The sequence below is a fragment of the Ornithodoros turicata genome, chromosome 5 (assembly GCF_037126465.1).
Source record: "Ornithodoros turicata isolate Travis chromosome 5, ASM3712646v1, whole genome shotgun sequence".
Classification (NCBI taxonomy): Eukaryota; Metazoa; Arthropoda; class Arachnida; order Ixodida; family Argasidae; genus Ornithodoros; species Ornithodoros turicata.
In genome coordinates this window covers 81,243,206-81,492,305 of record NC_088205.1, presented here as the reverse complement: position 1 = coordinate 81,492,305, position 249,100 = coordinate 81,243,206, and the positions used below count along the sequence as shown (strand labels likewise).

At 46.2% G+C, this 249,100-nt stretch overlaps 2 protein-coding genes and 1 long non-coding RNA gene across 8 annotated transcripts; 1 reads left to right on the top strand and 2 right to left on the bottom strand.

The window, feature by feature from the left end:
- Positions 1-10,211: 10,211 nt before the first annotated feature.
- On the bottom strand, positions 10,212-154,399 carry LOC135394971 (gamma-aminobutyric acid receptor subunit beta-like). 6 transcript variants are annotated; one of them, XM_064626101.1, is made up of 10 exons: positions 153,359-154,399; positions 139,668-139,756; positions 98,379-98,446; positions 82,237-82,463; positions 35,135-35,217; positions 30,121-30,258; positions 29,002-29,456; positions 17,310-17,387; positions 16,323-16,433; positions 10,212-13,564 (listed from the first exon to the last, which is right to left on the bottom strand). In XM_064626101.1, the coding sequence occupies exons 1-10, from the start codon at positions 153,445-153,447 to the stop codon at positions 13,307-13,309; spliced, it is 1,596 nt and encodes a 531-aa protein (XP_064482171.1). In that variant the 5' UTR covers positions 153,448-154,399; the 3' UTR covers positions 10,212-13,306. The 6 variants fall into 6 exon arrangements, with proteins under 6 accessions (XP_064482171.1, XP_064482174.1, XP_064482170.1 ...); XM_064626104.1 differs by having other exon boundaries at positions 10,212-13,561; XM_064626100.1 differs by lacking the exon at positions 29,002-29,456 and adding an exon at positions 27,568-28,025.
- LOC135394972 (uncharacterized) lies at positions 88,056-146,769 on the top strand. Its single transcript, XR_010422984.1, has 2 exons — positions 88,056-88,305; positions 146,386-146,769. It is a non-coding gene; the product is annotated as an uncharacterized LOC135394972 (long non-coding RNA).
- Positions 154,400-173,035: 18,636 nt separating the features above from the next.
- Positions 173,036-182,661, bottom strand: LOC135396251 (uncharacterized). The gene is made up of 8 exons (XM_064627275.1): positions 182,602-182,661; positions 181,741-181,866; positions 180,946-181,067; positions 180,502-180,669; positions 178,646-178,777; positions 178,489-178,579; positions 174,428-177,987; positions 173,036-174,323 (listed from the first exon to the last, which is right to left on the bottom strand). The coding sequence occupies exons 2-8, from the start codon at positions 181,860-181,862 to the stop codon at positions 173,095-173,097; spliced, it is 5,424 nt and encodes a 1,807-aa protein (XP_064483345.1). The 5' UTR covers positions 181,863-181,866; positions 182,602-182,661; the 3' UTR covers positions 173,036-173,094.
- Between the last annotated feature and the right edge of the window lie 66,439 nt (positions 182,662-249,100).

Genomic DNA, 249,100 nt, shown 5'->3' with positions numbered 1-249,100 from the left:
CTGGGAGATATGCGTAGAAAACCTATTTCCACATCTGCCAACGTGACAGAAGGGGAGCTGACACATCTGTCTTTACACGGGGCAATAAGAAGTGCCTCCATTACGTTGGCAGATGTGGAAATAGATTTTCTACGCATGAACAAGGTGTTGAGTGCTATCTCCCAGCCGGCAGCATAAACCTTTGTCCTCTCTGTACATTTTTTGTGATAGTCAGTGACCATGTTAGCGTTTACCATGCTGTGTTCCTTGACTAAACTTCAGTTGAGAGTCTGCAGTTGCAGTCTAGGGTAGGGTACTGCAGGTCTGCAGTACCCTGTCCTTGTCTTCTTGCTGCTATTCGTCATCATGAACCTGTACCAACTACCCCGGATTGTTTTGCGGTATGGAGTGCACCATGGTTTAGCTAAACGACAATTTAATTTAGTTGAACCATCTACCACCGGTCTATATGTTTCGCGACAAAATACCGTTTATTACCGTTTTATTATACCGTACGCTATCGCCGTTGCGTACGTAGGGGATAGCGTTGGTGGTTATGCGCACGCGCAAGGCATAAAGAAGGCTTCGCGCATTGCGCGCATTGCCCAGAACCACCGCGCTATTCTTTACGTACGCAAACGCGATAGCATAAGATGCACCAAAACTATCTAATGTACCCTGCTTCTCGTAGAGCAACTCGATAATCTACATTGGAAACAAAGACAGAGTGAATGAAGAAAACACGCGTGGAGGCAAACTCCCGGGATCAGTAACCACTCTTTATTTTCTTTTTTCTTTTCATCTTTCATCACTCATCACCCGCACACGAAGATAAGAAACATGCGGCCACGTGCTTCGCAGCTTTCCGATATCTTTCGCTGGGAGAGGTCGTCGGCTAGGCTGACATGACGGCAGCAAATGTCACGAGGTCTCGTTACAAAAAAAAATAAAGAAAAGAAGAAAAAAAAAGAAAAGAAAACCCTGCGGATCCTAGTAAACGCAGACCAACGTACTGCTGCTCAAAACATGTTCACTATAAAAATTGTCACGCATACGCACACGGGACATGTTAGACTAGTTCAACGTTGCTGGAGTTGAGGCGCTCTCCATGCACTGAATATGGTGGTAAGCACACCAGTCATTCTAGCCTACCATAGAGGCGGCATCGAGCATGCTATTTTTAGTGATGATGGCGATGCTTATACAGTCGATGAACCTGTAGTTTCAGGGATAAGATCTTTCTCGGGCTCTTTCTGCAAGACTTACGTCGGAGCTGCGAGTGTTCCACAATTGAAAGCGGTAATATAACAAAATTGTAAGCGCTTCACTAGTAGTTCATATGGTACGAAACAGATGGCGCTACGTTACCTCCATAAAACAATTTTGTGCCTTGGATTGCACTGGAAGAGCCGGCGTTATAAGCCACCAGTCTCCCGTTCGAGTCTGCTTAAATTAAATGCGCATAAATTTCCCAGGATATAGTGACGTGGAGGTTCCTTCCTCAGTTGTCTCGCGACGTAAACTCCCAGTTATTATTATAGAGGTTCCTTCTGGTAATAAGTCTCCTAGTCCTAGTTGCAACAACGTTTAGCTGTGTGCGTGAGAAGATAAATTTATCGAACACGAGCTGTGAACTCACAAGGCGGCCTTCATAAAACGGTGCCGCAACAAGGCATCTTGCCTTTCTGGTCAGAGTGGCATGGATCATGATTGAAGGCAATCTTCATGGCCGTCGTTCCCTGTGAAGGAAGCTTCCTGACGAGTACCTAAAAGGACGTGGCCTAACGGGCCATTCAGACCTAAAACAAAAATCCAAAATCATAAAATTCTAAAACAAAGCCTAATACAAAACTAAATGTCTACAGACGCCAATATTAAGCACTGAAGCCTAACGCAAATTATAAATTAGCTGAATGTGCCCAACTTGAAAACAACAAATCCAAAAGTAGAAATTAATCACGTAATGTACGTAGGTTAATCCAGAAAGTGAAGAACGTTTAGCTTTATTTAAAACAAATAATAACGCTTAAGGCGATGGTGATGAAACTTCTTCCCGTAGGCGGCCACGCTCAGGTGGGCAACGTCACGACTATCGCCGAGGGGTCTTGCGTCCTGGGCCGACTTCTCTGCAGGGAAAACAACACCCGGACACGACAGCCGGCCCCCGGATTCGAGCCCCGGTCACGTCACACTCTCGGCGTGGAATGCCATCATCGTAGCCAACAGGCCACGGGAGCTGCTAGTCATAACACTTTATTATCCAATAGACGATTTCAGTTAATCCCAGTGCTCTTTGCGTACGCGTTGCATCCTGGGAGATTACTGTCACGAGGAAGGGTGTGCAGTCCTTGACGTTTCGTTTTCGCTGGCCTTGACAGCTCGTGGACAATGGGCCTAGAGAAAGGAGAAACCGAGACAGTTTGGAGACCTTCTCTTCTTTTTCCGATAAGCAAGTTCCCGTAGATCAAAGCGCAGCTAAGCACTCCGGGATTTTCTCAAGTCGTCTATTGTGAGACACTCAAGAGACTACGGCGAGCCATCCAAAATCGAAGACCTTCTTCTTGACGACAGTGCCCGGCCTGATGCTCCTGCAGCACCCCCAACCTTTGTTGGGCAGTTTTGGGAGGGAGGTTTTTCAATCATCCACCCTATAATCCGGACATAGCAATTTTTACCTTCTTCCTAAGCTTAAAGACTTTTCTGGGCGGGAAAACCTTTCCGAGGTGATGAAGAATTGCAACCCGCTTCAATTCCATCATGGTGCCGAATGACGTCCCATCAATGGGCTGACGCTGACTCCCTGGGCGGGACGGTGAAAAACACTCGCAGAAAGACATTTCCCTTAACACACGATTGATCTGCCTGTTGGAGGATGCCTCCCTTGGCAGTGAAGCCCAGCTCTCAGAGTACATAACGTGGAGAGGTGTATCTCAAGAGATGATGTTTTATTACAAGCGATCAAACGAGCGATGCAAAATACATTTCGTCGAACGACTCCGTTTCATAAATGGGTGTCGCTCCCTACAGCATTCTACCGCGATTCCATAGTAAGTATGTGTATTTATATAAGTATGAGTAATAATGTTCTGCGCCGGGTGCGCCTGACCATCTTGGAATATTGCACGTGTTCTATATACAAGGCTGCCAAAATTCCTAAGTCGACCACAAAGCCACCACAGCACTAAGTGGCAACCTACGGCCCATTAATATACGATTCTAGCAACAAGTATTTGGAACAAAAAAGAAGAAGAAAGAAAAACTCAAGACTGTAATCAAAGGAAATGCATTGGCCAAAGTCATAATACTGGTGCCAAACTCAACTACACACTGTACAGTTAGTTAGTCAATGCTCCAAGTCGGCAAGCAAATGCTTTATTTGCTTTAGTAGTTGTGCCACTTTTGTGGACACCTTTTTTCATATGATTCACTACTCAGGGTTAACTACGTAAGTGAAGGGAGATCTGGCAGGATGCAATGACTAGTCCTTCTATCTTTGGTAGAACGCTATGAGTCGTTAGTTGTCTAGGCGACAAGGTATCACAAAGTAAATGAAGACCTAGCAAACGTTCTAGTATGCCGTGAAAAAAAACTTAAGCAGGAATACCTTGGTAGAAATATTGAGCTCTATGAAGTCTGCGTCCTGGTTCGAACGCGCATCTGACCGGCTTTCCTGAATTTATCATTTCCTACAAATAAATGATTGGGCATTATCGCTGAGAAAGGAAGATGATGCTATGACGTCACCAGGTCGAAGTGGAAATCATTTGTTCGATTGGCAACCTGCGAGTGGGCATGTATTCGACTAGTTCATAAAGCTAACTTTATAAGGCAACCAATAAGTAAAAAAAAACCAATAGATAGATCAAAATCACAAGATCCCATAGATCAAAATACCGTTGGAAGCAAAAGGTTACAATTTAAGACATCTCGCGACTAACTTTCAATAAAGCGCACAATACATAAGGAACTAAAAGAAAGCTAGGATTGAGAGCGAAAAACGAGCCTTTTTGAACTACCTGTTTCTCCTACGTTGCACTACTCTTTGAAAGGGACAAATGTCCAAGCAAGGATGATCCTATATCTCAAGAGTCTAGAAAATCATGAAGCCCGTGCCAGTGTTGCTCGCACTTTAAACGCACATGACTAATTGAGCACCATTGCTTCATGAGAGCGTGTTTTGTGCCGGTGGGTGACCAAGTCCACAAGAAACAAAAAAAAACTCGTGGCACAATACTTGGTGAGACGGTGATTTCTAAGCACCAAGAATATGTCGTGTGTTAATTGCAACGAAGGAAATTAAGCACAGCCCCTCTGCACCTTCGTTGTACATCACTCTCTGAGGCTATGCAAGACCGCAGAATGACCCTGAGGGTTGCGATAACAAAACAGACTCCGCTTTCTCGTGGAAGTACCTTATGCATCCTTATGACTAAATGTGTAAACCAAAAAGGACATATAGAACATCCTCTTCACGAGACTGAAATGGTACAGAACCTAACCTGTCTTCACCATGAAGCGACTTTATAACGGAATAACAGATGCTTAAAAACAAACGCAGCTCAAATCCTCAAGCATGAACCTACCTTGTCAACTCCGGCTCTTCCCTAGCTGGCCACGAAATATTTTGTCCCTTAGTAACACGCGAAGGGCACAGACAATAATAAAGCAAAAGCGAGAACCGTCTGTTGTTATGCAATTTCCTACGGTAAGTACTCTATGGAATAGAAAAAGAATTGGCGATACCTTGCTTTGTACGATACATACTACTAGGGTCATTGTCTTCGAGACGATGACCCCAAAGACACACTTTTGCTGAGCAATTACCTGTGTCGTCCAGGCCTGAGACACAAGTTTCCACAAACACTGTAGGGTGTGCCAGTTATAATACATAAGTGTTCTGTGATAGTCCTAAACTGAATGAGCAACACCCACGGGAACAACACATGGGGACGACACCTAAACAAGCGATGAACACAAAGTGAAACCCATATCTGACACACGTGGGATGGTAACGAACAGCATATGTACACACACTTGTCATTTTGGTTTTCGCTAACCATACATGTATATGCGTGTATGCACCTAACTTAAATGTACATACCTCGGAAACAATGTTTCCAAACCTCTAGGCGTACAGATCAATAAATATATGTATATGTATTTACAAGCATTTATAACAGATACGAGTATCTTCAGTAATGAGTTGTCCACTAAGCCTGGCACCGCAGTTATAATCACTAGTTTGTGTATCGTTTTTTTTTTCTCTCCTTAACTGGTGCGTCTCTCTCTATAGACACGTTATCATCATCATCATCATCATTAACAGTGAAGCAGACATCGCAAACAGGGTACTGAATGTCGTCTGCTACTCGTCGAGAGAAACAGCATCACCGCGAGTTAACATCACGTAAAACCTAAGCCTTACACAACCGGAGGTACATCACATGACACTGTTTTTTTTTGTTTTTTTTTTCTTCTTCTAATATCGTGTATTGTATTGTGTTCACCACTAAAGTACGTAGCATCGTTTTAACAGCAAGATAGTCAGCATGTCATCAGGTGGACAACGGGAAGCTCGTCAACCTTATCACTGATGACTTATACGAGTGGGGGACAAACGAAACTGCGTCGATCGTCGCGTTGTAGTCGGTTAAGAACGACACTAACTATTAGCCAACGTATATAGCGTTTGGTTAGACACAACGTCAGTGGTTGACTTTCATCTGACGAAGGAAAATGCAACATGTTCATCAACCGGGCACAAGCTCAAAAGAAAGTACACACGAAAATGACGGTGAACTAAGGTTTCACAAACCGTTCATAATCGCCATGATATTATAGGGATCTTTTTTTTTTCCGCTTTGCTGGGGTTAAAAAGCCACGCCTGGCGTGCCTGCCTGCCCACTCCAGCTGGATACTACGCTGGACACTCTTTGAGAACAGCGCAAGGATGATTTTTGAAATTGAGAGTGCCTCAAGGATATTTTTTGAAATTGGGAGTGCCTCAAGGATGATCTGACCCTGCTAATGACACTGTTAATGTATCAATGGTGTTTTCAAAGTACTGGCACCTCGAGGGTTCCGTTTTTTAACGCTACAAGTGGTGACTCAAGTGTGATTTGATAGCGTGAATCTGCGGTCTTCCGGCAATAGAATTAAATCGAGGGTGATTTGACCGCAAAAATAATTCAAAGCTTTTTTGACAATACAGATAGATCGAGGCAGATTTGAACACATAAATACCTCGAGGGTTTTTTCTACACAGCAAGCAGCTCGAGTGTGACCTGACTGCTTAAATCTCCCGAGCGACTTTAGACAGTACCTAATGGCTCAAGTGTGACTTGATCGTACAAATCTCGGACGAAAGTTTTATAGCGCAAATGCCTCAAGTGTGCTATGCAGGTACAAACCCTAAATGGTTGCTTCAAGAGCACAAATGCCTCAACGATGCGTTTCTGCTTAGGACAATTTTTCCTGACGGAATTTTTTCCTTACTTAAAAGGACTCGGGGCAAACAGAGTAGTGATGATTGGTCACCCTCTTCGCTGACACCAAATTCGGTAACCTTTTGCGGTCTAGAACGTTCCGACCTGCTTCAAAAGCGTAAGCCATGCGTGTCCTGAGAGAAAACGCGATGACACACTGATATGCTTATCATGGATTAGATAACCATACCGAACTACACTCTTAGAAATGAACTTCACCACATAGCACGCTCCTAGCCAACCATCATCCCGAATGACAACGTTCTCCGCCCCTGATTTGCTGAAAACGGGAGGAGGAGCCTATTTTGTGACCATTATGCACGGCACAAAATAGGCTCCTCCTCCCGTTTTCAACAAATCGGGGGCGAGAACGTTGTCATTCGGGATGATGGTTGGCTGGGAGAGTGCTATGTGGTGAAGTTCATTTTTAAGAGTGTACTGTTCCCAGATCCCACGTAAAACGCGTTTCCAGACCTCACTAGAAACGAACTCAAATGGAAGCTTGTTCACATTTGTTCAAAGAAAGTGTTACGTCGTTTCGGAGGCTATTGTTTCGTAATTTTTAGGAACGTTTACTTACGTGAAGACATTGTTCAACTCTGTTTTTGTGAATCGAAAAGCAGCCAGTATGCCAGCGGGAATGGGCTTAGCGCAGCAGTCGCCTAAATGGACCGGGGGCTTAAGTATACTGACGGGGCTTCGTAGGGGGCGTCTTTTCTCGTTACCTTAAAAAGGGGGCAGCATTGCATGCACACGCGAAACGGATACTCGACTAACATCCGCAGAAAATAATTCAGGTACATTGCGCTGGCATATCAGAGGAAATCTCTACCTATTACATTAGGGTTCATGAAGGGGATCAAAGATCGGCAAAGATAATTCTCTCTGTCTAGATTCTGGTTTATTTCACACACTCTCTCTCTTTTTCTGTTTTTTTTTTCAGTATTATCCTCTCTTTCCGTCTTTCTAGGACTGATTACGAAACTTGGACTTTTTTTTTTTGTCTCAGAACTTACGCGCTGTTTCAGAGGCGAGTTGGAACGCATGCTTTCTGTTACCATCGGTTTTTACGAACGGATATTAATTTTTGTATTTCAATTGAATCATAAAGCGCGTAACCAAACGCAAACATTGACGAAAGTCTCACGCTAGTTTTCAAGTCCAGTCGACGGACAATTAGCGAACTACTTTTCTTGCGTCAGCCTCGACAACTCGTGTACAGCCAGCCACATTATGATACCGTCCCTGTGACGGTATTCTTTCGTAACAGGAATGGCCTTCCATCGGTGTAATGTGGCGCGCAGTCATAAGACTCCGGTACAGATCTTGGGTAAACCCGTTTCCTGCCATCCCGTACGTAACAATAATCTGCAGATCAAATATGATGGCAAAACGATAGTTTAACCAATGGCTGAGCTTTCGTCCGGACGTCTTCGTCACAAATGCATATGTGACCGTCAGTCTTCTTTTTTCCATCATGATCTACATCAACATGACAATCTCGCAGGCTAAATACAAGCCACCTCGCACATCAAAGTGCATGACGCCAATTATAACTTGTCATAGATCGTGTGGCATTCGCATGTACCAAACAGGTATAGAGACAGGTGTAGAGATATACATAGTTCTAGTTGTAGCGTTCGCAAGGAAACATCGTGTTCACACTGCGCACGCGCTACACGCAAAGTCACGTTCGTTGCATACGGAGTGTGCACGCGCTATTTCCTTGCGCGCAAAGCAATGGCGTATGTAATAATGAGATTAGTGAGCGAGTATACCGTACGTTATCGCCTTTGCGTACGCAAAGGCGATAGCATACGCATACGGTGCACTAAAGCTCACTAATAAAACAGTCTTTTCTGAACCCGCAAAGCTAATAGGGCGTTTGATAAACCTTTACATGCGCGTTTACTCGAAGCAAAAGATTGAGGGTAATTACCTTTCCTTGTAAATCTGAAATTATAAATGCTTCTTCGCCAGCAGGTCAGCTACCAAGTTTACCGTGGGCAGCAATTGTCCGTATCACAATGTGACTGACCGTACGTTAGAAATCCATCTAGCCTCAACGATTTCAGGCGGAATTCGATACTTATTGGTGTTTACATACTTTTTTTGCATTGACTTCACGTGTAGTTTGTCGATTAACTCTAACATTCTCGATGAAGATACAACAACTTCGTCTGGAAACGTTAACTGCCTAACAATACTCGAGTAAATAACGCAGATAAAATAACTCTCGGTTCGCAAGTAGTATGCGCAAAACAGTATTAGCATCATTAAAAGGAACAGAGGTAGCCGAAATCTTTCATAACTTGCAATAATTCCAGACTTTAAGGCGAATATTTGGAGCAAGCTGTCTGATTCTTTGTTTTTCTTCAAATGTTTTGACTGGGCAACATTATATTTTTGTATTTTTCTCAAACTAAAATAATTACTCGAAAATGTGGCTGCAATAAATAGTGTTGTTTAATTATTACTAATTCCTGTGACTATCAACGTCTTTTTAATGTGTGTTTGTAGTTCCATTTCGCAACTTTTCGAAGCTTATTCGACACCATCGCAAACTGACTTCTTTTTGTTAATTCGTTATTGTTAATTCGACTTTTCGTTTATTCGACTTTTCGTTTATTCGATTTCTCGCAATGTTCCAATATATCTTTTTGTTCGCGTTAACGGCTATTATTTCGCGTCCGCAAACAAAAACAGTCTAGTTTTTTCAACTAACAATTTACTAAACTCTCGCAACAATTTCTTTAACGTCGTAAAATGGTTTCCCCTCCTGCCATTATTCAATCGACGTATTATCCAATCTCCTTGAGGCCCGATATATCTACGCTTTTGCAGTTTGGTATATCCCGACATACACATGCACGTGTGTGTATATGCGTATATTTTTTACCCTTCAAACTGCGAAGAAAAGCACGAACATTGAAGGAAAAATTGAGGAACGGGGGATCTCCAAATCAGAGAACGAACTGTTTCTTAACATAATTTAGTCTCACACCACTTTTTTTTTCAATACCTCACGGACACACGCTTATATAAGTAGACGCACACTCTCATACACACAGACACGTCGGGGAAGAACGACAAACCGACACACATTATGTTGGTTTGGAGCAGCTGAGCTGGCTAAGCAAGCTAAGTCATCAGTAGCATTCACATGGGGATGTATTGTTAATCTGAACCTGGTCGTCAGCGTGCTACACAAGATTATTATTAGTACTTTTTTTTTGTGACGCTTACCATCACACAGCGGTCAGTGACGCAGCAGTTAGTGAGGGAGACAGGGTATAAATATTTCTGAAGGAAACCTGGCAGACTTCTTGTTTTTTTTGCAGGTTTCTCTCGTCAGTATAAGGTTGATAAGATTGTTCAGGATGAGTTGACTAGAGTCTGTGAGAGCGTTGATGATGTGCAGGCATAATAGAAACACGAAGGACAAATATATTAGGTATGGACAAGGGTAAAGAACAGAAACCAGCCTGCGAAATTAGTCATTTAGTACTGTCTCTCTTTTCGGCCTTAGGGTTTGATTGATGGATCAAAATGTTCCTGAATATGCGGCCATCGCAGCAAGTTAAAACTCTATTCATTTTGAGGGTCAATTTGGACATCGTTAGGTTCGCCTGTCTCTCTACAAGGACCTTCAGAACAGAGTCCACGTACCACTGCTGCGCCACCGCACGCATAATCAACTCAATTGCAACTCGAAATGAAAGAAGGAGGTCTACACGGGAACGCAACTCGGCAGAGAGACCTTCGTCTGAAGACAGACGAAGCGAAAGACTTGTTCTGGCGAAGCAAACGCCGAGGAAGATTGAGCTATAGAGTGTCTTGTGTGCCATAAGGTCAATGTACATGTTAAGAGGCCCAGCACACCGAATGCTCGGGGAGCAGACCCACAAGTGGACGGTGCTATGAGCCGTTGGAAAGACCCACGAGTTGCACAGGCTGCAGTCAATCTTTTAACATGGGTGTCCACGATGACAGGGGTTTCTTGCAGGACAGCGACTACTGCGCAAGACCATCATGCGTCGTCGTTGTCCGGCTGCGACACTGTGAGAGGCCGAAGCGCTGCTGAATCGACACACACTCATCCACACCACGTCTTGTTGGACGCCGAGTCAGGTGTATATATATATATATATATATTTCTATGGCTGTCTGATTCACTCGCAATGGTGGGAGGGATGGCGGTAGAACGGTTGAGGAGGCAGCAGATGACGGATGTTTCGAAGTCGTCTGCGTATAGTATTCGTGCAACATCGAGAAAGTCGCTTGCTGAATACGACTAAGGTACCGCTTATGGCATACCTGTTTGAGATCGACAGCTCGTGTCTATCACATCTGGAATCTTCAGGTGTTGCAAATATGATTTCTCCTGCCTAATAGAATCGTGTGGCATATGTCCCACGTTCAAATGCAGTATTCGTACAGCCCCTTCGAAGGCGGCAAAACCAATACGGGCTGTTGAACCGCTGACTGAAGATTTCAGACAAGTATGTCGCAAGCAGTACATCGGTGTGTGAATTGTCATCAAGTTGCAGTATTATGCCCTACTGTTGCAGGATATGCCTAAGGTACATGGCATTAAGATGTAAAGCCCTTCCTCAGCCTTCAAAGAGTGCGTGGCACACAGGCATGCTACTACTTCAGACGCTTCGCTCAGTTTTATACAAATATATTAATTAAGCAGCGCAAATTATTACTCAACGTTACGCGTAAGTCTACTCCGAATTACGAATGGTATTAACAACATTCACACATTAGGTTTTCACGCAGCCGAATGAATTCAACAGAATCGAACCCAAAGAGGAAGGCAATCGACGCCAATCTACGAAAAGCATTTCATCCTATAACGCACTGCCTCCACAGCTTTTCTACCTCCGTTGAAGAAAGAGGGACATCCGTGCAGGCAGGAGCATGCAACTCAGCAGAGAAACACAGCAAGTCATGCATGCAGCGTGCAGAGAGAGATGTGGCCTTACATGGACACTGTTTCCCGCGTGCCTTCGCGCCACAGTTAACCGAGAACTGGAGTCATGCAATGACTAAAAACATTCCAACCTATATTTCAATCTAGCTCACCCCGGCGCCAGTCGTGTGCTTGCCTTTTTGGGACAACGATATCGCAAGGACCTTTCTCATCGAACTGTGCTTAATTTCTTTCTACAAGGGTTACCGACAGGGAGAGACGCTCCTTTGTTCGTGGTTGGCGTCGCTCTATGAGAGAGAGTACGACCGACCGATGGATTTATAACCGGAGAAAACTTCTTTTCCAGGGAGTAATGGTAACGTATAATGTCTGGAATCAAAACTCATGACAGTATTTTGGGCCAGAGCGGATTTTGTTGGCACTTCACTGGATTTTATCACTTCACAGGATTGTCATCGAGGAAAACAAGCGTGGCAGTTCTGAATCTGTTCCTCTTTTTATCGTTTTACTGGATTGGGCCAGGGTAGCCCCCGTTATCTTCGTTCATCGATACTATGCCTTAGGGACGCTGTCCAAAAAAAACACAAAAAAAAATAAAATCAATATCCTACTCTCTCACACAGAGTGACTCTATTGGTAACCATTGCCATGCATAACTGCTTCCTACTCCGTGGGTCTGGTCCAACGAGATCAGTTTTCCAATAGCCTCGATGCAGTTAGAAAACGAGGTTTCCAGAATGAAAAAAGGGGTTGAAAAGTGCCGCCATCTGAGGGGCGGTGTCTGTAATACCCGTGCAGGGTTCCGAACAATCGCTGTGTTTGTAATCTGGGGCATCAAAGCCTCTCAACATACAAGGACGACAGAAGGAAATCCAAGCACCGTGCGGCGCTTTTTCTTAAAGGGTGTACGACGGGGTCACACACACAACAGCCAGCACGGACGAGCACAATTTCGAGGCTTTGTACAAAAAGTACATGGACACATGGCACGCGTTATGACAACCGTCGGCTATATCGAAAATAATCTCTCGTCTCCCGTTGACGACGTTGTCCAAGTGGCTTAAAAAAAGGGGGGATTCTTCAAACGAGTCAAACTCAAAAAGAAAAAAAAAAAAAAGAAAAGAAATGACTTTGTTCCGTTGGGAACCAAAAAGCGTACCGCGTTCAGTGTACCGCGTGACCGTGATTATAAGAGTCAGTGTTAGCAGACTCGCAAGTGAATTACAAACAAAAAAACGCGTGAGCGTGATAAAGAAGAAGTGGTGCAAGGAAAGATTCGTGTGTCGTTGAAAATTAGAGAGGCTCGTGAGACGATATGGGCTCTTCGCAAAAGGTTCTTTTTTTTTTTTTTACACGTCAGGGACTGCGCTTCTGGCGACATCCAGAAATATTATCTAGGGACATTCAAAAACGTTGGCCAAAGCCAACTTGGAGCCAAAGCCAAAGCATGGAGTACTTTTGGTTTGCTGAGTAGTATCGTATGTGCCTTTGAAGTCCATGTTTAGAGATTTTGATGGTAGATTCGCGTGGGGGCACTCCGGCGGCGTGCCACGTCATTTGGTTCATCACAAGATTTTGTAACAATGGGCTTACAAGATATGAGGGCTCGGAAGAATTTCATCTGTTCAGGGGGCAACTGGGTGCCGTATATGTGTCAGACAAAGGGAAAGGGTCATTAACTGTTGCAGACCTTTGCGAAGAGTCCACTGCTGATACATAGAACGGTGCAAGACACAGGTGTAAGCAGGACACAACAACTGAAAGAAGAGAGATAGATAGACAAAGAAAATAAAAAATAGAGAAGAGGACAAGAAGTCTATAAAATTGAGCGTTTCTCGACTCTGTGGTGGTGTGTGGTGTGTGTGTGTGAATCCCCCCAGTACTGTCTCCCCCCACGAGGTCACTACTCCTCGTTAACATCGTCTGGTAGGACGTCACTGATATGCAAGTAAATGATCCAGTACATGAGGTTGAAGCAGACGAAGCAAACTGGAAACACCACGCGGGAGTACTTGTCGATGTCCGAAGGGCTGACGCCAAAGAGTTTGTTGGGGTTCTTGCAGAAGGCAGCCTCGATATCCGGGGCGCCGTTCACCGTGTTCTCCAGAGTGGAGGATTTGCTGAATCCCTTGGGGTCGACCATTTTTAGGCGAACTTCCTGCTTGCCGGTTTAAGAGGGAAGGGTATCACGGAAGAGGAGAAAAGGAAGAATGTAGGTTAGGTGAAATTTGGCGCAAGCCGCACTTCTTCTGGTGGGTATAGTGAGGACCTGCATCTTCTAGAATACAAGGACTCTCTACCGAAAAAGACATCCAGGTTTTGCTCACGGGCTAAGGAAAGAAAACTTGTCTTGTAGCATCTCTCATCGCGCGGTCTGCCTTCTACTAGGCACATGTACTCTTGAAGATTTAATGGTCAAACGATTCGTGACAGCATGAAACACTGAAGAGACCTTGTATTCTACGATGCATGTTCTGGGAACGCTCAGTGCAGTACGAGTGCCACTTCGTAAGGATGGGTGCAGAGAGTCAATATCCGAGGCACGTACAGACAACAGTGAGAAAACGATATGAGAATTGTTTCCTGCAGAGTTTGCGACTTGCGGGAAGAGCTGTGCAGTATCTAATTACCAGTAAATTAAGTTACTGTAACCCCCTTCTAAAGATATTACTATTACCACGTATAAATACTCTCGGAAACGATTAACTGTTGCAGCAATATTTTGCCGAGGTACAATGCTTTGCCACTGCGTTTCATAGTACCACATTTTCATACGCCCTTAAGCTCTCCGCTACGTTATATTGCGAGCATTCACAACATCAGGACCTCACTGCATAAGAACAAAAGCCTCTGGAGCGAAATAGCACCTTCGCGAATCAAGCACCATACAGAAAAGGATGGTCCAGCCAATACAGTCTCAAAGGCATCTTCACTAGGATCCAGAATGCGATACTTTTCTAGCGTTGCTGCATCAAATATGCACATATTGTGTGCCCTGTTCGGGCGGAACAACAGTCAGATCTTCTTCATGGGCTATTCATGACTCCAGGAGAGCCGGTTCGTTTTGCGAAATTAAATTTCGCCTTTGATTCCCAGGGATCCGAGAAAATATCCTTAGACGAAAGTGGCGCTCAGAAATGCGCATTTCGAATCAGGCTACCGTGCTATACAGAAGGAAAGGCAAACAAGGAGGACGATCTTCTCTTTCGCGTAAAACACTGAACAGCATTGCAGACTACAAGGACAGGGGCATTTTAACGTGAGCGTGGGGTGTTAGGACAAGGGTGGTGGCGACGAGTTCCGTTTATAACGGTATAAAGCATGTGGAATATATGGCGACAAATTCGAAATGTTAACTTAAATGTGATGCCGCGCACCTGGTACATTTTGGGGACTCTATATAAGCCACAGCACACATTTGGGAGGCATCACACTCGAGCAGTGAGAATTTTAAAGGGGAATGCTGCCCTACCAGCGTCATGTAGACTAAACAAGGTCTGCTATGTAGCCCGTATGAGGTACTATTAGAAGTGACCATAAAAACGAGTCGACTGAAGCCACATAGCCAGCCACTCGTAGCCGCAGGCTTTCTTTGTCTCAAGTCACCTGGCCATCGTCTTGATGGCGTCATCATCAGATGCAGCTTCTGGTGCACCTTTTAATTAATGCCGTGTTGCCTTTAAGCGCCAGTTAAAGGTGCTGAACATAAGCTACAAAATGGCCCCTGTCAAGATACATGCCCCAATATTATGACATTCTTCTCAGACTCTTGAGTTTTTACTGTTTTTGCACTGCTGCTTTCTTTCTGTTTCTTGTTTTCTTTCCCTTTCCTTTCTTTTTGTTGCTTTTTGTTTTTCTTTCTTTCCTCTGTTTCGATCCCGCTTTTTTGTTTTTCCTTCCTTGACTTTTTCGTTTGCCCCTTCCCCCTTTTTTTTCTTTTTTTCGGAATAGCAAGCCGGCTCTTTGCCTGGCTAACCTTTCCTTTCTTTTTTTCTTAATAAACATATCCCCCCCCCCCCCCGTGCCATAAAGACAATCGCAAAGTGCGTAGCAGAAGAAGCATAGTGATAGCGCACTGTTACCAGCGGGTGCAGATAGTAAGAAGCGCGTGCATGGTGTCAAATAAAGCGCTCGTCTGCTGAAAATGAAATGGCCACCTTGAGGCTCCTTACGTGACACCCGGATACTGGACAGTTGCGGTTCGGCATAATTACCATTGTACTGTAGGGCTCCCTCGTCTGGTGATTCTAAAGCGGTGAAAGTAACCAGTTAACATTCACTTCCCATTACCTGCCAGCTGTTTAAATGAAAACATCTAGAGTATATGCAATACTGGAGCGCAGTGAGGTTCTTTAGGCATACCCCTTTTTGGTTTCAGGGCGTCAGCTTCGCATCATATCAGGCTCTGGACCATCTGACCGAAGGAGGAGGGTACAGCAGGATTGAGGCACCTACATTACCCGCTATGAAAACGTTGGAACACCTCATATACCCTCGTTATAATTCACGAAAGTATGGTCGTCTCCATGAGAAAGTTTACTGTACCCGGTATTCAACTACCAGCAATCTTTCCTTCTGAGTCACACCCACAACCGCCAGTGAAGTCGGCGGTCAAGCAATTCAAAGCCAATGAAACAGAGAATGAAGATAGTGATGGGTTGGTGCTGGCCTACTATTGATCGCCTACTCTGGATAAGATTTTGCGTCACGTAACAGCAAGAATGAGCTGGTATTGTACCCTGGGTTACATTAGCAGAGCGTCCGCCATTGTAATGGCGCTCCTCATATGCTCAGCTCTGTAAGCAAGTTCTGTACGCGGTATAATATTGCATGGTTGTTGCTGTCCAGAGCCTGTTATGCGGTGAAGCATAGTCTGTAATGTGTGTGTCTCCGTTCTGTACCGGTGGCAGCAGACATACCATTGGTATTCCAGGAGGAGGCGCCTGCTGCTGCGCCTGTGAAGCGACTGCCGCGGGGCACACTTGACACGAGCCCGGCAGTCCAGGGCAGCATTCTCCACCTCGTCGTACCTACAAAGGGTCGTTGTATTTGTACGGACTTTGAATCAACCAATATTGCGAGACAGATGTCACTCTTTATGTATTGCAACTGCTGACAATGTAACGACATCTGCGGTCGCTTAATTCCTTGTGCACGTGATCTGAAGCATGGAGCACTCCAGAAAATCTTGCACTGCGCCATTACCTTGCGCTCTACGATGTTATTAAACGAATATGTCGTAATCATAGCCGCAACAGTAGACATAACCTGTTTTAGCAATAAAGAGAGCAAAACAGTAAGTGTTTCAAATTTTAACGTTTACACGGTCCTGTGTGTGTGAAGTGCTGAAGAATATGACCCAGATTCTGCAAGATGGTAAAGAAGAAAGAGAGAAAAAATCAATGCGTACTCCTCTCCCGTTAAATGATACGTTTGTAAAACAGGGCTAGTTTTGCCGATGTCATTTCATTGTCCTGTTCTTACCCTGTGAGTAAGGTACTACAAGCTGTACAGGCACAAATATTGCATTATGCTAGTACTTAACAGAACCGTACACTAATGCTGCGATAATTTTTTTCATAAAGCACACAACATTTATGACTCTGTATTTACCAACGCTTCCAACAACCTGCAAAAGTTAATATCTCTTCAGTACGTAGTCAAAAGTTGCATTTACTGGAAAAGCATATTCGGATATCTCTAGTCCAAATAAAAAATACCAGTTTATTGGTGGTGAGAGTGCTGAAATGGATTTCATGCTAAGTGCAACACTCGAGGGTAAGCTGTGGAAGCACTATAGAATTCATGCATTTCTCCACTGCCAAAAGCACCAAAGGAAGCTTTGCGTCTCCCCTCTTCTTATGGCTGATTGTGTTTTCTTGCCTCTACCCTTTCCCCCACCTTACCATCGTAAATCCGGGTGGTGGTGCTTCCCTCGGTTGGCCTTGGGATGCCACCGCAGCAGGACAAACTTGACAGGAACCCTGGGAATTATGTGGGCGACCATGGATTTGCAGCGTCTATTACTCTTGGCTGCCCCCAGACGCCTGCTTCCTACACTTGCCTCACCTACGACGCTATCGATAGGAGTGCCCCAAAAAGGGGCGCCCACGCGTGTGTGGCCTCTGCCTTTGACTGACGCCATCACAAAAGGGATGTGAGTGCTCCTGTTATATGTCCTTTCAACGCGCTGTGACACACTGGGGTCTGCGGTGCTGCGTATCTCTCAGCTGTAAGGCACATCTGTTGCGCTAGTGGCGCTTTCTGTGCATACACAGTCACGCGAGCGGCTATCTGCTGCGCACTGGAAAGATTCCACTCTGCTGTTGGCTACACTGGTTGTACACAGCGTGAGAGACACTCCTTACTGCAGGGTCCACAAAGGCCTATTCATGAGCGGTGTTGACTGCCGAGCGATGGCAGTGACGTCTACTTTCCTTCAGAAATCAGAACCATCATGACTAGGGTTTTCTTTTCATTTTCGCCTATTAACTATCATTTTCTTTACTTCACTGGATCTTTAGTCGCACTGGAGTAGCCGGCTCTCTTCATGAGCGCCACATTCTCCACTTTATTTTCATTACACCAAACCAACCAAGGTCTATCGAGCAGAAGGGTATGGAGACTGATGGTGCTGCCCTCCAAAGCGACTTTTTTTCACGAATCTCGATATGGTATGCCACTGGCAAAATGGCGTAGATGCAGACTAGCTGGTGGATGAACTCCGTAATGTAAAAAGTCGTGTGCTGTGTGTTGTCCCTCTGTGTGACCAGACTTTTTATGTATGTATGGTATGTCACGCACGAGAAATAATCACCCTGTGAAAGTTGCTGGTGAGATTAAAGTTGCTTCTGTGCATACTTCCATGGATGGGGATCCCATATTATGAGAAGACATTGTGGTATTTTACTACGTGTCCCACTAGGTTCTGAGCACGACCCACCCATTTGACTCATGATCATTACAGCGAGAGAACAGCAACTTCAGCTTGCCAGGACAAAAGGTTTACTCCAGTAGACTTAGAACTGCCTCGTTACGTGCCTTGATTCCAAAGGTCGGAATGCCTCCTAAGCCGGAAAGAGCTTGAGCGACTATGATCTTCAGAGATCCCTGGACCGTTTTGATAGCCGACCCTTTGACGTCGTGAAAGTGCTGGGCGAATGTCCTGCGATTCATCGTCAGGGCGCACAGCGCTCACTCATCACCTTCGTTAAGAGCATAGCAGAGCTCTCAGAGCTCTCACAGCATCTCAGAGCTCAGAGCTCTCAGAGCATAGCAGAGCAAGTTTTTTTTCTTTTTTCTTTACTAGACCTGGAGTAGCTTGTCCCGCAGTGAGCGGGCTCACATCTCCATTTTTTTTCTCCTATCATCATCATAATCTTGGGGCCGTCCTGTTGCATGATCACGATGGTGGACACCGGCCCGTGGTCTTTGCAAGTTGCAGGGCAACGTCTCCGGAGCGGACTTGTACTGTAAAGGAAAGAGTAGTAGGAGGCCATTCCAGCCTAAGGCGATTCTCGGTCTTGGGTTGTGATCCAAGGTCTTGGGGCTTGGTCTTCCAGCAAGAGTCTGGCCACTAGCAGCAAGTCTCTTGCAAGAATCAGCAAGAATATTGGTCTGTTGCAAAACCACGATGGTGGACACCGGCCCGTGACCTTTACAGGTTGCAGGGTAACGTCTCCAGAGCGGAACCGTTTTGTAAAGGAAGGAGGAGTAGGAGGCCATCCAAGCCTAAGGCGATTCTTTGTCTTGAGTCTTGATCTAAGGCCTGGGGCTTGGGTCTTGATCTAAGGTCTTGGGTCTCGAGGTACGAAGCCAGTCAGTTGCGATGCGGTGCTGGAATAAACCTGCTGTCGTGCCGAACTGCGGTTGCTGCTCTCTCGGACTGGGTGACACGAGCGGGTCGAGCACAGAAACCCAGTGGGACACGGAGGGAGTCGCACAGTGCATTCAGTTCAGTCACTGAGCTCAATTTCGTCTTTTTCAGCTCTAACAGAGGACAAGCTCAAAGATAATCGTACTGGCTTTGCCAATGCTGAAAAGGAATCTAACAAGAAGAGGTCTGTATTTTGGAAAACGAACCTGATAAGTAGGAAGGGAGTTGCCTCAGGACAGAAGCCGCCGATATTTCGAACAGACTGTTCTTCTTCTGAAGAAGAACAGAAGAAGAACAGAAGAAGAAGAACAGAACCCAGAAGAAGAACAGTCTCTGTTCGAAATATCGGCGGCTTCTGTCCTGAGGCAACTCCCTTCCTACATCTCTACCGGTTCGCTGGATTTCTACCCATCTACGAACCTGATAAGTAGTACGGCTAGACAAACAGAGCCCCTGGCCCTTACTGAACTCTATACTGATTTATGACAGGTCCCACAGTCGACTTCTATCCCGTTAGGCACTGCGTGGAAGCATTACCATTCAAAGCGGTGCTGTGAGGTGAACATTTCGCCTGGCTGCGAGCACTTGGCGTGATAAGGTATCGGGTGCAACAGCGGCGGCAGCAGAGCGATACGAGAAGAGATACGGGATTATCCATGCCATATCAGCAAATGTTTAGTGTCGGAAAGGTTGTGCCTGCTGTTTATTCGAACGAGCTATAGGGGGGGGGGGGGATATGAGAGAATAAATAGGTTCGATACCGTTACGTTATCAAATCAGCAGTTCCACCAAGAACAGATGATAATAACAATAGCGGATTGGCCAAACGTGGATATGGGTTTTTATTCTTCGCATTTGATTGATTGATTTGATTTGATAGAAGTACACAAAGTATAGTGGTTATAAAATATCAGTGAATTAAGTATATGTTATTGCGTGTTGCAGTAACTCGTGATAGTGAAAGCAGAGGGTGTGTACTTAACGCATCGGTTAGGCAAATCTGCTCTTGGTGGATCATCGTGTGCAGTGGATGGTATGTTTGAAAGACTGCACATACACTGACTTTCATACTTTAGGCGTGAAAATTAGGCGGAATTGGGAAAAATTAAATTAGGCGTGAAAGGGAAGCGAGGAAAATAGGTTTCGTTCCTGTGAGCAGGAATATAAAGTGCATTTTAGGAACTGCCAAATTCTTTCAATTTGCAATCATACAATTAGGAGAGGCGCTGTTGTGCTTGCTGTAATCATCCTTGATACTGCAAGGCGTAATACTAGATAGAACATGACAGGATTCGCAGTGTTATCCGATTGTTAGACGTTGAGTTCCTGTCTTTCTTAAGAAGAGATCCTAGAACCGCACAGCTGCTGCTATTTACCACTTATGGCCACCAAAAATTGTGTGTATGCGAAACTTTCAGAACCGACACACCGAGCAGCGTCAACGGGAGAAAAGCAAAAAAAAAAAAAAAAAAGGGGGGGGGGAAGGAGATGCGCGAACTAATTGTTTCCGCGAATGCACACCTCATCCTCTCAGCAACGCGGCGTAGTGATATGGCAGTACGTTTATTTAACGCAGACGACACATTTGGTTGTTTGTGGTCGTGCGAAGTGAACGTTTGCTTGTTCGTAATCCTGTGATATCGAACTTTTATCGTTCAGTGAAAACGCAAAACAACGGAGGGACCCCTAAGGAAAAGTCGCAAGGTAACAACATTCCGTACGCAGGAGTCTATCTTGTAAGATAACACTCGGGAATCGGAAATAATTTAAAGTCTGATTACCCTCCAATTCTCGATTGCTGTTGATCGCATATTGTTTCGTTTATCAGAACGCGTGTATCGAGAGCGCACAAAGTACGTGTGTTACGTGAATCGTTACTGTGAGCGCCATTGGTTCTATAGGACGGTCTATAGAGCGCTGGTCATATCCCTTGTTATGCATGAGCAACTCAGTCAGTGTCGCGCAAGGCAGAAGAGGCAGATAAGAAGCAGGCGTGAGGAGAGCATGCGTGGTGTGAAATAAGCGTGAACATTTGCACATCAAAATCGCTAACACAACGTTTGCACAATGTTATAGTCCTATCCCTAATGGCACGCTGAACGCTTAAAGCGGTTGTGACACATTACAGTAGTTCTTAAAAGTCGATTCTTTATGCCGACGTGGTCCTCCGATCCAAATTTAACAGCTTTGTGAGTAATTGTTGCCTAGAAATCAGGACCCGCGAATATACCATGCTGCTGCGGGTTTCCTGGTTGCGAGGTAGATTGCGGTCACGTGACAAACAATAAGAACGATCGTGATTGCCACTCCTCTGACATGATTGCTCGTAACATTATTCTTCACAAATCAAACAGAATTAGCTAATGTTCTTTATTAATCAAACTGCAATCATGATATAATGAAGGTTCAACATCCTAGTGCCACATCCCCTTTAAGGTTCTGATATCACGTTGTACTTAAAAAGAGTCTTACGAAAGTCTGAGCACAACACTCATATCCTAGTTCACATAAATGTGCGCCTTTGAGCAAGTATTCGCCATACTGGTTTCGTTTGATTCGAAGTATGTGCTGACTTTTTAATGGTTTTAGCGACTTTCTTCACAGTCCTTTTTTACAAACCGTATTCCACAACTAAGGTAATTTATTGAGTGCGGCTAGGTGCTTGTTCAACAGCATGTTCTACCCTCATACTCATACGAGTTCCTACATGGAGGAGAAATTTGAATCAATCAATCAATCAATCAATCAATAGTATACTTGCTCAGCAAGGCGGCCAACTTGAGGCCTAAACGCACCAACAACTCGGCGGTCCAAAATGATCGGTTAGGCACGTGCCATCCACGTGTTGTTCCGCCTACGTGTTGTGTGTGACATTTAGGCCTATTTCAAAAACTAGGTGCCACTAGAGCGGTGCAGTGTTTAAATAGTCTGTATAAGAACGAAAAACTGCAAAGACGTCCCGTCTACGTGCAGGAAGCTTCTAAAGAAAAGTCGTGCAATATACATACGGCCACCTTACCATTGGTTGGTGTGCTTGAGCCTAGAGCATGTGCTAAACGCCTCAATGTGTTGCTCCTACGATATATACTTGACAAAAATGCCGTCGCATGCTGTTGTTTTCACGACGAAGTGAGACAGGATAGGAACAGCAGACACCGTGATCTGCAACATTTCCGTGCAATGGACAGATGACTAGTCAATGGTGAATAGCTTGGCCCTAATTCTTCCACGACTTCAATTGATTATTGTTTTGGAGTTTACATTCCTCGAAACTCCTAATTTTGAAGCGCATTTGTTTCTTAGAACAGTTCAAGTTACATGTGATAAGGGCAAAATAGCGAGGACTTGACGCAGTCCACGCTGTGCTGTCCTGGAACTCAGTCGTGAGCTCACATGGACAAGTGCTCTGAAAGACGTTGTAGGAGTTCAAAAAATTTATACGTAACGAGCCCTTATAGCCGAATGCTTGCAGAACATCTCGTAGGTCGGCGCAGGTAATTCTGCTCTCGGCGTTTTGCACCTTTACCACGTGTGTTCCCTCTATTTTACTGGTGCCTCCGCGTCTTTCTTTTCTAACTAATATAATCTGAATACGGTGAGCAGATGTTCTCATTAAATATTCGCGTGCTCTGGAGTAGCCTGACCCGACCTTGTCGGGTCTCACATCTCCGTGGTTCTTATTTTTCAATCAACCAATCAATCATTCAAATTAAATAGCATGTGGTCGACCTATTCCGAAAGGACATTGGCTAAGCAGAAATTGCCCGCAAAAAATAGTTTTGTGGGTACGCCACTGGCGCCAGTGTTGTATCTTCTTTTGGTACACACCAGAAGCGGAGAAAAGTTTCAGTACCAGAATAAGCCTACGTTTAACCTCCTTTATCTTCAAGGCTATCCCCGTTAAAAATATTAAAATCAGAGCCACATACGTTGCACACATGGTTGTCTTCCTCCTGCAGAAGTGACTCTTCGGGGACAGGGAACTCCATTCCTGCTACTATATATGTCCACGTGACTGCGGTCTGTAGTAGGCATCTACACAGGCTATCTTTCGAGTGACGACGAAGGACTACATTTGCTAGGCAGATGAAAGTATATGGCGTGTCTGTCACATTATGCCCTACACACTACTCGCACGGGAGACACTACAAGCTTCAAGTGGATCCATTCACAGACAACTGGTCATCCCGATCACTTTCTGGCCGCTGGAGGACACGTGGTATCACTTGGAAGAAAAAGCGCGGACATAACAAGGGGGAAACTTGTTCAGAAATAGCTGTTCAAGTTGTACAGCGGCTTGAAGACCCGCAGTCTCCTACAGATACCTGAAGCAACGTAGCAACCTAGCTGGTTCTACAGATCACTGCGCAAGAATTGAAGCATGGCTGGAACAGTCATTGATTCCAGCAGCACGGTTGTTGTTGCCCGGCAGTAAAATGAGATATTTTCTTGGTTGCAGTAAAGCAACCTCGAGCGTCTCGACAGCAACAGGGCTGGTATTCGTATACTGGCTCACTTCGTTATAGACACGTGTGCGTGTGTGTGCGTGTGGTGCGTGTACTTACAACCGTCTTGACAATGGGTACTTCAGGACTGGCTAGCAAAGGCTCGGAGCCCTGCTCGTTGGCTGTGCACCTTTGCCTGTGTTGTTCGGCGAGCTTAGCCAGCTGCTGACAGCGGGTTTTCCTCATGGTGATCCTCTTGCCGAGATATCCTACCGTGGCGTACTCCAGGAGCGCGGTGAACACCATAACGAAACAAGTTCCCAAGTAGACGTCGATACTCTTGACATACGAGATTTTTGGCAGGGCTGCGTTGGTACTGGACATGAGTGTGGTCATGGTGAGTACAGTGGTCACACCGAGTGCTACACGGGCTGGACTAGCGTTACGGTGGAGCCAGAAGGAGACCCACGAAATAACCACGATCAAGCCGGCCGGGATGTAGATCTGGATCAGGTAGTAGCCCATGGATCGAGCGAAACGGATTTCGCATACCAAGCGGGAGTAGTTGCCTGGGGGAGCACATACATACATATTTCAGGGGATCTCATCTCCAGAGCCTTTCGGGGTCTCGCTACAGTTGGTGGACGCCGTCGGGCGAGATTTCTGAACTAGGACATCTAACGAAGGCGGGTTCGACCTCCGCATTTCGACGTTTAAGATATGCTTCCTGCGCAGGGTGGCAGGATTTTTTATGAAAAAAATAATATTTTTTTTGGCGCGGTATATATTACTGCCTGACATTTGCTCTACAAAATGATGGCTAGATACTTCCATTACCTTTGCGTTCATCTCGAATTCGTGTAGAAGGAAGCGAAGGAATCGTGGTTAGTATATTCAAAAACAGTAGTTGGGTGCGCTTTGCGTCGAGTTATACCACGCCGAATAGGTATTGCCCGAGGTGCGTATAGGTGAAAAATCAGCCTTGTGCGCTTCGTATATTTTCCTCATTTTCCTCTATTGTACTTCCGTTGTAGTTCCTTGTATCTACACCAGAGGTTCGAGAAGGAATACTCGACGGTCCGAACGCACTTCACCGAAATCCGGTAGTAGGGAAGAGGAAACGAGTTTAGTGAAATATACGGCCAGTGTTACAGTGAGGAGAGAATAGAAAGAGAATTGCTGATGGTAAGAACAGAAAAGAGTGGGACTAGTGAATTGGGTACAAGAGCGTCCTTACTTGAGAAGGCCAATGAAAGGAGTTCGCACACGCTACCTTGGGGACCAATTACAGGCTAGGTGCACATCGAAACAAGAATTTAGAACCTGCGCTTTAAACTGCTATGCAGAGAAGTGCCAGATTTATAACGGGAGGTGACGTCACAAGGCTGATTGTGTGTTTTACTCCGCCAGGTGGTGTACCCTTGGAACACTAGAGTACCGTGACGCGCGTTTCACTCGACGCAACTGTAGGGAAACCCGTTCAAGGCTCCATCTGTCGATTAAACCAGCACACACGGCGAGGGGGGGTGAGGGCTGGCAGACTGTTCTGCTTTCGCCATTTTACGGCTGTGAAGCAACAGGCAGAAAGTTGTGGTCAACAGAGGCACAGTTGTTTGAGACAAACGACAAAGGACGGCTAGAGCAACAACCATAGACGGGACCACATTGAAGGCACAGTTAGGACATGGCCGCACAAGCAAGGTTATTTGCAAGCATAAACAATTTACTTGCACGCACAACAATGCAGCACTTAGACGATAATTATTCCTGCTCATCATCACACTAGACACCTACAACGCTTCGTGTTGAAAATATCGGAAAGTGCTACGTAATAAACACAATGGAGTTTTGACGGTTGGCATACTGCCCATATAAACATTCATCGCCTCCTTCCAAAAACTTTTTTTTTTTTAAATGCTCGCATGTTTCTAGCCAAAGTATCTCACGTGAGTCACGTGTAACGTCAACCTCAAACGTGAGAAGGAAAAAAAAAAGAAAAAAGAAAAACCTCGTTCCCCGCGAAAAAAATGGCGAAAGCAGTTATCAGCCTTTCGTCGGTGCGAGATAAAAGACGAGTGCGAAGACGACGACGTGTGTCAGCGAGCTGGTAGACTGCGGATTGCTATCAAATGACCATCGATGCAACGACGTGTCCCTCGGGTTGATGTTTATTCACCACTGATACGACGGACCCCGAAAAAAAGCTTCTCTTTGGAGTCCTTCGTGACTTGTGCCCATAGCAGGACTCGTATTCTCCTTTTGTGTGTGTGTGACATACTGTACCTTGTTGCCGTAGCATCCCAAGGGAAGCAGAAGACCGTGAAGACAACACCTCATGCGGAGTACATAGGAACAGAGAGTGAGGAACCAACCTCCGTCTTCTTCTTGGAAATGGGACGGAATATCGACGAAAGCGATTCTACTATGACCAGAGTCACGCAATAGTGTAGGAGCAGTGTGTTTCGTCAGTGAGTCACTAGACCGTGTCTCCTGAATTGATAAGACAGACAGATCCTCGTGGTAGTTGGTAACATCTAAACATTAATATTTTGCGATCGCATCTCCATCTGTTTCTTTGCATAGTTCTAGAAACGACATTTTTTTCGCTGCGTTTCTGACGACGAAAGTTTGGATCTTTAAATTCGTCGCCCCGTCGCATTTGAATAAACTTTGAAGCGGTTCGTCGCAGATAATTCTAACTTAGCTACACCCTCGACCTCTCACTACTGCAAGATTGCTTGACCCATAGTCGAAACACCGACGAACCGCCGTAAAAGCACTCCTTGCCTTTCTGGATTTAGGTCCTCTGATGTTGATGTCGATGAAAATAATAGGGAGAGAAATATGTATTAATTGGAAAATAAGAAATAATTTAATAGGGAAATAGGGATAGACCACCGCGTGTCGCGATGGAACATCCCATTGATAGTGCTAAAAAAAGAAAGCGTTGTTGTTGGCACTAGAAACGGGCAGAGAAAACAGTGCTGTTGTGTTGCACGTTTCGAAAGCTAGTTAAACTTCTTGACTTGAGCGAACGAAGTGGATGTTCTACGTGCTTAGAGTTAGAGTTAGTGTTAGAAAAGAAAAATATGGAGATGGTGGCTTCTACAAAACACAGGACCCGGCTACTCCAAAACACTTGAAAATAAAAATGAGGATGTCTAATAAGTTAGACGCGCTGTAATATCCACGAGGAATGTCATCAAAGCAGCTGTCGCACGATGTCTTAAGATCTCTCGGCCATTCTCCGAGAAGGATTTTGCTGGCGCTTCGCCACATTGCTTCTTCTCCAACTGACCTCTCGTGAGTCGGATATTCACTGACTCGCGAGCAAGCTTGCGAGACATTCTCACTACCTTCCTCCCCCGCCGCAGTCTAGCACCTATTGCCCACGACGTCGTATGCGAATATAACGCTGCTGTTTCTACGTGCTTCATTTGTATGATCTCGTTGGATGCTCAGTTATATTTTGGCGAAAGAAAGAAAAGTGGTGCCTTGGTTGTCTCTTGCAAAAGTAACATAATATTGAGCCCCTGCAGCATTCCACACGCGAAATGTGCGTGCACTTTCTAGCGTTAGTGGTCTCGCTGTCTGTTTTAGGGTGACGACAGGAAGGTACCCAAATTAATAGCGGCGTATGCCCCTGTTTCCGAAATAGAATGTCATTTCAGATTTTCACCGAAGATGGCAGAGTCATATCGTTCATCTGAAATGTTCCTGCGCAACCCAAATCTACGCACAATTCTCGATTGCACCTAAAAAAAAAAGTTTTAGTGACTCACTGACGACATCCTGACTCCATCTACTCGTACCAACTACCGAGGGGGGGTTCGCGGTACTTACAACCGGCTTGATAACAGGCACATCGGGACTGGCCATGAGCGTCTCCGAGCTGCTTGGCTCATTGGCTGAAGTGGTAGGCTTCTGCTTGTGCTGCTCGACTAGCTTGACCAGTTGCTGGCACTGCGATTTCTTCATGGTGATTCTCTTGCCAAGATATCCTACCGTGGCGTATTCCAGTAGTGAGGCGAAGACCATTACGAAACATGTCCCCAAGTAGACGTCAATACTCTTGACGTATGAGATTTTGGGCAGCGCAGCATTGGTACTGGACATGAGTGTGGTCATGGTAAGCACGGTGGTGACTCCTAGAGCGACGCGTGCAGGACTAGCATTGCGGTGTATCCAAAAGGACACCCAGGAAGTAACGACGATCAACCCAGCGGGGATGTAGATCTGGATCAGGTAATAGCCCATGGATCGCACGAAGCGTATCTCACATACCAATCGTGAGTAGTTGCCTAGGGAAGAGGGATCATGTTCCACAGGTCATCAACACTGTTGTCCGCATCATCTGCATCATAGCTTTCAATGAGGGGGAAATCATGATGAAGGTGCAGTTCCTCCGGTGGGCTAGCAACACATGTAGAATGCACGTCACTCAAACACAGAAATAGATACCCTCTAGAATGGCATTCTTCCTCTAAGCACCAATCAACATTATGTTGATCTTATTAGGAGTCAAGTATTGCCAAAGGAACACCAATAGCACACCACCGTCTCCTTCAGAGACAGTGACGTCAGAGACATGTCTGTGGTAATGGCAACCACAGTGTGCTTTTGCGATTGCATAGGCCCAATAGTGTTAATGACGTTAAGCTAATCTGCCAGCAGCGCCACCAAACGTCAGCCCTCCTAGTCGTCTGAACGCCGATGTAACAGACGATGCAAGCAGGCTTTTCAAAGCCTGGTGATGTCGCCGACAAATTGAGGATGCCTTACTTCTAGAGGGCGTTACAAATGCACGACAGAGAAGGCAACCACCAACATGCTGTAGGTGTTTTCACATTTTCTAAACAACAAGGACAACAGCAGCATTCCTAACTAAAAGGAACTACAGCCTCTGAACTGGAGACATAACACCATGTTTCCACACATAGGCTGCTGGCCACCTTGAAGACACCGGCAGAACTCTACCTTCATCATTGTGACACTACTAGAATGGATGAAGCGGGTGCCCCTTGGTTACTGTGCGCCGAAAGCCCATGCATATGGGTGGGCAAGCAACAACAACAAGGACATAGCGGCACAAAATTCCTTCGGCTCAATCGTTGAATAGCGGCGACAAATACGGACAAAGCGTTGGACAACCAGTAAAACACGATTGTGTGTGTGTTTCATGAGGCACTTACCTGAGCTCGTTGTCGGGCGAGCCCATAGTGTGACTATAAAGGAAAAGCGAGACGCCTTTGCAGAAACAGACGGTGGGGTACTTACGACCGTCTTGACAACGGGTACATCAGGGCTGGCAAGCAAGGGCTCTGAGCTTGGTTCACTAGCCGCGTTAGCACGCTTCTGTCTGTGCTCTTCGGCCAGCTTAGCCAGCTGCTGACAGCGGGCTTTCCTCATGGCGATTCTCTTGCCGAGATATCCTACCGTGGCGTACTCCAGGAGCGAGGCGAACACCATTAAGAAACATGTTCCCAAGTAGATGTCAATACTCTTGACATATGAGATTTTTGGCAGGGCTGCGTTGGTACTGGACATAAGTGTAGTCATGGTGAGTACAGTGGTGACCCCGAGAGCCACGCGTGCGGGAGTAGCGTTACGGTGGAGCCAAAAGGACACCCAAGAAATAACCACGATCAAACTGGCCGGGATGTAGATCTGGATCAGGTAATAACCCATGGAACGCACGAAGCGTATCTCACAAACCAGCCGGGAGTAGTTTCCTACGCACAAGGGGGAAACCATGTTTTACTGGTCAGAGCATGCAAGTGTCATCACAGGCTTGCGATTGAGCCGAAAGAACTCCTTCGCGGATAATCCAAGCTGCGGGGAAATTGGGGGAAAAAATCTACGTTCCTCTGGAGATTTTACCAGCCCGCCTCACTGTGCAAGCAAGCTCGGACACCTTAAGAAAGAGGCACCTTCATGATATTTGGGGGATGCACGCTTCATCATGCCTTCACGTGCCGACCAGAAAAAGAAGAAACGCGCGCCGCCTAAAACTCAGGAAGCTCTGCTACGGGAGTAATCAGCATGAACAATGCTGCGGCCACAAGTCAACCAGCTCGCTGCAAAAAAGGGGGCGGGATATCCAAATTGGAAGTTGCTGCTTTCGCAAACATTTCAAGGTTCTTCTACGCAAAACGGAGCAGTCAAATCATAAAGAATGAGGGGGATGTCGAGGACAAGCCAGCAAGACATGCACTCCTTCCTGCTCGGAAAGTTTACATTGGCCATGCAGTGTAAAGGTTCTTCTAGCCCATGGGGCGGGCGGAAACGGGAGGGTTTGTCGTCACACTACTGCTACTAATTCTTTCTACAGAGTTCTACCTAATATCTCCTGCGGTATGCTGCAGTGCATGTGCGTGCACGGGAGGAATCACTTACCTGTTGTTAGGGCTACTTCTTTAGCTTTTTGAACGTGTCCAAGCACTTTGAACTGTGGTAGCTCTACTTCCTTTGCTATTCTTACAGAGGTGTCCCCCTCGGACCACCGGTAGCGAATGTCCTTCATTGTGTAGCCGACTGCAAAACAGTGAACAGTGCCAGTGGACGTAACAAGTTTAACGTGTAGACGGCTAACAGCAGATAGAAGATGGAAGGAACAGAGCAAGAAAAACATTGTGCGCCCCAGAACAGGGAGCGTCGTTATGTGCGGCTAAGGAGGCAAAGTCGTAGGACGACGATGTCACTGATAATGAAGGTAGCTGAAGGTAGCTCTCCCTATAGTAAGAGAAACAAAATATGATCTAGGGTAGTGGTTCTCAACTTTCGTTGTTCGAAGAAATCAGTCATCGTGCCAGCAAGACTTAGAGGAACCTTGCGATCTGTGAACCCGTGAAGGTTCGCAACTGTGAAAAAGTGTGTCAGTCAAGCTAGATGTCGTATAATTAGCTACTTATTAATATTGTTTGTTTAATTTTCATGCTATGTGAATATATATATATACGACCACCAGGTGGCGCGAATCCCGACTGTGACGTCATGCTACACATGTACAAAAGATTCAAGACACCCTTCTAACCTCTTAGTCCTGAAGAAGGCGGAGCTTCCGCCGCAACGTTGACCACACCCCTAGATATCTTTCTATTAGTTTAAATTGTAATAAATCGCCCCGTTTTTTACTTCCCCTACCCCCTTCGTTGTTTGCCTTTCATTCCTTCATAACTGTGTATATATATATATATATATATATATATATATATATATTTTGGTTGAATTATCGTTTGAGCCAACTGGTGATGACGACACCTGCTGGCACGACGAGCGTCTGCGGCGACGCCATTACGATCTTTGTGCCAGTCTGACGATTAGATGTCGGATATGGTGTGATACCGAAAGCAAGCAGCTCCTGAGGTATATGCGGAACCCCGGTTGAGAACCACTCATCTAGGGTGACCGGGGTTAGGCAAGTGGTGCTGGCTACTCTAACCGTTCCACTGCATAAGACATTGCCGTCTGACATCCAAAACGATTCACACTATACCAAGGTCAGGAGATACACAATGTTTCCATCTAATATTGTCGCATGAACAACGACGACGAGTAAGATCATCTCTCTCGCGCATCCCCGGAGATGGACGACTACGGTCATTCTCCCTAGTAATACTATTTGCTGCTAGTTGACTCATCATCAAGGTCACCATCTGCTGACGTGGTGATATCAAAGGGGCACTGAGGTGACCCCCCAATATTTATTATTATTATTATTATTATTATTATTATTATTTTTGGGCTGCGGCGTCTTTTGCAACGGATAAGATGATCGTCTGCGAAAGAACGACGGGCACAGGTGACTTGAAGCGCACATCCGGGACATCCCATCGGGACTCATGTAGGGGCGACACCATCTCCTCTACAAGTGTACCGGAGAGTGAGGGAACGTCGCAGCGCGTGAGAACGCGTCGCAGAACGAGCAGCGCGTGAGCTGAGAGGGAGGAAATAAAGAAGAAAGGCACGGGCGGGGACTTTTCGACGTCACGTCACACGAGGATCGTGTCGGACGTCCGCGGCTGGTTTCTCCGACTGTTTTTGTAAATTTGATTGCGCAGTGACAACAGCGAAGATATTTTGCATGTTGACTCCTGATGGACAGCTTGAGAGATAAGACAGGGTATCCAGCCACGATAAATGTCACCTCATTGCTCCTGTAAAGATGCTGCGCTATGTCCGTCAAAATCGACTTGCGTTGCGACACTTCATTGGGCGTACATTTTATGTCATGTAATGCTCACTCGCTTAACATTCTAATGCAGTACATCTGGGACATGCCAGCCCTCTGTCGTGCGCATCGTGCTCCTTGAGCTCTGTCAACTGGTCGTAGCAAGACATTGCTTTAAAGACAAGCCTAGGGGAAGCCACGCATGGCCGATCTCGGTAGTGTGTTGCCGTACGACATCACTGAACTCACTGATTGACAAGTCGGTCCGCAAGGCTAGTCCGCAATGTTGAGTTCCAATGCGTCTGGACGCATGGCAGGGTACAAACTGCTTAGGCACGTCATGCTCCACGAGATATACATTAAAGACGGTGAGCCATCTGTTGCGATTTCGGCACACGTTAGAGACTCCTCAGGTGAGCAAAATTAATTCACAGTCCGACGGCGTCGCTCATAAGCATAGTTGTACCGAATCGTAAGCCGACTAATGGAGTACCCGACTATTCGCACAGTAGACTGCCGTTGTGGAGAAGTGTGTGTACACCTGTGACCGAATTTTGTGGAACGCATGACATGCCCAAGCTGTGAGCAGGGTATGTAACTACTACCAGTGGTTGCACTGCGCAAACTTTTCCACCGGGCTGTTCCTTTCGAAATTGGCAAGTTTTAGCGAACATGCCGAATACAATGAACACTGTCGAACATCTAGTGACTCCGCTGCTTGGTGAACAGATATAATCCGTAAACGCAGTGAAAAAAAAAAAAAGAAGAAAAAAAAGAGAAATCCTCCGAGAAAGAGGACTGCGCAAGTGATGCGGCGCCAGGTCTGAACGGAACAGATCAATAGGCTGGCAACATGCTCACACTCCTCCGCCCTGCAGCCAATGACGTTCTTCAAAACCGACAGCTGGCACCGTACATTTGTTCGTGACTCGCGAGATGGAAGCTATGCGAGCAAAAAAGTTTGCTTGTTTTGTAGCCTGGCTTGGCGACGCAGAAATATTGAAAGTACCTTTTCGTTTGCGTGTTATCGGCTTCTTTGTTCCATTCTTTTTGCTCGGTCGATACGTGCAGTTAGGCGTGATTGTTGCTGTGGGAGTAAATTCCGTTACAATAAATCATTTCAGACGATGTTGTACATGTCGGGAAGAGTGCGGTGTATGTTTTTTTTCTTGCTTTCTTTCTTTCTATCGCACTTTATTTGAGTGTTACCACTCACTCAAAGCTCTCGCTTTTACGGTCTCTAGCACAGCGTAGTTACAAGAGATACTAGCGTAGAACAATTCTGAAAGGGTGTTTCATTTTTGTTACGCCAAGATCCGAATCGGCATTTCGACTAATCCGCTGATTCGGACAAGATTACCAGGACTACAGTTATTGTTACCGATTACCACGATTACAGTTGAGAATTATCGCCCTGTTCTACCGTGAACTCTTCTTTGAGCTACACTCTTAAAAATGAACTTCACCGCATAGCACGCTCCTAGCCAACCATCATCTCGAATGATATCGTTATCTGCCCTGATTTGTTGAAAACGGGAGGCGTACGCCTTTTCTGTGACACTTATGCTGTTCATAATTGTCACAGAAAAAGCGTACGCCTCCCGTTTTCAACAAATCAGGACAGATAACGATATCATTCGAGATAATGGTTGGCTAGGAGCGTGCTATGCGGTGAAGTTCATTTTTAAGAGTGTAGCTTCATCCATCATACGTCATCATGCAAAAGGAACCAGCCAATCACATACGCTACATCCAAACCGAAGCCAACTGCAGCTTTTCACGATTCTCGCTATAACGACAATCAGCACTGTTAGTCCAACTACTGACAACCCAACCTACCATATCGGTGGCTCCATCTACGACAGATTTCCGAGCCGTGATTTAGCGCCAGACTCGGGGGCCGTAAACAGTACACGAGAAAGCCAATTTTCTTGCCGGAAATGCAGCTTTTTATTTCTCCGAACACACGAGCCAGTTGCGCGAAACAGTCTTGGAGAAGGTCCAAATAACGGTGGCTGCAATACCAATCCTTTCACGCTATTCGGCCCGACACCTAATGGCCGTGGGCGATGATGGCTGTTTGGAAACGTATCTACACTGGCGCCTTTTCTCTTTCCTTGACAGCTTTACTGGGTTTATGACGTTCAACACAAACAAGAGCAATATCCCATCTCTTTCAGAGGCACGCCATTACGCTCCTGGCAAAGAGTTTTGTGGACGCTTTTGTTTCACCGTCGGCAGAGGAACAAAGTGCACAAAAGGTCGCGGAACGAGGCTCAAGGCTGTTTGCAATGTGGTCTGTGTGTCAATTTTTGTTCCTTCGCGGAAAGAGCGGAAGTTGCGGCAAGTGATAGGTTGCGAGTAGAGCGCACGATACGAAATCTTCTTCCAGTTCACATTCGGTTCTTTATTTATTAGAATCCCATCTAAAATTATAAGGAATAATCGCAGCCAGGGCTAGCGGGATATATAGGGACGTTCGGCTAGAGTTTGGCACGGCGACACTGGCGCCAGCTTTCTTCCCTGGTGGCGGGAGGAGGAAAAGTTTTCCAGCATATTCTACAAGCGTAGAAGAGGATATTGGTGATTTCACACGTCATCACCTGAATTGTGTGTGTTCGACCTAGCTCAGTGAATGTATACAATGCCTGATGAAATAAGTGCGGCAAATTGTGAAATAACTGAAACTTATCCTTGCCAGCAAAGGTGGCACTGGTGGCCGTGAACGAAGGCGCCCCCTGGGCAGCCGAACGACCCTATAGCCCATCCAAGCGAAGGCTGTATTCGAATATAGTCGATCCAACCCGAGTCTGTAGCCAGAGGAGCAGATTAAACGGTATCTCATTTCTAAAATCAACGTCATTTACTTATTAACAATAGTTCTGTGCTTGTATTGAGACGCAGCCAACATCGTAAAGGACCATAACAAATTTCAGCAAAGATTAGCGGAGTATAGTCAATCGAGGACAAAACTGTAGCCGATTGTAGACGATCACAGCCGTTTATACAGGGTTCGAAGGTCCTCATTGGCTCAGGAACATGAGAAACGTGTTTCTCGTGCGGTCTTCAACGTCCTGTAGATGACGCCACGCGCTTTGCAAGCCGTTCAGTGTACACGATACGCCGTCCACCGATCGTCACCGTATCAGTATATATGTATTTCGAACTTTGAAGCATAAAAAGTGGGAAATGGAAAGGTCACATCCTGTATGCGCAATACTGAGCGGGCGTTTCACTTACAGCTTTCAATCTCAATTGTGCATGCCTGCCTATCCATTGGGAAATATCTTAAGTCCATGGGACAGCTTGCAGTCACCGTTAACCTGTAAAAGGAAAGAGAAAGCACGTGACTAAAACGCACGAACATTGACCACACCTGGAATTGTCGCCATTTCTGTCTATGCAACTCGGTCAGCACTTGTGATAACATTTGCACTTGGCGCTGACAAGTGAGCTTCACTTCATAACACGCTATGGCAACTTGATGGTGGTGCTCCATCATAATGTATCGTAAAGGATACTTTTCACTTTCAGATACATCACCACATGGAACAAGCACTCACATAAGCTGCATCGCCAGTAACCACGTGCTCTGTCATCCTTGCGCCAGTAAAGTCACATCAAATCAAATCAGTAATCATGTGATGCAAGCACAGAGATTGCGGTCATCAGTCACCTCACGAGTCATTAGGAGAAGCAAAAGCGCAGACGGACTCCACCAGGTACCATCATGGAACATCACCAACACTATCATAATGTACCAGACGCAGTTCAACACGAGTGCCGTTCAGCCACACGTTACATTTCGGATATTTATCGTTTTACCTCTACTTCTTTAAGACAAACACATCTTCAAATGGCCATGCCCTTGGCAGCGCGAGTGGATTGTTCTAAATCTTCATTTTTTCCCCCTGAAATTATCGAAAAGTGGGATTCATTACCCCCTCTGTGAATTTGTGAATGCTCTGTCCCAGCGTTATTCACAGTAAGTACTGCACTGTCTGTCTGTTTATTTCCTCTCCTGTTTTGGTCCCTATATGGACTAACAATATGTTAAATAAATAAATTGATGATGATGATGATGATTGAAAGAAAAAAATGGGGATTGTAGCCCTCATCACGAGGGCCGGCTACCCCAGATGGCCTAAGGAAAGGAATGCCAGACACATCCACCCACACCCACTGGAGATGTCGCGAAGCGGCGATGAACGCCACAGACAGGGTCATAGCCCGTCTAACAGCTTGGTGTCCCTTAAAAACAGTGTAACTACTCGCAACGCTTGCAGTTGAGTGCTCGTTGGCCATGGGCCCAGCACCTTCTGCACTCCGAAGGGTCGATTGTCAACCCGGCCTAACGCGGCTACAAGTCTGTCATTTGAACATTTCGTAGGCAAGTGAAATAAATATTCTATTCACAGGTCTGTCACGACACGCAGAGTATCTTGGGCACATAACTGTAATATGTTCGACGTCTTCGATAAATAAATAAATAAATTCCTTCATACATGTTACATATAGTCTTCAGTGAAGACTGTAGAACGTTCATACACGCGCGTCAGTATCAACGTATATAATATTAAAGCCTCATCTTTTACGACAAAAGGAATATGTTTTTGAAGCAAAATGCGCGTAGCCATGACACAGGAATGCGACTCCTCTTAGCCGAATACGCTCTAAGCAAAAGACGAGGCTGTATCCCGCTTTCGTGTTTCTATGTGGGCTTCTTTGCAACCGTTCGCCTCGATGGATCACAAAGAAGAGACGCATTTTTGGAATTGGCTTCGGGCGTCCAACGTGCCGAAGGCTCAGATACGGAAGACGTTTTTTTTTCTTTATCCGCGGGCCCGAAAACCGTGTGCCACACGAAAGGTTAAAGGGCACGCCGTTTGCCCTGCACAAATAAGAATTGCGAAGAGGCTTCGCACGCTACTATTGGCAAGGACTCTTTGCTGATTGCCAACACGTGCTCTAGAGGGAGGATCGAGTGAGACAGCTATAACAGAAAGGACAAAGGAAGAAAGAAGTATTGAGCGAGAGAGAGACAACCATCATCGGCGTCATCATGCGTCTCACTTGTACTTTATAATGTGCTAATTTAACTAATAAACTAATTAACTAATAAATAATTTTTAAATAAATAACTAAATTTAACTAATTAACTAATAACATTTAACTAATATAATGTACTTTAAAAAATATAATAATAATGATGACGATGCTTTTCATAGACGTCACCAGCATTAAGAATTAGGACTGGCACACATTAAAAACGTTCACGTCCCCACCTTAACAGTATGCAGTTTTATTTTTTTATTTTTCATTTTGGAACAGTGATAAAACTGCGAAGAAACTGCGACTATAAAAGGCACACGATGTGGACAGACGAAGCGAGGTGTTTTTGTTCAAACAAAACACTGCTTGCGTCAGGTGCTTCAGCGGTTATCCTAGAATCCACAGTATTTTTGAAATTATTTTCTGGTTTAGCACCGCGGTGCAAGTGGGGGAAAACCTGATGCGATTCGATCCCGTAACCACCCAGTTCCTAGGATGGCATTGGAGTCACCACCTATTTGTTGATACTGTATCTGCTCAGCCACCCCACACACCATATTCGTTTAAATTCCGCGCTGAATGAGCGGCAAACCGACGTGGACTGATGAAGAGAGAGAGAGAGAGAACAGAAAGGAGGAGTGGGGGACGGAGGGAGGGGTTAGTCTGCGTCCTGGGCCGACTTCAAGGGGAACTGTTACGAAACCTCAGACAGCACAGTCGGTGCCAGTATTGGAACCCGCGTCACCTCCCAGTCTCGGCGAGGAAGTGCTCATCACAATGACGTAAAGAAAAAGTTTTGAAGAAGTTGTACCATGGAGCACAAAGATTGCAGTATAAGACGGTGAATAAGTGCAGTTTTTTCGTACAGTTCCAATATCACAGCGACGCATCCAGGCAAGCAGAGCAGAAGGGGTAAAGCCGTACGACAGCCTTTCAGTCTGACCTTTGAATCCCCTGCCATGAATAGTCGCGAGAAAATGGAGGCACAGAGAGTCAAAAAACCTCTCAAGATCACGTGACCTCTCCCCCCCCCCCCCTATATTAAACGGTGCCTTTAAACGGAATTGTGTACCGAGAGCGAGCCGAACGTGCCTGCCCTTCTAAGAACGCCTTCTAAGAGTTCTAGATGGTTGCATTTCGTGGAACTCGCAGTCTGCATGACAAAAGGAGGGATTTGAAAGGGTTCGTGTACTCTACAGCGTTCGACTATACCTCGATAGGATATGGCACTCTAGAATAGTTATTTGAGTTTCTGCCGTCATGCCGTGACGGAAGAAATGGCAGCGTTTTCAGTATATAGTTTCTCGGGCTGCGTCGCTGAGAGATGTGGTTGCTCGGGGGAATATTCTTGCCGAGCAGTCTGCCTGCCTATATGGCAGCAGGGTTGTTAAGTAACTGAGTAAAAGTAACTGAGCACTGGTATTAAGATACTTTTTGTGTATCCGGAGTAAAATATCGGATACATTTTTATGAAGGTGCTTGTAAGTGTAACTGAGTTACTTTTTACAGGAAACTATTACTCTTTTTTTTAGTGCATTTCTGAGTACTTTGGATTCAGGAGATGACCTACAATAGGCATCAACAGCGCAAGTTAAGCGGGGACACGAGTGATGCAGCTCGCAACCCTGTGAAGATCGATAAATTGTATAGATAATCCAGTCCGTCAAACCCACCCAGTCGGCGCGGTCACTGCTTTCTCACTCGCTCCCGGAGCAGTGCGAACTTGTTTACCAAAAAAAGGCAACGGTATACCTTCAAGTGATGTGTGTGCTCTGTGCACTCGATGCCTCGAAGACTCCTCAAGCAGTACCCACACTGAACGATGCAGAAATGAACCAGATTTGTGATAAGTTTAACGTTCTTGGTTTTACAAAGGCAGGCTATGACTTTATTGGGGAGCATATGCATGTCATGACTAGAGCTGGGATTGGCCGAAAAAAAAAAACTAAAATCGGGACAAAACCAGGACAGGAAACGCTGAAAAAAAAATCGGTGCACTTTCCGTGACGACATACCCATCCCGTAATATGTCCAAACTGCTTTTATTATAGCTTGAGCTTATTTTAACCTGTTTTGCATCGCCGAAACCGAGAGTCTATATTCTCGTGCGTTGAAGGATATGGTCGGGAACATTTCAAGCGTCTTTTCGCTCAGGCTGTGCCTTCTCTCCGTTAACACATTCTTGAAGTTTGAGAACGACCGCTCCACTTCTATACAGAGACGACATGCAAAAACCTGAGTGCTCGTTTTGCATCCACATCACAATCGCCATTTAGAGTTCTTGATGAACATACCCGCTCTATGTCGCACAGGCGCAGGTGCGGCACGCGCTTTCAGTACAGCAGTTGCCAGCACATGCGGCCGAAATCCCGACTCCGCATACGAGAAACGGCGAAAAAATGCAAGTCTCGCCCCTTGTCCATGCAATAGCATTATCAACTGGTGAAAACCACGTCGTAAACAGGCGTGTCTGCTACATAGCGGGACATTTAAGAGAAAGTCTGGACAATCGGGACAGTCTGTGATCTTCCGGGACACTCAGCACAAATTCGGGACAACGAAGTTGATGAAAACCACATGCAGACCGCTTGGTATACGTATTCTCGTAGTTGACACTATTATCGGGACATTTTTCAAAATCGGGACATGTCAGGAAAATCCCAGCCCCAGTCATTACATCAGTAGCACGTGCCTTTAATTTGTTGCAAACGGAGTTCCATATGTATAAACGATACTTTCTTCCGAACTTAACCGTGCTTCAAACAAAACTCACAGGATTGTCACGTGAATGCATGAGGATTAGATTAGATTAGAAGTAGAAAGAAAAAAAAAATATTGTGCACCTCAGGTAGAGAACCTTCAATGCAAGCATAAGAGAGCGGTTTCACTCAATCAGGGATGGGCAGTATTTAAATACACAGTAATTAATATAGCATTTAAAATATAAGTACATGAATTTATATTTTGTATTTACATACAGACTCCAAAATGTATTTATAATTGTATTTTAAATACCAATTTTTGTTATTTATTGTTGCAAATACTTTGTAAATACTCCTAAATATGCAAGATACTGACTCATATATTAAATCCTGCATTTGACCTTTCGGTAGGAGGAGGAGGAGGAGGAGTGTCGTTGGGAGGAACCCGAGAGGTCTGCCTGCCTGATTAGGCGGCATGTTTCTCGGGAAGCGAAAGGTGGTGGAGAGGAGGAGAGGAAGGGGTGAAGTGGAAGACCGAGCGGAATCCGCTCGGGGGGAGGATAGCTGCGTCCATGGGCCGACTTCAGGGGAACTGTGCCGGCATACGCCTATTACACATCTGAGGGAAACCCAGGAAAAACCTCAGCCGGCCCGCGGATTCGAACCGCGGACCTCCCAGTCTCCAAGCGCACGCGTTACCGCTGCGCCACCGGAGCTGGTTGGCCTTTCGGTAAGAAGGGCAAAAACGAGTTTTTAGAGAGCCGCGCAGTTATGCCGTGCTTTCGCAAGCACGCACCATGCCATGCCACAAACCGCGAGTTTCTCACGCAAACACATCGGCGAGTTTTTCACGTTGTTGCGGACAACGGTTGGGACTACCTGACTACCTCGTTGTACGAAGTATCTTCGTCAAATTTAATACGAGCCTTTCGGCACCAGTGGAGAGGTGTTCTCCTTTGCGATTCTGATTCTACGGCCGAACAGATGACACCTAGAAGATGCAGTCTTCGAGAAGCTTCTAATATTAAAATCGCCTTGATAATCTAACAAATAAATGGAATCGTTCCTTGCTGATTTGTTGTTACGATCATTATTATTTCTCGAATTCCAGATGACATCTTCCTCACAGTATTTACGGTAGTAATGGTATACATAGTGAGAGGGCTACAGTGCAGCTGACTTAGAGACACTGAAAGTGTTATTCTGAAATGTTGATAGAGCGGGTTGATAGAGTGCAGGTGTTGGTGATGCGGGCTTAGTCAACACCACCTACAGGGTTAGTCTACCAAACGTTACACATTTCGATCGCATCGCAAAAATAGAAGATGGGGTTTAACCAACCCCAAACTTCGCAGACAGGTAGCCATTTGTCTCAAGTTTTGTTGGAATTTTTTGTGAGCGCTATGGTCCTCTAGAAGAAAAATTAAAAATCAAGCAAAATCTCACTCTGTGCATTTTCTATGGCCTATCTCACTCAAAAGCCGCCATTTTCTCCCGTGTGCGCCTCATTTTCATTTCTCCGCACACAGATGGCACCACCGTACAGAACAGGAGGATTAGTACATAACGCCAGAATCGTGGTCAGAATAAGCATGTCACATCGTTGCAGGCAGCGCCGCCTGTGTGAGGTGATATGAATGTGAAGCAGAGACAAGGAAAAATGGCGGTGTTTGCGTGAGATAGGCCATTGAAAATGCATGGGGCGAGTTTTTGCTTGATTTTTAATTTTTTTCCTACATGACTATGGTCCCTACAAAAAATAACGATAAAACTTGAGATAAATGGCTATCAGTCTTCAAAGCTTGGGGCAGGCTAAACCCTGTCTTCTATTTTTACGACGCGATCGAAATGTGTAACGTTTGGTAGACTAACCCTGCCTGCTATCTCGTCGACGTGACGTAACTCCTAAGAATCAGCCAATCAGGATCGTGTCTTCATCAACGGCGGTAGCCAATCACGAACGTGCTTCCAACGGTCGTAGTCATGAAGACGAACCACCGTCGTCCGCGAGTAGTGGTTGAACGTCCTCGCGTACTTAATGGGAAAACTTTTAAATAAATCGCAAACCGGTCCGATATCTTTCTCGAGACTGATTTTCTGGAAAGCGTCTCGCATTTTTTGTCTACGGATTCTGGTCTACAGGCTCCAAGTTAGCTCCAATCATTTGCGAGCCCTTGCCAATGCCAGTTCTATTGAGTACACAATTGAGTACAGGATTCGCCATTGAGTACATCCTCGACAATTCTATGGAGTACAGAAGCATGTCCTTCATTCCGACGCGTGATTACAACGAACGTCTAAAGGCGAATAGAAGAACGCTTTGTACTTCACTGTTAAACGAAGAAGACATATTTCCTACCTAGATTACTCGGGTACTAGAATACAAGGAAGGATGGTTGTTTGGATACATGCATAGTTTGAGACTGATGAGTCGAAGAACGAAGAACACGGACAAGGGAAGTACTACATTGTTACCCTTGGAAACTACAAAAGCGATCCAATCGGAGTACGTTTCCCGTCTTAAAGAACAAAACTTCGTACGAGAATTATTTCGTACCGCACCATCAGGCACACAATAGCTCGCACGAAGGGGAAAAAAAAATATGTATATACATATATAGCGTCAGTCCCCGTTTAATTAGAAGCGCATTGTTATATTCCTTTCCGCCATTCCTAGAGAGCACCAGACATCTAATGGAGACTATACGCGCATAAAGAACACCAGAGAGGAAGATAAAAGAAGAAAGAGGAAACAGACCGTCAAGATCTGTGCTCGCTCATACAGAAAAAGGACTGCGACGAGATAATGGGATATTCCGGGGGCAGGAAAATGGCTCAGTATGTTTGTAACAGGATGAGTCCGAAGGCAGAGAAACGTTAATCCTATCGGAGCACATCTCCAGGGATGTCCGTTTGCACCGAACGCTATACTGCTGCCGTACTTGCTACGCGCCTGGACAGTAAACATGGAGCGAACGGATGAGACCACAATAAGGGGAAAGGAGGAAGCTCGTTAAGACGACCTGTGCATGGGAATTTATCAGCAGGTGGAATTTCCTCCGGCGATGTTGGACATTACGTGGTCCGTGGATTACGTGCTGGTTGTTATGTAAATGAGGCGCGGTTCGGGAATTGCTCTCGTCCGATATCGAAAGGTAGAGGGTGCTGCGGTGGGGAATAATCCATACGCATTATACGCGTATATGTTCCTTCCTATCGGGCTCCATGCGCCTACGCCAGTGAATGAAATGTTTCTTTTACTTGACCTTGTGTTGTGTTTTAAAGTTCCATGGAAGAATCAATTACGTACACCACGAGGCATGTGCTAAGAGCAAAGCAAAACTGATAGCCCGGTTCGAGCAAGTACGGGTTTAGCGCGAGTGATCTCGAAAATGGCAGTATAGAAAGGCACAGCAGTGTGCTTCTGGATTTAGTACAGGTGCCCTGGTTTCTATATTTGACAACATCATTGTTGTAGCAAGAACTGAAACGTAAAACATTCAATGTCCACCCCAAGAGTCGTACTTTTTCATGTTTTCCTTGTTTGTTTGTGTGGACTTCGAGCAGACTTCGAGCCGACTTCGAGCCGACTTCGAGCCGACTTCGAGCCGACTTCGAGCCGACTTCATAGCCGACGTCGTGTCAAAATGGTCGAATGGTGTCAAATGTCGCAACTTAGCATAAACACAAGGAAGACCGTACTCACGCATGGAAAAAGAAAACAACACTTTACTATACAATTAGCGACGCGGTACTAAACAAAGCTATTCCGTACAGATATCTAGGAGTATATATTTTCAGTCAAACCTTTCTTAGAGCGTGCGCACAGATTCGATTGCAAAAATTGACATTACGGAGATTGTTCCACCTCAAACGAATGCTATGGTATTCCACATATGATGTGAGACTATAACCCCATGCAAATCACTGGCTGTGCAAATAATGCGATACGCTTATGTAGTCTGGGATTTGTGTCTCGTAGCTCAGGAGAGGAAATCCGAAAGTGTTCAAAGGAAAGCCGCCCGGTTTAAGGTCTTTCGTACAACTGAGCAGAGTTGACCCAGCGCTCGCTTTCCGCATGCCAGCACATATCTCTCGTCAAGATGCCGCATTACTTCATCGAATGCGCCTCGACGTAGCCTTCACAGGACAGTGGCGCTACCGCTTGAGACAAGTTGCCTCTCCCCACTGCAGCCACTGCGGTGCTGTTGAAGATCTCGAGCACATTCTTCTCCATTGCCCACACTACCAACCTTCCCGCTCCGTACTCTCCGCCTCCCTCAACGAGCTAGACTCCCGCCCCCTCTCTCTCACACAAAATTGCTTGGTCCCTGGCCACATACGACACACCACTGCTCTGCCCTCAAGACTCTCTTCACCTTTCTGGACGCCACAGGACTTCGATCCTCATTGTAACGGGACCCATTACTTCATTCCCCGCTTCACCTCCAGCAATGGGGTAGAGCATCGCCCCTGGCGATGGAACTCCCCACCCATCATCCCGAAATAAAGTTGTTGTTGTTGTTGTTGTTCTTCGCATTATCCCCTACATTTCTTCTCATATATGTACACACACATGCATACAACACAAGTACGAGGCAGCGGCATCTGATGAACATGGTGGAAAACAACGGTTATGAGGCTGAAACGCACAACAGACGAACACAACACAAGACACCTTAATCTTGCGTTGTGTTTGTCTGTTGTGTGTTTCAGCTCCTCAGCGAAGGGCTGCGGAAAAATACAGTCTCGTTAACGTGTGTGTTGTCTTTGTTTCTAATCTCTCTTAGGCAGCCAAAGCCAATTAGCGATTGTTATGAACTTTTTCCTTTTTTTTTTTTTTCGCGAGGCAGAGGATCACCGTTCCTACTCTAGTAATTCAAGCGAAATGAGATGAATCAAAACCAACACCCCTCTGGGAATGAAGAATCTTCTAGCCCCTTTCGGTGTTGACATGTTGCTTCTGATCTATTGTTAGCAATGCGAACATTTCCATGCGCATATTTCATCGTAGCCCTGTCATAGGTAGTCCCAACCAGCGATTTAGCGTAAGATCCCCAGTCCCGGCGTATTCTATTCGAAGTAATTCTTTAAAGGAGGTAAGAACTCCTGTCTGCATGTATTTAGTTACGGGTTTAATAGATGTAATATTGTCCTTCTACGTTTCGTAATTCTGTTTACCAATTTATTGTTCAATTGTTCTCCTTCATAACTTGTGCAGCGTTAGTACAAAAACGCACGCTCTTTCGTATTCGGGCGAGTAGACGCACCGCCGTCCATCTATCCATCGTTACGTTATCTGAAGAATTGTAGCACCCAATCAGGCGCCAACGCGGAGGTACACATAACGTTCTGCTTTACCCTCTTCAAGATGAACTTCACTACATGGCACGCTCCTAGCCAACCATCATCCCGAATGATAACGTTCTCGTCTCTGATTCGTTGAAAACGGGAGGCGTATAATGTAAAGCACAAGAGCTGCAATCTGAGAAAATTTGTCTATCCGATAGCTTGAGCCCTCAGTACTTTTACGTCCCCAAGTTTAGTTCCAATTACGCTAATAGTTTTTAGAAAATTGATATCGAAAATTACGGGCAACACTGTATCGAAGTCGCCACGAACCGCGCATTGCTCGTCGAGTACGGCGGCAAAACTACATTACTACATTACAAAACTACATTACATGCATGCTCATAACACTGTGTCTAAAACAAAAGAAGTCGGCTACGTGTCGGCTACGTAGTCGGCTACGTAGTCGGCTTCTTATGTTACTGCTCATGATGACTACGTAGCCGACTACGTCGGCTTCTTTTGTTACTGCTCATGATGACTACGTAGTCATCATGAGCAGCAAGCCAGCCGGGGAACATAGGTCACTGTTGCTCGACAAATTGGGGATTATTTCCCATCAGATGTCGCCCCGAGCCGTTTTACCGCAATTTTACTAGCAGATTAAAAATATTTAGCGTTTCCTGGCACATGTACAACCTGTTGTGTTGTGTTGTGCTGACAGTGTGTGTGAGTGACTGACTGACTGTCTTTGCTCCTCATTGTTCTAATTGTAGTTAGCCATTTTTGTTTTTCAAAGTGATCTGGAGTAGCCGGCTCTCGTATATAGTGAGTGCCTATTTCTCATTTTTTAATTTTTCTTATCAACTCAACTCAACAACGAACAAGCTGTTCAACTACGACGCCAACATAACCTGTCTGTCTGCTGAATTGCGGCACCTTTAATGGGGGCCCGTTCTTCAACGTCTGCAACGACAGCAGTATACGTAGTATGGAAGTATGTACAGTTCGTGCCGGCTGAAACAAACTTATTCGGTGTCGATGATACTACGTAACGCACGTGTATGATCTCGAAATCCGTTTGCCGTCCTCGCGAAAGCTCTTCATCTATATACAATCAGTGCAAGAGCTACAAAACATTGGCGCTGCAGTAAGGCTATAGACTCCCGTGTTGTGAAATCGCGTTTCACCAATAGTCGCCTGTTGCTCGTAAAAAACGGGCAGCAGAACAGACGACAGGCCGAATTACATAGCAGACACGAGGTTCTCTTTAAGTTTACTCTGACCTGAAATAAATTAGATTACGAGGCGAAAAACAGGCAACGTTCGCGGAGGAATGAAAGAGCACAGAAAAAGCGTTGGCTACTGTTGTAAGCCTAAGCTTGAAGCTAATGCGATTGGGCGCCCTTCCGTGGCCACGGTAAACAGGCTGCCGTTCGATGGGCCAACTTTGCAAGAGTTGCGGCGCCTAAACGTGACGCTGAATTGAAAAGGCCCTTATTCTGCGTTCGCCGATGAGAAGCATGATAAGGTGCGCCGCGGATATAGGAGTTACGAGCACAGTGTATTACGCAGCGACGCCTTTGTGGGAAACGCTTCAGAAGCAAAGGTCTGCGCGGAGGCATTAAATTTGGTGCCAGGAATAATTAATGAAACGGGGGTGGATTAATGACCGCATTGTCAGGTCGGAGCGTATGATTGTAGGCAAGTTGAGATATTTCTTCCTGTTCTGATTCTGTGGTATCGCTCCCGTGTACATGCGCGATTTCTATGTGCAATGCCTCTATCGCACGGGCGTGTCAATGGTCCTTTAAATGAACGATGATCGAACTGAACGGTAACCGGACGTTGCTACAAAGTCAGCTTGCATTACAACTGGTTCGGATGGTCCGCGACTCGATGGAGGTTCGTGAAACGCCACTGATGCTCTCGAGGGTACTCGAATGCTGTCCCCCGCGGCTCCCATGATCAGCGAACAAGCAAGCGCTAAACATGTGCACTCACTAAACCTGCAACAGGTGCTACGAAAAGTCCCGAAACTTTAGTGCTACAGCTATCACGGCTGTTACATGTGGTTGGCATTCGCAAATTTATTTCTACTCTCAACATCACGGAGTCATAGAAAAATGCATATTATATTAGTAGTTACGGCTAATGAACAATTCAAACACTATTTAAGTTCTAAAATCGTTTTTTCTTACATTTTCCATCACTACCATGATTTCCCATCATTTTCTATCCTATAGAGCCAACAACAACTACTACGTGAATGACGACAACATGAGGTGTTTCACCGCAATAGAGCCAGGGTTGTTAAAGGTGGGGGGGGGGGGTCTATTTATTTTCACAGGAAAAGTCATCCAGAAAGGACGGCTTGCTATTCCTTATTAAATAATTCCTCAGTGCGTATTCCTGGGGTAGTTAAGAGTAAGGCGATGTGGGGTCAGAGGTCACGAGGTCTTCCGCCGTCCCACACACGATGTGACAGGCTGCTGAGGAGACCGCTATCACGCAGGTAATAGAGAACCGCCGCGGTTACACCACTGCTCCGTGTGCCAACTTCCAAGTAGTGTTGCGAGAGAGACGGCGTATCCAAGGCTGGTCAGGCGAGACGTGAGCTTGTCGCGGAAGGACTTGGAACGGCGGCAGTCGAGAAAAAGGTGACGAATATCTGCCTCAACGTTGCAGGTAGAACATAAGGGTGTGGCTTGCATAGGTCCATTTTGAACAGCAGTGACGGAGTGCGGGCGACGTTGAGCCGGAGCCGATGTATGGCAGGTTCTTCCCTCCTTGAGACGCGACCGCAGATAGTGTACTCCATCGTTGGGTCAATGGGCCTCAAGGATGGGTTGGTCCTGGCAGCGTGCTTAGCAAACAGCTTTGTGTTGACAGTAAGGAAGCGGCGTCGCTGTAGTCTGGGGCAGGCGGATGTCGAGATGTGTAGTCCACCAACCGGCTCTAACGCATGGGCACGCTTCGCCGCGGTGTCAGCGCGAGTATTGCCGGGGATGCCGACATGGCTCGTAAGCCATTGAAACCACACAGTGTGGCCGGAGGACAGGAGCTCATTGTATATTACGAGGATCAGGGAATGTACGTCGCAGGCTATCTTGACAGAGTAAGATTTCAGGGAGGCACATTTATCTGTAACTCAGTTACATTTCTGAGTAACTTCAGAGTATTTCTTGTCATCATCAACAACAACAACAACAACAACAAAAAAGAAGAACATGAGCGACAGCCGTCATTAACAGGTGGCGCAATTTGGCTAGGCAACCTGACCTGGGTGCTTTGCAACCAGTCCCAGCACTGAAATCTGTATTTCTCAAATATAACACTGCGTTGCCAAGCAGTGCCCCGTGGGGCAGTTGTTTAGCTCGGGGTCTCGTCTCGTCAGCACAAATCTTCGAACCCGCCTGACGGAGAAGAATATTGAAATGACTGCTGCTCCTTCGTGGTGGTATGCAAATGAAGCGAAATGTTAAGAAGGGGAGCAAACAGGTTAGATAAGTTGCCGGCTTGTTAATGTGTACTATCTGGTCAGCGTCCAGTCTCTTTTCTTGAAATAAACATATTTAATGGTCCATATCTGGGTTGTGTGCAGAATCCATCAGAAAGAAAAGAAAGAATGAAAAACATTCTGCATTATCACATCATGTGACCCAAGGTAATCCGCTTTATTAATCATAATGCAACTAATAACAGCTCGCTAAACCGAGCCAATCAATTTAATGAAAAAAGTGACCGTAAAAGTACTGAGTACATTTTTGGAAGTGTATGTATGCATATCAGTATATTTTCTGGCACGGGTTATCCGTAACGGTAACTACTTACTGTACTTTTTAAAAATAACTTTAACAACCCTGCTATAGACGGCCTTTTTCCACTTAAACCACACAAACACTTAGGCAGACGATGCAGATGGTCGCGCGTCTAGCGCCATCCGGCGTACAACGTGCCAACCTCTCAAGGAATGCTGAATCGACCCGTGCGGCAGCGGAACAGCGTCAATGGCACTCTAAATATTCAATGGCCATTGCCTTCAAGTGTCATTCAGTTGTGGTCCAGCAATAGCGTATAGGTAGATAATTCAACAGCGGTATAAATGGTAGACGCTTATGAGCTTAAAAAAAAAAAGAAACACGATTTAGCGGTAAATGCGAGAGGAATGCGTTAGCCATTAAGAGCCTTTTCCGGTCCATACTTGACTTCCGGGTATCCTCTTCCGGTCTAAACCCAATTTCCGGTTGTCCACCCCCGGTCTATACTTGACTTCCGCTGAGACACTTTCAATTACTATATGTAAGTCCATTTAATTAATCTTTAATTGGCCTCAATTACTTTCAATTGCCCTTTAATTATCGAAGGTAACCGCAGGTTATGTGAGGTAGTCTTAAATTTCATTTAATTCCCTTTAATTGCGTTTACTTGGATGTCCCCCGAATATCGGACCATGACGCGTACTAAACCCTCTGTCCCCCCACTCCCCCTCGCTACGCTCCCTACGTCTGTTCACGTCTGCACACTGCTCGTTGATTGATTCATTCACAGTGCTAACACGGAATAATAAAAATAAATAAATAAATCGTCAAACGTTTCACCCGCGTCATCTCATATAAGGTCTTGTGGCGACTTTCTTTCTGATGTCCTGCTACAAAATTAGTTGAAAGCCTTCACACCAGTCTTGGGAAAAGTACCAGTTACTACAGGTACAGAGTAACTAAGTCACAGGTACAGTTTCATTGCACAGTTAATAAGTAGTTGGGTTATAGCTATAAGAAACTTAGTTACTCTACAGTATCTTTCCAAAATGGCAAAAACAAGGACTCAAGTTCAAAACCTTTTATTCTAAATTCTTTACTAGTGCAATGTGAACTACTATTAAGGAGGAAGTACCTTCGGATCTGCTTATTCCACAAATTCTTCTACACTACATCCCTGAGTCAGCTATACATCATTCGGGCCCGGTATATTTCTCATCGCACCGATCACAGTCTGAAAGTATCACGTACAATCTCTCGCACCGAGTCCCTCAGACACTCTTTCATACCGCTCGCCGAAACCGAGTGTAACTCACTCCCACAACACATTGTTGACATCGCACGAGGGCTCAGTAGGCCCTCGTATCTGTCGATTGCTGTAGTAAGAAACCGCGCATGCGCTAAGGCACTGTTAAAGCGTCCACCTTTCATTGGCACTTTCCATGGGGAGTCACAAAAAGGCGAGCATTCCGACTGTAAAATAAAACTATGTATTCTATGCCGAAGAGCTGTTAGGGTACTCATGAAGAAATACTCGTCTGTCTCTTTCCTTTTGAGTGTTCAGACATTCGCAGAAAAGCATGTGACAAAAAATGCGTGAGATCAAGGTTCTAACATTTTTCTCACGCCCTGCCAGCGTCGCATCTTATCAGCCACATAGGATCTGTCTCAAAAAAGGATCCACTCAACAACAACACCAACAATAAATGATGGAAAAGTGACGATGATATGGGATGTTTCCCCGTAGTGGCCACAGGACCCTACCCCACTTCAAAAAGGTTAACATGAAATAATAATAATGGTGCCGTAACCTTACACGTAAGATTAGTCTGCCTATAGTATGGCGACATGGTGCACGTGCAGCAGATTAGGACTGCTGATAATTTCTCTACTATGAATGGTAGGGTTACCGCTTCTGATTCGGTGAGCGAGGGGGGCGTACGCCTGTTTGTAGCAATTTGGATATATGATAATTGCTTTTACCACCGTTTTACTACCCTTTATCAGACGCTATGTTGACTCAGGTGGTAACTGTAGAAGTTACCACCTTTCACACCTTTTTTTTTCTTAGAGTATATAGCTACTTACTTTCAGAATCGTATGTTCTTCCCAGTAATTTGTGAAAGAGTTCGCAATTTCTTTCACTACCCTCTGCCGTATGTTATTCTTGGCCCGTAGCTGTGAAAGAATGCCAATGTGAAAAGGGTGCAGCTATATCACCGCTGCTCCGAAGCAAGCCAATGGTGCGTCCACCACATTCGGAATTTAGCTCTCGACTCGCGTGGTTACCCGTGGTAACACCTTACTACCTCACTGTGCTAAGATATGCTCGCAGTATACCCTCGCACAGCAGTACGAGGGTGGAACTCTAAGCCTCGTAAAGGGCTCAAATTCAAGTTGATTTTTGTATTGCTACAATATAAAACCTTACCATTACTCTCATGACAAGAAAACAGTTCTGTGGTCAGCACACAAAAAAAAAGAAAAAAAAAGAAAAGCGAGGCACCACTCGTCACAAAAAAGACAGCTGCTCCCCATATCACGAAAGACCATTCCCTCTAACAATTTCTTAACGAATCGTGCGTATTCATCGGCATACGCAAAGGAAATATTTATCTTTACGTCCCCAGTCTTTAACTGAAATAGCAAGCATTCCTTTTTCCCGCGTTATCCTCTCTTAGCCCGTTGCGGGGGTAAACGAGCAAGGGGAATCGCCTTGGGCGAATATCGTCTCCGGGATTCATTACGGGCCCTCTAATTAGCCCAGCAATCCGGATCTAGGCCCGTTCCTCCAGCGTCACGTCTGGCTGCCTCAATAAATGCCCTTCCTTCATTCTCATACATGGAAAACTTTCGACCAGCAATAATTGATTGATTGCCTAGCAATACCCGTAGGGTATCAGCTTCGCTAATTCGGAGAACGAAGCCGTCCGAGTATTTGTACGCTGCGCATAGAAGTACGCTTTATGTTCTCCGCGTGTTGATGAGAATCATTCGCGTGCGGTTGATGACCGTGATGCTCATAGCGCAAGTTCGATACAGGAGGGCGCATGGACTGTTTTTATAGTGAACGTGCCCACGCGCGGAGTTGTGCTGGGTTCATGGGTAGTTGCAGTTACTGAAGGAATTGTAATTTTCGTGTGGTCACTACTTGAGGGAAAGTGAAATTTGGATCAAACATGGTTTCTTACAGGAATCATTGTGTTAAGAAAAACCTGTGGGAAGTTCACTTTCGCAGTTTTTACTTTGTAAGTCTCTTCGATTTGACCCTCAGTTGTACGTAGGATCTAAATGTGTAAAGCATCGTGTAAAGCATCGAGTAATGAGTTAATGGTCTTACAACTCATAACGATGATGATGATGATGAAAAATGGGGATGTGAGTAGCGACGAAGTCGAACTGGCTATCCCAGGATACTTACACGCAGACAATACAAACAGATGAACGGGTTCAAGTGATGGAGTTCCATATGTAATTCAAAGCTTTCAACCAAGTGAGTGTAAAATGTTGGAATCGCTGGGGGCGCACACAGCACACACAAACACACACACACACAGAAAGTCGTAAAATGTCCATAAGTCCGGTTGTACGCGGAAAGTCTTCGAGTGCCCTCAGCGCCTTGACGGACGACTGAGGACGTAAGAGTTTCGCGATGTCGAAGACTCATGAGTCAACACGAGACAGGCTCGCCTCTAAAACCCTTCGAGTGTCAACGTATTTCCGACACCTGAGAAGGATGTGTTCTACGTCCACTACAACGCCACACTCACTGCAGTTCTGAGAGTGACGCTTGTCCAGTGTGAAGAGAAGACGTGCTCTGTACGGTACATTGAGTCGTAGCCTATGTAGGACAGTCATATCGTTTGTCCCGTGAAGGAAGGTGGTGATCGAAAGTTAACTCTGGGTCGACCCTGTAAAGAAGCGAATCCCGAGAAGATCCTGCTAGCCAAAAGGTGCTGCACATTTGTTGCTTGAGCAGCATCCACCCTGTATCACCCCTGGTGACATAAATGGGCATCTTGTACTACCGATGGCAGAGATGCCGTAGCGAACTATGAAGACAGAGACTGTGACAGACACTTTGAGTCACTACAGGTGATCCAGCGAGCAGATGGGGAGTGGGTAAGACTTAGTGCCAAGGGGACCCCACAAAGTTCAGCGGCGGAAGCAGAGGCGACGTGAGGCAGCCGCACCACTCTTTCGATATTCGCCTCCGGGATAACAAACGCACACGAGGAGCCGGATGATGTCGTAGATGCATCCGTTAAAATCTGTATTCTGCCTGCGGTGTTGTTTAATAACTCAAGACTGGACTGGCGAAGAACATGCGTTGGCGTAGCCTTCTTTCCCGGAAGTCCAGGCGCATTAATTCTTAAGTCTTGAGTCTGTAGAGCCCACGTTCGGATATCAGGCAATGCATGTGGCTTGTGCTTCGGAATAAGACCACGTTGTGACTGGATAGTTCGGGTGAAGGAAGAGTGGTAACGTCTCGTAATGGCTGGAAGCTGAGCTTGGCGATCGTGGCGCGTTGCCAACCGCACGTAGTGGCGGAACGTTTCTTGCGTCCTTCGAACGGACAGAGGTGGTTTCCCGTGCTTCTGCAATGGCTAACGCGTTTCACGTCGCTGGAGGAAGGCGAAGACAGGGTTTAACGCCCTTTGCAAGGATAGACTCTACGGCTTTCTCTTTGCGGTAAAAGGGAGGTTGTGAGGCGAGGGAATGTGATGAGCTACTATCGGACTTATAAGAGATCGGGGAATTGTGAGCATTGCCTGCGGAAACTTGCCCTACCGGGAACCGCATAAGTAACGGAGAACATTAAGACGACTCTCAGCTCTTGCTTTTAGATAGCAAACTCCCGCAAGACCCACGATCGACCCACGACCCAAAAACCCACGATAAACTCAGATAGGGAGCAATCCCGAGAAAGCGGTGATGTCATACACGACGTACCTGATGTTGACCAATATGTAGTTCAAATCTCTTAAGATGGCGACGCGTAAAAGGCAACATCTCAGACTTTTCAGAAGACAGGAGCATGCCTCTCTCAAGGGGGAGGTATACTACGCGGTGAAGCGTATAGTTTGAAGGCGACGCTGTAAAGTAGGCCACTGCGCTCCCGATGACCTTATGCAGATGTCAGCCGCGTAAAGGCTAATAAATACCCCTCGGGACAAGAGACTAGGCGGTGCAACCATGACGACATTGAATATTAAAGTACTGAGTATACGCTCCCATGGTCGTGTCGTCTTCTGCGGTTCTCATGAAAAGAGACCGACCATTAAGAAAATCAGCGAGGAGCGCGGGCCAGTGATGTTGCAATTCTACAGGTCGTGAAGGACATAGTTGTAGCTCGTCGTATCATATGCAAACTTTATGTTAAAAAAAAAGAAGTAAAAAAGAACAGATGCTGTAAGTTCACCGCGAGCTCTAGCTTCTTCAGTGTGAGTGGCCGAGTTTATGATGCAGTCCATCGAGGTCTGTGCCTCTCTGGAACCTGTTATTTCAGGAGGCAACAGACGCCGGGACTCCAAAAACCACTCCATTCGGTGTAGGATAAGCCTTTCCCTGATCCTTGCAACCGAAGTTCCTGGTAATCCAATTGCACATCCCTCCTGAGCGATTTTTCTGGGTTGTAAATGACTTTCGAGCTGACGACGTGGCCTTTAATCGGAAGTCAAGTCCTCTTAACAGAAGTACCCGGAAGACGGTGCAGTAACTAGCGTGTTAGCTGACTGCTGATAACATGGCTTCCGAAGTACCGTGTCTACCGTATACAATCAACTGATAAGATTCTGTATCATGCACGCTGACATTGGTTCCGTTGTAGGAACGGTAGCTACACGGTGAAGTTATCAACGGTATACTAGCACTCACTACTGTTCAGACTTATCCACGCTTTACCTGGAGCTGTTCATAGAAATTGCGCACGAAAAATCCCATTGTACGCACCGGTCATATACCTCGTGCGTTTCGTTTTGCATCAGGGAAATGCGTGTTTCAATCTCTGTACGACTACGAGCCTTAGGTTCGTCTGAGACACGACCCTATGGCTAATGGGATAGTTGTGGAGAAGTAGCGACCTGACAACGAAGGAAGAAAGTATTTCTGTCTGCTTACACTGCTTTTTGTGGGCTGGTAAAAGTTACAATCGCATACATTCGATGACTAAGTGAGGCTCTTTCTTTCTTTATTTGTACGTTAAAGGCTCCCTACAGAGTTATTACATAGCATCTTTTTTACTAAGCTGTACGGAACGCAATAAAATCATCAAACAGTTGCGAGGAACAAACAGATGAACGGGTTAAAGTGATGGAGTGCAATAGAGTTAAAAGTATAATACGTCAGACAAATAAGGCAACAGCGGCCGCGTAGAGTGTAAAAAAGTCTAAAGAGATATCCTGCTAAATAAATAAGAACACACTACAAGATATATTTGCAGGATAACCGCTTGGTCCTTTCGGCATGATCCCTCAAAACTGGTCGGGCAGGAGCCAATTTTTAAGCTCTCCTCCGTCGAAATGAGCTCGTTATGCGGCGCAGGCGATTGAATGTAACAATGCCATGGAGTTTGAGAGTGTCTTGACACGATGCCATGCGTGTGAAGTGTCTATCTGCTTTTCTGTTTATATCTGTTGTCTTTTCGTGTGTCACTCTCCTGTTTTGGCCTCATTAGGGACTACGTTAAACCAATACTAATAATAATAAAAAAAGAAATGCGGTAGAAAGGTGTGTTACGAAAAGAAGCAGACATTCTTCTCGTGGGCGCTCGCTTGCTCCACCCTCTCGGCATGATGTTCGAAAAAGTACTCCCGGGTTTCGGCACCAAAGTGTTACGAAAAGAAGCAGACTTCAGGGTTGCGACCGTCTTTACTGGCCCGTATCATACATGTAACTCACTCGAGCGTAACCCGTTCTCCCCCGTTCCGTGCACCCATGCTCTCTTCGTCGTCGCTTCCGCTCAATCCCTAACAAGGTGACATAAGTGTTACAGGAAAGCTTTAAGTAAGATACCTAAAAATGATACCTATGATCTACTTAAATGATACCTATGACGGGATTAAATAACGGCTGAAGGATTCCATGACACCTTTTGCCTCGCATACTTGCGCTGGAAATGTCTTATAATAGTGCCAATATTACACTGCTATACCATATTACGTGGTGTATAACATAATTTTGAACTTCAACAAGAGTGGCTGTGCTACGACTGCAAGACCACATACCACTTGGTGGTGGTGGTGGTGGTGGTGGTGGTGGTGGTGGTGGTGGTGAAGGGGCTTGCCGTTGCCGGCCTCACAGAGGCCACGTACCACTTGCCAAGCTTTTCCTACTCCTGACAGCGTGGCATCGAATGACGACCGCCGTGACCAACTCGCGGGAGCGAAGTTTCCCTTATCTGCACTATCACAAGCCAGCCCTCGGGTTATTAGTGAGTTTTAGAGGATTGTACGCTATCGCCTATGCGTACGTAAGGAATAGCGTTGGTGGTTATGCGCACGCGCAAAACAAAAAGAGAGCTTCGCGCATTGCGCAGAACCACTACGCTATTCCCTACGTACGCAAAGGCGATAGCGTACGATACACTAAAACTCTCTATTGACGCATTGCGTCATTTCCTTATCAGTACACCACTTACGGGAAATGCACATCCCTGGGCGCTCTAAATAGATGTATACAAATGCTTCAATCCGTCGCATCGCAGTCACAAGCAAAAACAGAAGAAGAAGAAGAAGAAGAAGAAGAAAGGAAAAAAAAAAAAAGATGTCGTCCATTCTGACGAACATCATCCGACATGAACGTTAACCACACACAGAACATTTCACTGGCTGCAGTGCAGATATTGCAATGTCCATCGAATGAGTGCGGGTTTCCAGTCACCAGATACTGACAAATGGCGTTGGAAGAGGAACTCGGCCATGACACCGGGAAGAGAAGACGAGCTTAATAATAACCTCCTATACCCTGGGCGCGTCTGACACAAATCAAAACGGCGCAGAAAAATCACGGACGCCTTTGTTGTCCTTCTTTATCGTCTAGCTGGACGGGTGGCGAATTTTTCGTCAAGAGATTGTCTTCGGCAAAGGGGGTCTTCGTTTTTCTTCTTCTTCTTCCGCTTCTTCGTGCACCGTCTTTATTATCGTTATTTCTCGGTGAGTGCATCTTTATTCCAGCCTTCATCTCGCTCTGATTAATGGAGCCGTCTTTCGGGTGCATTCGAAGAACGGGTCCGTCTGATTTATCTCTTTGTTATCGAGGCAGAGAGATATGTCTTAACGATGCAACGAGACAGGGGTAGTCGAAGGTGTTCATGGTCACAATTTGGTGCCTCTGAAAAATATCCGTTTCTGCCGTTTTATATGTATCAGATAAAAGGTTTCTTCGGGAACGTGGAAAGATACTTTAACCCACCGACATTGTCAAGTGCACAAAGCACAATACGACTAGGAGATAAAAGATAGGAAGGTAATGGGTTCGAATCCCGCCACCACCTGTGCAGTCTGGAGGGTTTCCTAGACGATGGCCTATAGAGTAGACCTTCCATTTTACAACTTTAAACCCGACGTTTCGATGTCCACTGGTGCCGCGCACTAAATCGTTCTAAAGGAAGCATTTCTCATTAATGCTTTGTGACGATCTGGAGTACTGTGGTGATAAGCTGTGCTTTTTGTTACTGTGCTGTAATCATTTTCATTGCGGTTATGCGTTCTCCATGTAATGCCGTAAGGCCCTTGGAGCATCGCAATAAATAAATAAGAATTTTGTCCTCGCCATTAGGAAAATGTGTCACGAGCAATGTTTAAATACTTAACGCTATAATTACACATATCGAAATCTGATTGACCTTTATGTTTCGATGTTTCCCCCTTTATATTTCGTTCGGCAGAAGCTGTCTTGCCTCGCAAATTTAGCACAGCTCGGGTTTTCTGGCAAGTCATGTATAAGGACCAGATTCATACTGATAAGGAATGCGTTGCTGATGGCGCACTAAGCAGCTTTATAGGGTAGAGGCACTCTTTGGGTTCCAGGCATGCGCAATGATGCCCGTGTATTTCTTTGGGGATGCCCAAAGCCCGTTGGGCACCGTATTTTCAAACTCTAATGAGCCAACCGCAACGGCAATTCGCTGTGACAACTTAGACCCAAACGAAAAGAAAAAAAAAAGAAGACTACAAGGACTCCCACTGCCTTATCATTCGCGACAGGAATAATGGCTAGGCGTCAGGCCGACGCAGGTCTAATCACGTTCACAAGCATTTCCTCTTTTTTTTTTTTTTTTTTTCAATGACGCGGCAGCGGGAAAACGACAAAGCGCCCACGGGAACGAAGTTACCTTAACTGCTCACAAAACAACATCAACAAACTCAAAAAAGTATACAGAGAATAAGAGAGCGAAATCAATTCGGGTGTACATTTTCCAAGCACGTCCGCAATGTATTTTATAGGACTACTTCTTCGCCCCTGAAGCAAGAGATGCGCGCTGTTGTCGGTGTCGATACGTGAACCGCTTGCAAATTCGCTTTTCGCCCGCGAACATGGCACCAAAGGCGATGAAAGTTCGCACGTCCTATACTGGTCCCTGCACGTGCGTCTGCATGGGTCCGTCCATATGGGTCCTGTGTGGGTCCTATTTCATATGCAGGACGTTTTCCTTTTCGTTTTCTTTTGTCCTTTGCAGATTTTTTAAAATAAAATTACGAGAGCGGCATAGACGTCATTGTTGCAGTTGAGTTTCACGGTCAGGCGGACATCCCCTCGAAAAGTGTATATCACTGCACAATGTCTAATTGCACTAAAATTCGTTAGTTAACTCTTTAATTAGCGAATTTTGAAACTGAAACCGCAGCGACCAGGAGCGCAGGGAGCACAGCGCTCAGTCCACGTCATATAGTGTCACGTGCCTTGGAGCGATGGAGACGATTGAGGTAGGTGCCGATCTGCTGGCCGGATCAACCGCCTTACGGCATACGTAAGCCTTCATTGGGGAAGATGATGCGCTTCCGGAGCGGCGTGGGGTTTTGGTTTTGGCCTACTTGTATAGCGGAATTCGGTTATTTGGTTTCGAAAATTCGTTATTTTGGTTATTTCACGGCACGCGCTCGTTTCAGGGCTTTTGAAAGACAGGATGGCTTCCGACGAGGATTGTCACGCATTCTGCTATCGTGCTTTTGCAGGAAATTCCTTAATTAAAGGGTTAGTTAATAAATTTAAGGTGATTAGTCATTCTGTAGTTACGTACTAGTCTATCTGGCCGTACAACTCAACTGCAAAAACGACATTTATGCTGCTCTGATAGCTTTTACGGCGACAGCTGTATATGCGGAGTTGAGCATCTGATAGCGTGCGTGCGCTGTCCGTCGCCAGATATCGCTTTCTCCTTCTCGTTGTTTCTCGCTCGTTGTCCTTTCTGTTCGCTTATTCTGGGATTTTCTTTCTCTTCCCGCTTCGGCATGTCGAGCCTTGCCTTGTACTAGGCTTCTACATTCATTTGTGCTCTTCTACGATGGTCTCCTTGTACTTGTCGTGCCCTCTCCTCTTCGGTCTTCCGGGTTCTCCTTTCTGTTTCGCCGCTGCAAGTAGCCACAGCTGTATTCCAGCTGCGAGTACCAAAGGTTGCACAGCTACTCGAAATTTGTTATGAAAAATCTGTAAATGACAAAAAAAAATAAATAAATAAAGAAAAATAAAGAAAAACAGAAAGGATACTCGTACTGTGCTGGTGGTACAGGAAATAAGTAGTTGATCTTCGTTGTAGGAGTGAACGAGAGCGGGCGTTCTAATCCACCGGTGAGTCGGAGCCCAACCTTGTGATGTCACAGCTTTTTCTTTTTCTTTTTGTGGTTGCGTGTTAGCGCCGCGAAGCAACTGTGGCTATGAGCGGCGTACAGATGTGGACAGATGGAGAGAGGACAGCAGGAAGAAGTGGGGGACAGGAGGAGTGATGTCACAGCTGGTTTTCTGGTTCTTGTTTTACAGTTTTCTGCTTAGGCAATAAGACAACCTAGACAATAAGGGCTGGGGTGCATTGCATAAAAGAAAGTGGAGATGTACGACCTCACCGCAAGTTCGATCTCAAATGGATAATGTTTCTCAGTAATATCCTGAGAGACTGAACTTGAGATCAACAACATAGCAATGGCTAAGCGGATATTACGTCATGGAACATATGGTCCGCCGCAATGGAGGATGGTGGTGCTGCGTACTGTTCGAGAGCCGAAACTGTTCCGAACTGTTCGAAGTTCGAAAGCCGAAAGCCACCAAAGGCTTCTACAATCATCATCGGGTCTTCTTTACATATCATCTAGTCGAATTGCCTTTTGTTAGATAGTGTTAACCGTCGTCGTCTTCTGCCTGTCAGCCCACTCAAACTATAGGAGTTAGGGCCAAGTAGCACTGTATGGCTAGTCTGTACAGCACAATGCCTTGAGTACAATGCGAAACCGTCGTCGAGCTTAATCTCAACTTTACTTTGAAAAATGTTTGATGCAACTGGCTCAGACCTTGAGCTCGAACGGGCGTGTGAGGCCAACCTCAAATGGCTTTATGCAAACGGGCCCTGGTCGGTAATCGACGCGACGCGGTCATTAAGAATCCCACCAATCACAGCCGTGCTTTCAGCTTTAGCCAAGTTCATATGTCCACGTAGAGACGGGGGGGGGGGGGGGGGGGGGGAGGGAGAGAGGGGTATTAACATGCCTCGTTTAGTCTGGGGGCGATGGCATCGCCGTTTGAAAGTCAGTGTCAGAATTGATGGACAGACGTGGCGGAATTGTGCAAAGCTCTCCCATCGGCCTTCTCAGATAACGTGACACACATAAGACTTCAAAGGAGTTAAAACTCATCTGTTGTTCCTCATCTTGCCCACTATAAGCGAACCATCACATCCTCCTTATCATATACGAGGGGGCGCTGAAAATTAAGTTATCGGCGCGACAAGGAAGAACGCGGCCAAGAGTCATGAACCTTTATTACAGTTCGACGTATTCACCTCAAAGTTCAACGCACTTAGCACATTGTTCATGAAGCTTCTTTAACCCTCGTAAAAAAAAATCCGACAACTGCTTCCCGAAATATGCTTCGGTTCCGGGTCCTCCGAGAATCTCTTTCCTTTCAAGCTTTTCTTCAGGTTTGGAAACAAAAAAAAAATAATCCGATGGGGCAAGATGCGGCGAGTACGGCGGATGTTCAATACACTCAAATCGCAGATCCTGCGGAACCTTCATTGTCTTGGCTACGTTTGAGCCGGTGCATTGTCCCGCAGAAGGAGAACGCCTTTCTGTAGCTTCCCGCGCCGTTCTTCTTTCAAAGCCTCCTTTCACCGACAGAGCAAGCTACAGTAATATGCTACTTTCACCCTTCACTTCACGTGCTGCAGCAGCTGCTGCTATTTCACCCTTCTGGAGATAGTCAGTCATGAAAACACCTTCCTTGCCCCAGAAAACCGTAGCCATGCCCTTCGCGCTGATCGTTGAGTCTTGAATTTCTTCGGACGCTGTGCCGATGATCGGCGTTCTAATTATCGCCGTGGAGGGAGACAAAGTGGTGGATGCCTGCTCTTCGTTTTCAGGGCGAGAGCACTACTATTTTTGAGATGTGACGTGAGCAGGCATTGCGCTTGTCCCATCCTACAGTTGGCAATACAAGATCAACTGCAACTGAACAAAAGTGCCGCCATTCCATGGACTGTTGTTTTGTCTCTGGATCATAGTGATGCAACTATGTTTCATCAACTGCAGCAAGTCGCTCGAGAAAGGTGTCACTAGAACGATCAAAATGCCGCAAAATCAACTTGGAGGCATCCATTCGGCGTTGGTTTCTCAACGGCATTCAAACATTTCTGCATCTACACTCTTAAAAATGAACTTCACCACATAGCACGCTCCTAGCCAACCATCATCCCGAATGACAACGTCTCGCCTTAGATTTGTTGAAAACGGGAGGAGGAGCCTATTTTGTGCCGTGCATAATGGGCACAAAATAGGCTCCTCCTCCCGTTTTCAGCAAATCAGGGGCGAGAACGTTGTCATTCGGGATGATGGTTGGCTAGGAGCGTGCTATGTGGTGAAGTTCATTTCTAAGAGTGTACTTGACTGAGCCCACAGCTTCCGCACACCCAACCCTTCATGAATACGCTCTGCAATACGCTCCTAGCGTTCTGCGCATACCTCCTCTCCCGGTTACTCCACTCGGGAAGCCCCATTGGTTACGGCGGCGCCCTCCCTCTTCCCTCTCACTGCCTCCTCTCATGCGCAGAGACGCACTTGCACAGCGTATTACAAACCCAGTGCGTTCTCTGGACATGCGTGAGGCCTCCGCAATCGCAAGCTCCGCAACTGTTTCAGCCGCGATTCGCCGGTCTGATGAAATGAGGTCGTGTCACGTCATAAACACACTGTGCTGTCCGAGGTTTCCCACTGGGTTTTCCGAAGACTTTCCGGACGAATGTCGGCACAGTTCCCCCCTGAAGTCGGCCCAGGAAGCATACTAACTCCCCCTCTGTCACCCACTCCTTCCTACTGTCCTCTCCCCATCTGTCCACATCTGTACGCCGCTCATAGCCAGAGTTGCTTCGCGGCGCTAACACGAAATAAAAAAAAAAGAAAACAAAAAATTGCTATGCTCAACCTTTCGTTATTCAATACAGCGCAATAAATGCGCGGCTTCGTTGCGATATGGGCAGGCATTGCAGTTGTCCCATCCTACAGTTGGTAATAAAAAATAAAAATAAAAGATTCGAGAAAAAATAAAAAATCAAGAAAAATTCAAGAAAATACCGTTTTCCCCTCTGTGCTCCAAGTTTTCCATCTTCCATTCTATTGAAAGAGTACCGTCCGCTACCCGAATTTGTAGCGGAAATGCTTTTCTCCGCTACCAATTTAGAATGCAGCGGAATCGCTACTGAGCCAATGAAGAAAGTAGGGAATGCGGTAGTGACGGTACGACTATAGCATCACTATAGGCACAACACTGTTCTACGGTGATGACACAGTTGTGCCGGTGCGACGCAGCACGTCCTGTCAGAACACATATGAGCGTCCCCTGCGAGCGAAGGACCGGCTGACCAGTATGTGGGAAGTGACATTCGCGCGGACGTAGTGGTCGACATAGCCGATCGAAGAGGCAAGGCCGAATATGACGTCGCCCGGCTTATCTACGGGGCTATATTTTGAACAGGGCTATATTTTGAACTGATGAATGTGTTGACTCCTTACTATACTTATTATTTATTGATGTAGCTCGCGAGAAAGGTTTGCACTATATAGGCTGCGTTGTTGATAAGTTGATAAGTAAAGTTCATGGGATTTATCGAAGGTTGCTCGATTAAAACTTTCAGGGGGGTAAGAGAGGTTGTATCGTTGAGTTGCACGATATCGCAGTTGGCGATCTGATAACATGCCCGAGAGTTATACTTTATCCGTAATTTGGTTACCGCTTTTCGTTCCCCTAGGTTGCTTTTGGGACTTGCACTTGTCGTTCGTTCTTCCCGCCGTATACTACCGGCACGAACAGAACATCTTTCGTTTTATTCGCAAACGTTTATACTTTAACCGACGTTTTATTCTTCGGAAGTAATCTGTACACAGTCGAGCAGTGATAAACACAAATGTTTTCCTCCAGTCCTCTACTCCCAGGGGGGCGCCACTACTGCAGACAACGCGTTTCCTGTGTTTTCGCAGACTTCCAGAGAGTAGAATTAGTTTTTCCCGAACGAACAATAAAAACGAAGAGAAAGTCTTCCGACCATAGCTTGCTTTCCTAAGCGAACAGCAACGGGAACCGGGGGAAAAAAAAAAAGATTCTTTTCAAAGCCTCCTCTCGACGAGTATTTACGGCTTCTGTAGAAAGTGTTCGATATTTTCGCATCTCTCGCTTCCATGCGCAGTCAAATCTCTCTCTGGTCTTTTCTCGAAGCTTGAATTGGGAATTGCATTTGGAAACATTCAAGGCACATTCTCCCATCGAGTGTATTCATCTGTTCCGTTCCACGTTTTATTTTTTTATTTCACATTTCTCTTTCACTTTTCTTTTCCTCCTTTTTTTTTTTTTTTTGAGTTGGCACAACGGACGGCTTTATTTGCGATGAGGTTTCGAATCATTGTTTGTAACGCCCCACGAGATATTTTTGGTGCTCCGCCTTGCCGTCAGGTGTTGATCGTTAAGCAACGAGAACTTGCGAGAATGGCAGATCGTGTGAGTGTTGCTTCATTCTCGTGGCATTGAAGGTCGAAAGAAACATAAAAAGAGAAATATCCTTGCAGTGTTGCCTCTATGTCCTCGCTCCGCGCCCGGGAATCTATAGAGGACGCAGAGGTCACTGGCGTAGACAGGGGGTGGTTCTAGGTGTTCAACTCACCCCCCCCCCATTTGGTAATGCATTTGGGAGAAGGAAACGAGGGGAAAATCCTCCTCTCCCATGTAAAGCCCGCATAAAGCCCGCATAAAACCCCTCCTGAAATATTTTTCTGGCTATACGCCGCTGCTAGAGCGTGGTATCCCGACATCCCGCAGTTAAGCATCCACATGCCCAAAATCCCAGACGTTCAAAATCCCAAATCGGCACAGTTTAATGCATACAGCACGCGTGGGAACTGTAGGCAACAAACTTTACCTAACCTTGGTCTCACAACAGTACTATATAGCTTTCTCGTGACCATAGACGAACTAAATTCGCTTCGTTTTGAGTTGCTCCAGCGCGTACGCCATGCTAAGCCTAACCATCGCTAAAATGTGCATTTCGTTCGCTAAAGCTACTGCGATGAACGTCGAAAACACGCGAAGCTGGCACATTGCTCACTGATATCCTACGCTTTGAAACACGGGTCTTTCTCGCACTTCGCAGATATATAGGCTTTGATTTTGCAATTTGTGATTGTGGTATTGTGCATTTTGAGTCGTTTGATTGTGAACGTTGGGGTATATCTGGCATACCCTAGAGACGTCAGTCACGTTGTGTAACGAATAATTGCGAGGCCGAAGCACTGGGAAGCAAGTTGGCGGATCTGAGACCACTTGGCGAGGGTACTGAAGATAGAATGCGTCGTTGAGGTTTCAGCGCACGTACGACTGGGCACATTTATAAGAACCGTTGGCTGGATAGATTAAAATGCACGCGTCGACCGCTATGGCATCGCTCAGGATCATAGTTTAATCCCCAGTTGTAATTTTATTAAACATTCCACGGTAACTCATTCAAAACGCCCGCCGAATTTTTGCGTCTTTTCTTGCAGTTTCCGTGACCCCAAAAAGAGAAGAAATGCAACGACCATTAGAAAGACAATCATTTGTGCATCGTTTCGTGCGCTATTATCATAAGCGCATAAAATATGAACCCGCACATTTTTCAATGACAGCAGTCACGTCAGACTATATGCTTCGGAAAGGATTTCACGACAACGAGGTAAACAAAACAACCACACCGTTGGGAATCTTGGCATCCTGCGCAGGCTTACGAAACGTCATGAGAGTTTACTTGGATCTTCTTTACTTTTGCTTCGAATAATGGGACGCCCACATTTCTCGGTACACAGAAGGAAACAAAAAAACACGTGTGTGTTTACGTTGAGAATGACGATGTGGTGGAGTGCAAATACAAAAGACGCCTCTCGAACTTTGACTGCTAGATTACCGAGTCGGCCTTGTTTGTTTTCCGACGTCACTCAAAAGGGCGGGTCGCATTCTTTTAAAAATATTTCCAAACTAAAAAAAAAACAGTACGACATCGCGCTGCATTCTGGTACGTGCTGAATCTTAAAGGCGCTCTTCTTTAAGATCCTTTCTACCGAGAAAAGGTTTATTGGCACCAGTTACTCGAGATTTCAAAGGTTGTTGCGGACTTCTTCTGGATTATTCGTTCGAATGGCGGGTAGTTTATGATTTTTCGCTCTAGCTCGTTCGATGCATACTACTGAAAGGAAGCTTGCTTGAGACGAAGACCGTCTCGTTGTGCCGCTGTTCTCGATGTATTAAAAAAAATCATCCGCAAAACATTGAAAGCAGAAAGGTATTTAACGTGCCAGCGCGCGTCTTGAACTGTAACAGTATGAAATAAAACGTTATTGAAAAAAAAAAAAAAACAGCAAAAAAAAACAAATAAAGAAACAGCTCGCGTGGCGGAGTGGTTAGCGTGCTAGCCATGTCACGTCGAGAATGGGAGGTACCCGGATTCGAATCCCGGTGCCGGCTGTGCTGTCTGGGTTTTTTTTCCTGGGCTTTCCACAGACGTTAGCGGACATATACGTCGGCACAGTTCCCGAAGAAGTCGGCCCAGTACGCACATTCCCCCGACGTTGCCCACCTGTGTGAGGCTGATAACGGCGAGCTCTTTCATTAGCACCACCACTACCACGTATTCAGAGATTCGATCAATACCCAATAGTATCCCAAGGTCGAAATTATCCTTAACCTCTGCACGTCTGACATGTGAACGATCATACCAGCACGCTATGTATCCCTATTATCATCACGATGTTTCCACGAACTTTTTTTACATCAGAAGCACTTCTCAATCCGTAAGCAAAATTCTGACGAATACATAATGCAATGTCCGTTTATTCCGGCTTCAAAGCTACATATATACAGCTGTAGGATACACGTGCCCCGTTCACGTGACCTTTTCTTCATCGTTGACGTCACAATGACGCAGTTTCTTTAAACGTTCTTCCTATCCCTTACAAGCTGTACCTTTCTTTCCTTTACGAGCCACAGGCATTGTGCATGATTTAACTGGCGTTACGGACGGGAACACAAGCGGGCGCACTCTTCCCCAAGGAACGGAGTGCGTTAAGCATTTGCTGAGGACCTAATTGAGGACGACAGAAGTATCTTAAAAGTCTGCCGCCAGAGGAGTCTACGAGCAAAGCATGGCCACATAATGCACCAATTATAAACTCCCTGCCAGCCGGCGAAGGATCAATATTTCCAGGGCCGGCAAAGACGGTGCCCACAAGAGACCGCCTTTTGTCTACCCAAGGCGAAACTTTTTCAAGAGATCCTCTCTAGTTGAGGCTCCCTTATTCATAATCTTCGTGCACGCTTAGGATGCCTCGGGAGAAATGAATGTTTGCGTTTCCGATGGAATTGTTGGATAAGATTGGATAAGACCTCTTGGAAGGAAGGAGTTTCGACGACGAAAGCTAATCACTCCTTTATCTAATATGATGGTCGTTGCTTATTAAAGTAAGTGGGAGCGCGTATAGCGTGATAGGTTAGCGAAGCGTGTTATGTAATTCTCTGGCGTTCAAAGCGCATTACAGCTATAGATTAATTGCGCGGTTTACTTATTTTTCTCACTGTACGAAGTCGGCACCTGCACCGTTTAATTGCTCGGGCGTTTGCGAGGCTTAAATTGAGTGTTCGTCCTATTGTCGATCCAGCCCCTGCAATCTACGTTAGTGTGTAAAAATAATTGCGACTCGCCTCGGCTTGTACGTCTTTGTGAATGTGGGAGTGCATGGAAGAAAAATAAGAACTATGGCTAGAGTGAAGGTGTGCCGTCTCTTTCAGAACGAGGCTTCGGTGTGCTGATGTTAACGCGACGTACGGTGTATTGTAATGGTAGCATAGCTGATGGACCGTCAAGATAGTTGTGGGTCCGATGCCTTTCACTTGCCTGCTTTTCGTCAAGTGGCGTCCTTGAATCCTGCATTGCTTCTTTTTTTTGCGATGTCTCGCATATTGTAAGTATGTAAGTCTGATCTACAAGCACCAGAGCACGGTGGACGCACCATCCCCTGGTTGGTTTTGGCTCCAAGGTCACGTTAAGAGGTCACGTTAGAGGTGTCCGGGTCGAATCGCCCATTAGCTGTGCTCTCTGAGGGCTTCCCTGGGTTTTCTAGTAATCCAGAAGATGTGGGTTCGAGTCCTACAGCTGGGTAACATTTTCAGTGACTTTCATCTTTCATCGTTAATTTCTGGTAAGGCTTGCACAGTTATTTAAACGCAGTCCCCGCTGAAGTGGACGCAGGATTCATCGTAAGCCCCCCCCCCCCCCCCTGTCTTTCACTCCTTCTTGCTGTCCTTTCCAGCTGTCCATTCCGGCATGTGACCACAGTTGCTGCGCTGCGCTGACGCGGATTGAAACAACAAACAAACAAAGTCGTGTGGTCAACATATAATATAATGGAGAGTTTTAGTTGTAGCGCACGCAATCGCCGTTGCGTACGCAAGGGCATAGCTTGTTCCCATTGCGCACGCGTTACACGCAAAGCCATTTTCGACGCATACAGAGTGTGCACCTGCTATTTCGTTGCGTACGCAAAGGAATTGCGTGCGCAGTACAAAACTCCATGTTGTGGCCTTCCACGCAACGAACTTCGAAAATGCATCACATAGTGAACTCCTTCTATAGTATAGACCCCCACGCTTTCTCTTCCACCACCTCCACCACATCACCGTGTCTTGTGGGCAGCATCACCAAGAGCGTATTCCTCGTGGAAATTGGCCTGCGACTTATCGAGCAACCGCCTTTCGACCACACCAGGATTTTCGGGCCGTGGTCGAACGCTATACACACCAGATGCAAGGCCTTCCTGTTCTTTCGGAGTTCTGCGGACTTGCCCGAAGAATTCCATGCTTCCTTTCCATCATCATCCCCTCATTCATTCCCCAATAAAGTAATGGGGCAGTATACCGCAACAACGGCGGTGAGTCGCCAACCTCATCGTCATCATGCGACGTATACGGGTGTGTGTGCTCTAGTATATAGAGTTGCCTTTTGACACGCTTTCCATATTCTTTCTACGGCATCCTTCCGCACTACGAGATGCGCTATTTATGAGTGATGAAACTCCCCCGACTCCGCATCCAGACTACCGCGGCGTAAACAGGCAATAATGGCGGAAAGACTGCCTCCATCGATTCTTTATTATCTTAGCGGCTGGCGTGTTCAAAGAAGATACAAAGTCGTTAAGGGCCGCAGGCTCTTCTATACGTCCCGAGAAAGATGTACATTGCCGGCGCGTAATTACGAGCTAGCCGTTTAGGCTCCATGTCGAGTGACATATTGGAAGAGCGCCCGGAAGGACCAAAATAGCTCCCTCTGAGATTACCAGGTGTAAAATGTCAGCGCACGCAGCGAAGGATGCCATGCCAACGGTTGCTAGACACGCTGCTGCCATGGGGGGGCTGCTGCCGGAGAGAGGCAATGGCGATATCTCTCAGGATTGGAGAGACAGGATTCTGGGGGCATCGCTCTTGTAGGTGCAATTTGAGCTATAGCTATCCGCATTATTTTATTTTTTTTTTTTGATTGGGTGTTAGCGCCGCGAAGCAACTGTGGCTATGAGCGACGTACAGATGTGGACAGACGGAGAGAGGATAGCAGGAAGGAGTGGGGGACAGGGGGGTTAGTATGCGTCCTGGGCCGACTTCAGGGGGAACTGTGCCGACATTCGTCTGGAAAGTCTTCGGAAAACCCAGGGAAAACCTCAGACAGCACAGCCGGCGGTAGGATTCGAACCCACCACCTCCCAGTCTTCAGCACGACCTTGGTTACCACCAACGAGCGGACGCCTTAGCCCACTCGGCCATGCCGCTGGTATATCCGCATTATTAAAAGTGTGAATACAATGGTTCTGAATTCCGCTCAAGCCTGTTGGAATCATTTGGATGACATTGAATTTGCTAGCTCTAAAAAAGAGCGTAGATATCCTCCTCCTTCGTTGGTTCTCCTTTTATTAGTCGGTGAGATATCGTGCCTGTAGGATGAACCAATCGGAATTATTATTTTTTTCTATTCAGCATTAACACCGCGAAGAAACTATTGCTATAAACGCTGCACTTCAGGCGTCGATCACGTAAGGAAGGAGTGCGGACAAGAGGGTTAGTATGCGTGCTCAACCGACATTGAGGGTTACTGCGCCGACGTCCGCCTGGAAAGCCTGCCGGAAAACCCAGGAAAAACCTCAGGCAGCGCAACCAGTGCTAGGTTTTGGACCCGCAACTTTCCAGCCTCTATCATGACCAACGAGCGGATGGTAAGGGGGGGAGGGGGGGGGAGGCTGTGCTGTGATCTACGGGAGGCAGTGGATATGCGCGTTTATCAACACAGTCTGTACCTATTTGACGTAACCTTCTAATAATTTAGACTGATCCCGATTGGTTATGTTAAGGAAAAACACATAATGGAGGTTTAATTGTGGTTTAGGTTAGTTGATATTCGTGCTTTCCTTGCGCATGCGCAGTTAAATATCGCCTTTTGTCTAAACGCGCGTTTAGTATAGTCTCTAGTGCGCCTGAAAACCGTGCTCTTGTAACACAATAGTCACAAAGTCTCATGGTGCTAGTGTATACTGCTTTTCACATGATTGTTCTCCAAGTCTACATTGATAATGACTGGCCTCCAACTGCACATAGTTTTCCACATAAGTGTTTTCCACGTGCACATTGTCCCCGACATGATTGTTCTTCAAGTGTATATAGCTGTCACCATGATCGTTCTTCAGAGCGCATGATTCTCCATATTTCAGTAGGGCACATCAGCAGCCCTCGGCATTCCTGGACTTGAGCAGCAGTCTCCAAACTATGTCCTGCCACAAGCTGCTACACTCTTAAAAATGATGGTGGTGGTGGTGGTGGTGGTGGTGGTGATAGGGCTTGCCGTTGTCGGCCTCACGTCGGCCTTGCGCCACGAGTGATGTAGCAATCAATATTCAGGGTCGGTTGTTCTCAAGTAGTCCGGATGATATCATGTCCAGCAACTACACTCTTAAAAATGAACTTCACCACATAGCACGCTCCTAGCCAACCACCGTCCCGAATGACAACGTTCTCGCCCCTGATTTGTTGAAAACGGGAGGAGGAGCCTATTTTGTGCCCATTATGCACGGCACAAAATAGGCTCCTCCTCCCGTTTTCAACAAATCAGGGGCGAGAACGTTGTCATTCGGGGTGATGGTTGGCTGGGAGCGTGCTATGTGGTGAAGTTCATTTTTAAAAGTGTACGCGATGATGAATGGTTCTACACTCTTAAAAATGAACTTCACCGCATAGCACGCTCCTAGCCAACCATCATCTCGAATGATATCGTTATCTTCCCCGATTTGTTGAAAACGGGAGGCGTACGCCTGTGTTGTGACACTTATGCTGTTCATAATTGTCACAAAAAATGCGTACGCCCCCCGTTTTCAACAAATCAGGGAAGATAACGATATCATTCGAGGTAATGGTTGGCTAGGAGCGTGCTATGCGGTGAAGTTCATTTTTAAGGGTGTAGAACCATTCATCATCGCGTAGTTGCTGGACATGATATCATCCGGACTACTTGAGAACAACTGACCCTGAATATTGATTGCTATACATCACTCGTGGCGCAAGTAGACTACATGCGTCTTTAATGTATCGACTCCGCTTGAATGTCTCTCGCACGCCTCACAGGATGTACAGAATCAGGAAATGATGCTCCCCGAATTGTTCCACCTGTTACACACTAGCGGACACTCAGCACATCCTCCTACGCTGTTCTGCTTATGAACGGCTGACGTTGTACTTACAGTTTGCGTCGCGCCAGATGACCAACGATCCATTAAATGTGAAAGATCTTCTAGGGTCCCGTAACAATTCGGCATCCCAATGTTTTGCCAGAGACACCTTAATACGATCCCTGACGGACACGGGCTGGGTTTCTCGTCTTTGCCCGTGACTCTTTGACTGTGACATCTCCAGTGTTCCAGTGATGCATGTGGTTCAGTGGCTACTGCTTGCAGTCACAGCAAATGAATGCGGAGAAGAAGTTCCTCACAACCACCACCAACTTCTCCGCGTATTTTAAAGGCCGTACAGAGGGGCATCCAAAAAATTTTTCAGATTAAGACGTCTGATGTAAGTGCGTGTGTCATTTTACCGAATAGCGCTAAAGGTTTTGATGTGTGCAATTTGTTTATCAGAAAAAAAAAAAAAAAACTCACATAAACATGGTTCCGCGAGTTCACCCTTAACTCTCCACTCCGAGTATAATGAGGAGGAGAAGGTATGATTCACGTCACCGATGAGGTCGGCGCCTTGTCCCTTTGCCGCCGTAAACCAGTGTTGCCAGTTCTCCCGGAGAATGGGGAATAGAAGGAGCGGCAGAATCATGACCGAGCAAGAAGCAACAATGCTTTTTCAGAACCCCGAACAACCGCGTAGCAGACGACAGCGGAGTAGCAGACAACATTTCTCTGGACCAATCAGCGAGCGCGATCCTTGTAGCGTCTGCGCGAGATTCGATGCAGATCACAGGCTGGCACTGCTCTCCACCGCCATTGCGCACGGTCGCTTTCTGCGGCGTACTTTAAATTCAATTTATGCGATAATTATGACTGTAGTGTGAATTACTTCGCATGGTGCATCTTACTGGCCTATACTTAGCAGTTTTATAGGAAGAAAAAAAGGAAGAGTGTTAAAAATGACTTCCGCGGTACTTCAACTTTACATATCACCACTCCTCGGCCTCCGAAGGAAGTAATATAAATAACAACGACTACCATAGCGAGGAAGCTTTTAAACCGAGAAAAAGAGACTTGTAGGTTGAGATGGGCCTCTCTCGTGATATGGGTCCCAACAAGAGAGCCCTCGACTTCCGCATCGATTCCTCCTTTGAGTTCGATTGGCTTTGCTCCGCTATCGTGCTCGACCAGCTCCTTCCTCCCTCCCTCCTGGGACTCCAGTCAATACTCTACTACTACGAAGATATGTCCTTGTTCCCCCGCGGATTCCCGCTTTTAGACGGGATCAGTTAAGAGTGGCAAGTTGGAGATCCCAAACTATCGCCGCTAAGGCCGTAAAAACTTTTTCGGTCTTTACTTTTGTTTCGGCCGGAACATGACTGTTTCCTGCGGTGCCGGTTTCGTTGCTGCGGAAGTCTTCGACTCTCTCTTCCCCTTTCGCGATGTACTTATTCGAGCGAACGCGTATGTGTACTTTAAGCATATACGCCTATACGACATCAGAATAAATAATAAATATTTTTATATTTATATTTAATAAAGATAAACGCATGCCGTGATCAGCTCTCTCGGTTTTGTGTTAGCACCAGGAAGCAGCTCTACTTATGACTGGTGCGCAGCTTAATACGCCTCCTGGGCCGACTTCATGGCCGTAGGGTTCCGCGGTTTCGGTTTTAATCGAAAAACATACGCCGGGTAAATTTTCTCTCATTCGGTTTTAATCGAAAAACGCCGAATACAGAGGTACATTCCAGGAACCATGACAGATAAATTTCTGCACGTGCCCAGCTTAGGATTCCAACATCTCAAGTAGGCTTCCCTTTAATACTCTTCTTCTCATGGTATTTGCTACGGTTGGATGACCTGCGACCACATTCACTCTTAAAAATGAACTTCACCGCATAGCACGCTCCTAGCCAACCATCATCTCGAATGATATCGTTATCTGCCCCGATTTGTTGAAAACAGGAGGCGTACACCTTTTTTGTGACAATTATTAACAGCATAAGTGTCACAAAAAAGGCGTACGCCTCCCGTTTTCAACAAATCGGGGCAGATAACGATATCATTCGAGATGATGGCTGGTTAGGAGCGTGCCATGCGGTGAAGTTCATTTTTAAGAGTGTTGAGTGTTCCAGGGTCAATCCTTTTGTCCCGGATCGGGTGCACTGGTCGGGAATCTCATTCTTCTGCCATTGTAGGTGCTCCACCGCGCTTGTGAACCTTTTAGGGACGTGACGTCAAGTATAATCTCGGTCACCGGCCTCTAGTTGTTTACTGCGGAGGTTACAACAGTACATACACCTCCACTTTCCACGTACGGCGGCCCTGTCTTTCCGAGGCACTCGAGATGGGAAGGAAAAGGAAGAGGACCTCAGACTACGTTATTGCAGCAGTTATAGAACAGGTACTTAAAAAAAACTGGTAATTCGCATCGGTTGTTGTTGTTAAGGCTGCGTTAGACGCGCACAGCACTGAAATTACATTGTAATTGCTATTCGCCGATAACTGTCGGGTAAACCATGTACACGCCAGGAAAAACGTCGAAAAACTCCGATTTCGCGAAAATCAATAAACATCGAAAAACATACGCCGAATCCGCCCAAAAATAAACATCCAAAACGCGGCACTCTATTCATGGGCCACTGCACTCTTAAAAATGAACTTCACCGCATAGCACGCTCGTAGCCAACCATAATCTCGAATGATATCGTTATCTGCCCTGATTTGTTGAAAACGGGAGGCGTACGCCTTTTTTGTGACACTTATGCTGTTCATAATTGTCACAAAAAGGCATACGCCTCCCGTTTTCAACGAACCAGGTTAGCGTGCTATGCGGTGAAGTTCATTTTTAAGAGTGTGTGCTAACATGCGTCTAGAAATCATGCCAGAAAACTGAGGGAAAGCCTCAGGCAGCACAGCACACTCTAAAAACAAAGCTTCACCGCATAGCACGCTGTGCGCCAACCATTGCCACGAATGATTGAGTTATCGCTTTTGATTCGAGGAGAGAGGGAGGCGTACGCCTTTTTGTGGCAATTACCATATATCCAAATTGCCACAAAAAGGCGTACGCCCCTCTCTCTCCTCGAATCAGAAGCGATAACTCTACCATTCGTGGCAATGGTTGGCGCACAGCGTGCTATGCGGTGAAGTTCTGTTTTTAGAGTGCAGGTGCCGGGATTCCCTAAATCCCCTCTCAAGACTGCAGCCCGACCTTAAAGCGAACGAGGAGATAGCGACCGTTGGGCTACTCCATTGATTTTTTTCACCAATTTAGTTTTACTGGGCAGGCCGTCATGATTTTATTGATGTATTTAGATACCATAGAATAACATATGTGACATAATACCATAGAATATGTGAACACACTCTGCGCTGCTTGTTTCCGGCTTCAGAAACCGTGTTTCAGCTTTATTTCATCGCTCAAAGTACCGCGGAGCATACACTAACGCAATATTGTAACACGAGCTAGCAGGCCAAAAACAAATGGTGAGGATTTTTACGTTGAAAGATAAAATTTCCATGAGCTGGTAGTGGGGAGGGGGGAATATGTTTATTATATATAAAAAAATAAGAGGGAAAGGTTAGCCACCGGTATGGCAGCTTGCTATTCCCAGGAAAAAAGGGGAAAAATAAAGGCAAACAAAAGAAAAACAAAGGAAAAGGAAAACAAATAAACAAAAAGAAAAACAAAAGAACAAAGAGAAAAACAAACATGAGACTGGTCACAGTTCACCCAGAAGGCCACAGGACCGCAGAAACTGGGCAAGTGCCTTTGTCACCTGACTGTATTGTGTGGGGCCGAGCAGCGTAGCTAGAGATAAGTCCGAAACCGTCAGGTGAGCGATGCGCGATCGTAGGAGGAGACGATGTTGGTGGTAACGAGTGCAGTAGAGGAGTAAGTGCGGGATGTCTCCTTCAACATGACAGGTGGGGCAGCTGGTAGCGCTTAACTGCACAAGTTACGGCGACATTACAAACCCAAGCGCGCGCTGGAACTCTGCTGTTTCTTGATTCCATGTCATATGTTCTTAAACTCAACATGCAAAATATCTCTATAAGGACCGAGAAGAATTGTTTGTCTTCCATGTTTGTCACCAATATTTAGACAAGTAGCACAACTCTAGCTGTTGACTAAAACTGTTGGGCTGCGTGAAACGTTTGACGTTTCTAACTGAGACGTACAGCGTTCTCGAAATTTGAAACCTCGGGGCAGTAGTGAGAAGACAACGTTCTGCAAGAGCTGATGACGTGTGTATGACGTGTGTATGACGTGTGTATGATGTGTGTATGATGTGTAAGACATCTGTATGATGACGTAAAGGTCGTGTATTTCGTTTGGAGACATTCCGTTTCAGAATGTCTTCAAAATGAAACACACGACCTTCAAATATATGACCTCTTGAAACGTTAAACATCCCTCTAAGAGTGGAAAACCTGTTATAACGCGGGAACTACATTTTGTAACCCGAAAAGAAGCCTCAGACAGTGTAGAAGAAGACGTACAGTTGTTGAAACACGTCTATGTGCGCGGACCAACATTTATTAAACTGCAAGTTATTACGCGGAAAGAGAAACATCTTACAACGAGGAGAAATCCTCTTATAACGTGGGAGAAACCCTCTTATAACGTGGGAGAAAACCTAGCCGGTCTTTAGAGCACGGATGACTGCAAACGAATATTTATATTGCAGTCCTTTTTGCCTTCCTTTTCACGACATTTTGACAGATTAGACAGAACTGGGCGGATGGGGAGCGTAGAAATAATCGTCGAGCGAATTTATGAAAAAAGAAAAAAAAATGAAAAAAGAAATGATACCGCAGGCGTGGTCGTCGTCCTGTGCAGACCCCACGGTGTGGAAGTCCCATTCGTCACAGGAAGGCCCGGGAAACAATTCTTCCGGTCGGCTTCACCAGTAAACTTTCCTGGACGTGAGCCAAGCACGGGTGAAGAGGCGGAGCAGACTCCCAGGCACCCAGCGATCGAATACCGGCCCAAATCTGCGACCCTCTGCGTCAATAACATGGATTTCTATCCTTCCCCCTTTTTTGGGGGAATCAAAAGCAAATCTCCCGCTATACTTAGTGTGTTTGATATCCCTGTTGCTCGGTCTTCGTATAGCTGTTACACGCAATAGATGACGGATGAAGTATAGAGCGATGTGCATTCTAAGCGGAGTAGAAGAGAACGACATAATTTTAAGTCGTGTCGTAGACTTGTTTAGTCGTTATGCGCCCAATGACATGAGTTACCTACTTGGCGTTGCCGATCAAGCCTCGTTTCTTTCTTTCCTCGTTTTTTGTTCTTTTCTTTTTTTTTTTTTGAGATATGTGTGCACACGTGAAATGCGCTTGAAACAGCTACCATTTCCGCTCGTTGTCAATCCAACTGATAGGATCGAACACAGCATGCTGATCGCTTTGAAAAAAAAAAAAAAATAATAAAGAAAAAGCACACACACACACAAAAAAAAAAGAACGGCAGCAACCAACCAAACTTTTCACATAACCTTTTTAACATAAATGCTACCAGATTCGCGGAACAAGAAAATATTCACTTACCTAGAGATAATACTAACTATAGAAAACAAACTACTTACTTTTCAGCCACTAAAATGTGGGATGCGATACCAACTATCAACTAATCATCCCACTGTTCACACACTTTTTATATCTCTTTGGAGAACTATCTGATTTCTAGCTTACATTAATTCCCGGCATAGTATGCTCCGCTTGCCTATATCCTGCTTCCAATTTCCAATGTGTCCTCTGTACGTAATACCCAATACATGTACATTTTCTGTGGCTGTTTTTTTTTTATAGTTTAGATACATTACTTCACCCTCCAAATGCCTATTAATGTACCCTCATGCACACTATAACAAGCGGTCCCCATGGCAGTTTACTTTGGGGCCTCCTCCTGTGAAATTTCAGATAACAAATGTATCAACGATTGATAAACTTGAACTGAACTGGAAAAAAAAATCCAAGCAGTTTTCCCCCCTGAAGCCCTGGACATTTTTGAGACCAGAAAATTCACCCTCACCTTTTTCCTCCTATACCTTCCTGACACCCTCTCTCCACTTGTCCATTTATGTACACCTCTCCTAACCTCTCGTGGTCTTCCGACGGAATAAAGAACATCCGTGAGAACTATCGCGAAAATGCTAATCCGAGATTTCTCATTTCAGAAAACGGTATCGCTTTGCAGGACTGTTGTTCGATATACTCTGCCGTTCAGTGAACTTCGTGTGTAACGAGATAACTAGTCTGCTTCAGTAACACGTATATATATACACACACACACAAAACATTCGCTCGTACACACAAGAGCAACATCTACACTCTTAAAAATGAACTTCACCGCATAGCTCGCTCCTAGGCAACCATAATCTCAAATGATATCGTTATCTGCCCTCATTTGTTGAAAACGGGGGGCGTACGCCTTTTTTGTGACAATTATGAACAGCATAAGTGTCACAGAAAAGGCGTACGCCCCCGTTTTCAACAAATCAGGGCAGATAACGATATCATTTGAGATTATGGTTGGCTAGGAGAGTGCCATGTGGTGAAGTTAATTTTTAAGAGTGTACCCAACACAGACAAAGAACCAACAATTATCATACGCATACTCCGTTTCAAAGAAGAAATATTCGTAAGAAAGCATTCTTCGCGTCCCAGTAGCAATCTCCTCCATTAACTTTCGCTGGAGAAAAAGGAAAAAAAGAAGAAACGGAAATGCGTGATTTCCGTAAACAACGACTCTGTAACGCCTTCACTTAAAAAGCAACAGCTACACAACAATAACGAGAAAGAGCGGCACGATCGTGTATTCTGTTTGCCTACACCGCGAACATCCATAGAGGCCCCGCGCTCGCAACCATCTTTTATCATTCTCCCTAGTATAAGCACGAAACATTAAGGACGAACTGCTCTCTCTCTCTCTCTTTTCTTTCTCCCCCTTTTATTTGCATCTTCATGCTCATCGCTCGTGTATAGTTTAGCACCGTCTGCGTTGCGCCTTCCATAACGAGGCCCGACGCACAAACAGAAAATGAAAATATTTGGCAAAATGCCAAATGTCGGCTCTTTCCTTCTTTCTTGGATCCTTCTTTCCATTTTTTTCTCCCTTCATTCCCAGACCAGGGAGCGAAAATGAAGCGGGACTCGCTTTTCTTTCATTCATTTTGTTTTTGGCATTCTCTACAGACGCAACTCCGGAAGCCAAGGGTGGAACGCGGGAAAGGGTGGCCTTTTGCTGGAACCAAGGACAGTTCGATCCCACTTATTGATCTAAACTCTGAGCTGCATGGAGAGACGAAGGTGAAGACAGATTCGACAGTTCGATTAGTGTCGCCTCAAGCAGAGAATCACAGACAAGGCAACGCCGATTGCCTCGAAGCGCATCCTCCTTCTTTACCCGATCAGTATTCGTGAGCGATAGGTGCCTGATGAGAGAGGACAACGATGTTGACGCTTTGAAGGCAGGACTTATGAAAGTGCTACGTGTTTGATGTGACTTACGACAGCCCGACTTCGTTCGTGATCGGATTTAAAGATCGTATCGGGGCCCTATATTCTCGTCAAAGTAATCGACCTGGATTACTTTGTGTCTCGCCTGTCATTGGTCGTTACGTGAAGAAGGGGGTGAAAAACAACAACAACTAAATCATGACTATGGCCTGGGGTGATTCACCGCTTGAGAGGAGTACCCTACCCCATTACACGAGAAGCATGAGATGTGAAATATGAAAATGAAGTTATGTGCAAGTACAACTCGAACTCCCGTCGTCTGGTTGCGCAACGCTATACGTCGCACAAAAGGAAGAAGCACATGAAAGAAGCCAATGGTGAAGAACAGGTATGAATGTGACGCCCCATCAACCGTCAGTCGCGCTCTTGATCCTGCAGTCTTCGTGATAGAGTACACTCTTAAAAATGAACCTCACCGCATAGCACGCTCCTAGCCAACCATCATCTCGAATGATATCGTTATCTGCCCTGATTTGTTGAAAACGGGAGGCGTACACCTTTTTTGTGACACTTATGCAGTTCATAATTGTCACAAAAAAAGCGTACGCCTCCCGTTTTCAACCAATCAGGGCAGATAACGATATCATTCCGGATCACAGTTGGCTAGGAGCGTGCTATGCGGTGAAGTTCATTTTTAAGAGTGTACACTCTTAAAAATGGACTTCACCGCATAGCACGCTCCTAGCCAACCATCATCTCGAATGATATCGATATCTGCCCTGATTTGTTGAAGACGGGAGGCGTACACCTTTTTGTGACAATTATGAACAGCATAAGTGTCACAAAAAAGGCGTACGCCTCCCGTTTAACATGTGCAGTGTAACATCCCCAGTGTAACATGCACACTCAAGCCAGTGTAAGATTTTCTCCACTACAACGCCCAGTGGAATTTGTCATAATTTAATCCACCGAACCATTTTTGTTCATTAACTGAATTAAATATGAAACTGAATATTAACTGAATTATATGAAAGCTCGTGAAGGATGGCGGTGGTTGTGAAAACAACATTACGTTAAAGTATAGGGCATACCGCAAATACGTAAATGCAGCGCAGTTCTCGAAAGGAAAATCAAACGTAAAGTTAGGAAAATGTTTGCCCAATCCTCGGGAAGCACCTCGCATATTACGGTTGTAAAAAATGTTTATATCGTTCCAAGGCGTCATCCCACGAGTAAAAGCAATTCAAACTTCTGAAGCCGAAAAAGACTAGCGCAGTATATAATTATTTACGAGCATACACAGTACCGCGCCCATATAATTTCAACAAAATTTTCCACTATACGCTGACCAGTCCACGGAAGGCACTCACACCTGTTCGAAATACCGCGTTCCTGTCAGCTTTATAACCCCAACGCCAGGTGGCGATGCTTTCCCACATCCCTCATACAGCGAACATCAGCGCTTCACGCATGCGGCACCGGCAACGCAACTTGAAGGCATTTACGAGCGCAGCCCACGGCAAAGACGGAACAGAAAGCAATTACGGAAGAAGCGCTCCGCCAGCCATAACTGCGCGATAGTGACGTGCTTCCCCAAGACATTAACCATTGATGCGTTCCGACAAATGGCACAGTCGAATCGAATGCAGATCGCTCCCAGGAATAACACATTTATGAAACGGTTCTCTGCACATTGCAATGGATAGAGGGAGCCGAAAATTGCTTTTCGAATGGCTGCCTCTCTTCTTTGACGCTGGAGATAGTTGTTAGTGGGAAGAGACCTTTAATTTTTGAGGAAGTTCCTTTTTCTTTTCTTTTTTTTTTTAATGGAACACGCGTCGAGTAGGGAAAGTGCGGGGAGCAGGAAGGTGATTCGAGGGAAAAGATACATGTTTTTGTTTCATTTTCATTGACACGACTTAATCCACACTGATAGATTTCTACTCAATAATCAAATGTACTTTCACTGCTTTGTAAGTATAATTTGACCTTCTTTCATGATCTGAGGCTAAACTTAGTTGTCATTATCTGTCTTTATTTAGTATCAACTACATATAAGGTGAAATACAGCTGTGGAAGTCTATAAGAGCACATATGCCGCGAAATAAATCGATGAAATCAAGCCAATATATATAAAGCTAGCATCACCGTAAAAGGCTAAAAATTGCGGAAAACGTTCGACGTTCGTCGTCAGTGTACCGCAAACGCCGCCAGTTCGGCACGAACGGTTTCAATATTGCGTTCACTACTTCGGCGCTGCGCAATAATTTCAAATTTCTCATAATTTTTTTCTTATTATACCACGTGCTGCGCTGTCTGAGGTTCTCCCTCGATTTTTTTCCACACGGATGTGGGCACAGTTCCGCACTCTCCACTTGTTCGCGTCCGTACGCCCCTCCATAGCCGCTGTTGCTTCGCGGGTCTAAGGTTGAACGACAAAATCATAAATAAAGAATACCGCAGCGAAAAGAAAGAAGTGAAAAGGGGCATCCCACGGAATGACTTTCAAGCTTGTGAGCCGGAGAGAAGAATTGAGGGGGCGAATCCTTGATCCCATCGGTAGATTCATTAAGTATAGGCGGCCCATGCGGAGCTATAAATAGTCAATCGAAGCCTTAATCATAGAGTATTCGGAAAGGGGTAGACACAATTAGTGCCAGTCGATTGTGTCCACGGGATTGGATTTCCGCCCTTAATCTCCCTCTGAGCGAGGGAAAGATACTCACTGTCTGATTGTCTCTCCCGAGAAGGATCTTTTTCCAGACAGTAAACAACGGTAATTATTTAAAAAAAATACTTTCTCACAAGAGAATATCGTTTGTGTATAGTCTCGTTTTAAACGGAACGAGAGTGTCCTTTTTATAGTTTTCTGTATAGTTTCTGTATAGTATAGTTTCTCATTATTGTTTTGTGTCGCTTCATCATCAGAAGTGCCACTGCTGTTGTTCTATTATATGCTATTCTCAAAGTGTCTTACGTGTTGTGGAGTAGCCTGGAGTAGCATGGAGGTGTGAGACCGGACTTCGTCGGGTCTCACATCTTCATATTTTTATTTTATTTTTCATGAATCAATCAATCATGTCTTCTATTCAATTTCTTACTTTTCCAATTGTAATTTCCTTGGTTGTGCATTATCTTTGTTACACTTTTTGCGACTTTGTTACACTTGGAAATTTTAGATGTTTTTTGAAGTTTAAAAGAATTTTTTTTAAAGTTTCGACTGGTACAAAACAGCGCAAACCCGCATACACGCGTGGCGATATGGATCATTGGAAATGCTAAGACGGTTTCTTTCAAAGTTCACGATTTGTCGACAAACAAGTGAAACAATGAAAGATGAAAGATGAAAATTTCTTGGGCAATTTGAGGCCTTGTGTGTATTTGTCCCTTCTATGTTGTTCCAGCCTCGGAACATCAGTTCTTTCAAGTAAAACAAAGTACAATTTATAGGAGTTTTTTTTTTTTTTCGGATATTGCGTACTCCAACGCGTATAGTGTGGCACCCACAGCTGTTCTTCTTCATTTGTGTTTTATTTCAAGCCTCGTACTTTATCTTGGAAAGCCCCGTATTTGACGCGACTTTTGGCTATAGGTCAACATAAGCGCATGAACGCAATGAATGCATAACAGGAACTCACCGGATGCTGCGAAAAACTTCTCCTCCAGCATTGATACGCAGGAATGTGTTTGGTGTTGTAGCCATGTGAAAGTAGGCGCTTTTCTCGTTGGCGAAGAAAGTGTCTGGAACCCAGATCTTCTCGGCCACCTCAGCGCCTACAGTCATGCTGTCCAGGCCGGTCACCTTCTGGAAGGAGAGGCGTTCGTCCCGCCATGACTGACGAAAGTAGAAGTCTGACGTAAAGTCCTAAAAAAAGAAGGAAAGAATAACATCTTTGAGCAAAATGTTGAGATAACACTTGCAACTTTGGACTATGATTTCCCTTTCGACTATACACTCTAAAAAAACTGAACTTCACCGCATAGCATGCTCTGCGCCAACCGCTGCCATGAATGATAGCATTATCGCTTCTGATTCGAGGAGAGAGGGAGGCGTACGCCTTTTAGTGTCAATTACCATGTATCCAAATTGACACAAAAAGGCGTACGCCCCCCTCTGTCCTAGGCAATCATTCGTGGCAATGGTTAGCGCAGAGGATGCTATGCGGTGAAGTTGCAGTTTTTAGAGTGTACGTGAGAAAGCCACTTTCTATTGACATTTGGCAAAGTGCCGCAAAAGGGCGTACAGTATTAAAAATGAACTTCGTCGCATAGCACGCTCCTAGCCAACCATCATCTCGAATGATATCGTTGTTTGCCCTGATTTGTTGAAAACGGGAAGCGTACGCCCTTTTTTGTGACACCTATGCTGTTCATAATTGTCACACAAAAGGTGTAAGCCCCCCGTTTTCAACAAATCGGGACAGATAACGATGTCATTCGAGATGATGGTTAGCTAAGAGCGTGCTATGTGGTGAAGTTCATTTTTAAGAGTGTACGCAGCACTCGCACTTCTTATCAAAAGCTACAACGGTCACCCCTCTACACACTTTACAGAGCGGCCCCTTCCCGTTTGCGACATCTATAGTGGACTGTTAATCAACTGGGGCAACCGACGAAGGGGCGTACGCCTCACTGTCACTTCGTATAAAAATCTATAGCGCCGCCATAGTGAAAGCGCGGCGCCGTGTAGCCGGAGAGCACGTTGAAAACAGTTTACCGCACAAGTCAGGGAGGAGGAAAGCACACGGGCTGTGTGCTTCCTCCTCTCCTGCTTGTGCTGCCTGCAAAAGTGCAGTGTATGAGGCCGGCTGGAAACCGATGTATACAGCAGTATCTTCCTACACACTAGACGGTGCGGGCTTCCTGTTTAGAACATGTTCTGTCGCGTTATCTTACTAGTGTGTCGACCAACGGAGGGGCGTACGCCCCGTTCTGAGTTCGTATCAAAAGCCGTAGCAGTATCCTTCCACCCATGGTGTGTACCAAGGCTACTTCGTTATGTCATATTTCTGCAGTGCTGCGATTTGCCTGTTTCAGAATAGATCCAAGGTACTAAACTTTCATCTTTATCTTTATTTACGAGAACAAGAACGCTGACAATGATACAATAATGGCGTGTGGGGCTGGGGTCAACTTCTGGCTGGCGTCACTTTGGCAGCGCTACAGTCAGATCCATCGAGAAATTGGGTGAAAACACCTTCGTCGCCTCCAGTTAAACGTATCTACAGTTTGTTGCACGTTAAACACAAATCCCTGTAAAAACAAGAACACGCAGTTATCTTCCCAAAGTTTAGACTGCGCACACGGACGGACGGGGTTGGAAAACAGCGAACTGCAAATTAATTGCCAACATACAGCATCAATGGATTTACGAAGTGCGCAATGTTTTAAATGATTCCCGTCGAAACGACGGCAGCCCATCATCAATTACGACAGGCATCGAATGTTTACAAACTGTTGTTTCTCCACAAATCCATTGTCTGTTTGCCTAAACTGTCAAAAAGTTATCCTGATCCAGTGTGACCTGAGAAACAAAGCGTCTTCTAGCGACATTTTTCAACTTGAGCTTCGTCGTTAATTCAAACACGAGAACAACTTGCGTGAAAAATGACGACGTAGAGACAGAAAATACGGGTAGTTTGAAAGAACGAGAGCTGTATCAGAAACCAAGTTGGTGCTCGTACTTAAGATAATGACATCGTTCCTGCGCACACTAACAAAAATAAAAATTCGATTTTTTTTTTCATTTTGAGCGAGCTGCAGTACATCACGAGGTTGCATCGGAGTTGTAAGGCGTAATTGACTCTCTCTCTAATTGCCTTGACTGTCTTTTGTAGCGACACGAAGGCGTGACATGAATTTTATAAAAAATGCCGTGATCTTATTTTTGGGGCTGTTCGAATGGTAAATTTAAAAGCGAAGCGAATACGAACTCGATTGCAGTTACACAACCGAACGGTATTGATGTTTAACAAAATCGAAAACAGCGCCGCAAAAGATATTGTCCCCAAGCAGCACAACATCTTTGGCCAATATTGGACCAATATTGGCAATGTCGGCCCAACATTTGACCAAGATTTGGCCTGTATTGCCAATATTGGTCCAATATTGGTCCAATATTGGGCCAAGATGTTGTGCTGCTTGGGTCCCGACGACCGTTTCATAGGCCGTGCAATCCAACACGCGGCCCACCCGGGGGCGGACCGCGTTATAAAGAGGCCCTTCTCCAGAATATGAAGGGCCGGCTCCCTTTTGCCTCCCCACCCCGTCCCTACCCCGTCCCTACCCCCCTCGTATTGATACACGGCACATCTGCGTGATACATGCCAGCAGCGTAGCCAGAAAAATATTTCGTGGAGGGGCTCTATGGGGACTTTACATGGAAGAGGAGGATTTCACCTTCGTTTCCCTCTCCCACTACTAAGGGTACGATTTGGGGGGGGGCGTTTGAACCCCCTAACTCCCCCCCCCCCCCCCCACACACACACACACGTCTGGCTACGCAGCTTAAATACATGCATCTCCCACTTTGCTGTCTGCCTTCTCCTGTGGCGCTTCCGTTCTAAACGCGTGCACGTTCGGTAAAGTTCGAATATATAGTGTGTTTGACGCACACTTTGCTTGGGGTGCGAAATTCAAATCGAATACGCAATTATCTAGCCTCGATATTCGAAATTCCCATATACTCGCGCAGCCAAACTTCTTTTGATGACCGTTCAAACCCTATTGCAGTCCTATACATATATGCAGCATCAGCGTTACACGTTCCAATTCCGTAAATTTCATGTCACGTTTGGTCGTCTTTATAGACGTGGCCGCATCGAACGCCGTAAAGCGTGAGGGTCACGAGGCATTCAATAATAGGATTAGTGGACAACACAATTGTTCACGTGGGAGTGCCTTGTCGTGCAAGTAGCGCAAAAATAACGTAAAAAAAAGCACTGCGATTCCGGGCACTTAAGTGTATATATGGGCCCGGATCTTTAGCGTTATATTTACTTTTTACCTCAGCGATCTCAAGACGTCACGCGACGGCACGGGCAAACCATTTGGGTTGACCGGGATTATAAGTAAATAAGAACAAAAAAAAAAAAAGAAGAAAACGGGACCGGTGTTCTCGATGGGGGGAAACGAAGAATGTATGGAAATGTAACAGTTGACGTTACGAGCGAACGCTCTTCGCCAGAAAAAAAAAAAGGAAAAAGAAAAAAGAAGTCAGAATTCTAGTCTGGGAGGATATCGGGATTATAAATGAATGTTGCGATTGGCCCTCGCGTGGGAGTAACTGTCGAATCACGGAGCACAGGATGCATTTATTACTAATGCATTTATGCATTTATTATGGCATTCCATGCAGAGACTGGGAGGTGACCCGGGTTCGAATTGAGGCGCCAGCTCTGCTGTCTGGGTATTTTCGCTGGGTTTTCCTCAGACGCTCGAAGACAAAAAAACCCTGTCAAGTCGGCCCAGGAGGCTCGTCCACAAAAGAGCGAAATATTGGAGACGCTGTAGGCTCGCATTAAGCCGACACAACGCAACCCTAACAATAACTAGGCGACATTCTTTCTATGAAACGATAACGCGCCGGCAGCATTTAACGAAAGCGCAGTTACAAACCCACCCTCTACGATCTCTTATTTAGTAGCGAAGGCGCGCATTAATACCTAAACGCTCACCTGGCAATATTACAAACAGCCACCCACATTGTAATATCGAGATATTAGTCAAAAACTTTCCTAAGGGGGGGATGGATACCGAGAACTCATGTAATATTCAAACTGCTCCTCCGTCAATATACTGTAGTCAAAGCCGGACGAACTTCTTAAAGGGGGGGTGTTCATTACCAAAACCGGTTATTTGGCTTTGTCGTACGTGCACTTGGCCATCCATCGAGTTGGGGAATATACTCCACACCCTAGCCCTTAATGAGAAATCTTGACGGTCTAGATTGGATAATCCAAAAGGGGGAAGACACTTGGCCGGGACTTCCATTAGCATATTCACCTGACTCTTCGGGGAAACGTTGTGCAAGTATTTTTTTTCTTTTTTTTTCTCGCTCTCTCTCTCTCTCTTCCACCCTATCTTCATTCTTTGAACATTTTAGCACTTCTTTTTTAATTTTATTTTTGGTGGGGAGGGAGTTTTAATCTTGTGCCAGGTGAGGGCGCTCCTTTCTTGGTTTCTTACGATGAGTCATAAAAAGGAAGACTGGGGAAGGAAATGAAAAAAAAAAAATTCCAATGTGACGACAGGAAATGACTGGGTATTATAAAATTCGTCAGACGAGGAAAGATAAAAAATGTGACAAAGAAAAAAAATCGCTCTCTCGTTTGGCATTTTGTCTTTGGCGTGTCAGCTACACATGCTTCGTCAGGTCGTCTTCAGAGGAATCAATCTATCATATGAAAGCACCATTGTGTTCACCTTTCTCTCTTAGTATGCAATGACGTCAGGTGCGTGGAGACTGTGCCACATCGTGAGCAAAAAGAAACAAAATTTTGTAAGTAGACTGTAACAGACTCGTAATAAGTGAGACTTCGAGGGTCATGGCGATAAAGTTCACTCTAAAGGTAATTTTGGTCGTGCACCTGTAAGAGACAGTACGGCGTTGATGCAGGCCAGCTGGTGGAGAAATTCCACGGGAAATTCAAAACCCTGAGTCTGTGCACGTAGAGTCTCTGCAGGACGACACCAACTCAAGACTCAAACCAGGAAAAGTTTAATTTATGTCTTTGGAAATTTTAAGTGTGCCTGGTTTGGGTCTTGTGTTTGTGGCGACGACGCGCGATACCTCGAGGACGATGAAGAGGCTGGGGCGTGAGCGGAAAAGGAACAAAAACCAAAAACAGACGGCCATGGCCATTCTCCGTGGGACGAAGAAGAAGACGGCTCGCTAGGCTGAGTGACTTTCGGCACCAGGAAGCCGAGGTATAGGTAGGTCAGGTAGCTCGGAGCAGCAAGCCAGCTTGTCTATAGGCTGACCTCTCCTTAAATTTACCATAATGAAACGAAAAAAAAAAAAAAAGCAGAGGAAGCAGGTCCTGTAACCTGAAGATTCTGTTGGACTACTTGGTGGACTTACTTTACATACTTTTACCTTACTTTGGGCAAGTAAACTTCTACTTCTGGCTATTATGCTTCCCCGGTTCGTGCTTCGCTTCTTTCGGGTCATTGGCAATGACTTGGGAACCCGTAAGTGGGAGGTTTTTCCCATAGGTTCCACCATGGAGTTTGTGTAAGAGTTTATCCGAATCTCTGGCTGCCTTTTTACCACCCTTAGACTTTCGTAAATAGCATCTCAGGCGTTCCACTCCGGTGAATTGATCCCGAGATTCAAACGTACGCATACTCACAGAAAAAATAATAAGAATGTCAACCTGCACTGCATCGCTCTATGTTCCAAATAGCACGAAGTGAACTATAAAGAAAAATAGAGAGGAAAAAGAAGAAAGTCTCTCTCGTGCCGTTTCGTCTGTGTCCTTTTGCTGAACTCTGTTAGGCTTCGTCGCAGTTGACCCAAGTCGTTCCCGTAATGCGGCTTAGAAGGGATCAGTCCCAGTAAACATATACATCGCAGTGAAGAGCTTCACTCAATCTGATATATTTACAGCTCACTGAACCCACTTTACTCGCTGCCGCCTTGGACGTCCACTGCTTGTGTCAGACTTGGCTGATTTCCTTCCTTTCAACGAGCCGACGCAGAACTCGTAAGCTAAACTCAATTTCAACTCGTTTGCTTCACTCAATATCTGTAGCGACTGAGCAACGTAAATATGCAGAACAGATCATGTTATGTGCGTGCAAAAACTAGTACGTTTGGTATTAGAGTAAACACTTGCTCGAGGAGATCGTTCGATCTGCGCAGACTCCCCAGGGAACAGTGGCGAAATTTGCCTTCCAGCTTCCGAGGGAAACCCGGATAAAACACCCTGACAATATAGCTGGTGCCGGGAGTCGAACCAGGGCCATCTCCCATACAGTGAGTTAGTGAGTGAGTGGGTGTAAAAAAATATGGAGAAATTGGCTCCATCTACGTGGGTGCCGGCTATTCCACATGGCTTAGATAGCAAAACTGGGTAACATTTATGAACTGGCTATAACAGAAGAAAGGAAAGAAGGGAAAAATGTAAGGGAGAAGAGAGAATGGTCTGATTTCCGGTCAGATCCCTTCCCTTCTTTCCCTTTCCTTTCTGAATAACACGTCCTGCAGTAGAGAGCTCCGAGTGGCTCGGGACTAACACCTCCATTTTTTTTCTTTTACAAATCAATCAATCAAGAGGGAATGATAAAGGGAAAGTGCAGAGAGGCCACACCCCTGAAAGACAATGTCACTTATTATCACAGCAAGTGTGAAAAGTGAACACAGACATTGACGAAAACAGTCAGAACTTGTCGACCGCCCCGATTGCTTGAAGGAATGCAATCAGTACTTGCAGTGCACGACGACTTCGGAGTATCCAGTACCATCAAAACAGTAAAAGGGCGATAGTCCAGAGATCGCGAGGGCGGACTGGAGGTGACTCCGAGCAACTGAATACCACGCATACGACATAAGAATATACTCCGTGACTTCGACTACCTCACACTCCGAACAATTGGCAGGCACCGCCTTCCGCAGTCATATGGAGCAGAACCCGGTGAAGACTCCTGTTAAGAGACTCCGCAGATCGGGGTAGAGCGAAAGGAGGGCAAAATGATAGATCCTTGCCGATTCGCCGCCGAAAAGAGTGAAGCATGCTCCGTGCATCGGAACGAATAAAGCACGCATTCCTAGTGGGTGCGTGCTGATGCGCCCGAAAGCTGCGGCGTCGGCACACAATTCTTGAACAGTGTCAGCGGAGTTGTCCATGAAGTCCACCCAGGATGTGCGCTAAACTCCCGTGTCTACCATATCTTCATGCTGTCCTTTATCTCCCATGTCAGTACACCGCTCGTAGTTGCAGTTGCTTTACAGTGCTAACAGGAACCCGGGGAAAAAAAAAAAAGCACTTCACTGGCAAAAGTGACTTCTGTCTCTTGATCAAACCGGGGCGCACGCCCTTCTACGCCATCAACAATAAGCGAAAATAGTACCCCCGCAAACACTCCTGGCGTTGCAGCATTTCGTGAATGAAAATGGCCCCGAGACAGGGCCTGCAGTATTCTTAAATAAAAAAAAAAAACTCAAAAAATGTATAAAAATACCCGACTTATTCACGCAATCGAAAGGAATGTGGTATAATATAAAAACACCGCCCGATCGCCAGTCTGACATACCGCAAACTCGCGATTTTACGTCATAGATATTACTGAGCAGCGAACATCAATTTTCATAGTAAGAGTTTGTATTATTATTTTACGAGACTATGCAGCAGGCGCATGACACAATGCGAACAGCGCAATACGCAAACAGCTCTGGCACCTGAAATTAGACACTTTTGGAAGCTGGCGTCTGCAGCAGCCCATGCACTTATGGTCGACCGATGACAAGAGAAAGAGACACAAAGAACAAAAAGAAAAAAATTATTACTCAATAAGGAAACGTCTTCATCCCAAAGTGCCCACAGCAACACGCTGATCGTGTACCTGAGAGAGCGGAAACGCAAGAGCTCAATCTCTTCCTTCGCGTAGAAGCAACCTGTCAAGCAACACCTCTGTCGGCAAGCACGCACATTGAACAGAGCTCGATGCTTCAGCCAAAATGGACGACTTCGCCCATTTACCGTCAGAAGCGGCCATCGATCCATTGTGGAACGTCGGATAGGCGCGTGACGCTGGCTCGGACACACAAGAAAGACCCTCCTTCGTTCCGACTCAAAATACGGCTCCGTGCGTAAAAAGGAAAAAAAAAAAAGGAAGAAAAGAAGGGTGCACAGATTGAAGCCCAGCCATACCGACGAAAAGAAAAAAAACAAAAAACGAAAGAGAGCCTGACGTCAGAAAACGGGGGACAACAGCCGCAGCGGAAAAGGGATGAAAGGAAGCGGCGTGGCGCAGCATCCACTGCGCATGCGCCTTCCTATCGAGCTCTGCCGGTTTTTGTGTCGCTCTACTTGTGGGAAAGATGGAGCCGGAAATGTGGCGGCTGCAGCCACTGTTGCGAAGGGGGCTGGGAAGAACAGGTGGATGGGCGCTCCCGGAAGGAGGCGCTCACAATCCTCCGCAGACGGGGATAAGGCGGACGGATTAGGACGCACTATGACGGCGTATGGGATGAAAGACGGATGGTGCGATTAGCGAACCGTGTTTGTTGCTCGCAGGTATTACCCTGGAACGATAGAGGAAGGAACGGTCAGACGGTATACAGTCAAGCTGGGACCGTGTGGTTCGTATAACTCGCTATAAAGATGAAGGGATAGCAATGTCAACGTATAGCTCCGTGCGGTGTTCGCTCGCGCTTGAGGGTATCGACTACCGATACCACTACACACAGATGACGGGAGTAACTCTACGGGTATGAAGAGGAGTGAGAATTTGGGCTGGTTGGTACACGGTGAGGTTGGTATATGGCACCGAACGTCAACTAAAGTGAAACCATCTCTCTGTATGTAACCATCTCTGCCTGTATTTATACATTAACACACCTATTGTTGACAGATACTTCAGACGTCCAGCCCACCAAAACAAAGACAAGAACAAGTTTTGGTGGGCTGGAGGGGCCGTGACGTCAGAGGCATCTGTCAAATATAGGTGTGTTAATGTGTAAATACGGGCAACTTAAAGAAGATTTCACCTTGGTGGAAGTTCAGTGCCTCTGTTGCGTCTTTCATTCTCGTCTTCTCGACTGCCCTACACAGCACTGTTTTTTAAGCACTTTTAATCTATGGGTATCTGGTGTTAGACGGGGGCTCAGAGACATTGTCGAGTCCTGAAATACTAACGCATACTAACCGTCACCCCCTCCCCCCCTCCTTCTCCCACTCCCTTTCTGCTGTGCATTCCCCCTCGCTGTCTTCGTCTGCACGTCGTTCATGGCCATTGTTTTGTTGGTTCGCGGTAATAAAACGGAATTTTTTTAAAATTAGGACGAAGCTCAACGGTACTTGTTTTCCTCCATTGCTTAGATGGCTCTGTTGATTGTTTCGCCCAAGTGAGCACGTTGTGGCCACCCGAAACGATGATGTGCAACAACTGAGACGCACCATCCTTGAGGTCTCTCCGCAGCGCAGGGGTGCCATCCAGTGTGTTGCTCCATAGACGAAAATGGGCTGGATGAACGCAATGCATTCTGGACAGGTCATGGTCACACGTCACAGCAAACGTCACCGCGCACGTGACCTTAAAGATGGTCGCGCCAGTGATCGGCGCCCAAGCTGTTTGTACACAACGCGTTTGCTGTTCCCGTGCGCCGTTTCGGACGTTTTTCCATCCCGGTAATTTCTTTTATTCGGATAATCTCGAAGTAAAACGCGCAGTTTTGTACATGGGGGCTTTTACTGCTGACCACTTGAAAAGATGTGATGACGAACCCGCGTTAAAACAGACAGAGCCCATGTGATGTACTTAAACTAAGGTGAAAGGGGATAACCATGTAGCGGAAGAAGCACCATGTAGTTTACGTTGGCGAAATACGTTCATCTCTTGACTTTATGCCAACGGGATTATGTCGGCAAGTGCTAAATCGACATGTAAACAAAGTCACATGAGCTCAAAATGATGTTGCCGAGGGCGTGTGACCACGCCAAGATGGCGGTTTTGCGAAAAGCACCCGCTTGAGGGTAGTTACAACAATGGCCGGTTTGTGTCACCCCTGTGCTCCACGGTGCCTTGGGGGAGAAAAAGAAAAAAAGCTATTTTTCTGCGTGTCGTAGATGGCGAGGTAGGAACGCTTAAAAAAACTTGGAGGTAGAGCTCTCAAATCTGAAAGGCACAAGAGCATCGGTGGTTTCGATTGGTCCTCGTATGCACGAGACCACCACCTGACTGGCAGAATTTTTTTTTTGCTTAAATTTCGTGTTAGCGCCTCGAACCAACTGTGGCTATGAACGGCGTACATAGGGCAAGGCCGTATGTAATTCGTGTAGTATAACTACGATGCTGAAGAGAGCGAGATATATTTTTTTTGCTTCTTCTAAAGTTGGCTTTGCCACAAGGAGGGTATGTGTGTGGCAGAGTACGCTTTACAGGCACGAATGCTAGTGAGTAGTAGTGAAGTGTTTTATTTTTATTATTTCCGTGTTAACGCCGCGAAGCAACTGTGGCTATATGAGCGGCGTACAGACGTGGGCAGATGGAGAGAGGACAGCAGAAAGGAGCGAGGGACAGAGGGGTTACTATGCGTCCAGGGCCGACTTCGGGGGAACTGTGCCAACATTCGTCTGGAAAGTCTTCGGAAAACCCAGGGAAAAACCTCAGACAGCACAGCCGGTGACAGGATTCGAACCCGTGTCACCTCCCAGTCTCGGCGTGGTGAAAGGCGATCATCCTAACCACTATGCTACGGGAGCTGGTGACTGGCGAAAATGGCTCCCGTAATGTCAGAGCTGAATGAGTTTCGGTATCCGCGGTCTACTACACCCCTTTACGTAGATGCAAATTTTCTTTTTCATCTATCTAGCATAACTTTGAACGAAGTTTCACCGATATTTATTTATTATTGATGTCGACATCCGCCCAAGGGAGAAGAAGTATTACATTGGGGGAAGGAATGAGTTAAGGTTACACTCTTTAAAAAAAAAAAGGATGTACTTTAACTCCTTTTCTTGCCACATATATAACACCCTTTTGGAGAGTACAATTACGCTCAAAAGGGTGTCTCCTCACTCCCTCAAGGGAGTAGCATAACACCTTCTCCCTGCCGGGGAGTAATATTACTCTCCAGTAGGGAGAAAGGTGTTATGCTACTGCCTTGAGGGAGTGGGGAGACACCCTTTTGAGCGTAATTGTACTCTCCAAAGGGTGTTATATATGTGGCAAAAAAAAAGGAGTTAAAGTACACCCTTTTTTTAAGAGTGTAGCAGCAAAAAGCTCCAAACATATTACACACAATAGTAATAGAAGAAAATATGCAACAACAAAGACCAGCTCCCGTGGTATAGGACGACCGTGAGGCGGGTTCGAACCCCCGCAACCGGGTGTACTGTCTGAGGTTTTCCCTGGGTTTTCCGGGAGACTTTCCAGGCAAATGTCGGCACATAGTTCCCCCTGAAGCCGGCCCAGGGTGCACACTAACCCCATATCCCCCATTCCCTCCTGCTATATTCTGTCTCAATCTGTCCCACGTCTGTACGTGTCGCTCATAGCCACAGTTGCTTCACACAGAACACAGAATTAAAAAAAGAAAGAAAACGTAGTCACAAAGAGATTGCACGTGGATGACGGAGTCCAAAATTGCTATAAAGAAACACACATTGCCCATAAGAGACCATAAAAAACTAATAAACCTTCCTGTCCGACAGGCCTATATCCTCCGAAGCGGTAAAGCATGACACGGAGTACTAAACCATTCAACGCGCGGTTCACGCCCGACAAGTCAATGAAGCGCCACCATTCGCAATCCTTATCACCGCAGACACAACATAACCGAATGCACGTCTTTCTATCCTAACAACCTCCTTTTTATAGCGGACAACACGAAATGCAGCACACAAGGGCGACCACTAAACAACTTCATTATCATCCCCTATTCTGGCAACATTTCCCCCGAACAGGTTCCCTAATGACGAGACATTGCGACATGGAGCAACACTGAAGGCTGATAAAGTAAAATACGCCTCCCTCCATGGCGACGGAAGAGCAACAAAGACACAAGAAGAAAAATCCGCATAAATGCGCGAAAGAATAAAGCACTCGTCAAAAGTATAGATCCTTTTCCCTTTTCGCTCCTCCTCGCCAGGCCGAACCTTCCCGGGCGACGACAGATTGGATGAACGTGTAAAGCTGCCGTAACATTAGGAGCATAAAAAGACACCGGTAAAAGTGACCATCCCTCATTTGTACCGAGCGAATAAACGAACACACGAAAGTAATACAAGTAACACAACGCGAGTGAAAGAAACCCACTTTTCCGGCGACACACGACGACACGTACCGCGAAATGACGCACATATAAAGCAAAAAAAAAAAAAATATATATATATATAAATAACTTCAGTAGACAAAAATGTAAGTAACCCCTCCCAGCGTGCCTCCACAACATGACAACCAGTGATGATGCAAGGCCAATACGTGCTTCGACGGAAACTCTTCTTTTCTCGTTTTTTTATTTTACGTGTCTGTATCGCCAGCGCGCGCAGATTAACGCGAAAGGCCGAAAATGTAGTTCATGGCCAGTTGGTGTGGCGCAGCGCAGGCCGACCAATGTGTTACGTGTCGTGGGGCCTCGTGTGCGTGATAGCGGGTTGCTCGCTTGCGTGGGCTTCGATCGGGAAATCAGACCCGACTGTGGGTTCCTTTAAAAAAAAGGGGGGACCTTGGACTGCGGGGACGTATTTTCATCACGGTCACTGTCGTACATCGATTCGATAATGTCTCTGGGGAATTCTTTGAACCATTCTTCATAGTCCGAGCAGGCTGACGCTTTCTCAGTGTGTGTGTGTGTGTGTGTATGTTTAGATTTGGTGAGTACCGCAACGCTACGGCTATGGTGGGCGTACAGTCGTGAACAGGTGGAGAGAGGATTGCAGGAAGGAGAGGGTAGAACGTGGTGTTAGTATGCGTCCAGGGTCGACTTCAAGGGGAACTGCGCTAATATCCGTCTGACAAGTCTGCCGCAAAACGCAGGGGAGGTCTTAGGCGGCACAGACGGTGGTCGGATTGGAACTCATCACTTCGTAGTGGCCCCTGAGTTACCGAGCGAATATTTTACCAGCTGGGCCATGCCGCTGGTTTTGTCAGCGGCGCGAATAAGTAAGTCGTTTTAACGGAGGAAGCGCGTCGTTTGGCTGGGGTCTTGTCAGCTCCATATAGCGTACCATACCGTACCTTCGTCCAATCACAGTTCTCCTTTCTTTCTCTCCCACCTCCCTTCACACGTGAGCACACACGAGCACACGTGTATGCACACGTGAGCACACTATTACACCGTTGATGCTGACACGAACACACGTGAACCCATTCTACGTATTGTTCAATACGAATTTCAAATGTAATAATAATTTTAATAATTGGGTGTTTACATCGCGAGACAACTGAGATCAAATTTCAAATGTGCCAGAAGTGACACCCCCAGGGGCAAGACTTAAATTGGATATTTGAGTTGGCGAGAACTAAAGCTTATTTTGGAGTGACTCTATAGCCTGTTAACATTTGGGAGCGTTCGTTGCATAAACATGTATAACTTTATTATACTAATATAATTCCCCAATATAATATAGTTCCAATCAAACTGTATACTCTCGATAAAAAAGATAGAAAGCAAGCGAGCTGGTGGCAGGTATCCATAACGAAAACCCGAGACTTATAGGGGAAAATAAATACAAAACGACGCACATTGAGGCAAGTGAGAAAGTTGAGAAAGGACACATTGAGACTTGTGTTGTGTGCGTCCTTTATTACTTATTTTCCAATAGTCTCAGGTTTTCGTTATGTATATACTCTCCTTCGCTATTTAAAGAAGTATCGCACCCCAAGCCACAAATACTGGGACATTACGTTCAGAAACGAGCCTAAGGAATTGATACAGCAATTTCAGCATCACTGAATTTTACGACTCCCAGAGTTGCATGCCCTCTGAAACTATTTATCGTCCGACAGAATATGCCATTATTTCTGTATCACTGCACACACCCCGAGTACTACACTCAGTACTGCACGTGAGTACTGCTCCGAAACCATCACTCAGCCTCATCGTATGAAGAGTAGGCCTAGAATCCACTAAGCCTTCATGCGGCAATTAAAAATAACAATGATGGAATTAGACAAAATAATTTGCATAGCATTATCAATCTAAACTAATGCAATGAGACGCAAGAAGAAAATTCCGGCGCGCTCTCACTCAAGATTAGTACCGCAGTAAAACCATCATGGCGGTTGACCCAGACAGGACGACGCGGTGCAGGTTCTATTTTCTTGGGGTGGGGAATGCACCTCACTTTACAGCACGGTCTAATGACACAGAAACGATCACTCCTCACACTGGTCTCGCAATTCTCACGCCAAAGCGAAGTAGAAATCGAATTTCAAAGCAGCCTCTCTCTACGTGGCCGCAGCACATAGCCTCGCCGCACCGCTATCTCTTCCTGGCTGCCGTGTTTTCGGGTCATTAGCGCTCGTCCTCCATTGCCCTTATTTACGCTCTTTCCCTCGGAATACAAAAGCTACGGGCGTACGTAAATCACTCTCTGTCGTCAGCTAACCCCTCCTCTTCCCCGCTTTCTTCTCCCGGTTTTGAAACGCGGGGACCCTCCGCGCTTACGCCCTAATACCTGATATTTGCCCGAGCGTCTTTTATCTGCGAAGACGAAATCGCTGCACGCCTTTCAACGCAACGCGCACGTCATCCTCGAACGGGTAGAAGAATGGCGGGCGGAGAAAAAAAGGGGGGTTTGATAATGTCCGAGTGTTTTGCCGCGACCAGATTCGGAAACAAGCGACGCGGAGGAAGATTTCGTCGAAAGTTTGGATAAAGGAGGGAGTGAAGGAGAACTCCGTGGGAGGAAGAGGTTTCGGTTGAAGTGGTGATGTCAAAGTGTTCTTTTTCTCTTTTTGGAAGGACGTGTTAAAGGTCGGATGGGTTTCAGACATCACTCTAAGAAAAAAAAAAGGAGTACATTTACTCCTTTTGGGGACTATAAATGCATTGCCACAAAAAAATAGTCCCTTTCAGGAGTAAATGCACGGGAGTAAATGAATGTCACAGAGCGGAGACTGCATTTCACGCGCTGTTATAAGAATCCCAGGTACCTAATTCGTGTGCATGCATGAAAATACTTTGAAGCAAACCGTCAACCGTGTTATATCGAGTTATATAAAATCTTCCGCCGTACATAGGGCACAATTTGCGAAGAAATATGCGCTAACTGTTCCTTACTCTGTGTGGCTGGAAAATTGCTACGTGGGCTGAGTTATACAGCCTTATGCCCTTCAAATTGACCAACGGCACATATATACGTAGACTGTTGCATTCAGGAGACCATTCGCGAAGTTCAGTGATAAGTTGCAGTCCTGGGGAGTAAATGTCGGGACTAAATTGTCGGGTAAGGAGACTAAAATGGGGAGTAATTGCAATCTAGGGGAGTCGAAGCTGGAATAGAGTAGAAGCTAGAAGTAGAACCTCGTCTCTTCAGAGCACGGTTCCAAGGCGCAGACTGGATTATGTCAGATCAGGGTCTCTCTTTCTTTCTTCTAGTTAAAAAGGAACACGCTCTCAAGTTTACAATATTGTTTCTTTGTGATATTTGCATTACAATATCGGGAAAAAAAGAAAAAAGAAAATTCATTTTCAAAAGCGACATTTAAAATCTAGTCTTAATGAGAGTTAAGAAAGCACAGACTTGTCCAGAATATTCTAAAGCAAACCTTCACTGCATAACACTCTCAAGACCAATAACCACGCGCCGTATGATAGCGTTATAGCTCCTCATTTGAGAGGGCGTACTCTCTTTGTGGCAGTGAATTTAATGCAAAGTGTCACGGAAGGTATTACGTCAGAAAAAAGTCAATCAAAGAAATCAAAGCTTGGCTGATATCTGCCTGGCATAATTTCCAAAGAAGACCTACAAACAAAAGCGAGAGATAAGCACGTGCGCATCTTTAGAGAGAAGCCCGCACACTACTTCTTAATTCACGGTCATCGCAAGATTTTTGTCTTTCTTCGTTTCGATGGAACTGCATGATGTTCTACGATAAAGGAGTTTCTCACCATTTGAACTTCTGAGACTGTACTGATGCTGATGATTTGCATAGTGACGCCAACTTCCACCGGTAAGCCTAAAGAAAGAAAATCAACATTATTTTCATCTTGCACGCTTTCGGCGTACAGTCGCCTAACTCACAAACGCACACATGAGAATGTCACAGTTCACAAAGTTCATCACAAGATACATGATAAATAGATAAAATAGCATATACACAGGCAAGCTGGTGGTTAAGATCCATGACGCCAAAGCCTGAGCTTAAGGACAACAACTATAAGGACGTAACATTAACAGCACGACATGAACTCACGTTGTGTTGTTACGTTACGTCATTGTAGGTGTTGTGCCCAAGATCAGGCTTTGTCGTCATGGATACACGATGACGCACTTTGTACATGGGGCTTTGCAACACAACTCTCTTGAAGGAGTTTCTAATGATGATTTTGCAACACCATATTTCGCTTTGGAGGAGTCTCAGGATGATTTCGCATTATAACTATGTGCATTGGTGTTTGTAAAGATGGCTTCGAAAGACTTGGCTATGTTAAGGTGAAGCCCGCTTTAGAGGCACAGGAGAGAGTCATACTGCCTTTACGAGCACATTTCGTCTAATCTGCATGCAGTGGTCACCATGAACTTTATTTACCATCAGATAACGAATGCGAGAGAGTGAGTTGAAAGACGACAGTTGACGGTGTTGGTGAGGCTTACATGTTATCTTAATTATACTAATCTTATTTTAATCTGCATCTTAATTGTACGTTCAGCCTCTGAGATTTACGAGCGACATTGAGAGAGAGAGAGAGAGAGAGAGAATAGAACGAAGGGCTTCCTTAACATGTACCATTGGCTGTGAAGTTCAGGGTATTTTACGTGATCTTGCAATGTGTCTGGCTACCAGGAACAAGAGTACATCCCTTCGTCTGGCAACTACAGACATTCTGGGAATAACCAGACATTCCGCAACGTGAGACATTACATGTGCATTACGCATGTGCAATGTGTTTGATCTGATACGTATTTATTATACGATATGTAAGATCGGCATAAAATATAACAAACATGCATACAGTACGGTGTGTGTTTTTTAGCTGCACCACATTTTTTCTTCAAGAAGATAAGATAAGATAAGATTAGATTAGATAGAGAACAAACACGAAAACGAAACAAACAGAAAGATCAAACACGTGGATTTAGAACTGTGCCTTGTTGGAATATTCCTTTCTACCACAGGGCTGGGGTACTCAGCCGTTCTGTACACGATGCCGAAGTTCTTAAATGACCCGGCGTCCAAGAATGTCTCTTATCTTGCAATTAGGGACGTAAAGACGCTCTTTTTGGTGTGATGGTTATGTTTGTTTTTTGGTGCACAACGTTATTGCACAATAATGTTTTTCATGTATTGCGTGACTCCATCTTTTGCGTATTGGTTATCGCAAAAATGTAGGGTTTAAAGGGCATTGACAGAATGGCGTAAATGCAGGCTAGCTGGTGGATAAATTCCATGATAGGCAAGCCTGATGGGCAAGACACGTAAACAACGAGCACAACGTAATCAACGTAAACACGAAGGCCTTCGTGTTTGTGTTTGTTTCCGTGTCTTGCCCATCGCTCAGGCTTGGCTATCATGGGGTTTAAAGGGCCTTGTCAAGTCTCTGGCTTTTTTTGCCCTGCTTTACAACCCACACTTGGAAGCGTGAAATGAAGTTATCTTATCTTATATTTGAACGGCGGAAGCAATCACAATCTCGGAACCCACAACGGGGCACTGTTCATGTCTCACCGGCGACAACCACTTTTTCCCAATTTCTTCCAAACAATCAAAGAACACAAACCTCGTTGGAACGTCGCCTAAAGCGGAATAGAATTAAACGCCTTTCTTGTGACAGGGTTAAAATCATTTTTACGTCAAAGGGCGAACGCCGTGCGCTTCATCTGCCAACACTGTGACATGACAAGATGCTTCACGGGGAAGCTTTCGCAATTTAATATGTCGTTTCTAGCGTATTACATCCAAGTTACGAAGAGGAACTTTTCAGTCGGGCGTTATACGCATATTTCTATCTAGTTTTGTACGTAGACTTTAAACGGCACGTGTGACAACGTTTACCACTTATAAGGCTCGTTGCGTAACATCAAATAAATAACCGGATGCATTGATAGTTTATAGTTTATTTCCATTTCAATTGAATGGAAAGGACTTGAGCAAAAAAAGTGAGGGCGCCTTCACATGGCAGGAATAATGGCGAACGAAACGGGTCACAAAGCTTGATTGAAAGACACGATGACATCTTTAGGCGAGATAAAAAAAAATTCAGAATTTTTTTTTAAAGTTTGAAATATTGTAGTCGTCGATAAAAATCACACAGCGGCGCGTATCGAACGCACATCCATCGATTGCGCAATTTCCGCTGCTGCGATATTTCTGCCACTGCCGAGGACTGCCATATTTCAGCTTTTACATGTTGTTGGTCGTTGTTGACGGGTTTGTGTTCGTGTACCAGGATGTTATGGCATGTTACCAAGTCAGGTTTCTTATTTTTAAGGTCTAAGAAAAAGTGACGGATGCATATTAATGTTATAAGAACTCTTACAGGTACGATGCATTAAACATACGTTACACTCTTAAAAATGAACTTCACCGCATAGCACGCTCCTAGCCAACCATCATCTCCAATGATATCGTTATCTGCTCTGATTTGTTGAAAACGGGAGGCTACGCCTTTTTTGTGACACTTATGCTGTTCATAATTGTCACAAAAAGGCGTACGCCTCCCGTTTTCGACAAACCAAGGCACATAACGATATCATTCGAGATGATGGTTGGCTAGGAGCGTGCTATGCGGTGAAGTTCATTTTTAAGAGTGTAAGCGACACAGGAATGTTTTTTCTTTTGTTTTTTCTATTCGGAAGCTTTAATTTTCTGCCCACCGGGCGAATTATTATTTTATCTTCCTTCTACACCGAACTAACCTGATGTTTTTCTATGTTTATCTAGTCGACGTTGAATAAATTCTCACTGCATTCTAGGAAAAGAAAGAGAAAAAAAAAAAGAGAGAGAGAGAGAGAGAGAGCAATTTGTCACTGGCACGCCTCCGCGAAGTGTCAGTTGACAGTTATACATATACTCATGGCTGATTGTAAATGATTACGAGCGTGAATCCGTGAATGAAAAGCGAGTGCTTAGTGGAAACTAAGAATAGAACACCTGGGTTGATGAACGGCTTCTGAAAGTTAAAAAAAAAAACGCTCGAAAGTTGTCGAGCACACGTGGGTTGAGCTCAAGTCTACGCTGTCGTGACAGTGAATGAGTTTTCGCTTTATCAAATTATCTTTATGTTTACGACTTCGTGTTTGAATCAGTTCATCATCGAAATCGCGCAAAACTTAGATCTCTGGTTGAGTGAAGCCATCTGCTCTTCTGGTGCCAGTTTTATGTAACAGACAACTGTTCGCTGTTGCAGATCGAGCTCGTATTACACTCTCTGCCGTAGGGCTGTGGTAGCCGTTTTGTACACGATGCCGAAGTTCTTAAATGACCTGGCCTCCAAAAATGTCAATACTTGTTTTCTTGCAGTTAGGAACATAAAGGAGCTCCATACGCGCTCCAAGAAGATCCAAGCGCGTATTACATTGTCTCGTGTATGCACTCTTCACTTCTTCAATTAAGTGTCCCCAACTCACCCAAATCCCCATTGTTATCATCAGTTTGATTCCTCGTGCGCATGAAGGTATAATGGCGCCTGCGATTCTGTATAGGCGCAGCAGAAAACGCCGAAAAGGCGGGGACCACGCCTTGCATTTCAGATTTCTGTCTTTTCATCGTATGGCTCGCTGTTTAATCTGATCAGCTTGTTCGGTTTGATTCTGTTTGCGACAGTTCGGCCGTAATTATGTGCCTCGCTACTCGGGAAAATAAAATAAAAATAAAGACGAACATCACATCGCCGACAATGACGGATGTCCAGCCAGGTTCCCCCCCCCCCCCAAGATCTCGCAAACGACGCAGGCTGTCTTTGACGGCGTCTCCCAGTCCTCCCCACTGGCATACCTCTCGTTCCGTACAGCGCTCATAGCCACAGTCGCTTCGCGGCGCTAAAACTGAATAAAAAAAAGTGCGATACGAGCGAAGAGAGGAGCGAGATTGCGGCGCCGCGGAATTACGCTCTCGGCTTTCTCCACAAACATTTGCCCATCTTCTTTGCAATATTCAGTAGAGATGCGCGTGGATTGCAGCTGTTTCGTAGCAGAAGACCATAACGGGAACGCGCTAGCATGTGAAAGTCAGCTAACGAGATTAGCAACAGCCAATAAAGCACTCATAGCACCCGAATACCTGTCCGTCCTATAGACATCGTAAAAGCCGTCCGACGAAAAACGTTTCCTCCGATCCTCGTTCCATCACCAACGCAAGTAACAAATAGAAAAGCTTTTCGTTGTGCGGACAGAGAAGTATGATGTTTTGAAACCCACGTTGTCGTACATTGGCCCGTCACCACTGGTCCATTGTGCAATCTTGATTAAAAAGGAAAAAAGAAAATATATGACGATCGAATACAACGCCCTAACCGAGTTTCGTTCATGAATATTTAACTTCCAAATTAGGAAAAACTGCTTACTATAGCTCTGTCCAATCAAACTAGGCGCAAAGTTCATAATGTATGAGTCTTGTGTTTTTGCTGTAGCGATAATTACGCGCGTTGTGATTTATAGCCAAAGCAAAACGGGAGATAGAGAGAGAGATTGAGAGATTGAGAGGTTTACGAGGTAACCGTATTACGATAATGGGTACCAGAGCAGACGTCGCAACTGCCTTGATCTGAAGCCGTTTTTGTGCGCTTTAGCCGCTACCTTTTCGTGTGCCTGTTTACTCTGCGTCTGAAGTGCGACAGAGCCATCCGATCTAGAAAAGGAGGCAAATTGACAGTTGGAGTCGAAGTGGCAGCAAAGATAAGTTTTTGTTTGCTTGGCGCATTAAGGCGCTTGCTCGCGGCCAAACAGCTCGCGGAATCATGGAAGATGGACACATACAGTAAATGTCAACTTACATAAGGGGGAAGTGTGTACAATGGGGGCGCACGCCCCCGCTGTCTCGATGAACCTGAAAGAGGTTGGTGTTCGCGTCCAACGTGGAGTCTGGACAACAACTTGATTGTCGCAGTTCGTCCCCCCCCCCCCCGCTGCATCATACGTTAGAAGATGGTATAGAGAGATAAGTAATATTCGATGTGATATTCGAAGTGATTCCACGCAATATTCTGCTATTATGCGATGTGATAAGCACATCCGCTGTTCTTTGAGTCATCAGCAGTCGCTGTTCTCGTCATCAGCAGCCGTCCTCGAGACCCCACGTTGTGTTTTCTAAAACAGTCCTCGCGCATCTAAATAGCATTCCCTATCGTGATTCTGAATTGGAATGCTAAAAATGGAACTTCTACTCTTTAAGGAACGAAAACTCATCGAATGAGAAACTGTGCAGCGTCGACAGACGCGGCTATACGGAATGAACCTGCCCCCCCTCCCCCCCCCCTCCCCCCACCGCGATCTTGCCGTTGCTAATGATAGAGAAATCACAGAAGGGAAACTCGATTATAATTGGGCCCCGGATTCCATCAGCGGATAATGCAATCTAATAGCCGGCAACACAGCGCTCATTACTTGTGCCATAAGGCCTAACCGAATGAAGGCAGCCTACATCGCACTTGTAATGGAATGTAAACGGAACAAGATAGAGCAAAACACTGCGTTCCTTAATTGAATGCTGCTCCAGACGCGGAGAAGGTACGCGTTCAAGGCGATTTCCTGTTGCAGGTGATAATCTACGGGATAGAGGCACAAGCTCATAAGCAATGCGAGCCGAAATACTTTTACCCGTAATTCCGCGTAAGCACACTGTATACGCCACTAATAGCACCGCGAAGCATTTGTGGCTATAAGTGGTGTACACACGTGGACAGGAGGAGAGAGAACAGCAGGAAGGAGAGAAAGGGGGTTAGTATGTAACCTGTCCTGCGGCTTCAAGGGGAACTGTATAGACATCCGTCGGAAAAAACACGGGGAAAACACAGAATACAGTAACGCCGGTGGTAGAATTCGAACCGAGCACCTCACAGTGTCTAGTATGGCCGCCTCGGGCTACCCACCAAGAAGCGAATGTGGTGTCCACTTGTCCGGAAACGTTTCATTTTTTTTTATGTGTGTTTTAGTAGTGTGTTATCAGAAAGAACTAAGATCGTGAAAAATGTCACTGTTGCGGTTTCGTGAGTTAAGGCTGATTGAGACTGCTGCGTTTACGGTTGCGCTATAGCGCTTACGGCGAATCGTAGCCATGGCAACAGAGCCTAGAGCACTGCACGGGCCCTGGCTTACCCGAAAGCCGGAGCCCGGGCCGGGCCGGGCTTTGCATTTTTTATCCGGCCCTGAGCCGGGCTCGGGTTTCAACCACCGGGACCGGGCCGGGTACGGGCTTGACAACGCCGGCCATGGTCCGGCATGTACGCGAACATATTTCGCGAGACTGGACAGCTGAATTTTCATGTCACTTCATTTTCCATAGGGTATGGGATCTCATGGTACTCTCATCTGACAACTGTCACTTTTTTTTATATGTGATCGTGCTTATTTGGTGTATTGGGTCTAGATTTCACACGTGCACTCGCACACATTTGGGGACGATTGGTGTGGCTCTGAAAGTCCGGCACGAGGGTCAGTTAGGTTAGCCGTTCTGACATATTTCGTTCGCGTGAGAGTTCGAGTAAGGGGAACTAACACCGGTGCATGCGCAATAGAGTGGAGATGAGTCTGTCTTGAATCGCAAGGTACATACATGTCGCCCACGCGCCGCTGCGTGCTACCTTCCAAAGCAGGCAAGCACGAAGCACAGAGCGGCTTCCCGGCAGAGAAACACAGCCGATCCGTTCGAGTGTACCTCCTCTCTCTCCACCAATTAGCTGCGTCCTTTTCCTCACTGCGCTGTGCTCTTTAGTAAATCTAAATACGCCTTTGGGCCTCGAGAACATATATAGTAGAGTAGTGGCGGCATGGGACCGGGCCTGAGCATGGAAACAGTCGTGTACGGGCTGGGCCCGGGCCGGCGGAGTCTCGCTCGGGCCGGGCTGCAAATCTATAGAAGACGACGGGCCCGGGCCGGGTGCGGGCCGCTGCAGCCGGGCCTGGGTCGGGCACGGGCTTGAAAATTAGGCCCGTGCAATGCTCTAACAGAGCCCCGCTCTCCGCAAACGCAGTACGTAAGCGGAACGGAAGGAGTTGAGCCCACTTCAACGTTCTCGACGCAAGCACCGCAACCGCAAGCCAAGTGCCCAATAGGAGGCGAGGATAAAGCGCATGCGCTCTATACGCGCGGGACGCTCACGTAAGCGCGGTGAGGATGCGGCGTTTCCCTTTTCTGCCTATAGGTGGTGCGCAGTGAACGGCGCTCGTTCGTTGCTGGAACGTAACGCTACAACGGAATGATGTGAACGGGAACTACGAGAGCGGTAACGTGAACACGTTTCGCGAGGAAAAACCCGTAAACGCAAGCTTTAGACGGAAGCGTAAAACGCACCAGTGTGGAGCAGCCCTTAGTCTTTTTTTGCTTCAGGGAGTTCTTCAAAGCTCGCTTAAATTCTCTCACACAATATTGCGTAATACGACGTGCCTAAGGAAAAAGTACCGTGCCACTAGATTGGTAACGTCAGTGGAGTAATCTTACCCACTGGATTCAAATCTCACCGGACACTGTGCAACGTATATCGACTACCGGATACCGCAGGAACTAAAGAGATGATCACCTCAGGACAAGATCAGCTCAAGAGTTGCATGGCGTTACGTTACTGAAGACGTCGTACCTTAGGATCATCTACCATGCCACCAATTTGATAACGTCAGATGAGAAATCTTGCCCACGGGAGGGTTCACCACCATATATTCAAACAGAACCTAAAACTCATTGGTCTTTCTCGCTGAGAACGTTGTACCTAAGCGTCTTGTACCATGCCTTCGTTTTGGTGACGTCCTCGACTGGGTTCGAACTCGAAACCCAGACTGACTCTAATGCCATGCCGCTATACAACGGCCCCTAGCGCGCATAATTGACGGCGTTCCAGATGAGAGCAGAGCAGGTTCCGTCCTGACACAATCGGTCTTAAGATTAGGACTTGACTGCAGCACAGAGAAAACAACGACAACATTGTTAGACGAAAAGAGACGGTACACCTTCAGAGCACCTTAGCTTCTGTGCTGCCAGTCAAATACTAAACATATTCCAGCTCCCCCAATATAGTTCATGGATTCGATCTTAAGAAACGGTGAATATGGCTGCGTGTCACAAAATGCTGTCATAAAAAGGCGTTCCCCCGCTAGTCTTCGTGCAAATCATCATAGAATGCGATGCTGCGCGCAGCTCGCTCGACGTTATGCTTCCAAAGGTGTTGGTCGCGCAGAAACGACGGAGCAGTTTAATATTGGTGGCCATGCCAGAGCCCGTATCGATTCCGATCGATTATTAACGTTAGACGGCTAGGCACGTTACGTGTCCGATTTATTGGAAGCAAGTTGAGCATGCAGGAAACCCAATTCCTCCAAGCATGGATTCGAGGACGGAATATCCAGCTAGTCAGGACGCGTCGGGAATAGGAGAAAAGTTTACGGTAACGTATTATTGGTACAGGTGTGCAGAATACGTAGGACAGTGCCAGATCGACTACACGGCGATTTCTGTGCCTTTTGCGTTCTTTGCGTGCTGTTCGATGATCGCGTTGAATCCTAGTAGTTCCCACTTGAGTGCGGCCACGACGGAAGTGATGGCGCGAGGCTTTTTTTGTGACAATTTGCGGCCGTGCAAAGCGCCGCAATAAGGTGTCTTGTCCCAATATTGGTCCAATCTTGGTTCAATATTGGGCCGACACTGCGAACATTGGTCCAATATTGGGCCAAGATGTTGTGCTGCTTGGGTGTCCCATGTTTTCCACATAGAGAAACTGAATAAAGGAAGATGCTGGATATGGGGACTGTGCGGGGAAATCTTGATATAATTTATATATTCATATCATAGAGAGTTTTAGCAGGTCGGAATATGTTCACGATAACCGTACACGAACACCGTACCAAACAGTACCGAAACATGATAAGCCGACGATCGACGGTCATTCTTTGAGTCGAGTGACATCACATTTCTGAGCCCGGATTTGACGGCTCAGCTTACCGTACTCTTGTCATAGGTTGCTTGCGATCCACTAAAACACCCTGGTCTTTTATCTTGCATGGCGAGTACGACCTACAACTACGACATATGCAGACCCGGGTGATCGTTTGCGGGAAAGCCGGCTTCGAGACTAGTTACGACAGCGGCCGCTGGAAGTGCCGCTTGTCCGCTGCAATGTAACAGCCGCCTTAGGCTACAATGTAAGGAACTCACGCATTGTGACGGTGACCAGGAGTAGTCATGAAAAACAGCGGTGTGCACAATTCCAAGCGTTTGGCGACACTTCCAGAATTCCTTACTGTGCGGGACGAGAGAAGATATATAATATAATCCGTCATTGTCCTCAACAAAGAAGAAAGCAGCACCGTACACTATTCTCAATGGCGCATGCGTTGAAGCGTCAGGATGCGTCTTACTACCAGAATGCTTTGCCCCAAGTCCGAGAGAGCGAAACAGAAGTGGGAGGGGAAAGGAAAGTCCGCACAGATGCGGCTACTGCCCCAGAACGCTGTTTTAAAACAAACTCGACTAACCCCTTTCGCTAAATTTTGTGGGACTTGGAAGCTTACCACTGCACCCGTGTCTATCAGGAAGCGCGCGCGAGATGTCTCTTGCGGATTTCGCCAGTTCCCTGGAACCCGATCTACGTCGAACATCCGCCTGTCCGTGTATTTACACGAGCGACATTCCCCCAGAAGCGGAAGATTTCAAAAGCATCATAGCTTTCTGCTGTCATGGGTGTCTTCACGCACACTGCTAACCGTGGGGAATATCCTGCTACACAGCTACAAGATATTCCGTAGCAGACGACAGGCAAATGCGCTGACGGTGTCGTCTGCTAAGTGTCGTCTGCTAAACGCGCAGTACGCCACTTCCGGTATTCCGCGGCGTGTGAATGCTCAACATAACACGGGACTGTGAACTTTGGCTTTGTGAGCAGTGTTCTCGCTTTTTCTTCCACTAGAATATTCCACGAGGATGTCGCTCGTGCGAATACACGGTGTCTACACTATCCACCCCAGTCTATTCGCGACACAGTCGTTGATTTTCGACGATTTAGAGAACGCCCATCGCGCTTTGGAGTTGGACTGCAACGTCAAACTGCTTTTATTCTCCGGCATCACAAAATAGGAGGAGCAAAAAAATCCTTGAATGGGCAGCCGAAATGGACTAGTTCATTCGTCACAAGAGCGAGTACAGTATGAGTCGACGAGCAACAGAAGATAGTGGAGACGACGGGCATAGTGATGACATTGAATGCAACATTCCCAGACCGACGGTTTTATTGCGAAGCCTGAACAGGGGACGTCAGCCGCCCCCAATATCGGAGTTTTCGTGCAGAAGAGCAGAAATAAAGGGGACGCAATAAAACCATAATCTAGCGGGCGATATATATATATACTGCGTGCGTGTCCTTTAAATGCAACTTCAGTACACGTACCGCGGGAATCCGATTCGTCTATCTCGTTGCTTTTAGAGATACACGCCGTCATGTCGGACGCCAAATAGCGATTCAATGAAGAGTGACGTTTCAATTGAAACAGGTTGGGTTGCGACAGCGCCCCGCGGCGTTTGAAAACTTTGTAATGAAACTAAACTTGAAAGCTTCGTTGCCATGCGTCTGCAGTGAGCGAGATGCACTCTTGCGCTTTAACGATAAGTGCCGTCTGCGTCGAGTGTCTCCCGCTTTTTTTTTTTTTTTTGTTTTTGTTTAATGTAACGGGTCTGAATGTTCGTGTACGGTATACTGCTCGAGAACTGGGCGAAGCAGAAAGCGGTTACGTACTTTTCCTTATTACGTATTCTTTCGTTACACATTCTTGCGTAGCGTATTCTCGTAAAATACACTTACGCATTTCATATTCGTGCAATATATCAATTTTTATTATCAGGTATTTCTGTATTGCCTATTCTTCTATTACGTACTTTTCCATTTTACATTTTCGTATTACATATATTCGAGTATTCTTGTCCAGAATGTCTTTTGTCGCGCATATTTTTTTTATTTACGTCTTAGCGCCGCGAAGCAACTATGGCTATGAGCGGCGTACAGACGTGGACAGATGGAGAGAGGTCAGCAGGAAGGAGTGGGGGACAGGGGAGGTTAGTATGCGTCCTGGGCCCACTTCAGGGGGAACTTGCCTACATTCGTCTGGAAAGTCTTCGGAGAACCGAGGGAAAACCTCAGACGGCACAGCCGATGGTAAGATTCGAACCCCATCACCTCCCAGTATGTCTTCTTCCCAATAATCTTCTCGTCAGTAGAATTGGAAGATCTCGCCTCAAAATAACCCCGATAACGGCCCAAAATATGTAACATACACCAATAATAAGTGAAATTGTATAGGACCGAGATCCACGGCGCCGCAAATGCCCTCGTCGTGTTTTTGCTTTGTACCGTATTCCATAGCGCGAAAATCTGGCGACGGAAGCAGACGAATTGAGCTATCACGTTCGTGTGAAAACTCGTCACGCGATTGAGCAACGTCAATATCCGACCGCTAGGTGCGGTTGTTCCCGGGTCATCACGCGAGCGCACTTTGGAAAGCGAGTTTCACAGCACAACGTCTCAACCGGACAATCATGGAATGCTGGAAGTCTTCATGAAAGCAGAACGTTTTTTTTTTCTTCTTCTTCAATTGCAACCACTCAGTAGAACCGAAAGTATTGGCCTTCGAACGCTGCTTAAAATATGGCTAAGCAATGTAAGGAAGCAATGTTGCTAAATTACGGCAGGCGTCTTTGTACTACAAAAGAGACAGTCACAGTTGCTTAATGCAGGATCTTGTATGGTTAGCTGGAAAGCTATATTTTGAGCTGCGTATATGAAATGCATCGTAGAACCTCGAATTGGTGTTCGTGTTACCTCTATCAATAATATGACTTCAATTACTGTTTTTTTTTTCCTTCTTCTTTTGTAGAATCCTGTTTGTGGCATAATTAAAGCCCTTATTGACCACAAGGCCTGATATATGTTGTGATCATTATCCGTTATCGTGATCATTATCGTGAGCTACCACTGAATCTCATTCAGTTTCTAAAATATATCGTTTGGTGCGTAAAATAACGGAAGGCCGATCGTGGCATGGAAACCAACTAGAGACAAGCTGTGTTTTCCGCCAGACTTTCGTGACAGTTCCTCTGGGAGTCCGACCAGGATGAGTACTCACAGCCATATGTCCACCACTGCTGTGTCTACACTAACAAAAACATGATACACGATAAGGCGTTGCTCTCTTGGTCATGTAGCATCATTTAAGCTCCCCATTAAAATTACAAATAACGCAGTAGTCGCTAGCCACCGAATGAGGGAACGCAGGGAGGTCAGCCAGCGCCACGTGCATTGACTGGGTTCTGCTCCACTTGTCTACTACGTGATGTTAACACTAATTGCCCTGGTCTCTCGCGTATCGTGTACCAGGGTGGAAACCAGTATTCGTCCACTCCAAATGCTTCATTTGCTGTGTCCCAATGGGTACACCCCCAAATTACCGATGACACTGGACACTCAATTCGGAGATATCAAGGCGGGCACATTGCAGGTTGAGAACAAATTCACACTTTTTTTATTTTAATTTATTTTTTTACAAGAAACATGACAGTAATTTTGAGGCGTGGCGATCGGTTTGCATTCTGATCATCGTCTAGTCTCTCACATTAGGATATTTGTGTGTTGCTGTAGAGAGGTTGGCACACTCGATTTGTTCACGCACGCCTGTAGCCGAGAAGGGGTGAGATTGGATGAAAGTACGTACATGAAAGATAAAGGACAGTGTGTGTGTGTGTTGACTGGGTCAGCTGAGGATGCTTGTTAAAGTGGTGTAGTTTGTACTGAACGGACGTCCCAAAGATTCACATAGACAAGATAATCTTCTTGGACAGCGTTCTTGTCCCTGTGTATTTGCTGCTTTGAGATGTCCGTTGACTGTGGTATTGAGTAGCCCAAAAAGCCCCCCAGTTCTTAGGCAACTAGCCATTCTGAATAACGACGCTCTTTTTCAGTTTGTTGAAAATAAAAACGAGTGCGGCTTCTTGTGACGCTTTCCATTCATGATAAGGGTCACAAAGAGCTCCACTCTCTTCTCAAATCGGAAGTGATCACTGGATCATTCGGCGCAATAGTTGGCGCAGCGCGGATTATTGTGTTTCTAAGTTGTGCAATCAGATCAATTTTGGTGAGAAATGCGAACGAACCCAAAGCGGCTGCGAAGTCGCGCCTAAACCGGACGCGCGCTGGTTCACCGGATTTAAAGTAGCACAGAAGTCATTTTTAACACCCAGTTTTCTTCCTATAAAACTGTTAAGTTTGCCAGTAAGATGCCCCATGCGAAATAATTTACACCACAGAGTCATAATTATCGCAGAAATTGAATTTAAAATACGCCGCAAAAGGCGACCGTGCGCAACGGTAGTGAAGAGCAGTACCAGCCTGTGATCTGCCTGGAACCTCGCGCTGACGCTATAAGGAGAACGTTTGCTGATTGGCCTAGAGAAATGCTGTCTGCTACTCCGCTGTCGTCTGCTACTCGGCTGTTCGGGGTTCTGATAAAGCCTTTCTCCTTGCTCGGTAATTCTTCGGCCGCTCCTTCTATCCCCAATTCTCCGGGAAAACTTGCAAAACAGGTTTTCGGCGGCAAAGGGACAATGCGCTGACCCCCACTGACCGGCAAACCAGAACGAGTCTCCTTATGCCGTCATCGGTGACGTGCCATCATACCTCCTCATCCTCTTTATAGCTGGAGAGGCGAGTTAAGGGTGAAGGCGCGGAGCTACGTTTATGCGAGTTTTTTTCTGGGAAACAAATCGCACACATCAAAACCTTTCGCGCTATTCAGTATAATGACACACACACTTTCATCAGATGTCTTAATCTGAATTTTTTTTGGATGGCCCTCTGTACTCCTTTAAAGGTACTATAAAGCAGTCGAGGTGCAACTTCATGTTTTGTGAGCCCTGGATTGTGTACATCCCCAGGAGTAAAATGCCGCAAAATTTTTTCTCACATAGACGTTATAGCTCCCGAAAAAATGCAAATTTAAATCTACTGGCAACACTGTGGCGAAGCAGACCGACGAAACGCCAACTCCGCCAAGTACGGCGGCGAAAATGTCTCACGCGCACGGCTCTGGGCCAAGCAGAGCGACGTACGATAGCAGCGCCACGGTGCTGAAACAAGGCCCAGGTATAGACGTTTAGCTACTGAGTGCAAGATTCGGCTTTTGTTTATTTTCTTTCACACAAATTACATTTTCTCAAAAGGTAGTATTTGCAAATCCCAGCAGGAAAGCCATCTGTTTATCGGTCTCCTTGTTTACAGGGTTGCTCGACAAATTGAGGACTTCTTCCCACCGTGCGTCGCCCCGACATTCTTGACTGGGTTTTTATTTGCCAATTAAAAATACTTAGAGTAAACTCCTGCGCATATTATTTGTTGTGCTGAACCTTTGAATCTAGCACTCTCACGTCATGCTGATTGCATAGGTTCGACCTCGACTGCTTTATAGTACCTTTAACTTCCGCCCTGAATAATATTTCTGCCGACCTCTACAGAGGTTACAATACGCCGTACTTCTTTGAAGTCCTCGGCCTTAAATAACTCCCTCATCATCAGCAAAGAGGAAGGTGATTAAAAAAAAAATATATAGCACGAGACGAGGTTCAAAGAAATATTACAATGTGGTATTTATTTAAAACGTGGAATAAAACTCTTGCCGTCTCCCAGGATTTCCGCCGTGGCTCTTTTAATCACGGGAGGCGGGGCGCATTTCCATAAATCGATGGCAATCTTAACGAATGCGCTGATACAATAAGAAAGTTGTCCATGATCCTCTCCGCTACGGCTGCAGGAATCTCGCCAAGTAAAGCTCATATTCCATTTGGAATTCTTTTTGAAAGTCCAGGAGGGAAATTGGAAATGACGACTGGTGTGACTTTCCGTTATTGCGTCTGCGAGAAACGCTTCCAATAATGCCAAATGAAGTATCTCCTGAATATTTCTCTTTCTGGCCGCCAGAGGGTAGAGCGATGCAATGGCGCAGCGACTGGGAGCGGTAGAAGGAGGCGAAGGTTTGCGTACCATGTTTCCCGGTGTTGCCTGACGTTTTTGAATCCGATGTATGTAATGAAACGTTGGGTAGACGCAACACCGTATTAAGTGCGCTTTTTAAATCGCGTCGATGAAAAAAATAATAATAATCTAAGGAGGACCATGATTAGCCTTTTCGTGCAATCAGGGTCCGGTACTCAATGCCGCGTATTAGAATGAGTGTCGGTATCAAATTTTCGTGAACAGCAACAAGTTCATGTGGTAAAGTGCAAACCCATGAGATGAAGGCAGCTGGTAAGGTTTCGAACTGAGTTGAGTTTGCGTGTTCCCTTAAAAGAGTGCAAAGGCTAGAGAAAAAAAATGTACCAGACCGAGTGAAAATTAGGACTAGAAGCCCTGGGATACATATTTGCACAATAAGTACGAATGCAGTGCGGACTCCTAGCGCGCGCGCACGAGAGCCCTCAATCTCGCGGATCTTTCCCTCTGCTCTCAGTGTGTAACGTCACATCATACGCCCAATAGTGATGCGCGCGCCTTCTGGCTGTCGCAGACTATTCTCGGCAGCCAATAAAAGTGCCAGATGAAATGACGTCACAACACGCGAGAAGGAGCAAGGAGATATCGCCGCCCTTGCCCGCACTCTTATAAACTGTAAACATCATTGCGCGCTACCCAAAGGAATTGATTGGCGTGACAGCTCCTGAAGGTACATAGTATGTTCATATCACGCGGTAAAAAAAAAAAAAAATGTATGTTCAAGGTGCCTTCAGTGTTCCGTTAAGAAGAAATAAAAGGGAAAACTCGAAGAAATCTGCTTCAATATCTTTCCTCCTACGCGTACGTGCATGTTATGCGAGTTTTACTTAAGAAACTACAAAGTGAGCGAAAGCAAAATCGTGGGTGTATGTACAGTGCATCAGTTTTGATGTCAACGAAAAGGACGGCGTGATGCATTAGGCCTCAGACACACTCTGGAACGCCGCTCTCTTTCTACTCTGTCTCTCTTCTGCGCGCAAGGGGCTTCCGAATTTCACGATTTTTTGCAACCGTTTTTTGCCGCTTTGTTTACTATGATTCAAGTATTGTCAGGGAGCACAAAGTCGGATAACCCGAAACAAATAAAAAGAATACTATTTGATTATCCGAAGAAGTAGCGGAGATTGAAGCTCCAGGCTCGCTACTATCCAACTAATTCGCTACAGGTAATCATTACGCCAGGTTCCATGTAGAGTAACGACTGCCTGTAATAGGCATTCTTTGTGATGTCAAGGATAGTAATAATTCGTTCAATGTGTCATTCTGTTTTTTTTTGTATCATGTTAGCGCCGCGAAGCAACTGTGGCTATGATCAGCGTACAGATGTGAACAGGTGGAGAGAGGACAGCAGGAATAAGTGGGGGACAGGGAGGTTAGTATGCGTCCTGGGCCGACTTCAGGGGGAAGTGTACCGACATTCGTCTGGAGATATTGGATTCGATTGGATTGGCAGGATTGGAACCCACCACCTCACAGTCTTAAGCACGGCCTTGACTACCACAAACGAGCCTTAACCCACTCGGTCATGCTGCTGGTCGTTTGTGAAGTACAATTGTGTACAGCGTTGAGATTTATGTTAAACGAAAGTGCACGTGCCTCGCGAATGTTATGTGCCACTCTACGCCTCCAAATCACCACAGTACTTAAGGACATATGACTAGCGGAGTATTTCTAAACTAAACATACCAATCCGTCCATATCATTAGGGGTCTTCCATTTGACCTTTCGCACCTTCTTAACAAAAACGGAATTACGTTTCTTAGCGTATATAAAGCACGACGTAAGTTTTCATTCCGAAGGAACCACACGCGCGAAACCCTCGAAACCTGGTCTTCCTCTTCTCCTCATCCTTTCACCACGTGATCCAGCACAAATACAATGAAAACGGAATAAGAAAGAAAAAAAAAATAACCGAGAGACAGCCAATCAGAATACGCAGTTCTTCTTCCAAGACAAAATCCTTAAGGCCGACGTAAGAAGTAAATCGATTCCTCGCACAAATATAACGAGTAGCGGGGAAGAAGAAGAAGAAGACGAGTCCATTGCTTCATTATCGGTCCAACGAAACGAAGAAGCAAAAAAATTACGAGACACTTCCTTGAATATTATTTGGACCGCGGGTTATGACAGCTTTACGACCGCAGTGGAAATCATACAGGGCCCCGTCGTTTCCGCAGGGATCATATTGATGCGTCCCTGGTTCCTGCGGAATGCATAAAGGGCCGTTATGGCCATCTCATGAATGATGCTTATGGAAATTGCTTTGAGATGCGCCTCCGGTTCATTAGGATTTCGATGCCATGCAACGGAATCAACGGTCGTCTTGATGGTCTTGCTCGCTAGGTTCCAAAAATTGAGCTCTAGCACGTATCCTTTTGTGGAACCAAACGGGGCAGTATCAACGCCGTCACGAGTAGACGAAGCCTCATCGCTAATTCACGTGACGTAGTCTTTCCAATCCAATCCACTCATTAGTAGTGGCGTCACCCACGTCTATGTTTTTTCTGTTACCGTATCCGTGGAAACGAACCGCCTACAGGGTGGCCAGTCTCAGTGATGGCGATGTGATAAAGAAGAAATTGACTTTTACTCTAAAACCAGTTCAAAAGTGTACCATCTAGCCTCAATCAGTCAATCACGGTTACCAGATGAAAAGACACTGAAATGAACCATAATTCAAGCGAACGATGTTAAGGAACAATCATTCTGACTATAGGGGTTCCGTGATCGTACAACCAGTATAGCATTTTGCGCGAACCGGTGGCTGATCAAGACGTGGGGCGATTGCACCTCTCCCCAAACATTAGGTTAAACATTCGTTTTCCTACTCCCCCCCCCCCCCCCCAAGAGAGTGTCTGGTTGCGCCCCTGGTGCGAACTCGGTAACAACTTTGTGCGACGTGCCCTACGTGGTACAGCGCGCGCACGGTACTTTGCTCCTTGATCCGGAGAACTCCTAGCGTCAGCACGATCCTAAGGGCACGAATGCTCCGAACATTCAATCCCCTATTCCCAAACGCCATGGTTTGTTCAAAAAGAATGCAGAAGATTGCCTCTCTTTTCAATTATTGAGCCAGAAAACTTATTGGACGCCTTTCTTCTGCTCGATAAAAGACGTCTTCAGAACTGTGCCGCCGTGCCTGTTTTGTCCCAACGTATAAAAAAAAAGTGTTGTACGTGGAACGACGCCTGTACACGCTTTGTAAGTACCGCGCAAAGATTACGCCTCGTTCAAGACGAAGGAAGAGACGGCATTAGTTGAGCTCTCCCGCTGAGACTGAGCTTCGCCACTTGAAAAGGAGTTCTATGAAGGATGGACATTCCATTTCTGGAGCAAGTTCTTGAGAAAGGTGGAGCGAAACAGTAGAAATTGCGTCGCATGTCTTCGCAATACCGCGAAGTGTCTAAGGGGTGGGGGTGATATATGTTTATTAAGAAGAAAAAAAAAAGAAAAGTTATCCAGGCAAAGAGCGGGCTTAAGTGTCTAGGGTTAGGTCAAATCTATTCGGGGAATCAGAAAACCTGCCGCCACCGCCGTCTACGCGGTTGCACGTTCCATATATATCAGTCATGCCAGACAAACACCCTGCAAGCGGCTGGACTTCGCGTCATCGCCACGCTGTGAGACTTGTTTCCCTTTCGGTGACATGGCGCACATCATCATGGACTGTGCAGAGTCTCAAGCAGCCAGAGACACCTTGACCTCAAGTTTCAGAGCCTTATCACTTCCCTGTGGCTCTCAAGACGAGATTTTGTACCCGCAGGGTCCCACCCACATCCGTAGAAAAGCGCGAGACGCGCTCCTATACCTTTCGTTTCCTATGTGCGACTGTCCGTGAACGCTTTCCTTCTCTCTCCCTCCCTCCCTTCTTACCAATTTCTTTACCTCTACGTGTCTAATTTCTCATTTCTTTTAATTCATGACCCTCTATCCTTTCTCTTCTACTCCCCTTCCACAAAGGAGTGAAACTTGCCGCCTTCTCTGAACAGGCAGACCTCACTCCTGTTCCTTAGAACATCATACCACCACCATTACAGCGCGCAGAGCGTGAACTTTCGTAGGGCTCGCTCAACGTGGTGGTGCACGATACTTCCGCCAAGAATAGGTCCACGCTGCCCATTGTCTCCTTATATCGCTCCGTTATTAATAGCTTCAACTTCTTCTCGGTCCTGACGAAATCAATATCCATTCCATCATTCTAGATTTTCCGTCCGGAAAACCTGGAGCATTTAAGCTGCTTACTAACTCCCCCTTGACTACGACGGGGATGCTGCTTTCAAACCCAGGGATCTCTCAATAATTCCATAGCATAGCCATTAGCGAAGGCGAAATTCAATTGCAGGAAGAGGGGCTGATTGGATCGCCATTGGACAGCAAGGAGTGATTTCAAAGCGATTCCTGTCGAGGCCTTGTAGTTTGTGGCGCTTTAATCGAAGTGGCTCTACAGCCGTGGAACCTATTGGATTACGCAGGGGTCGTTCGTTGCCTGGAGCGCCTTCTTATTGGATTTTCCGACCCTTCGTTGCGAAAAGGAGGTCTGTGTTTGACGGGGGACACTTTACGACTTCGAGACGTCCGCCACGGCGGTCACGTGTGATCGTCCTCTCTCAGATCTTCTCCCGACGTATTCCGCGCAGCGGAAACGCGAAAAATTCGGCGTCGGGAGCGATCGAAGCAAATCATTCACAAGGTAAGGTCACGTGAAAGTGTAGCCAATAGTAAACCGGAAGAAAATGTCGTCAGAACGCTTCCATGTCGTCACGATGTCGTCTTACTGACGTCGCGCATACGTATCTTTGCGCGGGAATTTCAAACCGTGTGGGTTATAGTCACATCCGTACAATGCCGATAATAGCTTATTTGCTGATAATAAACCGCTAAATCGAGAAACCTGTAGCAGTAATTCAGTAAATTGGGAAATACATGCTATAAACTAGAAAATGCACTACCAGTGGCAACGAAGAGTAAGAATTGTCCATTTTTTTTCTTATCAACTCAACTCAATTGTGGTGATGAAACTACTCATTCATCATCTCAAAATAAAGCTGTTGCTGAGTAAGAATTGGTGCTTGGAAAGGGAATTATCACTGTTTGCATTCCCTTGCATTCCTCGGTAAAATATTAACATTCTTCACAGGCATTCCTATCAGCACCCCGCATGATGAAGTGTCAAATTTTCAAACATTTTAATCGGAAAGTTCTCGCTAAACGACTGGATTAATGACTCTATGATCATCAGCCAGTGTGATACGCATCTGTTCTTTCTGCTCTACTATGTTGTTACCCACACTGGTCTGTGTGTCATCACCGACATACACACCACATAGGAGCCCTATTTGGAAGCAGCGTGCGCCAGTTGTCACATCCACTGGGCGTGTGTCGCACCAAATCCATGTGGTCAGCGACTGAGAAAGAAAGATGCAGGAGCGGATTTTTGCTCCTATTACACATGACGTGATAGGAATGCAGTGTGCTGTCGCTTTAGCATAATAGAGAGAAAGTATCGCGCCGTTATCTCTGCCGGTATGTATATTGGCTTTCGTGGGCGAAGTTTCATTAGTAGGCATACTTTGGATATGTTTCTATTTGTGTATACGCATGCATTTGTATGCATATCATTCGTTTTATCGCGGGATCGACATGCAAACATCGTTCGTCTATCCCCCCTTTTTGATGCACCTCTGCTCGTGTCCCGTGAAATGTAACCATTGATTTCTGTGCAGCTTTACTTTTAGCTTGATAATCGTACTTGTCGATCTGCGCCCCAGACGGCGACACGACGCGTAACACTGACGCGGCTGAGAAAGCTATTTTGCAGCAAAAGCCTCGTTTACTTGAACTCGACAGGAGCGAGTCTAGTTGACCAGCGGGATGAGTCGAACCCGACCCGAGGCTGTATACATAACTCGCTCCAACGTACCGGAGACGATCGCAGCGGCGCCTAGCGAGTGTAGCGTCCAGCCTGAAGCACGCTGAAAGCAAACCTCTGTGCAGGATGATGCCTTTACAGGTGTTATATAGGTTATATAGGTGTTATATAGGTTATATAGGTGTTATATAGGTTATATAGGTGTTCATTTCTTGAAAACAACGTGACGCGTACGCCTTTCAGGGACACTTATGTAGTTATGTTAAGTGTCCCGAAAGGCGTACGCCCCGCTCGTTCCCCAAATTAAAAGCGATAAAGGTGTCATTCAGCACAATGGTTGTCCTTCAGCGTTCTATGCCGTGAAGTTCTGTTTTTAGAGTGTACCCCCTGCTGTCGGGTTCACTCCACTCGACGCGACGCGACACGGGGTCAACACGACCTGACAGCGTTTCATAAGGGAGTCGAACCCGACAACCCAACTCGACCCGCTTCAGTAGAGTTCAGGCCCACCCACATGGTGCGTATTCCAGCGCGTACGTTGCGTGTCACGCACAGCGTAAAATTTCACGCACAGAATCAGTTCTCTGTACGTGAAACAGAGCGTTAAGTTCGCGCCGCGCATGAGAGTGGCGCATGCGCAGCAGCCAGTGGAAGCAAAGACCGCCCGCGTATCACACAGATTGAGCCTTAGAAATGTTCCCAGGGCGCTCGCGGTTTCTGGCGTTCACGCGGTGCCTCATCTTTCCGCGATCATGTGGTACGCTCTGCGTATTCAGGCTCCGCGTATCGCGCGTCTGTTTTCACGGAACGTTTCACGCAATGAAATACGCCCCATGTGGGTCGGCCTTTCACGTAAACACGGCTAGTGTTGCGCGTCTCGGGAGCAGCAGTCTCAAACTGCTCCTCGCACCACCGCCATTTTGCTTGTTTTCATAACGAGGATGGTAAGTTTCGCATCGTGTCCCTGCGTTGCGGTGCTCAATGGCATTGTCATTTCGGAGAACTGATATTGTCTTCAAGGATCCACATGTAGACAATACACTGTTCCCCCTTGAGTAATTGCTGAGCACGGCATGGTGGCTCGAACAGGTAAATGTCACTCAAATCAATGTGCATGTTGTTGATATAGCGTGTCCGCCTACGTGTTACATGTAGACTACGAAGCTCGTGTTCAGAGTTCAAGCAGCTTTTCGGCAACCAGTAACCCAACGAGGAGCAACCATGCTCCCGAAGCAGCACACAATATTGGACCCATATTGGCTGGTCATTGGCGGTACGGGTCCAATATGAAAGCCGTTTTGCAAGGATTTTCCCCATATTGGCTCAAACTTGGCAATATGGACCTCATATTGCCAAGTTTGAGCCAATATGGGGAAAACCCTGGTAATATGGACCTCATATTGCCCGTGTACACCACGTATTGGCTGAAAATGCATAAAATGATACGTACCCGTGTTGTACAAATGCCCAAGCAGCACGGCAAGATAGGACGGTGAAGAGTGTGCAATACCAAATTAAATGCGTCGTTATATCCAACAACTTCTCGCAGATGATACACACTGTTCCAAAACAGTCAACATACTTGGCAATCCCACTGTAACGTGCACTGGAACTCAACAACTCAACTTTCCACTTGCTGCAAACAGCCGCCATCTTGCTTCACGATGCCAATGCCAATCAGTCGAATCGACTGGGACGTTTGAGCGAAATCACGCGTCCTACAACTAATGCGCATGCGCGACACTCGGGTCGGACGTTTCATTCGGGCGAAATGTCGCTGGTTCTTCTAGTGACAAACGGAATCGCGGCAGGTCAAGTAAAAAAAAACACAATGTTTGATAAGAAGGGATGTCTCTTCTGTAACGCTTGGTGCTTTCAAGTTACCGCAGGCAGTGTGAGTTGCCGAGGCGTATGTCCGTCACTGTCACGGAAGTGTTTCGCTCCTTTGTACTCTAGGAGCGGGTTGGAAAATTTTGGTTCATACACTATTGCGATGCCCATGAAGGCTTCTGAGAGATGTTTTGCATTGGCAGTTCCGTGGACTGCTTGGATCCTTCAGCCAGACGGTCGTAGCACCTGTTTTTCGTTTTTAGGGCGATGCAGTCTTGCTTTTGTAACACTATGCAACGTGGATCAATAAGAAGATCTGCAGCAAAAAGAAGAGAGAAGTAATACCAGTGGTGGGTATTATACCGGAGAATGCTTTATTATTACACGGACTCCCCGTAGGCGTTATCACGGAAATATTGGCGCAATATGGGCAAAATGGGCTTGTCAATATGGGCAGCCCATATTGGTCCAATATTGGACCAATATTGGCGTGCTGCTTGGGTCAGTCTTCATTTGGCATTAAATCATTTGACGCTGCGTCTGTGTTGTCTCGCACCGTAGTGATCCAGAGGTTGCAGGTTCGAATCTGGCCGAAGATGCCAGCAGTAGACACATCTTTCACGAGGGACGTTAATAACGACAACACTTTATCTTAATGGTGATAATTAGGGCGTTTCGTCGCAACGGGATTTTTTCTATTATTACTATTATTTATTTTCATTTAAACAATACAGCAATGCGGGTACCGGGTATAAAGGCACAAGCCTGACAAAGCACCCGGAATTACCCTCCCTATTGCTCCAATTGGTGAAGATAAAATGATGATGGACCAGCGATGGACCAGATTCCTTTGGAGTGGCTGACGTCACGTTGCTGATATCTGATTGGCTGACAGAGGAATCGGAGGGCGGTCGAGATTCTCTAAAACTCCCTATCATATGTTCACGCATTCAAGGTCGTACCGAAACAACCTGCACCCTGTCATCCAACCCTGTGAGTAAAGCAGCCCTTCTTGACTGGACATAAAGGATTATGGGTTACCCAGCCACGTCCCATAGAGCCGCCAACGGTGTCACTGTCCAGTTGCTAGGCAACGGCATAGAAAATATGTGCGTTTTATTCTCTCTCCGACACGATCAACTTCTGCGGGAGAAAATTGCAGAGACGAAAGAAGACTGACAAATATTGAGGTAGGAGTCGCTGCCGACTAAAAAGGGAAAAAAAAGGGGCAGTTGAAAGGGAAAAAAAAGATTTGACACGTCTTCTATGGCGGGATCACAAAATGGGAAGCGATCGCTCGCGAGACATCGGAAATTATAGCGCTGAGCAAAATCACAGAGTAGGGCGACATTTCAAGGGGAAAGTGAGGAGGAAAAAGGGAAAGGAAAAGGTCAATACCGCGACGGAGAAAACCAAAGGGCAAGGATGCTTTCTCTAGGTTCGTATGCTTTGAGTCAGAAATTACGGAGGAGGGCCATGCTTGAAAGAGGTTCCAATGCGTGGGGACAAATCAACCAATGAGGTACGAGGGAATCTATCCCTCCCAACCTTCTGCGTGCGCTTCACGTCAAAGTTCTCACCAGCAGCATGGCAGAGTAGATACAGCAACTGTTCGTTGGTTGGTGTTAGCGGGATCGAGTCTAACCGAGGAATGTGCTGTCTGAATATTCCTTCTGGTTCACCGATACACTCTTATAGAAATGAAGTTCACCGCATAGCACGCTCCTAGCCTACTACAATCTCGAATGATATCGTTATGTGCCCTGATTTGATGAAAACAGGAGGCGTACGCCTTTTTGTGACACTTATGCTGTTCATAATTGTCAGAAAAAAGACTTACGCCTCCTGACCGCATAGCACGCTCCTAGCCAACCTCCATCTCGAATGATATCGTTATGTGCCCCGAGTTGTTGAAAACAGGAGGCGTACGCCTTTTTGTGACACTTATGCTGTTCATAATTGTCAGAAAAAAGACTTACGCCTCCTGATTTCAATCAGGGCAGATAACGACATCATTCGAGATGGAGGTTGGCTAGGAGCGTGCTATGCGGTGAACTTCATTTCTAAGGGTGTAGGCTTTACAGACACTCCACTTTTCCAGGCCGCATACTAACCCGTCTTCATGTGCTCCCCTTGTTGTTGTTGTTGCTTGAATTCACTGTTAGCGCCGCGAAGGAACTGTGGTTATGAGCGGCGTACAGACGTGAACAGATGAAGGGATTACAGCAGGAAGGACTGGGGGACAGGGGGCTTAGTATGCGTCCTGGGCCGACTTCAGGGGGAACTGTGCCGACATTCGTCTGGAAAGTCTGCCGGAAAACCCAGGGAAAACCTCAGACGGCACAGCCGGTGCAGGGTTTCGAACCCGCATCGCCTTCCAGTGCTGGCGTGAAAGGCGGTGATCCTATAACCACTATGCCAGGAGAGCTGGTATGCTCCTCAGCGTTTTCCTCTCTCTATCTCCCCGCTCACAGCAGCAGTTGCTTCGCGGCTAGACGTGCGCAGTACCTCGTGATTCACAGATGCAGGCTTTACATTATGCAAAGCGACTCTGTCATCAATACATCAATTTTCGCTCAGATATACACATTCTGCCTGGCATATTTTATAGTTACACTCGAGGCGGGCGGCATCTCTCTGAAGTGACGCAATAGGGCTGTTGCACTGAAGTTTGCACAGCGCCATTTCTGACCCAAGCGGCCACTGATCCAAACAGTAAGGAGTTTCATCAGCGGGTTTTGCATGGTGTTTCAAACGGTATGGTGCCAAAGAAAGCTACAAAACCTGTAGGAAATCCACAGAAATCTTCTGTGCTTCTTGAAAACTGCGAACAACTCGGGACAGTGTATTTGAAAGTGCCGCGTCGTCTGCTAAACTAGGGAGTGTTGCATAATTTGGGGCGCTGATGTTGCTGCTCACTTGCGCCACCTGGCCCAGAGCAACAGGTCTATAGTAGCTGAGGGCCATGAAGCACACACAGACAAACTAGGCATCACAACGCCGCGTATTACGATTAAAGAATGATATTTCACGAAAAAAAAGCGCCCACCCACGTCATCCGATTGTTTGGGTACAGCTGGCTCGGATCGGAACGGGAAAAACAACCATATCATTCTGCATCACAGCCGGACCCCAGAAGAATGTACGCGTCCAAGTTCCCCGGAGCACATACCTTCGTAGACCGCGTCCAGTAAAGTTAAGGCATCATTTCGGAACATCACATCGTGAGTTATGCAAGCAAACGGCCCATAATGCACACCCTGGTTTATCGCGTGCGGGAGACACGGCACCTCCGAAATCGGCAGTGTGTTCCTTTCGCCCGTGTATCCGACCCTAATTGCGCCGCGGCGGAAAGAAACTGCACGAAAATTATTTCCTTCCACGCTTCAAAGAGGATCGTGAAAATGGATGGTGCGACATAATGCAACGCGGGAGAGATAAGCGTTCACACAAGCGGCGCAGTTTCGACGGGAAACCATTACAAGTTGAAGGTCGACGTGACACCATTGGCAACGGACGTGGTCTCTATCATTCCTCTTCAAAATGCACGCTGAGCAAAGTCATAAAAGGTGAAAGTATGGTTGCGCTCATCGAGATGTTTTGCGTATTCTGTGCGCTGGCGGAGAGAAAAAGTGGTGTGGCCATCGTAAGGCTCTTTGCTTTCGTTACGCTGCTAGGACCCAGAGGTCGTTTCGAGAGGGCAATAAAATGGGTCTTGTAGAACGGTGGGTGTTTGCACGAAGGTCTACGAGACGACGGGAACATGGTGCGTGATGTTGACCGGTGTGCATCGAGGCTTGGTTACGCTCGTGCTCGGGTTTGCAAACGTTCCTTGTAGGTTGGAAGTGGAAGTTATACCGTGCGTATACGTTTCAGACGTTGCTGTTTGCCAGTGTGCTTCTAAACATTGCGCGAACGACCGGCTTTACCGGGTTGTTCTGTTTCTGTAAGAATATTATCACTCAAACGATACCACGCAAGCATCTCTACTTCTATGTCGCCGTCCTTACCAGCAAGTCTTACCCCTGGAAGTGTTCGAGGAGATGGCACCAGTGAGTGACGCTAACTACGCGTAAAGCTAAGTAATACATAATGAACAGTCGAGGTCGTTTCTTGAAGTCCAGAGAGCTAGCAAGCTATATTTTTAGCTATTCCTTTCTTTAACATGTTTCCTTCGTGCTTCAGAGCGTTCTTATGTGATGCTTTCAATGTCAATAAATGTTGCAAACCATGGCGGCTTTACCTCTAGAGACAAACATGGCGGCCTGTCTGCGGATTAATTTTGCCCACTTGAAGAGTTGTTTAATGAGTTTAATGAGCTGGGTTGGTTGCTGGTGTTTATGGCGTATTCGAACCAACATTGGATCAGTAGGTGGCGAGATTATGTATTGACTGAATATTATAGGCTAATGTGTTGCTGGGGAAAGCCCTATAATATATCTTTTCGCGTTGTTGTACCACGCATCATGACTCCGCTGACTTCGTCAGAAAGCGCAGTCCCGTTCACCATATATAAGTAATGCTCATTCACCGAAAGAAATGCAGAAGGAGAAATGCCTGAAGGACTTCGCAGAAACACTCCACTTTTAAGGATCAATGATAGGCATTAAAAAGATGGCGTCATCTCCTCTTAGAAGAGCGCAACGAGACCGCGATGGGCGAAGGTACTTTGAACAGCGTCGCCTGGGCTCATCATTAAAATCGCGTTTGCAAGAAGTGCCCTCTATTTTAAGAAAAAAGTGAATAGCGTTTTTGAGAGCTGTACCACCTGGCGGCGACGGTTCAAAATAGCAGCATTATCGTTAAGGTCTGTATGACGTCACCCTCAGCTCAATGACTAGGAAAGATGTAGTGATATGGAATGGGGAGCAAATATAGCGACTATACTAAGTTGGTTCTAAAATTAGAATCACCGCCACGGCGCTATCTCTTATCAATGCAGTGTAACATACGATTCTGGAAGATTGACGACGAAGACATCAACCGACTGACGTCTTTTTATTATATCGTGTTATCCCCGCGTAGCGACTGACTACTAGTGATGTTCAGGCTTGGCTTGGCTTGGCCACGTAGAGAATATAGTTTTTGTAACTATATTTATGCGCATGCGCTGCGACCTTCAGTGCGCCGGACAAGGTTATCTCTATACTCAATAGATGGCGCTGGATGGGACCGACGGAAGCAGACGGGAGTGGGGGCCAGTGCCTAACACCGCGCTAACTCGTCGGCTCCACTTCAAGACTGGTTTTGGTCTTCCACTTGGGTTTGTTTTGGAACGCGCCGAGGGTGGTTTGCTGGAGAGCAGCTAGGATACAACGCGAATGTGATATATGTCCGCAGTATAGAGTCAATACGGCTAAGGATTCGGCACGATGGTAGACTACATTCATGGTTTGGGAGCGCAAGAGCAGACACGGGACACAGGAAGACAACGGACCAGCACAGGGACATAAGAAAACTATTATACATGTAAAGGAACTATCAATCCCAAACTGGTTCTTGACACCTCAAATTTCCTATACCGGCGATAGCAACCGACTGACTGCTGATGCAATTTTCTGGTATCCTGATATCCGTGACTTCAGCCGGTATTATCGGATTCGTAGATTTCTGGAGCACCTGATGTTCACTGAACAGTGGTTGGCACCCAGACGTGGCCACATGATGCTTTTAAGCTGAAGGGGAAGCTACCTTGCAGGATTCGTTGGTGTTTTCCGATCTTATGTCTAGTTTTAGCGCACCGTCGTTGAGTTTATCGTGCGTATCGGAACCAATCGCAGTCGCGGGTGACTCGGAATCTTTTCCACTGATTGGTTCCGGTTGATACGGTTCGACGGAAGCCACGTTATCAACGGTTTGCTAAACTCTCTATTCCCAAGCAGCAAATTGTACTGTAAGTCGAGTGCAATAGGGGTGGACAGCATGTGTCTTATCAATGTTCTTTAGTTTCACTAGTCTGTTCAAGGCCTTCCACCTACCCGTCCACCCCTATTGCAGTCAGCTTTCAGTACATTGTGCTGCTTGGGTTACATCGGCCAGTCTGACGGATATAGGAGCTCCCGCATGTCAACTCCTTTTCTTATCTTGTAAATCTTATCCTTGTCTTATCTCCTTAACTTTTCTTATCTCCTTAACTTTTCTTATCTCCTTAACTTGTCTTATCTCCTTAACTTGTCTTATCTCCTTAACTTGTCTTATCTCCTTAACTTGTCTTATCTCCTTAACTTGTCTTATCTCCTTAACTTGTCTTATCTCCTTAACTTGTCTTATCTCCTTAACTTGTCTTATCTCCTTAACTTGTTTTCTTGTGCCTTTGTAATAAAATATGTTGGAAGTGAGTGCTGGTCCGTTGTCTCCCTCTGTCCCGTGTCTGCTTTTGCACTCCTAGACCATGAATATTGTACTTCTTGAGTATGCATAAACTCTTGGCTGTGTTAACTTCGTGCGCAGCGCCTCTACACATCTCAGTCACAACATGAAATAAAAACGATCTCCAATGTGGCGTCAAAGACGTGATCCTCTATCATTTACACCTTCTTACGATTCCAGAGGTAGGTCGGGCTCTCTACACATACAGAATACAGTTCCCTTTACCCTTTAAAGTATTCACTTGTCATTCAGTGTTTGCGACGGCTTGCGTTGTGCCGTTGTCGCTGAAGTGAAGCTTTTAAAGTAGGAGCTTTTACGCGTCTCTGTCATCGTGTTTGCGGGCCTTTCTCCCCTTAATCCCAAGGCAATATATGACGTCCCTTTTCTTACGCTATGAGTCAATTGGTGGACAGTTTTCTTAAGACAGTTTGTGTATTGGAACGCAGTTATTGAAGTACAAACAGGATACAACAGCATCCGGTAGTACGTGGCTGTTCCAACGTTACGCTAAATACTGTGGGTGTGAGGTGATGCGTTAGAAGTCTATACCACCGGCACTGCTCTCTGAGGTTTTCCCAGTGCTTTCCGGTGAACTATCAAGACGGATACCCGGGACACATACTGTCCCACACCCTTTACTGCTGTCCTCTCTTCGTCTGTACCCATCTGTATGGTGCTTGTATAGCCACAGTTTCATCGCGGTGCTAACACATATTTAAAAAAAATATATATATATATTAGAACTATGTACACCAGCACGCAACTCTCTCCTCACTAGTGTAGTTACGAGTTTTCAACTTAGATGACTATACAGCGGAAACACATTTTAGTTCAAAAACGTAAAGTTAGAAGAAAAATACATTCGTGGCGTAAATCAGACGAGGAAAGGTTACTTTCAAAACGTATCTAGCCCCAGTTATATACTTAGCACGTGAAAATAGTAACAGCGTTTCAGTTACTTTTATTTCTATTACTTAACCTGTTTTTATTCCGTGTTAGCGCCGCGAAGCAACTGTGGCTGTGAGCGGCGTGCAGACGTGGACAGATGGAGAGAGGACAGCGGGAAGGAGTGGGGGACAGGTGGGGTCAGTATAAGCGTCCTAGGCCGACTATCGGGGGGAACTGTGCAAACATTCGTCTGGAAAGTGTATCGGAATCTCGGGAAAAATCGCAGACAGCACAGCCGGTGGAAGGATTCGAACGCACGACCTCCCAGTCCTTAGCTGTACCACCGACGAGCGGATGTTTCGAAATTTAACTGGTTCCAGCTACAGTTAACTACGGCGTAAGCACAAGTTTCTAACCGTGTACCGTCGTGTCTTCACGTACACTGCAAACCTTGGGGAATATCCTGCTACACAGCCACAAGATATTCCGTAGCAGACGACAGGAAAACACGCTGACGGTGTCGTCTGCGAAGTGTCGTCTGCTAAATGCGCCAGTACGCCGTTCACGGTATTCTGCACCGTGTGAATGCTCAACACAACACGGGATGTAATTTCGGCTCTGTAAGCAGTGTTCTTGCTTTTTCTTCCGCTAGAATATTCTGTGAGGATGTCGCTCGTGTGAATACACAGTATCTTGCACACACACAGACAGAAAAAATAAAAAAAAACTCACACATAATAACGAAAACTATATTTCTACGTAAGTATATAGGTATATTACCACCAGAAGAAATAAGTTCGCACAGAGCACCACCAAAGGAAACTTCACCAAATATCTTGAGATGACTTCACTTAATTCATTTAGAAATTACATAGGCACGACGTTTCGAACGGTGGACCGTTCTTTTTCAAGTGAAAGGATATAATGAGCTGGTCAAACGAAGTATATTTTCACATTATTTGTAGCACGTAGCGCGCAATGCATTCACTCATGGATCTTACGCGTACATCTCACGCCTCCTGGCGAGCTACTATCAGAAAGAGGGGGGGAGAGAGAGAGAGAGAGAAAAAAAGAAAAAAACTCACCGCGCATTTTCGTTCAAACATTGCGCTCGAAGCTGCTGCACAAACTTTGCGCTGTACTTCCAATGCAGCGAATTGCTGATGCATTATTCAAGACGGGCTGAAAGCTCCGCCCCACTTCATCTCACGTCCCTCAACTTTACGGTGGCGCCACCTCGCGGATGGTGTTGGCGTAATGGCGTTCGTGACCCGAAGATGGGAGACACGTGGAGCAAGACGAATCGCCCCGTGACACCGTAAGTGTCATAAACGATAGCCAGTTGTCCCCTATCGATTATATCCAATTACTTGAAGTACTTGGATCAATCGATTCTCAAGCTATAGACACATAGAGAAGGCTCACTGGCATACGGTAGGTCGTTCGGCACACTGCTATGACGCTATTGACAAGTTTCAAATTCCCTTCTGGCAGCAATAAGAAAAAGGAAGTGCATCGCAATTTTAAAGGGACACTCCACCGATGTCTGTGCGATTAAGGTCGTGTCCGCGTACGTGCGTGCATGGTGTCACGGACATGTCATGGAACGTTTTTGCATCCACATCAGGTTTTGGCTTTGATATGACAGAAGGCTTTAACGAGCATAACCTTGATGACGTCAGACGGCAGCGCGGCCAAGATAAAGGCTATCATAATTGTGAGAACATTATCAACAGCTTATGTCTCGTATCTGTGCTTACATTGTTTGACAGAGCGAAGACCTGAAGATATTGACGGTGACGTCACGAGACCCCGGCCAATGGAATCGAAATTTCAATGATTATAAGCGTTTTAACGCATCATGTTATAGCTGTTCCTTAACTTTGGCCTTGGTCCAGACTATCGCTTTAATCGCATCGGATGTATCGCAGCAGATGCACGCTAGATGCACGCTAGGTTAGGTGAAGAAGAATGCTGTTTGCGAAGCATCACGAAAAGGCGTGATTCCGTTGCACTGCGCTGCAGCCCCGTGTTACACTCTGAAGTATTTCGAATCCAAACTTTCGCGGTAAATACTGTGACTTGGAAACAGTGTAAATGCCAGCTGGCTCCCTCTCTACTCGTATTTTTTTTTGATTGCGTGTTAGCGCCACGGAGCAACTGTGGCTATGAGCGGCGTACAGATGTGGACAGACGGAGAGAGGACAGCAGGAAGGAGTGGGGGACAGGGGAGTTAGTATGCGTCCTGGGCCGACTTCAGGGGGAACTGTGCCGACATTCGGCTGGAAAGTCTTCGGAAAACCCAGGGAAAACCTCAGACAGCACAGCCGGCGGTAGGATTCGAACCCACCACCTCCCAGTCTACAGCACGACCTTGGTTACCACCAACGAGCGGACGCCTTAGCCCACTCGGCCATGCCGCTGGTCTACTCGTATTACAAACGCTGCTTTTTCCACGTATTTACTTCTGGCCGTGTTAACCTCAAACAGCGGAGCTAGCCTACGCTGCACGCACAAAACGCTTTCCGCCTTGGCAGTCGACTACACGAACCGGTACATCAACTCTTCCTACCTGCATAATGTGACGTGCATCAAAGTAAATGTCGTCTAGGAATGCGCGTTTCCGCCTTATTTGCCTTCCGCGAGGCAACGGCGCGCGCGCGCGCGCGTGGCACGGTAGCCGTGTGGGCGACGCCACCATCTTTTTCCACGCAACGGAGCGGCTTCCTAATCAGCAGCGAGAAAGAGCGGGAGCAGGCGCCGCCGTTTGCACTGATCGATACTGTAGCGCATTGCAGCCATCCCCACGAGCACGCAGCCGCCGATCGCCCGTTTCTTCGTCCCACCTTCAATACCTGAGCCTAGTCTGTAATTACATATCGTGCACACGTTCGGATGTAGGCAATGTTTAACGGGATGTTCGCTCATATAACAGCAGAACTTCACGGCGTGAGAGGCAGGGATGCCGGACGGATTTCAGAACAAAGTTCAACTGGCTTTGCGTATAGGTCCACGAAAGCTATAAAGGAGCCAGCACTGCGATTGTCATATACCTTTTACAGGTTGTAACAGCTTTGTTCAGTTGTTTCTTAGGTGTGTGTACTGCTTTGTTCATTTGTCGTCATTTAAAAGCAGGATCGGATCTAGGATTTTTTCGAGGGGGGGGGGGCGCTATGTACAAGTGTCAGGTGCATGCTGGGATTGGTCCATTGGACCCTATGTTTAACTCTGGAATTGAGGGGGGTCCGGACCCCTGGACCCCCCCCCCCTTAGATCGCGCCTGTTTAAAAGTCTTCTTGGCCGGTGTTGCGGCACAATTTCCACTGAAGTAGGCCCACGGCGCACACTAACTCTCTCTCCCCCATCCCTTTCTGCTGTCCTCTCTCCATCTGTCTACGTCTGCACGCAGCTGATGGCCACAGTTGCTTCGCGGTGCTAACACGAAATTAAAAAATGAATCAATTCGAGCGTCAACCGAATGGTACCAGGCGTTATCGGGTAGTGCTTAGTCGGTCGACATCGACGATAAGACCGCCCTGAACGGTGATGTCGCCTATATCCCAATTTGCTACCAATCTGAAGTTTGCGCCCTTTTGTGTACAGATTACGTGCAGGGCGTGGGCTGTTCCAAAAATGGCGTAGGCACGGATCTTCACGCCTACGAAAAGTGGGTATCGCGCTTTTTGCCCCAAAGCGTGGTATATACGGTCAAGTTCCCTTCCCATAATCCACTCTTCTCATATTGCATCTCGTATTTGTTATAGCGCACATGGTCGAGGGATAAAACAAAGGAAAAAGAGTGCGCCGCTTTCGGAAGAAGCCAACCATATTTCGCCTTTGTTAAATTGCTCCGAGTTGGTTGCCCCTGCGCGGCTGCCTGAAGCGGTTCTATAGGAGTTGAGTGACCCCCGTGACCTGGACGTCGACCGGTTGAATGCAGTGCTTAGGTGTTGGCGGGTCAGCTATACGTTGCTGAATCAGTTCGATTCAACCCTGTTAATACCTCTATTTAGAAATGGCTGTGGCCATACGGGCCAGCTCTCCGATGCCGTAGAGCTCGGAGAGCAGCGGAGCCTTGTCAAGTTGCCAGCTGGCAGCCTTTTGCTCCTCTGCCCAACTATGTACTGTATATGGTAAATTGAATAAACTGAAATTGAAATTAATTAGATGTTGTGCTAGGTACCCTTCATCTTAAGGTGGACGCGGCGCGCTCGGAAGCTGCGTTCCAGCTGCTACTGCGCTAATTAAGTTTGATCTGAGCTTCAAACTTCTGTACTTCGCAGGCCGATTATATCAAGCCGATCAGCCGTTCCACTTTCTTTGTATGCGGATACCTTACACGAGGCAGACTTGCCGTCCAGATCTAGAAGCATTACGTCTTCACCTGGGCCAGACGATGAGTGCGCTAGGACTTTGCCGAGAGAGTATAGCCTCTATAGCCTGCCGCAGCGCCGTGGAAACGTCGTAAACGGCGCACTGTCTGGAGCCACGTCGGTCACCTTTTATGTGGCGTCTGGCCCATGGCCTCGTACGATATCGTGGCGGAGCGTTTGTAAGAACACTTCTCCCTAATCACTCACAAGGGAGAAACTGATGTTCTGAGGCTGGAACAACATAGAAGGGACAGACACTTTGTTTGTATCTGTCCCTTCTATGTTGTTCCAGCCTCAGAACATCACTTTCTCTCTTGTTCAACAGGTGCCGCTTGCGTCGATTTCCGTCGTATGAATGTGTGTATGAGTGAGCAAAAAATGTAAGAGTGAAAGGAGGGTGAGTGAGAGTGAGTGGCTGGTTTGTCGTCCCTTCAGATGACGCACCACGAAAGGCGCTGGAGAGGCGTGTTAGCTTAGCTCAATTGGTAGAGCCCTGGACCGGTAATCCAGAAGATGTGGGTTCGATCCCTACAGCTGGCTAACCTTTTCAGTGACTTTCATCTTTCATCATAATCACTCACACCCTACGGCACCTAGAACTAGACACCCTACGACATGGGCTTCTCCCGTATGTGCTCCCGCCAACCCTCCTCAGACGCGCGCCTGTGGTCCTCAACGTGTCAGAATTTGATATGTCGAGCGTACGGTTCTTGAACCCTGCCCCTCCCCCAGTCGCATGCCTCAGCGCGTCAGCTCGTCGTTCCCATTGCTGAGATCGCGTACCAGGTTGGAAGTGCTCGTCAAGCAGCTGCAGATAGAAGAACACACCCCTGTCTTCATCTCTGTCGCCACAAGGTTAATAGCGATGTGCGCTCTGCACTTCTCCTGGAGCGTCAGGGCTTTGGGGTCGTTTCAGCTTGCTCGCGAGTGCTGTGAAATAATTTTGCCTATTTTGTCGCGTATAGGCTCAGGTGGGGTTGACATATTGTTTTAAACTACAGGGTTATATGCGTGTGAGCACGATTGTGTGTGTTTTTTGTTTGTGATATCTGTTTGTCCCTTTGACTCCAAGTGCTCTGTGACAGCCCTTTGTGGTCGTCATAGAGCCGCCGCCTCGGGATGGCTGTCATGGCTGATTCATGTGGTCATTAGTGTGGTCACATTAGTCCCAGTCCTTCGCTTGTACTAGCCTCCGGAGCGCCCCTTCTTAATTAGGTTCTGGGTTGTTCACATGTGATCTGGCGTTTACGGACAGCAATCTCTCCTCGAATGGAGTCATTCTTCAGAATGTTGTAAAGTAGGCTTTGCTACAGAAGCGACAGCACTGAGGCAGAGCGAGCTATAAAAGCAATGTAGGCTTTGCTGCACAAAGTGCTGCACTGAGGTAGAGTAAGCTTTACAAGTCAGGTAGGCTTGGCTGCACACACAGTGAGGCAGAGCGAGCTTCGAAATCTCATGGCACAATTCGACGTAGCAGTTACGGGAATGGTGAAGGCTGTCATTGTTGATCAGCGATTGCGACTTGCGCACCTGCTTCTGAGCCTTAATCGCATGACAGAGAGGACATATAGCATTGCATGATTTACGAAACGCGTAGTGCTCCGATCCGAGCTTAATGGAGGCCATATTTATAAATATCCTGGCATTAGCGAATAGAGATACACCGTGAAAAGACCGTAATGGCACACATCAGTCTTTTAGGTATAGCGTTAAACTTTCAAAGCGGGTACAAGCCATTGAGCGTCTCGGCCCTGACAGCTAAATCCTGGTATGGATTAGGCGCTTTAGGGGTAACCGAAACTCCGAATTTGGACATTTGGACGTGTGCCGTTGGTTGACAAATTTCGCGGCTCGCCATTAACATAATCAAATATGCATGCACCGGAAGGCGAAGGGAAAATAAGTAGAGCTAATGCACCAGATGGGTGCCGGTCCTTAAACCCACTGACTACAATTATAAAAAGAAAAGAGTTCTTCGGGTGGACTTTTATGCGATGCAACGACTGCTTCAACAGGCTGCGATGTAGTGGCCCACATGTATCGCCTAGTATCTAGTCGTCGGGAAGTTGCGCAAGTATGACGTAATGAGTAAAGCACTTCACCTGCACTCTAAGAAAAAAAGGAGTACTTTTACTCCTTTTGGGGAGTAATTGCATTGCCACAAAAAATAGTCCCTTTCGGTAGTAAATGCACGGGAGTAAATGAATGTCACAGAATGAAGACCGCATTTCACGCGCTGTTGTAAGAGTCCCAGGTACATAATTGGTGCGCATGCATGAAGATACTTTGAAGCAAACCGTCCACCGTGATATATCGAGTGATATAAAATCTTGCGCCATACTAGGGCACAATTTGCGAAGAAAGATGCGCTAACTGTTTCTTACTCTTTGTGGCTGGAAAATTGCTACGTTGTGTGAGTTATATAGCCTTATGTCGTTCAAATTGACCAAGGGCACATATTTACGTAGACTTTTGCATTCGGGAGACCATTCGCGAAGTTTAGTGACAATTTGCAGTCCTGGGGAGCAAACGTCGGGACTAAATGTTGGGTTAGGGGACTAAAATGGGGAGTAATTGCAGACTAGGGGAGTAGAAGCTGCAATTACTCCCCGTTTTACTCCTTTTTTTCTTAGAGTGTGGAATCAAGAGGTGTGGGCGTGAAACTCGCCTCCGTCTGGCTTTTTCGACGGCCGTCTCATTTTGATACTTGTAATGTCGCTTTGCTGCACAACGAACTTGAATGAACAGGGAGGCAGATCGAGGTTGTGGTGCACAATGAGCTGCATTGAAGCCAATAATGCTTTACAGGTGAAATCAGTTTTGCCTTTTGCTTTCCGTCGCAGGTTTCGCGATAACATTTCCTGACATCGACACCGTTTCAACATACAATGCGTAATGTGCATATTTATTTTGATATACGATTGTTTACAATTCGCCACTCGTCTCCTCTACGCGGGAACCGTGGCGAAAAATAAACACAGTATTACACTATTAAAAATGTATTAGTACAGTATTAAATACAGTATTAAAAAAAGTATACTAAGCAGGACATTAGAGTATATCCCCCCCCTTTTTTTTTGAAGAAGGGGAATGAGGCTTGTCGATTTCTAAACCGTGATTTGCTCGAAGGATTCTAGAATAGAACTTCCCATGTGTCATGCAACATAAGATATACAAAATGTCACATTTTTTTTTTGTGACAGCATAGCATTCTCTAATCCCAACGACGCTTTTCCGTAATGGAACACGCTCTAAACGGAACACGTTATAGACGGAACACGTTATAAACGGAACACGTTATAAACGGAACACGACGTACAACACCATGCAACACGCGGAGTTGCCGATGCGAATCTCAAACCACAGGCGGCCTAGGCGCTGGTCGCGCATTGAAGTAAACCAGGATAAAAGCGCAATGCAATCTTTCTCTCTTTTTTTTCGTTTTTGTCTCTATCGATGCAGAGAGAAGAGCTCATTTTGTATTCATGGAAGTTTCATCTGATGACAGTCACCCGAAAGATGGAGAGCACTGTCGACATCTTGATTGGCTGCATCCTTCTACACTTTTCGCCCTGCAGGACGCAGTCATTTTTAACTCTGTGTCGATACAGACACGATCGTCTCGATCCGCATCGCTAGAAAATGTGATGATAGTTGAGGAAAAAGAGACTCGCATGCATAGCAGATGCAGATGTTTCGGCGATAGGGCTTCTAGGCTCTCTCTCATATTTCGAAGCGTGTCGAAACCGAAGACGTTATTCGACCGTCATTAAGATGTCTTTGCTTCGCTGTTAAAAATATGTTGCATTTGTAGCCCTCTAGCGGCGTATGCGTTGCAAGAATTTAGTCGAACGACAGCGTTCTTCCTTTTTTTTTTTCTTTCCTTTTATGCAGAAAAATACTTTGGCGGGAAACATGTTGTTTCTAATATTGAACATATTAGGAAGTATTGCGGTAGCGTTTGTGACACAAAAGTATACGATAGACAGCGTGGAGAAATGTGTTACCGTCCCGATGTCCACCGTATTTTTCACCGGGACAAATAAATGGTATGGATATACTTCAGTATTGTTTTTGTTCATATGTAAAGAGATTTTGGATTGGTAAATATCTCTCGGAGGAAACGAAGTTTTTGCCGACGCGAAAACTATACCGAGCGATCCCTACGGAGATTTTCGAAAACCTTCTAGCAAATTCCATGATAGGCAAGCCTGAGCGATGGGCAGGACACGTAAACAAACACAAACACGAAGGCTCAGGCAAGGCTGCAGGCTTTTTGAGCCTTCGTGTTTGTGTTTGTTTACGTGTCCTGCCCATCGCTCAGGCTTGCCTATCATGGAATTTATCCACCAGCTAGCCTGCATTTACGCCATTCTGTCAATCACCTTCTAGCAAGTTCTCAACTGTGAAGGGTCAGCAGCGTCACTTCTGCGCTGGGCTTCGCTGTCTCGGTCTATTTCAGAAATATACGATTTTAGCAGACAATTACCTCTTCGAATCTTTCTAATCAGTCAACAGACGCGTGGTTCCTGCAGTTAAGCGCCGGCGCTACTGGCAAGCAGCACTACCTTCGTTTTGCAGCAAGTAGATGTGCAGTCCAGTCCATTAACCATTGGTGGTCCAGTCACATTACATTCATCCAGTCGTTTTATGATGTGGTTTCAAAGCGTTTAGTATTCGAAACGCTCCACTCCCTGAGAGAGACAGAGCTCACGAAGAGCCTCTGAATAAGTGAATCACATAAGTGAAATTTTCCTTTCTCCTTTTCTTGCCCACTCTTTCTTTTTTCCCCAATTTCATTAATTAATTTTATTGTTCAATGGAATAACAAGTGTCTGACTGACCTTTCATTTTCCTCTTCTTTTTTTTCTTTCGAATAGACATATACCCCCCTCCCCCCAAGCATCAATTCGTTGTTTTTTTTTGTTTGTCCCGGGTAGAACATTCCCTGACTTACCCAATCCCTGCATCATTTTTTGCAGACTTGAGCGGCTATAATGTATTATCTAAATTATAAATCATAGGAGGAGTCGGCCTTGGTCTGTCTGACCTTTCCTCCTTTCTTTATCTTTAATAAACATAACCCCCCCTTCCATAGGGGCCCACGAGGTATGAAATTTCCGTCCAGAGAGACGTCTGCGCGATGTCAATGTGACGACATTGTTACGACACGAGGGCGTTCCCGCGACTTGGCTTCTGTTCGGCTTACTAGTGGCGCGCGCCATTTCCACGTGACCTTGCTTCGGTCGCACCTGCTGCGGAGTTCCTCGCGTCCCGCTTCGGATAATACGTGAGGGGGACACGTGACAATCTTGGCGGAACGTCACAACAGCTTATTCTCCTGCTTGCTCTCCCACGACAGGCTCTCACGACAAAATACGCTGGTAATATGTCGACCTCTAGTAATACCTCGCAGGAGAGTTGTTTTCTCCATCGGAGAGACAAATGCTCCCGCCAGACATATTTAGTTCAATTATGGTGGAGAACGAATTTTCCCTTTAAAGGGGCACTAAAGAGCAAAAATTTGTCCTCCCGCACTCTTAAAACAGAAAAAAAAAACAAAAACAAAAAAACAGAACTTCACCGCAGTGCACGCAGATAGCCAACCATAATCCCGAATGCCATCGTTCCCTCCCCTGATCTCTTGAAAACTGGACATGTACGCCTTTTTGTGACACTTACGCAGTTACACTAATTGCCACAAAAAGGCGTACGCCCCGCGCTTTTCACGTATCGAGGGTGATAAAGGTCATGTTTCGAAATTCAAGCGCGAGAACAGAGAGTAGAGTAGAAGTAGCTGCGTTTTGAAGTTTGGTAACGCCTGAATGTGGACTCTGCTGCTCTATTTCTTTTAGTTGAGGAATATGTTCCTCTTCTTCGCTTGAATGTCGGCTTGGGGGCGGGGGGGGGGGGGAGTAGGTGGATTAGGTAGCTTGTTGATGATTAGATTTGTAGATCGCAGGAGGATCGTCCTTTGCACTTTGGATCTATCTGCTGATAGTCAACATGCGGAGTTTCTTCTTCAGTGGACCTGGCCTTGTATTTCTGCACGATTTGCGTAGCTTTGAGGAAGGCACACAGCACTTTGAGTGCGATTTTTCGGTCTGAGCTGGTAATTCAATTGCCCATAATGTCAGCAAAGGTGAGAGGCTAAGCTTTCTTACTTCATACTCTAACAGTTCACGTTCTTTGGAGAACAGACGAGGACCAGAGAAACAAACAGGACGAAGCGCTGGTGATAAAGGTATCACAACGGTTGGCCTCCAGCGTGCTGTGTGATGAAGTTCTGTTTTAAGAGTGCGGAACGAAAGATGTCGTTACCTTGACATCGATGCAAAAGGAACTGGAGTTCCTGATTCAAGCGCGAAGGAAACCACAATTTACCCTTTCCCTCTTGCCCCCTTCTCCCGTGTCTCATCAAACCATCGCCCGCGATGATTGGACAAACCGTTTGAGGAAACCAATGGGAGGTCGCTCCGCATTGCCGCGCATCTTGAGAAGGAGAGAAAAAGGAAAGCGTAAATTCTGGTTTCGTTCGCGCTTAAATCAGGACCGACGCAACAGATGAATATCGTTCCTTTTATATCGCTCTCAATGTAACGACATCTTTCGTTTCGCGAGGAGAACTTTTTGCACTTCAGTGCCCCTTTAAAGTAAGAGCAAACAAAAAAAACTCACCTCCATAGTTTGGCCTCACCCTCTTGTCGTATCCACGTGTGAAGAAGGTATCTAGAATCTGCGTGATGTTTTGTCCACGTTGAGTTTGTCTGAAAGGACAAGCAACGGACTATTTAGATTAGATTGCACTAGATATATCGTACACTCTTCATCTACAGAAATGCCGTTAAAGAAAAGAGAGAAATGAACGCTATATTGGGCAGCGGCAACAATGGACAACACCGACTTTCCATATCGTAACTTTCACCGAACGCTATGTGTGCAATAAACCGTGAGTGTTAACCAATTCTGATAATGATAATACAAACAGCTGGTGCATGCTACTATAAAACGGTTATCGCAGCACAATGTTTCACTTCGCCTGTGTGAGAGGGTGGCATCCTGTCAAGGAGGAGGTTCAGATGCCAACTTCCAATACAGTTTGCGCTTTTACGAAGCCCACACAAAGAATAGCACAAAGCACACCTGCGCATCGATAAAATACTGGAAACAGAAATAATGGGTCCTTCAGCAAACACCCTGGCACACTTCCGAAATGAAAATATATTCCAAAAGCCGGGAAGAGGTATACTTTAAAAGGTCTTTTATCTCCGGCTTAACACAACATGGAAAAAAACTACGTTTTTAATTGTTTTTTTTTTCCTGTAGGCTGATCTGTACCTTCGGACACATTGCGTACTGATGATGCCGCCTGAATAGGTGGCGAAGCGTTTCCGTTTTTAATCGTTTTTTCCACTGTTGTGCTAAGCCGGAGATAAAAGACCTTTTAAAGTACACTTCCGAATTGCTAGGATCCCGCTCCAATAAATAACGGTCGGGTGCCTGTGAACTCTTTCACTCTGATGAGGCCCGCATGGGCTCTTGAAACGTCAGTGATTCTACTCTTTGTTGTATTTTATTGCCGTGAAGCCGGTGCCTTTTCTTTCTCTTTTTTTTTTCTTTTTCGAGTGAAGACGTCCACTCCGGGCCCATTGACAATCCATAGCACGAAGTACAAGCATTCGTTCAAGAGATACTGCTAAATGCTGCTAGAATTAAGTAGGCTGATTATCGGTAACATCACACTTTGCAGTGAAAGAACAATCAGACGCACAAAAATTGAAGTGGTGCAGAATAATACTCATTTGTTAAATAAATTAGCTTTGGTTACCAGCGGTCAAACCACTCAGCAATTTTACGATTCGGGCAAATTTAAAGAATGTCTCTAATAAATGGCTCATGTGCGCAGTTCGCAGGCTACTGCCCTTTCATCTGTCGTATCATAAAAGCGTCGTTTTAATCTTGAAACGAAATGTAAACTTGCCGGGCTTACTTCTTCCAGGGCTCGGCGTATGTTAGGTCTGAGGCATCGTATATCATGTTGTGTATTGCGAATTAAGAAGGCTGTTCATCATTTCCTGATAACAGCGGTTGCGAAAGATGAGGAGCATCAATTTCTCCCTGTTTTAGGAAGACGATTTGTTTCGCGTTGAATTGCATCGGCATGCGCTGCTAGATAAAGATGGGTTTCAGGGTCATAAGTTATATTTAACAAAAAAAAATCGCGATATCTGTTTGAGGGTGATGTCGACATATGGACGAATGCAGCTACCCATTTGGAATGCAGGGAGGCTTCGGGGTCCCGATATTGATGTACTGGGTGTTCGGACTCCGCACAAGCTCCCGTGCATTATATCCTTGTCACATCGGGCAGTCTTCAATGATCATTGAAACCAATGGCCATTGAACATGCGTGTGGCGCCACCAATTGTGGAACGTGCCAACTACTCAATGAGCGTTGGATTCAATGCTCCCCTGGCAGGTTGACACGTTACACACTTGGTGGCGCTACACGCATGTGCAATGGCCGTTGGTTTCAATGATCATTGAAGGCGGTCCGTGTGACAGAAGGTAGTGGCTAGGATGAACGGCTTTCACGCCGAAACTGGATGTGATCTAATTTCGAATCCCGGCACCGGTTGTGCTGTCTGTGTGTTTTCCCTGTGTTTTCCTCAGACGTTGTAGAGCAAGTGTCGGCACGGTGTCCTGTGAAGTCGATCCAGTACGCAGGATCCCCCCGATCACCCTCGGCAGGCAGACTTCTCGGCGATAAAAAGCCGCCAACCACCTACCGAGCTCGGTTCTATCTCCCTCGTCGGCGTAGTATAAATGAGGCACACATACTAAACTCTGATTTCTTCTGTTTCTTTTTTTTTTTTGTTTATGAATCCACGGCATTTCACATCTGTTCCACTATTCCTGTTTCTGTTCCTGGTCGTGTGTCGTGTTCGCCTGCTGCTTCGCCGACACACCTTTGCCTGATTTGCGGTGATTAAAGAGCTATAGGTACCACACATTCCGCCAAGAGGCCACCTCACGTGGTGTCCCTCTTCCACATTCTTTCCGCCTCACATTTTCTTTCCAGTACAAAGACCATTATAAGAACCGCTTTATCTTTTCTATTCTACTCCGAGTCTTTTTTGTTTCGCCCTTCCCCTTAACGAATTCCCGCACAGCCGATTCCCCCATTCAACAGCGCATATATATAAGAACACAAAAGCCAACTTCTCTTTTCAGGGTGCCGCAGTGAAACACGGTGGCATTCCCTCCCTCTCTCTCTCTTATAAACTAACTCCGTCGATCCTGGCACGGCTCCAGAACGACACTGACGTCACACGGACCTGCGAATCGATCAACGCCAAGAACCAAGTTTTTTTGGCGCAACGCGATTTCTCGCCCAAAAGTTCCTTTTACGACCGAGACCTCGATGGGACGAAGGTTCTCAAGATAAAAGCCAACCTTCGCGAAAATAAAATGACGAGACGATGTTCAATAGCGAAGACGAGAGGAGGAAGAGTGGTAGTTAGATGGTAGGCCTGTAGGGAGCGCGCGCGCTCTCTCTGCACAGGGTTGACGACGGCAAAATGCGCACAACGCTAGAATAGGGGTTGCACGGAAGAAAATGGCGATAAAAATATGATGGGTGGGGTCGTCAAACTTGGCCGTTTTCTGAAAGATGGTCTCGAAGATGCAGTTTGATTGCGAGGCTTCCTTTTCATTCGGTTGCGCCGTTTGTTCCGTCTATACTTTCTGTATCGGGAAATAGGAAGCGAGCTGTAGCCATGTGGATGCGCAGACGCACCGACCCAACAGCATTACGGTTTCTCTGTTCTATTTTCTCTCGTATCTTTTCTTTTTGGCGCAAGTTCGAAAACAAGTTGTGCAGTGGAAATCAGGAACGTGACTCGACGAGCTAGAGTGCAGATGCCGTCAGAAGGACAGAGAATTTACGAGCAATTTTACGGGCCTCCCGTAAACATTGTGTAATTGGTCTGCGGTGCGCAATTTCTTGGAGTGGAAGTACATTTCCTTTTTGTGTTTGTGCGGGCGGATATTTTCATTACAGAAAGCTCTCGTAAGAAATACAATAAACTCTTACGCATAGTTCCATCACTAAACCAGCTTGGTTGCACCGCCGAATGGTATCCTCATTGCATCCTTGAAGGGACAGAACCTTTGACAGGACACCAAAAATTTATCGATGCGCACAGTTCGAAACACGGGCACCCTTCGACCCTGCTTCATACGAACGAGTGAGCGCTGCGCGGTAAAGTTTGTCGTTCTCGAAACTTCGCTGGATTATACGGTCTGGTGCACTTACTATTAATAATGATGCACTGCATACTCGGGTAAGGCGAGGCTTGCGTCATTTTTTCCGATACATTGAGCATGTTTCTTGAAACATAGAGCGTAACCGCAGGCTTTCGCATAGATTCGGAACAAATACCAATATTATTCCGCGGGGCGGATGGTCCAGGAACGCAGTGAGGCCTACTCTTTTTTAGCCGGTAACACACCTGTCTTTGTCTTTGCACCATCAGCAATTCACCATCACGAAATGTCTTGGCTCTCGTTTCAATACCGTATACCAAGAACAGGAACTCCATCCTGTGGAAAATTTTGTGTCCTAGTCTAATGACCCAACTGTGTCGGTACGGTAGAGCATCAACATCTCTGGCGATGACTCTCAGTCGTACTTGAGGGAGGGGGCTCTCAGGGTCATGTCCAACCTCCTTCTGTGCTTCCGGTGCTTCGGAGAGATATCAGCAGCGTTCCCCGATGAAGTCTGCGTACGACGCGCATACCAAGCCCTCCTGAACTCCACTTCCTCCCGACGTTCTCTTCCTGTATCCCTTACTAGCACCCCTGTCCCCTCTCCTTCCTGTTGTCGTCTCTCCATCTATTCACGTCTGTATACCTCTCATAGCCTCAGTCGCGTCGTTGCGCCAATACGGAGTCGAGAAGGAAAACGAAAAGATAGCGGGGAATAACTTCGTGACTGTCATGGCGGTCATCTTAAAACTGGAACTGTGACAAACAGGGCGCGTGACAACGGTGATAATAATACTTCATCACGCGTGTCGCTGTATTCGTTTCTCCTTTTATTTTGACTCCATGTTATCACCGCGAAGCAACTGTGGCTGTGAGCGGCACCCAGACGTGGACAAATGGAGAGAGCGCAGCAGGAGTGGCGGGGTTGGCGTGACGCCCTGAGCCGACGTTAGGAGAAAGTGTGCCGGCATTCACCTTGAAAGTTCGCCGGAAAACCCACAGGAAACGTCAGAGAGCTCACCCGGTGACACGATTCAAACCCGTCGCCTCTCAGTCTTCGCCACTACCAGTAAGGAGCGAATGTTGCATCCACTAGGCCATGATCATGCCTCTGGTGCATGATGTATTCGTAAACAGATATGACGATATATGTTTAAGGTCACTTTGGAAAGCTCGTGGAAAAACGGATACCAAGCAGTCCAAGAACTACATTTGCCTCGTACACGCCTGCTCTATACACCTGTCCGCTAAGCTTAACCAGTATATCTACCGCGCCTATAGGCAGCACACTGCAATGCCTAACGTATGGATCGGCGCAAAAATAACTATAACGGCGATCAATACGAGAAGCGACGACAACAAAGAAGCTGGTCTCAGGAAACGAGGAAAAGTAGTTTCGTAATAACGACAGAGGAGACAACATCTAAATTTATTAGAAAATACTGGAAGAAAAGTGTTGAGACTATGGTTCAGGGTATGATCCAATAAAGGAGTGCATTCTTAGAAGGCCAGCCCTGTTTGGGTTTGCTCAGCTGCGGAATGTAGCAGCCTTCATATATATCGCTGCAGCAAATGAAATTGCTCAGCTCAAAGGCGCCACTCAGCGGGGAATGACATCCTCGTCGCATGTGGAAAGAGTAACTATGGCAGCTCAAGAGCAACGGCTTTGATCACAAACAATGTCTGTCGGCGCTGGTTGCAGTTTCCTTTTTAGGCAGACACTCGGTTCTCTTTCTGCTTCCTCCTTTTGTGACGGTTTGCTTGACGTGGCGTAAGTGGCCCAAATAACAGTTGGCCAATCACAGCAGCTTCCAGCAGACTAGCCGTCACGGGCCGCATGTGTAGCCACTGGTTAGCCACATGCTTGCTTTGTTTAGCATCCTGTGCGGCATTCGGCAGAGGCGGACGAGATAACATTGCGACTTTATACAGGGTTTTTCACTTAACGTGTCACAATAATATATTTCAGAAATCTACTTCTCTGAAAATTATGGGGTCAACGGTATTTATGTTCGGCGAGCTCTTGCAACGGCATACGGGTGCTTTGATTAATTTTCGGGCGCCAGAAATTGAATTTTCTGAATTGCACCTCGGATTCTGTCAAGCCAATGTCACCTCTTCTTTTCTGTTTTGTTTTTTGCCAGAAACGGAGAACGCGTGTCGGATTTACCCCATACCAACACAAAACAAACTCCCTACTAGAATGGTGACAGTTGGAGACAAGCAGCCATTTTGGTTTACAGGTTATTACGGATCATAAAACAAGAAATCAATAATTTATCTTTATCGACCGATCATCGAGGGAAAGACGCAAACAAAAATTAACCCCGCGCTTACAAACATACAAACCCTGCGCGCAAGGCTGCACGCGCAAAGCACAGGTGTTAGGATGAAAGGTCGTGCAGGCTTCTTAGGCAGTTTGAGGCTTTGTATTTGTTTGTCCTTTCTATGTTGTTCCAGCCTCAGAACATCAGTTCTCTCGTGCAGATTATCGCCATATAATCACAAATGTGGCAGCAATTTGTCGGAGAACAGATACTATTAAATAGGCTGCTACTTCGCAAATTTTGAAATCCAGTTTCGTCTGTGAAGGGACATTGCAAGTGAGGGTTCGGAGATTTCCTCCATTGTAGTAAAGGAGAATCTGCCGCCAACATTTATATGTGACAACATTTCTGATTAACATACAACCGTGTTGCTGACTGTTTTCTCCTTAAACTACTCCTCAAATACGATGATATCGTTTCTTCGAGAAATTATCGTTGTGCCATGTAACAAATTTGTGTACCCAAATGGGCTCAGTTACCACCCTGCCTATGTTGTCGACCGGAAGATGGCGCCGCAATCGGGGAGGTGAACAGTCCCGTTATACCGTTCCGCGATGGGGCGCTGCAGCCGGGGTGGTAAGCGAGCCGGTTACCACCTTTCCAAACTGTTTTTTTTTTCTCTCTCTCTCTCTCTAAGACTGTAGTGAAGGAGGGAGAAGAGGCTGTCTTTGATCGAGGGGGAGTTGACTTAGTAGAGAGTGGTTTAGCCAATCAATGCGTCGATCTTCTGACTACATCAACAAAAGTACCAGATGTTGTGGTGGCTCTCTCGTTTCTTTACTGAATGACTTTCCATGCAGATATGGCGACATGCTGCGGCGGAATTCCAAGTGCCTCCTGGGCTGACTGAATAGGAGATTGTGCCGACGTATGTCATAAGTCGTCCGCGGAAAATCCAGGAAAACACCGAAGACAAGCACGAGATGATATCATGAGTTGGACCTATACGTCACTTCCCAGTTTCAGGGATCATCTCTGCCACGCTCTTTCTCTTCAGTAGACCACACATACATGGGATGATGACGTGGTTGGACCATTCACAGCCGCTAATGCGGTGCACTGACCCATTGCTTTTGTGGAGGGGATGAGAGAGTGGTGACTATAACAAAAAGTGTCCCGTTAGAGCTTTTAGACCAGTACACCCGTTTGTATTCTGAGTTCGGACTTTAAAATGCACGGAGCTACCTGTGGACGATTTCTTTCAATCATGTTTCAATGTAGAACAGGTTTTTACTACGGACTACCTTACTGAACCAGACATGCTTTATCTCAATGACGACACTTGACGAAAAGTCAGCGAAGTGCTGGGAATCGAGCGAAGTCATCTCTGATCGCCGGCCAGGCGTACTACCACTGCGCTACGGCGAGATCGCGCTCTCGTGCAACATACCACGGCGGGAAGACACTGATTCACATTCCACTCTGGCCACATATTCTTTCCTACAGTGTCTTTCACACGCGCTCACACTCAGAAGTACAAACCGAGGCAGGCGGCAACTTTATCACATAGTAACGTAAGATGTAGGTCGTATCCACAATTAGGACGAAGGACAATTAAAGCCTCATCAGCAATTATCTCAATGACGGCTGCTGACGAAAGCTTTTGGATTTGGCGTCGATGAGGTTGAAGTGTAATTTTTGCAAGGGAGGATGTTCAGAACTGCACTACTACGACGTACATTCACACAAAAGCTCTGTTAGAAAAACTTCGCCGGAGGACGAGGATGCACTATATGCAAGGACGAGCGACAATCCTGAACGACAACCAGCGAACACTTCCCTATAAAATTCCAACGCCGAAACATTATAGTTCTTCGCCGCCACCGGACGTTATGATCTTGTTGCAGTAATGACACATCGAAAAAGAAAAGAGGACACACCCACACACATATATGAGGAAACGGTCATGAGATGGAGCAGAGAAAGAAAGGACACAGAGACGCATTGTACTCTTTCATAATCGACAGTGTATCCAAGGATGAACATAGACGATACTCTCATATTCGTTTCCTCTTGAAGGACTACGAACAGTCCCAAGGAGCAACGCCACAGCTTATGTCTGTCCAACTGTCAGGACTCAACCCCAATCAATACGCCACTCTGAGAGCAGCTCCTTTCCTGCTGTGTTTTCCCAAGCTGTGCCCTTCCACCTGATTTACGGTTGGGGATTTTGCCCAATATTTTTAGCCCTGAAACAAGAAGTATTTGAACCTTACTGGAGTTTATGGATAGCGAGTGTAAGCTAAATCCTGGCATTTTCGTTGCTATATCTGGACTTTCCTGACACTTCAAAGGTAAACGGGACAAGGCGACGTGATATGAAACACACGCGTCGAAGGTTCTGAGGTTGGGTGTAATAGTAGGCGGGTTCGCGGTAGCACTTTTAACAGATTTCAAGGGCGTCGGACGGGTGGAGGCGAGCAGCAGTTGCAAGGATTGGTTCCAAGTTGCAAGGATTGAATAAAGTACCAATTTGGGCCTGTTGGTCACAGGTAATAAAATCGCTAAAACAGTGCTAAAGACAAGTAAGACGACACTGGACCGACACGCTGCGCAGTGCCTCCGTCCGGTGTCGTCCTTATTTGTTTTTAGCACGGTTTTAGCACATGGTACAAGCTGTGCAGGAGGAGAAAATATTCAACCTACTGCACTCGGTTACTTTTTTAACGCTTTATAGTTCGAATGCTCTATGCTTGATGGGCTCTGCTCTACCAGTGTTCTTGACTCTCGTCGTGAACATGGCGCATGCTTGACTGTCCCGTACAAATTTCATTGACTCTCCGTCTCTAGGGTCCTCTAGAGTCACTAAATAAGCTTCGCCTCAGAGTACCGACACTGAGGTCCAAAGGGGAGCACGAGCGCCATCTTATTTCCGCACCACACCGGTTCCGTCCACAGTTGAGGATCAAAGACGGCTAACATAATGCTCGCTGTGGAATAGAGAAGCGTGTATGATTGTGTCGCGATAATCCATGTATTGCCCACCAGAGCGTACCCAGGATGTCACGGTGAGCTCAAGGCCGTCAACCTTGATGAGCTGCTCGCGAGAAAAATGATCATTTCACCCGCGCGCGATAGATGGCATCGTGCGCTAAAGTGCGCGTGCGCGTGGGTAGCTTGGCGCGGAAACAGAGATGGCGCATGCTCGCTCTTGGAACTCAGTGTCGATACTCTGAAGCGTAGCTTATTTAGTGACTCTAGGGTCTTCCCTCATTGATCCCCATGTGTTGAACGTCTGTTCTGAAGCCCCGTCCTTGACTCTCATCTTGAGCACGCAACTTGAATGATTGTCCTTGGTTTTCTGGCCGACTTTCCAGACAGGTATCGACCTCCTGAAGCCGGCCCAAGCACACATACTAACGCTCCTGTCTCTCACTCCTTCCTGCTGTGCTCCGTCCGCGTCTGTGCGACGCTTACGGTCACAGTGGCTTCGCGGTACTCTCAAGAAAGAAAGAAAAACTTTCTCGTCCGCGTCTCCCAGTATTTGGTCGTCTCAGACGTCCGACTTCTATCCCTCTCTCTCTCTGGACCGCGTCCTTGAATCTCAATTCGAGGCTCTCATTAAAGTGTGGCTCAACTGCTGGCCGTAAATGAAAGTTTCTGATTACTCTAGTTTTATGACGAGTATATCTCGGCGAGAAAGTCAGTAGGATTTCTTTACGGTAACGCTTTGCGGTGGGCACGCTGAGAAAACGGGTTTACGAGCGTCTCGTGCTCTGCCTCGTGTTTTGCTTTACGGCCCTCACCGAGAAATAAACTTGTTCCTCTCGCGCCAGAGTACTTATCTATTCCGAGCGTATACTGTTGGTTACCGAACGACCAATTAAAGTGGGACTCGCATCTTTCTTTTCCTCCGTCTCACGTTCTTGCTCGGCTACACTGCTTTTCGCTTGTCTTGGCCTTGAGTATCGTTCCTAAAGTGAATCCATCAATGCCTTTTTCTGCACTTGATGGCGCGGAGGATGGAATTAGACGAGGCGCCCTGTTCCACCGCGAAACGAGAAGCGGTGATTGGAGGCAAGAAATGTGACGTCACCGCTAGTTTTCCGGTTTCGGTTTTACAGTTGCCTGCATAGAATGTTTAAATGGCACTTCCGGAATTCATGGGTAGATGTGCGTGTAGCGTGTCAAAATGGCGCCCAAAGTTTGTCGTGTGCAAAAATTTGTCATTGGTCGGCTTTTTAAAGTACATGTATTTTATAGCAGAACAGTATCAATTCAGGGGACTACAAAATCTGGGCTTGGTCGCGGTGCGTCGTAAAAGCGATTAATTTATGCAACCGTGGATGGACGGCATATAGTCCAGTATGATTGAATATTTTAAGTATCAAGCCGTACCCTGTCGGCTGACATCTCCAGACTTCATAATTATAGGAGGAAGGCATACACTCTGAACATTAGCAAGAGTGACTCTCTACCTATACGATCCAACCAATCGTATTGCGTTCTTCTGCACATCCTCTCCAATATCCCTGCTTCAATACACTCCTGTTCGCACCGACCTTTATACCCCCTGTCATGCGGATAGTTTTCAATGATCATTGAAACCAATCGCAATTATTACACACGCGTAACGCCATCAATGCGTATGAAGCGTCAACTTTTCAAAGACAATTGGATTCAGTGCTCTTTACGAAGTTGACACAGTACACGCTTAGTGGCGCTGCGCGCATGTGCAATGGTCATTGATTTCAACAATCATTGAGGACTGTCCGTATGACAAGGGTATTAAATATCTGACCTCCAGATCTAGAACAACCGCAATTATCCGAAAATATCCGCATTCACCATTGCAGGCATCCTATTCGGGTACTAGTCAAGGCACTTGGCTGCTTATACAGCCGTAACCATCTGCATATTATGAGGGAGTCTACGAATCTGAAGGTCGTACAGGTAGCTATCTATGCATTATGCATTACTTTGTCGATTTCTATGAGACGAACACATCCATGAAGAAGAAGCCTGTCCCCAGTGAACGGCATACGTTACGTGAACAACAAACATTATTCACTACTTGCGGAGATGATACTGCGATCGCGAACCGCGTATGCAGTGATTCGACGTTTCTCTTATCGATTCTCCTATCGCCTCGATGCTTGCCTTTCCTCGTGAGCTTCCTCAAAGGCGTATAGTTTACGTTCACGCAGACTGCTTGCGGGTACTTGTTGCAATTTATTATATAGCGCTCTGCCCTAAAAGCACTTCTAATCTTTTTTCGACGCCATAGGACTTCGGTCCTCACTGTACTGACTTCACTTCTCGGTACTTCGGTGACTCTTTATTCCATTTCACGACATTACCGCCAGCAATGTGGCAGAGTATCACCCCTGGCGATGACACTCCCCAATCATCATCATCATTCAAATAAAGTAGTAGTTGTTGTTAAATAACATTCGTAATACGAAAGTACGGGTTGCAGTCAGTGAATATCTGGAATGCTTCTGCCGCCTGCTTGTTCTGTTTCGTACTTAATTTCAATATTATTGAAATAACTTTTGCTTACTGCGCATGAATCTCACACTATACCTCAATAGCCGAGAGTGGCGCAAAAGGAGAAGCAGGTCCGCGATGGCAAAATCACTCGAAATATAAGAACATTCAAGCTGGACCACGCTGCGTCCAGCGCGAGAAATCTTGTACCAAATAAATGTTCAGCTTCAGTGTTCTTATATTTCGACAAAACCCAATCTGAAACATACTCGTAATTCCTTCGTCGAACATTATCAAAGAAAGCTGTAGCTGAATAGGTCGCGTTCCGGGTACACGCATGATTCACCTCTCCTCTCCTCTTCCCTCTCACCCTCACCTAAGGAATGTGAGAGAGGTAGCGATGATAATGCCATGCTATAATAGAGAGTTTTAGCACATCGTACGCTACGGTCGCTACTTTGCGTACGCAAGAGAGAGCGTTGAAGGTTCTGCGCACGCGCAAAACATAAAGCGAGCTTCGCGCAGTGCGCAGAACCACCAACGCTATCCTTTACGTACGCAAAGGCGATAGCTTACGGTATGCTAAAACTCTCTAATAATATAGAGTTTTAGTGCATCGTACGCTATCGCCTTTGCGTGCGTAAGGGATAGCGTGGTGGTTCTGCGCACTGCGCGAAGCTCGTTTTATGTTTTGCGCGTGCGCAGAACCACCAACGCTATCCCTTACGCACGCAGAGGCGCTAGCGTACGGTGCACTAAAACTAACTATCGATTCGTGACAATAACGGGACACCCTTTGCTTGTATTGGTGCTTTGTTGTTGTTGTTGTTGATGATGATGATGATGATGCTTGGGGTCTACACGTCTGTTTTACGTTGTTTTGGCTTGGATTTAACCTGAACGGTGTATCTTCTTTCTTTCTTCTTCTTTTTCTTTCTTGAGGGGGTAGTAGCTTTCATTGGGCGATTTCTAAGTCTCTATTATCACAGTTAGCGAAGAGAAAGAAAACGACGGGTATAAAAATAAAAAGTAATAATATATTCTTAAGTTTAAAGGTACGGTAAAGCAGTAGAGCTGCAATCTCAGAAAACGTATCTATTAGCCTGAGCCTTCATTACCGTTACGTCACAATTTTGGTCCCAATCGCGCACACAGTTTTTTTTAAGAAAATTAAAATTAAAAATTATGGGCAACACTGTGTCGAAGTGGCCACCAACTGCGCATTGCTCGTCAAGCGCGGCGGCAAAACTACATTGCATGCGCATAACACTGGGTCTACAAAAAGAGAAGTCGGCTACGCGTCGGCTTCGTAGCCGTCAGGAGCTGGAAACCAGTCGAGAATATAGATCACTGTTGCTTGGCAAATGGCGGATTATTTCCCACCAGACGTCGCCCCGAGCCGTTCTACCGAAATCTTAGTAGCAAATTAAAAATATTTAGCGTTCCCTGTCACACGTATAACTTGTTTTGCTGGATTTACAAGCAACAAGCTGGTAAACTACGTCTGAAACATAACCAGGTCTGTGTGCTGCTTCAAGGTACCTTTAAACAGTGCTAAATGCAGAAAACTATGGGCACGCCACTCTCCTTACCAATCGTAAGAACTGCTTACGGCACATTCCCAGTACCACAGGCACTAACTACTGGGCGGTGATGGAACCGTGAACAGATAGCAGTGTCCGGAATGCTTCCTTCGCAGCGGTCGTTGTTACTCAACCGGTACTGCAACGCTTACTACTGGTTATGGAATATCAATAGCGCAAAAAGAATGCATACTACGTCGCTAAAGCGTAAAAAAAAGGAAAACCTAATAAAATCGTCAAGGAACAGGACATCGGCCTTGGCAAAACACTCTTGTGACTGCCGGTGAAAACGTCAGGAGCACAGCTAGTTACTACCAGGGAGGATGATTAGATAGCCCCTTGTTGATCATAAAGGAATCACCACATTTTACGAATATTCTCGAAAAGTGACCTCACGTGCAGTGGAACTTCGCACCGCGAGTTCCTTTTCCCCCCAAAACATGGCGTCACATGTGAACAGATGCTGCCACTCTCACACAGGACTGTCTCGAATAATCTTATCTCATAGGATGAGATAAGATACCCAAACAGCGCAATGTACCGAAAGTGCGATTACGTAGGTGTCAGTGGGTAGTTGCTGTTCTTGTGTTCGTCCAGAGCTACGAATGAAGTGCTGCAGTGATAAGGGCACCTGCCAATGATATCTGTATTACCCTGTGCACTGGCTTGCCTTGGGTACTCAGAGTTTAAGGCACTCGAACTTGTAGTGCATTGTGCTGCTTGTGTTTATGACGTCATCTATAGGAGGAGGAGGACTTACCCCGGCTGGAGGGCGGTTGACGAATCCTGTGACCCATAAGCGATGAAAAGGATCACCTGCAGAACGAAGGACCAGCAACCGAACGCCATATCGATGCAGACACAACGATGACTATGCAACTTCCTTTGATATGCGCTCTAGTTGAGAGGTCCCTCGCTTACGTGCAATTATATATAATTAAATATATAATACGCTCGGCGTGCAATTGATAGGATTAACGTTCAAATCACCTTCTGCGACCGGGCGGGACTGAAACATCTGCGGCTTATTATAGCTTCTTCGTGAGGTTTCGCAAGCACCTAATAACGACTTCGATATATCGAACAAAGCGTGGGTGTCGTTTCGATACAAGCTTTTTGAACAAAACGTTAAAAGCGGGTGAGTGCCTTTCCTTCGTGGGGCTGTGGGAAGTGGGCTGGCTAGTTTATCGCGACGCTGAAGAGGCGGTGATACCTTTCGCGCTTTAAATCTACGCTCATATCAATAGCCCGACGGAACGAAGGAAAGATAGAAGGAATGAAGAGAAAAGCGGTTCCCTCCTCACTATCTGGGCATCTTGAAAAGATCTCGCGTCGTCGTCAAGTCGAGTTCGATGTCTCACAGTCCTCGGAGTTGGCCGGACGACGGGATGAGGATCCGATGGCGCTGCAATCGTCCAGCTTACGTAGCAGCCAGTTCACCATACGAACACAGCATCACACTTTTTGCACTGGCGCACTGTTTTCCTTTTTTTCGGCTTCCTTACCATCGAGCAGATAGATGAGGGAGGTTTTGCCTCGGAGGAGGCCCCCAGAGTCCAGTTGGAGCAGCTGGATGGTGGCACACACTTCGGGGAGAGGGCGAGAAAAAGAAAAGGAAAAAAAGGAACACAAGAGAGAAGGCCCTTTTCTAGACTCCAGCCGCGGACCCGCTAGGTTGTATGGAGGGCCCTCGCTGCGACGCCCGGTGTCGAGCGCACCCCGACCGACGCATACCGCCACTGCAGGATTTCTGAAGGCGGAAGAGGGGGAAAGGGCACCCTCGCTCCGAGGACGTTCGCTAGGCGGCGCACTTTTCCCGTCATGGGGACAGCGCATGCGCAGTGAGTGCAGCTCTGCAAATCGATCGGGAGCGCACCATTCCACGCCGCCATTGTTGTGAGACAGCGTGGGATTTACAGATATTCTAGTCTCCTGCCTCTAAAGAGGGTGCAAGGGGAGGTTTTTGAAGACATTCTGTAGGGATGGTTTGGTCGTGGCGATGGTTGTTGAAATTCTTGTGAGTTGGAACTTGCATACGGAGGATCATACGAGCGATTTATATGAAAGGAAGAGCGAGCAACCGTTTTATAGGAAGCACCATACGTGATGACAGGGACGGACATGTGCGAGTAGGTCCTTGGTCCCGAACCGGTGGACTCGACAGGTACTCGGACACGTGACAAAACGCAACGTGGTGGCAAACTTCGAATGCAGCCTCAATTCAATCCGGAGAGCAGCTATCACGTTACGACCTATCTCAGCGGTACTCGGCGTTTGGTTGTCGATTTTCATCACCACTAGATTAGATTGGATAGCAAAACACTCGAATCCAGATCATCAACAATTCACCAGCTTCATCGCTCTTTCATCACCAAAATAATCAGCGCACGTATTGTTGTCCCAAGCTCAGGGTTGAAGCAGCCATATTTAGAACTATATTCTTCTCGCTCGTTTCCTCGCCGAAATATCACCAGCGAACTCTCGACGGATATTCCGGCGGACATCAAGCTTTCTTTAGCATGTGCTCCTACGAGTTTGAGGGTGATAAAGGCGCATTTAACTAGAACTCGATTCACACTCGAAAGAATACACAGAGGAAAGCAACGGTCCCTTCAAGAGATTGTCGAGCTCTGAATCCAGAAGAAGGCAGCATTTCTTCTCGGCGCGTTTATGGAGCAATGATGACCTCCTTTGAACGAGTCGAATTGTGACTCCCCTTTTCTCGCCCCGCTCGAAAACAGGGGAAGGTTCCCTAATGAGGTGCCGCTTTTCTGGGCGCAGTTCGACCCGTGGTTGTGTAGTCCATTGTGTAACCACTCGGGGTCGTTTAAGCTGACGGTTGGGAAACCGTGAACTGTTGGTTAGGACCAAGCAGAGTTAGGACTAGATACAATGTAGAATGTTGCTATTGTCTGTATGACTTGAGGCCCGGCACACGGAATTGAGAGCCTCTGGCCACAAACAACCGTCTAGTCGACTATACGCTTAATCTGTATTAGATCATGCTGAAGACTGGGACGTGGTATGTTGGAATCCTACTATGAGCTCTGCTGTCTGAGTTTTTCCCAGGTTTCTCCCGCAGACCTTCCGCGCGGATGTCTGCGCAGTTCCCCCCGAAGTCGGCCCACGACGCATACTAACCCTCTCTATCTCTCTCTCTTCTCCACAGATTCCTGTCGGAAGAGCTGCTTCTCGGTGCCAACATATAACCCAAAAAGATATTGCTTTCTTTTTCTGGTTAGCCCACTAGGCACCTGCAATAATTCCAGATGACGTCATACACGATCCGCTTGAACTGTCGCGCGTTTCGACCACTATCAATCATCACACTTTCGTCACACTCCAATTACCAAGAATTACCATAAGCCACCTTCGCCGCTAGCAGGACAACATTTTTTTCCCCCTTACCGTCATCGGTTAATGTTTACGCTTCACTGTATTTGCACTGAAAGCGTCATCAGTTAGCACTTGGTTTCGCTCCCATTGTTACGTAATTAAGATGAATGACGTTCAGGACGAAAATACTCAGCCGCATACGACGTTTTTTCTTCGTTTATAACGATAATGGTCAGGGCATTTATCGGTTACTTGCCGACACAATTCAGATGTTATACAGCGGTATCTGTTAACGGGAAGTTGTCGGGAAATCGCTGTGGTCGTATCCCAAATCCCTCCGCTTCTTTTCTGTCTCCTTCTGTCTTCTCCTTCTGTGTGTTCACGGTGATGCAAAACAAGTTAAAATAATCTAAAGCTAATAAAAGCAGATTTGACATACTCATTGATGGGTACGTTTTCCCGGAAAGTGTCCCTATTTTTCGGCGTTTCCTGTCCCGCTTTTGTCCCGATTTTAGTAATATTTTTGTCCCGCTAATCCCAGCTCTACACATCACCACTCACTTCACAGGTCACGAGGCAGTACTCGTCACCGTAAAGTAGTTGTACATATATCAGTGTCATACGTATATAAAAACTATGTGCACTATGTGTGTAAAAACGTCTATGTGCAGAGCACATTCTTCTCTATTGCCCACACTACCAACCTTCCCGAACCCTTCACCTTTCAGGAAGCCACAGGACTTCGATCCTTATTGTGAAGGGGCTCATTATTTACATTCCCCGCATCACCACCAGCAATGGGGTAGAGCATCGCCCCCTGGCGATGAAACTCCCCAACCATCATCCCGTAATGAAGTTGTTGTTGTTTTCAACATCCACACACACCCAGCTAGCGCTGAACTTCGCGTTACCCAATCGTAACCATCCTGCGATTTTTTTTATTTTTGTTTTTTGTTTTTCCGAAGTCCAAAGTGGAGTTGCTATAGCTGGGCTGAATTAAAGACACGGTCGCTCCGAGACCGAACAGTGTCGGCGAGCTGCGGAGAATCGGAGAACTACACGGTAGTGTGGACGCGTCGTCTGCTTTTACACGTTTATTCCGCATTCAGTGCAGTAGATGGAGCGTTTGAGAACCAAACAGTATCGTACCATCGCGGCACAAGTGATCTTCCGGTGAATATACGCAAGAATTACGGAAAAGAACCATCAACTCCGAATATCGGCCTTGCGTGTTATCCACACTAGAAAGGAGACAGTGTCACCCTCTGTAGGTCGATCTCGCAGGGAATAGAGTCATTTTATTCCTTCCGCGGACCACTGACTACGGTAAATCCCACGCACAATAGTGGCGCAGAATGACTGCTATTAGACGGAATACATGACAAGAACAGACGCCGGATGTTGAGAGTATTCCGGAATTCCCTGTCTGAAAAAACGAAAAAACGTCACTTCCTAAGAACCAATGAGGGCGTGACCTTGAGAAAAGGATTGCCGAGACCGTGCGGGCGTTTCATAGAGTTACGGGGCGCCTGGACGGCACCTTTCCTCCTCTGAGCACCGCCCTCTCACTCCTCCACTTAGGGAGTGACGTCACGTCACGCCGCCACGGAAGCAGCTCTGTTCTTTAAAATTCGCTTACTTAATAGCTAAGCACTTTTCGGACGAAAAAAATTAGCCGGGTAGATTGTCTGCCGCTGCAGAATATAGTGCACTCTTTAAAAAAAAAGGTGTACAGTAACTCCTTTTTGGGGAGTAATTGTACACTCCAAAGGGAGTGAGATATGTGGCAAGGGTGTACTCAGACTGGTAAGTTGTTGAGCTGCGTTACGAGCATAGCAGCCTTAAACAGTAGTTGACAAAAACAATTTTAACCAAAACATCATATATGATGAATTAAATGGTAACATATGATGTTTTGGTTAAAATTGTTATATGTTGATATATGTTGATATTGTTATAATTGATATATGCGGCAAGGAAAATGAGTTAAAGTACGCTCTTTTTTTTCGGAGTGTGGTATCTGTTTAATATACGAGTCTGGATGCGACCCGACCGTCCCTTTAAACGCAAAGGGTTCACGTAACGTTGTAGTCGATGAGGCAATTAATCATGGAAGACACACGCAACACAATCCTCACAACGCCCAGTTGCATACTTCACTTAAATGATGACAGCTGAAGAAAAGGCACCAGCAGAAAGTTGGTATCCCTCTTGAACGGGTCCCGCTGGGTTGAAACACACGAGAGACTGAGGTGCACACACAAAACATATATTCCATGCTGGTGCCTTTACTTTCGAACTGCCATCATTCAACAGAGGGACCAACCGGACACTTAAAGGGACTATCGCATACGTCCCGGTTGATCCTGAAACTATAGTGCCGTTTTACTCCGCGTTCATCACTGATAATAACGCCTAAATCCGACACGAATTGGTGTCGTTGTTCCTGTGAAGTTCGATGTAACACATAACAACAGCGGGCGACGCGTATTGAGAGTATACCGGGATTCCCCCTCTGGAAACGTCACCCGCACAAGGCCAATCAGTGAGCGCCCTTAGGCGCGGACGAGACCAATCTGAGAGCGGCTGGAGGGAGGAGCTTGGTCGCCTTGGCGACCGACCGACCGACCGGCCGGCCGACCGACCGACAGGCGGGCGAGCCGGAATACTAGGGGACGGCGTCTGCTCTGTGATCGGCTTGCGGGCTGTTGTTTCTGGTTAACGTCGGACGTCTTTGTACAGCTAGTAGCGTAACACAGTGTTCCACGTAACATGGTCGCGTCAGAACCCACACTGGCATTTACCGATGACTTTTCACTTAGTATACAGTGAGCCCTCGTTATTATGACCATGGCCGTTCCCGAAAATTTTGGTCATAATGCGGAATTGTCATATTAACGGGGGGATTTGCAGAGGTTTCACTGCATTGTTCCCCCGGAGTATGGTCGTAAAGCGTGTATGTCAGATTATCGGGGGTCATCGGCGGTGCAACTCCAGGTTGCACTTCCGAACAGTGAACCGGTTCGAACCGGTTAAGGGAAGTGAGTTTGGAGCAGATTACCATGGGTTAAAAGCAAGCACATTCTTACGATTCTCAAATAACACAAATGTATTTTTATTGTAGTTGTTGCCGACAAAGCAGTGGGTCACAGCAGCACTGCGTGTTACATATCTGCATTTCAGGGGGGGGGGGGATATGCTTATTAAGAAAAAGAAAGGAAAGGTCAGTCAGACGAAGGTCGGCTTGCTATTCCAAGCATTCCGGCTGCATTTCAGGTGAAACGTTACGGTAGGGTATTGTACTCTCTACGTTCACTCATCATACACGCACACCCTGTTACATCCTGCTCAGGGACAGGCCGTTATTTTCACAGCCCAAAATGAAGACTTGGTGTTGTTGGAGGACGGTAAAAGTCGCATACAAGAAAGCGTACAGCTGCTAAAAGGACGATCACAGAACTAACAAAACTGAATGAACGAATAGTTGCGGGTAGGAAATACCTCGCGCACTTGGGTTCCGGTGTTGTTTCGTTAAGTTTCGGTTTCGAATTTGTTTTGCAACGCGGCTCAATCCGGTGTGTAATACCTTAGTCAGACAGCATTTCAAATGCCAATTGCGAGAAATTGCCTTCGGCCTCTCAAATGACCTTTGTTCGGGGGCGCCTGCCAGACAGGCGGGAAAGGAGTGCTCCTCAAATGACTGCCCTCACCGGCTCCCTTTTTCGGTTTCGTTTTCCCTGTCTGCTGTGGAAATTTGAAGTTGGTCTTTGCGCCACAAATCAAGATGCAGAAACCATATGCACTTCTCTAAATAGGATCTAAATACGTTTACACAGTTTCACTCCATTATCCGCATTTTATAGGTTTTCCTACATTCAGCTGCGAAGGTAGCGAGGGTACAATGGCATAACACTGTTGTCGAGATTGCTCCTTTCTGCTCCTCAAATGTCGTTGGGGGCCTCCTTTAGCGTTGATGGTCATTTCTTAGAAAGGTCATTTGAGCTGCCGTCTGACACGGCTGTCAGAGGTCATTTTTTGCCAATGAAAATTCTCCGAAGTCCTTCAAGCATGCCGTCTGACTGGGGTATAAATCGTAGTTCCGATCTCTCACAACGCACATTACGTCTGAACCGTTTTGCGAACCGGTAACCGCCTAAATTTATTTCGGTTCAGTTCCGCTACGGTTCAACGCGACAGAAAAAATAGTTCGGTACGGTTTAGTTACGGTTTAGCGAAAAATACGGGTTTTTAGCGGTTTTCGGTTCGGGTTCAGTTTCGGTTCCGATCGCTGCCTCCCCGTCGGTCAGGTCTCATGACAGTGTACGTCGATTTTGAGCGAAAGGACTAGCAGTGGGCGCGTTAAGTGGCTGCTCCGCAGCGCGAGTGTTTGGCACTCCTACCGTTAAGGGGCTACGCCCGTACTCCGAGTTTCGTACGCGCTCTTCACGCTCCAGCTTTTGGAGGGTGCACGAAAAAGGGGTATCGTGCCCCGTCACGTGACCTCTTCCCTCCTCTCCACGAAAGCGAAGAAAGGGAGCGCAGGACGTGGAGCGGCAGCAGAGCGGAGAGAGTAAAAAAAAGAGAGAGAGAGAGGGAGAGAGAGAGGGGGACAGAGAAAGAGAGAATAATAAAAAAGAGAGAAAGGGAGAAACGGCACCACAGCGAGCGTGTTCAAGCGTCCAAGTGCCGTTTAATAGCTACTCCAGAAGCACGAAACTCGGAGCGCCCGAGAAGGAGTAAGGGAGCAGCTACTTAACGCGCCCAGTAAGAGCTCCTTGGGGTCAAATGCTCTTGCCAGACATATTTATTGCAATTATACAAAGGAGCGAACCTTCCCTTGAAGTCTCACAACGTTCGCTTTCAATAATTTGTTAAAGAATAGCCAAATTCATTCTATTTAAGCGCATTGTATCCACAACGCAGTGTTGGTTGTTTGCGTTAGCACATAGCTCATCTCACTAACGTATTGGTTCAGTGTAACACTTCATGTACATTGCAGCTCGTCATCGTTCCTGCTAGTATATACCTGTAGTACTTCTAATTAGGTGGCTATGTTGAAGCTTCGGTTCATTAAAGTGCTGAGTGGCCGTTGCGAAACAAAGATGAAAAAAAAAAATCTTATTAGCATCTCCCAGTGAAAATCGAAGGGCGTTGGGTTCAAGTCCCGCTTCTCTGAACTGCTTGTCTTCGACGTTTATTTTTTAAACTTGCCTCATTATTTGATATTTATTCCTTGCACCCTCTCCCCATCTAAACGATCATTTCATTATTCGTTATAATGGTATTCTTTATAAGAAAAACTTCGTAAAGGCCAAAATTCGTTTTATCGTCATCTGGTGCACGCAACGTGGAAAACGTTGTTCGAAGGACCGTTTCTCTCCACCTCGTGTATAAGATCTATCGACCTGTTTGCGTGAAACCAAACTTCCAGTTTGCAACTCAACACCACCGTTCTGCGACACCGCTACCGAGCTTACCTCATATGTGGAACGCTTTCGGATTGTGATGAGAGCATCCTGTTGCGCAGTAACACTGATTGCTCCGTTTCTCAGGACGGTTTTCATCACATCTCCTTGAGCCGAAACATGTCTTTTTTTTTTTTCAGGGAGTAAACAAGAAAGGCCACGTAGAAATCAATACCGTGTCTGGTTTTCATATCCCGCGCTCTAGTGGTTACGGTGAGGAAGGAAGGTGGTAGAAATAAAACACCAATAACACCGAGGATTTTCTAGGAGATGGTACAGTGCTGGACAAAAGTTTACGGAATGCGCGAGCGATGTATTTTCTCCTCGGTGCGACACCCTGGCGGCGGGCGGAAGCGGGCTCGTTCATTCGTTCAGAGGGAGGAAAGGAGTGCGCCGGTAGTGACACCAATCCAAAACACTTCGCCGGCGCATTCAAGCGATCCCGAAACTACCGCAGTGTGTCGCAACCAGCGCACTCGCCCATCCCTCTGAACGAGTGAACTGGCCCGCTTCCGCTCACCGCTAGGGTGTCGCACGGAGGAGAAAATACACCGCTCGCGCGTTCCGTAAACTTTTGTCCAGCACTGTACATCAGGAAAAAAAGAAAAAAGAAAACAAGAGAAAGAACGTCTTCTGATATAATTATGCACAGAGACACGCGCTGTAGCGTTAAGCTTCCTAAAATCATCCGTTTCCTCCGAGCCTCAGGACTCATGAACAGCCCTGCGACATCGGCACGTTGTTGTGGCCACTTTTGGCAATTTATTTTTAATAGCAAGCCGGTTGTTTGCCTGGCTAACGTTTCCTCTTTTTCGTCTTTTTTTTTGTTTTTGTTTTAGTATACATATCTCTCCCCCCCCCCCCCCCCGTTTTTACGCCTAGATATTCACTGCCGTCACTTTGGGTAAAACTCTGTACCGAATCCGGACCGAGCTAACCAAAACGTAAACTGAGCCACTTGTACAGGCACGGATTAGAACTCTGAGCACGTAGCTCGCACTCAGCGACGTGTCCCCCGCCATATCGTGTGTTGTCTTCTTCTTTTGTCTTCCACCCGAACATACGACATCCTCCAGATTTCACTCTGTTCTACGGCTTCTAACCCACAACCCGATTTGGATAAAACTAAACAAAAAAAAGATACACTGCAGTGCGCATTTTATGCGTGTGTTCCCAATCGACACTACAGAAATCCAACATCCCCCCAACATGAAAATCCTCCTCAAATCCCTGATCCGAACTGACACGAACGTCATGCCTTCTTTTCCTTTTCATTCTTAAGGGACGGACGATCGAAACATTTATGTGAACCTGGCCTCTCTTCACAATCTAATATCGAATTCTAGATATAGGAATGAACTCACTACTGTAGTGGCACATGTGACGTCTGTGGAACGCTTCATTTCGTACAAGTGCGCACCAAAGAACACCTTTCAACTGCTGGCCTTTTCAGCACATTGTGCTGCCTGCTATTCGGTGTGGGAACAAAATTTCCAAGCCGTCCCCGACTGACTAAGATGAGTTACCTGAAGCAGCCACTGCAGCCACCTACCAGGTCTTTTTATCTCTTTCTTTTTTCTTTTCTTTTTCAGCCAGCTATACAAGACGCAGCAAGTTGGCGCGTGAAAGGAAAGCGCTCTTATCAATCTCTTTGTCTGTTTCGTTTACTTTTTATCTCTTCTCCAGTTCCGCGCGTTGCTGGCGTGTCGGTGGCATTTTGCTGACTCGGTACTTTGGCGTGCTGTTCAAGGCGGGCGTACGTTTCAAGGATGAGGCATGGAACTGCTCTCGAAGCAAACACGACAGACTGGTAGGTAGAATTGTTCGCCAAAATTACCGGGGAACGTTCGTGTGGGGACAGCGTGTTGCTCGAATGTGCCGTCTGACGCTCTTTAGCTCCGTCTTCGAGGCTTCTTCTTCTTCTTCTTTTTTTTCCTTTTTTTTTGTGCCGTAGGTGTCACCTTAGCATATGACATAATTTGGGGGTACGTTCATGTAGCACAAATCACGCTTATGCGTGCAACGCAGGAGCTGTTGCCTCTCAAGTGATTGGAGCACCTTGGGACAAGATATGAAGCAAGTCGTCCTGGGTTTTCCTCAGACGCTTTCAGACATATGTCGGCACAGTTCCCCTAGAAGTCGGCCCAGGACGCACATTTCCCCAGGGCGTCAGTCGTGACGTTGCCCATATACGTGAGGCCGACAACGGCAAGCCCTTTCACCATCACCACCACCACCAAGTCGTCGAGACTGGGAGGTACCCGAGTTCGAATCCCGGTGCCCGCTGAGCTGTCTGGGGGTTTTCCCTGGGTTTTCCGACATATGTCGGCACAGTTCCCTTAGAAGTCGGCGCAGGACGCACATTCCCCCAGGGCGTCAGTCGTGACGTTGCCCACCTATGTGCTGAAGCCGACAACGCCGAGCCCTTTCACCGTCCACCACCGAGCCGAGCAAAATCATTGTCAGTCTGCAGGGGAGGAAGGCGTAAACACACGCACGAGAGCGCCCAAGCAGCAAAATGTACTGCAAGTCGAGTGCAATAGGGGTGGACGGTAGGTGGAAGGCCTTGAACAGACTGATGAAACTAAAGACATTGATAAGACACATACCGTCCACCCCTATTGCACTCGACTTTCAGTACATTGTGCTGCTTGGGCGGTTCTCGTTCAGTTTCTCAGCAATACCGTTTTCTTTTTCTCATGTGATTGGCAATGACCTTTATCACCTGTCTCGGCTCCCGTACGTGTGTATGCGCCCCCTCCCCCCCTAGAGAAAAATAGGATAGTCCGATCGGCTTCGTATCTCGTCTTAAGATGCTCGAATCACTCACACGTTTCACGTACGATAAGTCTGATTTGTGCTGTACACGCGGCTATTTTAGCCGCCTTCTTCTCTGTCGGTGTATATGCAGGGTGTCCCAGCTAAGTGTATACAGATTCTTTAAAACTATATATAACACTTTTTTTCCAAGATGAAATCAATTGCAATATAGCATATGCTGAAGGGCCCTCCCTAGGAGGGCATTGCAAAGTCCAAAAGTAATGTCTTAATTAACTTCCATTAATTAACTTGTTAATTATAAAAGCTACGAAGTTGTCCCAATGAGAACATCTCTTCTTTTCGGTCACCTGATATCGTAGCCGTTTCCAGAACAAAAATCCGTTCGATAGATCGCCCGCAAAAAATTCGTGAAGGAACGCCATTTTTTTCTTTATTGTGTTCATTGCGCTTCTTAGAAGACGCGTCTTTCCTTCATTCCCAATGTGAGAGGGAGAAAGAGCACACTATCGCCTCCTGCGTCCTGGAAAAAGATTAAAAGGAAACAGAACATGCAACCCAAGATAAGGCCAGTTCCGATAGAGTCACCCGATACATTTGTTTTTGATTTGTTTCCGCAAGTTAAAGCTCGTCCTCGACGCATGAGGCGGCACTGTGCTCCTTCCCCCTCTCACGTTGGGGATGAAGGAAATACGCGTCTGTGAAGATACGCAATGAACAACATAAAGACAAAAAAATGGCGTTCCTCACTAATTTTTTGCGGGCGATCTATAGAACGGATTTTTGTTCTGAAAACGGCTACGATATCATGTGACCGAAAGGAACAGATCTTCTCATTGGGACAACTTTGTAGCTTTTATAATTAACAAGTTAATTAGCGAAAGTTAATTAAGACATTGCCTTTGGACTTTGCTAATGCCCTCCTAGGGAGTGCCCTTCAGCATATGCTATATTGCAATTGATTTCATATTGGAAAAAGTGTTATATATATTTTTTAAAAATCTGTATACACTTAGCTGGGACACCCTGTATGTATATTCCCTGGATGTCCGTGAACCGCAGTATGGGCGCTAACGGGTCACTTTGTCATTAACGGACTAATATCATGTACACTGTGAAATGTAACAGCACGTGTGAATGAGTCCTTAGCTCCTCCTATGGGGGAGGGCTGGCGTAGTGTCATGTGACCAGTCTTAACAGCCAATACGGAAGCAGAGTGAGTGTGATGGATTACATTATCTGGCACAGGAGGGAGTGTGACGTCATTGTGCACAGCCGTCCTATCTGCGGCGCAGTAATATTTTGAGAGATGACGGACTACATTTCCTTAAGTAGAACACGACTACAGTCGTGCATTACTTAGATACGCTTTCCCGCAGGCCATCCGCATGGCCGCATAACCTACCTGCGAAAAAGGCGTGACGTGATGTGATTGGGGACGTCAGTCCGGACGAAAAGAAGAGAAAATGATGGGGATATGATGAAGACAAAAGACATCTGTGTAGCTTCCATAGCTTTTTTTTATATAAAAAAAATTGCGGATAAAAATAAACGACCTGTATGTTGAAGAACGTTTAACCTTCTACGACGCAAGCTTCAAGATGAGAGCTGTCTTAACGCTTTCTCCCAGAACCACAACGATCATCATTTGTTGTACCAACTTTCTTTTCCCATGAGAATCTCCGATGCTCATAATACTACGCGTTTCTCTTTCAAGAAGCCATGGGAGAAGATTCTTGCTCAAATATGACTTGCGGCTTATCTGTCGCGGGGAAGCGATATGACTGATTGATAACCGGTAGCGCGCTATCATCAATCACGGTGGCTCGCAGTTCCTGAAACATCCTTCTTTTTCGTGGCTTTCCATTTTGTTCTTATTATCGAGATTATTTTTGATGCAGAAGATGACTTCTTGTGCCTCTGGCGGCAAGCGCAAGGCTTCTCCGAGAGTCTGTTTTCTTTCTCTGGTCACGATGTACTGTGTGCGGACTTACAGAAGTTTATCGGGCATCACAATGTGAAAGAGCTTTGGTAGTGGAACAGCGTTGTCGCGGCTTATTGTGCAAATGGGAAACTGGACTGGAGATACGATGCAACGCGCTTTGATAACCTCGCGCTTCGAAGATGAGATTGCGGGTTTCTAAAAATGCGCATCTCTGGAAGATTTCCCGTGCCACTGTTGTGCACCTGGAGGCGTTGTCGCGGACGACGTGCAGGAGCTTTGTTGGATGTGGCTGTGTACGAGAGTGAGATGGAAAAGTTTTGCTTCTGAAATGCTTTGCGAAGGGATATGATTTGGCGGTGCAGCGCGTAGAGATTTCTTTTACTTCGGAAAATCGAGCAACTCAATGAAGCGACTGCACTTGCATAGTGCGACAAGGTTGTACGTCAAGTACAACTACAAAAAAATAATCATAATTTGGGATTGTGTTGCAACGGCAATGTTTACTTGCTGAACCCCCGTGACAGCACCCCTGACTGTGTCATGTGACTGTGATACCGTGTTACAATATTGTGAGGGAAGGAAAAACAACAACAACAAGAACAAGAACGACAACTTTATTCGTCAGGGGCGATACTCTACCCCAGTGCTTGTGTTACTGTGGTGAAATGAGTGAAAATGGCAATCAATACATAATTACTCAGTTTTTGTCACCATCAATACGTGGAATGTGCAGCGACACAAACTAAGCTTGTAATCTGCTTTACGAGTATCTTAAGGTAGCTTGCCGAGTGCTTGTACTTAACTTCGAAGCACATTTGCGGTATGAATCTTTCTACGGTAATTAAAGTACAAATGAGTACACATGACCCGATGTACATGGTACTTTAAGTACAATTTTAAGTACTTTGCCGGTCACTGGACGCGGCCCCCGTTTAACCATCACACCAGAATTAATGTCATTATCGTTCTTCTGCGGATTAATCTGTTTAACCACCTCTGAGCCTTTGGCAGGCATACTGCGCATGTCGCAGAAGACGGCCTACCAAAAGTCCTGTACCGTACTACTAAATAGTTAGTTTTAGTAGAGCGTATGCTGTCGCCTTTGCGTACATAAGGAATAGCGTGGTGCTTCTTGTGTCTTGTGCGTGCGCTGAACCACTAACGCTATCCCTTACGTACGCAAAAAGGATAGCTTATGATATAATATAAAATTCATTAAAGAGTTTTCGTGCATTGTACGCTACCACCTTTACGTACGTAAGGGATAGCGTGGTGGTTCTTGTGTCTTGTGCGTGCGCTGAACCACCAACGCTATCCCTCACGTATGCAAAAATATAGCTTACGATATACTATAAAACTCATTAGAGAGTTTTAGTGCATTGTACGCTATCGCCTTTGCGTACGTAAGGGATAGCGTGGTGCTTCTTGTGTCTTGTGCGTGCGCTGAACCACCAACGCTATCCCTTACGTATGCAAAAGAGATAGCGTACGATATACTAAAACTCCTTAGAGAGTTTTAGTGCATTGTACGCTACCACCTTTGCGTACGTAAGGGATAGCGTGGTGGTTCTTGTGTCTTGTGCGTGCGCTGAACCACCAACGCTATCCCTCACGTATGCAAAAGGGATAGCTTACGATATACTATAAAACTCATTAGAGAGTTTTAGTGCATTGTACGCTACCACCTTTGCGTACGTAAGGGATAGCGTGGTGGTTCTGCGCAGTGCGCGGAGTTGTCTGTGTTTTGCGCGTGCGCAGAACAATCAGTGCCATCTCTTGCATACGCAAACACGATACCGCATGATACACTAAAACTCACTACTTTTTTAAATTCCGTGTTAGCGCCGCGAAGCAACACATAGTGGCTATGAGCGGCGTACAGACGTGGACAGATGGAGAGAGGACAGCAGGAAGGAGTGGAAGACGGGGGGAGGGGGTTTAGTATGCGTCCTGGGCCGACTTCAGCGGGAACTGCGCCGACATTCGTCTGAAAAGTCTTCGGAAAACCCAGGGAAAACCTCAGACACCACAGCCGGTGACAGGATTCGAACCCGTGTCACCTCCCAGTCTCGGCGTGGAAAGCAATCATCCTAACCACTATGCCACGGGAGCTGGTCACTACTATTTACCAGAGCGTTTTAGTGCATCGTACGTTAACGCCTTTGCGTACGTTAGCAATGGCGTTGGTGGTTCTACGCACGCGCAAAACATGGAGAACTTCGCGCATTGTGCAGAACCATCACTCTATCCCTCGCGTACGCACTAAAACTCACTACAGTGAACCCTCGTTAATATGACCCCCGATAATCTGACACACGCGCTTTACAACCATACTCTTGGAGAACAATGCAGTGAACCCTCGTTAATATGACCCCCGATAATCTGACATACGCGCTTTACGACCATACTCTCAGGAACAATGCAGTGAAACCGCTGCAAATCCCCCCCGTTAATATGACAATTCCGCATTATGACCAAAATTATCGGGAACGGCAATGGTCATAATAACGAGGCTTCACTGTAATTCGGTATTGAACACGCTACTTATAGAGATCGGTGTATGTACAGCGCGGGTTTTATGCGTTATTTGCAGGGAAGAGAGAGAGAGTGGGTTAGCCCCGTAATCTCTCGTCTTCACTTACTGTTTAGAGTATCGTTTTACGTAACAACTTGTAGCGGTACGAGAGCAAACATCAATCGTCTTGTGTTGTGAACGGAACTCAATAAAATAAAGAAAAAGGACAGCACCAAAGGAGGAACGTACTGAGAGAAGCCAGATCGTCCTAATCCAATCACTCAAAACATGAGGCAATTAAACACGCCCCCTCGCGGGAACATATCGCCGCGAGAAATTGAGAAAAATGTGTCTGTTATCTGTATAAAACAGAGCTGTTGTTGTTCAACCAGACGGGGGAGGCCAGAAAGCGAAGTCTTGCACGTCATTATGTACTTTTGTCGTTGGCGAAACCGTCCAAAGGGGTTTAGCTCTTGGGCACGAAACTGTTATACAGCTTGTTGCACAGTTAGATGTTTATTTTGTTCTAAAACGAAAATTGTGGAGTCATATATAGGTCAGACGTCCTGCTGTTTTGAAGGCTTATGGGACGCGGGGCTTTTCGGAGAACGTGCGCTATCTTTTCCTGTATTTGAAGAGAGCGTGGTACATCTTAAATCCCCATTCATGCAAATCGGATGAAATTTTCTTTCGTGAAGGCGAACGGTAGGCCGCAAAAACATGAATATTTATTCATCCATACGTTTTAGAATACAGAGCAAGTGCTAGGACACCGCTGTTGGTACGCGAGGGATCCTAACAAACATGTTGAAATAACTCGATCAGTGACTACACAGCCGCTCATTTCACACAATTTATCATCACACAATCAATAGATCGCCGTGAGGATCGCTGCTGCACAAGAGGTACAATCTTTTTTAAATGCGACAGCATTTATAAGCGAACTTCGAGTTCTCGTGAGGCGGGCTATGTAGCAGCGTAAGCCCTGCACTCATTGGCTGATGGGCGATCATGTGTTCAAGCGCGGTTACAAAGCCGTCATGAGAGAGGGCACGCCTTCAGTTGTAACACCGTGGTCGCAACTACGCCACCCCAGCGCACGTAGTTGTCGGAGGAGGAACGTCTCCAGTTCAAGACCATGACCAACCTAGCCACCTAGCGCGAGATATGGAAGGCTTCTGACGCGTTTGTCACGCCAGGAGTGAAGACGTCCGAAGTGCCGGTGTAGCCATCTACTCGGGAAATGACGAACCTATCTTAGCGATCAAGACAGTCACTCTCAAAATCGACAAGGTACAACACGCCCTACCCGCTGCAGACGAAGTTTGTGACGTATATGCGTCGTAGAAGTGGACAACAAGCATACCCCACCCTCATCGTGCTGTTAAGGCTGCAAAGGCAAGATCAAGAGGTACCTTTAAGCCAAATTCTTCGATTATCCTGTAGAAAACTTGAAGGAACGCAACATGCCCTTGATTGCCATGGGCTGCTTCAATATGGACATTAAGAATACCCAGAACAACTGGATCGCGGACTTTCTGAAGGAAGTCTTCGAATTCCGTCTAGCCGGTGACGGTAAACTTCCCACAAAGCGCGTACGGGTCACCAACGTTGGTCTCGTCGCTGAAGCGCTCAAGAAATGTGATCAGCACTGGCTGGCGATCACCATTTCGCAACGCACATGTAAGAGCAACGATAAGTAGATTTTTTTTATATGCCACCTCCGCACGCCCCTCCCGTAAAAAAAAATTCTGGTTACACCCCTGCGCCGGTGGTTTGTATGGCAGGAGTGTCCCATAGCTTCATGGGAGCAGCAGCGGTGCGGTGGCAGCAACGCGGCAGCATGGAGCAGAGAAAGTTTCTGCTGCTAGAAACGACCCATAGCTTCGCTTTTGCACTATCGGTTGCAGCAGCTGCAGTAGTGTAGGAGGCCCGAAACACGTTGACAAATGCGGTGTTGTTTACGTTCCGAACATTCCGAAAGCGTACGCAGTATAGCTAAGCCTTTTAGTGCACACTTGCAGGAATGCGATGCTAGACCATAGGAATGGTGAAGCGCGTTTGTGTGCGAGATGTATTCTGCATTTATAGTTAAGACGTGAACCTTGGAATGCTTACAATGATGGTTTGAGACTCGTATTACGTAACTGACTCTTCATTAGTCTGTTTCGTGACGTTTAACGTAGGTTCGTCCATTTGCACATCCGTCCGTGCACAACAGCCTTTACTGCGGTATAGTGTGCGGTGACTCTTCTACAGGATTTTGTCGTATATAAATGTCGCGTGGTTACGCACATTCAATGTGTTGATTTACTGCAACTGTCAAATGCTGAAGCTGTTGAAGTTGCTGTCGTTGCTGTTTAAGAAATAAAGCTGTCCTTCTCCTTGTCATCACTGGTCTTTGCCTGTTTTCTCAATGCAACGAGTGCATTGTTACTTACTTTCTCTAACCTTTCCTAACCTGAACCTTTTCAAGGGCCTGTTTTATTTACAGCAACATAGCTCGCATGCCATCGAGTCACCAGAGAGAAAGCACAGGAAGTACGGTTATCACGTAGTATGGACGTGGAAGTAATTTGCTTGAACGTTAAGAAGCGATGTCAGCTATCACAAGTGCCGTACAACATATGCATCACGCAGGTTTGCTTGAACACTTCATTCATTGCGATAGGAACAGCAATGAACTGAATTTTGTCGAGAGAGCGCACTTCATGCGGCACCGATGATCGAACGCTCACTTCACAATTGGCAAGTCACAAAGCGTGTCCTTAAGCTTCTGATGCAAACACCACAAACATTCGGTACTGCGCGTTGAGTTCCTCACTCACCGCCCTTACTAACCCAAAACACCGTCCAACGAAGAGCATACCAACCGCACTCCTGATTGACTCGCAAGGCCGGCTGCCGAGGGTGCTTAGAAGTCGGCCCAGGACGCACATTCTTCAGGGCGTCAGTCGTGACGTTGCCCACCTCTGTGAGGCCGACAACGGCGACCCCTTTCACCACCACCACCACCACCAGCGCAGCAACAAAAAAATTCGGATACGGGAGCAGCAGTGGACTTCTGCTGCACGGCAGCGCTGTTGCTGTCGCGCAACGCTATGGGACCGCTCGTGTAGCTGCAGCCCTGCCGCTCCGCTGCTGCTGCTGCTGCTGCTCAAATCGAGGCTATGGTTCCCTGGCCTGTGTCTCAACGCTTTGGACAATGTTTTCACAAAGATATCTCGCTGACGACATTATTTTCCTTTGCATCGCATCAGCCCGGATTACAGCCACATTTGCAATGAGTACAAGCAGGTCGTTTTCACGAGGATTTGTTGGGGAGGTGACGAAATCAAATATAACAAAGAGCGTGCGACGAGGGAGCAGCATATATCCCTATGCCACAAACCAGTCGCTCATTTTCTAGCTATTTTGATTTAGTCAGATTGTCCCCTTTCATACTGCAGTCACTCAAATATTGCTCACCTTCCGAAGATTGGATGCGCCCGCGGTACCTCCGCTAGCGTAGTCGCACTTCGCCAAATCTGAACTACACCACAATGAGGAGCCCAGACAGGCCCTAGCAGGCATCCCTGACACATCGTTTATTACGATGTTGATGGCTTCAAGGACACCCGTCATCTACCGTAAACGATCCATCCACTTCTCCCGTATAACTCTACAGAGAAGTAGACGCCCACACCCTCTTCCTCCTCTCGCTAGACGTTATCACCTCTCGCCAAGACGGATGCCCCGAAACAGCTAACGGACACCCTCCATCACTTTGTACGGGCCTTAACGACGCCCACACTTGGCGCATTTAGCCACTGCTGAAAGCGCAGAAAGCCCCGTGGCCAATGATGTTCCTCTACAGGTATTACAGCGTGAACAGTTTGAGATTGCCGTAGTCGACTTCGCGTCATGGAATACTTCATGGGCGTTACAGTACTTGAGTCAAACACATCAGGGCCGCACACAACACTGATGATTCACAGCTCTCAGTTGCCGCGGGCCACGAGCACGGGTCGAACCAAACCCTCCAGCAGCGACATGGCTTGAGTGGATGCAGCATCCATTCGTTGGCTTGGAGTCTAAGGTCAGGCTGAAGACAGAGGTGGTGGGTTCGAATGCTAAAACCGACTCAGATGTCCGATGTTTTCCCCCAGACTTTCCAGACGTGTCAGCACACCCTTGTGTCCCTCTGCTGCTTCCTGCTGTTCTCTCTCGTCGATATACACTGCTCATGGCCAGTTGCTTCGCGATTCTAACACGCTATGTGGGGGTGAAACAGCTATATGTCTCGGGCACCTCCCGATAGTAGTAACCCTAACAGATACGATAAACATGAAGAACCAATATTTAAAAATATCTTTATTGATAGGATTGAAAATCACTATTGACACTAACAAGCGACAGCTCCCTGTTCAGGATGAAGTAGTTATACGTCCTACTACGATATAAAAGCGCTAGCAGCTTCAAACATTCCCTCCCTCTGTGACCGATGTATCCTCTTCGTCCAAGTAACTCTGCATAGGAGCCGACGACAAGCTATGCATCTCTTCCTCCTCTGTAGACCCGCTCGACATGAGCACGATGACATTATCGGAGGCGTCCATCAGAGATCCTCCATCACCTTCTACAGGTCTTAGGGATGCTCTCCTCGCCGCGTTTAGCCACTGTTGAAACGGAAGAGAGTCCTGCCTCCATAGATGATCCCTCTCCAAGTACGAAAGTGCGCTGATGCACTTCTTCAGCGGTTTCTCTTCTCCGACATCCTGGGGCTGCCCTACTCGGCTCCGGTAGAGACTTTGGGTCTTAGAAAGCGTCGCATATTCTGCGGAATTGGCCCGTCTCAGCATCGTCAGTGTGTTGGGAGCAGCAGGGCTCGATCGTGAACTGCTGCAGAGCGGAAAAGGTGTACGGTATGGAGCTCTCTTTCTCAACATTTTCTTCAACGATTTTTGGGGACCGCTGCTGGAACTGTCTTCGAAGCTAGCCTGTTCGGCGAGTGTGGTTGTAGGGTCGGGTGAAAAGTTTTTCCTCTTATTATGCGCGCCATAAATATGCCTGCCTTGGTCACACTTGAGGACCGTTGTGTCGAAAGCGGTGTTGTGCTGAGATGACGCTGGAATGATGCTGGAGTCTGCGCCTGACCGTATGGCGAACGAAGCACGCGCGTTGGCTTGAATGGTGTCAGGCTGGAACTGGGTTGATGTTCGGAACTTATTCGGCATCTCATTTGGTTGATACAGCTGCGCGACATGCGAAGACGCAAGAGTGCCTTTAGGGTCGTAGCTCACGTACGTGGTTGACTTGGGAGTATTCTGCGTTACAGAAGGCAGGTACGCCGAGTTCTGCAAGTACAGGAAAGTCCTCAAGAGGGGATTCATTTGGTTGCCACAGGTAAAGCTCTCCAGGTTGCCATCGTCTGACATCCCTAACTGTGGTTCGCTGTCCAGATTGGGGAAGTTTGGCGACATTGATTCTCTTTCCGTAATGTCGTCAGAGGAACCAGACGAAGGCGACAGTTGACTGGTTGGAACATCCTTGTAGAGGGAAACGGTCTTAAGCCAGTATTCTGTGTAGGACTTGGAACGCGGAACTAGATCACGTTGACGGTCGACGCTGTCTTGTCTGTCAGAAAGAAGTATGCCGTGGAATGACGCCGATTTCGGTATCGTTCTTGTAGCTATTGTGGTGGCACCTGCATGTTTTAGCAATGGTACCGGATAGTACAGCTTAAGAACGGCATACTATTTAGTCCAACTGGGTAGTCCAACTTAGTAGATAGTAAGAGTAGGTACGTACATGTCTGATGCGTTTGTCCATTTGCACTTGAGTCATAGGATTTGCTGCTAGTCATGGACGAGAACTTTACACCAGCTCGGCTCGCAGAGGAGAAGGTACGGGACGTTCTTGCTACGCCACGACACTTTTCTTGAATAGGATCTACTTCTTCGGAAGGCACTAACACGATCCCTTCCCGAGCTTTCTTCTTTACAAGAGGTGATGTTCTATCAGGGCAAGCAATCTTTGGTGTCGCGACTTTGCTTGTGTGAGGTTGAGAGAATAACACCTCGGGTGAGGGTACCACTTCTACAAGCTTGCCTTCTCTATATTCTTTTGGGGCGCATTTGGAGCTTCGAGGTACATAACACTTCCTTTCAGTGTAATATTCCTGATGAGTCCGTTTCCCTGGGCTGAATCGAAGTCTCGTTTTGGACTGAGCAACAGGAAAGCGCTTTGTACCGCGACTGTATGTTGCCATCTTTGATTCTGAGGAACTGGAGACAGTGACTTCAGATAAGAGCTTCGTCGTTTCCATCGCCTGCAACTGTGTATGACCGCCTTCTGTCAAACTATTTTCCGTTGTCTGTGTGGTGGCTGTAGCCGTAGTAGTCGTATTCTTGGATGTCTTGGTTGCGTCTCCCTCAGACCCGCGTACCGGTACCGAGTCAATGTCGATTTCAGGGAAACTTAAATCCGTGTAAAACCTTCGCGTAGACATTGATGATGTTTCTTGTGTTGTAGTATCAGTAGTAGTCCTTGCGGTGATAGTTTGAGTCGTAGCGTTTCTGGAGGATGACATATCGGCTAACGTTCCTCCTGTCGAATATGGCGGCTGTGTTCCTGTCGACGGTTGCAAATCGAATTCGTTGGTTTTATTAGCTTCGCCGCTTGAACGCGGGGTTACAAACCTATCTTCTGTGCGGCTAACCTTCGGCGAAGATGATTTTGCCGCAGAACATTTCCTGCGTGTCCAGCTAGTTGACGATTCTTTGCTCGTACTTTTACAATGGTCGTGCGTAAGCGCTTGAGGGTGTTCGTGTTCGAAAGGAACTGGAGGTGCTGTTGTGCTTTGGGCTGACGTTACGGCTTGGGCTGAGAGCTGAAGAACATGCGAGTATTCTTCCTCTAAAATTTCTTTCAGCATATTCTTCAAGTCACCTCTTCGTAAACGGGAAAGTGGCTGATTGAACGCTTCTACGTCCGGTTTATGCCGGGCATAATGTCCTTTTGGGATTCCGTCAGGTTGGGAACTCTGACTCGTATTTAGAACGTCCTCGTTAAGAAGCACGTCTTGCATCAAGTCAAAACCGGACACCGCCTCCTGTTTAGCCGGTATTTCTGGAAACACCCTGTTGTCTTCTGGAACCGTGGGAGGCTTCGATCCTACGATCCTGTTTAAACATTGTATGATGTCGTTCTGTGTTATAGCAAGCTTGATTTCTTTGCGTGTCCTTCCAGGTAGTTCTGTGGGAGGTTCAGCTGGTGCTGCAGGTGCCGAGACTGTTTCATTGTTGTTCTCTGCAGTGACCTTATTAGCCTTAGCACGTATTTCGTGCTCTCTTGGTATGTCAAGCAGAAACAGCGATGGACATTGAATATCTGATGGCGGACTGCTAGATGTCGGGTCCATGTACACGCATCCCGTGTATGTCTGAGGTTCCGTTTCGCATTTCCTATATTCCTTCACTTCGCTTGAAGGACCTGAAGAACACAACATGGTGCTTTCTTCAACTGGTGTTCTGTTCTGCACGAAATTTTTGCGGGTCCAAGAATGGATGGAAGCAAAGGACCTGTTTAGCAGCTTCGATGTCGACCTGTCTGACTTATACCTTAGCTCTAGTTTTGAAAATGGACATGAACTGTCCTGTGTTCGACGTTGAGAACTTACAGTGCCTTCCTTTTTTCTGGAGTACGGAGACCGGAGTATCGAAAGCTCGACATACGAAGGGATTTTCCTAGACGTTGTTTCTGCGCACAGTAATGGTGTTTCTTCCTCGGCCTCCAGACGTAAGGCTTCGTCTTCGATCGTCGGTAAAGCAACCTTAGGTGGCTTTTTGAGAAGAGTCTTCGGTATGCTGCAAAGGGCTGTTGGTTCTTCCCTGACTTGCAAGGCACCGTTAGAATAAGTGCCATGATCCCTCGTGTCACTTTTCGTTAATTCGTGAACACTTAGTTCTGCTGTATCAGACTGCCCGGCTTTTGATACGAATTGATTTGCTGACGGAGAAGTTGCAGGAGTCCTCGTCGAAGCGTTGCTCGCGAGGTATCCTTTGAGACTGTTCCTTGGCTGATCGTGTATGTTGGCGCCACTGACAACGGGCTCCCATCTTTCGGAAAGATTATTTGGCAAGGTGGTCGGAGGAGCGAAGGTTCTCACCTTCTGTTGTCGTCTCATAAGACGAACGGGGTGTGAACATGAATGATAAGATTCCGTCGTCGGATTGGATACGTCTTGTTTTTCTCTGAGAAGGAACCTCCTTTCCGGAAGTTGATCAGATGGTTGCATAACAGAGAAAGCATCAAATGTCGTAAGGAGGCTTTCTAGGTGAGGAAGACCATAGATGGAAGGCTCTTGAAAATTGCTACCGAACCCATGTTCCGAGAACGCATCACTGACAGGAAGCCGTTTCAGAGGGTCCTTCTGGTCTTTCCTCACCCTGTGTGGGGTGAGGATCCGACACAACGTGGACACATCTGCGTAAGTTTTGTTCTTCACTTGACCACATCCTTTATCACGAGGAGCAAGTCGTTGCACAGTTTCCTTCCTTGGTCCGGACGTTCGACAGGAATCTCCCAAGGATACTTGGTCGATGCTACGGGATTCCTGCGCCGCCATAGCATGTAATCTCTCACGCATCTTAAGGAGGGTCCGAGAGTACACAGCCTTGACTGCGTCCGTCATCGTCCCGTCATCGGTATCTTGTCTTTCACTCCGGCGGTGCCCAGCTAAAATGTTTAAGGATTGCGTTTTCATGAGCTGATCGATAACTATCTTAACAATCTCCGCCAAGTCGGCGCTCGAGCTCATGTCCCGCCTTTCGTCTTCATCCGCTGGGTTCGACAGTGGTGCGCTTGAATTCAGTTGGATTTGTTCAACGTGACCTGGACGTTGATCCTCGAAACACATTGCAGCATTTGGAGAGGTTACTCTAGAGGTCACTCGCGATGCATCTAGAGACCCTGCAGAGTTGCTGGACGTCAATGACGACTTTGAAGTCTTCGCAGTTGACGCCTCTTCCGAATTCCAGCGCTCGGCCCTGCCAAGTTCGGACACCAATGAAGCCATTTCTTCAAAATCAATCGGTTCGTCTGCCATGTGAACTTCGGCTTCAACCGTGATTTCGTGCGAGGTCCTGGTAGGTCGTCCTTCGACATCACTGAGACCTTCCACTTGTGGAGTTACTGCTGGTTTTCTCGATACCATATCCTGTATCTTATCCTTGCATTCATTAAAGATGCGTCTCACGCCCGTGGTGAACAAATCCATCTGAGACTCATCCCTGTGGCATCTCCTTCTCGAACGAGCAGATAGTCTTTCAAGACATGCGCGGCGTTGGCGTTCCTTGGCAATGATGATTCTGAAATGCATCGTGAGGGTTTCCTTGGTATCGCCACTCAAAAGCTTCGAGTTAGGGAAGAGAGGGATAGTTATGGATGTAACGATGGGGTAGATACTTTACGTGGTTTTAGATACCCAGTTTTAGATACTGTACACATGAGTTCTCTTTTCCTTTTCTGGTGAGAAAAGCTCTTTGTGACAAGTAACTTAAAGGAGAGATGACGAAGGCAATTATATTGAATTGAGGGAAAAGACGACAAAGATCGTGAGGGACGTGTCATTAATTTGCTTGTGGCCCACTCTCGAGCTTTTCTTACTACAGACTTTGTCCAACAGCTCGCCTACGTTCACGCAGCTATTTTCTTTCTTTTTTTGTTACTTTTAGTCTAATTTGACGCTGCGAATAACCGAAGAGGACTGCTAGGATGCGCCGTTCCGGAATCAAATTAAGGCACACAGCTTTCTTACCTTCCACGGTATGAGAAAAAAGATAAGCGGGTTGTTGCGCAGAAAATCTTACCGGCCAATAATAGCTGCGGGAACTCCAACAATCCCGAAGGTCGTGAGAACAACTGATATCATGTGGACCGCCTCGTTAGTAGTATTGGTTGCTGTGCAAGTAAGGGGGGGAATCGTGAGAACTCTGTGTCTGGTGTCTCAAAGGATGACTCTCTAACCTGGGATGCATAGGTCTTTCCGTTTCATAACATTGGGCGGCGAGCAGATGCAGATCTGGTTGACGCATTCCACGTAGGGGTTGAGGAAGGCACATTCTGCGGTGTCCGTGCAGTCTTCGAGAATTTGCCGCGCTGGCGAATTCGAAAATACTGTTTAAGGAACGCGCTTGAAGAAAAGTAGCATGCACGCGCTAGGTGAACATTCATCGAAGCTGAACGTCAAAGTACAAAGGACCACTAGGGCTGACCAGCTCCAGTGGCCTGGTTGCTGCCCTGAAAATACTGCTTAAGGCACGCGCTTGAAGAAAAGTAGCATGCACGCGCTAGGTGAGCATTCATCGAAGCTGAACGTCAAAGTACAAAGGACCACTACGTCTGACCAGCTCCAGTGGCCTGGTTGCTGCCCTGAAAATACTGTTTAAGGCACGCGCTTGAAGAAAAGTAGCATGCACGCGCTAGGTGAACATTCATCGAAGCTGAACGTCAAAGTACAAAGGACCACTAGGGCTGACCAGCTCCAGTGGCCTGGTTGCTGCCCTGAAAATATTGCTTAAGGCACGCGCTTGAAGAAAAGTAGCATGCACGCGCTAGGTGAGCATTCATCGAAGCTGAACGTCAAAGTACAAAGGACCACTACGTCTGACCAGCTCCAGTGGCCTGGTTGCTGCCCTGAAAATACTGTTTAAGGCACGCGCTTGAAGAAAAGTAGCATGCACGCGCTAGGTGAACATTCATCGAAGCTGAACGTCAAAGTACAAAGGACCACTACGTCTGACCAGCTCCAGTGGCCTGGTTGCTGCCCTGAAAATACTGTTTAAGGCACGCGCTTGAAGAAAAGTAGCATGCACGCGCTAGGTGAGCATTCATCGAAGCTGAACGTCAAAGTACAAAGGACCACTACGTCTGACCAGCTCCAGTGGCCTGGTTGCTGCCCTGAAAATACTGTTTAAGGCACGCGCTTGAAGAAAAGTAGCATGCACGCGCTAGGTGAACATTCATCGAAGCTGAACGTCAAAGTACAAAGGACCACTAGGGCTGACCAGCTCCAGTGGCCTGGTTGCTGCCCTGAAAATATTGCTTAAGGCACGCGCTTGAAGAAAAGTAGCATGCACGCGCTAGGTGAGCATTCATCGAAGCTGAACGTCAAAGTACAAAGGACCACTACGTCTGACCAGCTCCAGTGGCCTGGTTGCTGCCCTGAAAATACTGTTTAAGGCACGCGCTTGAAGAAAAGTAGCATGCACGCGCTAGGTGAGCATTCATCGAAGCTGAACGTCAAAGTACAAAGGACCACTACGTCTGACCAGCTCCAGTGGCCTGGTTGCTGCCCTGAAAATATTGCTTAAGGCAGGCGCTTGAAGAAAAGTAGCATGCACGCGCAAGGTGAGCATTCATCGAAGCTGAACGTCAAAGTACAAAGGACCACTACGTTTGTCCAGCTCCCGTGGCCTGGTTGCTGCCCTGAAAATACTGTTTAAGGCACGCGCTTGAAGAAAAGTAGCATGCACGCGCTAGGTGAACATTCATCGAAGCTGAACGTCAAAGTACAAAGGACCACTAGGGCTGACCAGCTCCAGTGGCCTGGTTGCTGCCCTGAAAATATTGCTTAAGGCAGGCGCTTGAAGAAAAGTAGCATGCACGCGCAAGGTGAGCATTCATCGAAGCTGAACGTCAAAGTACAAAGGACCACTACGTTTGTCCAGCTCCCGTGGCCTGGTTGCTACGGCGATAGCATTTCACGCGAGACTGGGAGGTGACCCGGGCTCCCCCCCCAGGTGACCCCTCTTGGTCATTAGATGCGCAGAAGAGCACTCTATAAGCAACCGCGTTGAATATGTCCTCGAGATGCTGCATACCAGACACACATCTGGGCTGTCCGTGTTCGGTAACGCGTACGGGTGTGCTCTCGGGGCACTGGCAGGTTCCCGTGGATGCCCTCTTCGGGAGCTTGCACACTTGGCCCAACACTCGCATGCAGTCGAAATCGTCGGAACACCGCTTTCCTGCAGCCTGATCCGCCGTATCTGAAATGCGTCAGATAGCGAAAACACATCTCGGTTCAAAGACAACGCAGAAAAAGCCGCTGGGAGAATCAGGCGCCACAACGCGCTGTACGCCCCCCCCCCTCCCTTCTCTCCCTCTTTCAAAGGCCACGGGCCGTTCATAGGGCGTAATGCACTTGAATTCGTTTTACTTGCTAATGCACTTTGTTCATACGAAGCACTTCGATGTAAGTAGTGGTCGTGTTAGAGAACACATCAAAGTTTTTGAAAGAACGAAAATATCGGAAAAATACTTGCAATATGTAGGCGCAGGAGAGGGCGTTGGTTTAGGGATGAAGAGTATTCCTTCCCTCCCCCTTCGCTTTCTCACAGAGTTCTCCATTTGCCATTGAGGGCTTTCTTCAATGTCTACTTCAAGACTGGAAAGGAGGAAACTTCGTGACAAAAAACGTGCTGAATTCGATATCGTATCGTATTAAGGACTAGCGACTACATATGCTGCGACGATATATATACTGCGACGATATCTGCGACATCTAGCGACTACATATTCTGCAACAAGTACTGCCAATGCCTGGTTACGTTCGACACCAGGTGGCCATTACGTGGCAATTAAACGCCAATAACATGTTCAAAACTGTACCAAACCACTGTCTTGGGACTATAGCTGGATGTTGAGTTCATCGCAATTACCACAACGTCACACGTACGTTTTAACAGACCCGAAGAAATTACTTTCCAGAATTAACTGATTTACAACCACAACTGCACCCTGATAAATTAACTAAATTAATTAAAATTACAAAATCTGATTTTTAATTTTACACTGAGCTACACTGCTGCTGTGACGTAGTGAGCATGATTAGAGATTTAAAACGAATTAATGCCAAAATCGCGTGCTTTACAAATTACTTGCTCACTTGCAAGAATAGTAAGTTAGATTTCAGATTACGTAATATCAACAGCTATCCTACAACTAATTACATACCGAGAACGCAATTAAATTACAGAAATTGGATTGCTTGCAGTTACTTACAGGGCCCGCATTTTAATTGCACTAAAACTTGAGACCTATGCTCCAGTACAACTCACTTGCGAGGCGGTTGCTTGGATTGCAAAGTATCCACCGCCCTCCGACGAATGAAACTTGAAGCAGCATTCCGCTGGCTCGTAGTCCAGGCGAATAGGACCAAGATAATGCGCACAGCGTGCATTCCCCTGAACAATCACATCAAGGTGTGCCACAGGAAAAAAAAAAAAAGCTGTTATATACCTGCTTCGTTCCGAGAACTAAATGATGCCGTAGCTAATGTCAGTTTGCCTTTGAGAAACGCGAATAGCTCACGACTCTCACAATCTCTCTAGGAATATTATTACGTTTATCGGGCACAGAAAATTTATTTCCATGTCATCCCTGCTCTGGCGTGTTGGCTGATGACATCTACAGTGCACAGTGGGGTATGAAATGCCCAGCAGCATGATGGATGGGCTTAGGGCTCAACCACGGCGGCGACAACACTTCGACCAGCGCCAGTAGCAGGGAGGCGGTGCTCTTGGCATTGGAAAATGAACGAGGAGACTAACTCTGCTCGTACATCTTTCTTCAGACTCAAGTTGCCATCTTCTAGGTCGCACAAGTTTGTTTGTCTCATTCTACCATGTTGTTCAGTTAATTACACGCTGCTATAAGACAGTGCAGTACGTACGGTAAAATAAACTACAAATTAGAAGTGACCGAACAAATTACGCAGTGCAGAGCTGCGACATCCTAAAAAGTATGAGGGGCTACGTAACTGAAATGTGGTCGTTTTAGAATATGCAGTAAAAAAAAAAAAACATTAATATACTTCGAACGGTAAACAGATTTTTGGTCATTCACACTGAGCAAAAGGGATGGAGCTCGAAGTACAAAGCGAATATGAAAAGAGTAAATTATGGTCATGATAATATTACCCCGTAGAAGATGGTTCCTGCTGAATGGTTCGTTGCTTTCTGTGGCTTGGAACGCGAGAAAGGTTCTTCTTCTTCCTACATCTGGCCGATGCCGATGACTGTGTACGCTTGTCTGTATTTAAGTACCTTTGTATTTAAGTACTACCTTTGGAGGTAGTCCCCCATATGCCGGTTTCACACTATCGTTTTTTTGTCGTCCATGTTCTTTACGAAGCCGAAACGGACCCATTGTAACCAACGGGGCTCGATTGCCCATAGATCCTATTTTTGAAGCAAACCGACAACAAATACGGCAGTGTGAAAAGGGCCTTACATCGACGGAAACTCTTATCTTACGTACCAGATAACAACGCTACCAAGGGGAGGTTTCTTTTTGTACGTGTCATACCAGGCGAACAATCCTGAAAGTCGAGGAAGAGTCGATGCGGAGGGCACTGCAGTCCTGGTGGTGGTGTGGTGGTGGTGGTGGTGGTGGTGAAACTGCATGCTCAGGCGGACAACGTCACCACTATCGTGGGTCGTGCGTCCTTGGCCGACTTCACAGGGAACTGTGCCGACATTTGTCTTAAAGCGTCGGAGGAGACCCCAGGGAAAACACCCAGGCAGCACAGCCGGCGCTCGGAAGTGCATTCTTATTTATTTATTTATTTATTTATTTATATGTGTCTGCTAACAGCCTAAAGCCTTACCAGCAGTAGTAGTCCTATAGTGTGCTTCCTGGAACTAGATGTGCCGCTCAGCTTGATCGTGATCAAAGAGCCGAGTCGAGGTAAGCCAGCAGCGAGAGCAACTCCATAAGCCCGTTGCAATGACTGCTCACCTTGACTCTTCTGGTGTTATAATCAAATTTCAAAATGAGCCCGCGCTGGTGACACTCAGAGTCAGTTAAGAACTGATGAAATGATTGCAAGGTGATGTACGGCGTCCTAGTTTACTTGAAACACGTTGCAACCTGTTCCACTAGGAGGTGAGTCTTCTGGTGTTTCCCTCGTGCTCGTTAGTGATGTTTCAAGATAATGGGATTACTTCGCTGGGCTAGTGCCGCTTGTCGCAGAAGCACTGAACCTCAAAATATCGCAGTTTCCAGAGGCCATGTGGCCTCTTTCTCTCGGAGTGCCTCTGTTTCACAATGACTCCACGTGGGATGTTTTATAACGCTGTGATATTAATACAGCTCCCTAATCCATTTATCAATTTTCAATGCCACGCGTTTTTAGTAATGCTACTTCGAGAGCTAGAGGTAACGTTTTAAACCCATGACGTCGGTTGGGCTTCATCAGCTAATAACAGGCACGCTCCGCTGACTGCGCTCGCTCTATTTTAATAAATCACAGGGGGCCATAAACGTCCCTCTGCGAGCAGCTTCGTTCATCTGCGGACATTGACCAATCTTGGGGTGTGTGTGTGTGGGGGGGGGGGGGACGTTCATCTTCGAAAGCGTATCGGCCAGCGTCTTCCAAGGAGAAGGACGCAGGGAGAATATTTGTGCCCGATGGGACATGCGGTATTGATCTGATTGCAGGATTGCTTGCTCAGCAAGAAAAAAGCTGCTTCCGGCTGTTAACTGCACATGGTTTTATTTGCCCCGCAGTGACGAGTACCGTGTATCCACACGAGTGACATTCCCCCAGAAGCGGAAGATGCGAAAAGTGGCATAGGTTTCTGCTGTAACGTGATCGTGGGCGCTCAACGTTGAGTCTGAATGTACGCTGCTAACCGTGGGGAATATCTTGCTGCACAGCCTCAAGATATTCCGTAGCAGACGACAGGAAAACACGCTGGCGGTGTCGTCTGCTAAGTGTCGTCTGCTGAATGCGCAGTACGGCACTCCCGTTATTCCGCACCGTGTGAATGCTCAACATAACACGGTCGGAACTTGGTCTATGTGAGCAGTGTTTTCGCTTTTTCTTCCACTAGAATATACCGTGAGGATATCGCTCCTGTGAACACACGGGTAATGGCGAAAATCCAGCTTCTCGTGAAGGTACGGTGCAGACACGGACACTCACGTGTTGGCATTCTAGGCCCCTGACATTCCTTGTGGTAGCAGCACGTTCTGTATCGAAAATCGTCATGGTCAAAGTGTCCCCATACACGGCTACGTATTCTTTGCGCATTCGGTTGTTAACCTTGCCGAGCATCAGTGCCTTCTCCGCAGAGTATATTTTCCTATTGGTTGTATGTCCACAGTATTTGGGCTTTGCATTCAATACTGTATCCTTCCCAATACGGACTTATTTCTTGAAATATTGGTCGATTTCAATTCGGATTTTTTAAATAATCACCGGGCAAACGCAAGCATTTTCTCTTCTTCAATTCACGCTCCGAAGTTTGTAACGCTCCGCGTTCTTTATGTATGAAGTCATCAACAACAAAAATAAAAAGAAAAATCCGTGCGCAGCAACGCGCTCTAGCGTAGAACTTCATGAAATTCAACTCGTTACTCGCCAGAGGGCACTACCTTCGGATGAAATTTTTCTCGTCGGAGGTATCCCTACGAGGTCTGCGTGAAATCTCGCTCTCCTGCGTCGCGTATATAGTGTTACGTATATAACCTAAAATCACGCCAACGCCCAGGGAGCACGGTTTCTGGATAGCGAAATTTGATCCGGATACTCCACGACGAGAACGGTACAATTAATTAAATATCCATTTCCGAGAAGAAGCGATCCTGTTTGGTGGAAATGCAGTCGGTGTCTCACTCCGGCCCGGTGCCGAGGTTTATATTCAATTAAAATGCAAATGGCTGCCCTTTCAGATGTAAGCATCCAGGGAGGGACGTCCGTTTAGCATAGCCTGGCCGCGCAGCCGAATACGTAATTTCGCGCCCAACGACAAGAAGAAGTTCTGTTCTGTCGTGTGTTATGAGCTCTGCGGAAATGTTGGTTCCATGTGGTGTCTGCGTTCAACTGCGTATATGCGTCATTGTTTGTGTCATCCTTATGTCCTTATGTCACGGTAGAATAGCAGCAGCTTTAAAAGTAAGCAGATCGAGATTTCTTCTTACAGTGAAAACTCAGAACGAATTTCTCGCGTCATTGATTTTTTTCTTTTTTTGCACCGCTGCCATAAACATGTCATGGCCATCCTTTGGGTAGTTATTGCCTAGCGCGAATATCGCCCCCTGGCGATGAAACTCCTCAGTCATCATCATAAATAAAGTTGTTGTTGTTGTTGTTCTCTAGTGCATTGTACTCAAGACAGGTTATTCTACTGTGTTTCATTGTTGGAACAGTTATGGGCGAGTCACTTAAAGAGGTAACTTAATTAATGTTACAGCTAGCTTGCGAAAATAGCAACCGACCTACAAATACGGTTACGGTTATCGCAAACCGCAAACGGTTGTTCCTGAACTTGGGACTCTACGTTACTTTGGGACGCCTTCTTTACAGTTACTTTCGCGAAACGTAACTATAGTTGCCGCTACGGTTGCTAAGTCAAAATAACTTGGTTACTTGACAGTTACCTTTTGCGAACCGGGATCGGAGTAAATGCAGCTCTTGACGACTTTCGTGCTTGTCATGTCCATCCACATTCACGTTACATACTTGTTACATTTTTACATCAATTTTCTTTCGTTCTTTGTTGTTTTTTTTTCGTGTGTTTTGTTTCTGTTTTTTTTTTCAACTAATCCGTAATGAGCTCCCACCGCTTCCGAGTCCAAACACATCGCCTTCCGTAATAAAGAGCTGCAACGTTCGCGGAAAGGGCTTGCGGGCGCTATAGCCCGTTACGTGTTCGTGCTCGGTAGCACGTCGGACGTTGCGTCTTATCGTAGCGTACGCAGAACGATGGCGTACGGTCCACTAAAACTTGCTACGAACATCTTAGCATCTGTGTGTTGACGTTGTCGAGCCAACGCTCGAACATCTCGAAGCTCACCCCTAAATTGTATCCTAACCGTACTCGCTTCCTTTCTTCTGTAGTCAAACTTTATGCGCACATAGCGTGCGCTTCTTCGAGCCCTGATTGCTTTTTAATTGACTGTCTGCTTTATATAAACATGGCGGGTTTTGGGCGGACGGCCCATTAATGCTGGGAACGTCTTTCGCCAGGAAAAATCAATTTGATTAGGTTCGCCCCGAGGGAACAGCTGGTTAGGCTTAGAAAAAAAAAAGAAGAAAAAAAAAAAAAAAAGAAGAAACACCCTGCACTGAAAGAGCAGCAACGGTTGTCCTCGGCACGGAATTAGGTAGCCCCCATATGGGTCAGAGAATAAAAAAAGCGTGAAGAAGGCCGTAGCTTATGAAGAGTCAATGCATTAAATGGGTTGTGGCAGTTTGATTGATGTGGTTCATTTCATCATGCACGTATTGCACTACACGCCGGAATATTCGGGGGGGGGGGGGGGGCAAGAATCTTGCGCAATCGAGCTCTGGCGTCACGCGAGCGAGAACCTCGGTCGTTCTCGTTGGTTCTCGAAAGCACGTGACCTCATCCGCGGGTGCCTCACTGGCCGAGACGCCAGCCGTGACGCCAGAGCCGAATGAGTTTCGATACAAGAGTGGCAGAACGGGGTAATTGGTAGTGAGAGAATGAGCCCAGTGACGAAGAGACACGACGAACGCAAGTACTGCTACTTGCTATCAGTACTTCGTGTACTTTGTGGACTGATGAGAGATTGAACACCTTTGCACTGTTTGTGCGCTGTTGTCCAACAGCAATGCAGAATAATAACACCACGTCTTCTCGCTTTTTGCGCCCCCTTTTGTGAGTCTTGCATCGCTATCAGCTGTCACAAAAAGGCGTACGCGTTTAATAGCTCTCCGAGAATGGGATACGCGACTCGTAGGTGAAATAAATTGAAACTAAAAACGCGCGCGCGCTTTGCGCAGAAACGCATTCCGGGAACCTAATGTTCAAACCAGTGTGCTTTGTCAGGCTTGTGCCTTTATACCCGGCACCCGCATTTCTGTATTGTAGAAATGAAAATAAATAACAATAATAATAAAAAAACAACGTGCGAATCGAGTTTTTTACCCCGAAAAGTCACCGCATACAAAAATAACAACCCGACTATTTCGGAGAAAAATGGCGCTTTTATCCCGCATCTTATTTTTGAGAATTTACCTGTCACGTCATTTGCCCCCCAAGCGTGTCCAGTACGTGTCGCCTGTATAGGCTTAATATACCCCCGACAGCAGCGAGGTTTTTGTACTCGCTGCCTAGCACGTCCCGCGTGTTCGTGTCAACACTCGCGGAGTGCGGCGAAGAAACATAATCAAAAATGGTCGCTAGAAGGGACCCGATCGAACGGAGCCGTAGCTGTCGCGCAGGCTGGCCGAAAGGGCGACGGTGAGCGTGTTTACTTGACTCGAGAGTGTGCACAGTTACGCCACGTTAGAGTTTAGCGTGCACAACGTAGCTCTTCCACGCAACGTGAATACGTCAAGAATAAATATAGCGTAAATAAAACTGCCAAAATCTCGTCGTTACCTCCGTCGCATCAGAGAAAAAGAAAAAGACAGAAAAACGGGAGAGCGCACGCCTTTTTCGTGACACTCTACAATAGAGATATCAAATGGGGACTGTTCGTGACGTCTAACAAAAACCAGCTCCCGTGGCTCAGTGGTTAGCGTGCTGGCCATGTCACGTCGAGACTGGGAGGTACCCGGGTTCGAATCCCGGTGCCGGCTGTGCTGTCTGGGGTTTTTCCTGGGTTTTCCTCAGACGCTTTCAGACATATGTCGGCACAGTTCCCTTGGAAGTCGGCCCAGGACGCACATTCCCCCAGGGCATGCTCTGCATGGAGCGACTTTTCAGCCGCGTTTACATGCATGTGACAAGGGCGTTATCGTGTCAAGTTGTCGCAACGAATCCACTCCGACAGGTGATAGGTGCGAGCAGACATGTAGAAGATACTACAAAATGTACTTAAAATACGTCACTAAATACTGAGCGCAAAATGCGTTTAAGATACAGTAAATATATAGTCAGGTAGCTACTTCGGCGTCATCGAAACTCGCATCCCCATTTCTTTCTTTATCACATCACCATCACCAATACTGTTCACGAAGCGTACTCAGTAGAATACTAAGATACCAAAAAAAGTATTTCAGATACAGTATTTAGAGTACGGCACTCAAGATACCTCCAAGTCTGCACTCTTAGAAATGAACTTCGCCTCATAGCACGCTCCTAGCCAATCACCATTTGGAATGATATCGTTATCTGCCCCGATTTGTTGAAAACTAGAGGCGTACGCCTTTTTGTGACACTTATGCTGTTCATAATTGTCACAAAAGAGGCGTACGCCCTCCGTTTTCAACAAATCTGGGCATATAACGATATCATTCGAGATGATGGTTGGCTAAGAGCGTGCTATGCGGTGAAGTTCATTTTTAAGAGTGTGGGTGCCAGGAGGTGCGATAACGCCATACGATACGCCTCTTTCTCATTCATGTAACCGCGCCTTTTGTGACGCTTTTTTTTGTGTGATACGGTTGATTGACTGATTGATTTGTAAAAGAAAAAATGGAGATGTTAGTCCCGAGCCACTGGGGACTGGCTACTCCAGGACGCGTAATTCAGAAAAGAAGAAAGAGAAACTACACAAACCTATACCTATACACCGATACGAGATGGTGACGTTTTATTACGTTTTACGTTGTTACGCGAAGCGACGATTTTTTGTGACAATTTGCACGGCGACACGCTATGGTGACTGTATTACAGCGCTTTACATTGTGGCAAGAAATCAATTTTCTTCGATGCACAGCTCCGCAAAAGACCGTTCTCTATTCTCTGAAGCTTTATACCGCGACGATGAATTGTACCTTTTCGTAAGGTCTTACACGTAACGTCAGAAAGGTCCCAGTAAGGTCCCAGTCTCAGCTTCCCTTACTGCTTCCAATTATGGTGTACACTCAAAGAAAGCAGAAAGGCAAAAACAAAAAACAGAGTAAATTGGTTAGCAGTATGGGATTGCCCCACCCCCTACCCCCAACCCCCGCACGCAGGGGTAGGACGCGACCCGTCTTTTGCCTCCCCAACCACCGCGACAAGGAGCAAGGAAACCATTTTATACCCAAACAATGTGTTTAATCAGTGGAACGGAGCAACGCAATGCACTTACATCTCAATGGGATTATGGCGCCTATAGCTATAATCCTATAGGCACAACACAAGCAGCAAAAACCGTCCGAAACGGCTATAGTACATCGTCCGCCCGGTACAGCTTGACACCAATAATTCGTGCCCGAACATCTACAGCAGTTACAGGTTCTGGGCTCTAATCCCCTCGGTTGCCATTACTCCCATTTAGCTGCTAAACCAGAAATTTACTCCCCAGCACTCGAAATAGTCCCTGAACTTCCACAAATTGCTAGGCATTTAGTCTCGAAAGGAACTGATGGTTGCAGCAATGCACCTAGTCCCCCAAAAAGAACGAAAATTATGCCCTTTTTTGTTTTCTTAGCGGTACACTCTTAAAAATGAACTTCACCGCATAGCACGCTCCTAGCCAACCACAATCTCGAATGATATCGTTATCTGCCCTGATTTGTTGAAAACGGTAGGCGTACGCCTTTTTTGTGACAATTATGAACAGCATAAGTGTCACAAAAAAGGCGTACGCCTGCTGTTTTCAACAAATCAGGGCAGGTAACGATATCATTCGAGATTGTGGTTGGCTAGGAGCGTGCTATGCGGTGAAGTTCATTTTTAAGAGTGCAGACAACCGTCGTTACCGAATTCCACGAAACCTGTTTCTTCTTCGTTATATTTTCACGTGTCTCTTGCCTCAAGTTCTCGTATATCAAGCATCCTCTTTTTCGGTTCGTCTCTCCCCACTCGTTATTTCTTTTCTTGTCATAAACCTTGTCCATGTGCAGGCGTCCTTCGTGCAGCAAAGACGCAAACAAATAGGAGGAAACTCTCTCCCTTTCTCTTTTCTGGCCGTTTTCCGCACTGTGGCCTGCTGAAATTGACGTTACACGCGCGGAGTTTCAGGTTAAGGCTTTGTCTCTCTTTCTGGACGCCGTGTACGGCGTCCCTTGTGGAAAGCAGATCTCTGCCGTAGCGCGTATAGGCTTAGCTGCGCGGAAAATGCTCGCACACGCTTTGTTGTTTGATATGGGTGGTGCGAAGCCGTTCGTACGAAACGCAAGGAGTGAATTGGGGCCCTTCTTTGACCATCTGCGCAAACGCAAGCTGCTACGAGTGAGCGCACGTTGCAAACATTCCTTTTTGACGTTTAAGAATTTGTTCAAAAAGTCGTATAGTTGCAAGGGTGAACTGTTAGACAGGTACTGGCGTCCGAGGATCGGTCTTATAACGCGGCCGTGATCCCGCGTTTGAGAGTTCTGACACGGCCGAACATGCGAGCAACTTGATGACACGGTCACGACCTACTAGATTATAACGGCCATGTCGAGCGCACCCCTTCCTTGCGCCGCATTTTTGGAGGATAGCGATGGCGCTTCTCATCGTCCCAGTTATTGCTTTCTCAACTTCTACAATACTTTGTACTTCAGCTTACCTTAGTATTTCTGTACAAGCGGTGGACGTTCCACAGATGTTTTATTCTGAGGTTGATTATCATAATCATTCTACGCGTTTTCGTAGGAGCTATCGCTGTCGTCTGCTACGGTAGTCGTACACACGCTTCTGCGCGTTCAGAATTCAAATTTCCATCCTCCAATCGTGGCGTGCCGATCAGTAGCGCCCCTGGCGGATCGTGCGGACAGGCTCCTGATAGGGTTTGGCGATTGTGACATGGTCGTTATAATCTAGTAGGTCGTGGACACGGTACACGTTGCTTGGACTCGTGACAAAAAAAAAAAAAAAGAAAAAGAAAGAGCACTGCTTACTTATATCTGGGTATTTCGAATAACCGAAGCGTATATCTCGAGATGCGATAGCATTTTGGAACTGAATACCAAACGCTATATTGGAACTTGGAACCGAAGCGATGTCTCTTCCAACACGAATATACCGGTATATTCGTGTACTTCCGATGGTGCATTCGTAAGCCTAAAGACACGCAACGAGGGAGGGCATAGAACAAAGTGAGCACTGCTTCACACGAACGTCCGTATGTATGCGTAACGTACACATAATGTACTCGTATATACAGGGTGGTCCACCAACCATGATAGAAATTCATAGTAAAAAACGTAGAGACACGCGGTCAAGGGATTTTTTTTCTGCCAATAACTTTTGCCACATATTGGTAACATTTTTATTTCATTTCAATTGACGGAAAGTTAATTTCTTGAATTGAAGTCCGAAATTTCCCAAGGCAACCTAACGTTTTCTTTGCGGAATGGGTTCCCCGTGGTCATTTTACTCAGTATAGCACATCATCCCACTCCTAATGCAATAGTAATTGCCGAAATAAATTCGCCGAAAATCCGTGGAAATGAGCCCTTGGCTCCGCCTCTTTTTTGACGGCTCGTAGTTCGAGCGCAAAGCTGCGAAGAAAGGAGGTTATATTGACACGCCACACGAGGGGGGAAAGGGTTACAAGCCTTACCCACGGAACAAGCACGTGCGGTGAGTGCGGGAATCAGAGCTGTTTTATCAAAAATTAGGTCACCCGACGGCTGGTAACCCTTTCGCCCCTCGTGTGGTGTGTCAATGTAACCTCCTTTCTTCGCAGCTTTGCGCTCAAAGTACGAGCCGTCAAAAAAGAGGCGGAGCCAAGGGCTCATTTCCACGGATTTTCGGCGAATTTATTTCAGCAATTGCTATTGCATTACGAGTGGGATTATGCGCTACACTGAGTAAAATGACCACGGGGAACCCATTTCCGCAAAGAAACGTTAGGTTGCCTTGGGGAATTTCGGAGTTCTATTCACGAAATTAACTTTCCGTCAATTGAAATGAAATAAAAATGTTGCCAATATGTGGCAAAAGTTATTGGCAGAAAAAAAAATCCCTCAACCGCATGTCTCTCCGGGGCTTACGTTTTTTACTATGAATTTCTATCATGGTTGGTGGACCACCCTGTATGTGCGTGGCTCTATGTGTTCTAGTCGATTCATAACCGATCCGGTTACATTTCTGTTTGCTTCGTATTCGCTTCGGGTATAGTATAACTATTCGCTTAGGTTTAAAAAATTCTATTTGCACAGTCCTGAATCCTAACACCAGCTGCCGTGGTGAAACACTTTTATGTGCCACTTACTTTCTCAACGCCAATCATTCTGTACATATCTTTCAAACTCTTAGTGTATGCCTGCACGCCCTAATACTGTTCATTAAAGGTAAAAAAAATATTAAAAAAAACAGCTCCCGTGGCATAGTGGTGACGATGATTGCTTCCCGAGACTGGAAGGTGCTGCGGGTCCCAATCCTGGCACGGGTTGTGCCGTCTGAGGTTTTCTCCCTAGGTTTTCCGGCGGACTTTCCAGACGGATGTCAGCAGGGTTCCCACTGAAGCCGGCCCAGGACGCATACTAACCGCCCTGTCCCCCACTCCTTTCTGCTGTCCTCTCTACATATGTCCACGTCCGTAAGGCGCTCATAGCCACACAGTTGCTTTGCTGCGCTATCACGAAATTAATATATAGATATATATCTGTGTATATGTATATATATGTATATCGCTCGCTGAGCCCCTGGTTTGCCAATTCCGAACGATGAGCAGCTACCCAGAGCTGACGAGCCGCAAACACGGCGAAACACGTGTCATCTGGTGCTGTCGCATCGTTCCATGAGTATCTGTTTCTTTACGTGCAGCCATAGAAGCCATCTTAATCTGTAAGTTTGAATTTCAAACACGTCTAGTGTCATTTACTTGTTTATTTAATGGCTTTTTTCCCCTCTTTATATATATGTGTATATATATTCTCTTCTCTCAAAGCCCCTTTACGCGCCGTTCTTTCATCTTTTGTGAGCCACCACATTCTAGTGTGTCCTCCACGTAACCCTGCCGATTTCGCGACGTTCTCTCCAACTTTGTTAGCGTCGTGGGAGGATCCGCTTTGCAGAAAAAGAAGCCGAGGAAGAAAGAAAGAAAAGAAAAAAAAGGAAAAAAAAACGACGCCCAACCCTGTACATGAGCACTGTTGAGGTCACGTGGGCAAATTAGGCTGCAGCGGCTAAGCAGGGGACGGCGGTGATAAATTATTCGGTCACGCCGCGTGACCCTTGCTCGTGTAACCTTTTCGCCCTTCCATAAGTAAAGCCAGCCTTGGACGCTGCAGTGATTTGTCGCTGCCGATGGCTTTGGTGGTGCTTCGGAAAAGAGTGGTCATTCTATGGTGATTTGTCTTATCTATAGCGGTGTTTACGCACTCAAAGGGAACGCTAAGCACCAGCCTTATCAAGGAAAGGCGTTAGAGAAGTGTACGGAGATTCCTCCTTGGTAATTAGCCTCAACTTTGGCATTGGATGCAGCGGCACTCCTTTACGGAGAAATTGGTTATTTGAGACCATCAGTTCAGATTTATACCATAGCACACACAAAGAGAGAGAGAGAGTGAGAGAGAGATAGAAGGAAGTGCTGTCTCCTAATTTATTATTATGTTCAAAATTGCAAGGCGAAATATTAAAATTCTTAACCGATTAGTTATTATTGAATTTAGTCGCTGGTTTTGCAGCGGCAGCGTCATCGTGAGCTTCTTTTGCTTTTTGCCCAGTCACGTTTCGGAGTGATAGATTCTGCTAAGAAAACTTGTTAATGATGTGTATTTTTATTCTTTCATCGGTCGTAATAGGCCTCTACCCGAGAAACGTCATCATGATGTTGGTAGACAGACTGTGTACTTCCACGAATGGGCACCTGTTCGCTGCCTCCTATTGAAAGAAAAGTAGGACCGAAGGTCGCGTCCCTGTCAGGGGCCATCGTAATCCCCTCAAGACCGTGGCTTTCGGGCGCGACCTTGCTCCCGCCTAGCTTCGAGCGTAGTTCAACTCTGCCAAATTGGTGGTGCTGCCGAACACTATGACGTCATTTGTTTATAAACAGGGGGAGGTCTATTTCTTTCAGTCCTAAGCACACGTAACGTGCGCAAAAATGTATCTGTCGATGCCTACATGAGCAAGAATCTGAAACCGAGGCTCCAATGTCCAACTTTTCCTTGTCCTGTACCGCGGGATAAATGTCTCGCGTCGCCGTGATTCGTCACGAGCTCCCACGCGATGGCCAATAATGTCGATTCTTTGAAATTCCGACCTACAGGCCTTTTCTTCCTTTTTTTCGTTCTCAACGTCACATCACGCGCCAACTTAAAAGAATAACGGTAACGAACGCTATGTTCAGTTTAGCACCTGCCACTGGTTGTTAATATGGGCTCAATTTGTGTTATCGTGTGTGTGTTATCTTCAAAATTAACGTAATATTTTCAAAAGATATATGTTAAATGTTCTGCCTGTTCCTTTGTCGAGTCTTTTTTTTTTTTTTTACCCACTCCCTCATGCGTGCCTCTATGTAATGTCCGCAAGGACCTTCAGGGTAAATGTAATAAATAAATAAATTTCCTCGGCTTTCTCAGTGACAATACTGCACTTTAATTGGCTGTTTTTTACGCCTTGTTTTCCCGTACAACATCCTCAGAGCCAGCTGAAATTCTTTATGGTTAGTTATGGATCCATTTTGGAATCGAACAGCTCATGGAACTGCCTGAGAACGTTCCACTTTCAAAAGGTGCTTTGTGGGTTACGAAGTTAAATTTCATAAATGTGTTCACGGCAGTGAAAGTTGGCGTACTACACAATGAAAGCGTAGAGGTGGATGCAAAAGGTAACAGCAAAGATAATGGCTTCTTGGCTGTCACGGCTATTGGATTGGGGTCGAGACGTAAATATCAATATAAATAAAAAAAATAAATATAAACGGGTGTTATTTCGGCTGTGTTTCATGTTGTAACATTTCACGAAGTCTCTTTCGTCGCTGTCAGTCATGCATTAACGACGGCGTTACGACATCGCAACCCAATGTTTGCTGACATGATGAATAAATCCATCGAGCGATAGCAGCGCCTCCTGTCTTAGACGCCGAGCTTTCAGCGCCATAACGAATAACGCATGAGCAGATTTCAAAGGCGTGCACATATGCTTTTTTGTTGGCCATATATCGCGATGCAACGAATTCGCGCATAATTTATGCTTGCTTTTAGTCAACAGCGCCACGGATGTATTTTTTGTACATGTTCGCGTCCTTTTCCACATTTCCAAAGCAATATAAATGTTCACGGTTTTACGGGTATAGGTCTTCAGGGCAGCCCGATCGAACACATCTTATATGAGTACATCCCGGCCCTTCTATTGGTAATATTGACTTTTGAGTGAATGTAATGAATGCAGCAGGTATAAGGCGTGTATAATCATGATGGGAAAGCAGTTAAACATATCGTGATGTACTTTGGTTATGTTGAGTATTAATAAGTCTAATTAACGTGGTAGCTATCATCCATCCAGGAGTGGATTAAATGAATGCCATGAGTTTTGAATAGATTCGATGGATGTGACCAATTCTGAACGGACGTTTGTGCAATGAAAAAAAAAAAGTACTGAACGGGCATAATGAATGCAAGTTAATTTCCTTCGCAATAATAATCATTATGCGGATATGAACCAATGTAATTAATACAACGCGTTTTATGCGCAATATGAATAGCTTTCGAACAAGAGAGAAATGCTGTTCTGAGGCTGGAACAACATAGAAAGGACAAACACATACAAGGCCTCAAATTTCCTAAGAAATGAACCATGAAAGATGGAAGTCACTGAAAAGGTTGATCTAAGCTGAGCTAAGCTTTAGCTAAGCTAACACGCCTTCTCAGCGACTTCCAAAGTTAGCTTAGCTCAATTGGTAGAGCCCTGGACCGATAATCCAGAAGATGTGGGTTCGGGTCCTACAGTTGGCTAACCATTTCAGTGACTTCCATCTTTCATTAATAGCTCTCTTTTTGTTGTTGTGTTTGTTGTTGTAATGGGTTAACAGGATTATTAAACAGGGGCGTTTATGCGCGGGGACGCTATACTACACTCTTAAAAAAGAACTTCACCTCATAGCACGCTCCTAGCAAACCATAATGTCGAGTGATATCGTTAGCTGCCCTGATTTGTTGAAAACGGGGGGCGTACGCCTTTTCTGTGACAATTATGAACAGCATAAGTGTCACAAAAATGGCGTACGCCTCCCGTTTTCAATAAATCAGGGCAGATAACGATATCATTCAAGATGATGGTTGGCTAGGAGCGTGCTATGCGGTGAAGTTCATTTTTAAGAGTGTACTACCTGTTTCGAAGGTCCTCCAAATACTGCAGGGAAAGCCTCAGATATCATGGTGGCCGATTCCGACACCTCCTATAGTCCAACACCGTTTTCATTCGTCATCTTTTCATTTGAAGCAAACATATAACTCACTTTCACATCAGCGGCAATTCAGCTGTCATCGAGTTCTCTTTAACGGTAAACAACGCGGAAGAGCCTCACTGTAAGACGGCAGTTTCCCGGCGAAAAGAGCACGCAGTTTATTCAACCTGTGCTGCCCTCTGCACACGACGAATGTAGAGGAGACATCAACGGATTTGGGCTTAACCCCGAGACCCGCAAGGATGGCCGCGTTCTCCATCTTCACAAAGCCAAAGCTTCGAAGTCGCTCGTGTCGTTTGTTTAAACGTCGCGAGCTATTTGTATTCGTTACACAAGACTGCGCAGCTGCTCCCGGCTCACTGTCGCGACAGGTGAATTGGGCATTATGTTGCGAACATGCTCGCGTTCTAACTGCGCTCCGCTATCGTGTATCTTAATTCGTTTTGTTTACGTTCTTTAGTGGTATTTAGTATACTGTAACACTAATGGTGCCCCCTTCTTGCGCATGGAAGAAATAGCGAGCTCTCAGCCTGCAGGGTATGAAATGTGGACATTATTATACGGGGGAGGGGCTGAAAAGTTCTCTGCCCTAAGCACGCGGCCTGGAGTCATAAACCTTTATTACAACTCGACATATTCACCTCGAAGCTGAACGCACTTGGCACATCGTTACTGAGGCTTATTTTACCCTTGAAAATCGAAATCTGACGAAGATATCGTTCCTATCAAAATTAAAAAAAAAAAAAAAAAGTCCGATGGGGCAAGATTCGGCGAGTGCGGCGTATGTTCAATGTATTCAAATCGCAAGCCCTTCAGAAGCTGCATTCTCGTGCCTGCTTTGTGAGCCTGCGCATTGTCCCGCAAAAGGAGAACGCCTTCCTGTAGCTTCCCGCGCCATTTTTTTTTCAGGGCCTTTTTTAACCGACAGAGCAATCTACAGTAATAGTAGGTGCATTAACTGTTTCAGTCTGTTTGCAGTCTACGTCACAACGCTAGATGTCGCGACCCGTCGCTGGCAAAATAAAGCCACGTGCTTTGGCAGCCGCCGCTCCCATGGATTGCTCAGATGGTTGTTTCCGATGATGGATGCGATTGCGCGAAGGAGATACGAAGGAAAATGAAAAAATGGCTAGGAAGCAAGCGAGCTGGTGAAGATGATGCATAATGTAAAAAACCCCGAGACTAGGGAACACGAAGGGACAGACACAAACACGAAGTCTCAAACACAGCTGAAAATTTTACTTTACAAAACAGAAATATATACAAGCGGAAGGGAATTAATTAAGGGGAATTAAGGGAAATTAATTAATTTCCCTTCCGCTTGTATATATTTCTGTTTTGTGAAGTAAAATTTTCAGCTGTGTTTGAGACTTCGTGTTTGTGTCTGTCCCTTCGTGTTCCCTAGTCTCGGGGTTTTTTACATTATGCACGAAGGAAAAGTTCATGTGCGAGGCAGATACTACCCTGATCTCACCTCACCCAAAACGCCAAAGCCACGAAGTTAGACGACGGCAACAGCCATGCTCGTGCGCTTATTTTGCCACCCCCGATCCACTCTTTCCCGGTCTCACGATATCTTAATGTGACGTGCCGCGGCGGGTGGTCTATTCGGCGAAGGAATAATAACGAGCTTCACAGTGAGGATAGTCCTATAGAGTCCAGAGAGGTGAATATGTGCTTTTAGGCTATCGCGTCGGAGAGGTGTGTTTGACCACGAACCAAACAATTTTGTCATAGTAGCGTGGCGAGAGTTTTTAGCTGATTTGTAGACACTGCAAATGTAGACATGGAAGGTTTGTTGTACGGGCAGTGGAGACGGATGTGTTCCAGATTTTCAGAGCCACCACTGTGGCGGCTTTGGAGATCCCACTTATCGTAAGCGATAATGCAACGGAGCAGTAAAATCCCAAGCAGCGCAACATCTTGGCTCAATATTGAACCAATATTGACAATGTCGGCGCAATATTGGGCCAATATTGAGCCAACATTTCGTGCTGCTTGGGAAGGAAAGCTCGAAAGCTGCGCGAGGAACTAGAACTTTGACAACGCGATTTACCACGATGGCTCATTACTTGACTGGTGCTTCGTTTATTTATTTATTTCCGTTGATCTTTGATTATTCTAATTTTAATTTAATTAATATTAATTTAATTATATTTGATTTAATTATTTTTAATTACTTTATTTTGTTGTTAATGCCAGGAAACAACTGTGGCTATGAGTGACGTACAGGCGAGGACAGCAAGTAGGAGTGGGGGACAGGGGGTTAGCATGCGTCTTGGGCCGACTTCAGGGCCCAGGGAAAACCTCAGTCAGCACAACGCGTGCCTGGATTTGAACCTAGGTCAACTTCCGAGTCTCGGCACGGAAAGCGATCATCCTAACCGTATGCCATGGGAGCTGGTCATTTATTTTGATCACGTGTTAGCACCGAGAAGCCCCTGCGGTTGTGAGCATTCGATCTTACCTCCTGTTTTCAGGATCTCTGCTGCCAATCGATAAATGTCGCTATGTCGTGTTAGACAAACGCTTAAATCGTTTTCCGAGCATATCGGGTTGAGATTGCGTAATGCTATCGATCAGAAGTCCGCAGTCGCAAAGACGACAGCCGAGGCAAGCCAGAGGGCGTCATTCCTGTATATAATGGCGTACTTTACTACTGACAGCAGCAATGGGTCGTGATATTAAACGCCCTTCGTGTTTCTCTACCGGTTCATTGGATTTCTATCCGTCTACTATAGGTACACAAGGCCTGCTTCATGTCCCTTCTTACGCTCCTTCACGTGAACATATGGTGGTGGTGTTGGAGCTGGTGAAAGAGCACGCCGTTGTCGGCCTCAAAGAGGCGGGCAAGATCACGACTGACGTCCTCGGGGAATGTGCTCCCCGGGCAGACTTCTATAAGGGAAGTCGGCGACATATAAAGTCGGAATGTCGTCTGCTTCAGTCAATCGCCGTAGACGATTGCAAATACTGGCTTTCTGTGGCTAGCGATGACTACCCACGCGGCTGACGGCGGCAAGACTTCGTACCTCCGGCCACCGAAAGGAGCGTCGTGATTGGCGGACTACTAACGACTACGCAGACTTGTGCCCGTTACTCGAAAAAAGTAATTGATTACCGTTACCATTACTTGTATTGAAAAAGGAATTGATTACCGTTACCAATTACTCGACTCCAAATGTAATTGAGTAATGAGTAGAAAAGTAACGCGTTACTCCAGTCGTTACTCTGCATTCACGCAAATTGTTCCCATCTTTGTGTGCCCCAGAAAAGAAAAGAAAAAGCAAAAAAAAGGCCCAAAAGCAGTGCAGATGAGATTACAAAAAAAGAAAAAAAAAAGAAACGCCTAGGACAAGTAGATCTGTATGTCTACTGTATTCATCGCACGGGAAGACGTTGACCCGATTGTGGAAGAACATTGCTTGGAACTCCCCAATGACTCACTAAACTTCCAAAGCTTCAGGTACCACTAGAGTCACTAAATAAGCTCCACTAGAGTCACTTATTTAGTGACTCTAGGTACCACCACACAGGTGTAGAAAGAGATTGGGGAGAGAGCCCCTGAAATTCCAGAACTTTATTACAATGACCACCCCTTGCTATAATACAACGGCCCAACAAAGGCTGGCTGACAGCACGAGGGGATTGACCTGGGGCAGAACACCTGAAGGATAAGTTAATCTCTGCAGGAAAAGTAATCAATTACTGAGTAATCGATTACTCCGAAAAGTAATTGATTACTCGAAAAATTACTTTGACAGCAAAGTAACTGATTACTCAAAAAATTACTCAAAAATGTAATTGATTACAAGTAACGCAATTACTAGTAACGCGTTACGCACAAGTCTGCGACTACGTCACGCCGTTGAAGCGATGGTCAGTCTTACGCAGACATAGCATGACTCACATTACGAGAAAATAAGAAGAAAAAAAATAACGAGTCTCTTCTGTATTATTATGAAGCGAAACAGGAAGAGAACCGGATATATTTTGCAATTTGCAGATATGAACGCTAGCCCTGCCGCGCAGTAACCAGTTCTCATTTATTTTTCCTCTATCAGACTACAGATTGTCTTCTACTCAATTTTCAGACACGTTAAGGTTAGGTTTCGAAAGCGTGGGATGCAGCATTGTTAGAGAGAGAGAGGAAAAAAAAAGTTTCGTGGAAGCCGTTTGCACTTTAGAAACCATTTTGTTCGCGATCGTCTCTCGGGAGCGGTCGTTTTTTGAAGGGCGCGGATCGCATTGCAGAGTTCCGCAGCGCGTGCGTCTTTCATCTCCGGCGTGATTTCTCTTCCGTCATTAATTACGAACACGCGAAGTTACCGGTTTTCAAGTTACTAACGAAGGAAGGAGAATTTAAATCCCGATGGATCTCGTTCGGTTGACAACGTTGGTGAGGCTGAAAAATGATACGTCGCTCGCGGCGCAGATTGCGGAAGGATCGGCTCGCTTTCGGTCAAAAAGTGTTTTTCTAGAACTCCGTATGACGTAAGAGCAATTTCTTTTTCTCCGCGTATGCTACGTAAAAGGAGACGTGTTTACAGGGGGGGGGGGATATGTTTATTAAGAAAAAGAAAGGAAAGGTCAGCCAGACGAAGGTCGGCTTGCTATTCCAAACAAAAGAAAAGGCAAGGGAAGGGGAAGGAAAGAAAAGGGGACGAAAAGAAAAATAAGAAAAGAAAAGGGAAGAAAAGGAGAAGAAGAAAGCAAAGGAAAAGGAAAGGAGAAGAAATGAAAAGAAAAAGAAGAAAAGAAAAGAAAAGGAAAAGAAGAAATAAAAAGAAGAAAGAAAAAGAAGAAAAGAAAAGGAAAAGAAAAACTAAACTAAAACACAAACTAAAACTGAAAAGTCACACACACAGTCACACAATCATAAGGCGTTGACAAGGTTCGAAGGAGGAGCGCTGTGGTGACTGCCCACAGGGAAGATACATATCGATTATAGATAACTGGTGATTTTACGTCGCGAGACCACTATGATCACGAGCGACGCCATAGTGGTCATTTTAACCAGCTCCGGCAGGCATAGTGGTTAGGATAAGCCGCAAGAGGCTAAGTCGTTAGGATGATTAGGCTTTCCACGCCGTGACTGGAAGCTGACGTGGGTTTGAATCCGCGTACCGGCTGTGCTATCTGAGGTTTTCCCTGGGTTTTCCGTCAGACTTTCCAAACGAATGTCTGCACAGTTCCTTCTGAAGTCGGCCTAGGACGCGCTAGCCGCGCCCTGTCCCCCACTCCTTCCTGCTGTCCTCTCTCCATCTGTTCACGTCTGTACGCCGCTCATAGCCACAGTTGCTTCGCGGCGATAACGCGGAATTAAAAAAAACAAACAGTGGTTGGTCTCTGGATTAATTTTTTTCCCACCTGAGGGAGCTTCAAAGTGAGCCGAAAGATCTGCACGCTGCGCTCCGGGTTTTATGCCGCTCGCGGAAGACGGCGTATCTACTGACGAATTAGACTACAGTGGTCGTTGTAGTGCAGAAAAAGCTTATATTTCTGTTACACGGGCGGTCCTCAATGGTCATTTAAACCATTTGTGTGTACCATTAATACAGCGTGGCCTTCGTGAAGGAATACGGCTTAGTGAAACGGCGTCCTTCTCCGTCCGCGTTCTTTCGGTTTCACCATGTCTACCAACGTCATGACTACGTCACGGTGACGTTTCTTCGCTGGAGGTCTATTCGCCAAAAGCAACTTGTCCCATCCCACCAAGTTGCTGGCCTCCTCGACCGGTATCGATCCCGCAACCTTGGAATCGGTAAGAGGACACGCTCTCTCTCTCTCTCCCCTTCTCTCTCTCTCTCTCTCTCTCTCTTTTTCTTAAAGGATTTTTATTTACCGGTATTTCAGGGCGTCTTTTTATTGGCAGACACTTTCCACAAAGAATATTGCTCTTGTATCAAGAACTGATAATAGGAGCCACTCCTTGCCCGCCTCCATAGAGGATGATGTCCCTCTTACACCTCTCCTTCGTCAGTGGACATGCTACCAAATTGATTCACCGAGTCTGGTAGACATAATAAAGATTCCCCCAAGGCGTGCGTGAAGAAATGAGAGTATATTCGCATCCAGGCCCGAAAGGAATTAAAGGGCCAGACATATGACATCACACAGCTATGTTTGCCAGTATAGATTTTATTGCCTGTACATATCAATTTCAAAGTAAGTTTCGAAATATCTCGATAGACGTGCGCGTATGTCTGTCGAAAGAGCTCCCAAAGTCTCCCGAGCAAAACGTTCTCGTTGACCCCCTCGGATAACGTGGCGCACGTAAGACTTTAAGCTAAACTTCATCTTTTGTTCGCACGTCACCTACACCACGATTTCTCCTCTCTCCCTTACGACGCCTCTTTCTCTCCTTCTCCCCCCCCTCCAATTAATTTTATGCGGGAGTTAGGAGAAAAGGAAATCGCTCGTTGCGTAATACGTCGTTAATGCTTTTAATCATACATGTAGAACACTTAGAGATCGAGACAAAATCTTTTTGAACGTGTGACATGAGGGCCGTGGCAGTGGTACAGTTCAACGAGCTGCTTCCCACAGAACGCGTCTACGCTGCAGCCGGGTCAACACGAAACAATACTTCATAACTTAATCGTATACTTCACTATTTGGGGTCCCTCGAATATAACTTCGTTAAGTAACTACGACCTCAGGAACAGTAGCGATTTTGTTCCTTTTTAATGTTTTTCGCCGTGCAGTTTCGTTGGACAAACTTTGTCAGCTAAACGTGTCTGTCCTTCCAAGGTCCATTTACTTTTTTTTTCTTTCTTCGAACTGCATTCAAAAAAGAAAAAAAGAAAGAAAAACCCTAATCGGTGTCTCAAAGTTTGACTCTTGACCTGACCTTTTCAGAACCATCCGAATGGCAATCTATTTTGGGAAAGGAAAACGCATCATTATTTCAAACTTCTAACAGTCTACTATGAGATATCGGTGTTTGTCCAGAAGAAAAGAAAGCTATAGACCGTAAATATGGAAAGGAGTAGAAGGAGAACGCCACAACTGCCAAGATCGCCACAGTCGAACCAAACGAATGATCGCCAGTTTAACTCGTCTTGACTTCCTTTTTTCCGTTCGATGAACTCTTTTTTCTTTTCTTTTCCATCTCTCTCTCTCTCTTCTTTTGTGATCGGTCAGAATCGAGTGTGCTTCTGCAAGCCGGAAATTTGGAGCGTCCACGTTCTGCATCAGTTCATTCACTTGCACGCGGAAACCGGTAATGGCCTCCGCGCGACCACTCGAATAGCGAAGCCAAGACTTCTTTGACGGCGTATTCCGGTGTTTACAATAACTACGTTACATGAGGCTACGGCTTGCGCGGATGGATGGATAGTGGTGCCCCCTGGTCGGCCTCTCTGTATAACGAGGGTCCAGTCACAAGGAGAAGGTTTCCGGACGGATGGGCAAAAATATGTCTCACAGGATGGTTCACTGACTCCACACACTATCGACCCCTATTTAGCTTCGTTCATCACCTCATCATCAGCACACATCTCATCCTGCCCATTGTGCCTTGGGGTAGTGGGCCGCACCTTATGTGGCGAAATTTCCCATTCATCATCATTAATTTACCTGTTGTTGATGTTGTTGTTGTTGCTGACACATACGTAAGTGCTAAGAGACCAGAGTCCGAGTGATGATATTGTCCGCCGCTCGATGATGATGATTCGCAAGAGACTCGGAGATGATAGGTTAGAGACCTACCCCCACCCGTGCTTCTGATTTCTCCCCCACCCTCCCCCCTCCCCCGCCCCTCGCCCCCCGCCCCGCCGGGATTCCTAACTTTCCAGGCAGAAATCGACAAGCTTCGCCCAAAGTCGTCCCATGACGCATATTAACACCCCTGTGGACGGAGTTTAAAAAAGAACCTGTCACTGGAGTACGCCACCAACCTCACCGATTTCCATTTTGCTGCGTGACATTCATGTAACCTTGAGAAATTACGGGTGACGTTTCATGTATGAAAGAGTCAAACCCACGTCCTCACAGACGGATTGTGCCGGAGTGCTCGACTGGTGTACGGCCACCGGTAACCCAGCAAACGAAGTAATTCGTTCACGAAAGTGTGGCCTCAATTCCTCTCCCTATCACTCCGATTGGGTCACTTCCTTCCTGCTGCTATGTACCTGTCCACGAAAACCTGAACTGTGCTGGCACGAGGACAAAGCTCGTCCCCCCAAGGGAAATCAGTGAACGCTAACAGTGGCCCTGGGACCGACAATGGTTCAAGGAGGATGTCCATGTTTGCTCAGAAGGCTCTATCATCTTGCTTCAAGGTGACATTGATAGTTTCCTGCCGAAAAAGATTCATCGTATAATAGAATGTATTTGCTTCGCATTGTTACGCCTTCCTGTCCAAATGATGTTTGAACTTGGTTGGGCTGAACCTGTCTCTTTTCTAGGAAGCGACCATTTCGTCAGTCGCAGAATGGAGGAATGGTTTCAGAGAGAGAAAAGTGCAGGTGGGGCAAGTTGGTGTAGCTGAATTGGACGGCAGGGATTTCGGTGGAGGAGCAAAACTCCTGTAACGCCGGTTCAGAAGGCACTTGTGCGATTTCTCGGAAAGGAGGGTTTGGCCTACATCCAACCAAGGGGCTCTATACTGCATGGAGGGCGCATTCCTCGGCCAACTCCTTCGACGGAAGTACGAGTGCGTCGGCTTTGGGTGTAGTACGTACCGTCTGCTCACGGTACGACGCATGCGCGCGGAGTCACACAGTGGCGGAGAGACGCGAGACTCTCGCGGCTGAGAATAGGAGAGAGGGGAAGACAGACAGGAAAAGGAAATACAAAATTTAGATATGAAACCGCATTCATCATTGAAAACGTTGCTGTCAAAGATCGCAATATCGAGGCGATATCCTAGCTTGGCCCAGCCGCCGCGAAAGCAGAGCAGACGCCGCGTACACTAGGATGTGACGTCGCTTTGTTCTCGACCATTTGGAAGAAACTTCCGTAACTAGAAATCACTGCCCTACTTGCACCCGAGAGCAGAGCCGGTGCCGGGATTCGTCGGGACACCTTTGTCGGGACACCTTCGAGTCTCGGCCTAGAAAACTGCCATCTTAATTACTAAGCCGCTGGATCTGGAGCTACCAAGCTCCCATGGTTCACTGGAAAACGTAATGTACAATACTTAATATCCTCCAATTATGTATCGGAGATGGTGGTGGTGTTGGCGCTGGAGACACTAGTGAAGCCAAAATCTCCATTTTCTTTTTCTTAAAATCAATCACTCACTAAATCATTCAATCCTCCAATTATGGCGCACTTGGAACACGTTCGGTATGTTTACAGCACGAATAAAAGCTTGCGCGAGGAAAAGGCTCCTGTAAAGCGTGCTCTACCTCATCGCGAGCCTTGTAACGGTAGAGCCAACTTTACAAAATCTATTTTAAAAACCTGACGTGGGCACACGAAAAAGGTCGACGACTCAAATGTGGAATCATTTGATATACGCAACGCGACAGTGATATATACAACAGTATTCTAACCAATTCCAAGGCGTGGAAAAAGGAAAGGTCGGGGAAGGACAGAGCAAAAGCGACATTTTATGTTTCATTTCATTTCATTTCATTTATTTCTGTTTGTGTCAAACACAAAACAAGCTGGTACGCCATAAAGCAGCAGAAGCCGCTTGACTAGGGCGGTACCACCCTACATTTGGTGCAAACAACAGCGGAGTCAAACAAGAGAAAATAATACAGGCAAATATTTGAAAGCCATGATACAACATACACAGCAGAGATAACCGATACAAGGCTATCAATGAAATTGACTTAGAAAAAGGAAAGGGATAATATTACACACATGCAGAACGACAAAATGCAAGGTTATCAATTCAGTTGACTTGAAAACATATTTCTGAGATTTCTTGGGGACATTTGTGAAATATCAATACTAGAATTCAAGAAGCTATTTAGAACAATGGTAAGTCTGTAAGTTAAGGATTGTTTGGCGTAATTTGGTCTTATTGACGGTACCTGCCACAGATGTGCTTGGCGTGTCTGCCGACTGGTAGTTCTGTCAAGGTTGCACAGCGACAACCATCTGCTATTGTTTAAGCGAAGGGCCCTTAGGTACGACCTAACGAGAGTGTAATTAGAGAGGATGTCAATTTTCATAATCCTTAGCTTCTCAAATAGGGGCTCAGCGTGTGTGTAAACGGAGACATCTTCTATAGTCCTAACGGCTCTCTTTTGTAATACGAGTATCTTTTTTAAGTTAACCAAACCAGTAGAACACCACACGAGGTTACAGTAACAGAGAACGGAGTGAATAAGGGACTGATATATCAAAAGTTTCACCTGTACAGGGAAATGAAGTCGATTCCTAGACAAGATACCGCAAACTTTTGAAATTTTGCTACAAACTAGGCCAACCTGTTTAGTCCAGGATAGGTCAGCAGAGAAAACAACACCCAAGACATTTACGGAATCCACATCTATTTGCTGATTTCCCAGTACTACATCTACCGTGCAGTGTATGGGTTTGTTTTTTGCTTTATATAATACCGCTTTTGGTTTATCACTATTTATTAGAAGACGGTTGCTTAATGCCCACTCATTTATAGCACAGAGAGCAACATTTGCACTATCCACTACCGTAGCTAAATTCGTCCCTGAAAAATATATCGTTGTATCATCGGCGTAGATGTAGAAATCTCCGACCCCAGTGGCATTTACGATATCATTAATATATATCAAAGTTATATATATTAAATAGCAGCGGTCCTAGGATGCTGCCCTGTGGGACACCTGACGCTACTTTGCGGGCGGTAGAAGAATGGTTGCCCATCGAAACATACTGAGTGCGATTTGACAAGTATGACGATAACAAAGAAAGAACGACACCGCGAATTTCATAGTATTGTAGTTTTAGCAGCAGTAAAGAATGATCAATAAAATCAAAAGCTTTGGAAAAATCTAAATAAACCCCTAGTGTATACAACCCTTTTTCAAAGTTATGAATTAATAGCTCTTTTTGCGCAAGCAAGGCAAGTTCTGTAGAGCAGAACTTCCAGAAACCAAATTGATGATCATTGATAACAGAATGCTTCGTGAAAAACTTTTCGAGGCGACTATGCAACAATGCTTTGAGGCCTTTTGAAAAAACTGGTAAAATGGATATCGGCCTGTAGTTCTTGAATTGGTTTTTGTCTCCTCCCTTACTCAGGACTACGATTGTTGCCCATTGCATCTCAGTGGGAAAGATTCCGGTTATAAACGCAAGATTGTATATGTGCACCAGGTCGGGCGCAACAATGTCAATAACAGCTTTAACAGGTGCAATCTGTATGTTACTGCAGTCACGCGATTTACTTTGTTTGATATACGCATAAACAGAGCACACTTCACTTTCCGATACGGGGAGGAGTAGTAAATTTTCTGGGATGGAGTCGTTAACATAACTGCAACCGTTATGAAGCTGTTCAGCTGTCAATTTCGCTCTAGATATGAGATTTATAAAGTAGCTGTTAAATTCATCACATAGTGCATCACCAGAAAGGACCACGTTCCCGTTAACAATCACGTCACAATTATCGTGGTGTGGCTTCATAATGCGGTTTATGACCTTCCACACTGCTGCCGAATTACCTGCGGAATTGTGGAATATATTGTGATAGTATGATTCTCTTGCACGCTTTACTAAGCGTGATGTGCGATTTCTGCACCGTTTGAATAGAGCAAATGTATCTGGATTACGATTATTCAAAAATTGCTTGAACAACCTATTCTTTTCTCTAACTAGCGCAAGAACTTCCGACGTCATCCATGGTTTACGGCAGCGGCGAGGTGGTCTCGCAGACGTGGTCGGAAAATGTCTGTCATACACGCCTTTAAAAGCCTCAAGGAAAGTGCTGTACGCCTCGGTAGTACACGAACTCTCCAAGTACGGGCGACCAGTTAACTTCTGCAATGCTTAATCTAAAGTTTTGGATTGAGGCATCGCTGATGTGTTGAACAGAATACGCGAAATTATTTTTCTGACGGCGCTGGCAGTGCGTGGTGAACATATATGTTGGTAGATGATCACTAATGCCATAAGCTATTACACCAGAACTAACATTAGGTTCGTTATCTGTAAAACTCAGTAGGCACTCTAGCACTTCAAGAAGCAATTCAACGCTACCACTGGGTGGTCGATAGAGGACGCTAAAAATGTGGAGGTCAGATACGTAGAGCGCGGATAAATATGCACTAAAAACTCCCGAAGTATGCATGCAACTATATGCACCAAAGATCGTCAAAATATGTAGTAAAAACTGTGAGTATATGTAATGTTTTTTATCGCTCTTGGTATGAAGGCAACGTACCTAATGAATATTTCCCAAAATTTGAGCATTATATTAAGGTGGGGACTGAACACTACGTCCCACCGAAACATCGAAAATGTTCTATTCCGATGAAAGATGGAAGTCACTGAAAAGGTTAGCCAGCTGTAGGACTCGAACCCACATCTTCTGTATTACCGGTCCAGGGCTCTACCAATTGAGCTAAGCTAACACACCTCCACAGCGACTTCCAAGGGCGCGTCATCTGAAGGGACAAATCAACCACTCTCTCAGCCTCAGAACATCAGCTCTCTCATGTTCTATTCCGCCTGAAATTCTCGCGAAAGAAGAACCAGAAACTTTCCCGAAGCCAGCAAAACCTGAATAGAAATTCACGCCTTTTCGCATCCATGTGCGAAAAAGTGACAGCTATAGCCGCATCACCCACGAGCAACAGTTTGCTGCCTTGCCCGCGTGCGGACGTCACATCACATCACGTCACGCCTGTCGCTAACGTCACAAACATGTCCAAACATGTCTGAGTTGGTTGAATTCGGAATGCCCAAACTCGTTGTTCAGAAACTTCTCCATAAACTCCGCGCTGGCCAGTGCAAGCTCCGACGGACGCGCATTCGTTTCGAGCGCGCACGTCTGGCAACGTTTACGTCTCATGGTCACGGCTGCTTCGTGCTTGCGTTCTTATTCGTCCCCCCACCTTTTTCTCTTGGTCTCGGCTTCGCGTTCCGTAACTTTCGAATCTTGTTGGCTTCGTCTCATCGCAACCGCATTGCGTTCCCTCGCTGTTGTCTTCGTGCAGCCAATTGCGCGTTAGGCCGCTTAATCGTTCGATGTGCTATGCCGGTAGCGCGCTGCAGGCGTCGCGCCGAGCCTCCCTATCTGCGGCCAGCGTACAACTCTCCGCGGCAGGCACATAGCGTCTGGTACGCTGAGTGTTGAATGCGCTCGAAACCACGCTTTTGTTTTTCTTTTTCTTTTTCTTTTTATCTGCTCTCCGACTTGCAGCTGCGCCAACTAATGGCGCGCCGAATGCGAGGCATAAAATGCGAGGAAGCCCGTAGCGAGCTTGACAAAAGTTCCCTCATAGAGTTATTGCTGTAAAAACGAAGAAAAGGGTAAGCCCTCGTGCCTGGCCATCTGGGATATGACAAAATACGCACTGAGTGTGCATTTTCATGCGGGATATGCCGTAACGTGCAAGACATGCATTTATATGCACCATAGTACCCTTCTAGTCGGTCCCAAACCACGTCCAAAAGTGTTTCTTCACTCCGTGGAGAAAAAAACGTGCGTTTGCATGAAAATCCGCGCTCTAGCATATGAGCATTAAATGTTAAGACATCTGACCGCAGGATGAATGGACACAGATACGGTACTAATACGAGTACAGTTGCTCGCGTTGGAGATTAAACCGCTTTCCCTCGAAATTTGTTTGCGTGCTACGGCTTCTCTCGCAATAATATGTATTACCGATAGTCAAAGTGTGAGGAAGATTTCAGTAAAGCATTTTTACGAAACAAATCACTCACTCCTTTTTTACTGGTTTCGGGTGACAACTTTTTTGCAGGAAGAATCAGTTTTAGGTTTGATTTCTCACACTGCCACCTCAAACCTCCACCAGTTCGCGAAGCTGACACTCCTACGCGAAACTCCTTAATGAAACATAGCAAGCGCTTGGAATCTCGGATTACGTGTTGTATTAGTGTTTCTTCTATGCTGCGTTCGGGCGTCTTCTTTGAATGGTCGTGTTTGACGTAACTCTGTCCTTCTTTGAAACTTATTCCTTTTTATACTCTTTGATATTGTAACAAATAGTGTTAATATACCCCCGCGGCGTTTTGTAAATGAAATGTTTGCCATCTTGATTAGTCGGCATTGAGCCTTTTTAGCGTACCCACTCCCAATCAGTTTCAGTACTGAGCTTGTAAAGTTGGCTCTGCCGTAAGATGACTCGCAATGAGGTAGAGCACGCTTTACAGGCCACCCTCGTGTCGTGCCGTTTCATTTCAATCGCAGTGTGGCTTTCTAAAGCGCGATTTGTGTTATTTTTATTTCTTTTTTTATTTAAGACGGATTGTCTTGGGAGGCACGGCTAAAGGCACTGAGTGCCTGACGAGGCCATGACACCAATGTTTCCGTGTTTCTGAATTACCTCAGTTATTTCCGCAAGTATAACTGTCAGCTTAACTCTATTATTCGATTAATTAAATGTGTTGGCTTATGCAATGTGTGTATTGATTTAGAATATCATGATTAGGACCGTTTGCTGTTGTTGCGCCAGAGAACATTAAATCAATCAATCAATTATTAGGAGCATGCGGTTGTTCATGGACACAGACACTAAAAATAAATTTGAGATTAGATTCGACCGTTTCTCGTCTAGAATGATAATGTACATGTTATATGCACAGGTGGGTAACAACAACAGCCCGTCCCTCCGTGCGTGGTACCACCTTCTCAATGATATAATATATAGCGGTTAGACTTATTTATATGTAGTATGGTTATATATTTCATTTATTTCCTATTACAAGTCCCAATTTCAGTATAAAAGTATTATTTATAGTCGTAATAAATCAGCGACCAGTTTCCTCGTCGCATGGTTTACACGTGTGTCGTGCTCTGCGTAACATCTCTCTGATTAGTTAAGACCGGTTCACTCGCAAGCAATCAGCGAGAAAGCTCTTTTCGCCGTACGTTCCGTTCGATCAATGACTTTTATTTACTACTCTCTTTTTTTCTTTCTTATTCGTTTAGTTACACAGCTTTGACCCTGTGCTAGACGTCCCCTTGTCCGCGGTTACCTCTCCTTCTTGTTCCCGCCGTCTCTTTTTTTTTTCTCCCCTGCAAGACGGCTGATCTGTTTGCACAACCTGTTTGTCGCAGATCCTCCTTCTTTTCCGTTGACAGAGGAGAAAACCGAGATTCTGTTGACACAGCCGGAAGCCGTACCCGCTATTTGCATCGCTCCGGATGGGGAAGACCACCGCAATATCGTATCGTTGGGAGCTACCGACGTTTTACCCTTGGCCGATAGCCATCATCGTAGCACGTACACACACGTGCCCGTAGACACTGTTTTTGGACCGAACGCAGTTCTCTTTTGCGAACCCCTTATTTCTTAATTTTCTTTCTTCATTTATGGCTTATTCCTTCCTATTTCTTTCTTTCTTCCTTTCTGTCTTTCTTTAATTCTTTTCTTTTCTTCTTATTTATTTCTTATTTCTTAATTTTCTTTCTTTCTTTATTTATTTCTTATTCCTTCCTATTTCTTTCTTTCTTTCTGTCTTTCTTTAATTCTTTTCTTTTCTTTTTATTTATTTCTTATTTCTTCATTTTCTTTCTTTCTTCATTCATTTCTTATTCCTTCCTATTTCTTTCTTTCTTCCTTTCTGTCTCTCTTTAGTTCTTTTCTTTTTATTTATTTCTTATTTCTTCATTTTCTTTCTTTATTTATTTATTTCTTATTCCTTCCTATTTCTTTCTTTCTTTCTGTCTTTCTTTAATTCTTTTCTTTTCTTTTTATTTATTTCTTATTTCTTCATTTTCTTTCTTTCTTCATTTATTTCTTATTCCTTCCTATTTCTTTCTTTCTTCCTTTCTGTCTTTCTTTAATCCTTTTCTTTTCTGTTTATTTATTTCTTATTTCTTAATTTTCTTTATTTATTTATTTATTTCCGGAATAGCAAGCCGACGTCCCGTTTGGCTGACCTTTCCTCCGTTCTTTTTTTTTTCCTCTCGCCTAATAAATATATCCCCTCCCCACCCTGTAGGTACATAATGTATTTGTGTAAGGACGAGAAGCGAAAATTGGAGGGGAGAGGATGTTATGTGTGACTGTAAAAAAAATAATAATGAAAAAGGGGAATAAAGTTGAAGTATGATTAAGCGAGCGATGCACTTTTTGTTTATACATATGTACCTAGGTAGATGCCTAAATTTAGACCTGCATAAAACATTACTGAAAGGTACAGTCGGGGAAACAAAAACTTCGTTTCAAATTCGGTGTTGCCGCCGCGGATGAACTAAAGCTGAGCTAAGCTTCTAAAGCAGAAACATTTGCTCATACTCGAATGTTTCCGACCACCCTTACGGAGGTTACTCAAGACCGACTTATTTCATGATTACTATTGTTTGCTCTTGTTGCTACTTATTTTTGTATGCCTCAAACTACTGTGTACGCTGCGTATATTGAATATTATTGTTCGCCTTCTTTTCTTTCCATTTTTTCTTTCTTGTGCATCTTTTTTTTTCTGGTTTCATTATTTTTAGTGATGAAGTGTGCACTGTTAATCAGGCCTTTACCGGCTGTTCGCAGGCACCCAAAAAGATAAATAAATTCAAATTGAAATTGTAAGCTAAACTAAGAACTATTGCGTGATGTCATCTGCGTGAATAGTGAATAGTGAATCTGCGTGAATAGTGAAGCGTGAATAGTGCGTGAAACGAAAGTTAGTACACGACCTGGGACGAATACAGGTGGGAATAAAAAATAAAATGAAATCTCGCGAACCAAAAAATGTTACGCCTATGTCGTGCCCCCCGTTGTGTAAAGACCCCTGTGGTCCCTCAACGTATAACCAAAATAAATAAATAAATAAGTAAGATTCTATAATCAAAACAAGTAACAAGAACGAAATGTTGCAGTTGCCTGGTATCCGTTATTTTCGCATCATTTACCACTTACACGTTGCATTTTGTCTTATATGTTGGTGCCATAACCATAGAACATCACTCTGCAGTTCTCCAAGGGAAATCTTAAAAAGCAGGGAGATTAGACTCTTAGGGATTCCCTTCCCTCGTCATCCTCTCATATGAACCTATTTGGAATGGGGTAGGGTCCTGCACCCAACGCAGGGAAACATCCCACATCATCATCATCCATTCATCTATGTTGTTGTTGTTGTTGTCTAGCCTCTTGGTTAACAGCGTAGTGCTTGAATTGTGATTCCATGCCTTCCCGTCAACCTGCTGCTACCTGTTACCGCCTCATCCCGTTCTAATGAATTGAACAAGAAAAAAAAAAAAGAAAGGAAAAACCGCTTCCCACACGGTTAGTTCGCAGATAGTTCACAACATGTACAAAGAAAGATATATTGTTTCAGAGATCCGAATGCTGTTTTGCCACAAAGGAAACTCAGCCGAACAATTGCAGGCGGCCCTATCATAGACAGCTCAATAGCTCGAGAGTTTCGCGGTGCAAGAGCACAAAGGAGGATATACGTGGGTCTCTTCCGAGCAACGGTTGGAGCAGCCGCCGGTGGATTCTGTTATCGTGTCCTTTCGACAAAGGCAAACATTAGCGGGCTAAACTTTGCAGAAAATAGGATTTTGCCGTGAATGCTATTTCGAGCAATGGAGACGCACAAACAATACACCTTTTCAATTGCGCAAATCTAAGAGACGCGTATTTTTGTTTTTGTAGAGTTTGATTACAACTGTGGCGCAACCACGTGAACTAAGCGGTTTGCAGCAATGTGTAAACAACCTCCTTTGTGAACTACAGGCGGTGCTGAGCGCGCTGAAACATCCGTTTTGCGAACTAGCACCGTAAATTTGTATATCTTGCACTAGAATGTAAGCTCTACGAAACGGAGAGGCGGCAACTCTGTGCTCAGCTGAGTGGTGCTAGCCGACAGACGTTCAACCTGGCTGCAATTCTTGGCCCATGTCAGAGCCATGTCCAACATCGTCGAGGGCTTCTGATGTTCTTGGAGTTCCTCTTGGCTACCGGCTTGCTCCAGACGCTGTAGGGTCCTCCCCTGCATCTCAAGGACCATTGGCGCTTCTTTCATGTGCTTCTTCCTTTTGTGCGACGTATAGCGTTGCGCAACCAGAGGACGGGAGTTCGAGTTGTACTTGCACATAACTTCATTTTCATATTTCACATCTCATGCTTCTCGTGTAATGGGGTAGGGTACTGCTCTCAAGCGGTGAATCACCCCAGGTCATAGTCATGATTTAGCTGTTGTTGTTGTTGTTGTATATCTTGCTTCGCGTTTCGTTTGCTGTTCCATGGTTTTAACTTCTTTTTGTCTTTGTACCAGTGCAGATTCTCCGCTGTGCAAAGTACAATGACCCTGCAAGGCATAAGACGTGGATGAAGTGCATAAAAAGCGGCATCGTGTTTCCACTTCAATGGCTACAATGGAGATGTGGTAAGGTTAGCGTTATACACTGTAAAAATATACATTGACTATTCATTCAAGTTTCATCAGATTTCTGTCGATGAATAAAGACAGTATGGGAATATATTGACGAGGAGAACCAACATAAAAGAAGGGTGAATATCAGAACGACTTAACCGAAGCATTTAAGGAAATTGATGACGGCACATCCGACGATAACTGATGACATTAGCGACATTGACGCGACAAACGTAAGCGGACGACATTAATGAGTTTTAGTGCGTGGTACTCTATCGCCTTTGCGCACGTATGGTTCTACGCACTGCGCGAAGCTCCCTCTATCTTTTCCGCGTGACCAGCTCGGTTAGGATGACCGCCTTCCATGCCGAGGTTGGCAGGTGACGCAGGTTAGACGCCAGGCACCCGGCTGTGCTGTCTGAGGTTTTCCCTGGGTTTTCCGGCAGACATTTCCAGACGAATATGTCGGCACAGTTCCCCCTGAAGTCGGCCCAGGACGCATACTAATCCCCTTCCCCTCCATCTGTCCACGTCTGTATGCCGCTCATGGTCATAGTTTCTTCACGGCGCGAAAAAAATGTTTTGCGCATGCGCAGAACCACCAACGCTATCCCTTACGTACGCAAGGGCGGTGCACCATAACTAGTGTTCCTTCCTCGTTTTCGGCATTTGCCAGAAAATGCCGAAAAACACCCGGCGAATATTTTTCGGGAAATTCGGCATGTTCCAAAAAATTCCGAATTATACCCTCGCATATGGTGCTACATGCCGAAAATGCCGGTACCCTGTTGCACTTTTCATCCTCCGAGGCATCACGTTTGTTTTTCCTTCACCTCGTTTCCAGGTGTGCAATGCGGGGAATACCGCCCTTCAGAAAAAGAAAAGAGAGAGAGAGAGAAACAACCCTCCTCTGTAACACTTTGATCGGTGGGTCAAGAGGATTCATGTACACGTGTAACCCTGTAGGAAAGGAACTTCTTTGCGTTTTCAATTCCTCCTAGCTACTCCACCAAGCTACCACTCCACCCAACCTATTCTCCCTCCGTATTCTTCCTTCCTAGTGATTATAGCTGCCGACTTTTCGGTATCTATTTTTGGCGCAAACCTTTTAAAGCGCCGAAAATATCCGAATTAGACAAAACATATAAATGCCGAAAAGCATCCGCCGAATCTCCCCAGGAATAAATGCCGAGAGCGAGGAGAACCCGAACTATAACTCATACTAACCCTTTGAGGACGCATTTGTATGGCGGCATTATGGGAAGATTCGTCCCTTTTTCTGTCATCAATGATAGCGAAAGAGACGGCGTGGTGTAGACCTGCCTCGTTCGACGATATCTGAAAGCAAGTGGCCGCAAACGCCGTGTTATTTACTGCGCCGCACAGCGGCATCCGCTTTATGAAAACAAACGACGATCTTGCCCAATATCCTTTCCTAACGGTTAACCCGTAACGAGCGCCCCCTGAGCTCGAAGGGATTAAATACAGTGAACCCTCGTTAATATGACCCCCGATAATCTGACATACGCGCTTTACGACCATACTCCTGGGGAACAATGCACTGAAACCCCCTCAAATCTCCTCCGTTAATATGACAATTCCGCATTATAGCCAAAATTTTCGGGAACGATCATGGTCATAATAACGAGAGTTCACTGTAATGCAAAGGGCAAGAATCAACGCAGACGACGAACACACCCTGTCGCTCAATTACAGGGTCAAAAACCGCGACAAAATCCCCCTGGTGTTCACGACGGCGTTTGTAATTGTTTTGAGTATGTGACGTGATGATGGTTTGCGCAAGTTTCTTTTCTTTTTGCGCTAGCACCGCGAAGCAACTGTAGCTATGAGCGGTGTATATAGACATGGGCGGACAGGTACAGCGTAGCGGGAAGGAGCGAGACAGGGGGTAGCGTACGTCAGGGGCTGGCATCTGGGAGAAGCACGCGCACATATCTGTCTGGAAAATTGTTCGACAAGTCCAGGGAAAATTTGGTACAGCCTGTGTTAGGGGATTCGAACACACCACCTCGCAATCTTCGTCATCATCTTGGAGTAACCACCGAATCGTGTGTCCCCTCAGCCATGCCGCTGGTAGCTTTCTGAAGGCGTCAGTTCTCTGAACACTCTGTTATAGTTTTTTACATTGATTTTACACTGTTTTTTACATTGTTTTTCTTCTTCCTTTTTTTTACTTGTGGTGCATCACATAGGGAAAACACGTGGGAAAAGGCATGGCTAAACGGCGCGACGATCTCAGCTCAACTGCTCATGTAGTAGGGATCTCGCACTATAGGGCTTTATTTGGCATTAGGGTGTCACATACAGGGTGTCCCACCTAACGTGAAAAAAAAAAAAATCGAATCGTATTAAAAAATATACTTGTTTGAACACTATGGGGTCAACGCTGTTTATCTCGGGGAAGATTTTGCCATCACTTCTGAGCACTTGAATGGAATTGAATTCGCGATAAACTGAATTTTCCCAATTTAAACTTCGAACTTTGCCAAGTCAATCTCACGTTTTCTTGACGGAAACAGAAAGCGCATGCCGGATTTACCCCGTTCTATTGCAGAACACATTCACTACTACAATGGTAATAGCCGGAACAAAAATTGCTAGAACCGTCGTTTTGAGGCACGCAAACTGCCGGCCGCGCCTCACGACTCCGAAAGAAACAATGAGAGGAGGCCAAGCACATGCCCTTTCTCTTTCCTTTTTCCAAGCTTCTGCTGATAACGGCAGATGCTTGCAACGCGAAGTTATCAGAAGGAAGAGCGATAACTAAACGGGAAAGGGCGAATGACGGTTTTTCTTTCGCCGCACAGAGCTCGGCCAACAATTTGCGGGTCTCGAAACGACGTTTTTCGCTTTTTTTTTTTCAGCTATTAAGTAGTAGGAAATGTATTATACGATGCAATGGGATAAATGCGACGCGCGCTTTCTGTTTCTGTCAAAAAAAGTGAGGTTGAATTTGGAAAATTTCGGAGATCAATTGGGAAAATCAGGTTCTCTCGAATTAAATTTGATAAAAGTGCACAGCAGTAATGGCAAAATCTCCCCCGAGATAATAGACAGACCCCATAATAGAGACCACATAATGTTCACACAAGTAAATTTTTTAATACGACTTTTTATCACGTTAAGTGAAACACTCTGTCTAAGCGCTTGCCCTAAATTCTTTACGAATCATATTATATAGCGATAAGGTTTTGAATGACGTTTCGATAAAAAATGTTTCGCACGGACATGTTTTTAAAGTGCAGCGCAAAAACTTCGGTGGAGGCGTCGCTCTCTTCGAAGTTGTAACACATCTGTGACGTTTTACTTTTGCTACGCAACTGCAGGCTCCCTCTCTTTTTCAATGAGTGTCCTTTCTTATCCTGTGAAGTAATAAGTGTAGATAAGAACGTTTACTGTTCCGCTCTTAATGTCATGCCCTTAATATGAAACAGAAAGAAGAAACAGTGATTTCTTCCTATAGCGACACTTTGACAGTCATTTCGACGTGCTCTTTGTCACTCACTTAAACACCTTCTTTAGCAACTTGCACTATTGGCTGAACGGAGGTGAAACATCGCAAATCTTAGCACACCTACACGCACTCATGCAGCTTTTGAAGTGCATTACTTCCCCTGGGAAGCAACAGACCGTATGGGCATTGTTGGCGTCGGACACACAAGTTACTTCCCTACTCCGTGGTTTATTTTGTCGGAAATGCTCTGTAACAGTTTGCACTTTTTTCGTGTTCTGACCTCTTCATTTGTTTATCCTGTGATTTCACTTTGCCAGTCAGTTTCTTTTTTTTATTATTATTATTATCGCTGTTGACGCTTTTATTTGTGTTTACTGTTCGAGTTTATTTTTCCTCAAACTACACGGTCCTCAGAGCCGTTCGGCCCCCAAGTGTCATTACAGCGCACCGCACGTGCTTCCCCTTCTTCTCTTCTTCTTGCATATATCCTGGCGAGAAAGTAAACAAAACAAAGCTCTCTGCACGCGCAAACAGAGGGGGGAAGCATCGCTGGCCACGCAAACAGGGCTTGAAGCAGCAGTGGGCTATCTGTCCACGGTGACGGTCCGCCGACCACGGGTCGCCCTTAAGCCCCCACAAAAAGCCGCAACTACATACTAATTTTGCGGTAGGCATATTTAGAGAGAGCAACAACTCATCGCACGCTTCGGCAGCACTGGTCCCTCACAATGGCGGCGACAATTAAACAGCCGCTCTGCCGTTGTAATGAAGGCCGCAAGAGGAACGATCTTGTCCTCCGTGAGGAGACTCCATAGGGCCAATTATATTGATCCGTGCTTTATTATGCATGCAAACAACGCTTTAGGTGTATCTGGGCCACGAAGCGATGTATGAATGTGGGCAGGGTTAAGAACTTTGTTTACTGCTCGGTTTCCTGTGTATAGGGATGGCTCTACCAGCTCCCGTGGCATAGTGGTTAGCATGATGGCTTTCCACGCCGAGACTGGGAGAGGACACGGGTTCGAATCCTGCCACCGGCTGTGCTAGCTGTCTGAGGTTTTCCTTGGGTTTTCCTAAGACTTATTTCCAGACGAATGCCGGCACAGTTCCCCCTGAAGTCGGCCCAGGACGCATACTAACCCCTCTCTCCCCCCACTCCTTCCTGCTGTCCTCTCTCCATCTGCTCACGTCTGTACGGCGCTCATAGCCACAGTTGCTTCGCGGCACGAACACGGAATTTTTTTTAAAAAATAGGAAGGCTCTAGATGTTTTATGGAATATGAAGAGCGAACCATTAACACTTTTTTTATATATCCGGGTCACTTTAAGCATTTTGCGTAGTACTCCGGAAAAAAATCTGTGCACGAAAACTTGACTCACATTATCGAGATCCAATCTCCTAAAGTATTACACATTTTACGCTCTTTTACGCAAAATTTGCGACAATTAGCTTCCTGCCAAGCCATGCTTGGTTGGGGAAAATAAAGCAAATCAGTAAATTAAGGATATAGGGAGTGGTAGGCTAAAAGATAAGGAAGATGGGCTCACTAATTTTGTGCCTCATCCAATCAGTCAACAATACAAGCCATGCTGAGCAGAGTCGATCCAGCGTTCGGTTTCCGCGTGCCTCGACATATCTCTCGACGAGATGCCGCATTAGTTCATCGAATGCACAGGGGTGACACAAACCCGCCATTGTTGTAACTACCCTCAAGCGGGTGCTTTTGGCAAAACTGCCATCTTGTCCTGGTCGCACGTCATAGAAAACGTCATTTTGAGATCATGTGACGTTGTTTATATGTCGTTTTGCCGCTTACCGACATATTTCCGTCCTCATAATGCAAAGAGATGAACGTATTTTGCCAGCGCGAACTATGCGGTGCTTCTTCCGCAACATGGTAGGCCATTTCTAATTAGTTTAAGTGCATCGCATCGGCTCAGTGATTCTTAACGCGCGGTCGTCATCACATCTTTGGAAGTCATCAACTATACGAGGCCTTATGTGCAATGATGCGCGTTTTAGTGCGAGATTACCGGATAAAAATAACTACCGTGATCGAAAGACATCCAAAACGTTGCGCAGAAACAACAACCGCATTGTTTACATACGGTTTGGCCGCCGATCACGGGCGCCGCCATCTTTAAGGTCACGTGCGCCTTGACGTTTGCTGTGACGTGCGACCAGGACCTGTCCAGGATGCATTGCGTTTGCCCAGCACGCTTTCATCTACGGAGCAATACATTGGATGCCACCCCTGTGATCGAATGCGCCACGATGTGGCTTTCACAGCACAGTGGCGTTACCGCTTGAGGCAAGTTGACTATCCCCACTGCAGTCACTGCGGTGCTGTAGAAGATCCAGTGCACATTCTTCTCCACTGCCCACACTACCAACCTTTCCGAACCGTACTCTTTCGGATCCCTTATAACGAGCTAAACTCTCGCCTCCCCTCTCTCTCACAAAATTGCTTGGTCCCTCCCTAGCCACATCCAGCACACCAACGCTCTGCCCTCAAGGCTCTCTTCACCTTTCTGGATACAATAGGACTTCGGTCCTTATTGTGAAGGGGCTCATTATTTCATTCCCCCGCATCACCACCAACAATGGGGTAGAGTATCGCCCCCTGGCGATGAAACTCCCCTTTCATCATCTCGTAATAAAGTTGTTGTTGTTGTTTCGGGGCATGGTGCCAAACTGGTTTAAATGCTCTAGCTTATACCCTTGTCAGACGGGCAGTTTTAACCGCGGTTACGCTTAACCACCGTTACCTGACCAAACCGCGATTATCGTGAACCACGGTTTGTTGTTGTCACGCGGTAGTTTGTGACATGTTAGCAGTGACCACGTGATTGTGACAAGGTAAGCGCCTTCAGTGTTTTGTAGAACCGTTTAATTGTTTCGCGCTGTTACTGCGGCGCTTAATCCACTTCAGCCTACCGCCAACTGTCGTGCGGTCACGTGCTGCTGCTGCCACTGTCACGTGACATTATATAGCCACGTACAGATCTACGCGGAAGTTGACCCTACGAAGCTATCACCCTAATACGCCAGACTACTTGTCCAACAAACACCTCTTTTGCATCGAAGCGATCGATATCGCTGTTGATGATGATGATGATTTGAGTTTTTTTGGCGCAAAAGCTACTAGGGCTATAATGCGCCAAACAACAAGGTAATGTGATGAACCTAGTTAAAAACTTGAGATGCTCATGTTAAAACACTTGGCTAGTGGTGGCTTAAAAAACATGAAAGGGTTAAGAAAGGAGCTCACTGTAAATTCACAGCTTGTTAAGATATCCAATGTTCTTTAAAAAATTATGTACTCCAGTAAAAGGAACAATAGCCTCATCACCCAGCAGATATCGCTGTTGATTTCATTCTGAATCGGACTTTGGGTTTGCACCGACCACTTTGAATACTCTTGCGCAACACATTCACGCGTTGAATGGCAGCGATAGTTTATGAACGACGCTTCATTTGACATTTAAATGCGCCCTGCTTCCCTAGAGACATAGACGGAGCTCCCGGAACGCTGTTTTCTCCTGAGAGGATGTAAACCCTTAAACACAATCGACTGGCAGTAGCCGGGTCGATCCTCTTTTCACACTGCGTGACACGCAACGGAAGCCTTTTTTCCCTCCGCTACTTTGTCATGGTCGTGTAGGAATCCGCATAGCCTGCGGTTCCCTGTATATTTATGAAAGCTCCCTGAGACGTATGATTCCCCGCTGGCAGGCAGCGCGCTGTCTTTTTACTGCAGTCCCCGAATTCGGGATTTATGTCCTTCTATCAGAACGCCTTCCTGCCTTGAACCGCCCCTCCCCCCCCCCTCTTCCTTTATACCGTGCGCCGGTTTCTCGAAGTATGGCCGGGGGGGGTCTGGTGTCTGCTGGGCTGCTGTAATGGGACGGCAACACCTTGCGTTCGCCTTGTCGTCTGACGTTAGAGTATGTTGCTGCGAAAACACCCTTGATGAAGAAACGTGTACGCATGACGTAGGTTTGATGATAAACAAGGTTGGCTCCCAAGCAGCAAAATGTACTAAAAGTCGAGTGCAATAGGGGTGGACGGGTAGGTGGAATGCCTTGAAGAGACTCGTGAAACTAAAGAACATTGATAAGACACATACCGTCCACCCCTATTGCACTCGACTTTCAGTACATTGTGCTGCTTGGGCTGTCCCCCTTCGTGAGGCACTTTACGTTCGGAGAAGCTTATCGGAGAAGTGTCTTTTTTTTTTTTTTCGTCGAAATATGGCGCTCTGAAAATTATTTTCTTAAAAAGCATATCGCAAAAAAAAGTAATGGAAAAGCCGTTGTTTGTCGGTAGCCCTTGCGAGAAACGTTTTGGGACACCTCACGTTTGCAGAGTGTGCCAGGAAAGGGATAGTCTGTCGAAATAAACTCTGAAACACATTGTGTGTCATTTTAAACTGTAAGCTTGACTTTGAACTTAAAGGCGTTATCTGCCAACACTACCTACACTCTTAAAAATGAACTTCACCGCATAGCACGCTCCTAGCCAACCATTATCTCGAATAATATCGTTATCTGCATGATTTGTTGAAAACGGGAGGCGTACGCCATTTCTGTGACACTTATGCTGTTCATAATTGTCACAGAAAAGGCGTACGCCCCCTGTTTTCAACGAATCAGGGCACATAACGATATCATTCGAGATAATGGTTGGCTAGGAGCGTGCTATGCGGTGTAGTTCATTTTTAAGAGTGTAGATACAGAAAGCCTGCGCGCTCGTCGACTTGACGTAACAGTTAAGAGTCAGCCAATCAGGATCGTGCTTTCAAAGGCCGTAGCCAATCACGAACGTGCTTTCAGCGGTTGTGGCCATAGAGAAGAACCACCATCGTCTGCGAGTTGTGATTGAACGTCCTCGCGTACTCAATGCGAAAAAAACTTGTAAATAAAGCGCAAAACGGTCTCAATCTTTCTCAAAACTGATTTTCTGGAAAGCGTCTTGCACTTTTACTCTAAATATCGATGAACCTTCACACTCTCCATCCCAAAATAAAGTTGTTGTTGTTGTTGTCTAAATATTTAGGTCTGCAGGTTCCAGGTGAGCTGCAATCATTTGCGCGTCCTTGAATGCGCAGAACGGTGAATGGCAGTAGGATACGAATAATTCTGACACTTAATTGAAAGAGAGAGAGAGAGGCAATGCGCAGACTCTGTTTATCTAGATGGTGTTGTCTCTGCACTCCTCAGACCAGGTGTTGACCTCGGCAACCCACCTGTACACGGGGGCGTACGCCCTTTTTTCCTCAGCAGCTAAGAAAATGTGGCTGCGTGGCTGAACCACATTCTTGATGAAGTTGACGTCACAACGCCCTGTCATTCATAAATCTCATCATACCACCGCGTTATTTATCACCAAAGGGTACACGCCACTTGCCCTTGAAATCGTGGTATCTTGAGTACTGCGACGGAACGATTCTACGCAGCGCAGTATGTCTTGATTCCGTGTTAAAACCGCGAAGCGGTTGTGGCGGTGAGTGGAAGACAGGGGGTCCAGTATGCGTCCAGGGCTGACTTCAGAAGGAACTAAGAAAAACATATTTCTGGAAAGAGTGTGTCGAAAAAGCCACGGAAAACCTGAGACGGTGATGAGATTCGAACTTCTTTCTCTACTAGACCTGGAGTAGCTTGTCCCGCATGTGAGCAGGCTCACATCTCCTTTTTTTTTTTCTCCTACCATCATCATCATCATCGAACTTTCCACTTTTTTATCTTTAGCATGACCTTGAACTAACCCGAGGGCGCTGCCCAAGCAGCAAAATGCACTGAAAGTCGAGTGCAATAGGGGTGGACGGGTAGATGAAAGGCCTTGAACAGATTCATGAAACTAGAGAACATTGATAAGACACATACCGTCCACCCCTAATGCACTCGACTTCCAGTACATTGTGCTCCTTGGGTGTATTCACCCCGTACCAGTAATAGAGAATTTTCAAATGCCGGTCTTTCAGTCTGATAATCTTTTTTTACTATTATTCTCAATGCCATTTTTCGCTTTCGAAATTTACCGATTTCTGAGCTCTAGTACATCTTATTTCATGCCCCAGGTCTACCCTGCACACACCTCCATTCTTGCAGGTAACGCTTATTACTACAGTTTCCAAATTTTCCGCGGAGTCCCGCCGAAGAGAAGGCGAGGCATAAATTTCAGCTGCCTTCTATAGTTGATGAAGTTTTTTGCTGAGCTTGCGAAAAAAATGTTTTCTAATTAATTGTTGCCGCCCACGTCGCCGTTAATTAAGACGTGGGGGTTTCAGCTACGCCGATCACATAGTTTAAACCGTGAGTTCCACGAAGGCGAGACAACAAAGAGAAGCCCACGAGATCTGCTCGACCAACGCATGTGCCTCGTCATCGTGTTGGTGGCACTTAAACGGGTTGTAGCGCTTTGATAGATGCGGTTGATTACATCATGCACACGCTGTGCTCGACAGCCCAGTATTGTGGAAAAAAATTATTATTTTTCTACGCGTCGTGCTCGGCGAGATATCTAATAAACCCTCGAACACGCGTACTCGTCACATTCTGACGTCAGAGAAGCAAGGGCCATTTCCCATTGGTAGTCGTAAGCACGTGACCTCTGACTCAGACGCTATGGCAGTGACGTCAGAGACGCATTCAGTTTCTTCGCTCGCAGTCTATTACTTTGCTGTAGCACTTGCGATGCAGGATCACATCGATGCTGATAATCGTCTCCCATTTATTTGGGGTAGCGTGTTCGCTTACTGATCCCAAGCTTGCGGGTTCGAACCCTGTCGAGAAATGCAGCAACTTGGTGGCAGGGTACATGCTGCTTTGACACGCCGTCTTCCGCGAGGGTGTTCGTGCGTTGAGATTTCAGCGCACGTTGAAGAACCCTCAGGTGAGGAAAATTAATCCACAGACCCGACCACTGTGAGTTCGCACCTGATCACGGTTGTCTCGGACGTAAAGCCATGAATTATTATTACATTTATTTCTTCCTTCGATCTGTCTTGGATTTCTTCGATCTTCCTTCTAAGTTTTCAATGATCCAATCAAAGTCAGAGGTGAAAAGGTCACTGCGTCAAGTATATTATTGTGCTTAATTGCGTACGATGGGAGTTGTTTTTGTTTTACTTTTTGTGTTTCTGTCTGATTGCGTATCTATAGTTGTTTTGCCGTTGGCTGCCTCCAAACCAACAACGGCAAGCCGGCTTTCGCCACCACCACCATCACCATATGAAATAGATATATTATTATTATTACTATTATTATTATTTCTTTTTTTATTGTCACGTATTTTATGTCTCAATATGAATATGTTCCTCTTATGTTCCTGGATATGTTATGTTCTGTATAATGTGTATATGTATGTGTGTGTATGTGTAAGTCCTTACCTGTCGTCCACGGGCGCCAATGCCAAGGCTTTGGCTGTTCGTGGGCACGCTAATAAAGATATTATTATTATTATTATTATTACTTAGACTAACGTGGGGCGAAGTGTCGTAGCCTCTTTAATGGCGGATGACGTGAACTCCGTGTAATCTGTGTGGACAGGATAAAAATGCTCTACTCCGGACCCCTTCTAAATTGTCTGGATAGCGCTAGCTGTTTACAACCAGCAAGGATATAATCTCGGTCGTAAACATTAAGATGAATTACATCCAGCGTCTTGCCAGGACTAATAATAATAATAATAATCTGCTGGATTTTACGTCGCGCGCGCGAGACAACTATGATCATGAGCAGCGCCACAGCGCCCGCTCTGGGAATTGATTTTCGCGAGCGTTCTCTAACGTGCGCTGAAATGTCAACTGTGACCAGAACGCCGACTTTAGAGACACGGTGTAACATCCACAGGGAACGCGTTGGAGACAACTCAAAGTTACAGTGTTAAGGTTCCCCGGGTGGTCGAAACTATCCGCCATCCTACCCCGCTGCACGTGCAGCCACACACGTCGTCATACACACACACATTTCATTTCTACTCTAAAGTATTAATATTACAATACACACACACACACACACACATATATATATATATATATATAAAGAGGGGGAAAAAGCCATTAAAAAATAATAAGTAAATGATGCTAGACGTGTTTGAAATTCAAACTTACAGATTAAAATGGCTTCTATGGCTGCACGTGGAGAAACAGATACTCATTGAACGATGCGACAGCACCAGAGGACACGTGTTTCGCCGTGTTTGCGGCTCGTCGGCCCTGGGTAGCTGCGCATCGTTCGGGATTGGCAAACCAGGGGTCACTCAGCGAGCGATATACACCTGGGAGGGTGACTGAGCACTCCTCAATGCCACAGTGCAAGCCAGTAAATTATAAAGAGGGGGAAAAAGCCATTAAAAAATAATAAGTAAATGATGCTAGACGTGTTTGAAATTCAAACTTACAGATTAAAATGGCTTCTATGGCTGCACGTGGAGAAACAGATACTCATTGAACGATGCGACAGCACCAGAGGATACGTGTTTCGCCGTGTTTGCGGCTCGTCGGCCCTGGGTAGCTGCGCATCGTTCGGGATTGGCAAACCAGGGGTCACTCAGCGAGCGATATACACCTGGGAGGGTGACTGAGCACTCCTCAATGCCACAGTGCAAGCCAGTAAATTATAAAGAGGGGGAAAAAGCCATTAAAAAATAATAAGTAAATGATGCTAGACGTGTTTGAAATTCAAACTTACAGATTAAAATGGCTTCTATGGCTGCACGTGGAGAAACAGATACTCATTGAACGATGCGACAGCACCAGAGGACACGTGTTTCGCCGTGTTTGCGGCTCGTCGGCCCTGGGTAGCTGCGCATCGTTCGGGATTGGCAAACCAGGGGTCACTCAGCGAGCGATATACACCTGGGAGGGTGACTGAGCACTCCTCAATGCCACAGTGCAAGCCAGTAAATTATAAAGAGGGGGAAAAAGCCATTAAAAAATAATAAGTAAATGATGCTAGACGTGTTTGAAATTCAAACTTACAGATTAAAATGGCTTCTATGGCTGCACGTGGAGAAACAGATACTCATTGAACGATGCGACAGCACCAGAGGACACGTGTTTCGCCGTGTTTGCGGCTCGTCGGCCCTGGGTAGCTGCGCATCGTTCGGGATTGGCAAACCAGGGGTCACTCAGCGAGCGATATACACCTGGGAGGGTGACTGAGCACTCCTCAATGCCACAGTGCAAGCCAGTAAATTATAAAGAGGGGGAAAAAGCCATTAAAAAATAATAAGTAAATGATGCTAGACGTGTTTGAAATTCAAACTTACAGATTAAAATGGCTTCTATGGCTGCACGTGGAGAAACAGATACTCATTGAACGATGCGACAGCACCAGAGGACACGTGTTTCGCCGTGTTTGCGGCTCGTCGGCCCTGGGTAGCTGCGCATCGTTCGGGATTGGCAAACCAGGGGTCACTCAGCGAGCGATATACACCTGGGAGGGTGACTGAGCACTCCTCAATGCCACAGTGCAAGCCAGTAAATTATAAAGAGGGGGAAAAAGCCATTAAAAAATAATAAGTAAATGATGCTAGACGTGTTTGAAATTCAAACTTACAGATTAAAATGGCTTCTATGGCTGCACGTGGAGAAACAGATACTCATTGAACGATGCGACAGCACCAGAGGACACGTGTTTCGCCGTGTTTGCGGCTCGTCGGCCCTGGGTAGCTGCGCATCGTTCGGGATTGGCAAACCAGGGGTCACTCAGCGAGCGATATACACCTGGGAGGGTGACTGAGCACTCCTCAATGCCACAGTGCAAGCCAGTAAATTATAAAGAGGGGGAAAAAGCCATTAAAAAATAATAAGTAAATGATGCTAGACGTGTTTGAAATTCAAACTTACAGATTAAAATGGCTTCTATGGCTGCACGTGGAGAAACAGATACTCATTGAACGATGCGACAGCACCAGAGGACACGTGTTTCGCCGTGTTTGCGGCTCGTCGGCCCTGGGTAGCTGCGCATCGTTCGGGATTGGCAAACCAGGGGTCACTCAGCGAGCGATATACACCTGGGAGGGTGACTGAGCACTCCTCAATGCCACAGTGCAAGCCAGTAAATTATAAAGAGGGGGAAAAAGCCATTAAAAAATAATAAGTAAATGATGCTAGACGTGTTTGAAATTCAAACTTACAGATTAAAATGGCTTCTATGGCTGCACGTGGAGAAACAGATACTCATTGAACGATGCGACAGCACCAGAGGACACGTGTTTCGCCGTGTTTGCGGCTCGTCGGCCCTGGGTAGCTGCGCATCGTTCGGGATTGGCAAACCAGGGGTCACTCAGCGAGCGATATACACCTGGGAGGGTGACTGAGCACTCCTCAATGCCACAGTGCAAGCCAGTAAATTATAAAGAGGGGGAAAAAGCCATTAAAAAATAATAAGTAAATGATGCTAGACGTGTTTGAAATTCAAACTTACAGATTAAAATGGCTTCTATGGCTGCACGTGGAGAAACAGATACTCATTGAACGATGCGACAGCACCAGAGGACACGTGTTTCGCCGTGTTTGCGGCTCGTCGGCCCTGGGTAGCTGCGCATCGTTCGGGATTGGCAAACCAGGGGTCACTCAGCGAGCGATATACACCTGGGAGGGTGACTGAGCACTCCTCAATGCCACAGTGCAAGCCAGTAAATTATAAAGAGGGGGGAAAAGCCATTAAAAAATAATAAGTAAATGATGCTAGACGTGTTTGAAATTCAAACTTACAGATTAAAATGGCTTCTATGGCTGCACGTGGAGAAACAGATACTCATTGAACGATGCGACAGCACCAGAGGACACGTGTTTCGCCGTGTTTGCGGCTCGTCGGCCCTGGGTAGCTGCGCAAAAAGCTGCGCTTTTTCCCCCTCTTTATAATTTACTGGCTTGCACTGTGGCATTGAGGAGTGCTCAGTCACCCTCCCAGGTGTATATCGCTCGCTGAGTGACCCCTGGTTTGCCAATCCCGAACGATGCGCAGCTACCCAGGGCCGACGAGCCGCAAACACGGCGAAACACGTGTCCTCTGGTGCTGTCGCATCGTTCAATGAGTATCTGTTTCTCCACGTGCAGCCATAGAAGCCATTTTAATCTGTAAGTTTGAATTTCAAACACGTCTAGCATCATTTACTTATTATTTTTTAATGGCTTTTTCCCCCTCTTTATAATTTACTGGCTTGCACTGTGGCATTGAGGAGTGCTCAGTCACCCTCCCAGGTGTATATCGCTCGCTGAGTGACCCCTGGTTTGCCAATCCCGAACGATGCGCAGCTACCCAGGGCCGACGAGCCGCAAACACGGCGAAACACGTGTCCTCTGGTGCTGTCGCATCGTTCAATGAGTATCTGTTTCTCCACGTGCAGCCATAGAAGCCATTTTAATCTGTAAGTTTGAATTTCAAACACGTCTAGCATCATTTACTTATTATTTTTTAATGGCTTTTTCCCCCTCTTTATAATTTACTGGCTTGCACTGTGGCATTGAGGAGTGCTCAGTCACCCTCCCAGGTGTATATCGCTCGCTGAGTGACCCCTGGTTTGCCAATCCCGAACGATGCGCAGCTACCCAGGGCCGACGAGCCGCAAACACGGCGAAACACGTGTCCTCTGGTGCTGTCGCATCGTTCAATGAGTATCTGTTTCTCCACGTGCAGCCATAGAAGCCATTTTAATCTGTAAGTTTGAATTTCAAACACGTCTAGCATCATTTACTTATTATTTTTTAATGGCTTTTTCCCCCTCTTTATAATTTACTGGCTTGCACTGTGGCATTGAGGAGTGCTCAGTCACCCTCCCAGGTGTATATCGCTCGCTGAGTGACCCCTGGTTTGCCAATCCCGAACGATGCGCAGCTACCCAGGGCCGACGAGCCGCAAACACGGCGAAACACGTGTCCTCTGGTGCTGTCGCATCGTTCAATGAGTATCTGTTTCTCCACGTGCAGCCATAGAAGCCATTTTAATCTGTAAGTTTGAATTTCAAACACGTCTAGCATCATTTACTTATTATTTTTTAATGGCTTTTTCCCCCTCTTTATAATTTACTGGCTTGCACTGTGGCATTGAGGAGTGCTCAGTCACCCTCCCAGGTGTATATCGCTCGCTGAGTGACCCCTGGTTTGCCAATCCCGAACGATGCGCAGCTACCCAGGGCCGACGAGCCGCAAACACGGCGAAACACGTGTCCTCTGGTGCTGTCGCATCGTTCAATGAGTATCTGTTTCTCCACGTGCAGCCATAGAAGCCATTTTAATCTGTAAGTTTGAATTTCAAACACGTCTAGCATCATTTACTTATTATTTTTTAATGGCTTTTTCCCCCTCTTTATAATTTACTGGCTTGCACTGTGGCATTGAGGAGTGCTCAGTCACCCTCCCAGGTGTATATCGCTCGCTGAGTGACCCCTGGTTTGCCAATCCCGAACGATGCGCAGCTACCCAGGGCCGACGAGCCGCAAACACGGCGAAACACGTGTCCTCTGGTGCTGTCGCATCGTTCAATGAGTATCTGTTTCTCCACGTGCAGCCATAGAAGCCATTTTAATCTGTAAGTTTGAATTTCAAACACGTCTAGCATCATTTACTTATTATTTTTTAATGGCTTTTTCCCCCTCTTTATAATTTACTGGCTTGCACTGTGGCATTGAGGAGTGCTCAGTCACCCTCCCAGGTGTATATCGCTCGCTGAGTGACCCCTGGTTTGCCAATCCCGAACGATGCGCAGCTACCCAGGGCCGACGAGCCGCAAACACGGCGAAACACGTGTCCTCTGGTGCTGTCGCATCGTTCAATGAGTATCTGTTTCTCCACGTGCAGCCATAGAAGCCATTTTAATCTGTAAGTTTGAATTTCAAACACGTCTAGCATCATTTACTTATTATTTTTTAATGGCTTTTTCCCCCTCTTTATAATTTACTGGCTTGCACTGTGGCATTGAGGAGTGCTCAGTCACCCTCCCAGGTGTATATCGCTCGCTGAGTGACCCCTGGTTTGCCAATCCCGAACGATGCGCAGCTACCCAGGGCCGACGAGCCGCAAACACGGCGAAACACGTGTCCTCTGGTGCTGTCGCATCGTTCAATGAGTATCTGTTTCTCCACGTGCAGCCATAGAAGCCATTTTAATCTGTAAGTTTGAATTTCAAACACGTCTAGCATCATTTACTTATTATTTTTTAATGGCTTTTTCCCCCTCTTTATAATTTACTGGCTTGCACTGTGGCATTGAGGAGTGCTCAGTCACCCTCCCAGGTGTATATCGCTCGCTGAGTGACCCCTGGTTTGCCAATCCCGAACGATGCGCAGCTACCCAGGGCCGACGAGCCGCAAACACGGCGAAACACGTGTCCTCTGGTGCTGTCGCATCGTTCAATGAGTATCTGTTTCTCCACGTGCAGCCATAGAAGCCATTTTAATCTGTAAGTTTGAATTTCAAACACGTCTAGCATCATTTACTTATTATTTTTTAATGGCTTTTTCCCCCTCTTTATAATTTACTGGCTTGCACTGTGGCATTGAGGAGTGCTCAGTCACCCTCCCAGGTGTATATCGCTCGCTGAGTGACCCCTGGTTTGCCAATCCCGAACGATGCGCAGCTACCCAGGGCCGACGAGCCGCAAACACGGCGAAACACGTGTCCTCTGGTGCTGTCGCATCGTTCAATGAGTATCTGTTTCTCCACGTGCAGCCATAGAAGCCATTTTAATCTGTAAGTTTGAATTTCAAACACGTCTAGCATCATTTACTTATTATTTTTTAATGGCTTTTTCCCCCTCTTTATAATTTACTGGCTTGCACTGTGGCATTGAGGAGTGCTCAGTCACCCTCCCAGGTGTATATCGCTCGCTGAGTGACCCCTGGTTTGCCAATCCCGAACGATGCGCAGCTACCCAGGGCCGACGAGCCGCAAACACGGCGAAACACGTGTCCTCTGGTGCTGTCGCATCGTTCAATGAGTATCTGTTTCTCCACGTGCAGCCATAGAAGCCATTTTAATCTGTAAGTTTGAATTTCAAACACGTCTAGCATCATTTACTTATTATTTTTTAATGGCTTTTTCCCCCTCTTTATAATTTACTGGCTTGCACTGTGGCATTGAGGAGTGCTCAGTCACCCTCCCAGGTGTATATCGCTCGCTGAGTGACCCCTGGTTTGCCAATCCCGAACGATGCGCAGCTACCCAGGGCCGACGAGCCGCAAACACGGCGAAACACGTGTCCTCTGGTGCTGTCGCATCGTTCAATGAGTATCTGTTTCTCCACGTGCAGCCATAGAAGCCATTTTAATCTGTAAGTTTGAATTTCAAACACGTCTAGCATCATTTACTTATTATTTTTTAATGGCTTTTTCCCCCTCTTTATAATTTACTGGCTTGCACTGTGGCATTGAGGAGTGCTCAGTCACCCTCCCAGGTGTATATCGCTCGCTGAGTGACCCCTGGTTTGCCAATCCCGAACGATGCGCAGCTACCCAGGGCCGACGAGCCGCAAACACGGCGAAACACGTGTCCTCTGGTGCTGTCGCATCGTTCAATGAGTATCTGTTTCTCCACGTGCAGCCATAGAAGCCATTTTAATCTGTAAGTTTGAATTTCAAACACGTCTAGCATCATTTACTTATTATTTTTTAATGGCTTTTTCCCCCTCTTTATAATTTACTGGCTTGCACTGTGGCATTGAGGAGTGCTCAGTCACCCTCCCAGGTGTATATCGCTCGCTGAGTGACCCCTGGTTTGCCAATCCCGAACGATGCGCAGCTACCCAGGGCCGACGAGCCGCAAACACGGCGAAACACGTGTCCTCTGGTGCTGTCGCATCGTTCAATGAGTATCTGTTTCTCCACGTGCAGCCATAGAAGCCATTTTAATCTGTAAGTTTGAATTTCAAACACGTCTAGCATCATTTACTTATTATTTTTTAATGGCTTTTTCCCCCTCTTTATAATTTACTGGCTTGCACTGTGGCATTGAGGAGTGCTCAGTCACCCTCCCAGGTGTATATCGCTCGCTGAGTGACCCCTGGTTTGCCAATCCCGAACGATGCGCAGCTACCCAGGGCCGACGAGCCGCAAACACGGCGAAACACGTGTCCTCTGGTGCTGTCGCATCGTTCAATGAGTATCTGTTTCTCCACGTGCAGCCATAGAAGCCATTTTAATCTGTAAGTTTGAATTTCAAACACGTCTAGCATCATTTACTTATTATTTTTTAATGGCTTTTTCCCCCTCTTTATAATTTACTGGCTTGCACTGTGGCATTGAGGAGTGCTCAGTCACCCTCCCAGGTGTATATCGCTCGCTGAGTGACCCCTGGTTTGCCAATCCCGAACGATGCGCAGCTACCCAGGGCCGACGAGCCGCAAACACGGCGAAACACGTGTCCTCTGGTGCTGTCGCATCGTTCAATGAGTATCTATATATATATATATATATATATATATATATACTTGGTGAATGGGGTTCGGACGACCGCGAATATATGTAGCTGAACTGAAAAATGAAACACAGACTACGAAGGTGCGGTAAGTAAGAAAAAAAAAAAGGGATAATTTATTTACATTTAAGATACTTGGAATGCTAAAAGGGTTGTCTACGTTACGGCGGAAGCTCCGCCTTCGTCAGGACAAAAATATGTCAGTGATACACACAGCTTATAAAGGCTCGCATAGTGACGTCATCACATATATCATCATATACACACACATCATATATACATATATATATATATATAAAGAGGAAAAAAAGCCATTAAAACATAAGTGAGTATCTATATATATATGTCAAACATATGCCATACGTGCAGCCAAAGAGCACATCCTGATTTTTTCTTATTATATATATATATATATATTATAGAAGTTCAAAAAAAGATTTTAGGGAAGTTACAAACACTAGTTTCTCTAAATTCCCTAAAATCTGTTTCCGTGTCTTTTTTTTTAACTTCTGTAAAACTTCGTGGCCGTTGATAATTCTTTTACCTCAACCTATATATATATTACAATATAACAGTTACAGTATATCTAACAGTACACCGAAGAATTCTAACACAGATTTCGTCGACGAGCGGCATGACCGAGTGGGTTAAGGCGTCCCTCTCTTTGATGCTTGCCAAGATCGTGCTGAAGACTGGGAGGTGGTGGGTTCGAAACCTACCTCCCGCTGTGCTGTCTGAGGTTTTCCCTGGATTTTCCGAAGACTTTCCAGACGAATGTCGGCACAGTTCCCCCCGAAGTCGGCCCAGGACGCATATACTAACCCCCCTGTTCCCCCACTCCTTCCTGCTGTCCTCTCTCCATCTATCCACGTCTGTACGCCGCTCATAGCCCCAGTTGCTTCGCGGCGCTAACACGGAACAAAGAGAAGAACAAAAATGTCGGCGTAGTAGTATGTACCTCGTATGTAAGCGAAGAAGCAGGAGCAAACCTTAACAGAGGGTGGAACATTGTTGCTCAGTATGTGTACCAACGGCAAATATCACGCAGTTCACAGAAGGTGTTTCCACAGAAAAAGAATCCTCCCGCGGTAATCAGATGCGAACTCAGTGCGCCGTGCGTTAGAGTGTCTCCTGTCGGTTCCAAATGCTCTATGACATTTTCTTGCGCGATGCTCTCCGCCACAATACTGCCACTTGGGAAACGAGGTACGAATGCACGAGGCTATTTATAGTAACTGCGCGAATACGTATTCAGAGAACATTTACGTCGTGTGGGAAGCTACAAAATACTTACTCACTTATTCAATACTTGTTACGAGGCATTCGTATCTTGATTAAAAAACGTTTCATCAGACAGGTCCGTAGTTCGTATACACTTAAAAACGAAAACTTTAAATCGTCGAAACGTGCATTGGTAATGCGACGGCGGCGAACTTGCGTTTGATCCTAGTATACTAAAACAGAAAGCACCGATACTTAAATGCTATATTAATCACATTTACAACAGCCCCGTGCTGCGCATGTGTTTTTCGTATCACTAATTTTTAGTCATAATCCTACTGTGTTTTTGACGCAACCCACGCAACTGATCTATTTGACAGAATTGACACAAAAACTAAACTATGACTAAACAGCTATGAAAAAGCCCGCCGTAAATTCTTCGTTTTTGTCTGTTTCTTCTTATTCTTCTTCTTCTTCTTCTTCTTCTCATTTTTCTGTTTTGCAAGCGGTGAATTGTACAACGAACGGGGAACTCATACTGCCGTCAGCGATCCGTTCCTCTCATTCGATCACAGCACCGAGTTAGCGACAGCCAGTTTTCGAAAACCGACGCCGTGGATGCGGTCGAAGTGTCGGTCGCTCCAGCGGCAAGAAACCGTTCGAGGCATCACCAGAAAGTGCCTTCGGGAACCGCAGGGGAGAACGGTTACGATACATCCTCACGACCTCCTTCGTCAACAATGGAAGAAAAGGAGGAGAACAACAAATAAATAATGACGATGAGGTGGGTGTTTCACCGCTCTGGAACAGAGATACATTCTTCTAGGACACCTGTAAAGGTGTTTCTAAATAAGAATAATAAATGACTGTCATAAATATTGCGCCGATTAACTTAATCGTTATATGCATCCCTTGTATACTGTTAAAGGTTTTAGACAACCGCATATCATCACAACATCCTCGGCTATAGAATAGCATTCAAAATGGGGCTGCAGCAGTGTTTTTTTCGGATATTTTGTTACGAGAGTTTTCTTATTTCTAGTCTGAATGCGGTGATCTAGAAACATGAATACTGCACTGCGTGAAGTTTTCTTGGAACGGATGTCTGTGAGGCACCGACTCGGAAGCGGACAGATGATCGCCAAGGAACGGTTACAACGATCCCACGCAAGAAAGATGATCCGTACGCAGGTAAAGCGCATGCGCGTCGCTCCCCCCGCTTCCAACCGATCGTTGCTCAGTCGGTTCCTGAAAACCCTCTATTCCCTACAATTGAATCCCCCATAAAGTGACATTAGTATGCAAGCCTCGGCATACGTTCACGTAATCTGGTATCACGTAATGAGATTGGTCCAACGGCCTTTGTATTGCTGTTTTTCGTGGCACGGATTTTATTTTAGAAAGCTTCGTTTTGTTTTTCTTTCAGCCCCAGTTTTTGTATGCGTCGCACGCACTGCTTACGACGTAAAACTGTTCCAACCTCAACTTGAAATTTTGCGAGTTTTAATATATACGTTTATAAGTTGATCGTGCCATCTCAGCTGCGGACGGCCGTTTCGATCAAGTTGGGACTCAGCGGTGCAGCGCAGGAGGGTCACCTAATCTCGGGTGGGGGGGGGGGGGGGGTGGGGGGTGATGTTTGGGGGAGAAGTGCGGCTAGCTTGCTCTGGGTTGGCGGCTCGGTGCACCAAGGGAGGGACGCAAGATGGAGGGGAGAGACGGAAGGAGGAGGGGGAGAGAGAGACGATGGTGGTATACAGGAGAGGGAAAGGTGTGCAATACCTCTTGCTCTGGGATTCGTGTAGTCTAGTAGAACCACTCATCACTGAAACCATGCGAGCATCCCTCGGTAGCCTTCGTTGGGATGCTCCCTGTGCCGCAGTAACCGCAGGATGATTGGCGAAGTTACCCCACGGACACGAACTTGAGTATAGGCACAGACCATCTCAGCGAGACCTTGTGGAGGCGGCGGTGCAAGCCGGAAAGTACATATATAAATGGAATGCAGCCGAAGCTCTATGGCTGAACGTGAAGAATATGTCTATACGTTGATCGTGCCATCACAGCTGCGGATGGCCGTTTCTTCATAGTTGGGACTCGTCGGTGCAGCGCAGGGACTTCTGACTGGACTGACTTACTGGAGTTGCTACAAATTTATTTTGACTAGACGCCATTTGAGGCAGGTGGGAAAGTGTACAGTCAAAAACGGGGGATTTGTATAGTATCCAAGATTGCAAGATTGCACCTATGTTGAGTGGGTTAGTGTTGAAGTCCACTTCAACTTCGAAGAAACAGTCACAAGTAAAAAAAAAAAAAAAAAAGATTAGGTATATAGTATTTAGTATGCGTGGAAGGTACACGAGGTGGAAGAAGACTTAGTGAAAGTAATTTTTGAGGACTTGGGAGAAGGACTCGACTTTACAATGTAAAAACCTACCGAAGATGTCGTTCAATTTTTAGATTTAAGCATACACAAACACTCCGAAGGTATAAGAAACCGTTTATTCGTGTGTTTCGAAAACTGTTAGGACCACAGTGGCCCAGAACTTCATTGAAAACGAACTTAAACGATCATGTGAACACAGGATGGAAACAAAAAAAGATGTAATGGCCAAATTGCGAGGTTACGTTATTCAAGACATAGCGATGAGGGTGATACAAAAATCAAAAATGGAAAAAATTAAAACAAATTGAGAAAGGAAAAATTAGGGGGATTCAGTGTGTTCACAAAGCCGCTCACAGACCAAAAAAGTTTGGAAAGAGTCACAGTGTAAACGTTGTGTTCAAGAAGGGTATGAACTTCATTTCAGAAATGAACAACCATCACTTCAACCCGTTCATCTGTTTGTATCTGTTTTTTCTTCATCACATCACCATCAATGAACAAAATCAACAAATGATTAAAAGTAAAGCATGGTCCACTAAAGTTTGTCAAGAATATACCGGACAAACAAGCAGATGCGTAAACACGAGATTAAAGGAACACGCTGCTGGTGTCAAAAATAAATACGGGAATTTGGTACAGTAGAAATATAGCAGTCATCGAAAAAGCCTAATTAGTAGGACAATGAAGACGTGCCTGGTTCGAATCCCGCCGCTGTCTGACCTTTCCGACGACTTCCATGTTTCTGCTGTTCATGTTCTAGACTTGAGTCTGAGGCTTGTGTTGTGTTTGTCTGTTTGTCGTGTGTTCCGGCCTCAGAACGGTTGCTTTCCACCGCGGGAATTTGGTAGAACACCTCAACAAATGTCACGATTGCGAACCGTTATTTGATAAAACAAAGATTGTACATCAAAACAGAAAAGCGAGAGGCACTGTTATTTCAAGAAGCCAAAGAGACGAAAAAGACCGACGACAAATGTGTTAGCGTGGCGTCTGTTTATCTTTCCGAAAAGCCCGAAAAGTTCATCTATAATAGATAAACTAGCAAAACCAAACATCGATCACGAAAAGAAGAGTGGTGGAGGACGAGGTAGAAGAGACATGTGTACAGGAAGTAAAACTTGGTTTGCCGGTACAGTACAGTGCAGTACTGTACTCTGTCTGTCGTGTGTGCGTGCTTTCCATATACCCTTGCACTGGTTTTTTTAAGGCCTCTTTAACGATTTTAATAGGGTGGAGGATGTCATAAATTATGTGAGGGAAACTAGGGTCGACAGAAAGTGAGAAGAAGTGAAAGAGTGAGAAAGTGAAGTGAGTCCCAGTGAGGCACTAGTGTCCCATAGTGTCAGTGGGACTTCACGGGTGTCCCACAGTGTCAGTGCGACACCCGTGAAGGGCGCAGGGCAAGCCGGAAAGTGCATATACAAGAGGAATGTAGCCGCAGGGGTGGAGCGAACATGTCTCAGCGAGACATGTTCGGCTACTTCACTTTGTCGCCTACTATCTTCGTGTACTTCTGCTTTGTGTTTACGCTGCGCCTGCACCTGCCGAGCAAAAATAGGCAAATCGTAGGGCGCCGTCAAAAATTCTGATTGCAGTGTTGTTTGTTTGTTGTTTTGTTTTGGGAGTAGCTGAACTAGTCAGGAGACAAGTTCAATGTCTACCTGGTTTTCTTTTAAATAATAAATCAATCAACCTGATTTCAGTTGTTTGTAAGCAAGTCCTCTTTATGTTTTTTTTTTCATGCTCCAAAAGAGTATCACGTGACAGCGCGGACCTTGGTGCACCGTGATGCGGCACTATGAACGAACGCGCTATGAACGCACACTATCTTTATATATTTTCACAGATGACATTTTTTTTAAATTCTGTGTTAGCGCCGCGAAGCAACTGTGGCTATGAGCGACACGTACAGACGTGGACAGATGGAGAGAGGACAGCAGGAAGGAGGGGGGGACAGAGGCGTTAGTATATGCGTCCTGGGCCGACTTCAGGTGGAACTGTGCAGACATATTCGTCTGGAACGACGTCTTCGGAAAACCCCGGGGAAAACCTCAGACAGCACTGCCGGTGACACAGGATTCGAACCCGTGTCACCTCCCAGTCTCGGCGTGGAAAGCGATCATCCTAACCACTATGCCACGGGAGCTGGTCAGATGACATTCGTGGCCCACTTTTGAAGAGGACTACATGAACATTTCCCCGTTAGTGCCCAGAGCGCCGGGTCTCTGGCAACGTGAGCGTGTACCTACGTATACGTGACACGTACACAACGTTAAATATTCAGACAGTAAAACCCGCTTTCGGCAAATAGCGGTGCGTTCAATCGCGCTAGAATGCAACGCGTGCTAATTTTCATCACGCGGTTGGCACGTGCAGGGCAAGCGCAGGCGCAGCGCTAGCGCTATATTTGTAGTACCGCGGGATTTCACTGATTGGTTGATTTGAACGAGAAATAAAATGGAGGTTTCAACTTCACTAGTGTGAAGCCAGCACTCCACGTCGCTTGCACCAATTACATTGGCGGAAAAACTCGTGCAACGAAAACGATGATCATGATAAAGATGATGATGATGATTCCGACAAAAACGATTACAAACACAGAGTTGTCGTAAAACATACAAATAGTTCAACAGCAAAACTCACAAACACCCAACGATATTTCAGTAGCATACAAAACAAATCAGTATTCAGACTTGTGCCCGTTACCAAAAAATAGGAACTAAATACCGTTGCGCGTTACTTGAGAAAAAAAGTAACTGAATACGTTACTCGTTACCAACATACAAAAGTAACGAGTTCTCGTTACTCACAGGTAACGAGTTACTTTTACGCTACCGCCGCATAGTTAAAGGAGCCAACAAACATGCCGTCACTTGCCTTCAACTCATTATTAATGAGAAATTGCACTTCACAAGAAGCTGATACGCGAAATTTACATCAGTGATCTTCGATCTCTTTCGTGCGAAGACATCAGCTGCCGAAGTGGGGGTGATCGGAGGTTATGAAAACGCAAGGAAAGACACCGGTTTTCGTGCCACCGATCACCAACGGTTCCCCAAAACAGACGAGGGGCTGCGTCATAATTTAGGGCGCTCAGAAGCTTAGCAATGACAAGAAAATACTAGAAGTCGAAACGCGTTTTTTGTAGCCACAGCACAATTGGTGCCCATTCTTGGGAAGGAGTGATGGTCGGAGATTAAGGAACACGAGAGAAAATACAAGGGCCTTCGTTTAAGACGATTCAGCACGTCAACAACACATCCAGCGAGGGACTGCAATAATACTTTGAGTCACACGTTGTCGTGGGTCACGCAGGTCCACGCATTGCGCCACACGGAGTGCCGAAATGTGTTCCCCCGCGCTGAAGAAATGGAACGAATAACGTCAGTAACGAGTTACCAATTTTTGTAACTGATTTCGTTACTATTACCATTTTTAAAAAGTAACCGAATCTTTACTTCATTACCGAAAAAAGTAACCGTTACCAAGTAACGAGTTACTTGTAACGAGATAGGCGCAACTCTGCCAGTATTCCAGTAAACCAGTAGCAGGATAATGAACAGGATAATCCTGTAAACAGGATAATCCTTCAGTATACAGTACTTGAAATCTCGCGAGGTCTTCCCATACAGGAACTTGTGAGATCGCACGAGGTCAATTAGTTTCTCAAACAGAAAGCCACGTGTTGACGCCAATTTTGAGGCTTTCCAAGGAAGCCGATGGAAATTTGTTTCCCTACAGTTGACAGAGGCGATGTTTTTGTTTGTTTGTAAGAAAAAAAACAAGGAGAAATTGAACTCGTCTCCCGACTAGGCGATGTTTTCTTGCGCTATGTTGCAAACTGTCCTCTATGTTTGAAGAGGGCTTAATACGTTAGGAAAGAGTAATAACGCTTCACGTGAAGGACACAGCGTGACAAACTGACAGCACAAATAAGCGAGCGCTGTACGCCTCTTATTAATAATAATGACGGTTGATTTTGCCTGGTGCACCCAGCGAACAGACTGGCGTACTAATCTGACAGGTAGGAATGGGGACTGCTGTTGTTATTGATGCGCACTCTTTCTCATTGCGGATTACTGTCCCCGTGTTCGCGGGGCTGTACTTTATCACGTTGCATAAGGTACGAATCCACTGCTCTGCTACGGGAAAAAGATTTGTCAGAATAGTCGTGCCTATGGCCTTAGTTTTGCAACACCGGTTACTTGGTCGTATAGCAAAGATAAAAAAAACTTTATAATAATGAGGATGAGTGGGATGTTTCATCGCCCCATACTCTGCCCCATAACTCGTGCCCCATAGCACCACAGTGAGGACTGATGGCCTATGTTGTTCAAAGAGATGAGCAGGCAGCGCGTTGATGGGTTGCATTTGGCCATTAGCCAATCGTGTTTTTTTTTTAATTCTGTCTTAGCGCCGCGAAGAAACTGTGGCTATACAGGGTGTTCATTTTTATCCGCAATATATGTTTCTATAAAAAAGCCACGAGAGCAACGTAGATGTCGTTTTGAGTTCGTCGCTGTTAGTCGCAGTTCAGTCATATGGCACGGCGGACATCCTCTCGAAGAAGGTATGTAACTACAAGATGACTAATTACTTTAATGTCGTTAAGTAAAAGCGAGATAGAATAACGGGAAACAACCATACACACGCGGTACTGTCCCCGCCGCCGCCGCTGCTGCTGGCGACGGAAAGCCGTCACGCCCGCGGCGCACGACACGTGACGTCAACGTCACAGCCAATGTGTCTCTCCGGAACGACCAAATCCCCATCGCGCGCCTTTTCCTCGTTTCTGCGCTTAATGTTGCGCCAAGGGAGAGAAGGGTTTTCGGCGATGCGACGTACGGGACAGGACCTTCGCGACATTCGCGCCCTCAAAAGCTGTCGCTGTAAAATGCCTGTCTTCTGGGCAAACAAGAAGCGGAAACTACAGGTCATTCTGAGCAGCGCTATCTTGTGAGTTGCTGTTCGTAGAATGTGGCACAATATTGCGGATCTTCCGGCGCATTCCACTGGTCTTTGTAATGCTGGAATGCTTACACTGGTTTGAGTGTGCATGATACACTGGTTGCTTCAGTCCAACGTGCGTAGCGCATTTTCTTGGCTGTTCCGTTCGTTTCTGCAGTGAACTCACACTGACACACTGCGCTCCACGAAGACGACAAGCCGAATGCAGCATTAGTAACACTTTCGGGCGGTCCGGTTTATGTGCTCTTGAAATCGCTGTCACACATACACTCTAAGAAAAAAAGGAGTACTTTTACACCTTTTGGGGACTAAATGCATTGCCACAAAAAATAGTCCCTTTCGGGAGTAAATGCACGGGAGTAAATGAATGTCACAGGGTGGAGACTGCATTCAACGCTGTTGTAAGAGTCCCAGGTACATAATTCGTGTGCATGGATAAAAATACTTTGAAGCAAAACGCCAACCGTGATATATCGAGTGATGTAAAATCTTGCGACGTATATAGGACACAATTTGCGAAGAAAGAAGCCCTAACTGTTTCTTACTCTGTGTGACTGGAAAATTGCTACGTTTGCTGCGTTATACAGCCTTATGCCATCAAATTGACCAAGGGCACATATTTCCGTAGACTGTTGCATTCAGGAGACCATTAGCGAAGTTCAGTGACAATTTGCAGTCCTGGGGAGCAAATGTCGGGACTAAATGTCGGGGTTGGGGACTAAAATGGGGAGTAATTGCGGTCTGAAGGAGTAGAAGCTTCAATTACTCCCCGTTTTACACCTTTTTTTCTTAGGGTGTATAACAAAGACAAAAAATATTAACGAAGAGACGGATACGTTTGTTATAGTGTCCGCTTACTTGCATACTGGTCCCAAGGTTACGGGTTCGAACCCTGCCGAGGACGCCAGCAACTTGGTGGCAGGGTACAAATTGGTCAGGCAAGTCATCTTCCACATCGAAACAGGGCTAACAACAGAGCAGCTAACACGCATAATACTATAGCATGAGTCTGTAACGTGAGGATGTAGCACAAGGATCTTGTGTATACGCTGCGTAGCTGTAACGTATATAGACGTACGGTGTAAAGCCGTCGTGTAGGAACCTAATACATGCACTCTAAAAACCGATGGTGGTGGTGGTGATGTTGAAAGGGCTTGCCGTTGTCGGCCTCACGTATGTGGGCAACGTCACGACTGACGCCCTGGGGAAATGTGCGTCCTGGGCCGACTTCAAGGGGAACTGTGCCGACATATGTCTGAAAGCGTCTGAGGAAAACCCAGGAAAAACCTCAGACAGCACAGCCGGCACCGGGATTCGAACCCGGGTACCTCCCAGTCTCGAACTTCACCGCATAGCACGCTCTGCGCCAACCATTGCCACGAATGATAGGGTTATCGCTTCTGATTCGAGGAGAGAGGGAGGCGTACGCCTTTTTGTGTCAATTTGGATATATGATAATTGACACAAAAAGGCGTACGCCTCTCTCTCTCCTCGAATCAGAAGCGATAACCCAATCATTCGTGGCAATGGTTGGCGCAGAGCGTGCTATGCGGTGAAGTTCAGTTTTTAGAGTGTGGCACTGTTAGACGAAGTAACAATATTAAAACAGAGATCATTATCGTTTGAAAAACCGCAGCGTGAGCTCAAAGTGCGTGATACCAAAATTTGGGTTAACAGCCACTTTGCTCTGCACATGGAAGGCTTATAAAACTGCCGTCGTCTGGTAGGACCATGATCAGTGGCAAGATTTTCACTGCATGTTGTACAAAAAGGGCCGGCCTTGCCATGATGGTAATGCGCGTAATTTGCATTCCATCCACATGAGGGCGCGCAGTCAAAATAAGCCGAGAAAAATACAAGCTAGGACTCGCTTGATTGCGATCCCGTGTTGGACTTTGAATATGGAACGGCTTTTACCAACATCCGTTCGCTTTGGATGCAAGGATTACACTCTGTTGCTGTTTCTTATATTTTTTTAATTCTTTTTGTGCGTTTTGTTACTGAACGGAAAGCACGAAGGAATAATTAAAGTGAAGGACGTGGTGGAATGTAGGTCTACAACACGTGGTTTCTCTTCCGCGTTTGGAAATACGGGCAGATGAAAGTTGCAATGTGAGACGATGATGGGACTTCTGGAACAGGCTTTTCCGATAGCATATTTAAGCGCGACAGCATCTTAAGCAGTCGTAGCGATTGTTCAAATTATTACAGCGGGGACATAGACCAGGTTTTAGTGTCGTAGATAGCCCATTAAGGTTCCAGGGATGTCAAGGACGCAGGATATGATATGGGCGAAATGCTGGACATTTTCTTTAGTATATAGTGGTCGAAGGCCACAGAAAAAAAAAAAAAAAGAGAGAAGCGAAAGCAAATTGGATTCTGGAATCACATAGCAGTTGGATCACCCTAACGCAGCATATTAAGCGGTCATTGCTAAGTTTGCTTTCAGCCACAGTCACAGAGTGCCGGAAAGGATGATGGGAGGAGAGGCGCCATTTGGCGCTGGGCAGTTAGAATTTTGATGATGTTATATTTTTCCTCTACGTTCACCACATGATTCGTGACGTTGGCGACAACGACAAGGGTAGTACAAGGTACATTTACCTTGGATAGGACTCCTGCCCTTGTAGAAGTCTGAATGACTCCTTCCGGGGACATGTTAATGTTAATGTTTAAAAAAAAAGTTTCCAAACCGAGAATGTCCTCGAACACTAACAGTCTACGTGGTACCCTTACACCTGAATAGACCATCAAGGCATCTCAGACACCACAAGAGATTGATTGATTGATTGCTAGTGAACACGTGGATAGTGGACTTCCGAATAGCGAACATGTGCATAGTGAATAGCGAACTTGAGAGTAGAGCACATTAAAAGGATTTTTGGGGAGGGGTGTGTGAGAATTTATGTTAGGACTAGCAGGACAAGTCGGGAGGCGAGTTCAATTTATCCCCTTTTTTCGTTACAAACAAACAAACAAGATATTACGATGCGACCACGGTGTGTGACGTTCCTGTTTTCTTTCCTTTTTCAGTTTCAGAGCTTTGTGGCTTTCTCTCTGAGTATGTGTCTTTTGGGTGACACACTTGACAGGTGCACTCTTAAAAATGAACTTCACCACATAGCACTCTCCCAGCCAACCATCATCCCGAATGACAACGTTCTCGCCCCTGATTTGTTGAAAACGGGAGGAGGAGCCTATTTTGTGCCGTGCATAATGGGCACAAAATAGGCTCCTCCTCCCGTTTTCAGCAAATCAGGGGCGAGAACGTTGTCATTCGGGATGATAGTTGGCTAGGAGCGTGCTATGTGGTGAAGTTCATTTCTAAGAGTGTGGCTGCTGTTGACACGAGCAGTGCTTCTAGGAAAATCATACTTTCTTGGCGGACTTCATGACGTACCCTGTTACACTCGACAGGAACCACCCACCACGAACCATACTGCCGCTCGATACAAGCACACTGGGACCGGTTCACACAACTCATTCGCAGGTTGGACCTTTGTAACACGCGCCATTCAATCGTTCCCCCTGGTTATTGGATTACGTACCCGAATATTTAAAGTTCTTCCGCAGGTCATTCATTGGGACGGATTAAACGAACTGTCTTTTCGGCGATGCTTCCCGCAATAATGTGATTATCTGACAACGGAGTGCCTCCATAAAGTGACTTCGTGGAGTGGCTTCGTGCCCGGAATTATTCCGGTGCTTTCCTCCCTCCGCACTCGGCTACTTACACGTTGTTATTATTCCTGCGTCATTTCGAATGACGTTTGAGTGTGCGCAGGAAATCGGAGATGACAGCCGTCCTCCAACTCATGGCGTTTGTGCGCGGGGCTCGCGTTGCTTTGTTATGCAGTTCCAGAGCGGATCGTTGGATGCTTCGAGAGACCAGTTTCATTTCTCTCGTATATGTACTGTTAGAATGTTTACGTTGGGGTCGCTCGGGCGTTATTATTATTGTCGAGATGCGGTGTTCCGAACATGCAAACTGTCGCGATGTGGAGAACGGAAAAAGAGAAAGTGGGGGGGGGGGGGATTTTTTCCCCCACGATCGGGGAACGACTGTATACGACGCGCTCCGCCGGATCGAATTGACGGCTGACGTTGTTGACATGAAAGATTGGAAACTCTATAGATTATATCCTACAGCAGATTGCAACGAGCGCGCTTGATTCACATGCATTGCACGTCCCCGTCTTTGTACGTTTACAACCGAGACGCTGTTGCTAACTCAACAACCACTATGTGGCGATAACTGCTACTCTTGATTTTAATGCCTATTTTAAATTAATAGGCTAATAATATTAATTATAATTTAATATATAATTATAATATTAATATAAATTAATAAATTTTAATTAATAGCCATTATGGACAACTTATGTAACAGGCATCATACGTTCGTGTTCGTAACTGGTCTTGAAATTAACATGGTTCACCGGTTTACCTAACTGATGATGACGATAGCTGTAGGCTACATTCTCCGCGGAGAGCATCAACCGCGGCGTCGAGTGATCTCAATGCCAGTCCCAGCGCCAGCGATGAGGTGTCTGGCACACTCAAGTACCAATGTTGGCCGAATTGCGAGCCTTGCTGAGCTTTCAAGTGTCCCTCGCGGGAGCTCGACAGTATCATGTTCGCGGAACCTTAAGAGAAGGCTCGCGGAAGCCAAGAGTTCCGCGGAACCCCACTTGAGAACCACACACACACCATGCCTTTAATTTCTTCCTGGTGTTCTCTCGCGATCTTTTCTCGTCTGTATATCACTCATAGCCAGAGTTGCGTCGCGGCGCTAAGACGGGATTAAAAATAGAGGTTGGAATGGACCGGAATTGGGATTAGATTGGCTAGTACTGAGATTGTCACGCGGTGCGCTTCCAGAGTGCATAATCTTAGCACTGTTTTCTGCTATGAATGTCCATCCACCACAAGCGGCTAATATCATCGTTGCCCCAACGACCGGTTTATGTAATCATAAAGGACAGTCAGCTCTTATAGGGTCATATACCATCTCCAGGTTTTAATCGTAATGATAATTCATAATTGCTCAAGGTCAAGGCGGAGCCTATTCTGTGCCATGCATAATGGCAACAAAATAGGCTCCGCCTCCCGTTTTCAACGAATCAGGGGCGAGAACGTTGTCATCCGGGATGATGGTAGGCTAGGACCGTGCTATGTGGGGAAGTTCATTTCTAAGAGTGTACCGCACGATGTCCAATGAATGCAGCCATCTTCTTCCACACCACACACTCAGTGAATTGATTATGAAAATGGTTGTGGTGTTCTGCACGCTCGGCTGAGTTAGTTTCGATTAACATTTAAGTATAGACGCTGCGGTGAAACAGACAGTCTTCATAAAGCATCGCCTTTTCTCCGGGCATGTTGAGCGCTGGGCCGTACGCGCACTGCCGACGCAATTCGCAAAATGTCACGAGGTAAGGCTCTCCGTGCACACTTGCGTGGGCAGATATTCCAACTCGTTTGATTGCTCTCGGAACTTGTATACGGGACGTGTAAACAGAATTGGAAATGACACGGCAGTTTAACGGAAGACGTTTACTAAAATATAATGCGACAACTGGTTGCGAAAGCAGGTTGTGAGTTTATGAGCGCCTGTTTATAACTGCGAAAGGAATGACGGGATCGCGCAACGTGTCTATAGAGCCAAATTCACAAATCACGTTTAGTGATAATAGATTACGATGCTGTTTCGCTCAGAAAGTTGACGCCAAGTTACCGTCGCGACTTGCGCAAGAACCATGCTGATAATGGTTATAAATATAACGGACTTCATAGAGGAGTCGTCTTTTGGGACTATTTGCTGGTGCACCTTAGATCAGTCGTCCGCTTACTAATCCCGACGCTGCGGGATCTAGCTCAGCAACTCCTTCTATCTTCTCTGTCTTGATAGAGGTGCGAGAATCTCCAGCCCACGCTCTGCGCGACAAAGAAACCCTTGGTGATTACACCCTCAGCCGACATAGCCATCATTACCTCCGAGATATCTGTGCGACTTCCCCGTCGACAACATTCAGTCGTGCCGTCCTTCGGCTACGCAGCTACATCCCTCAAATTACCACCTCTGCTAGGTGCGCGGGCGGGGGGGGGGGGGTGTAATGGCAGGATCGACACGCCGTTGTTGGCCATGCAGAAGTGGGCGTCGTCACGTCGTACGCGCCACGTATGCGGACAACGAGTCAGCCCATCGTACATCAGTCTATCCCTGGAATTGCTAACAAATACAACATGCCTACTGAAGAATTTAGCGCGAAACGACGAGAAAATAGAAGGAGACACAGACACAATAAGCGCTT

What these genes read in the sequence shown, in the direction of transcription:
- LOC135394971 (XM_064626100.1), bottom strand. Translation starts at nt 153,447, where the DNA reads ATGGCGTTCGGTTGCTGGTCCTTCGTTCTGCAGGTGATCCTTTTCATC. An exon ending in CACAATTGAGATTGAAAGCT is followed by an intron (nt 30,259 to 35,134) that starts GTAAGTGAAACG and finishes ACTGTTTTGCAG; the next exon opens with TCGGCTACACAATGAAGGAC. An exon ending in CACCACCCGGATTTACGATG is followed by an intron (nt 16,434 to 17,309) that starts GTAAGGTGGGGG and finishes GACCCTTTGTAG; the next exon opens with GTACGACGAGGTGGAGAATG.
- LOC135396251 (XM_064627275.1), bottom strand. Translation starts at nt 181,862, where the DNA reads ATGCACGCTGTGCGCATTATCTTGGTCCTATTCGCCTGGACTACGAGC. An exon ending in CTCTCCTGCGCCTACATATT is followed by an intron (nt 180,670 to 180,945) that starts GCAAGTATTTTT and finishes GACGCATTTCAG; the next exon opens with ATACGGCGGATCAGGCTGCA. An exon ending in ACAGCCCAGATGTGTGTCTG is followed by an intron (nt 178,778 to 180,501) that starts GTATGCAGCATC and finishes CGAATTCGCCAG; the next exon opens with CGCGGCAAATTCTCGAAGAC.